The sequence below is a fragment of the Euleptes europaea genome, chromosome 1 (genome assembly GCF_029931775.1).
Source record: "Euleptes europaea isolate rEulEur1 chromosome 1, rEulEur1.hap1, whole genome shotgun sequence".
Classification (NCBI taxonomy): Eukaryota; Metazoa; Chordata; class Lepidosauria; order Squamata; family Sphaerodactylidae; genus Euleptes; species Euleptes europaea.
Window position 1 is genome coordinate 30,480,320 of NC_079312.1, and position 209,878 is coordinate 30,690,197.

At 47.9% G+C, this 209,878-nt stretch overlaps 2 protein-coding genes across 2 annotated transcripts; both read left to right on the forward strand.

Annotated features, from left to right (window-relative positions):
* Positions 1-23,246: 23,246 nt before the first annotated feature.
* Positions 23,247-122,501, forward strand: LOC130474923 (laminin subunit beta-2-like). The gene is made up of 35 exons (XM_056846618.1): positions 23,247-23,342; positions 24,187-24,396; positions 50,527-50,700; positions 52,767-52,890; positions 55,061-55,134; positions 55,776-55,964; positions 56,475-56,538; positions 58,576-58,778; positions 61,572-61,692; positions 63,020-63,208; positions 64,745-64,924; positions 66,327-66,439; positions 66,846-66,925; positions 67,882-68,038; positions 68,855-69,007; positions 70,097-70,255; positions 72,494-72,615; positions 81,885-82,005; positions 83,237-83,429; positions 86,890-87,033; positions 89,299-89,530; positions 90,681-90,844; positions 95,047-95,271; positions 96,926-97,140; positions 97,298-97,394; positions 98,278-98,656; positions 103,756-103,940; positions 104,260-104,501; positions 105,016-105,219; positions 106,684-106,828; positions 107,106-107,313; positions 111,147-111,288; positions 115,120-115,296; positions 119,332-119,485; positions 122,368-122,501. Exons 1-35 carry the CDS (start codon positions 23,247-23,249, stop codon positions 122,499-122,501), a joined length of 5,769 nt encoding a protein of 1,922 aa, XP_056702596.1.
* Positions 122,502-140,783: 18,282 nt separating this feature from the next.
* LAMB2 (laminin subunit beta 2) lies at positions 140,784-200,368 on the forward strand. Its single transcript, XM_056846628.1, has 33 exons — positions 140,784-140,811; positions 144,900-145,069; positions 146,607-146,742; positions 149,711-149,784; positions 152,048-152,236; positions 152,947-153,010; positions 155,405-155,607; positions 156,563-156,683; positions 160,125-160,313; positions 162,333-162,512; positions 162,878-162,990; positions 164,197-164,276; positions 164,507-164,642; positions 165,787-165,945; positions 168,938-169,065; positions 170,143-170,263; positions 170,386-170,578; positions 172,422-172,565; positions 173,946-174,177; positions 175,421-175,584; positions 176,364-176,588; positions 178,962-179,179; positions 180,842-180,938; positions 181,960-182,332; positions 182,867-183,051; positions 184,444-184,685; positions 189,806-190,009; positions 190,269-190,413; positions 193,151-193,358; positions 194,128-194,269; positions 195,956-196,132; positions 197,533-197,692; positions 200,217-200,368. The coding sequence occupies exons 1-33, from the start codon at positions 140,784-140,786 to the stop codon at positions 200,351-200,353; spliced, it is 5,337 nt and encodes a 1,778-aa protein (XP_056702606.1). The 3' UTR covers positions 200,354-200,368.
* The last annotated feature ends 9,510 nt before the right edge of the window (positions 200,369-209,878 follow it).

Consider the following 209,878-nt stretch of genomic DNA (forward strand, 5'->3'; position numbering starts at 1 on the left):
AGTTGGAGATTTGAATTGTGAGCTTTAATTTGGCACATAGCGCATGTGTGAATGGATTATGTGCCACTCTAGCGTATTTGCAATAGTAATGTATCCCCAGGGTAGGAATCAAAGGTTTAATCCCTCCAGCTTTTTTTCAGTTCTCGTAAGAGACTAGTCAACAGTAGATCTCAGTCTTTTCAGATCTCTTTAGCTCCATCTGGCACCGTGAGACCCATTTTTTAAAATTTTCTGCTAAACATCTGGACCTCTATTTTATCGATCCTTCTTTTTCCTTCATCTCTCCCTCATGTCTTTTTATTTCTCTCAAACATATTAATGAAAAGGGGGGAGGAAGGTGTTTGCTGTTTCAGGATTCACAGGATTCACCTTACGTTTTTTGCCCACCACCCTGGTATCCGCCGTTCCCGTACGGAGGTCACCCGTATGCCTATGGGGACCATCGGCGCCATGCCGACTTCGGGTTTCGACGCCATATGGAGGGTGACTATTCCCGTCATGTCGACGCTGATCAGCATCGCCGTACCGACGCCGACCGCTATACGGGCGCACGCGTGCGGATTCCAACGGTTCTGGCCGGCGCCGAGCCCAGACGGTGCGCGAAGCAACACACAGGCTCCATGCCAAGCTTGGGAAGGGAAGATCCCATTCCGTCGACGTCGACAGCTGCCATCGACGCGAGGCTCGGTTTCCAGTGGTGGCACCAAGGCAAGTCCGTGACGAGGAGGAGGTCGACTGCAACGCCGACTTGCGCTCCGAACAGGATTCAGAGGACACTTCCCTTCCCTCCCCTGATGATGCGGTGGGGGACCCCACCCCAATATCCCCTACGGAGGATTTGAGGATGTTTTCGGAGTTTCTGCTCTGTATGGCTAAGGTGTTGGGTCTGCTGGCTATCCAGTCGGACCCCAGGCCTTCTGACCCCATTATGGGGGTGCTTTTTAGCCCTGACATGGGGCCTCCTAAGTTACCCATGGTACAGGGTATTAAGGAGGTGGCTATGGCAAACTGCCACAAACCGGCTTTGGTGGTGGCCTCCATTAAAAAGGTTGAGAATTTATATAAAATTAACGAGGAGGAATGTCAGTTCCTCTATAAGCATCCACCACCTAATTCCATTATTACCGATGTCCTGGCTGCCAAGTACAAATCTGGATCTCACTCTTCTCCTCTAGATAAGGAGGGCTGTAAACTGAATGGCCTGGGACGTAAGCTGTACTCCTCCTCCCTTAGGTATCTGCATAGCCAACTATGGTGCCCTTATGGGGCGCTACCAGATGTTCCTTTGGGACAGGGTCGCAGAGGTGTTTGATTTGTTACCCGAGGATAAGAGGGTGCTCCTTAAGTCCATCCAGTCGGAAGGCCAAAAGCTGGGCAAGAACCAAATAGCTAGCTCTAGACATATGGCTGACTGCTCGGTAGAGCTATTGCATCTAGCATAGCTCTAAGACACCACTCCTGGCTGCGAGCTTCCTGTCTCACACCAGATGTTAGGGCACGCATCGAGGACATGCCTTTTGATGCTAAGGCACTGTTCTGTGAGCAGACTGATGAGGTGTTACACAACCTCAGAAAACAAAAAGCGACGTCCAAGTCCTTGGGTGTCACCCACCAATCGGGCCCCTCCTACAAGCCCCGACCATACAACAAACAGTCCCAGTCCTATTACCAGGGCACATTTAACAGGTCTCAATCTTGGGGTTATCAGCAGGCTCATTCTCAACCTCGCTACCAACCCAAGCAGGGAAAGAGGTACACCTCTAGGGGGAAGGGCAGGAAGGGGAACTATTTTCCCCAGGAACAATCTAACAAAAAGGGTTCTGCATGACTAACCGCAGATTGTGATAATGCCATGTTTGGGGATCGCCTCTGTCATTTTTTCAGTAAATGGTTACAGATTTCTCACGACTCCTGGGTATTGAATATAGTTCAACATGGTTATTTTATTGAATTCCTCTCTGTTCCTGAGTATACTCCTCATACTCTACCTCTGAACCCGATATCTGTCCAAGAGGGACTATTGGAGGAGGTCCGTTCTCTGTTACAGAAAGGGGCGATCCAGACTGTCCTGCCCACTGAAGTTTCCTCGGGGTTCTACTCCAGGTACTTCTTGATTAACAAGAAGGGAGGAGGAAAAAGGCCCATTTTGGATCTGAAGGACCTAAACAAATTCATACGGTTTAGGACATTTAGAATGCTCTCCTTACCGGAGATTTTACCCCTTCTTTCGGGTCCCTTGTGGTTTGCGGTCTTAGACCTGAAAGATGCTTATTTCCACATCGCCATTCATAAGAGTTCCAGGAGGTACTTGTGTTTTTGGTGTGCAGGTGTAGCTTACAAATACAGGGTGTTATTTTTCGGGCTGACCTCAGCACCACGTGTGTTCACCAAGGTTATGGCCGAGGTGCTTGCATAACTGACCTTGCAGGGATATTGTATTTTCCCGTACCTCGATGGCTGGCTGCTAGTGGCCAGCTCACAAGAGGGGTTGGCACAGTCAGTAGCCATGACTACATCTACCCTTTCGGAATTGGGCCTGATTATCAATTTCCAGAAGTCACGTTTAGTCCCTACGAGGTCTATAGAATTTATAGGTGCTGTTTTAAGGGCGGAACCTCACATCGCTTTCCTTCCTTTGCCCAGAATTAGGGCCATACAGAAACTGGTCAAATTTTTCACATTACAAAGGTTTCAAAGGGCTGTTACAATATAGAAGTTGCTGGGATTGATGGCCTCCACCACTGCAGTGGTTCCTTTTGTGAGGCTCCACATGCGACCACTCCAAAACTGGTTCTTAAGGTCCTTCAAAATGAATGTTGACCCCCAGAGTAAAAAACTGTCTGTCCCCAGATATATCATCAGATCCCTTGAATGGTGGGGTGACGAGCACAACTTACTTAAGGGAGTGAATTTTGGAGTCATTACACACGATGTACAACTCTTTACTGACGCCTCTTTGGGGGGTTGGGGAGCACATACGGGGTCCCTGACAGCAAAGGGCCGTTGGGCTCCTCATGAATCTTCATTGCACATAAACATCCTAAAGATGAGGACAATTAGATACAGCCTTCTTTCTTTTGCAGAGTTCCTATCAGACAAGGTCGTCCTCATTGCTACGGACAACACTACTGCAAAATTCTACCTAAACAAACAGGGTGGAACCAATTCCCTAGCTCTTTGCAAAGAGGCTACCCTTATCTGAGAATGGGCGATAGAGCATCAGGTGTCCCTCTCAGCCATCCACGTGGCAGGGTGCTCCAATATAATGGCAGACGCCCTAAGCAGGGATACCTCTGAGGATCACAAGTGGGCTATCCCTCTTTTTTTCCTCCAGCCCATTTTCCTAGAGTGGGGCTGGCTGGAGATAGACCTTTTTGCCTTGGCAGAAAACGCAAAGTGCGGACTGTTCTGCTCCAGAGCAGCAACAGAGCCCGGTTCCTTGGGGGGTGCTTTTCAAATCCCCTGGGTAGGGAAGTTGCTGTACGCTTTTCCTCCAATCCCCCTAATTCACAGGGTAGTGGGGAAGGCACTGCAAGACGGGGCAGACATGATCCTGATAACGCCCTTTTGGCCAAAGAGACCATGGTTCGCCACCCTCTGGGGCATGTCATTACACCGGTACAGGGAACTTCCGGACACCCTGTACCTCCTAGAAAGGGAATCAGTGCTGCATCACAACCCCGCATCACTCCACCTCATAGCCTGGAGGATCACGGCGTGACCTCCTGGTCAGATAGAGTAGCCCACATCCTCCTTTCTTCTCGCAAACCTTCCACCAGGAGAGCCTATGCTCTCAAGTGTACAAGGTTCTCCACTTGGGCAATGGGTATAGGAGTACAGCCACAAAGGGCTACATTACCTGTTGTTTTTGACTACCTGTTATCTCTAAAGGACGATGGGTTATCGAACTCTTCGATAAAATGTCACCTAGCAGCTATTTCAGCTTTCCATGATGGTATAGATTGTGCTACTTTATTTTCCAATAAACTTTGTAAAAGGTTTCTTAAAGGACTGGACAATGTATTTCCTCTGGTTCAGGCTCCAATCCATCAGTGGAGTCTCTCTTTAGTCCTTTCCCACCTTCTAGGCCTTTCGAGCCCATGGCCTCAGCGGATCTCTTACTGCTGTCTTATAAAACTGCTTTCCTGGTGGCTGTCTCATCCGCTAGGAGAGTCAGTGACCTCAGAGCCCTGAGAGTGGATCCCCCTTTCACTAAGTTCTTTCGAATAGGGTAGTCCTATGACCTAGTTTGTCCTATCTCCCAAAGGTGGTGTCCAAGTTCCACCTTTCCCAAGACATCACCTTACCAGTGTTTTTCTCCGACCCTACCTCTCCAGCTGAGAGACAGCTCCATTCACTAGACTTACGCAGAGCTCTGCTTTTTTACTTACAAGCAACCAGATCGTTTCGACGAGATAACAATTTATTTATTTGTTTTAGTGGCCCAAATAAAGGGAAGGTGGTATCCACACAGACCCTCTCGCGTTGGGTTGTTTCGGCCATCAGATTGGCATACCAATCAGCAGGGGTAGATTGCCCTCTTCACCTGCATGCACACTCCACTAGGGCTCAGTGGCTTTCAGCTCGAGGGGTGACATCGTGGAGATCTGCAGAGCTGCGACGTGGTCCACGCCGATGACCTTCATCCAGCACTATGCCGTGGACGTCGATTCAAGAGCTGACGCAGCTGTGGGGAAAGCAGTGTTGAACACGTTATTTCGTTGAGCACCACACACCCACCTCCACAGTAAGTGAGCTTGCTATTCTCCCATGTGGGACTGCACAGAAGCCATGTTAACAAAAAACAGTGTTGCACTTACCTGTAACTGTTGCTCGTTGAATGGTCTTCTGTGCAGGCACACATCCCTCCCTCCTTCCCCGCTGTGGGTGGTCACCGTAAAAGAGTGTACTCCCCGCAGCGGCGACTGGAGAACTGAGGGAAGAGTGCTCCCCACCCCCCGTCATATGACCAAGGCTTGGTCACGGACGGGGGGGGGGGAAGGGAGCGCTCCTAGGGAGCTGACTCTTCCAGAAGCTTTCTAATCTTCTCCGTGGCTGGCCTGCGCCTGCGCAGTCCCATGTGTGCCTGCACAGAAGACCATTCAACGAACAACAGTTACAGGTAAGCGCAACACTGTTTTTCTCCAGTCTGGATCATGACCCTGGTATTCCTTGGAGGTCTCCCATCCAAGTACTAGCCAGGGCTGGCCCTGCTTAGCTTCTGAAATCTGATCAGATCAGGCTAGCCTGGGGCTCTCCAGGTCAGGACTGAAATTCAACCTACGTAACCCTATATTGACTGCACAGGCACGAAAATGCAACTTTTGGACTGCAAATCTTATGAAACGTATTTTAGAGCAAAAATACTTGTATGAAGGCACCATATGACTGAAGTAAGCAATTGACAATATTAAATGCGTGCCTGTACAAACTGAGCTGGATTATATTTGAATAAGCAAATAAATTTCCACAGAAATCGACTGCTTGTGGCTCAGAAAAACAAAATAGAACTGGCAATGGAATGCTTTTGCATGTTTTATGTATCATATCTTCAGGCACATCTTTGTAGTTGCCATCCTCTGAGCTGGCTTGGTACAGTGTGGCGGAGTGGGTGCCACAGGATTGAGGAGACCCAGGTTCAAATCCCCACTCTGCCATGAAGCTCACCGTGGACCAGCCACCCTCTCTTAGCCTGGTCTACCTGATGGGGTTGTTGTGAGAATAAAATGGAAGGAGGCAGAACCTCCCCCTAAGCTGCTTTGGGGAAGAATACAAATGTACTAACTAGATAAGGCTGCATCTATCTACATGAAGAAGAAGTGTTGGTTTTTATATGCCGACTTTCTCTACCACTTAAGGAAGAATCAAACTGGCTTACAATCACCTTCGCTTCCCCTCCCCACAGCAGACACCCTGTGAGGTAGGTGGGGCTGAGAGAGCTGTGACTAGCCCAAGGTCACCCAGCTGGCTTTATGAATAGGAATAGGGAAACAAATCCAATTCACCAGATTAGTGTCCACCTCTCATGTGGAGGAATGGGGAATCAAACCCAGTTCTCCAAATCAGAATCCACCGCTCCAAACCACCACTGTTAACCACTATACCACGCTGGCTCCTAACCACTGCTCTTAACCACTAAACCCACACCTGTAATTCAGTTACACATGAAATATGCACCAGTGTCCGATAAACATGACAGAGCAGATTGGCTGGGTATCTGCTGATTGTGAGCTAGCGTGGTGTAGTGGTTAAGAGCAGCAGACTCTAATTTGGAGAACCCAGTTCGATTCCCCACTCCTCCACATGAAACCTGCTGGATGACCTTGGGCCAGTCACAATTCTCTCAGGCAGGCCATGGCAAACCACCTCCGAACGTCTCTTGCCTTGAAAACCCTACGGGGTCGCCGTAAGCTGTGACTTGACGGCACTTCACACACACACATCTGCTGACTGCCCTATGCACAACTAAGCCAGGCAATCTGTCCATCTGCACTTAATGTTGCGTTATCCTATAACAGCCATTGTGTTATTAGCATGCAGCTGAAGAAGCTCTGTACTGCAACCCTGGAGGAGGTGATGTTGCAGATCTGGCCGCAGCAACCCTCTCTGCTTTGGTAAGGTTGGGGGGAGGGCTCATCTGCATTCCCTACACAAGCCAGTAGATGGCAGGGGCTAATATAAGCACTTTCCCATTCCATTTGATCTCCAAATGACTCTCATTTTCAAGATCTGCTCTGTCACCTGACACATTGCTTCAAAGAAGCACTTTTCGACAAAGGCAACTCACATATAGAGCTCTAAGTCATCACAAAATGGCCTCAAGGCAGGAGGTGTCAGCATGTGCATGTGTGTGAACATGCATAGATTTTGAAAGTGTACTTTGCAAAAATTGAGATTTATTTATCCCTATCCCACCTGTCTCCCCAATGGGGACCCAAAACAGGTTACGTTGTTCTCTTCTTCTCTGTTTTGTCCTCGACACTACCTTGTCAGTGACGTAGGTTAGGCTGAGAGTGTGTGACTGGCCCAAGGACACCCAGCGAGCTTCCATGGCAGAGTGAGAATGTGAACTTGGGTTTCCCAGGTCCTGATCTGACATTTTAACTGCTACACTACACTGGCTGTCATTATAAGAGGCTATGCATAGTGTGGGTGTACATGCATAGACTCCTATGCCCATGCATGATCCTAGTTAAGAACACAAGAAAAGCCATGCTGGATCAGACTAAGGTCCATCAATTCCAGCAGTCTGTTCACACAGCAGCCAACCAGGGGCCTCTAGGAAGCCCCCAAACAAGACGACTGCAGCAGCATTGTCCTGCCTGTCTTCCACAGCACCTAATATAATAGGCATGCTCCTCTGATCCTGGAGATAATAGGTATGCATCATTAGTATCCATTTTTACTAGTAGCCATGAATACTCCCCTCCTTCATGAACATGTCCACTCCCCTCTTAAAGCTCTCCAAGTTGGCAGCCATCACCACATCCTGGGGCAGGGAGTTCCACAATTTAATCATGCATTGTGTGAAAAAAATACTTCCTTTTATCAGTTTATAGTTCCCCTCTCATCCATTCCTATACTTCTTGACCAGCTGTACAGGCCTGTTGAATCACTAAATCAGCCTGCCCTTTGCAAGAGTCCTCAAAAGAAACTGTCTGTAACCAGGCAAGGCTTGGCCCCAGTTTCTGTAGGTTAAAGTGCTGGTAATTAGACTTTCTGTTGGGATCATGCATCGTTCCAGGTGTGACTTACCAAGACATGGCCTCTTCCCCAATAGCCCTGTTCACGTTACACGAACACACGACATCCTGCCTGCACGTGCGTACATCTGTTTGTAAGAAGGAACCAACAAGCATTCACTTTACGAATGAAACTGGGGACCAGTACCTGGATAAATGTGGGATTTCAATTACATGTTCAGCTGTACGCATACATTGACTGTAACATGAGAATTAATGCACAAGTATACAGTGTACGTGGATTGCACGTGTGTCTACTAGAACTTGTTGGAACAGGGCTTCTATCACAAGCAGATATGGCCAAATCTTGTTGCAAGTACAGAGAGAAATGACAGAAACCCAGTATAGAATAAAGGGGGTGTAGATGTGTGGGTGAATCATCATGAAACTCCCTGCCAGTTTAAACAAGACCCTGTTTATTCAGCTCAACAAGTCTTAATCGACAGCCTCTGAAACTACCTTTAATATTTTATCACGGCCATCTACTCTGATGCTCAGAACTGGAATATTTTATAGCCATTTGGGCTCTGAGGAAGGCCATAATGGAGTAGTGGCGAGAATACTGAATAAGGTTTTGCGAGACACAGATTCAAATCCCTGCTCACCGTGAGCTCACTAGGTAAGCATGGGCCTGCACTTTAGGATGAAAGTTGTTTAAACAAACAACACCTTGGAGTTGGAGGTAGGAAAATGGCTTTCCTTCTGAAATGTGAAATCTGCCACCTTGAAGCAATTGCTTCAGAAGAAGAAGAAGAGTTGGTTTTTATATGCTGACTTTCTCTATCACTTAAGAATCAAACCAGCTTACAATCACCTTCCCTTCTCCTCCCCACAACAGACACCCTGTGAGGTAGGTGGGGCTGAGAAAATGTGACTTGCCCAAGGTCACCCAGCTGGCTTCGTGTGTAGGAGCGGGGAAACAAATCCAGTTCACCAGATTAGCTTCTGCCACTCGTGGAGGAGTGGGGAATCAAACGCAGTTCTCCAGATCAGAGCCCACTGCTCCAAACCACTGCTTTTAACCTCTAGACCAGGGGTGGGGAACCTCAGGCCCGGGGGCCGTATGCGGCCCCTGAGGACATTTTTTGTGGCCCTCGGGAGCTCCGGGAATCCTGCCGCGGAGCTCTGGGGGGGGGGAGTGCACGGAGACTGGGGCCCGGTTGCTTGGTGCTCTGTGCGCCGCCGGGTGTGTGTGTGTGGGCGGGGGAGGTGGGGTGGCTGGGGCTCGGTCGCGCAGGCCGGCATGCGCTCGTGTGTGTGTGTGTGTAGAGGCTTTTCTCTCTTCCTCTTTTTCTGTCACTCTCCTTTCTCTCTCTCTCTTCCTCCCTCTTTTTCTGTCTCTTTCTTTGTCTCCCTCCGTCCTTTTTTTTCTTTCCCTCCATCCTTTTCTTTCTTTCTCCCCCTCTCTCCATTTCTTTCTCCCTTTCTCTCTCTTTCTCCCTCCCTCCCTTTCCCTCTTTCTCTGTTTTCCTTCCTCCCTTCCTCCCTTGCCAATCGATTGTGGGCTGCGCCCCCCTGGCGCCTCGTTTTCTGGGGCCCACCGCTGGCTGCCCTCCCACCTGGGAGGGGGGAGTGGGGGCGCCCTGCAGGCCTTCTCTGGGTGGCCTCCCCTGGGGTTGCCAACCTCCAGGTGGTGGCTGGAGACCTGGCAACCCTAGCCTCTCCCCCCCACGGGAGATCTACACCTGGTATGGCCCCCGAAAGATGTTATAAATGTGCGAATGGCCCTTGGCAGGAAAAAGGTTCCCCACCCCTGCTCTAGACCATGCTGGCACTACACCACGCTGGAATTTGGGTGGTCTGCCGCTTATCTCTGTGAGGAAGCGGCAGCTTTACCAGAGTGACTTTGGCACTGTGATGTCCATGATCAATAGCGGCCCACACAAAAGCAGCCCCAAATCTTTCTTGCATGCAGGTCCTCTCCACAGTTCCCTTTCCCTCCTGGTAGCTGGAGACGCTAGCACCGAAGGCTGTGCTTGTGTTGTGAATAGCCGACTCCTTTCTTTCAGGGCCGGTTTAATCAGACAGCCCCATTCAACCTTGTTCCCCCCTACTTGCCACTGAATTGTTGAAAAGCATTCCTTGCAGGAAGCCCTTTCCCGGTATGGGGCTTTGCCACAAACAAAGTGTTGCGAAACTCCCTATTCTAGTTGGAGTTTGGGCCCCCAACAACCTCCTGCCAGGACCTTGGCCAAGTGAGACATTCTTTTTATCCCCGTCCCCCAAACACCAAGGCCTCGTGATAAGCCAACTCCAAGTGAAGAAATGAGGATTTTTTTTTATATTCAGGAGAATGGGTGGCTGTTTTCTTTCAGAATTTGAAGCATCTGGGAACATGAAGCTGGCGTGGCAACAAGAAACGGGTGTGAGGAAAGGTGGGACAGTAGAAAGAGAAGGAAAACATATCTGGAGGTCCTGAGGGAAAGAGTGGACAAAACACAGATATTACTTGTGCTCCAGCCAACACATATTTTATTTTTTTTATTTATACCCCCCTTTACTCCAAGTGGGGACCCCCAAACAGCTTCCTCATTGTTTCCCCTTTGTTTAATCCTCACAGAGGGGGAGTGTGAGCTCTAGTCCTGCGGCAAACCCATGAACAGATTCCAGCAGACAGCAAGTCCACAAAAGCAGTTTTATTGATTAGATTTGACAGGTTACAGAAGCCATATTCAGAATGACACTAGTAAGGGGCTAAGGCAAGGCACATGGCATATATGGAAAAGCAAAAGGAGATAAGCAGTAACCCTCGGCAACCCCCCTCCCAGTGGCAAGAAGGAGTACTTGGCAATTCCCACACTAAAGGAATCTATGAAGGACTCTATGAAGTCTAAACACGGGGCTCGGACTGGCCTTGGAGAGAACTGCAAAACAACACCTGGGAGCACAACCATGAACTGTCTTCATGGCCTGCTCCTGACAGGGAGCCATTTGAGCTGGTACTACCATTTGATGAAAATCAGGGTGGTTCAGTGGCTAGAAATGCTGAATTAGGCCTTGTGAGACACAGATTCAAATCCCTGCTCACCATCAGCTCGCTGGGTGGGTGACCTAGGGCCACTTATTCTCTCTCAGCCTAACGTGGCTCATGAACATGAAATGGAGGAAGAATCGCTTATGTAAGGTAGGCTATGCTGACAGCGGCTGGCTCATAAGAACATAAGAAAAGCCATGCTGGATCAGACCAAGGCCCATCAAGTCCTGCAGCCTGTTCACACAGTGGCCAACAGGGTGCCTCTAGAAAGCCCACAAACAAGACGACTGCAGCACCACCATCCTGCCTGTGTTCCACAGCACCCAATATAATAGGCATGCTCCTCTGATACTAGAGAGAACAGGTATGCAGCATGACCAGCATCCCTTCCAACTAATAGCCATGAATACCCCTCTCCTCCATGAATATGTCCACTCCCCTCTTAAAGCCCTCCAAGTTGGCAGCCATCACCACATCCTGGGGCAGGGAGTTCCACAATTTAACTAGGCTCAAGGTCACCCAGCAAGCTTCTGTGGCAGAGCAGGGATTCAAACCCGGGTCTCCCAGATCCTAGTCTGACACTCTAACCGAGAACCACATCACCAAGAACTAGATTTTTGGTTTGTTTGTTTTGTTTCTAAATGACAGCTGAGAAAGCCATATTTCAGGCAGAACTAGCAACCTTGCCTTTGGACAACAAGAGTTGGACAGAAAGGAACAGCGTGTGTCCCTTTAATCACCTCTTTTGGAAGCAGCATACTTAAAACTTCTTGGGAACAAGCTGCAAAGTTTAAGAATCCCAGGCTGGGGTCAGGGGAGGTACCACTGAATCGAAAGAGGGGATGTTAAGCCTTTGAATAAAGCAACATCCACTACAGTCATATACCGGTACTTTCCTAGTACAAAAAAGCAGGAAGACTCTGAAGGACACATTTTCTTCAAACTTGTCTTTAACATAAAACCCAACTGCAGCAGCCAAAGTCATTCCCCCTAAAGGTGCATTATGTTTTGTTTTTCTTCGTCAAACAAAATTTTGTCCTTTCATTTCAGGTCAGTTTAATTTTATCTCATTAATCCTCCAACAATCCTCCCTTGCGAGTGACTATTTTTTTTCACCACCTCAGTTTGCTTGGTAGGTTTAATGATTTAGCAAGGGTTTGCACTGAGATTTCCTGCACCAGTATGCCAGCCACGGTGCTACGTTTGCTAAACCCTAAGAGTGTGTGACCCTAAGAGTCCTCGACAAGAGCCAGGGCTTTTTCGGCCCTGGCTCCGGCCTGGTGGAATTGCTCTGCCTGGTAACATCAGGGCCCTGCAGGACCTAAAAGAGTTCCTCAGGGCCTGTAAGACAGAGCTTTTCTACCGGGCCTACAACTGAGGACCGGCCTCCCCCCACTTCCCTCCCCTCTGAATATGGGAATAATATAGATTGAAGGGGTGCCACCTGTATGGCGCTTACAGTATACTTGGGAACTAGTGCGCCATCATGTTGGGCGTTTCAGAGTTTTACTGTTCCGAGAGCCAGCGTGGTGTCGTGGTTAAGAGCAGTGGTTTGGAGAGGTGGACTCTGATCTTGGAGAACCGGGTTTGATTCCCCACTCCTCCACATGAGCGACGGATGCTAATCCGGTGAACCGGGTTGGTTTCTCCACTCCTTCACATGACGCCAGCTGGACCTTGGGCTATTCACAGCTCTCTTACAGCTCTCTCAGCCCCACCTACCTCACAGGGTATCTGTTGTGGGGAGGGGAAGGGAATTGAGATTGTAAGCTGGTTTTATTCTTCCTTAAGTGGTAGAGGAAGCCGGCATATAAAAACAAGAGTTGGTTCTTTTTCTTGTTCTTTTTCTTTTACTAATGATTTTATGTATTATTGAATGTTATTTTAATGATGTTACCTGCCCTGAGCCGGCTTGCTGGGGAGGGCGGGTTACAAGTCTGAAAAATAAATAAATAAATGCCACAATGGAGAAGTTTCTACCTGCGGCCACTGGCTGGGTAACTGGCTCTGGCTTCTGCCATTCATAAAGCAGCAAGAATGCAGCAGTGCCATGACTACACCCAAACAAGAAGCTTAAAGAGCTTCGATGCTGCAATACTTAGTGGCTGCACATCAGATCCTGAACCCAGAATCCACAAGGTTGGTCACATACTTCTTGGGAGCTGGCTGGGCTTGTGAGTGAATGAAAGAGAAGGGGCTGGAAGCTGGAGTTTTAGGAGCAAGTGGGAAAGGATTCCCATTTCAGTCCTCCCTGCGCTCCCCATCTGTCTTCCCTGACAGGCTGTGATGATACATCCAAATCATGACTGGCCCTTACATTCAGGACAAATCAAAGATTCTCATAGGCGGGGTGGCTCCAAAAGACCGGGGCACTGGAGTCTGCAAAACATCCAAGAGGAAGGAGTTCCTGGTAGACCCTTGCCTGATTATCAACAGCATCTCTACAGGTGAGCAGTTCCTTTTCCATCAGGATGACTTCAGTCAGTCAGTAAAAATTTATTTCAATGTAGAATCAGCTCCAGAAGATTAACAAATAATTAAAATAAAATAAAAGTAAACTCATGTAACATGGCAAATAGAAGACAGTAAACATAAATTGGGAGGGGCACAAAAAGAATAAAGCCCTCCTCCATCAACAGGATGACTTCTTAAGCCTCCCTGGAGCCTCGGTTCAGTTCCTTCAAGGCAAGGAGGTGGTAAGTGTGAATGAGTGGGAAAGGGAGACTGAGCAAGTGGGCAAATCGTGCACGGCCCTGGAACACGTGGGGGTAAAGACAGTGCCTCTGAGCATGTTTAAAGTGCATTGTATGCACCCCTGTGTAATCACATCACATACCTGCATGTCTAAGCATGTAGCTGCCAGGCAGTCTTGAAAAGCTGGTGCCGGAGATAGTGGGACCCCCATATGGCCCGGGGAGCTGCATTTAAGAAGAGGAAGTGGGTGAAACTACCCCCCTTGTCTTCTGTCAGAGTGCCTCTGCTAATCCAGTTACGAGGTGGAGGCAAGTTCATCTTGTTCCTCTTCCTCACTGCAGCCTCCTCACCACTGCAGCATGGTGTAGTGGTCAAGAGTGGCAGACTCTAATCTGGAGAACTGGGCTTGATTCCTCACTCCACATAAGTGGTGGATTCTAATCTAGAGAACTGGCTGGGTTTGTTTCCACACTCCTCTACATCAAGCCAGCTGGGTGACCTTGGGCCAGTCACAGTTCTCTCAGAACTCTCTCAGCTCCACCTACCTCACAAGGTGTATGTTGTGAGGTGGGAAAGGGAAGGTGATTGTAAGCCGCTTTGAGACTCCGTACAGGTAGAGAAAAGTGGGGTATGAGAACAAACACTTCTTCTTCAGCTACATGGCTTGTTCTCTGAGTGGTCTTGTAACCGCCATCAACAGCTTTTCAGAGATTTCACTGGGTGGGGGAGACAAGAAAGAACTTTGTCTGCTAATAATATGATGCTATGATTCATACATCATGGGATCCAACCCATTATTCCTGAATTTAATGTTTTGCATTTAAAGCAGCATTTTAACTTGGCATTGTTGTGTCACTTTGGGGGCTTGTTCCTGGGCTCAAAGGTGGCCTAAAAGTCTATTTAAAAAGCATTTCTCATATATGTCCCATTGATATGAATGGCATAAATGTGCAATACAGGACTGAAGCAAGTGCCTCAGTTTCCTCAGTCATAAATCCTTTGTTATACTACTATGGCTCACCATGAAAATGAGATGCTGGTAGAGGGACAGGTGAAACAGAACAAATTGTGAATGAGTTGTATATTTATTTCTGCAGAGAAAGGGGATCTAGTTGGAATCCATTAAAGTGGCTGTGTTTTGTAGAAAGGTGAACAAAAGTGACTTTAAATAGATGTGGGAATTGGAAGAATGGAGACGAGGCATTCAGTGTGAAGAAAGCAGACCTCCTGTGTAGCGGAGCTGTTCTTTATTTATAGCAAGCTGTAAATAAGTAACTCTTTGAGTAACCAAGGCAGCAGAGATAAGTAACTAGGACAGCTGAGAGAACAACAACTACCAAATAAGGTGCTGGGACAAGAAGCCTTGTTTATTGGTTTAAACCCTCTGCAAAGAGGCAGTCTCCGAGGTGGCGTGGTGTGCCAGCGCCACCTGACTACCCCAGGGTCTTGCGGTGACGTGCTGTGCCAGCATCAACCCCAAGGGCTTGTGGTGACGTGGTGTGCCAGCATCACCAATAGCCACAACCCTACATCTCCCTCTTTTTAGTTTTAATCTGGTGATAAGCGTAATACATAGCACGGCGCTGAAAATGCCCCCTAGAGAAGGAACTCATATTATAAAGATTAGGAAGGCATTGTACAAAACACCCCAATGTAATAAAACCAGCAATGAGTCCAAGTAGTGCTAAAAAAGACGCTCGCAACCACCCGAAGTCGGGTAGCCAGCTGGTCAACCAATCAAAAAGACCAGGAGCTCCAGAGGTAACAACATTGTTAGTGAGCATATGACGCAATTTCTCCAGCTCGTCTTCAATGGTTTTGTTGAGGTCATGGAATGTGACTTTGCAACCTGCCTGACCAACAATTTTACAAAAACCACCTTGCCGAGCTAGGAGAAAATCTAAGGCAAAGCGATGCTGTAAGGTGATTTGATGCAATTCAGAAATTTCATGCTGCAAGTCTTGAATCAAGCGGCTTGTAGCATTGACAGTCTTTTCTAACCTACAAGTGAGGCCTAAGATGGAATGGCGGTTTTCCTGGGCAATAATCCCTGGGTAGCTCCCCAGAGTTAAAATTCCAGTAAGACCAGCCCCTATGGCGCGACCCCAGTCGCTTCCCCCACTGAGTTGGGTGTACACAATTACCTCATCTGAACACCCGGGGCCAAGGGGGGCTGCTGCGGCACGCCTCACTTTGTGATTGGCCAATTGTGTCCCAGAGGCATCCAGGACTTGGACTGGTAACGTAAGATACCCGAGAGCTGCACACTGATATTTCCAGGATGATAGTTGGTGGCCCACCCTGAACCCCAAAAGAACCAAAGGTTGGGATCTCGGATGAGCCAATTGCCACAAATGCTTCCAGACGTTAGCAGGGAAGCATTGGGAGAAAACATCAGTAAACTGTGATACAACTGTTGTATGGTGGTGTTCATGAGAGTGAGATAGGCCCTCCTTATCCAAGAGGGAGAGGCCAACTCCCCCTTGTTTTTTGAGTTTTTCAAGCATCCGTTTGAGAGTGCCGTTGGCTCGTTCAACGATGGCTTGACCAGTGGAATTGCCAAACGTATGTTTGAGTTGCCAGCGAGCACAAAAGGCAGCGAATGCGGAGGAACAATAGGCAGGGCCATTGTCCGTTTTAAGTGCAGTTGGAACACCCATAACCGAAAAGGCACGAATTAAATGGGTGCAGACGTGCTTTACTTTCTCTCCTTTTTGGGGAGAAGCAAACAGGTAGCCAGAATAGGTATCCACAACTACATGGAGATATTTCCAGGGAGCAAATGGAGGAAACTGAGTAACATCCATTTGCCACAACTGATTGGCCCCGAAACCACGAGGGTTTACACCAGTGGAAGGAAAAGAAGCCTGCCCAGAGCACTGAGGACATTGGTGAATGATAGCAGAGGCTTCCGCAAGGGGCAAATGAAATTGCTTCGCCAAGGCTTTGGCGTTTTGGTGATGCATGGCATGACTCTCAATGGGAGAGAGAACAGCATAGGAAACAAGGGAGTCAGCCCGTGCATTTCCTTCAGAGATAATGCCAGGAAAGGGCTGATGACTGCGAATATGAGCAACAAACAGTAACCCTGTACGCTGCGCTAATTGAGAGCGCAAAGCAATGAACAGACTTAGTAGATTGTCATCACAGGAAGGGGACACGTAGCTTCCTTCAACCTGAGAAATAACATTACAAACATACAAACTGTCGGAAATGAGATTGTCCGCATCATGGGGAAAAAGACCAATGGCAAGAACAGCAGCCGCCAGCTCAGAACGTTGAGGTGATTGCTGGGGAGGTGTAAAACGACTGTTCCACTGGCCTGTGGGATCTTGCCATGTGACAACTCCCTGAGAGGGGGAGCCATCTGTAAAAAGGGTGATCCCAGTGACAGGGGTAGTGGAAAGGATGCTATGCATTGGTAAAGGAAGCTGGGCTTGTATTTGGATTCTGGGATCTCAGGGCAAGTGGAAAAGCACCTGGCCATAAAACCCTGCCATGGCCATTTGAAGCTGATCATCTTGGGCCAGTGTCTGCTCCCAGGTCAGAGCAGTAAAGGGAACAACAACACTATGCGGCTCAGAGCCTTACAACGTAGACGACCCCTGGTGAGTAAGCGGGCAATCATCATAGGAACCATAGAGATGGTAGCACCTGCCGCATGAGCAAGGTACAGCCACTCCACGATGGCCACTTCACCCTCCTTTTGCTGATAGAGAATGGCACAGCACTGTCTTTGAGGCCTCCAGATAGCCAAAAGCGGAGGACAATCAGGCAGTTGTCTATCCACCCACCGCTGTGCCATGCGCTCTCTCAACAACTGGAGTACCTGAAGCTCGGCAGCAGAGAGGGTGATGAGATCAGCAGGATCCCGGCCCTGTTTTAAGGCCGAAAAAAGCGGTGCCATATCATCTGTTGTAATTTTGTAATAAGGACGAATCCAATTGATGCTGCCCAAATACTGTTGCAGCTGAACATAGGTAAGGGCAGGGGGCAGTGTCAATGTCGGAAAACAAGGGGCAGCGTATGCAGAAAGGACCTTGTGACCCAAATACTTAAACGGGGCTGAGAGCTGAATTTTTTCTGGGGCAATCACAAGACCAAACAGGGCAAGATCAGCTGCAAGCTCCTGTTGCCAGGTAGCAGGTAACTGTGGAGCTGCTATCGCAATATCATCCATATAGTGCAACACTCGACAATGGGGAAACCGTTTTCGAAAAGGGTCGAGGGCCTGGGCCACAAAAAGATGGCACAGGGTAGGGGAATTTAACAGCCCCTGGGGGAGGACACACCACTGAAACCGTCTAGTGGGTTGTTCGCAATTCAAAGTTGGGACGGTGAAGGCAAAATATTTTTGATCCTGAGGCTGTAACGGAATTGTGAAGAAGCAATCTGCAAGGTCAATGATAGCCATTTCCCAATTACGAGGGATCATGTTCGGATTGGGCAAGCCACACTGTAAGGCACCCATAGGTTCAATAATTTTATTGATGGCGCGCAAATCATGCAAAAAACGCCATTTGCCAGATTTCTTTTTGATGACGAACACTGGAGTATTGTAGGGACTGGTGGAAGGAACCAAATGACCCTGTCGTAGTTGCTCTGCAACCAGGCGTTGCAAAGCTTCCAATTTTTCACCAGGCAGCGGCCATTGATCAATCCACACATAGTCTGTTGAAAGCCATGACAAAGCAAGGGCGCGAGGCTTAGTCATTAGTGACTAAAGTAGCCCCCAATTGAGACAAAAGGTCTCGTCCCCAAAGATTGACTTTAAGTGGGACGACAATTGGAGTTACAAACCCCACCTGCTGGTCAGTTGTGGTGGTGACAAGGAGAGGCCGAGCGCTCTGCTGTGCCGGAGTGGAACCCCCCACCCCCCAGACAGCAGACAAACGTTCTAGAGGCCAAGAGGGGTCCCAATCATGAGGGGTGATTACAGAAACATCAGCACCAGTATCAAGGAGACCTTTTAACTTTTTACCTTGAACCTTATACTCACGAATTGGTTTCTGATGCCAGATGTTCTCAGTGACCAAGGCAATCTGTAAGGAATCAGAAGAAAAGTCCCCCTTGTCCACCTCCGAGCGCGGGAGCGGGACAAGGTGCGCACAGGAAGCACCTTCCTTCAAATCCAAAGGAAGAGCGCTCCAACACTGCAAAACAACAGGTAAATTGTCCTGGACCACAACCTTGTCTGGTTGCACATTGATCCCCTGTTGCTGGGCTGCACAGGTAGGTAGGGGCAAGTACGTGCCAGGAGGAGCCTCAGCACGCATGGAAACGAGGGCAACCTCCCCAGGGAGGGTTTGCTGAACTGCTTGTGCAACATATAGCCGAAAGCCAGACGACTCCTTTGGATCAGGGCTGGAGCGATGCCCGGGAGTTAGTTTCCCTGAACCGAAGAAGGGCCAGAATTGGAAGGGCCAGAGTTGGAGCGACATTGATTGGCCCAATGGTAGCCTTTGTTGCATTTTGGGCATTTTTGCGAGGGTCTGTTCACCTTAGCAGTAGGGGTGATAGCACCGCCCCCTCGGTAGGCTCCCCCACCAGGGGCGCGGCACTCACTCCGAAAGTGACCGGGCTTTTGGCAGTTAAAACAGTTCCCGGTTGGGCGGGGGCGTGCTCCGCCCCGCCCTCGAAGGGCGGCGGCCAGAAGATTCATTTCATATGTTTTTGTACCCACTTCGGCGCAGGCTTGAAGCATTTCAGCAAGGGTGTAACCCGGTCTATGGACAATTTGTTGTAGGATCTTTTTACAATCTCCATTAGCATTTTCATATGCAAGTTTTAAAAGCAGTTCTGCTTGTGCTGCGGTATTGTCCAGCTGACGGGAGATGGCATTTTTAAGCTGATCCACAAAACCTGCATATGACTCATTGGGACCTTGTTTAATGGCAGAAAAAGATTTGCTAGGTGTCCCAGTAGTCGGGACCCGTCGAAGAGCTCGGCGAACACAGGCACTAGCAGCTGCAAGGTGGGCGTCTGTAAGATGTACTTGCATTTGCAGCGGCTCGAACTGCCCTGACCCATAAGCCTGTTCAGCAGTGATCTCAGCAGTGGCACCGAGCTGGGCTGCAGCACGATACTCACTATCCCAGACCACATACTGCGAGGGACTAAGAATCATTTGCATCAGATCTTTCCAATCTTTAGGCAACATACTATAACCAGTACAAAGCCCCTCAATCATACCTTGAAAATAGGTTGACTGGAGGCCGTTTTCCTTAACTGCCTTATTCAACTCTCGAAGAAGCGAATAAGGCAGAGGAGCCCATTGCAGCATGACGTTCCCCCGAGCGTCTGGCGCAGTCCACGTCAATGGGGAAAATGCAGGTGCTTCCCCCTCCCACTCTTCGGAAAGATCCAGGTCCCCATTACAGTGGGCCTCCTGGATTGCCAACGCCACTTTTGATTGAGGCGGTGGACAAGCGGGAGAAGGAGGTACGGGAGCCGAAGACGGGGCTGCAGGGAGGAGAGCCGGATAGGGGGGCGGTATCACCTCCGTAGCAGGTTGTAAGAGCGTGTTGTCCGCTGGCGTCAACGCGCAGACTGCTCGATAAACCTTGAACCAGGCAATAAGAAATTGCACTGGTGCACGGGGCTCACTCTTCAATTCCCTTCCTATTTTTTCCCAGTCTCCTGGTTTGAAAGTGCCTTTCCGGGGATACCAGGGACACTGACAATCAATCTCACGAAGGAGATCCTTGAGGTCTGTCATTGACACTGAATCCCCGCCGTACTGTCTTACCAATTGGCGAAGTTCTTCAGCATGCTTTACCTGTTCTGTAGATAATGTTTCACCCATACTTACCAGGGAGCCGGAGCTGCGAATACTCAAAGACTTTTCCAGTCGTGGTAAGCGGGGTCCGGTGGAGCGCGGATCACGTCGGGGTCACCAGATGTGGGAATTGGAAGAATGGAGACGAGGCATTCAGTGTATAGAAAGCAGACCTCCTGTGTAGCGGAGCTGTTCTTTATTTATAGCAAGCTGTAAATAAATAACTCTTTGAGTAACCAAGGCAGCAGAGATAAGTAACTAGGACAGCTGAGAGAACAACAACTACCAAATAAGGTGCTGGGACAAGAAGCCTTGTTTATTGGTTTAAACCCTCTGCAAAGAGGCAGTCTCCGAGGTGGCGTGGTGTGCCAGCGCCACCTGACTACCCCAGGGTCTTGCAGTGACGTGGTGTGCCAGCGTCAACCCCAAGGGCTTGTGGTGACGTGGTGTGCCAGCGTCACCAATAGCCACAACCCTACAAATAGCACAAAATTCTAAAAAGAAGAAGAAGAATTGGTTTTATACCCCACTATCTCTACCTTTAAGGAGTTTCAAAGCGGCTTGCAGTCACCTTCCCTTCCCCTCCCCACAACAGACACCTTGTGAGGTAGGTGGGACTGCGAGAGTTCGGAGAGAACTGTGACTAGCCCAAGGTCACCCAGCAGGCTGCATGTGGAAGAGTGGGGAATCAAACCCGGTTCTCTAGATAACAGTCTACTACTCTTAACCACTGCATAACACTGTTTACCAACCAAAGCAGTAACCTAATTACTGCAACGGAGTCCAACCCCGCCTAAGGAACCTTGTTTAGAGGTGGTATATAAAGTCATAAACAAACAGTACTCAGTATTGTCGAAGGCTTTCACGGTCAGAGTTCATTGGTTCTTGTAGGTTATCCGGGCTGTGTGACCGTGGTCTTGGTATTTTCTTTCCTGACGTTTCGCCCGCAGCTGTGGCAGGCATCTTCAGAGGAGTAACACTGAAGGACACTGAAGATGCCTGCCACAGCTACGGGCGAAACGTCAGGAAAGAAAATACCAAGACCACGGTTACACAGCCCGGATAACCTACAAGAACCAAACAGTACTGAGACCATTGCTGTGGTGATGATGAGGTATGGCAGCTTTTCATTAGTTAGCTGCATCCCTCCTTTTAGGGTCCTACCATCCTACCATGGCCTCTCCTGTTTCCTTCCCTGCAGGCTGCTGGGCCCTGAGAAAGCCTCTCAAATCGTAAATCCACCCATTTTGGAAAAGCCGATAAGCCCTCCAGTACAGCGTCTACTGGTGGCTGGTATAGGTAAGGCATCTGCCGGCTTAGGGAAGATCCTCCCAGCCATTTCCCTCCACCTTCCCAATGCATGGCAAAGGGGAGATTCTATGGTGTGTTTGGCTCCTGTCCATAATCTCCCTGCGACTGACCTTGTAATACATGCTGACCTAGTAATACCCCTCTGACCAAGTGCACTGGGTTCTCCTTCACCACCAATATGTGTTGACCCCAGGGATATTCACTCTATGGCGCTTTGACATGTTACTAGCAGCTCTTCCCCAATGTGGCACGTTTCCCCATGTTCCAGAAGAGACAAGGTCATCCTACACAACAGGCACAGCAACAGATGCCTGAGGACAGAGAAGGTTGATTGGCCCATAACTAGAGTTGCCAGGTCTCTCTTCGCCACCAGAGGGAGGTTTTGGGGGCAGAGCTTGAGGAGGGCGGGGCTTGGGGAGGGACTTCAATGCCGTAGAGTCCAATTGCCAAAGGGGCCATTTTCTCCAGGGGAACTGTCTGATCTCTATCAGCTGGAGATCAGTTGTAATAGCAGGAGATCTCCAGCTAGTACCTGGAGGTTATGCGAGAAGGCAGCACGAGGCTCAAGTGACTAAGCCAAATTAATATAAGACAAAGCTTATTGTAAATACATAAATATTTACTGAAATTTCTAAATGAGCATAAACGTGTTAACCCACACGTAAACCGAAAAATTACCACATAGGGTTAATGATACATAAGGTGCCTCGCAGGGTTCAAAATGAAAATCACCACACTGGGTTAAATGTATCAAGAAATAATTAAACAATTTTAACACATCAAAAACCATTCAAAAAGTAGCCAACAGCAGGCTTATAATTCAAGAAATAGTACAATTAGCAGCCTACAAAGGGCTATAACATTCATAGTTCATAATCACAAAGAAACGAAGTGAAACAGCAGGTGCGTGGCAGAGGTGCGTGGCAAGGGTCCGTGTAAGGACACGTTTCGGATAACCTTCCTCAGCTTGCCGACCCGATAATTGATTTGATGGACCCTCAGATGTTAAATTAGCGGGTGAAACTTTTCCAGGCATGGGGATGAAGGGATGAGGAAAGACCGAGCACACATTCAAGGCTGTGCTCATGCTGAGGGAGGGGGCCTCGTTAGTGTTGCCAACCTCCAGGTGGTGGCTGGAGGTCTCCTGCTATTACATCTGATCTCCAGCCGATAGAGATCAGTTCGCCTGGAGAAAAGGGCCGCTTTGGCAATTGGACTCTATAGCATTGAAGTCCCTCCCCAAACCCTGCCCTCCTCAAGCTCTGCTCCAAAAACCTCCCGTCGGTGGCAAAGAGGGCAACACTACTGAGAGACCACGGGCCAGTCACACACTTTCAGCCTACCTACCTCATAGGGTTGTTGTTAAGATAAAATGGAGGAGCAGAGAACGATGTGAGTTGTTGTGGGCCCCCACTGGGGAGAAAGGAGGGGTATAAATGAAGCAAGTAAATAAACAAATACTTGATGCATTTCTGCCCGTCATTCAGCTTAGTAAAGCTGCAGAGGTTCGGTCAGGAAAACCCCTGCGTTCCTCATACTCACTGTCATGCTAAGCCAATCCTTCCTTTTCGGATGTGGGGATCTCTTTCTGCTTGGCATGCCCTCTACCCTATGTTGAAGACCCTCCCCTCTCCAGACCCCGCCCCCAAAATCTCCAGGTACGTGCCAGTCTGAAGCTGGCAACCCTAGGCCTCGTGGTGGCTCAAAACGGTGCCAACTTCATCTCTTCCCTCCCTGCCCCACAGACATGGGGGCTGAGGAGCTGTGGAAGGCCCTGCACGAGGAACCCAAGCACCGGCGTCAGCTTGCGGAAGCGAAGACGGGCTGCTCGCTTTCCCACCAGGTGAGGAGTATGCTTGGGACCAGATCCGGCAGGCAACTCAGGGGCCTGGGAACTCTTCTTTCATTGCCAAATTCCTCCCCTCCCATATCTGTGCTAGAGATTTCTTAGCTGTGAGGTAATTGACTTTCTCTGCCCTCATGATTCGATACCCAGGATAGACCTTTTGGTGGTCAAAGGGACCCCAACCTCCCTTTTTCAGTAGCAGAAAAGCTTTCTGGAGCCACCCCCAACCTCCTTGTAGATGTAGACAGCACATAAAAGGTATGAAGCTGCCTTAGAATTGTTCCTAGAAATAAACAGGCAGCCATTGCAGATCCTTCAGCACAGAGGAGATATGTAGGGTTGCTAGGGTTGCCATCCTCCAGGTACTAGCTGGAGATCTGCTATTACAACTGAATCTCCAGCCGATAGAAATCAGTTCAGCTGGATAAAATGGCTGCTTTGGTCATTGGTCTCTAAGGCATTGAAGTCCCTCCCCAAACCCCGCCCTCCTCAGGCTCCACCACCAAAACCTCCCACGGGTAGTGAAGAGACACCTGGCAACCCTAAGGTTTGCCAACAGCCCAAGTAATTATTGTTATTTAACCTCCAGGTAGTAGCTGGAGATCTCCTGCTATTACAACTGATCTCCAGGCAACAGAAATCAGTTCCCCTGGAGAAAATGGCTGCTTTGGCAATTGGACTCTATGGCATTGAAGTCCCTCCCCTCCCCAAACCCCGCCCTCCTCTGGCTCCACCCCAAAAACCTTCCGCCAGTGACAAAAGAGGGACCTGGCAACCCTAGAGATATGACCCCTATGCTCACAAATATGGCACCTCCTGAAATACTTCCACTCCTTTCCAGGTACCATGGCTAGGATGCCCAGTTTCCACACATCGGAAGCAGCAAGTGGACCGTTGGCGGCAACAGCTGCACACAATGCACCGTCTTGGGAAGCAGCACCAGCGCACAGCTAGCGCTCTCCTGGCCACAAAGCACATGACTGACCTCAGTGACCCCTATGGGACTGAAGGACCCTCTCGGTACCTGCACTGCACCCCAGACAATAAGCAGGTACTAGTACACACGGTAGGGTTGCCAGGTCCATCTTCGCCACCAGCGGGAGGTTTTTGGGGCAGAGCCTGAGGAGGGGGTTGGGGAGGGGAGGGACTTCAATGTCATAGAGTCCAATTGCCAAGGCGGCCATTTTCTCCTGGTGAACTGATCTCTATTGGCTGGAGATCAGTTGTAATAGCAGGAGATCTCCAGCCACCACCTGGAAGTTGGCAACCCTAACACACGGTGAAGGACCAATTCTGTGTCTGGATGAGGCAGCTTTCAGGAAAGTAGCCACTGAGGGCACAGTAGGGTTGCCAGCCTCCAGGTACTAGCTGGAGATCTCCGGCTATTACAACTGATCTCTAGCCAACAGAGACTAGTTCCCCTGGAGAAAATGGCTGCTTTGGCAATTGGACTCTATGGCACTGAAGTCCCTCCCCAAACCCTGCCCTCCTCAGGCTCTGTCCAAAAAATCTCCAGGTATTTCCCAACCTGAAGCTGGCAACCCTAGGCCAAATTGAGCACCAGACCCATTTTTTCATGCAGTGAAGCCAACTTGGGTATATATTAACACAGAATAGAAATAATCTGAAATAAATAATAGAGTATCCCTGGCTGTAGCTGGGCATGTCTTTTGTTAGTTTGGCAGGGGATACGTGTAGGGAGGGGGCAGGGTTAACAAGGCAATTTGCATACAGTGGAAGGGTCATCTGGAAAGCCTGCTACCAATGAAGAAAAATGGTTGAGCCTCCACAAGCTTAATAGTTTTCAAAGCAATCATTCTACCCCATTAAAGGCCCACTGCAAACTCCACCTTCCTCAGGCTCCACCCTTAAAATATCCAGGAATTTCCCAACCTGGACCTGGCAACCCTAGTGCTTATGGAAATCTTAGTCTGCTTTCTTTGAATTGGTGTAGGCTGTAATATTTTGGGCTGATTCTAGAGCAGTGTTTTCTGCTCGTGTGGAAAGTGCTAGGGTTGCCAACTTTGATTTGTGAAACTCCTGGAGATTTGGGGGTACAGCCTGGGTAGGGTGGGGTTTGGGAAGGGGAGGGACCCCAACAGGGTACAATGGCATAGAATCCACCCTCTAAAGCAGCTGTTTTTTCCAGGGGAACTGATCAATCTGGAGATCAGTTGTAATTCTGGGAGATCTTCTGGCCCCACCTGGAGGCTGGCAACCCTAGCTCAGCCTCTCATACAGGCAATTGGTTATCTACATAACACAAACCTGGAAACAGCATCCCAAATTTTGGCAGGATCTTCTTCACAAAATTGTCCCATGAAAAATATTGTGTGCGTCTAGCTTTAAGTTTTTCGTCATGCAAGCACTTGTGGGACAATTACCAAAACAATCTTCCTCCAGCCTTCAGGTTAGGGACATTTGAATTTTTTTTTTTGAGGGGGAGTCTCATCTTTTGGAAGGGGAAGAATTTTCCTTGGCTTGATAAGCAGCTTTTCATGGAGGACATTTGCATACAAACAATGAAACCATGTCATTATCCAGAAGTTCAAGGACGTGGGATTTTACAGAGTTTCATTTTTACAGACAATAGTTCATTGCTGAGCCAAAGCTGTTTGGCGCTGTCTTTGGGGGATGTGACAGTGGGAGGGATTCAATGCAGCAGTCTGCATAATCAGGATTTTGGAGAAAGGACCTGATGCGCAGACCATTGGGAAGTGGTTCCATATGCCTGTGCATCAATTGCTTTTCTTAAAATGCTTGTTCCATCCCACTGAGAGTTAGACAGAGGTCTTTTATGTATGGCTGTTTCCCTCGCCGTCACCCCTCCAACGACTTCGGGTCTTTGCTGTGGTTGTGTGTGCCATTTCCGACCATCAGAGGACGCTTCACTCTCCCGCTGCGTTTCCCCTCGTTTTGCCCGCGTTTTCAAATTTGAGATAAAACAAGTCTCTGAAAACGCGGGCAAAACGCAGGGAAACGCAGGGGGAGAGCGAGGCGACCTCTGACGGTCGGAAACGGCATGCATAATCAACACAAAGACCCGAAGTTGTTGGTGGGGTGATGGCGAGTGAAACAGCCATGCATAAAAAGACCAGAGACTGATTGACTTAAGGAATAGGAATCAAAGAAAAGCTTCTTAGGACCAAACTAGACAAGATACTAGAAGAGCCATCACTGGATTTCTGTCACCTCCCACCCTTTTTGGGATAGTACATACATACTTAAGGTTTGGATTGGAGCTGCAGAACAGAGGTGAGGGGGATTGAGCCATAAGGGAAAGATCAGATATAAATATCCTAATAAATAAATACATTTCCCTCCTCCACTATTTTTCAGAACGCAGACAGCCCCACAGGAACTGCAGTTTGCCCTGTCGATGGTCCTTTTAACTGGAGATGCCAGGGATTGAATCTGGGACCTTCTGCATGCAACACAGATGCTCTACCACTGAGCCATGAACCCTCCCCAAATACACCTGCAGCATCACTGAATTTCCTGCGTATGTATGAGGTTCCCTTTTGCTTTCAAATCGGAAATAGGGGACTCACTCAGCTTCCTGCTGTTAAGTTCACAAAGCAGAGATAGGCGCGTTCAAAACAACATCCATTTATTAGCAAGAAGATAGAGGCATGGCAGCCACTGGTTCCAGGACAAGGGAACTCCTGCAGTCTACTCTGCTAACTAACAAACAGAACTAAGGAGCAGGATCTCCCCATAAGACTAAACCAACAAACACAAATAACGGGGGTGGGGGAGAAATTGTTCCATTGCAAAGTATACAATAAATACACTACAATGTAAATGTCTTTGAGCTCGTATTTGCACTTAAGAAGCTGCCTGCACTCATACTGTGGATCCATCTAATTTGGTATAGCCTGTTGTGGTTGGCAGCAGCTCTCCAGGTTCTCAGGCAGAAAACAGCCTTTGCCAACACCTTCTTCCTGAGACACCAGGAATTGAAACTGGGACACACAGCATGTGCTCTACCACTACAGTTGCCATTCCCTCTTTGCCACCTGTGGGAGGTTTTTGGGGCGGAGCCTGAGGAGGGCGGGGTTTGGGGAGGGGAGAGACTTCAATGCCATAGAGTCCAATTGCCAAAGTGGCCATTTTCTCCAGGGGAACTGATCTCTATCAGCTGGAGATCAGTTGTAATAGCTACTTCCTGGAGGTTGGCAACCCTATATACCACTAAGCCATAGCTCCGTAGTTTAGTCTCATAGTTTAGTCTCATGGGGTGGAGATCCGGAGAGCCAGCATGGTGTAGTGGTTAGGAGCGGTGGACTCTAATCTGAAGAACCGGGTTTGTTTCCCCACTCCTACACATGAGGCCAGCTGGGTGACCTTGGGCTAGTCACAGCTCTCTTAGCCCCACCCACCTCACAGGGTGTATGATGTGGGGAAGGGAAGGTGATTATAAGCTGGTTTGATTCTTCCTTAAGTGGTAGAGAAAGTTGGCATATAAAAACCAACTCTTCTTATTCTCCATCCCATGTAGGGTTTCCAGCTGGCCTGAAGAAAACTGCCCCTTTTCTAGTGGCTTAATGTGTGGAAATGTCCATTTGAAGTTTTTCATGGCACAGAGGTAAATGACATGGCTTGATAAAGAACATCCCATTAAGCTAGGGTTGCCAACCTCCAGGTACTAGCTGGAGATCTCCTGGTACTACAACTGATCTCCAGCCGATAAAGATCAGTTCACCTGGAGAAAATGGCTGCTTTGGCAATTGGACTCTATGGCATTGAAGTCCCTCCCCTCCTCAAACCCCACCCTCCTCAGGCTCCACCCCAAAAAACCCCTGCCGGTGGCGAAGAGGGACCTGGCAACCCTACATTAAGCCTCTATTAAAAGGACAGGACATTTCCCCCCCCCCAGGCCAGCAGGCAGCCCTAATCCCATGGGTCCTCACAGTTTCCCATGTTTGTGCGAAGGAAGGGATCATGTGTGGTGGAAGCACCAATGTGCCCCAGTTCTATACAATTTGCCATTTTTGTGGCACCTCTCCAGAGAGCTGTCCCAATGGCAGCATCTGTGTGCGGTGACTGATGTGTAAACATCTGTTTCACAAACTACTTCCTCTGAGTGAGAGAACCACCGCTTGTTTCAGACGGTATGATGAGGTTTTTGGGGATTCTGATTCGAATACGAAGCCTTTATTGGCATTAGTAATACAAACAGTCTCATCTACAAAATAAACATAAAACACAATTTAGGAGGGGTTCTAATTCCTTGAAGCCACAATCTGTGTGTGCTTTTGTGACTGTGGTATATGAAGATACTGGCTGAGTCCCAGTTAGGGTAAAAGTAGTCCCCTGTGCAAGCACCAGGTCATTACTGACCTACGGAGTGATGTCACATCCTGACTTTTACTAGGCAGACTATGTTTACGGAGTGGTTTGCCAGTGCCTTCCTCAGTCGTCTACAGTTTACCCCCAGCAAGATGGGTACTCATTTTACCTATCTCAGAAGGATGGAAGGCTGAGTCAACCTTGAGCCGGTTACATGCAAATAAATGATGTACCCTGGATCAGTGTTCTTGGATCCCTGAGCTCATCCATCACACTTCTGGCAACATTTCCAGGCTGCTGAAAAGAACTGCGAAGTCCTTTAAGAGCCAGCACTTAGCATTGGGACATTTGGAATAGTAATAAAGGAGAGAGTATTTTGGACCATGTACAGAAGGCATTTCTCTTACCAATGAGTAGCCACATCATGCATCCCTACCCAGTTCACATACAAACACATCTGGGATTCTGGGTAGGGGCTTCCAAGATAAAAGATGTGGCTATTAGACTTGCTTGAGCCTGGGAACGTCTCTCATTGGAAATTCACCCCTGGCTAGGTTTGACATGGGGGAACAAGCTTTTTATTCTTGAACATTGCCTACTGACAGAGGCTCTGTACATGATATAGGGTTGCCAGGTCCCCCCTGACTGTTGGCAGGGCTGGGGGGTAACGTTGCTAGCTCCAGGTTGGGGAACGCCTGGAGATTTGGGGGTGGAGCCTGGGGAGGATAGAAACCTTGGTGGGGTACAATACAACAGAATCCAATCTCCACAGCATCCATTTTCTCCAGGGGACGTGGTCTCTGTAGTCTGGAGACAAGCTATAAATCCGGGGGATCCCCAGGTCCCACCTGGAGGCTGGTAACCCTAACATGATAGGAGTTAAATAGATGCTACTTTCCCCTATTAACTGCTGGGAGAAGCTGTGATGCAGCTGTTAGAGCAGGAGTGGGGAACCTTTTTTTGCCAAGAGCCATTTGCACATTTATGACATCATTCAGGGGCCATACCAGGTGTTGATCTCCCGGTGGGGGGGAAAGAGGCTAGGGTTGCCAGGTCTCCAGCCACCACCTGGAGGTTGGCAACACAGAGAAGGCCTGCAGGGTGCCCCCACTCTCCCCTCCCAGGCGGAAGGGCAGCCAGCAGTGGGCCCGAGCAAACGAGGTGCCAGGGGGGCGCAGCCCACAGTCAATCGGCAAGGGAGGAAGAAAAACAGAGAAAGAGGAAAAGGGAGGGAGGGAGAAAGGGAGAAAGAAATGGAGAGAGAGGGAGAAAGAAAGAAAAGGACGGAGGGTGACAAAGAAAAAGACAGAAAAAGAGGGAGAGTGACAGAAAAAGAGGAAGAAAAGAGAGAAAAGCCTTCCCCCACACACAAAGCCGCTGGCCCTGTGCGACCGGGCCCCAGCCTCCCCTGCCCACACACACACCCAGCGGCGCACAGAGCCCCGCATGACCGGGCCCCAGTCTCCATGCCCTCTCCTCCCCAGAGTCCACAAAAGGGCCCCCCCGAAGCCCGATCGGCTCCTGCAAGCATGCTCTGCAGCCGGGAGCCACCAGCCTCTTTCCCCCTCCCTCTTGCTGCTCAACAGCCGACAGTCGGTGAGAGGAGGTCCAAAGGGCGCCACAGCGCCGCTGTAAGCCGTGGCACCAGGAACACCCTCTGGGAGGGCCTCCCTGCGCCCCACCTCTGCAGCAGGGCCCTGGAGCCCCAGAGGGCCACAAAAAATGTCCTCGGGGGCCGCATATGGCCCCCGGGCCTGAGGTTCCCCACCCCTGTGTTAGAGTGTCCGTTTAGGATCTGGGAGACCCAGGTTTGAATTCCCACTCTGCTGGAGAAGCTTGCTGAGTGTTAGGGTTGCCAACCTCCAGGTACTAGTTGGAGACCTCCTGCTATTACAGCTGATCTCCAGTCGATAAGAGATCAGTTCCCCTGGAGAAAATGGCCGCTTTGGCAATTGGACTCTATAGCATTGAAGTCCTGTAGTGCCTCCCCTCCCCAAACCCTGCCCTCCTCAGGCTCTGCCCCCCAAACCTCCTGCCATGGCGAAGAGGGACCTGGCAACCCTACTTGGGCCAGTCACTCACTTTCAGACTAACCTACCTCACAGGGTTGTTGTTAAGATAAAATGGAGGAGCAGAGAATGATGTGAGTTGTTGTGGGCCCCCACTGGGGAGAAAGGAGGGGTATAAATGAAGCAAGTAAATAAACAAATACTTGATGCATTTCTGCCCGTCATTCAGCTTAGTAAAGCTGCAGAGCTTCGGTCAGGAAAACCCCTGCGTTCCTCATACTCACTGTCATGCTAAGCCAATCCTTCCTTTTCGGATGTGGGGATCTCTTTCTGCTTGGCATGCCCTCTACCGTTTTTTCTGATTTGGAGCTCACCTCATCCACCTGTTCTCAGGAGAGCTCCCTTCGGGTGCGATGGCCTTCTCTGAAGCGTCTAATGTCAAAGGCCTCTTGTGAAGTGGGTCGCCTTGTGTTCCTCGGTGTGGCATGAGGCCGCTCCCTGGTTGGGAGGGGAACGGGGAGCGCCTGCACCTGGCCGGCTGCCTCACCTTGGCTGAGCTGCAAAAAAGCAGGGCTGATCCCTCCCCTCCCAGCGCCTGGCACCGTGCAGCAGGAGGAGGAGCTGGGGAAAAGGAAACCTCCGGGAACAGACGGCTCTCCGAGCAGCCCGTTGCACCGCAGAGCTCTGGAGTGTGCCAGCTGTGCGTGTGCCCGGGGAGTTGTGCGCGAGCTGCCCGTGCAGGCTGCATGCACGTCCAGAGGGGTTAGAGAGTGCGGCACTGTGAGCTGCGCACAAGGCCTTGAAGTGCAACGGGGACATGGACAGGTAGGAGTTCACCGGGCCCTTCTCACCCTCTGCTTCTTCACCCTCCACTGTCAACTTGAGGTAATAACTCTGGGCTTCCCTTTGCACGGCCCTTCTACATGCCCAGCACACAGCTGCTTTGTACCAGAAGGAGGACCGAACATAAAGGGCACGTCTGTTACTCATTTTTAACGCTGGAAGGTCGAACGCAAAAAGAATTCGACTTCATGTCACCTGTTTCTCTGATACAGCACAGGTTTGGCAGCTATATCCTGAGGTGTTTGTTGCCCTGTCCTGTTCCTTGGAGGTTCTTAAGAGTCAGATGTGAACCCCAGATATAGAGTTGCCAACCTCCAGGTGGTGGCTGGAAATCTCCCGCTATTACAGTTGATCTCCAGGCAACAGAGATCAATTCACCTGGAGCAAAGGGCCTCTTTGCAAGGTGAACTTTATGGCATTATACCCCGTTGAAGTCCCCCTCCTCCCCAAACCCTGCCCTCCTCAGGCTCCACCCCCCCAAACCTCCAGGTATTTCCCAACCTGGAGCTGGCAACCCTAGCCAGATATCCTGCAAAGGAAGGTGAATGTTCACTCTATGCCCCACTTTGTACAATATACTGTGTCTATCCAGAAGCCATTACAAATATGGGAAGGGCAAGTATATGGATGTATATTAGATGGAGAGGTGTGAATTCTGTGGTGCACAACCAGCTGAACCGTGCCTTCAGATACTGTTGCTGCAGGGATAGCTAGCAGTTTAGATTAGTTTGCACAATACTTAACTACTGCCTGCCAGTATGGGTAGATGTCAGAAAGATGGGACTTGGACCACATTGGTCTGGGTTCAAATCCTTGCTCATCTGTGAAGCTTGCTAGTTGAACATGGGCCTTTTGCTCTCATCCAGTCTAATCTGCCTCACAGAGGTGTTGTGAAGGGGAAAGGGAAAAATGCATTCCTGATGTGTGTATGTGTGTTAAATGCTGTCGTCACTTCCGACTCATGGTGACCCTATGAATGAAAGTCCTCCAAAATGTCCTATCTTTGACAGCCTTGCTCAGATCTTGCAAATTGAAGGCTGTGGCTTCCTTTATTGAGTCAATCCATCTCTTGTTGGGTCTTCCTCTTTTCCTGCTGCCCTCAACTTTTCCTAGCATGACTGTCTTTTCCAGTGACTCTTGTCGTCTCATGATGTGACCAAAATACGATAGCCTCAGTTTAGTCATTTTAGCTTCTAGGGTCAGTTCAGGCTTGATTTGATCTATGTGTGTGTGTTAAGTGCCATCAAGTCGCTTCCGACTCATGGCGACCCTATGAATGAAAGTCCTCTAAAATGTCCTATCTTTGATTTGATCTATAACCCACTGATTTGTTTTTGTTTGTTTTTTTGCATTCCTGGTAGAACAAGTGAAATAAGTAAAATGAGAAGAGCTGGGACTAGGGTAGGGTTGCCAGCTCCGGGCTGGGAAATACCTCATCCACTCTATGATTCTATGATTCTACCTGGAGATTTTTGGGGCGGAGCCTGAGGAGAAAGGGTTTGGGGAGGGACTTCAATGCTATAGAGTCCAATTGCCAAAGCGGCCATTTTCTTCAGGGAAACTAATCTATATCGGCTGAAGATGAGTTGTAATAGCAGCAGATCTTCAACTAGTACCTGCAGGTTGGCAACCGTAACTGGGTCTCAAGTGGCTATAATTTTCCTGCAGCCTAATCCCAGATGCTGTGTTACTAATCTGTGGAGAAGACAGAAAAGAACTCTGCACTTGTTCAGACAAGCTCTGTCCCTGATTATCAATTCATATTGCCGTGTCCTCATGAAAAAATGGGTCTGGTGCTCAATTGGGCCTAGGGTTGCCAGCTTCGGGTAGGGAAATACCTGGAGATTTTTTGGAGTGGAGCCTGAGTAGGGTGGGGGAGGGGGAGGGGAGGGACATCTATGCCATAGCATCCAATTGCCAAAGCGGCCATTTTCTCCAGGGGAACTGATTTCTATTGGCTGGAGGTCAGTTGTAATAGCAGATCTCCAGCCACCACCTGGAGGTTGGCAACCCTAATTGGGCCCCATGAGGCATGGTTGAGTGAGAAGCCCTGGCCACATATCTGTCCTATGTAATGCCTTATTCTTGGAGCTGGATGCAAAAATACAATTTAATTAAGCAAAAGGAAGCTGAATAAAGGCTGGAATTGTTCTCATTAAAGTTCGTGACTTGGTATTTAGCAGGCAGGCTGGGGATTAAATCTCAGGATTGGCTACCCAGAGGAAAAGACAGAGCACCCTTAACAGCCTTTTATTATCACGAATTCTTTTGGAAAGAATTTTGTTCTCCGAATGAAGCATTGTTGATAGGATAATAAGTAGGTGGGGACACCTGTAAACTGAGGGCAAGAGGATCAGAAGCAGGAGACAGGATAGTACTGAGCGATTCTGCAGTTGCACCAAAGTGCAGAAACTAGAATTGGGCGCAGATTTCAGATACCCAATCTCCTGGGGGAAAGCAAGTTTCTAGCTCTCAAGGGAGCAAAATGGCCTTTGTGTTGGGGGACCTTTTGGCCAGTAATTGTTTGAACTCTCTGTCTGTATTATCCAGAAAGGATAATTCCCTCTTCACCACCGGTGGGAGGTTTTTTGGGCGGAGCCCGAAGAGGGCAGGGTTTGGGGAGGGACTTCAATGTCATAGAGTCCAATTGCCAAAGCAGCCATTTTCTCCAGGGGAACTGGTCTATATTGGTTGGAGATCAGTTGTTATAGCAGGAGATCTCCAGCCACCACCTGGAGGTTGGCAACCCTATCCAGACCTGAAAATTTTGTTGATCAGGATAGTAGCATATGAATGTTGAACACATTTCTTAATTTAATTCTGCCTCAAGAGGGCCGAGGGCTGAATTTGGCTTTAAGAGTCTTGAGTTCAAGACCCATCTATGCCATAGGTTCCCTGTGTGGCCTTTGGCAAGTTCACTCCCTCTCTTATGCTCCATCTGTAATGGCAACTTAGCTCAGAGCTACAAAGACAACCAAGACCTTTGAAAAGTAAAAGCGTTGTTACACGTTATTACAAACACTCTGATTGATTTTAATGCTCCGTTCTTCAAAGTATTTGTTATATCATTACAGCTCCCAAACAACATAATAGGCAGTTAAGATAAGGAAAGGGAATCTGCAAACGCTGAACTCCCAGGTCAAATTCATTATGGTTGCATTGCCAAGAGGCTCTGGCTTAATTTGCAAGATATTAGCAGAACCATGATGCGATGTTGGAGTCAAGTCAGTGGGGATTTTGATGCCAGCACCAAGCTTCTCTGGAGCTTCTGTTTGACCTACATAGATACAACTCCAGTCCTCTGAGCAAGGCCTCAAGGGGCAGCAGGCATCTTCCTAGTTTTCACAGTGCAATATTCCATTCCACATTTGCGCGGGCTTGCTCTGTGTGTGTGGGGGGGGGTAGGGTTGCCAGCACCAGGTTGGAAAATACCTGGAGATTTTTGGGGCGGAGCCTGAGGAGGGTGGAGTTAGGGGAGGGGAGGGACTTCAATGCCATAAAGTCCAATTGCCAAAGTGGCCACTTTCTCCAGGTAAACTGATCTCTGTCTGCTGGAGAATAGAAGAAGAAGAAGAAGAGTTGGTTTTCATATGCTGACTTTCTCTACCACTTAAGGGAGACTCAAAAGGGCTTGCAATCACCTTCCCTCCCCTCCCCACAACAGACACCCTGTGAGGTGGGTGGGGCTGAAAGAGTGGGACTAGCCCCAGGTCACCCAGCTGGCTTCATGTGTAGGAGTGGGGAAACAAACCTAGTTCACCAGATTAGCCTCCACCGCTCATGTGGAGGAGGAGTGGGGAATCACACCCGGTTCTCCAGATCAGACTCCACTGCTCCAAACCACCGCTCTTAACCACTACACCATGCTGGCTCTCAATAGTGGGAGATCTCCAGTTCCTTCCTGGAGGTTGGCAACCCTGAGGGGGATGTTGGTTCTGTTGTGAGGTGAACAATTCCTCACGTTTTGATTAGCAGACTTTCCTGGCAATCAGTGTGTCTTGGGCTATATGCACACCAAATTTCAATTTTTCCAAATAACCTGGAAGTACTAGAACTTCTGAATCCCTTTAAAGAAGAAACATACAAATTAAAGCCTTTTCTCCAATATTCTATTAACCAGGGCCTCTTGGACTATGTGTGTGTAGGAAATTTGAATTCCTTAGCTAGGACGGAAATAGGACAAAGTGCATTTGAGGGTGCATTTTGAGGCACATTTGTGGGAGGTCAATAAATATGTTTTCAGAGTTGACTGGTAATTGACCATATGAAGATGCCTTATACTGAATCAGACCATCAGTCCATCGAGGTCAGTATTGTGTACTCAGACTGGCAAGGGCTCTCCTGAATGTCAGGCTAAGGTCTTTCACATTGCCTTCTGCCTGGTCCTTTTAGCTGGAGATGCTGGGAATGAAACATAGGACATTCTGTATGCCAAGCTGATGCTGTGCCATGAGCCGTGTCTCCTCCCCTTAGGAACCCTTTAGGCTACTGGTATACCAAATTCCATAGCTCTGGCTCATTGGGAAGTGCCAGCCATTTCAATACACGCTGGCTAATATCACTGAGTGAGTCAGTCAAGCTGAAGACGTTTTAAAGGAAAAGGAGACCATTATTCGTATCTTGCCAGGTGAATACTGACCAGTGAAAAGATATCGGGAGCACCCTTCAAGAGTTAGGCACCTGTTCCTTTAACACCTCTAAAACAGGAAGAATGGCACTATCCCATTATGGCAGATTTTAAAGGTTCATCTGCCGATTCCCAGTTTGCCACCTGCCAGGAAGCCAAAAAACCCTGACAAGCCCATCCGAAGAAGAAGAAGAGTTGGTTTTTATATGCCGACGTCCTCTACCACTTAAGGCAGAATCAAACCGGCTTACAATCACCTTCCCTCCCCCTCCCCACAACAGACACCCTGTGAGGTAGGTGGGGCTGAGAGAGCTCTGACCAGCCCAAGGTCACCCAGCTGGCTTCTTGTGGAGGAGTGGGGAAACAAATCCAGTTCACCAGATTAGCCTCCGCCGCTCATGTGGAGGAGTGGGGAATCAAACCCGGTTCTCCAGATCAGAGTCCACCACTCCAAACCACCGCTCTTAACCACTACACCACGCTGGATACCTTTAGGTATCCCATAGCATGATAAAAGGAAGCCTTCTCATCCTCAGACATTGGATTTTCTTTTCTTTTTTACCCCCTGCCAGTCTCTTTCTAGGAGTCTTTCCTTTTTGGTTCCATGTGGGTTTCCAACCCGAAAGGACTGAGCTAAAAAATACTAAAATTACAAATATATAAATTTTAATATGGTGCACAGTAAAGTTAAAAACGTAAAGCCTATATCATAGGCGAGTCATACACAGTCAAAAATACATGAAACTCATACACTTTTGATGTGAAATCGTACAAGGACCAAAGTAGGACCTAATAAGGACCAAACGTGTTTCAGCCTCAAAAAGACCTTCCTCAGTGGTCAGTGGTCAGACATAGAATTGTAGTGTAGTATACATCCTAACAATATAATATCATAATGCATGGTAGAAAATACATAAAAACCCTTCTAGTATTATGAAGCTTCTTGTAAATTATTTATTCCTTGCACACTAGAACATGGCTCCCATGTCCCACCTTGTATTTCATGCTGGGCTTCTAAGGATGCGTATACATCAAACAGTGTGTTAGGTCAAAAATGACACACACACACACACACCCTTTTGTTGTTCCATGTGGGTTTCCTCATTCCAGGATGAATTTCCATCTGCCACACAGGGTAGGGGGTGATTCCCCCTGGGCAAGTTTCCCCCAAAGGAGAAGGTAAAGTCCATCTCCAAAAATAGCTCCCCTTTCTGCCCGGAGGAGCCATTGTCGAAATGGGAAGGGAAAGGATGGGGGGGGGGGGAGGCACGGCCTGTTTTCCCACCCTGCCCCCTCTGTGAAAGGGAAGCATCCCATCCAAAGCGAAGGGAGGCTGGGCAGGGGAAAGTGGCGTAGAAGGGGAGAGGATGAGCTATTCTGGGTGCTTTTATGAGAAAGCCCGGCGCAAGACACAACAAGTGCATTCCTGCCCGGCTGCTGCCAGGCTCCCTGGGAACAGGCCGTGGCTGAGCAGGGCGTGGGCTCGGACAGCTCCTTTGTCCCCGACGGCGGCCCCGGTTTCGGCCTGAGCTTGTGCTGCGCTTGCGCTTTCCTGGCTCCGGCTAGGGGTTCCCTCTGCCCTGCAGGACCGGTCCTCTTATCCTGGCCAGAGGCTGGGGCAAGCTGCGGCAATGGCCTTCCTTAGCTTATCATTAAGGAGAATTCCTTCGTTTATTTATTTATTTTTAGCTCCATGGTACATTTCAACATAGTGTCTGTCGTTGCATCCAGGTTTCTAGAGTACATTAACTCTAACAATTTAACTTTGAAATGAAATACAAAAGGTGAAAGGATACAAGGGTTGGGAAATCTCCAGGGAAAATAGTTTCATGGGGGAAGGGGGGGATTTCCCCCCCTTTATTTTTTCTTCTTCAGAAATGCCAACCCAGGCCTAAAAACAGCACATTATATACAAAATGTTGCAGAGGGAAACGAGGGGGGGGGGAAACAGAGTGGAGAAAACCACCACCGTGAAAAGGGAAAGGGAGATTTTGACAAGGGAGATTTTGACAGATAGCCATAGGAAAGAAGTTTGACAGAACAATTTTATTATTGAAAAACTGAGCATTAAAGAGAATCCACGTTTTGTTCAGATCGTCTCTATTGCCCATTCGCTGCTTCCGTCCCACCCATCCACGTTGCCTGCAAGTCCCCCGCATCAACGTGGTGTCGTGTGAATGTTGGACTAGGATGCAGGTTCAAATCCCACCTTCGCCATGGAAGTTCACTGGGTGACCTCGGGCCAGTCACTCCCTCCCTCCCTCAAGCGTCACCTGTCCCACAAAGCTGTTGTTGCAAATGGAGGGGGGTGGGAGAACAATATTGTAAGCTGCTTTGGGTCCCCATTGGGGAGAAAAGCAAGGAACAAATAGAGAAGAAGAAGAGGAAGACGAGTTGGTTGTTATATGCCGACTTTCTCTACCACTTAAGGGAGAAGAAGACGAGTTGGTTTTTACATGCCAACTTTCTCTACCACTTAAGAAGACTCAAACCGGCTTACAAGCACCTTCCCCTCCCCACAACAGACACCCTGTGAGGTAGGCGTGGCTGAGAGACCTCTAAGAGGGCTGTGACTAGCCCAAGGTCACCCAGCTGGCTTCGTGTGTAGGAGTGGGGAAACAAATCCAGTTCACCAGATTAGCCTCCACCGCTCATGTGGAGGAGTGGGGAATCGTACCCGGTTCTCCAGATCAGACTCCACCACTCTTAACCACTACACCACGCTGGCTCAGGACAGGTAGCCGCTGCTATGGCCTGACTGCTGCAACATCCAGCTTCTTGAGAGCCAGTGTGGTGTGGTGGTTAAGAGTGGCGGACTCTAATCCAGTGAACCAGGTTCGATTCCCCACTCCTCCGCATGAAGCCTGCTGGGTGACCTTGGGCCTCAGCCCCACCTACCTCACAAGGTGTCTGCTGTGGGGAGAGGAAGGGAAGGTGATTGTAAGCCAGTTTGATTCTCCTTAAAAGGTAGGGGAAATCGGCATGTAAAAACCAACCCTTCTTCTTCTTGAACTCATCACCCTGGGCATGGTGGAAGAAATCTTTCCCATCCCGAAGTCTTGCCTTCAGTGGTGGGTAGCTGTAAATTTGAGTCTCCAAACCTGTCTCCAAACTTTGAGTCTCCAAGCCTCCCCACAACAGACACCCTGTGAGGTAGGTGGGGCTGAGAGAGCTCTAACAGAGCTGTAACTAGCCCAAGGCCACCCAGCTGGATTCGTGTGTAGGAGCAGGGAAACAAATCCAGTTCACCAGATTAGCCTCCGCCGCTCATGTGGAGGAGTGGGGAATCAAACCCGGTTCTCCAGATCACAGTCCTTCGCTCCAAACCACCGCTCTTAACCACTACACCACACAAATCCCTTGAACCCTGTCCTGGTAACCAGCAGGAACAGTGAGGGCAAACAAACTGCTGTCCCAAAATGCCACAGGTCAGAAGAGTGGTCAGCTTTTTAGACTCTGAAGAGTCCAACTTTGGCTTCTCAGAGAGGTTGTGTCCAGAAACTTCCCAAGTCCGGCTAGGCTGAGCCGGGAAGTGGACCAAGGGCCTTCCTCTGTCTCCCGAGGGAGAATCCTCCACCCTTTCATCCCTTACAGTGCGAGCCGGCCCTGTGCCTGCAGCAAGGCAGGCGCTGTGTGCCACGGAGCAGAAAGAATAGGCTGTGACATTCCCGTAGCTTAGAGACCGTTAGTCCCTTTCAGAGAGTCCCAGCTCCATTTGAATAAAAATCAGTCTCCAGCCCCGCTTGCCCACACTGGGAAGGGGGGGTTGGGAAGAGCCTGGGTTATTTTTACCCGTCGTCCGTCTGTTAAGTTCGCCCGGCCAGAGTTCTCACGCTGCTTGGGCGACACGGACCTCGGACATTTCGACGGGACAGGAGGGGGTTCCTTGCTGGGGTGGGGAGGAAGGACGTTTACCCCACCACTCTCTTCTCTGGGCCCCAACTTGGAGCAGTACATGACGCGGCATCTCAGACACCCAGAGTAGCCCCCAACCTTGCAGTGAGTATAAGGGCATCCTTGAGGATGAATGGGACGAGAACAGATGCTGAGCTGTGCTCGGAAGACTGGGCTGGCTTGAACAATATTTTCTCTCTTAGTCAAAATTGCCTAGGGCGGGGAGTGTGATTTTAGCTGTAGTGATTGATTTGTGTTTTCTGTGTGTCTCAAAAGGTACATGAAGTGGGAACTCCGGATTTGCCTTGCTTTGTGAAACAGGGCTCTCTGCTTTTTTGAAGTTGCCGTGCATATGTTTTTAAGGGTGCGTGCTTGTTTTTGGAGACGGCGGGAGTTTAAAAAGAAGGACCGACTTGCAGCTTCCCTGACCCCCCCCCCCAAGCACTATTCTGCATTCCACCAGAACCCTTACAATTCTCATAACTCTGCCTCCTTCTTCATTTGCCCCTCACACTCTCTGGGGGCAGCCACATGGAGGCTTTCCTCCACGCTCACCCCTCCCAGACTGAAGCGCTTCTACAGAGGGGTTCCACACAACACCGTCACCAACTCATTCTTCGTTCTGGGTTTCCCCTCAGTCCACTCTATAGACTGCCAAAGCTGCTTTGGTAAAGATCATACTCAGAGTGGGTTTGGGGGAAATGTGCAAGGGAAGATGCATGTTTTTCAACCTCCCCACTACATCCAGCACCATTCCCCCCCCCCCACCTGCCATTTTCCAATGTGATGTAGTGGTTAAGAGTGGTAGTTTGGAGATGTGGACTCTAATCTGGAGAACCGGGTTTGATTCCCCACTCCTCCACATGAGTGGCGGAAGCTAATCTGGTGAACTGGATATGCTTCCCCACTCCTACACATGAAGCCAGCTGGGTGTCCTCGGGCTAGTCACAGCTCTCTTAGAGCTCTCTCAGCCCCACCTACCTCACAGGGTGCCTGTTGTGGGGAGGGGAAGGGAAGGTGATTGTAAGCTGGTTTGATTCTTCCTTAAGTGGTAGAGAATGTCGTCATATAAATACCAACTCTTCTTCTTCCTCACCATTACTTGTGGTAAAACACTATAGCTCATGGAGGGGGGGACAAACCCTCACTGGAGGTGGAGGGGATAGTGGATGCAAGTGAAAATAATTAGAATCATTAAAGTGCATTGAAAATAATCATTAAAGTGCATTGAAAGTGGATCGAAAGTGCATTATTCCGTATGGGTGAAAGCGCCAAATATCTTTCATACCCTGTCCCACTCATCCTGCATTGGACTCCTTCCCTTCACTTGCTGCCCCTGGTTACTTGAGCTTTTTGTCCTACAAGGCCTCAGCCCATTAGTGGGCCTTCTATTCAAGCCCTTGTCCATCACCCCTCAGTTTCTCACAGCAAAGGGGAAGACTTTATTGTTGTGCTACAGAGTTCTGTTTTCTTTTCCTTTCCCAGATTGAAACTCTCCACGCCGCCAATGGCATTGCTTCTCCCCTTGCTTCTTTGGGGTAAGTGTTGACACCTAATTTGCCCTTCAACCACTGGGCCAAACCCTGTGGAAATACAGAACCCGTGTGGCATAGCGGGTAGAGTGACTTTGTTAACCAAATCCCCCCGCATCAACTACATGTGAGGCTGGGAATTCTGTGAACAGAGCTCCCAGCATTTTCGTTTCTATAAAAATTGCACGTGTGGGGCCCTGATTCAGACTGGGCCCATATCACGGGGATAAGCTTTCTTTCCCATGCCATTTTCTTGACGTGAAATGGCCTCAGGCAATCACAGTTTGTCCTGTTGGAGTAACAATAAAGCCATGTAGCTTGCTGGGGGACCATGGGACAGTTATTCTCTCTCAGTCTAACCTACTTCACAGGCCAGCATGGTGCAGTGGTTAAGAGCAGTGGTTTGGAGTGGTGGACTGGGTTTGATTCCCCACTCCTCCACATGAGCGGCGGACGCTAATCTGGTGAACCGGGTTGGTTTCCCCACTCCTCCACATGAAGCCAGATGGATGACCTTGGGCTAGTCACAGCTCTCTTAGAGCTCCCTCAGCCCCCACCTACCTCACAGAGTGTCTGTTGTGGGAAGGGGAAGGGAAGGTGATTATAAGCCAGTTTGATTCTCCCTTAAGTGGTGGAGAAAGCTGGCATATAAAAACCAACTCTTCTTCTTCTACTACTTCTACTTCTTCTGTTGTTGTGAAATGAGGGAGGGGAGAATCATTTATGTCACCTTTGTATCTTAGAGGAAAGGATAAAAACGTAATTGATGAATTCTCTGGATGGGTAACCTTTCCATGCAGTTTCTGGCCTGCTTGTGGGCTGGTCCTGTCTGTTGTTTCCACATTTGGTTGGGAATAAAGAAGGACTGAAAGATTCCATGCAGAGGTAGGGCTCCTGTGATTGTTCTTATTTGCTCAGAAGAAAGGGGGATTGTGGCAAGTGTACAGAGCAAGCCTAAACAGAGTTACACCCTTCAGAGGTCACTGGATTCAGTGGGCTTATAAGGCTGTAGCTGTGCATAGAGTTGTTGGTGCTTTCTCCAGGACAGGCTATCATGCTGAAATCCTCCATTATGCACCTACTGAGGAATGAAGGCCCCAGCCTATAAGGAACCTGGCAATCTTGCAGCGTGACACTACACAAGTTTACTCAGAACACATGAAGCTGCCTTCTACTCAATCAGCCCCTTGGTCCATCAAAGTCAGTATTGTCTACTCAGACCGGCAGCGGCTCTCCAGGGTCTCAGGCAGAGGTCTTTCACATCGCCTACTTGCCTAGTCCCTTTAACTGGAGATGCCAGGGATTGAACCTGGGACCTTCTGCATGCCAAGCAGAGGCTCTACCACAGCCCCTCTCCAACTGAGTAACTGAGTTCAGTGGAAGTTGAATTCAGTCAAAGTACCTAGGACGGCAACTCTAGAAAGTCCGCTGTGATGCATTCCTCTCCTCTGCAGCGCTGGGGGAAATGCCCTCGGTCCAGTGCTGCTGTTATTTCTAGACATCATAAATCCCTCAAAGTCAAGCCAGAAGAGTCAATTTCTGAAAGAGGCAGGTATCTGTTGGTAAGGAGAACCGAAATCCTGTATCTGCCCAAGTGAATTAGAAACTTGGAGGGCTTTAAGAGGGGAGTGGACATATTCATGGAGGAGGGGGATGTTCATGGGTATTAGTTAGAATGGATACTAGTCATGCTGCATACCTATTCTCTCTAGTATCAGAGGGGCATGCCTACTATTTTGGGTGCGGTGGAACACAGGCAGGATGGTGCTGCTGCACTCGTCTTGTTTGTGGCTTCCTAGAGGCACCTGGTTGGCCACTGTGTGAACAGACTGCTGGACTTGATGGGCCTTGGTCTGATCCAGCAGGGCCTTTCTTATGTTTTTATGTAAACTAACTCTAATCCCCTTTCCAGCAGTTGTGAAAACTATGGCCTTTTATGCAGGGACCTTTCCCTGCGGTCACCCCCGCTGACTGCTTCAGGGCTTCCCTTTGATTATGCATGCCTTTTCCACCCGTCAGAGGTCCCCTTGCTCTCCCCACATGTTTTGCCCATGTTTTCCAGATGCTGCTTTAGCCAGAATCTGGAAAATGCAGGCAAAACGTGCGCGGACAGCAAGGCAACCTCTGACGGGCGGAAAAGGCATGCATAATCAAAGGGAAGCCCCAAAGCAGTCAGTGGGGGTCGTCCCTGTATAAAAGGCCTATGTTTACCTAACAGTCACATCAGTTGCTTGAAAGGGATCATCCCGAAATGCATAACGACAACATATCTCTCCACATACAGAAATTGTGAAAATGTATGCATGGATGCAAACCTCCACAATAAACTAGTAACAGTCCTCTACTTTGCACGAGGCAAATAGGTAATCAGAAGCACAAGTCATGATTTTTGTCCGCTGCTGCTCAGTCTACATTAAAGGGGTTTGCGGTCACGAATCATCTCCTTGCCCTTTGTCCTGAAAAGTGCCCAATCGTGCCCAGTGTCGTTATGTTCAAATGCAAGCGTGCGATCTTTGCAAACGAGATCCAAAGATGTACACACGTGTCTGACGTAGCCCTCTCTCCAGGGCTTGTCCCCCCCCCCCCCAGGATGACTCATCGAGGCACTTTTAATTTTTCTCCGAAGGCTCCGAGTTGTCCTCACTTGGCACATGGGACGAGGTGGTGGTTTTCTTACTGGCTGACACAAACACTCTTGGAGCTCTGCCAACCTTTAAACCAGTTTGGAGAGCGCCTGTGTGCAGCGGCATGCCATGACACACGCTGCGCACAAGTCATGCCTGGGGACCCATTGTGAGGGGATTGGTCGGAATAAGGCATGGCTGGGCCTGCCCCGGCTCTGCAAGAGAAGAGGCCTTTTCTACCCCCTGAAGTCTCTGTTCCAGACCCTACAGCCACCTGTTTCCAGGATTACTCCTAAGAAGCCAGTATGCTCCTGAGTGCTGAAAGTATTGCTTGGGACAGCAGGGTTTTTTCCTTCTGGGCCAGATGGCAGCCCTACTGTTCGTGGTACAGAACTTTCCTGGCTTCTTCCTCTCACTGATGCCCACTGATCTCCCTGAAATGCTTTTCCCGGGGGACAGGGAACCCCCAGGAACAGCACGAGGGGTGAATCGGGGGTTCTGTAGAAACTGATGAAAATCCCCTTCTACCATTAGCTAAAGTTATCATCAGGATCCAACCCACGAATTACCTTTTAAGGCTAGGACCTATGCCTGGGAGTGAGGCTACACAGGGAGCGGTAGGGATGCCGGCCTCCAGGTGGGACCTGGGGATCCCCCGGAATTACAGCTCATCTCCAGACTACAGAGATCAGGTTCTCTGAAGAAAATGGATGCTGTGGAGGGGGGGGGACTTTATGGCACTGTACCCCACTGCGGTCCCTGACCTCCCCAGGCTCCATCCCCAAATCTCCAGGAGTTTCCCAATCTGGGTCTGGCAACCTCCATCCCTCGCTGATAGCTAAGGGGGACCTAGCAACCCTAGGGAGAGGATTTAATCCCCCCCTCTCTCCACCTGTATTGCTGTTAGGGTTGCCAACCTCCAGGTTCTAGCTGGTGATCTCCCGCTATTACAACTGATATCCAGCTGATAGAGATCAGTTCACCTGGGGGAAACGGCTGCTTTGGCAATTGGACTCTATGGCATTGAAGTCCCTCCCCTCCCCAAACCCTGCCCTCTTCAGGCTTTGCCCCCAAACCTCCCGCAGGTGGCGAAGAGGGACCTGGCAACTCTAATTGTTTAGCCTATCAAAAGTGCTCCCCTTGTTCCTATTAGCACTGGATGAAAAAAATACTGGCAGAAGATGAGTGTCTGTCTTTCTTTCCCCACCCAAGCTAATAGGAGCATGGAGGGGAGTTTCAACAGGCAGAGAAGCCTGCAAGGGGAAGCAGATTAACCACCCTCCTCTCCACCCTGATATGAACTGGGGGGGGGGGCACGCACCTGAAGTGTAGCTTTAAAAGAAACGGCAAGGTCTCTGCCTCGTCTAATTTGACCTTCATTCCTTTTCCTATTAAAACAAAGAAGGGTCTTGTGGTACCTTAAAGATGAACAGATTTCTTGTGGCATAAGCTTTCATGGACTAGAGCCCACTTCACCAGATGAATGAAATGTTATCCCCCAGTTGGCATTCCTTTCCTTTTATTGCTTCACGTGTTGCAGGGCTAAGCCTCGGCACTGATAAAGGCTTCTCGGGACTTATATCAAGTCCTGGACTGGTACAGAGATGAAGAACAACAGGAAAGGAGGGGGCCACTACAGTACCCCCCCAATACTACGCAGCCCAAGGAAATACTGAAGAAGTGAGCTGTGACTCACAGAATTTCATAACCCTGCCAGAAATTCTGTAGGTCTTTAAGGTTCTACTGGACTCTTGCTCTTTTCTACAAGGGAATACTGGGTTGTGAGACAAGGAGCGATACAGATTTCTTTTCTCAAACTGTAAAGAAAGTTTGCAAACTACGGCTTCCATCCTGCCTTCTGTTTCTGCAGATACAAGGAGGGGATGTGATTTTTGCTGCTTCCCTGCTACCGAAAATGGTGCTCCTAGGAATATCTTCAGGGAATCAGAGATCTCCCAAAGGAGGAGAGAATCAGCAGAAACGAGCGCACCCCCATTGTGCCCATAGAAATTCTAGGTGGGATCCAAGCTATAAGTACAAGCAAAGGGCTCGGCACCTGTTGTGAATTACAGGGACTAACTGTACAGCACAAGACTTTTTGAAAATGTGCCTCTCTGAGCATGTGCAGTTACATCGCTCTAAGCACACTGGTATTCACCTCCATGAGATGAAAAACTTCAGCTGCCCAATTCCACACACTGAGCCTCCATTAAAGGGACAAGGCATTTTTTTCCAGGCCTTCTGGCAAACCTAGCTAACAGAGGCCTTTTATGCAGGGACGTTACCCCGTGGTCACCCCACTGACCGCTTCGGGGCTTCCTTTTGATTATGCAGGTGTTTTCTGACTGTCAGAAGTCGCCTCGCTCCCCACCCCCCATGTTTTCAAGATTCAGGCTAAAGCAGCGTCTGGGAAATGTGGGCAAAATGCAGGGGGAGAGAGAGGCGACCTCTGACAGTCGCAAAACGCCTGCATAATCAAAAGGAAGCCCCGAAGCAGTTGGTGGGGTGACCGTGGGGGAATGTCCCTGCATAAAAGGCCTGAAATGCCCTTCTTAGGAGAAATTAACTCCTGCTTGGGAAATACCTGGAGATTTGGGGGTGGAGCCTGGGGAGGGCGGGGGTTTGGGAAGGAGAGGGACCTCAGCAGGGTGTAATGCCACGGAGCCCACCCTCCAAAGCAGCCATTTTCTTCAGTGAAACTGATCTCTGTCGTTGGGAGATCAGTTGTAATTCCAGGAAGTCTCCAGGCCCCACCTGGAGGCTGGCAACCCTGTGACCTCTGTCTTTTCTTGTTTGACCCATGCCCTGAGCGCCTTTCCTTCATCCCAGGTAATCACAGCTAGTTCTGTATATCCAAGGCCTGGCTTTAGAAACAAACCTCAAACTGACTCTCCTCCTGTTTCTTGAAGGTGGCACTCTCTTGCAGAAATTAAGCCAGGTGAAGCTTTTTTCTGACATGATGCGTCAGGAAAAGTTTCATTTGCTTAAAGTTTGCTGAGCTGATAATAAAGGCACGGGAGGAGAACTGGGTGGGGGGAAAAAAGCTGCTGGCACACAAACCGAAGAAGAATAGGGGAAAGGCGGCCTCCAAGTAATGGCGGCAGGTGTGGCTTCCAGGCAGTGTTGAGACTCACCAGTTCTCATTTTTAGAAATTAACCACACCAAGTGCCCAGGTGGGGCTGCTCTGGAATGTACCTGACGTACCTCTGGCCGGGCAGCCTCAGTTAATCATTGGCGAGAGCGAAAGCTTGGGCACTAATCAGTAATTTTGTTTTTTTTTTAAAGTATAAGGGTTGGTTAAGGAGCCTCTGAGAAAAACGTTTGTCTTTAAAATATTTATAAACCCTTCTTTCTCCATAACAGGGCAGGTAACAACGCATTTTAAAACATTGTCATGACACATGTAAATATATATATCATTTCAAACTATGACCAGTACGACAGGCAAGAAATGCCCCCTTAACAGTTTTGCAACCCTGCGCAAATGCAGAAAGAAGGGTGTGGCGGCTTTCTTCACCGATTTGAGAAGACCATTCCAAAAGGGTGAGGGTTACAACGAGGGTTGCCGACCTCCAGGTACTTCAGTAAACAAAGCTAGCCCTACACCTCCATCCCCTGCCAGTGGTCAGCAGGGACCTGGCAACTCTACAGGAAGGGAGCAGTGTCGCTAGGGTTGCCAACCTCCAGGTACTAGCTGGAGATCTCCTGCTGTTACAACCGATCTCCAGCCGATAGAGATCAGTTCACCTGGAGAAAATGGCTGCTTTGGCATTTGGACTCTATGGCATACCTCCCACCGATGGCGAAGAGGGACCTGGCAACCCTATCCTCTCCCCTGTGTACAAGAAAGAATGGAGAAAGCTGGTCAGAAGCACAGAGGTGTCCCATGGAATTCCAAGGGGAGAGGCGGTCCTTCCGGTATGTGGGTCCCAGGGAAGGGATGGAACTGAATGTTGAGGACCATGTTGTGGAATGCCCCTATGTGACACTTAGGGTTGCCAGGTCCCTCTTCGCCATCGGTGGGAGGTTTTGGGGCGGAGCCTGAGGAGGGCAGGGTTTGGGGAGGGACTTCAATGCCATAGAGTCCAGTTGCCAAAGTGGCCATTTTCTCCAGGGGTACTGGTCTCTATCGGCTGGAGACCAGTTGTAATAGCAGGAGATCTCCAGCTAGTACCTGGAGGTTGGCAACCCTAGCGACACTGCTCCCTTCCTGTAGGGTTGCCAGGTCCCTGCTGACCACTGGCAGGGGATGGAGGTGTAGGGTTGCCAGATCCAGGTTGGGAAACTTCAGGAGATTTGGGGATGGAGCCTGGGGAGGACAGGGACCTCAGTGGGGTACAATGCCATAGAGTCCCCCCCCTCCAAAGCATCCATTTTCTCCAGAGGAACTGATCTCCGTTGTCTGGAGATGAGCTGTAATTCCAGGGGATCCCCAGGTCCCACCTGGAGGCTGGCAACGTTACCTCACCAGGATGTGCATATTGTTGACATGGGAGAAAACGACAGCTGACCGGAGCTCCTGTGGCTCCAAGGGAAGGAATGCTACTGAATTTCACACCAACTCTGGTTCATTTCTGAAGTCCAAGCTTCCTTTGACTTGAGAGCCAGCGTGGTGTAGTGGAGAACTGGGTTTGATTCCCCACTCCTCCACATGAAGCCAGCTGGGTGACCTTGGGCTAGTCACAGCTCTCTTAGAGCTCTCTCAGCCTTACCTACCTCACAGGGTGTCTGTTGTGGGGAGGGGAAGGGAAGGTGATTGTAAGCCGGTTTGAGTCTTCCCTAAGTGGTAGAGAAAGTCGGCATATAAAAACCAACTCTTCTTCAAAACGGCGGGCCGCCTTTTGTTCTGATCTCAGTCATGAAATTCGTTAGGCATTTCACTGGTTTCACTTCAGTTGAATATACGTAGTGTAATAAAGTGTACCAAAAGTGGTGTAAAAATGCTATAGAACAAACAATCAAACGGTGTAAAAGAAATGAACGAAAACAGGGAATTTGCCAAAGAGACAGGAGGAATACGATCTTCCCCCAAATTAAAAGAAACGAAGAAACATATATTCATACATCCCCATCCAAGGGTTGTTTCACACATTGCAAAAGTCCTGAGCAGAAGGCCTCATTTGCAGTTGTCAGATCAGATCTCCCTGTTCAATTTCCACAAACTCTGAGATGCTCTTAGCTTCTGCAGGTGATAGCGCGAAAGCTTCGTCTCTTTCTAGACTTGTGGGATCGATCGGGAAGCTATAGCCTGCTTGCAAGTTTTCTCCTTAATATATCCTGAAATCCTGACGCGGTTAATGTTAGGATCCTGGCGCATGCAAGCCCCCCTTCTGATTCTAAGACCGACAGGGTCACAGGCAGGTCAGTAACACCATTCTCTGCCAGTACTAACAAGCACCCTTTGTGCTCTGGCATTAAAAGCTTCGGCATGTGACAAACACTTCTGCTGACTGTGGGAAGCGCAAGGTGCAGCGAGGAGGGAGGTCTTGTTTCTCCAGCCTCAAGTGTTCCATCGTATGACTGAATCAGAAACAAGGAATGGTACCTTCAGCACTTAAAGCCCCTTCCTGAAGGGGGGGCGAAGTTCCTTTGGCGCCCGTCTGACCCCGTACCAGCGCAGGTGCCACCTTATCACGGAATAAGGTGGCGCCTATGCAAGCGTGGGGCAAACACACCGGTGTCTGGGCGCTGCCAGCCCCCGCCGCCAGCGCAGCCACGCCGGCACAGGCTTTCCCAGAAGGGAAACCCACTGGTGGCAAAGAGAGACCTGGCAACCCTAACTCACAAGTGGATAGACAGTATGGTGTCTCCTTTCTTTATTTCAGAGGTTATGCAGCAAGAATGAACATCTTTGGTGTAATAGAGTAGCTAAGAAATTGAGCTATGAATGAACCAGGAATACTTGGTTCTAATGTCGCCTTTGCCATTTCTTTATTTATACCCCACTTTTCTCCCCAATGGGAATCCCGAAGTGGCTGGCGACACCCCTCTCCTCTCCTACATTTTTCTCTCACAGCAACAACCTTATTAGGTAGGTTAGGCTGAAAGACAGAGTGACTGGCCCAAGGTCACCCAGTGAACTTCCTGGGAGGATGGACAAGGATTTGTGGTTTCTCTACTTGGGATAGAGTCCAATTGCTGAAGCGGCCATTTTCTCCAGAACTGATTTCTGTCGCCTGGAGATCAGTTGTAACAGTGGGAGATCTCCAGCTACCACCTGGAGGTTGGCAACACTAGTGGGCAGAGAGATTACAATATCAGTTTCTGTGGGAGAGATCCTAAGTTTCACTATGCCCAGGGGTCTCACGAGATCTTAAAATGGCCTTGGGCCTATCCCCTTCTTTTTCCGACCAGTTCAGGTAGTCGACGCTCAAGGCCCAGAAGAGCCTGACCTGCTATACCATGGCTGTTCAGAGGGGAGCTGCTACCCAGCCACAGGGAACCTGCTCATTGGACGGTCCCACAGCCTCAGTGCCACGTCCACTTGCGGCTTGGAGGAACCCCAGGAATACTGCATCGTAAGCCATCTGCAGGTAAGGCTACCTGAGTGGTGGTGAGGGCGAAGGACCAGGAAAAATTGACAATGGGGACTCAGCATCAGGGCAGCCTGTCTGTATGCAGGCCCTGCTGGCGCTTCTCTCTAGCCAGGTTCATTTGAAACGGGGGAGATTTATAAAGGCAAAAGCCAATGGCAGGAAGGCCTACTTGCAATCAAAAGATTCATTCAGAAGAAGTGAATGGAGTCTGAACACACCTAAACACACATGCCTTATAATGAATCAGACCCTTGGTCCATCAAAGTCAGTATTGTCTACTCAGACCGGCATTAGCATTCCAGGGTCTCGGGTAGAGGTTTTTCACATCACCTACTTGCCTAATCCCTTTAACTGGAGATGCTGGGGGTTGAACCTGGGACCTTCTGCATGCCAAGCAGATGCTCTACCACTGAGCCATAGCCCCTCCCCTTTGTACACCTGGCACAAAGAAGTATTCCACAGCTGCGGTTCATGCTTTTCCCCTAGGAATCAGATCCCTTGGATTCATTACTGAATAGCCATGCATAGGATTGTGCTGCATGCACCACTTTCCCTACTGGTACAAAAGTAGGGTTGCCAGCTCCGGGTTGGGAAATACCTGGAGATTTGGGGGGCAGAGCCTTAGGAGGGCGGGATTTGGGAAGGGGAGGGACTTGAATGCCATAGAGTCCAATTGCCAAAGCGGCCTTTTTCTCCAGGGGAACTGATCTTTATTGGCTGGAGTTCAGTTGCAATAGCAGGAGATCTCCAGCTACTACCTGGAGGTTGGCAGCCCAATACAAAAGAGAGGTCTTCATATCTCCCTTGCAGATGTTCCTGTGATGTTTGACAGGCATTCTCACCTCGGAAAACACATGAGAAATTCAGGCCAATCACAGTCCTCTGATGTTCTCAGATAAAAAAATACTCTTAAAATTAGGGTTGTCAACTGACCAGGAAAAAAAAAGCCCTATCCTTTGAATAGATGACTAATATGAAGAAATGGGCAGCCGAGCTTTTCATGACCGGCAGTTAAATAACATCACCTGATAAGTGCTGCATGTTAAAAGTACAGCCAGAAGGACTGGATGACAACCCTGCTGAAAACGGAGCAGAAAAAAACATAGCTGGCTGGCAGTAGAAAGTGGAGATACCATCTTTTTTGTACCGTCTCAGGTGTCCCCAAGGGTGGAAATTTGATTGTGGGGGGGTTGTTGCACAGATGGGGAGGAAATTGGATCAGGTTGGTTCAGAGTGCACAGAGGGAGCAGGAGCCCAAAATAAGAACAAAAGGAGGGGCAAAGATGCTTCATAAGCTTCTAGCCTGGTATGTTTCAGTCCAGGTTGATCTTAACTGCTCAATCCTAAAGAGAGTTACCCTGTTTTAAGGCCAGACTTCAAAGCACACAGCCCTGCGTAGGACTGCCCTGTAACTCGTTTGTAGGAAAAAAGCAATGCTGTGAGACAGCTGCTCCCATAGGGTTGCCAACCTCTGAGTACTAGCTAGAGGTCTCCTGCTGTTACAACTGATCTCCAGCTGATAGAGATCAGTTCACCTGGAGGAAATGGCCGCTTTGGCAATTGGACTCTATGGCATTGAAGTCACTCCTCTCTCCAAACTCCGCCCTTCTCAGGCTCCGCCCCAAAAATCTGCAGGTATTTCCCAACCCGGAGCTGGCAACCCTATGCTCCCATAAACAAGTTAGTAACTTTACAAGTTGGGGTTTTTTTGGGGGGAGGGGATTGCCCTGAAGATATGCTTGGATCAAAACGCATTGGGTTGTAATTCAACTTCCCCTGTGGAGTACCTTTAATAAAGCTTTGCCTTTCTTTTTATTTTTACTGTGGTTCAGAGTACTATCCGCAGACAACCATCTGCTGACTTTCACGGCACTTAGGCTCAGGGACACTTGACAGTCAGGCTCTTTGTTCAATGAGTTTTGCAGGGTGAAAGTGGTGTCTTTGCCGGACATGCGTGTCCTGACATGTATGTAGACAACAGTAACCTCCACTGTCATCTGAGTTCTCTGAGCATCTGTGTGGTACTTTAATTGGTGTCTGATACACTGTGGTTCTCGTGGTAGGACTCCGAGAAATGTTTCACTTGCGACTCTCGTTCCCCATCCCTGCGAGAAAGCCACCACATAGAGAATGTCATCTACCTGAGTGGCCAGGATGGTGAGCAGACCTGGTGGCAATCTGAGAATGGTAAGAGGCAGCAACGGATTGAAAACGTTTAGTTGCTTTAGGCCTAGGGTTGTCAACATCAAGGCGGTGGCTGGATAGGGTTGCCAGCTCCAGGTTAAGAAATACCTGGATATTTTGGGGGTAGAGCCTGAGAAAGGCGGGGCTTGGAGAGGGGAGGGACTTCAATGCCAGAGAGCCCAATTGACAAAGCGGCCATGTTCTCCAGGGGAACAGATCTCTGTTGCCTGGAGATCAGTTATAATCAGTGGCGGACCTACATTTTTGGGACCCTGACGCTTATGGGGGCCCCTTCGCAACCAGCAACAATAGGGCAGGACATATGAAATTGGTATTAGAGCATATTCTAAGGTCTATATTAAGTTCTTCAACCTATTGGCTTATGATTCTATCACTAAAATAGCCTTATTATTTTAATAACAAACACTTAAAAAAAACTCCATCGATTTTGTTGAATAATTCACTCATTAAAAAAAAAAGTTGCTTCAGGGCCCCTCCAGGATTAGGAGCCCTGAAGCTTCATTAGTTTCATAGTAGATCCGCCACTGGTTATAATAGTGGGAGATCTTCAGCCACCACCTGGAGGTTGGCAACCCAATGGCTGGAGATCTCCTGAGATTACAACTGATCTCCAGGCAACAGAGATCAGTTCACCTGGAGAAAATGCCTGGTTTTGGGAGGTGGACTCTATGGCATTATACCCCATTGAAGTCCCTCCCCAACCCTCCCCTCCTCAGGCTCCACCTCTCCAAATCTCCAGGTATTTCCCAACCCGGAGCTGGCAACCCTATTTAGGCCTGGCTCTAGGTCTCATTCCTGTGGTACCTTCAAACAACAAGTGGAAAGTCGGATGGTCTCCACCCTTCTCTTTTATTCTGCTCAAACTCTCTGGAACGGCGAGTCCCTACTTCCTTCAGCCTAGATGGACCCTACTGCATACAGCCTGAATCTGTCTATTCCAGGCAATACGATGTTGCCTCATGATGTTGAAGCGATTTGGGCTGCCATTTAAAGGAGAACACTGCAGCGTGGGTGGGAGAGGAGCTGTTATCCTTCCTCTTCACCCTGTTTTCACGCTGAAAATATTCCCAAGCTACTTTTGGTCTTGTTAGGGAAAACCTATCAGTAAAACCAGATTGAAGGAAGCGATTGTCAGGGGAAAGACAGCACAGGAGAAAGGGTTGAATAGTCCCTCTCTTCTGCACTGGTATTCCTTTTAAAATCTCTCTCTGTCACACACACACACACACACCAGCAGCTGTGTGATATACACTTTTACAAAATTAGGAAAAGGCATTCCCTTGGGGTCTCTTCCAACCTTGTGTGATTTTTTTGGGTGGGAGGTAGTTGTGAATTTCCTGCATTGTGCAGGGGGTTGAACTAGATGACCCTGGTGGTCCCTTCCAGCTCTATGATTCTATGATTCTACACAAAAGATGGAGGTCCCCACTCAGTAGGGTTGCCAACTTTCAGGTGGTGTCTGGAGATCTCCCGCTACTACAACTGATCTCCAGGTGACATAGATCAGTTCCCCTGGAGAAAATGGCCGCTTTGGCCATTGGACTCCATAGCATTGAAGTCCTTCCCCTCTCCAAACCCCGCCCTCCTCAGGCTCCACCCCCAAAAACTCCAGGTAATTCCCAACCTGAAGCTGGCAACCCTACACCTCAGAGAGAGGCCTTTTCTTCTAGCAGGAAGTACCCACAGCTCCTCAGAACTAGACTGAGGCTAAGTACAGGTGATTGTTTTTCAAAGTCTCTAAGATGGTATGATAGAGCTATCATTGCCTGGGAGTTGGCACATTCTTTTTTTTTTTCCCCTGGTCCCACTGTGGACTCTGGTTAGACAAGTTTTTCAGGTTTTTCAAAGCTCGGGAATCGGCATTCAGGGACCAAAGCAGAACAGAAGGAATGAAAATATATGCCTGCAGGCAACAACAGCTCTATCATACCACCTGCAGGCCCTGAAAAACTATTGTCTGTACATAGCCCAAGGCAAATAAGTATTACTGGGGAAGACTGAAGCCCAGCATCACTTACATCCATGAGGAATCCGTCTCTTCCAGGATGTATGTAGATGTGACATATTTCCCCCCCCCCAATTTCCAGCCTCCCCTCTTGAAGGATACCCATGTGGGGAGGTCTAACACCTGTTCCTTTCTCTCCCTGCCCAGGCATGGAGGAGGTCAGCATCCGCCTGGACCTGGAAGCTGAGTTCCATTTCACTCATCTCATAATGAAGTTTAAGGTACTGGCTATTCTGTATAGAGGCTGAAATACCACAACTGTTTTGGGGGGTGTTCTGCTCTGGCGCAGAGTGGTAAGCTGCAGTACTGGAGTCAAAAGGTCTGCTCACGACCTGAGTTTGATCTCAACAGAAGTCATTTTCAGGTAGCTGGCTCAAGGTTGCCTCAGCCTGCCTTCCTTCCCAGGTCGGTAAAATTAGTACTCAGCTTGCTGGGGGTAAAGTGTAGATGATTGGGGAAGGCAATGGCAAACCACCCCATAAACATAGTTTGCCATGGGTCAGTATTGACCTGGTGCTTGCACCAGGGACTACCTTTACCTTTCACCTTTACCTGCACTGTAAAGATGTGTGGAGGGTGTGTGTACTTACGTGCAAGGAGAAGCAACCTTCCCATATGGCCACTGATCAATGGGGGGGAGGGGGAATGCAAGCACCTTTAAAAGTTCTGTCTTGTGTTTTACATCAGACACGGGGGTGGAAAAATGCTTCAATGGGCACTCGTGAATTGGGCCTTCCTTACAAGCAAGTCTCTTGCTTTGAAAATGTTGGAATTTTTATTTGAGGTTTGGGGATTTTGGGGGGTCCTTTTTTAGCTGCAGGACAGCAGTTGCAGCTCAGGTCTCTCCGTCTTTCTCCTCCAGACATTCCGGCCAGCAGCCATGTTGATCGAACGTTCATCAGATTTTGGGCACTCCTGGAAGGTTTATCGCTATTTTGCCTTCAATTGCTCCAAACTGTTCCCTGGAATCCCTACCCAGATCCCAACACATGTCAACCAGGCAGTGTGTGACCAGAGATACTCTGAGATTGAGCCCTCTAGCCACGGAGAGGTCAGTACTTCCCTGTGTGTGCATGTGTGTGTTAAGTGCCGTCAAGTCGCTTCCGGAAACAACCCATGCAGCACATAGACGTTAATCTCGTGAACTTGATGTGGTTCAGCCATAGTTCTGTTCTTCCTTCCACTTGCAAATAGTCCTGGCTGTGAAGTGCGAAAAAAGCTGGGGCTAAGCCCACGGAGAGCTGGGTTCACATCTCAGTCACGAAGCTCACTGAGTGACCTTGGGCCTGTCACAATCTGAGTCTAACCTGTCTCACAAAATAAAATGTGATCACCTCACTCTTTCAAGGAATGACAGGGTGAAAATTTGACTGCTGACAAGCAAGAAATTGAGTTCGTCCAGAACTCAATTTTTTATCTGTCAGCAATCAGATTTCAGGGGAAAGTTCTAGGGGTGACATGAGGCCTAATCATTTGATGCCCTGTCCTGGGAGTTTTGAAAGAAGTTGATGTACTGTATCAACAGCTAAGAAAATAAATTTCCTCTCACTTGAACCTACAGGTGATTTTCAAAGTGCTGGACCCAGCTGTAAAAGTAGAGGACCCTTACAGTCGAGAAATCCAAGGTATGGCTGTACCAGAAGACCAAGGAAAGAGGAAGGGTGGGGATGATGTTTAGGGTTGCCAGCTCCAGGTTAGGAAATACCTGGAGATTTTTGGGGTGGAGCCTGAGGAGGGCGAGGTTTGGGAGGGGTGGGACTTTTATGCCATAGAGTCCAATGGCTAAAGCAGCCATTTTCTCCAGGTGAACTGATCTCTATCAGCAGGAGATCAGTTGTGATAGCAGGAGATGTCCAGCTAGCACCTGGAGGCTGGCAACCCTAATGATGATCTTTATCTCTGGGACTACAACAGCAGTGGAGAAAAACGGGGAGGGATTATAAGGAGTTGTACAGACATATGGCAGCTAGGATATGATTAATCACCACAATGCCCTGTATTGATGTGGAGAAACAGGGGAACCGAAAAGACACATAGGACTCCTGCGGAAGAGAGATAGAGAGCAGAATAGAGACAAAGAGAAAGCAGGACAGCCCATGCAGAGTCTTGACTGGCACCAGAGCAGCTGAGCTTAAGGCACAGAGATCATCAATATATATCAGGGCTGTTCTAAAGATATTTAGTTTAATAAGCCCCCTTTTAAACAATTGATTGGTTTATTTAAATAAATTTACATAATACCTTAACCTCATTATAGACCGCTGCAGAAACTTTACAGTTGAATAAGCCAAAGGTGCCACTAATTGTTAGAATGGAAAGGGCTGCCTTTAATATTTCCTTTATAATTATTTGTGTGTGTGTGTGTGTGTGTGTGTGTGTGTGTGTGTGTGTGTTAAGTGCCGTCAAGTCGCTTCCGACTCTTGGCGACCCTATGAATGAAAGTCCTCCAAAATGTCCTATCTTTGACAGCCTTGCTCAGATCTTGCAAATTGAAGGCTGTGGCTTCCTTTATTGAGTCCATCCGTCTCTTGTTGGGTCTTCCTCTTTTTCTGCTGCCCTCAACTTTTCCTAGCATGACTGTCTTTTCCAGTGACTCTTGTCGTCTCATGACGTGACCAAAATACAACAGCCTCAGTTTAATCATTTTAGCTTCTAGGGTCAGTTTAGGCTTGATTTGATCTATAACCCACTGATTTGTTTTTTTGGCAGTCCATGGAATCCATAACACTCTCCTCCAACACCACATTTCAAAGGAATCTATTTTCTTCCTATCAGCTTTCTTCACTGCCCAGCTTTTACACCCATACATAGTAATAGGGAATACGATGGCATGAATTAATCTAGTCTTGGTGGCCAGTGACACATCCTTACACTTCAAAATATTTTCTAGCTCCTTCATGGCTGCCCTTCTCAGTCTCAATCTGCTTCTGATTTCTTGGCTGCAGTCTCCCTTTTGGTTGATGGTGGAGCCAAGGAATAGAAAGTCTTGAACAATTTCAATTTCCTCATTGTCAACCTTAAAGTTGTGTAATTCTCCTGGAGTCATTACTTTTGTTTTCTTGATGTTCAGCTATAGTCCTGCATTGGCACTTTCTCTTTTAACTTTCAGCAGTAGTTGTTTCAAATCTTCACTATTTTCTGCCAATAATGTGTGTCATCGGCATATCTCAAATTATTAATGTTTCTCACTCCAATTTTCGCTCCACCTTCATCTAAATCTAATATCATTATTTACTGCACAATAAACCAGCGTGTCTTCACCTTCATCTAAATCTAATATCATTATTTACTGCACAATAAACCAGCGTGTCCTTAGCTCACTGATGGATCAGTCAGTCAATTAATTAAGGCTGACACCCTAATGCATATTAGGGTTGCCAGGTCCCCCCCGACCCTCAGTGGGGGACAGGGGGGTAGGGTTGCCAGATCCAGGTTAGGAAACTCCTGGAGATTTGGGGATGGAGCCTGGGGAGGACAGGGACCTCAGTGGGGTGACTGTGCTATAGAGTCCACCCTCTGAAGGGTTGGGAAATTCCTGGAGATTTGAGGGTGGAGCCTGGGGAGGACAGGGACCTCAATGCGTTGACAGGGCCATAGAGTCCACCCTCCAAAGCATCCATTTTCTCCAGGGGAACTGATCTCCTCCCTCCGCTCCTCCCCAGATCTGTTACGAGTCACTAACCTACGGGTGAACTTCACCAAGCTGCACACTCTGGGCGACAACCTACTGGACTTCCGGCATCAGGTGCTGCAGAAATACTACTACGCCGTATACGAGATGGTGTTGCGCGGGAGCTGCTTCTGCTACGGACATGCCTCCGAGTGTGCCCCTCTGACTGGAGTGTCGAGCAGAGTTGAGGGCATGGTAAGGCACTGGTGGGGCAATTGCTTATACTGCTGGTCCGTCTAGCTCAGTATTGTCTATTCTGGCTGCCTGCAGTGGCCCTCCCAGATTTCATGCAAAGAAGAATTTTTTTCCCTATTGCCTACTGTATTTAGGGACTGAATCTGGGATTTTCTGCATGCAGAGCATGTGCTCTGCATCGGAGTCATTCCCTCAAGTGGTTTCATAAGCATATGGGAGCAAGCTTTTTCAGTTGGGGCCATGCAAGCCAGAGGCTGATGGGAGTTTCTGCTTATGAAGTGTGGTTCCCCCCACCCCAGTTATGGTACAGGCAAATAATCTAGCCTATTGCACTAAAAACTCCATTTGTCACTGGGAGTATAAATCCGGTAGCTGAAATAAAATTTGCAATTTCAGAAACTCCTCACAGATATGGTAGATTCGAGTCCGGTAGCACCTTAGACACCAACAAGATTTTCAGGGTATAAATTTTCGAGAGTCAGAGCTCCCTTCGTCAGATACAAATCAGAATGGAAATCCCTGGTCCTTATATCCCAATCCAGAAGGATTCAGAGATCTCCATTCCAATTTGTATCTGGCTAAAAGAGCTTTGGCCCTGACCTGGATGGCCCAGGCTAGCCTGATCTCGTCAAGTCTCAGAGACTAAGCAGGGTCAGCCCTGGTTAGTATTTGGATGGGAGACCTCCAAGGAAGTCCAGGGTTGCTGTGCAGAGGAAGGCACTGGCAAACCACCTCTGTTAGTCTCTTGCCATGAAACCCCCCCCCCCAAAAGGGGTCGCCGTAAGTTGGCTGCGACTTGAAGGCACACACACACACAAATGAGCTTTGACTCTTGAAAGCTCATACCCTGAAAATCTAGCTGGTCTCTAAGGAGCCACTGGACTTGTATCTAGCTCTTCTACTACAGACCAACATGACTACTGTACCCTCTGGAACTGTCCTCACAGATGTATTTCTTTAAAAAAAAAATTATTGGATTTTTAGGGTACAGAAATTAAAAAGAGGGGGGAAATGGGGAAGGAAAAATAGGGAAAACACATTAGGTTTTTTCGTGTCCACGTTTAGTCAGTACAGTCTTTGCCTCATAATAACCTATTAATTCACTGTGCACAGATGTATTTCTTGTATGATTCCTCCTGCCCTGTTATGTGTTGTTTTTTTTCCCTGTAGGCAAGAATAGCAGAGGTTAAAAGGGCTGTATTTCATACATAATAATTGTATTAGACCAGGGGCTAGTTTTTTGTGGAGCAAAAGAGGAAGGCATGTACAAAGTGAAGTAATCCCAAACCTACCCAAAGGAAATTCTGCCCAGCCCCTTTTAAGAAGCCTTTTGCAGAAATTAGTTACAGGGCTTTTCAGGTACACAAACATCAGGGTTAGAAACGTAAAGGGGGGGGGGAGATTCTGAAGATGCCAGGGTTGCCAACTTCCAGGTGGGTAGAGCAATCTTAAATATATAACCTGTGCCAGTATTAAGGATACTTTATAGAAGAGGCAGCACGAAGGCTCATAAATCAATAGTACATAATAGGAAATTATACACTTTGCATCTTTTATTACAAGGCAATTCCAGCATTACTCCATGCTGTTGCCTGAACACAGTTCAACACAATAACAAAAATCCCCTAACTACCTAAGACAACCTGACAACATAAAACATACAAGGGAAAAGAATTGCAATTTGGTAACGACTCGAGAAGGTCCAAGTCATAGACAAGCAACCACGTCCTGCACCCAATCTTGGCCTCGAAGGTTCCAAATGGTGCCCAAAGGTCCAATTCCTTCTAGGGTGCAGAAAGGTCCAGGGGAGAGCCCCAAGGCAAAACAATACAATTAGTGCCACGGGATAAATTGGGTGCGCATTCTACAGTCTAGGACTAGACGCACAAGTTGGGCTTCAGAAGGCATCCTACAGCATGCAGTAAAAATGAAATTGACATGCATTAGGAGCCTATAAACTTTGAATGAGCTGACGAAGCGTAGCGAAACGTGCTACAGCTGGCTACAAGTTCTCTTCAAGTTTATTGTTTTGCCTTGGGGCTCTCCCCTGGACCTTTCTGCACCCTAGAAGGAATTGGACCTTTGAGCACCATTTGGAACCTTCGAGGCCAAGATTGGGTGCAGGACGCGGTTGCTTGTCTTTGACTTGGACCTTCTCGCGTTGTTACCGAATTGCAATTCTTTTCCCTTGTATGTTTTATGTTGTCAGGTTGTCTTAGGTAGTTAGGGGATTTTTGTTATTGTGTTGAACTGTGTTCAGGCAACAGCATGGAGTAATGCTGGAATTGCCTTGTAATAAAAGATGCAAAGTGTATAATTTCCTATTATGTACTATTGATTTATGAGCCTTCGTGCTGCCTCTTCTATAAACTTCCAGGTGGGGCCTGGAGATCTCCTAGAATTACAACTGATCTCCAGATGACAGCCATTAGTCCCCGTGGAGAAAATGCTTTGGAGAGTGCACTCTATGGCATTATACCCCCCTGAGCTCCCTCCCCTCCCCAAACCTCATCCTCCCCAGGCTCCACCCCCAAATCTCAAGGAATTTCCCAACCCAGAGTTGGCAACCCTAGCAGATGCTACTAGACTCTGTGGTAGGATTGCAGTCATGCAAATTACCAAGCCCCCTGATTATATGATCATCAGCCACTATTTAACTCTCGTGGGCTCATGGGACCTTTTGAAATCTGCATCTTGAGTAGCAGACTACTCTGATCCTACTGAACCATGCCAGTAGGCAGGCTCTGAATGCACCCCCATTCACCCCCGTCCTATCTCTTTCTTCTGCTCCAGATCCATGGGCGGTGTGTGTGCAAACATCACACCAAGGGCTTCAACTGTGAGCTCTGCAAGGACTTCTACCAGGAGTTGCCATGGAGACCAGCTGAGGCCTACAATCCGCATGCCTGCCGGGGTGAGACACATTGACTTTTTATGTTTACATGGAGCTACCCTGAAGTGAAGCTGTGGGAACCAACAGAAGCACATTTACCCCCAGGAAAGAGGAGCCAATGTGTTTAGAAAGTATAGCACCCATTGTTTCAAAGTTGAAAAAGAGGTGGTTTTTATATGCCGACTTTCTCTACCACTTAAGGGAGAATCAAACCGGCTTGCAGTCACCTTCCCTTCCCAACACAGACCCCCTGTGAGGTGGGTGGGGCTGAGAGAGCTGTGACTAGCCCAAGGTCACTCAGCTGGTTTCATGTGGAGGAGTGGGGAAACCAACCCGGTTCACCAGATTAGCCTCTGCTGCTCAGGTGGAGGATAGGGTTGCCAGGTCCCTCTTCACCCCCAGCAGGAGGATTTTGGGGCAGAGCCTGAGGAGAGCGGGGTTTGGGGAGGGGAGGGATTTCAATGCCATAGAGTCCAATTGCCATAGCGGCAGGTGAACAGTTTCCTCAGGTGAACTGATCTCTATTGGCTGGAGATCAGTTGTAATATCAGGAGATCTCCAGCTAGTACCTGGAGGTTGGCAACCCTAGTGGAGGAGTGGGGAACCAAACCCGGTTCTCCAGATCCACCGCTCCAAACCACCGCTCTTAACCACTACACCACGCTAGCTCTCACGCTGACTGGGAGGCCCCAGTGTGGCAGGTCAGATGGTGGGCTGGTTCCCCCCCCCCCGAGTTATTTAGGTAACCCTGTAATAAGGGCTGCTGCCTCAGATCCCTTAGGCCAGCGGTTCCCAAATGTTTCGGGCCACCGCCTACCCTTGGTTCCACAAACTCAACCCCAGCGCCCCCTACCCTATCCTATAAAAAGCTTTATTCAAAATATGGGTTTGCATGGTGCACTAAAGAAGATAATAACAATAAAATTTCAAAACAGTAACAATTAATTACACATCAATTCAAAATCAAATTCAATCTTTTTAGTTGAAATTTGTTCAACAAAACTGATGGAACTTGATCCAGTGGTCCCAGCTCTTGAAAGTCTGGAAAAAAATTCTGATGGCTTCCACCAAATTTGCCAGCATGGTGCCATAGCTTGATCTATTGTAAATTAGTGAACCACACAGTTGAAGGGGCCCACCTGTAGCACCCCCCCCCCGCTGCCCCTTTGCCTCTTAGAGCCCCCCTAGGTAATCCCAGCGTCCCCCAGGGGGTGGTACTGCCCACTTTGGGAACCACTGCCTTAGGCAATGTCACAGGAGACGGATGGGTGAGTGGAGCTTGGACGTTGGAACTGGTACAAGTCAGGTAGCGTCTTGCCAATTAACGGTGTCCTTGGTTGCTTTGCAGAGTGCAACTGCAACGAACACTCACACAAGTGTCACTTCGACATGGCCGTGTACCTGGCCACAGGCAACGCCAGCGGCGGGGTCTGCGACGAGTGTCAACACAACACCATGGGCCGCCACTGCCAGTTCTGCAAGCCCTTCTACCATCGGAACCCGCTGGCTGACATCCGGGCCAGCACCGCTTGCATCCGTGAGCGTCGCCTTTTTTCGTTCACCCTCCAAATCGTGTTTTTTTTTAATTAACAGATTAGGCCATCGTGTATCTGAAGTGACCAAATATATCTGGATTGGGAAATATGTAGATCTTTATGTAGTGGGGAACTAAGCAGCCTTCTCACACTGCTTGGTCAAGCCTTCTGTGTAACTGGAAAGCTGAGGTGTTGTCAGTTGTTCAAAGATTTTTCACTTGGTTTGCAAAGGGCTTCTGGTGTCCTGGATCCCCTGCCTCACCCTTTCTTCCTAGGGTTGCCAGGTCACTCTTTGCCACTGGTGGGAGGTTTTTAGGGCGGAGCCGGAGGAGGGTGTGGTTTGGGGAGGGGAGAGACTTCAGTGCCATAGAGTCCAATGGCCAAAGCGGCCATTTTCTCCAGGTGAACTGATCTCTATCGGCTGGAGATTCGTTGTAATAGCAGGAGACTTCCAGTTAGTACCTGGAGGTTGGCAACCCTATTTCCTCCTCTCTGTCACTTTCTCTGCTGAGAGTAGCTACAGGCTTGGCAGAGAAAGTAATAGTAGCCCCTTTAAGGGCCAGAAGGAGAGAGAGGAATGGTGAGCTGTCCTGCACCATTTTGAAAGCAGAGTTTTAGCTACAGAAGGCCCCCCCCTAGGGTTGCCAGGCCCCTCTTTGCTACTGGCGGGACGTTTTTGGGGTGGAGCCTGAGGAGGGTGGGGTTTAGGGAGGGGAGGAACTTCAGTGCCATAGAGTCCAATTGCCAAAGCAGCCATTTTCTCCAGGTGAACTGATCTCTACCTGCTGGAGATCAGTTGTAATAGCAAAAGATCTCCAGCTAGTACCTGGAAGTTGGCAACGCTAGCCCCCCCCCCAGTGGCGAAAGGATAGGGTTGCCAGCTCCGGGTTGGGAAATACCTGGAGATTTGGGGAGCAGAGCCTGAGGAGGACAGGGTTTGGAGAGGGGAGGGACTTCAATGCCATAGAGTCCAATTTCCAAAGCGGCCATTTTCTCCAGGGAAACTGATTTCTGTCGGGAGATCAGTTGTAATAGCGGGAGATCTCCAGCCACCACCTGGAAGTTGGCAACCCTACAAATGGTGGAACATCAGATGTATGTTCCACCTGCAACTGTCCCACAGTTTCCTCTTGGAACTAGATCAAAGTTGGTTTCGTTTGGTCCAGTTTAAAGGGGAAAGCACTGGGAAGCCCACAGGCCATGTTCAAAATGAGCATGACATCATGTGATTGTTCCCATTTTCCTGTACACATGGAGCTATGGACTATACAACAGTTGGGATCCCAATTAATTTAATTTTGAAATTGTATCTGAAGAAATACCTTGATCTGTGTCTTGTGCATGTGGAAAAGGTAGTAGGGTAGTACAATCGCTTTTATTTCACGCGAGCCGACAGCAAGCAATAATATTAGCATTTTGCTTACGCAAGGACTGTTGCGTGTGTGGAACTCTTTTGTGGGATCCAACCCTATGCCACCCAGGATGCTCGCTGTCCACTGTAATGTATACCTCTTCCCTTCTTCTCTTTTGTCCCACAGCCTGTGACTGTGACCCTGTGGGCTCTTTGGATGGTGGCGTGTGTGATAGCCACACCGATGCAATGCTGGGCATGATCGCTGGGCAGTGCCGTTGCAAAGAGAATGTCAAGGGGATGCGCTGTGACAGCTGCAAAGAAGCCTTTTACGGACTGAGCCGCAATGACCCTCAAGGGTGCCAGCGTTAGTATCGGTGACTGCCTGGGGTGATGTTGTGGGGGGCAGGTGTTCCATTCTTTACTAATTTATTCACGAACTTTATACCCTGCCTTTCTGCCCTCATCAGGGCCACCAAGGTGGCTAAAAATTAACAAAATGCACAATAAAGCGTGTCTTTAAAACCATTTATACCAAACAAAAACATGTAATTAAAACAACTGAAACCAAGCTAAAATGCACATACAAAAACATAAAAACAACAAAACACAGGGCAGGAAGGAGAGATCACTGAGGTAAAGCCAGACAAAATAAAAAAGCCCCACCCACTGGCAGAAGACAGCAAAAGAAGGGGACAGGAAAGTCTCTCTGGGAAGGGAGTTCCAGTGTTTTGGTGCTGACCAAGAAGGCCCTCCCTCAGGTTGCCACCTGCCTAATCTCAGAAGGAGGGGTCTGTGGAAACAGGGCCTCAAAAGATGGCTGTAGTGGTCAGGTGGGTTCATAAGGGGGTAGGCAGTCCTTCAGGTATGCTGGTTCCAAGCCATACAGGATTTTAAATGTCAATACATGCACCTCGAATTGTGCCCAGAAACAGATTGGGAGCCAGTGAAGATGGGTCAAGACTGGAGTGTCATATTCCCTATGACCCACTCCAGTCAACACCCTGGCTGCAGCATTCTGCACCAATTACAGTTTCCTAGCACTTTTCAAGGGCAGCCCTATGTAGAGCACATGGTAGTAATCTAATCTAGTTGTAACCAGGGCACGTGCCACAGTGGCCAGATCTTTTCTGACCAGGAAAGACCAAAGCTGGTAAAAGACACTCCTGGCCACCGCTGCCACCTGTTTTTCCTACAGTAGGCCTGTGTCCTTTATGTAAAACTATCCATTTGAAGTAAAGCAAGACAAGTATTAGAAAAAATTGGATGACCTTGGTCCATGTGCAGAACCTTGGTTGCAGAAACTGTGTGGGGCAGAGCATTGATAGCCAGCATGGTGTAGTGGTTTGGAGCGGTGGACTCTGATCCTGAGAACTGGGTTTGATTTCTCCACTCCTCCACATGAGCGGTGGAGGCTAATCTGGTGAACCGGGTTGGTTTCCCCACTCCTATGCATGATGCCAGCTGGGTGACCTTGGGCTAGTCACACTCTCTCAGCCCCCACCTACCTCACAGGGTGTCTGTTGTGGGGAGGGGAAGGTAAGGTGATTGTAAGCCGGTTTGAGTCTCCCTTAAGTGGTAGAGAAAGTCGACATATAAAAAACAACTCTTCTTCTTCTGAGTAGGGAGAGCTCAGAATTCTGCCCCCTTTGAGCCTGTTCAACAGGGCTAGGAGAAAAAGGGGTTGGTGGAATAGCCTTGTAGCAGGCACAGCTGAATTAAAAATCAACACCGGGCTGCCCAGTAAGTGCAGGCGTGTGTGTTCTCAGCCTGCAGGTGTGACCCTCGTGGGATCATCGCAGGTAGCAGTCCGTGCGACCACATCAGCGGCGACTGCTACTGCAAGCGTTTCGTTACTGGGCGATATTGCAACCAGTGTTTGGTGAGTCAGCGCTATACCATTCGAGTCTGTGCTTGTGTGCCAGCGTGGTGTAGTGGTTAAGAACGGTGGTTTGGAGTGGTGGAGTCTGATCTGGAGAACCGGGTTTGATTCCCCACTCCTCCACATGAGCGGCGGAGGCTAATCTGGTGAACTGGATTTGTTTCCCAACTGCTACACACGAAGCCAGCTGGGTGACCTTGGGCAAGTCATTCTCTCTCAGCCTCACCTACCTCACAGGGTGTCTGTTCTGGGGAAGGGAAGGGAAGGTGATTGTAAGCCGGTTTGATTCTCCCTTAAGTGGCAGAGAAAGTCAGCATATAAAAACCAACTCTTCTTCTTCTTGTCCTCCTGCCTGTGCTATGGATCCAATCTCCTTTCTGGATTTGATGGTCCTTCTCCTCCGCAGCTTGAATACTGGGGGCTGAGCTATGACATGACTGGATGCCGAAGCTGCGCTTGTGATTTTGGAGGTGCCTACAGCAACAGGTAGGAGTGGAATGGACATGAGCAGATGGGGGAAACGGGGCCGTGTGGCTTGGGGAATGGAAGGGGACTAGCATAGGGATGGCCAACTTGGGTATTTTGGGAGTAAGTATTCCCCTGAGCACTGGCCTTGGGGCTGGAAGTGTATTTTGTGAAGTACCTAGTGCATTTCTCCCTATATCTTATAATGTTCAGAAATTGCTTGCACAATGTCTTGAGCAAGCAGAAAAGCAGTTCAGGATACTCTGTGTTTAAGTTAGGACAAAGTGCTAGCATGAGGGTTTTTTACATTTCGGCTTGCACAAGAACCCTAGCGCCTTCGGTTGCTGATTTAAGAGTAGCAGTTCTCTTACAAAGGGATTTCAGAGGGAGATTAGAAAGAGAGACTGCTGAATTACAACTAATAATGAAGCTTAAAACAATGCATTCTCCTGGATTGAACAGAAATCTGGGATTCCTGTCTCATTACCATTGCTGATTTGTCCACGCCTACTACTCCTCTGCATATTACACCTAATCTGATCACACCTACTAATGCCATTTACCTGCTATTGACTTTTACATGCTATTGCCATTGGGTGTCTGAACTAACTTTTCTCAACTTAAGGACAGATGGACTCACATTCCAGATGTATCTGAAGAAGTGAGCTGTGGCTCATGAAAGCTCATACCCTACCAGAAAATATTTTTGTTAGTCTTTAAGGTGCTACTGGACTCTTGCCCTTTTCTACTACTGCAGACAGACTAACACAGCTACCCACTGTGAATTGTCAGAAATTTTGTTAGTCTTTAAGGTGCTACTGGATTCTTGCTCTTTTCTACTCCTAGCGCGTATGAAAACCTTCTTGTGGATCTAAACCAACATTTTCCCCTTATGAGTGGAACTGTGGAGTACACATGAGTTTAACTATGTACCCTGATTTTACCTGCTATGTGGTTATTTTCCCATCCATCTCCAGGTGCTCCACAGACGATGGGCAGTGCCCTTGTCGCGCCAACCTCATGGGCCGCCAGTGCAGCGAAGTGCAGCCTGGGTTTTTTTGCATGCCCCTGGACTACTATATGTATGAAGCAGAGCATGCCACGGGCCACCCGCCGACCCATCATGGTCTGCCGGTCAGTGCATGGGAGGGGTGAAGGGGGGAGCCAGATTTGGGGAAAGAGGATGCGACTTCCTGGACTGTGTACAGAAGGGGTTGTAGCTAGAAAGGCCTTGTGGTTTGCATGACGGCAAAGGGGCTGTCGCCTCTGTTTTTTCACAGGATTTGTCTAAAGGGCTTGTGTACAGGGTATTTCTTGTTTCCCTAGGAGCACAGTCTTCTATAAGGACTATACCGCCAGATGGGACCTGAAAGTTATCCAGTCTCACCCCCTCCCATTCTAAATTAGGACCTTAATCATTCTAACAAATCCATCTCGAGAAGGACTCTGGAGAGGCAGCATGTCTACAAAATAAATAAACTCTGCTTCCCACAGTTTATTACAGATAAACAAGCACCATCCAAACTGTAGGGGTCTCTAGGGGTATGTGGGGGAGGTAGTTATGAATTTCCTGCATTGTGCAGGGGGTTGGACTAGATGACCCTGGTGGTCCCTTCCAACTCTATGATTCTATGTAAATGTTCACAAAAGGAGAGTGTGATGAAAAAGGCACGCCACCACAGAGTTTATCAACAAACAAGTTTTGCAAAACGATCCAGCTGGCTCAAGCAAGTGAGCCAGACCACACATGATAGGGAGATTCCATTTCCTCCCCCTTTGCTTCTGCGCTGTGGCCACTCCTGTTCTGCAACTGTCAGCCTCGGCACCTGTCAAAGCCCCCTTTGGTTGTTGAACGGCTGAGGAGGGAGGAGCGCAAACCATGGGTGTCAGCAGATGCAAGCTACTGAGGGCGCAGCGGAGACGTGACTTTCTTTTCCCTCTCTGTTGCAGGGGGCCTTGCGTCCCGAGGCTCCTGCCGACTGTGTGGAATATTACAACGGGGTCCAGAATGGGCGCAAAGTGAGGTTGCGACGCCAGCACAGCACTGTCAGGCTCTTGCAGCAGAGAGCAGCACTCCGACGAGCCCGGCAGCTTCAGCAAAAGGTGTGCAATTGAAGGGGAATGAAGTGGTCTGGCAGAGAGAGGTTGCTGGGATGAAATTATGGAGGGCATAACTGCCCTATGAGGAACGGTTAAAATGCTTAGGGCTGTTCAGCTTGGAAAGAAGGTGGTTAAGGGGAGACATGATAGAGGTCTATAAAATTATACATGGTATGGAGAGAGAGAACAGGGTGAAGCTTTTCTCCCTTTCTCATAATACCAGGACGCGGGGTCATCTGCTGAAGCTGGAGAGTGAGAGATTCAAAACAGATAAAAGGAAGTATTTCTTCACACAATGCATAGTTAAATTGTGGAACTCCCTGCCCCACGATGTGGTGATGGCTGCCAACTTGGAAGGCTTTAAGAGGGGAGTGGACATGTTCATGGAGGAGAGGGCTATCCATGGCTACTAATCAAAATGGATACTAGTCATGATGCATACGTATTCTCTCCAGGATCAGAGGAGCATGCTCATTATATTAGGTGCTGTGGAACACAGGCAGGACAATGCTGCTGCAGTCGTCTTGCTTGTAGGCTTCCTAGAGGCACCTGGTTGGCCACTGTGTGAATGGATTACTGGACTTGATGGGGCCTTGGTCTGATCCAGCATGGCCTTCCTTATGTTCTTATGTTCCAAATAAAGGAGAGGAGGCCATGGGGAGATGGACCATTGGCTGGCTTGCTCCTGAGGGCCACTTAGTGTTGCTGGTCCAAAAGTTGTGCATGGGCGGGTGGGGGGTATTTGGCCTTCATTATGGAGGACATTATTTTGGGAAGAAGATGGGGGATGGGGGTAGGGTTGCCAGACCCAGCAGCTGGGGATGGGGGCAGGGTTGCCAGACCCAGGTTGGGAAACTCCTGGAGATTTGGGGATGGAGTCTGGGGAGGACAAGGACCCCGGTGGGTTACAATGCCATACAGTCCACCCTCCAAAACATCATTTTCCCCCAGGGGAATTTATCTCTGTAGTCTGGAGATTAGATGTAATTCTGCGGGATCCCCAGGTCCTACCTGGAGGCTGGCATCCCTAGTGGGCAAGGCTGGGAGGAATGCGCAGCTATGGCTTTGCTGACCCCGTGTTCTTACCCACAGCCCGACGTGGAAGTTGTGCAGCGTGAACACACAGGTCACATGATCACCTGGACCGGCCCAGGCTTTGCACGTGTCCGGGATGGAGCTGGCTTATCCTTCCACATTGACGACATTCCCTACCCCATGGAGTACGACATTCTGTTGCGCTATGAGCCAGAGGTGCGTGGAAGGGCCTGGAGAGGGGACGGTGTGTATTTGTTGTGGAGGGAGGGGAGGGTATGATCACATCTGTGGTGTTTGTGATCAGACCTTTGGCAAGCATGTGAAATGGCAACAAGAACAACAATATTAATAAAAATAAAATTTTATTTATATCCCACCCTCTCCCAACAATGCCAGGCTCAGAGCAGCTAATAACGCAGACAAAATGCAATACATAATATAATACATAAATCCACTACCTAAAATACTGTACATAAAATCATCATAACGCTGAGTGTTTAAACAAATAAGTCTAATCTGTGGCACCTAAATAACTACCCCAACAGGGAGGGATGCAAGAACATTTCTACATTTTTTACTAGTAATAATTCTTAGCATTTATATAGCACTTTAACCCAATACTCTGAGCCTATCATATAAAATAATTCTTATAACTTTACAAAGCAGTTAGTATTATTATCAGCCATATGCTGACTGGGGGGCTGGAAGCAGGAACTTCTAAACACACAGCTCCAGAGGACAGAAGCCTTGTCTGATTAAAGAGCCGATTTGCATCACCATTCAGTGGAAGATCAACAAAGAGCCCGTAGACAAGACCCTTTTTTTCAAAACTGAAAATATGCAGCCAAACAATACTGATCATTAATGTACTGATTAATAATCCATAAGATTTCTGTGGCTCAGACACTGATTGTTGTGAGTCCTTTATTAGGAAGTGGCACACACCACCGTCTCGCAATAAGTAATAAATATTCGCAAGAGCACCCTGTGCAACTGATCTAGTACACTGGCATAAATCTGTGTGTGGTTTGCGGCTAGATTACTGGCAGCTGGTCACCTGTATAATTTCCCTTTTGGTAAAGCATCTGCCCCGTGGCGCAGAGTGGTAAGCTGCTGTACTGCAGTCAAAAGCTTTGCTCACGGCCTGAGTTCTATTCTTACAGAAGTCGGTTTCAGGTAGCCGGCTCAAGGTTGACTTAGCCTTCCATCCTTTCGAGGTTGGTAAAATGAGTACCCGGCTTGCTGGGGGTCAAGTGTAGACGACTGGGGAAGGCAATGGCAAACCACCCTGTAAACATAGTCTGCCTAATAAACATTGGGATGTGACATCACCCCATGGGTCAGGAATGACCCAGTGCTTGCACAAGGGACTACCTTTATCTTTAAAGCATCTCTGGGATGCCCTTTAGTCCCACAAAAATCTTTTCCTACTATACTTCCCTTCCCCCCTTCACATAGTGGTTATTCTGGTGGTGGAACATGCCATCAAGTTGCACCTGATTTATGGAGCTCCCTTAGGGTTTTTGAGACAAGGGACAAAACAGAGGTGGTTTGCCATTGGATTCCTCTGTGTAGCGACCCTGGTATTCCTTAGTGGTCTCTCATCCGAGTACTAACCAGGACCGACCCTTCTTAACTTCCAAGATCTGATGAGATGGTGTTAGCCTGGGCTATCCAGGTCAGGGCTCGGTTATTCTAGTTATTCTGGTTATTCCCCCCTTGCCATCCAATAGGCCTGAACATAAAGATTTCATTTTCTTTTTTAAAGAGCCGTATTTGGTTCTGTACGGAGCACCGCATTTGGCTTTGTAGCCAAAGTTTGCAGACTTGTACTCTGAACCACCGCACTACTCTGGCTCTTTCTGTAGTTTGACATGCTTATTGCTGTAACTACGGAAGGGGTAGCAGAAGGTATTGGGGAGAAGACTGGTTTTGAGGCCTTCCACTGTGGAGACTGACTTTTCTCTGGGCCTGCTTCCTTAGAAGGTAGGGTTGCCAGGTCCCTCTTTGCCACCAGTGGGAGATTTTTCGGGGGGAGCTTAAGAAGGACAGGGTTTGGGGAGGGGAGGGTCTTCAATGCCATAGAGTCCAGTTGCCAAAGCAGCCATTTTCCCCAAGTGAACTGATCTCTATCGGCTGGAGATCAATTGTAATAGCAGCTAGTACTTGGAGGTTGGCAACCCTATTAGTTGGGTTGCCAGCTCCAAGTTTGGAAATACCTGGAGATTTTGGGGGTGGAGCCTGAGGAGGGCAGGGTTTTGTGAGGGGGAGGGACTTCAGTAGGGTATAGTGCCGCAGGGTATAATGCCATAGAGTCCACCTTCCAAAGCAGCCATCGTCTCCAGGCAAACCGATCTCTGTCGACTGGAGATCAGCTGTAGTAGTGGGAGATCTCCAGCCACCCCCTGGAGGTTGGCGACCCTATTTCTTAGACCCAATTTGTCTCCTTTTCAGTCTACAGAGGATTGGGAGGCCGTCGTCAGTGTCAGCTCCCAAGTTTTACCCATGAGCCCGCGCTGTGGCAACGTGCTGCCTTCGGAGCAGAAATACCGGGAGAGCCTGCCTCATAGTTCCAGGTGATGCTGAGGGGAGGCGAGCCAGCCTAACTGATTGGGGGGGGGGGGGGAGAGGTCTGCCCTACTGCTGGTGAGACCAAGGGAGACCCACATAATACAAATGCAAAGTTCTCATGCAAATCAAGTCCAGGCTGATCGCTTCCTTACCAAACCAAGAGGTTGGACTGTGAGTATGATGTGTAGGATGTGAGGTTAGGCGGGTATCTCCTACCTCCCTCACCGCTCCTTGTGCGTCCCTCCTGAAGCTGTGCACTCGGTGGAAGAGGATGACCATCCCAGATAGAAGGAGTGTACCGTTCTTCGGTCAAGAGAGTATGATGTGTGACTGAACAAGGTTGGCCAACTTCTCTATTCTCAGGGTCTGAAGCGCATTTTGCTGCGTCACTTCATCTCTTTTGGGACGATGCAATATTAAACGGAAGCTCTGTCACATCCAGATAACGTCTGAAAAACAAATTCTTATGTGTGAAATTTTAGGTAAACGTTTCAGTCCTAATAATTAAGTGCCGTTAAGTCACAGCTGCCTTATCACGACCCCTCAGGGCAAGAAATGAGCAGAGGTCATTCACTGCCTGACTGGTGGTCTCCCATCCAAGGGCTAACCAGGGGTGACGCTGCTTAGCTTCCAAGGGCTCTTCAGGCTTAATTATTTAAAAGATCTGTTTGATCCCAGGGTCCAAATAAAAGAGCTTGGGCAGAGGAGGGGGATGTGGCCTAGAAACTGCTAGTTGTCCATCTAACATATATTGACCAGCTGTCCATGTAACATGCGTATCTGTAAGTGGGTTTATAGGAAGTTTTATCAGTAGGAGTCCTCATCCCCCCCACAGGTTGATGAAACGGGCAGAAATAATCCTCCCACAAAGACATCAAATATGAAATACTCATTTCAAATCACTATTCAAAATAGGTGAAAGCTCTGAAAATACAAGTGGGAAACCTTCGTGACTGCGTTCCATCTCTTGCAGTTTATGTTTTGGCACACCTGCCATTTTCCGTGAGGAAACAAATGATTTTTCTGTCATCTGCGCATTTGCTATTGGATTGACTGAGCATTTAGTATAATTAAGTAGAGAGCTTGTGGGTGTTTTGTGGTTAGTAAGTTGTTCGTATTTTGGTTTGGCTGAGGGCCTTCTGTGAGTGCTGGTGGATTTGGGTACTGCGGATCTCAAAGGGAATGGCATTATCTGCTTTCCTCCTCTTCCCTAATTTCTTTCCAAACTGCTTATCATGTGAGAGTTAACTGGAGTTTTCTGCTTGAAGTCTTATCATAGAATCATAGAATTGGAAGGGACCACCAGGGTCATCTAGTCCAACCCCCTGCACAATGTAGGAAATTCACAACTACACCCGGTGACCCCTACTCCATGCCCAGAAGATGGCCAAGATGCCATCTGTAAATTTTAATACTCACCTGATAAATCTGAGGCTCATTCTGAGCACGGGAGATCCTGTCGAATTTTGTAGCCAACACTTGCTTTCCACTGGCATAAGAGCACTAAATGGCATAAGCTAAATTGACTAAACTGAGGCTATCCTACTTTGGTCACATTATGAGAAGACAAGAGTCACTGGAAAAGACAGCCATGCTAAGAAAAGTTGAAGGCAGCAGGAAAAGAGGAAGACCCAACAAGAGATGGATTGACTCTATAAAGGAAGCATGGCCCTCAAGTTGCAAGACCTGAGCAAGGCTATTAAGGATAGGACGTTTTGGAGGACATTGATTCATAGGGTCACCATTAGTCAGAAGCGACTTGATGGCACTTAACACACACAAGAGCACTTCTGCCATCAGAGAAATCATAGAGTTGAAAGGTACCTCCAGGGTCATCTAGTCCAAACCCCTGCACAATGCAGGAAATTTACAACTACCTGCCCTACGCCCCCAGTGACCTCCATGTCTCCATGCCCAGAAGATGGCAACAAAAACCCTCCAAGATCTCTGGCCTGGAGGAAAATTGCTTCCTGACCCCAAAGTGGTGATCGGCATTACCCTGGGCATGTAAGAAATGGCCACGAGAGCCAAGCACTAGCTCAACCCTTCCTGCCCTTCCTCTCATGATGTGCCTATGTTCAGAGAATCAGCATTGCTGTCAGATGGCCATCTAGCCTCTAGGAGTGGAGGCAGTTTCCACCAATTACTTCCCGCCCACTATAGACCTCCACACTGCAACCAGCATTCCTTAGGGTTGCCAGGTCCCTCTTTGCCATCAGCAGGAGGTTTTTGGGGCGGAGCTTGAAGAGGGCAGGGTTTGGGGAGGGGAGGGACTTCAATGCCATAGAGTCCAATTGCCAAAGCAGCCGTTTTCTCCAGGTGAACTGATCTCTATCGGCTGGAAATCAGTTGTAATAGCAGGAGGTCTCCAGCTAGTACCTGGAGGTTGGCAACCCTAGCATTCCTCCTGGGGGGACCCTTGACCCTTGGGGCAGAGTTTCAGGGGGAATGCTGGGAGCACAGATGTGGGAAGTTTCCTCTCTATGAGCTTTATTCCACTTGCAGTTCCTGGATGCAGCCCTGTGTAATTACTTTGTTGAATTGGCACAAATATTCTTCATCAGATGTATTGTTCAGTTAACCTAAAAGCCGCTTTCCATGTCAGCTGCCAAGCAGGTGTACTTTAATGACCATTAGCAAGTTACTCATCCTTTGTAGTTTCAAGACACAGGGCTGATGGAGACAGGGCTCCTTTCTTCCCACTGCCTGCCCAGGCATCGTAAGAAACTCTGCAGCCAGCAAGAGGGCCTTTTTAATGAGGTGCAGCCTTTTGCAGGCGGAAACCCAGAAGCAGGAATCATAACGAGGGACAGCAGCACCGCCATCCTTCCAAGATGAGGAGCTGGTTGTCCCTGCTGTGCTATGCTTTGCCACAGCCTGGGGAAAACAATTGGTACTGACATACTGCTAGAGCACAAACAGAATCTGGGGGGGGGGATCGTTCCATCTTCAAATTTGTTGGTAACTGGTGAGACAGGCAATTTCGGGAGGGGCCGTGGCTCAGCGGTAGAGCATAAGCTTGGCGTGCAGAAGGTCCCATGTTCAATCCCCGGCATCTCCAGTTAAAGGGACTAGGCAAGTAGGTGATGTGAAAGACCTCCACTTGAGACCCTGGAGAGCCGCTGCCGGTCTGAGTAAACAGTACTGACTTTGATGGACCAAGGGTCTGATTCAGTAGAAGGCAGCTTCATGTGTTCAGGAGGCGCGACATCATGTCCGGGTTTTCGCCTGCATATGATGTCAGTGTGTCAAACAAAGTCATTTCCATGTCACAATCAGACTTTTAGGGGAGGAGGCTTGGCTCAGTGGTAGAGCATCTGCTTGGCGTGCAGAAGGTCCCAGGCATATCCAGTTAAAGGGACTAGGCAAGTAGGTTATGTGAAAGACCTCTCCCTGAGACCCTGGAGAGCCGCTGAAAAACCTCTACCTGAGACCCTGCCTGTCTGAGTGGACAGTACTGACTTTGATGGACCAAGGGTCTGATTCAGTATATGGCAACTTCATGTATTCATGTGTTCCCTTCATGGTGTGCCTGCCTCCTTTGCTGGGAAAGCTGGTTTTACTGGCACTCAAGGAACACTGTTATCCCCCTCCCAAACTCTCACCCACTCACGTACTTCTGCGCTACTCTCAAACGAATGAGTAAAATGGTTATGTGTCAGTTCCTACAGCAACATGTGTCCCAAGAGTCCTGTGCGATTCCGGAAGGTTTTAAAAAGGAGTTTTTAAAAAATATAGTTTCTTTAAAAGCCTGCCCATCCTTGCCCTTCCCCATACACATTCACAGAGGTCAATGCAAACTAAACTAGACTGAACCGAATGCCTCAGTCAAAAATAGGGCAAGGCCTTCCTTGATGGTTGAAATAGTTGATGTTCTGTTGATTGTAGCTAGCGCTTTGAAGGAAGCAGTTTAAAGCGCTCCTTTTCAAAAGCGAACGGATACAAAGCTCACTATCTTTTTAAGATGGCAGCAAAGGACTCCTACCCTTCTGCGTAGAATGGCTACCCCACTATTGTCTTTGAACCTCAAGGCAGTTCTAATTTTCTGCTCTAGGGCAGGCTTTGTGCTGATTATCTTGAAAAGCCCTCAGCCGGCACCCCGAGGAAGAAGTCACCGCCACCTTTGGCTTCTCTCTTTTGTTCTGACAAGGGGCGTTCAGACCAGGGAACGCTAATTGAGCTTTCACAAAGGAAAAAGGGAATTAAGCAAAGCTGTCTAGCCTATTGTATGGGCAGCTGATGCACTCCCAGGAGAGGGTGTGTATATGGGGGTGGGATTGGGGGGCAGGTTTGCTGGTTTGAATGGCCACTGACTTGGGAAGGACAATGCAAGCCCTCTCAGGGGTCCTGCTGCCTAGAAGAGTAAATCTTTCAGCCTCTTTGCTAGTCTGTCACACGTTTATTTATTTGTTTGGGGTTGTTTCTACCTGCTTTCCCAGTCTCGGCTCCCAAGGGCTGCCTCCACGGGGGTACCCATGCGTCAAGTCTAATTGCATACAGCAGGGGCTTGACTTGTAAACAACGGATCCCCAACCCATGCTTTAGAAAAGGACTGCTGGAAGCCATGGTGGGCAGAACCCGGCAACCTGTTGAACTTATGTGGACAAATTAAGCTGCCTCATCCCCAAGTCAGGCTGTTGGTCTGTCTGGCTCAGTGCTGTGGCGGGCAGCAGCTCTCCATGGAGATAGAGCACGATGGGTAGCCATGTTAGTCTGCCCATAGCAGTAGAAAAGAGCAAAAGTCCAGTGGCACCTTAAAGACTAACAGAATTTCTGGCAGGGTATGAACTTTCGTGAGTCACAGCTCACTTCTTCAGATACCTTACGAAAGTTCATACCCTGCCAGAAATTTTGTTAGTCTTTAAGGTGCCACTGGACTCTTTTTGCTCTTTTCTACTGCAACAGCTCTCCAGGGCATCAGCACAGAAGGGTCTTTCCCAATGTCTGCTACTCAAGGTCCTTTCGGGGACTGGATACATGCAACTTCCTTGTACTGAGTCAGACTATTTGGTCTATCAAGGTCACTATTGTCTACTCTGACTGGTAGTTACTCTATTGTCTACTCTCCAGGGTCTCAAGCAGTGGCCTTTCACATCACCTACTGCCTGTTCCTTTTACCTAGAAATGTTGGGGACTGAACCTGTGGCGTTTGGTCTGCAAAGCATGTGCCATGCCACTGAGAATGGCTTCTGCCCATATTGTATCAGCCATACATGTGTCTGCCTGCCCCTTGGGCAAGGCTTTATCTTAGGCGTAGTTGTAGCTCTTTGTTTGTCATGTGTGTAGGATTGTGCATGGGGCTGCCAACCTCCAGGTACTAGCTGGAGATCTCCTGCTGTTACAACTGATCTCCAGCCGATTGAGATCAGTTCACCTGGAGAAAATGGCCGCTATGGCATTGAAGTCCCTCCCCTTTCCAAACCCCACCCTTCTCAGGCTCCACCCCAAAATCCTCCTGCTGGTGGCAAAGAGGGACCTGGCAACTCTAGCTGTGCATCATGGGGTTCAGGCCACAGCCTTCACTTGCCTTCACTTGGGCTCATCCCTCTTGCACCAGCACTAGGGTTGCCAGCTCTGTGTTGGGAAATACCTGGAGATTTTTGGGGCGGAGCCTGAGGAGGGCGGGGTTGGGGGAGGGGAGGGACTTCAATGCCATAGACTTCAATGGCCAAAGCGGCCATTTTTCTCCAGGTGAACTGATCTCTATCGGCTGGAGATCCGTTGTAATAGCAGGAGATCTCCAGCTACTACCTGGAGGTTGGCAACCCTAACCTGTGGCTCACTTCTGTGTGTGTTAAGTGCTGTCAAGTCGCTTCCGACTCATGGCGACCCTATGAATGAAAGTCCTCCAAAATGTCCTATCTTTGACAGCCTTGCTCAGATCTTGCAAATTGAAGGCTGTGGCTTCCTTTATTGAGTCCATCCATCTCTTGTTGGGTCTTCCTCTTTTCCTGCTGCCCTCAACTTTTCCTATCATGACGGTCTTTTCCAGTGACTCTTGTCGTCTCATGACTTGACCAAAATACGATAGCCTCCGTTTAGTCATTTTAGCTTCTAGGGTCAGTTCAGGCTTGATTTGATCTATAACCCACTGATTTGTTTTTTTGGCAGTCCACGGAATCTGTAACACTCTCCTCCAACACCACATTTCAAAGGAATCTAATTTCTTCCTATCAGCTTTCTTCACTGTCCAGCTTTCACACCCATACATAGTAATAGGGAATATAATGGCATGAATTAATCTAGTCTTGGTGGCCAGAGTCACATCCTTACACTTCAAAATCTTTTCTAGCTCCTTCATGGCTGCCCTTCCCAGTCTCAATCTCCTTCTAATTTCTTGGCTGCAGTCTCCCTTTTGGTTGATGGTGGAGCCAAGGAATAGAAAGTCTTGGACAATTTCAATTTCCTCATTGTCAACCTTAAAGTTGTGTAATTCTCCTGTAGTCATTACTTTTGTTTTCTTGATGTTCAGCTGTAGTCCTGCTTTGGCACTTTCTCTTTTAACTTTCAGCAGTAGTTGTTTCAAATCTTCACTATTTTCTGCCAATAATGTAGTGTCATCAGCATATCTCAAATTATTAATGTTCCTCCCTCCAATTTTCACTCTAAATCTAATCCAGCTTTCCTAATTATATGTTCTGCATCTAGATTGAAGAGATAGGGAGATAAAATACATCCTTGTCTGACACCTTTGCCAATTGGAAACCATTCCGTTTCTCCATATTCTGTTCTAACTGAGGCCTCTTGTCCAGAGTACAGGTTGCGCATCAAAACGATCAGATGTAGTGGCACACCCATTTCCTTTAAAACCAGCCATAGCTTTTCATGATCCACACAGTTAAAAGCTCTGCTGTAATCTATGAAACACAAGCTGATTTTCTTCTGAAATTCTCTCGTACGCTCCAGTAACCAGCGTATATTTGCAATATGATCTCTAGTGCCTCTTCCTTTTCTGAAACCAGCTTGAACATCAGGCATTTCTCGTTCCATGTATGGTAACAGCCTTTGCTGTAAGATTTTGAGCATCACTTTACTTGCATGAGAAATTAATGCAATGGTCCAATAGTTGTTGCAATCTTTGATGTCTCCTTTCTTGGGAATTGGAATGTAAATGGATCGTTTCCAGTCTGTGGGCCATTTTTTTGTTTTCCATATCTGTTGGCATATTCTTGTCAAGATTTTGATGGACTCCGTTTCTGTGGCTTGGAATAGCTCTATTGATATCCCATCTGGTCCTGGTGATTTGTTTCTCCCAATTGCTCTCAATGCAGCTTTCACTTCACTTTCTAAAACTGTAGGTTCTTCTTCAAAAGATTCTTCTTGGAAAGAATCTTTTATCCTTTCATCTCTTCTGTATAGTTCTTCAGTGTATTGTTCCCACCTTTTCTTTATTTTGTCCTGTTCAGTTAATGTATTTCCATGCTGATCTTTCAGCATGCCGAACCGTGCTTTAAATTTCCCTTTGATTTCTTGGATCTTGTGGAACAGATCTCTTGTTCTTCCTTTTTTGTTGTTCTCTTCTATTTCTTTACACTGGTTATTATAATAGGTCTCTTTATCTCTACGTGCTAGTCACTGGAACGTTGCCCTTAGACTTTTGATTCTATTTCTGTCACCTTCTACTTTTGCTTCTCGTCTATCTCTGGCAATTTTAAGAGTTTCCTCAGACATCCATTTTTCTTTTCTTTTGGCTGCAGGAATAGTCTTTGCACATTCTTCCTTGATAATATCTCTAGTTTCCACCCATAGTTCTTCAGGTTTACATTCACTTGAACTTAGTAATGCAAATCTGTTCCTTACATGGTCTTTAAACTCTTCCGGAATATTGCTTAGATTGTATTTTGGTGCTATGAATGTTTTGGTGTTTTTCTTAAGCTTTATCTTGATTTTCGATATTACCAATTCATGATCTGTACCGCAGTCGGCTCCTGGTCTTGTTTTGGCCGAGAGAATAAAGCTTCTCCATCTTCTGCTTCCAATTATATAATCTATTTGATTTCTATACTGGCCGTCTGGTGATGTCCATGTATACAATCGTCTATTTGGTTGCCTGAAACATGTGTTTGCAATGAACAGATTGTTGTCTTCACAGAATTCTACGAGGCGTTCTCCTGCTTCATTCCGTGCTCCTAGCCCAAATCTGCCAACAACATTTGATTCTGCTTTGTTTCCTACTTTTGCGTTCCAATCACCTATGATTATCAGAATATCTTGTTTAGGTGTGTGATCAATTTCTTCCTGAACACTGGCATAAAAACTTTCAATTTCTTCCTCATCAGCATCTGTAGTTGGGGCATAAACTTGAAGGATGCTTATGTTGATAGGCTTTCCCTGAAGTCTGATTGATATTATTCGGTCAGACTTTGCATTATAGCTCCTGACTGCCTTTGCTACATCTTGCCTCACTATTAAAGCAACTCTGTTTCTTCTCTTTTTGTCATTCCCTGAATAAAACACTTTGTAATTTTCTGATTGAAAATGTCCTAATCCAGTCCACTTTAATTCACTTACTCCCAGGACTGAAATGTCCATACGTTCCATTTCTTGTTTAACAATTTCAAGCTTTCCCTGATTCATGCTTCTCACATTCCATGTTCCTATTATATGCGTCGAACAGCTTCGGACTTTCCTTTGCATCTATTCATGTCAACCACTGAACGTCCTTTCGGCTTTAGTCCAATTGCATCATTAAGAACAGCGCTACTCGTACTTGTCCTCTGCTCTACCCCAGTAGCAGATTGAGTGCCATCCGACCTGGGGGTCCCATCTTCCAGCACTATATCTTTTTTCATTTTGGATTGTCTCATCATAGGGTTTTCAAGGTAAAGGTTGGTCAGAAGTGGTTTACCAGTGCCTTCTTCTGCGCAGTACTAACCAGAGTTAGCCATAGTGACACTGCTGTTGTCTACGAAAGATCTTCCGCCAGTGTCACCTTCCACTACTGCTGCTGCCCAGTAGCTAACCTTCAGGGATTCCTCTGCCCCCCTCCCCACTGGAACTGCCTGTCCTCTTCTGCAGATGTGGCCATTGATCCCTGAAGGGGGTGGATGCATCTTCGTCTGGTGTCTCAGCTGTGACCATTCCGTCTTGAGTGACTCTGCTAGGAGTTTAGTCTCTTGATAGAGTCTAGACCCCTTACGGTATTGCTCTCAGCTTCCCTGACACTCACAAACCCCCTCACCACGTTAAGGTGTGCATCCAGAAGGGGGTGGCTCACTTCTACATTCCTGCTTTCCCTGTCAAGCGAGGCCCTCACTCTCTTGTCTTCTCACAGGTATGTTCTCCTGCCACGGCCTTTCTGCTTTGAACCCAGGAACCAATATGAGATCACTGTGCGCTTCCAGAGAGCAGGTGTGGCGCAGCGGCACCCTGCAGCCTTCATCCTCGTTGACTCGGTGAGAAAGTGCCGCAAACGAACTGTTTTTTGTGTGTGTGACCTAGCTCTCTTCTCTCAGCCAAGCGTTTAACAATCCTTATGGTGGCCAGCCCACTGTGAAATCTCATTCTTTTGCCACCGGGACGGGAAGACTCGCAAGTCCAATTCCGTTGGGTTCCAGAAGCGCAGAAAAACCCTTCGGCTGTCCCACGTCTCCACCTGAGCACCCCTTTCCCTTATTCCTGGGAGTGTACCAAATTCGCTCTGGATAGTAAATGTGAAAGAGTATCTTGCGCCAGACAGAGTAGTACATCTAGCACTCGGTATTTGTGTTACTGTTCAAAGGCTCTACCTGGTTGCTGTGTTTTCTGCTTCGCTCCTACTACCTAGCTAGGGAGAGACTGATCTGTACCAGGGGACAGGGGTCCCCAACCTTTTTGATCCTGTGGGCACCTTTGGAATATTAAGCGAGGGTGGTGAGGGCAACCCCAAAGTGGTTGCCACAAGAGGTGGAGCCAGGCCTAAAATGGCTGCCTCAGGAGGCAGAGCCAAAGGGAATACCTCCCTCCTCACACCTCCTAGGAGGAAGAAGGAAAGTCTGAAGGGGAAATGGAACCACACAAAGACTAAGGAAAGGAGCTTACCAGTCCCTTCTGATTCTCCAGTAGAGAGCCCTTTACTTTGAAAGAGGGCAGTAACAAGGTATGCCAGCGTAGTGTAGTGGTTAAGAGTGGCGGACTCTAATCTGGTGAACTGGGTTTGATTCCCCACTCCTCCACATGAAGCCTGCTGAGCGACCTTAAACTAGTCACAGTTCTCTCAGAACTTTCTCAGCCCCACCTAACTCACAAGGTGTGTGTTGTGGGGAGGGGAAGGGAGGGTGACTGTAAGCTGCTTTGAGACTCCTTAAAAGGTAGAGAAAAGCAGGGTATAAAAACCAACTCTTCTTCTTCTGCCTCCACCCACTTTCCAAAAAGCTTGGCAGATGCCAAGGGAAGTACTGGTGGGAGCCACAGCACCCACAGGTGCCATGTTGGGGGACCCAAGGTCTGTACTCGCTGGTAAAGTTAGAATGAAGCAGATTTTTTGGCCGTCTTTACCAGTTCCCAGTTAGTGTGTCCTTTGTGCAGCTTGTGTTCCACAGGGTGCACTATGTGTATGTGTGTGGGGGGGAGGTTTATCTTGACTGGTCATTATCCTCGCTCCAGCTTGGCTCAACATTTCCCGATGTGTCTCCCTGCACTCTACAGCTGGTTCTTTTGCCGCGTGTGACTGAGCTGCCCGGTCTCCACGGGAATGATCCCACGGCTGTGGAGCGTCGGGAGGAGCTGGAGCGCTACACGTGCCTAGAGGCGTTCCGTATGGCCACCATGCCTGACCTGGCTGAGATGTGCGCTCGTCTGCTCTGCAGCATCTCTGCCCTGATGCACGATGGGGCGCTGCGTAAGTGAAGGGCCAAACCTAGCAAGGGAGTGGAAAAGTACGAAAAAGAGTGTTGCTTCTATAGTAGCCATTTAGTCTGGAATTGCCATGTAGTTACTATGGAGAATCCAAGCGATGTTCCCGCCAAACCATTTCAGTCCATGGTTTTCCCTGTTGACCTTCCGCCATTCCTTCAAAAATGGTTTGTGCTGGTATTCTTGGCTTTGGGACAGAATTGTCATGCTGGCCTGTCCAGGGTGTGGACTAGCAAAGTGCTATTAATGCACCTAGCAGGAAGAGTAGTTGGGTTGCTGGTAGTGCTGCCATTTTAAAATGTCCTGCAGTGCAGTTCCTTTCCCCCACTGTTTTTGAACAGCTGCAATGGCAAAGTGAAAATGAGATCAGGGTCTATTTGGGGGTGTTTTGTTGTTGTTTATTTTGTTTGCAAGTGTAGAATCTTTCAACAAGTATTTTCAATTCCAGTAATAGTATGCCACTGTGAAATAATGCCACTAACAGATGGGGGGTGGGACACAAAGATCAAATCATGGGATTGCAGAGTACTGGATTATTAATTTTTTTCTTTTTGAAGTTTCTATGCTGCCTCTCCAAGGAATGGGCCTGAGGCGGTTTACAATATAAAATATTATTAAAACAGGTGACTTATGGCGACCCCAGCAAGGGGCTTTCAAGGCAAGTGAGAAGTAGAGGTGGTTTGCCATTGCCTTCCTTGGAGGTCTTCCTTGGAGTCTTCAGTCTGCAGTCTTCCTTGGAGGTCTCCCTTCCAAGTACCGACCCTGCTTAGCTTCCAAGATCTGACAAGAGCAGGTTATACCATGCTGCCTTCCCTCCTATAAAACACTGTAAAGATTATTAAATCTTGTCGAAGGCTTTCACAGTCAGAGTTCATTGGTTCTTGTAGGTTATCCGGGCTGTGTGACCGTGGTCTTGGTATTTTCTTTCCTGACGTTTCGCCCGCAGCTGTGGCAGGCATCTTCGGAGGAGTAACACTGAAGGACAGTGTCTCTCAGTGTCAAGTGTGTAGGAAGAGTAATAAATAGTCAGAAAGGGGTTGGGTTGAGCTGAATCATTGTCCTGCAAAAAAGTATCAAAGGTAATGTGCTAATCATTGTCCTGTAAGTATCAAGATAATGTGCTAATGAGGGTGTGGTATGTTAATATGGAACCATTGTATCCTGAAGTGATCTGTTAATGTGTGAAATCCAAGGCTAATCCGCATGGCTATTGTGGACTGTAGTCTTTGTTAGTCTGGAGGTTTTCAGGACAGGAAGCCAAGCCTTATTCATTCTTAAACTCTTTTCTTTTCTGTTAAAGTTGTGCTGATGTTTATGAATTTCAATGGCTTCTCTGTGCAATCTGACAAAATAGTTGGTAGAATTGTCCAGTCTTTCAGTGTCTTGGAATAAGACTCTGTGTCCTGTTTGTGTCAGTCCATGTTCAGCCACTGCTGATTTCTCAGGTTGGCCCAGTCTGCAGTATCATTCATGCTCTTTTATCCTTGTTTGTATGCTGCATTTTGTGGTCCCGATGTAAACTTGTCCACAACTGCAGGGCATACGATATACTCCTGCAGAGGTGAGGGGGTCTCTTTTGTCTTTTGCTGATCGTAGCATCTGTTGTATTTTCTTGGTGGGTTTAAACACTGTTTGTAGGTTATGTTTTTTCAAAAGTTTCTCCATCCTATCAGTGACTCCTTTAATAAATGGCAAGAATACCTTTCCTATGGGAGACTGTTTTTCCTGAGTTTTCTGATTTTTGTTTGGTTTAATGGCCCTTCTGATTTCATTTCTGGAATAGCCGTTTGCTAGCAGTGCGTGATTTAGATGATTAATTTCTTCCTTGAGAAACTGTGGTTCACAGAACCGTCTTGCACGGTCCATTAATGTTTTGATTATTCCTCTTTTCTGTCGGGGGTGGTGGTTGGAGTTTCTGACTATATATTACTCTTCCTACACACTTGACACTGAGAGACACTGTCCTTCAGTGTTATTCCTCTGAAGATGCCTGCCACGGCTGCTAGCGAAACGTCAGGAAAGAAAATACCAAGACCACAGTCACACAGCCCGGATAACCTACAAGAACCAATTATTAAATCTTGCTTACTAGTAAGTTTTAATTCTGTGAGTTCACAATAGTGAAACAACACAAATCACCGATATTTCTTTTTAGAAAGAATGATCAAAGCCTCCTTGATAATGCCTGGGTGAAACTGCATGAAATTGATTAGTGTACTGTCTTTATGTCCTTTGAAGGGCAACTGAGAGTGGAGATCACAGGAGGGAAAGGGGGCAGGGAGGCAAACAGGCAGGTTTTCTCTCTTGATTTTTGATGATAGATCCAAGAGGAGTTGTTTATTTGCCACCAGGACCTTTGTTATGGGAATGGGCACTGCAGGATTGTAAGGAGAACTCAAAGTCTTAGCTAGTACCATGAGGAACTATAGTTATAATTCCACTTGCAGCTGGTGGCATAAGAAGACGAAGAGTTGGTTTTTATAACCTGCTTTTCTATACCTTTAAGGAGTCTCAAAGCAGCTTGCAATCCTTCCACCCCTTCTGCCCCCCACAACAGGCACCTTATGAGGTAGGTGGGGCTGAGAGAGCTCTGAGAGAGCTGTGACTGGCCCAAGGTCACCCAGCAGGCTTCATGAGGAATCAAACTTGGTTCACCAGATTAGAGTCTGCCACTCTTAACCACTACACCATGCTGGCAGTGCAGCAATGGTAGTGCTAAAAGATCCTAGTGCGGAATGAATCAAAGCTTCCTGACACTCCAGAGAGAGAGACGCCAGACTTTAAAAGACTTTAAAATAATCAAGAGTTTAGCATTCTTGGAAAATAATCCAGAATTCTGCAACCAGAAGGCCAAAACGTCTGCCACTGGAATTGTGACACCAAGTCTGATTTCCAAACCTTTAGCATAAACATCAAAAAACAGTTCCTTTCTCGATGTCCGTGATGGCTAGAAAACTGTTCGTTTTTTTTAAATGACAAAAGTAGAAGATGAGATTTTTGAGGAGTCTGTGGCAGCTGCTTGATTGCACATTATATGCCATTACTCTGCATTTCACAATGATGACAAACTGGCAGATTCCTTGACTTCCTTGCTCACGATTCAGGTCTAGGGCTGGAGTCATGTGGTCGGCTTCTGTTCAGTGTGCTGGGAAATATCTTTGTCCCCCACCCCACCCCCAACCCCAGCACGAGATGGGTGTCCCAAATTCTGCCCCCATAGACAGTAAACACGCAAAGCTGGATGAAGATGGTTAAACCTATGTATTTGTTGCTTGTGTTTGTTCTTTATTTCTGATTTATGTAATACTAAAAGGGTAGGGGTCCCAAATTCTGATCTGATTTCATTCTGATGTTATGCCTATTGGGGAGGGGAGGGAGGGATTCCCCTTGTCTTGTACTGACCACACAGCTCCTTCCCTAAGGCTCCGCAATGATATCTCTTCTAGCCTGCCAATGTGACCCGCAAGGCTCCATCAGCAGTGTCTGCCACAAACTAGGTGGGCAGTGTCAGTGTAAACTCAACGTGGTGGGTCGCCGCTGTGACCAGTGTGCCCCAGGCACCTATGGATTTGGGCCATACGGCTGCATTCGTAAGTAACCAAGGTAGAGCCTATACATAACTGTTAGGGTTGCCAGGTCCCTCTTCACCACTGGTGGGAGGTTTTTGGGGCGGAGCAAGAGAAGGGTGGGGTTTGGAGAGGGGAGGGACTTCGATGCCATAGAGTCCAATTGCCAAAACGGCCATTTTCTCCAGGTGAACTTGTCTGTATCGGCTGGAGATCTGTTGTAATAGCAGGAGATCTCCAGCTAGTACCTTAGGGTTGCCAGGTCCTTCTTCGGCACTGGTGGGAGGTTTGGGGGCGGAGCCTGAGGAGGGCAGGGTTTGGGGAGGGACTTCAGTACCATAGAGTCCAATTGCCAAAGCGACCATTTTCTCCAGGTGAACTGATCTCTTATCAGCTGGCGATCAGTTGTAATAGCAGGAGATCTCCAGCTAGTATCTTAGGGTTACCAGGCCCCTCTTCGCCACCGGTGGGAGGTTTTTTGGGACGGAGCCTGAGGAGGGCGTGGTTTGGGGAGGGACTTCAATTTATCCAACTGCCAAAGCGACCATTTTCTCCAGGTCAACTGGTCTCTATTGGCTGGAGATCAGTTGTAATAGCAGGAGATCTCCTGCTAGTACCTGGAGGTTGGCAACCCTAGTAACTGTACACCTCTGTATTCATGTTTGTCTGTCTCAGCTGTGTTAGACATACAGTTAGTTCTCATAATCACGTGGGTTGAAAAAACTGTCTGAATTGTATGACTTCGGATAGCAGGTGGGGCCGCACAAGACTGAATATTCCTTCATATGAGAAATAATCCTGTTAACAAAGAATATGAAATATCACAAAGCAGGATTCTGGTCTAGACTTTTCTTTGGCATGCAACTTTCCTGTACAGGTTAAGTATCCCTTAACCAAACATCTGATATCCGGATTGACCTGAAAACCAGACTTTTAAAGTCAGCATGCAGGCATTACTCACAGTCCCTCAATAGCACACCAGTTTGCTTTCTGATGGTTCAGTGTTCACAAAATTGTTAAAAAACATTGTTTAAAAATTACCGTATTTTTTGCTCCATAAGACGCACTTTTTTCCTCCTCAAAAGTGAGGGGAAATGTCTGTGCATCTTATGGAGTGAATGTGCGTCTTATGGACCCTAGCCCGGTCCATCCGAGACTCCCAGAGCTGGGCGGAGGGACCCCCGCCCCTCCCGCCAGCCGGCTGGGCGCACCGGAACAACGCGAGCCGGCATTCCCCGCCCCGATGGCCAGTTGGGAGGCGGGTGGGGCGCACAGAGCTGGCCGCGTCGGGATGGCGCACTGGGAGGCGGGCGGGGCGCTCAGAACTGGGCGCGTTGGGACGGTGCGAGCCGGCGTTCCTGCTCCGACGGCCAGCTGGAAGGCGGGCGGGGCACACAGAGCTGGGTGCGTTGGGACGGCGCAAGCCGGTGTTCCCCTCCCCGATGGCCAGCTAGGAGGTGGGCGGGCCGCACAGAGCCCGCTGGGCGCGTCGGGACGGCGCGAGCCAGCGTTCCCCGATTCGACGGCCAGCTGGGGTGGGGGTGTCTTATGGTCAGGTGCGTCTTATGGAACGAAAAATACGGTACATTCAGGCTATGTATATTACCATATTTTTCCTTGTATAAGACGACCCTTTTTTCTAAAAATATTTAGAAAAAAATTGGAGGTTGTCTTATACATGGAAGGTCGCTCTCTTCCCCATCCGTCAGCTGACGGGCGAGGAAAAGAGCGGGAGGGAAGAGCCCGATCGCCCTGGCCGGCCGGCAACCAGCCTTCCCGTGGTCCCCTCTCTCTTCCCCGCCCAACAGCTGATGGACGGCAAAGAGAGCGGGCGGGGAAGATCCCAGTTGCCCTGGCCAGCCAGCAACCAGTCGTTTAAATGTCCCCACGCTTCTCTCCCCACCCCGTATTTATCCATACGCCCCGTGCATAAGACAATCCCTGATTTCTTAATTTTGAGTTCAAAAAAATAGGGGAGACGTCTTATACACAGAAAAATACAGTAAGTGTATATAAAACATATATAAAACATAAATGAATTTTGTGTTTAGACTTGGGTCCCATGCCCAAGATATCTCATTATGTATATGCAAATATTCCAAAATATGGAAAGATCTGAAATACGGACCACTTCTGGTCCCAAGCAGTCCGGATAAGGGATACTCAACCTGTATGCAGAGATTCTTTTAAAAAAAGAAGAGGAGGAGCATTCTTTCATGTGAGACCCCCCTCCTCCCCTCCTCTGAAATGGTATCATCCACACACACATCTGTCTCTGTATTTCCGCAGCCTGTGCCTGTTCTCCCGAGGGCTCCATCTCCAAGATCTGTGAACCAGTCAGCGGGCAGTGCCGGTGCCAGCATGGGACTGTGGGACGGCAGTGTGACCAATGCCCGCCAGGCCAGTGGGGTTTCCCAAGCTGCCGACCTTGCCACTGCAACGGCCACTCGGAGGAATGCGACTCGCACACTGGCGCCTGCCACCGGTGCCGCGATTACACGGCGGGCCGTCACTGTGACAGGTGGGCGCGTGGATTTCCTGGCCACATGGAGGGAGCCCCAAATGATAGAGCACATTTCCTAGGGTTGCCAGCTCCAGGTTGGGAAACACTTGGAGATTTTGGGGGTGGATCCTGAGGAAGGTGGGATTTGGGGAGGAGAAATGCTTTAATTGGAGTATAATGTCACAGAGTCCACCTTCCAAAGCGGCCATTTTTCTCCGGGTGAACTGATCTTTGTTGCCTGGAGATCAATTGTAATAGTGGGAGATCTCTAGCCACCACCCTGGCATTTACTGTTTTGGGCCATGTTGCATGACTTTCCATGGTGGGGCTTTCTGACCTCTCTTTTAGATGGAAAGCATTCAAACTTGAGTGGGGGACCAGCAAGAGTAAAGGGATACTTAACCCTTTCCCTTACTGTTGCTTGTCGGCTTAAAACTGTGCCCCGTCCCAGCTGTTTTTCTCCCCTGTGTGAAAAAGTATGGGGATCCTGTATCTTTGCCCCTGCAGGTTGGGCAAGTTGCCGGGCATGGGAAGGATTTTGAATGCACAAATGGCAGCAAAGGGAAGGGGTGAAGAAGCCCCTTTGTTCTCCCTATGGGTTGTCTTCTTGCCACCTCAGATCCACGTGGATACTCTGCAAAGAAAGTTCAGAAAATCAACCGTGTAATTATGCAATAACCTGCAGTTGTAGAATGCAGGCCCTCTGATATGTGTTTTCCAGCAAAAGATTGCAGGCTAGGGTTGCCAGCTCTGGGTAGTAACCATCCAACCATCCAAGAGATATAGGGGATGGAGCCCAGGGAGAGACCTCAGCAGGGTATAATGCCATACAGTCCACTCTCCAAAGCAGCCATTTTCTCCAGGCGAACTGATCTTGATCATCTGGAGATCAATTGTAATAGCAGGAGTTCTCCAGGTGCCACCTGGAAGTTGGCAAGCCTATTGCAGGCCCGTCTCGGAAGGAAACAGGGAAGTTGCATGGACAGCCTGTGATTAGTGAGAGAAGAGGAAGGGTGAGGCAGGAAATTACTGAGGCGCTTAGCAATGAAATAGTAATGGGTGCCTAGATCCTAGTGAGGCCTATGCTGTGGGCAAAACCATTTCTGAAAAGTGACCAGGAAGAGGTGTTGATTCCATACTCTTTACTGTCGTTTTGCCCTCCTCGTAGGTGCTTGGATGGTTACTATGGAGACCCAGTCTTGGGCTCAGGGCAACAGTGTCGGCCCTGCCCGTGCCCTGGGTATCCGGGCTCTCGGCATTATCACGGCATCTCCTGTCACACTGACAGGGAGACCAACCAAATAGTCTGCCTGTGCGCTCCAGGCTATACAGGTAAGTGTGTTGCAGGGTGAGGGGTAATGATTGTAGGCCGGGGTCTTAAAATAACCAGTCCTGGAGAACTCTCCATTCTCTGGACTTTCACCCCAAGGCAAGCCCCTACCCATCTCTAGGGTTGCCAGCTCCAGGTTGGGAAATACCTGGAGATTTTTGGGGTGGAGCCTGAGGAGGGCGGGGTTTGGGGAGGGACTTCAATGCCATAGAGTCCAATTGCCAAATCGGCCATTTTCTCCAGGGGAACTTGTCTCTGTTGGCTGGAAATCAGCTGTAATAACAGGCGATCTCCAGCTAGTACCTGGGGGTTGGCAACCCTACCCATCTCCCTGGCCGACTCAGACTCCTGCCATGCTCCCTTACCTGTTCAACTCAGGCAGCTCAGCCAAGTCAAATGTCACCTGATGGCCTTGACATCTCACATGGTGTTTGCAGTTATAGGCAGGTGGCAAAACCCCCCACAAGATTTATCATATCCCTCCTAAGCTGCCAATGAATCGGGCCCTATTTCAGAAGGAAAGAGGAGGTTTCCACCTTCATCCCCTGCTTGGATTTGCTAATTGAAAGCGTACTCCCCACCTCCCCGCCACTGTTGTCAACATTTTAAAGCAAAATAGTTGGGTCCTTTAAAAACTCACTTTTTTTTTTTAAGGCTAATAAAAGTGCAGGGAGATAGCTGACAATGGGTAGCCATGTTAGTCTTCCTGTAGCAGTAGAAAAGAGCAAGAGTCCAGTTGCACCTTAAAGATTAACAAGATTTCTGGCAGGGTATAAGATTTTGTGAACCACAGTATCTGAAGAAGTGAGCTGTGGCTCACGAAAACTCATACCCTGCCAGAAATTTTGTCAGTCTTTAAGATGCTGCTGGATTCCTAGGCCATTTCTGAACTGTCGATTTTGATGCTAGCTCAAAGCTCCTTTTTAAAATCCAACCTTTAAAATGACTATTCACGGTCCTGATGCAAGAGGAGAAAGTCAAACAAATTCCACACACCCCACTCGCCTTCTCCTTCGTTTGCATAGCCAGTGTGTGTGTGTGTGTGTGTGTGTGTGTGTGTGTGTGTGTGTGTGTGTGTGAAGTGCCGTCAAGTCGCTTCCGACTCATGGCGACCCTATGAATGAAAGTCCTCCAAAATGTCCTATCTTTGACAGCCTTGCTCAGATCTTACAAATTGAAGGCTGTGGCTTCCTTTATTGAGTCAATCCATCTCTTGTTGGGTCTTCCTCTTTTCCTGCTGCCCTCAACCTTTCCTAGCATGACTGTCTTTTCCAGTGACTCTTGTCATCTCATGACGTGACCAAAATACGATAGCCTCAGTTTAGTCATTTTAGCTTCTAGGGTCAGTTCAGGCTTGATTTGATCTATAACCCACTGATTTGCATAGCCATTAGCAACAGTCATTTGCATAGCTAAGCCGCTGTTTGATTCTGCATGCTTCCTTCAGTGAATGCTTCGATGCAGGGGCGGAGCAAATACAAAAGGTCGCATTAAAGGGGCTCTTAAGAAATGCAAAGTAGGTCTGCTCCAGCTTTGCAGTGAAGTCTGGAATCATGGTTCAGCGCGAAGAAATAACAAAAATATGCGGGGCACTTCAGCCTGGAACGCGCTGTTAATTACCAAGCATAAACAGCCCTACTTTTTTCTACTACAAGTGCAGGGAATGCAGTTTCAATGATTGTACCAAGCAGAATTTGGATGTTTAAACCCTCCTTCCTTCCCTTGTAGCCCTGATGCAACTCACAGCCGCACATGTGAAAAGTTTATCTTTTGTGTGTGTGTAAAGAGCCATCAAGTCGCAGCTGACTTCTGGCGACCCCTTATGGGGTTTTCAAGGCAAGAGACGAACAGAGGTGGTTTGCCAGTGCCTACCTCTGCACAGCGACCCTGGTATCCCTTGGAGGTCTGCCATCCAAATACTAACCAAGGCTGACCTTGCTTAGCTTCCGAGATCTGACGAGATCGGGCTGTACCATGCTTCCTTCCCTCCCAGTTTATCTTTTGTGTGTGTGTAAAGTGCCGTCAAGTCGCAGCAGACATGGCGACCCCTTATGGGGTTTTCAAGGCAAGAGACTAACAGAGGTGGTTTGCCAGTGCCTTCCTCTGTATAGTAACACTGGTATTCCTTGGTGGTCTCCCATCCAAATACTAACCAGGGCTGACCCTGCTTAGCTTCTGAGATCTGAAGAGATCAGGCTAGCCTGGGCCATCCAGGTCAGTAATTTATCTTTTACAGCATGCCAAAGAGCCCTGATCTTTGTCACTTCCATTTTGGCCCTTAGTGGAGCCCTCTTGTGCAGCCTAGCTTGCTGTATAGCCTGATCCATACATCTTCCTCCTCTCAGTCTCACTCTCTACATACCCACATATGCCCCTGACTGATGTTACCACCGTATTCCTTTTTGTCTCAGACTCTACAGCCCACGTGGTCCTGCTCTTCCCTGGCCCTAATTCATCCAGATATTCTTTACCAGAAACAATTGAGTGATGTCTTTTGTATGCCACTTAACCCAGTTCAGCTGAAGCACTCGGGCACCGCTATTTCTGTGCCTGCTATTTGAAATTCCAGCAGAGAAGTCATGTTATTCTGAAACAGCAGGGAGATATAACGTACGGCCTTCCCAGACAGTCTGTTTATAGCACAACAAATGCTTATTTGCGGCTCCCTTGTCACAAAAGGATCCCGGCAGCGCTTCTCTTTTGGGGATATGACATGTCTCTGGCAAAATGAGATATATTGTTGCTGGAATAGTGCAATTCTTTCTAAGGTTAGACAGGACAACGCTAGGAGGAGCAGTGGCTCAGCGGTATATAGCAGACACAGAAAAGTCCCACGTTTTCTTTCTGGCACCTCCAGTTTAATATCTCAGGTAGGAGGTGTTGGGAAAGACTTTCCTCTGCATGAGAACATGGAGAACTGCTGCCCGTCAGAGAAGATAATCCTGACCTAGAGGGACCAGTGGTGTGATTCAGTATAAGGCAACTTTGTACTGACTATTGAGGCAGACTTCCTTAACATATGTCAGTTTTAGCTCCTGTGGAAGTCTGCCTCAATAGTGTGCAGACTGTCATGCTGAGGTTAGTCATTTCAGTTCCCTTTTTGCAAGGTGGGTGCTTGCACTGTAACTGGTACGTCCCCCAGAGAACACTTATTTCAGTGAATAACAATCTCCTGGTGGTCCCCAGCCCAAAGAGTGTCCGTCTGGCTTCGGCCAGGGCCTTCTCTGCCCTGGCCCCTGCTGGCGGAATAGCCTCTCTAATGAGACCAGGGCCCTGCAGGACCTTAGGGAATTCTGCAGGCCTGCAAGACTGAACTGTTCCGCCAGGATCAGCTATGTTTTTTGCCATAGATGCTGGCCTCCCTAAATCCCCCTCCCCCTCCTTTTCATGCTACTGTCATCTAAAATGTATGGGGGGGTGCTCTGACTGACTACAGACCTGCTGCGGCTTCTATGCCATAATAAGTGTGCCAAATGTTTTGAGATTGATATTTTTATATTTGATGGGGCTGGTTTTATTTATGAACGCTTTTAACATGATATGATATGATGTTTTAATCACTTTGTGAGTCGCCCTGAGCCCGGCTTTTTGCCAGGGAAGGAGGGATATAAATTTAATTAATAAATAAACACACACACACATCACTGACTTTAGCATCGACGAACACAAAAGCAGAAAGACAACATGGTAGAGCATCTGCTCAGCTTGCAGAAGGTCCCGGGTTCAGTCCTTTGCATCTCCAGTTAAAAGGATCAGGTAGCAGAAGGGTTGCCAGGTCCCTATTTGCCACCGGTGGGAGGTTTTGGGGTGGAGCTTGAGGAGGGCGTGGTTTGGGGAGGGAAGGGACTTCAATGCCATAGACTTCAATTGCCGGAGTGGCCATTTTCTCCAGGTGAACTGATCTCTATTAGCTGGGGATCAGTTGTAACAGCGGGAGATCTCCAGCTAGTACCTGGAGTTAGCAGATCATAAGAAAGGTCTTTACCTGCCACCGTCAGTGAGACAGTCTTGATCTTGACAGACCCCTGGTTTGGCTCAGCATAAGGCAGGTTTCACGAGTCTGATAAATATTGGGCAGGATAGCCGAACAGAGTTGCGCCTACCATGAAGCCATGATGAGAAGGGAGGGAAGAAAAGGAAGAGTGTGAGGCAGCCACTTCACCTCCTGTTGTGCCCGTCGCTGATAATCCCATGTGTCTGGCAGGGCCCCGTTGCGACCGCTGCGCGCCTGGATATTTTGGAGCACCCGAGCAAGAGAACGGAGCCTGCCGCCCCTGTCAGTGCAACAACAACATCGACACCAGTGACCCGGAGGCCTGTGATCCGCGCACCGGCCAATGCCTGCGCTGCCTTTACCACACCGGGGGACCCCACTGTGCCGAATGCCAGCCTGGTTACTACGGCAATGCTTTTCAGCGCAACTGCCGACGTGAGTGGGGCGGCTGGGCCTAGACTGAGGGACCCGTGCTGTGAGAGTGAAAAGAGGATTTAGGCCTTGGGGCACAAGCTGGAACTAGAAGCTGGGGTTGTAGGCCCCACACATTCTGAGTGGGTCAGGGACCGAGGGGAAAGAGCCTAGTACCAAAGGAGAGATCTCTTAAAGTGGGGGTGCGGTAGGGTTGCTAGGTCCCTCTTCGCCATTGGCAGAAGGTTTTTGGGGTAGAGACTGAGGAGGGCGGGGCTTGGGTAGGGGAGGGACCAATGCCATAGAGTCCAATGGCCAAAGCAGCCATTTTCTCCATGTGACCTGATCTCTATCGGCTGGAGATCAGTTGTAATAGCAGGAGATCTCCAGCTAGTACCTGGAAGTTGGCAACCCTAGGGTGTGGTGAGGCAAGGCTGTGTGGCAGGCCATGGCTCTGAGGATGTGGTCATATTCTGTGTTCTGTGTTCTGGTGTGCCCCAAACATCTGAAATGGGGAGCTAGTTGTGGTTATAAACACAGTTCATAGTTATTTAACTTCATCCCCTGCCTTTATCCTCAATGGGAAACCAGAGCTGCTTACCTCAGTCTCCTCTCACCATGTTCTGTGCTACGGGGAAAGAACATGAGCAGATACACCCTCATTATGACTACTTCACCAGTTACTATGCTCTGCTGCTGAAAATGAGTTATTTTTAAAAATCTCTTCCTTGTTTGGTTTCGGTTTAAATGGGATATACTAGAACCGAGCGAACGTCGCTTTAAGGATTAGCAAGGGTTATTGCATTGTAGCATAATTGCACATCAGCACATCGTAAAGTACGTGACCCCGTCTTCCAAAGAGAAGCCCCAGAGATAGCAGGAATTTTGAACTGACACCAAAGAAATCTCCGCACTCCTTTTAAGGAGTGGGAATAAGTAGACATGGGGATTGTGAGCTACATTTGGAGATGGGAAAGGGGGAAAGAGGAGTGGGTGAGAAAGAGGTTATTTGAGGCTGGTCTTAGCAGAGAGCTCTTTTTGGGTGGCTTATTCAGTACCCAGTCAAGCCATGTAAAAGAAGGGAGGTGGTTGTGAAATAGGTGGGTATCCTGATGCAGTTACCCCTCTATCAGAGAGCCAGCGTGGTGTAGTGGAGTGGTGGAGAACCGGGTTTGATTCCCCACTCCTCCACGTGAGTGGTGGACTCTAATCTGGTGAACTGGGTTGGTTTTCACACTCGTACACATGAAGCCAGCTGGGTGACCTTGGGCTAGTCACAGCTCTCTTAGAGCTCTCTCAGCCCCGCCTATCTCACAGGGTGTCTGTTGTGGAAAGGGGAAGGGAAGGTGACTGTAAGCTGGTTTGATTCTTTCTTAAGTGGTAGAGAAATTCAGCATACAAAAACCAACTCTTCTTATTGTTGTTGTTCTTGTTCTTCTTCCACCACTGATGTCTGGTGAACCATTTATGGGAATTCCAAATCTTTTAAAAAAATCAGTTGCCCTCAAACAAAACATGGGAGGGCTGGATAGTAAAGCTCAGCAATGTTGGGGTGATGGAAAAACTGGGTATCCTGAAAATTTTCTGGTTGGACAAGAAAGCTGAGAGATAAGCGGGGGGTGGGCTGCTCTTTGCTTCCTAGCCCTGTCCAATGCCCTGCTCTTCCCCCACCCTCCAGGCTGTACATGTAACGAGCAGGGAACCCTGCCCTCACATTGCTCCGAGGGGATCTGCCACTGTGACCGAACGACCAGCAGCTGCCCTTGCCGTGCCAATGTGGTAGACAAGAACTGCGATAAATGTGCCACCAACTTCTGGGGCTTTGGCAGCGAGCTGGGGTGCCAGCCGTGCAACTGCGACCCTGCTCATTCGTTACGGTCAGACTGCAACTTGGTAAGTGACCGACCACCCAAAAGGGTCGGGTGAAAAGGAGAGAGGGGCTGGGGCAGTGCTAGACGTCTTGCCGTATGCCCCCAGACTAGTGGGCAAGTTGGAGGCTGGCAACTCAGCCTCGCCATTGCCCCTGCCCTAAGTCTCGCTTTCCACTCAGTTCACAGGCCAGTGCCACTGCCAGCCGGGCTTCGGAGGGCGTGTCTGCTCCCACTGCCAAGAGAATCACTGGGGTGACCCGGAACAGGAGTGTCTGGGTGAGTATAAGCACATAGCACAAGCCAACATCTCTCATGCACATTTCTCTCATGTCGGCATAGACCAGTGTTCACAAGAAAGCCAGACCTGAAAACCTTTAAAAGATTCCAAGATTACAACTTGATCAGCTTTGACTTACTGGCATAAGGATACTTCCTTACTGATGGGGTTCGGCCTCCTGCCATTTCCTTGTTTTGCCTCAACAGAACACAGCAGCATGCTGGCTAATCTCTAATAGTTATAATAGTAGCAGATTCAAATAGGTCACAGAATAGATAACTAATAACAATATAACATTAACATAAACAATAGCAAACTAGCTCAGTTGCCCTCAGTTTCCTGTTTTTGGCCAGACTCGGGTGGTGACTCATAGATTGAACCTCCACCTAACACCCCTAGATTACCAATTCTGGAGCCATTATGGGTTCAAGTTCAGGCCAGGCCTCGCTTGAGTGCATATTTTTCACTTCTCTGCTAGGATCGGTTGACCCAATATAGATCGGCTCTAGAAAGATTCGAGCTCTGCCCGACCCCCAAGCAGGCTGAACATTCCCCGTGATTGGTGGAAGAAGAGGGGGAGGGAGGGAGGATAAGAGGAGACAGGCAACGCAGTGGGTGTTGCCAACAGAGGGGCGGAGAATGGAAGCATCTCCAGCTTGTCCGCACCCCGAGGATGATTGTCTTTAAAATGGAGTAAAGAAATACACCTTCAGTTTGTCGGAGAAACTGACATTAAACTCTTGAAAAACATTCCCAAGACCAAACGGAGGGGAAATGGTGAGGACACAAAAAGATAAGACATTTCATTAAATGTTACAAATAATTTGTGCGCTAATGGCCTAAGTTTCGCCTCGGTCTAACCTGTGCCTCGGCCCCCTACAGCATGCGAGTGCAACCCGACGGGATCGGAGACCCTGCAGTGCGAACGTCTCAGCGGACACTGCCTGTGCCTGGCTGGCTTTACGGGGCGGCGCTGCGACCAGTGCCAGAGGGGCTTCCGGCAGAACTTCCCCCGTTGCTCCGCCTGCCATCCTTGCTTCGGTCAGTGGGACAAGGTGCTGGAGCCGCTCTGGGCACAGCTGCGGCGGCTGCAGGAGACCGTCCGGGCCCTAAAGGAAGGGGGCCCCATCCCTGAGGCCAGCAACAGCCGCCTGCGCAACCTAGAGAGAAGCCTGGATCAAGTGCAGCAGCTCCTTGGGGACGGGAGCAGCCCGAGCGCCTCCCTGCCACACCACCTCAGCACTCTCCTGGCACGGCTCAGGTAGGGGGAGAGGGAACGTGGTGGGCAGGGCAAGGGTGGGCGAGATTGGCGTCGGAAACGGGGGAAATGTCTGCCAAAATAATAATAATATTTATTATTTATTTTTAGACTTATATCCCGCCCTTTCTCCTGGCGGAAGCTGGGCTCAGGGCGGCTAACATCAGATAAAAACATTGTAAGACACATTAAAAATATACAAAAGTTGCCCCCGGCTAAAAACCGAACGATCTCTGAATTAAAGTAAAATGGCGCTCGTTTACCCACACATAGGGCCACAGGTGGCCCGGGGAAGCAGTCAGGGTCCCCTATTAGAAGATCAGATTAAATAAGTGGTGAGGGGAACAGGAAGGGAAGCCAGAATGGTAAGAATGGGGTCATACAGACATTTTCTTAACAAGACCTTTTTTTCCTTTACTTTTACAAGAAAATTAGATACAACTCAGTTTTTTTGTTTGGATTTTTAGGCTTTTTTGTTTGGATTTTTAGGATTTATTGGATTTTTAGGCAGTTCTGTCCCAACAGGTTGGGCTTAGAGCTGCATACACCAAGGTTATATGATTAAAATTCATATACTAGGCTGCTTAAACTAAACCAAGGATTTAAAACGACAACGCCTTGACTCATGGCTGCAGCATTATTCTTTATAATGTTTCCAATAATAAAAGGAGGGGGGAAGGAGGAGAGAGGGAGGCCAAACTGTTGCTATAAACCTGTATCCCTATGGATTTAGTAAGTCCCACTTGGGAGGGAAGGCAGTGTTGTATAACCCGATATTGTCAGATCTTGGAAGCTAGACAGAGCCAGTACTTGGAAGGGAGACCACCAAGGAAGGCTCTGCAGAGACACGCAATGGCAAACCACCTCCGCTTCTCCCTTGCCTTGAAAGCCCCTTGCTGGGATCGCCATAAGTAGGGTTGCCAACCTCCAGGAACTAAAACAAAGAACCAGTACCACTCAATTTAGTACAAAGTCTATTAAAAACTAAGTGCAAACATGAACAACTATTCAAAAACCACAAAGTTACAACAATAGACACAGTATATACAAGTGAATCAATAAGCAGTGAACTTCAAACAATCTAGTACAAGCATAATAGCTGTCTCCAAAGAACCAAATGTCAGTCCAATGTACAAAGGAAGAAGAACACGATCTTCTTATCCAAAAGTAGACAGTTGCTCCAGAGTAGGTAGCAAAATAATCCAAGGTGAACTGTAAGGAAGGAAACGCTATTCCGGATATTCTGTAGCACTTTCACCAAAGCATAGCTTCATCAGCCTTTGCAATATCATGGAAGTCACGGCCCGTTTCCCCACTTTCCTTGCCTTGTGACGAGGGAACAGATGCAAGAAAAGGTCAGATTGTTGCATCTGTTCCCTCGTCACAAGGCAAGGAAAGTGGGGAAACAGGGGCCGTGACTTCTATGATGTTGCAAAGGCTGATGAAGCTATGCTTTGGTGAAAGCGCTACAGAATATCCGGAATAGCGTTTCCTTCCTTACAGTTCACCTTGGATTATTTTGCTAACTACTCTGGAGCAACTGTCTACTTTTGGATAAGAAGATCGTGTTCTTCTTCCCTTGTACATTGGACTGACGTTTGGTTCTTTGGAGACAGCTATTATGCTTGTACTAGATTGTTTGCAGTTCACTGCTTATTGATTCACTTGTATATACTGTGTCTATGTGTCTATTGTTGTAACTTTGTGGTTTTTGAATAGTTGTTCATGTTTGCACTTAGTATTTAATAGACTTTGTACTAAATTGAATGGTACTGGTTCTTTGTTTTAGCACCTTTATGATCAGTACTGTGAGTTTTTCTATACAACCTCCAGGAACTAGCTGGAGATCCCACTATTACAACTGATCTCCAGCCAATAGAGATCAGTTCACCTGGAGAAAATGGCTGCTGTGGCAATTAGACTCTATGGCACTGAAGTCCCTCCCCTCCCCAAACCCTATCCTCCACCCCCAAAACCTCCCACTGGTGGTGAAGAGGGAACTGGCAACCCTAACCATAAGTCAGCTGTGACGTGACTGCACTTTACACCAAGGGTGGGGAACCTCCGGCCCGCGGGCCAGATACGGCCCGCGAGCTCATTTTATCCGGCCCCCAGCCCGCCTGCCAAGGCCGGGAGCTCCAATGAGCTAGCTGTTGCTAGCCGGAGCCTCCTCTTGGCACTTCGGGTTTTTCTGGGAGGCAGGAGCGCATGCCGGCCCCAAACCTTCCCCCTCCCAGCTTGCCTTTGTCTGTGGGGCGTGGTGATCCCCTGGCCACACCCCCGTGCCGTGAGCTTTTGTGCCGCCGGGGCCTTGCCAGCCTGCGCGCTGGCCGTGCTGCCGGCTCGGGGCCCCTGTTCAGCCCTCCCTTCTCGACCCCACCCCCGGGCGCACCCCCGCGCTGCAGCCTAATGCTGAGGTGGGGCTGAGACTCGGGCCTCCGGGGCCCCGCCAGCCTGCAAGCTGGCTGCGCCGCCGGCTTAGTGAGCCCCTGTGTGCGTGGCTGGGTTCATGCAGGAAGGAACCTGGGGCCTTCTGCAAGTGGGTGCGTGCCTGTGTGTGTTTATGTGCGCGGGGGGGGGGGAACCGGGAAAGATTCCATGTTCCTTCCCAGCTCCCCCCCTCCCCTGCACGCGCACACACACACAGGCACACACCCGCTTGCAGAAGGTCCCAGGTTCCTTCCGAGTGGGGGGGGGGAGGGAGAAAGACACTTCCCCCAAGGCCGCCCCTACAGCTGCAGTGTGCAGGAACGTCGCGGCACAATTAAAAAAAACCTTTCACTGTCTCAGCCGTTCCTGCATGCTGCGGCGGCGTGCGCAACCGGGCTTCAACCTTCCCGCCTCCCTACCCTGCCCCCAGAGTCGCCTAATCGCCTCCCATGCGGATGCTCCGCCGCTGGGAGCGGCTTGGCTTCTTCTCTTCTTCCCCCCTCCCTCTTGCCACTCAACAGCTGACAGGTGGCGAGAGGGGGGGAAGAAGAAGAAGCCAGCCGCTCCCGGGAGCCGAATAGGCACTCTGGGGGTGGGGCGGGGTGGCGAGGCAAGTTGAAGCCCAGTTGCGCGGGGTTGCGCACGCCGCCAGGTGTGTGTGTGTGGGGAGGCTTTTCTCTCTTCCTTTTTCTGTCACTCCTTTCTCTCCCTTTCTTTCTCCCTCTTTTTCTGTCTCTTTCTTGGTCTGTCACACTCTGTCCTTTTCTTTTTCTCTGTCCTTTTCTTTCTCCCCCTCCCCTCCCTCCCTCCCTCTCTTTTTCTTTACACGCCTGCACAAGTCCCACCGATTTCATCCTTAGGCCAGTCATGCACTCTCAGCTTCACAGGGTTGTTGTGAAGATAAAATGAAGGAAAGGCAAACAGTGCGCGCATGGGATTTCCTGTCTACCCCTTTTCTTTTCTCCCTCTGTGCTCTTAATTTTTACAAATGTTACTTTTATTGCTGTGGTTTACTTAGCTTTTATGTCACAATATTACACTGCTGGGGAAATATGCTATCGTTTTTATAGTGTTCTTTTTTTTAAAAAAAAATGTTATTAGGCCACTTCAAGAAGTTCAGCTGGCAATGCAGGATATAGAAGTTTTAATGGAAATAAATCACATAAGCTGTTCCTGACGTACCTACCCAAGAACCAATTTTCCGTGTCCCCAATTTCAGACTTATTGGCAGATTATTCAGCTTGTAATGGACACATTACCGGTTATAAGATGCTGTGAATCCTCTTACCATTCTTCCAAAAGATTTTGAAGGCAGAGAATTTTGATCTTGAATATATTATAAGTCTCTTGTATGCTGCCGGATTCAATTTAGCTGCTAATTAGAGGAGTGTGAGCCTATCCCGCCCTTAAATTTACAATTCACCGTCAGGTAAAATATGGAAGAAAGCAGAAAGGAAGAAGCTGACATTATTTGTACAATTTTCTGATGATAATAGGGTTGCCAGGTCCCTCTTCGCCACTAGCGGGAGGTTTTTGGGGTGGAGCCTGAGGAGGGTGGGGTTTGAGGAGGGGAGGGACTAATGCCATAGAGTCCAATTGCCAAAGCGCCCATTCTCTCCAGGTGAACTGATCTCTATGGGCTGGAGATCAGTTGTAATAGCAGGAAATCTCCTGCCACCACCTGGAGGTTGCAAGAATCAGCAGCAGACAAATGCCCACTTAATGAGTTACACAGTGTACTGTATTTTGACTAGGTGGATAAATCCTAAGTTACATGGAAACATCATATGTTACAAAATAAATACAAACGCTGATATATCTATATTGACTCCCTGTGTTTCAATTGCCGTACTTTCAGGCACAGGTGAGTCAAGAGCAGCGTGAATCACATACAATGCATATAAGGAAAAATGTCCTGGCTGATGCACAATGTTGCATAGGTAAAGCGTGGATCTTCACGACTCAAACAGTCCGTAGTATCGAACCTACAGGGGTATTGAACCTACAGGGTAATGCCCTGTTTCGACCTTTCCGTTTTCATCAGGACTCAAGCATGGCAGTACAAATATCTGCTCCTGCAGTGAGAGGAACGTTGCAGCAGTCTGACCTGTTTGTTTTGCCACCACCTGGAGGTTAGAAAAAAGAAGGCTCTGTGCTGTATAGGGTAGCAAGCAGCAAGAAACAGCACAAAATTTCAATGCAAAAGATATATATTATAAGTGCACAAGGTGTGAAGTGAGTACATAAAAGACATACAATAGACAATTACAATTAACAAACTGACAAGAAAGATCGACTATTATAGGTAAGTACACAATAATTGTTACTAATGGTATTCTTTTCCTTTTTTACATAGAGTTCCAGGTAAGTACAGTTCTTTCCCAAATGTTTAAGAAGAATACAACAGTGAACAAAACAGCCAGAATATGATGGACGTGTTGTCTAGATCGGTGTCCACGTTTCACCAAGGATTCATCAGCTGGTCAATTTCTCAATAAAATTAATAAATATGTACCAACACCATAATAGGTATAATTCTCAGCTGCCTGGAGGGCTTGGTATCAAATCAGTATGAAAACACTAGTTAGGTTTGAGAGACGGTGACATGTCCAGTGAGCTTCCTGGCTGAGGAGGGTCATTTCCCAGGCTTCTGTGCTCTAATCTCTCACCAGGGCGGACATGGATGACCTCTGGCAACAGCTGCAGACCGCAGATTCACACCTGGATGGCGCCGAGCAGGACGCTGTAGGACAGAAGAGCCGCCTGAACGCGCTGAACCGTGAGCTGGGCACGCTGAACCGCACTGTCACCCGCCTCCGCAATCAGCTGGGGAGCATAGCAGGTGCCAACTTTAATGGTAAGGAAGATGAGGACACTGTCCATCCCAAGGGAGTATCTGTACAAGATAAGGGGAGGGGCCGTGGCTCAGTGGTACAGCATCTGCTTGGCATGCAGAAGGTCCCAGGTTCAATCCCCGGCATCTCCTGTTAAAGGGACTAGGCAGGTAGGTGATGTGAAAGACCCCTGTCTGAGACCCTGAAGAGCCACTGCCAGTCTGAGTAGACAATACTGACTTTGATGGATTTAGGGTCTGTTTCAGTATAAGGCAGCTTCATGTGTTCATGTCACTCTTCTTCCGTTCCCTGAAACATTCCTGGTTTCCCTGTGCTCGGCAGAGTCTTTCCGTAGCATCGTGGGGTATTTCCGGATGTCGGAGGAGGCGCAGCAGCAAGCAGAGGCCTCGGTTCAAGGGCCGCAGAGCCCCGTGGGCCAATCTAAACGCACACATCAGTCCACAGTCGGATTGCTAAAGCGTAGGGGAAACGCCTTCCGAAGGAGCGCAGCGGCTCACCGAAAATCTCTTCGTGACCTTAAGAGAAACGTCAATGGCCTCCACCTCCGCGGGATCAACCAGAAGGTGGGTTCTGTGCCCGGGGATGGGTGAGGGGAGGACAAGGAAACCGTGGGAGTGGATTGAGCACAAACATGGTGGCCATTTCTCCCTGCCTCCTGACCTGAGTGTCGGTCCTTCTTTCTTCCGTTCTGTCTGCTTACACAGTAGACTTGCCCTGTGGCGCAAAGTGGTAAGCTGCAGTACTGCAGTCAAAAGCTGTGCTCGCTGCCTGAGTTCGATTATGACGGAAGTCGTTTCAGGTAGCCGGCTCAAGGTTGACTCAGCCTTCCATCCTTCTGAGGTCGGTAAAACGAGTACCCAGCTTGCTGGGGGTAAAGGGAAGATGACTGGGGAAGGCAATGGCAAACCACCCCGTAAACAAAATCTGCCTAGTAAACGTCGGGATGTGACGTCACCCCATGGGTCAGTAATAGTCCGGAGCTTGCACAGCGGACTACTTTTACCTTTACACAGTAGACTTGGGTCTCACCAGAGGCCTGTCTCCCTGGGCTGATCTTGGACTACTCTCTTGCTCCAGATCTGTGGCGGTTCTGGAGAAGAGGACTGTCAGCAAGCTCCCTGTGGAGGGGCCAACTGCAAGGACAGCTCGGGACAGCGGCGCTGTGGAGGCCCTGGCTGTACTGGAGCACTGCCTGTTTCCATGCAGGCCCTGGATACAGCCCAGAACATCTCCCGCCGGCTGGAGGCCACCACCAGGCAACTGGGCACCATTGCTAGCAAGGTATTGCATCAGTATAGCAGTATGTATTGGAGGACTGTCCGGTGATACGATGCAATAATAATTAGAAGTGGAGTAAACACATGAACACATGAAGCTGCCTTATATGGAATCAGAGCCTTGGTCCATCCAAGTCAGTATTGTCTACTCAGACCAGCAGCGGCTTTCCAGGGTCTCAGGCAGAGGTCTTTCCCTTCACCTACCTCCCTAGTCCATTTAACTAGAGATGTCGGGGATTGAACCTGGGACCTTCTACGTGCTAAGCAGAGGCTCTACCACTGAGTGGGTATTGGAATTAGTGTTCTTATATAATGCCATTGATGTCTACGACTCCTTATGGAATAGCAAGCCAAAAGACAGAACTCTGCTTCAAAGGGCTTACAAAGACCCGAGGCAATAGTGGACAAACATGAATGAATGCAGTTAACTGTATGGGCAGCCCATTCGTGAAAGGGGGGGGTACCTGCGCCACGACCAGGGATGGCGCAGCAACAGCGCAGCTGAGCTGCCTCCTAAGAAGTTTGCAGCGCCGTGGCCAGCGCTGCAAATTCGGCATTTTAAACAAAATAACAGTGAGGTGGATGCCGGCGTAAGTGCCTCGCCTCTGGCGTCTGTGCCAATTTGGACGGTGCAAGTGGCACTTACACTGCCGTACGGGTCACGCCACCTCCTGAGGCGTTTCGGGGGGGGGGGGTTCAGGATTGTGCAGTTAGACTTCATCTGTGAAAGCGGTTGGGATTAAAACAGCCTGGCAAGAAAGTCCATAAAAGTTATTTCCTAGCTTACCTGTTCTACATATGCCCATGGTAGTCAAGTGTGGTCCAAACGTAGGAGAGAACCAGCTTTGGTAAAAAGTATTTCTCCTCCGTAGCTTCCACCACCTCAGTTGTAAACGTGTTGGTCTGTCATAGCGATATAAAACAAAAGTCCATCAGCACCGTAAAAGATGTAAGATGTTTATTTCAATACAAGTTTTTATGTATGGACACTGCAATTCTCAAGAACTTTCCCAGGTTAAGTGGGGTGGCTTTCCCTCTTCACCACCCTGCCCCAGATCTCATATTTCATGCCAGCTTGGGGCACTAAACAGCCAGCGTGGTGTAGTGGTTAAAAGTGGTGGTTTGGAGCAGTGGACTCTAATCTGGAGAACCGGGTTTGATTCCCCACTCCTCCACATGAGCGGCGGAAGCTAATCTGGTGAACCGGGTTTGATTCCCCACTCCTCCATATGAGCGGCGGACACTAATCTGGTGAACTGGATTTGTTTCCCCACTCCTCCACATGAAGCCAGCTGGGTGACCTTGGGCTAGTCACAGCTCTCTTAGAGCTCTCTCAGCCCCACCTACCTCACAGGGTGCCTGTTGTGGGGAGGGGAAGGGGATTGTAGGCCAGTTGATTCTTCCTTAAGTGGTAGAGAAAGTCGGCATATAAAACAAACTCTTCTTCTTTATCTTCTTCATCTTCTAGGTGCAAGAAATCCAGAACCTGGCGCGAGATACCAGGAACCGGGCCCAGGAGACTCTGGACCGTGCTCAGATGGCCCGGAGCCGTACGGAGAATTCGACAGCCAGGCTCAGGGAATTCATCCAGAGGATAAAGGACTTCCTAGCCGGTATTGGGGCATTTCTTGCTTTGAACCGAAAGAAACTGCGACGTAGGAAGGATGGAGTGTATTCAAACGCTGCCCCAATAACATTTAAATTCTATACATGGGAGGCACAGGGGAGTGGATGCTAATACTGCAATAAGCATAATTTGGTGTAAAAGGATTTGCATTGTTGATGTTTAGACATTTTCTTTTTGACAACGGGTGGGCTGGAGCCTAGGAGAGGGCAGTCGTGGGGAAAACGGCTGCACCCAGCAGCAAGGCTGTGTTCTTGTCTTCCCAGAGGAAGGTGCAGATCCAGAAAGCATTGAGCTTGTGGCCCAGCAGGTGCTGAACATCTCCCTGCCCATCAGCCCTGGCGAGGTTGGCAGCCTGCTTCAGGAGATCCGCGACACCATCAGCCAGCTAGACGGGGTGGACGTTGTCTTGAACAGCACTGTAGACAATCTGGCACGTGCCAGGGATCTACTAGCAAAAGCCGAACAGGCCAAGTGAGTCTCTCTCAGAGCATGTCTGTTGTGTGCCTAATTCACTCGACTCTACTTAAGGGTAGATGGAATCACAGTCTAGCTGTATCTGGAAAAGTGAGCTGTGGCACACAAAAGCTCGTACCCTGCCAGAAATTTTGTTAGTCTTTAGGGTGCTACTGGACTCTTGCTCTTTTCTACAGATAGTAAGTAGGTGATGTAGTAGAAAATGTAGTAGAAAAAGAGTAGCACCTTAAAGACGAACAAAATTTCTGGCAGGGTATGAGCTTTTGTGAGCCACAGCTCACTTCTTCAGAAAGCTCATACCGCTGCCAAAAATTGTGTTAGTCTTTAAGGTGCAACTGAATTCTTGCTTTTTTCTACTGCTACAGACAGACTAACACAGCTACCCATCATGCTGTATCTCAGAGGAGCTGTGTGTAAGTACTACACTAGGTAATGCTTTGGATACTGTAAAGATCCACCCGATTGAGTCTTAAGTATGCAATATGTAACCGATATGAAGAACTGATATCTGAAGAAGTGACTCTCAAAAGCTCATACCTTGCCAGAAATTTTGTTAGTCTTTAAGGTGCTACTGGACTCTTGCTCTTTTCTACTGCTAGTGACAAGCTAGCACGGCTACCCATTGTGATCTATCTCAGAGGAAAAGGACACTTTTGTTTTTTATGGTAACAAATTTTCAGAATGATGCGGTACGATACAGTAATTTATTCAAGCCCTGATGCCATAGTATTGGGTTGGATTCTGTGAAAGGTGCTGATGCTTGTGGATCTTCTCATCTTTCCCCTCCCGCCAAAGGTCTTTTCTGACCCTAGGAAAATTTATTTCTGGGGTTGTGGAACCCATTCGGAGCAATAGCCACCTGGGTCAGAGGCAGGGGGCTGAAGCAGAAGGGGGTGAAATTGCTCCCTTGTGGCCCTTGCTCGAGCAGAGCTCTGCTGACGAAAGAGGAAGGAGTAATTTTGCTCGTTCCCACCATCATCTCCCGACCTGCATTGCCATTGCTTCACATGTGTCCTGCCATCCTGGGACTAAATTGAAAAGGACTGCTAGAGGAAGGGGAAAGCTGAGAAGATCGGTAATCCTCAGCACTGGATCCAAGCCATTAAGTGAGAGTATTTCAGATTCAACCCATTGATCAGAGGATAGTTGTTTATCCAGATAGCCCCCTGTTAATTTATTTGGGGTTTGGACTGCTTGGGGTTCTGTTAAAATGTGGAAACAGCAGTTACTTGCCTTCAGAGCGCTGCCTCATCTGTTGCACTCCATTCAGCATGGAGTGGGAGACCCACACCCAGCCTACTATGGGCCTCTACACTGCAATTAGCCTGAGCCAGAGCCCCCCACAATGCCCATCCCCACAAACAGGCTTTTCTACTGCAGTGAAAGTGTCCCTTTCTCCATTACATTGCATTGTTTTTGAGCTACCAATGCTAGATCAGAACTAGTGTCACAGTAGCTCTAAGAGAGAAATTGATCCCTTTGATTCACTGTAACAGTAATCTGCACATTAGCCCAAGTGCCAGGGGCTAAGATAGTATCAGATCAGATCAAGTTTATTGTATAAGGCCATAGGCCGTTACAATCTAAAACTATATAACAACAAGTTAAAATATACAAAACCAGAATCATTGAAATAATATGGAAATTAAGAAATTAAAATACACCCGTGGTTCTTGTAGGTTATCCGGGCTGTGTAACCGTGGTCTTGGAATTTTCTTTCCTGACGTTTCGCCAGCAACTGTGGCAGGCATCTTCAGAGTAGTAACACTGAAGGACAGTGTCTCTCAGTGTCAAGGGTGTAGAAAGAGTAATATATAGTCAGAAAGGGGTTGGGTTTGAGCTGAGTATTGTCCTGCAAAAGTATTGTCCTGTAAGTATCAAGATAATGTGCTAATGAGGATATGGTATGTTAATATGGAACCATTGTATCCTGAAGTGATCTGTTAATGTGTGTAATCCAAAACTAATCTGTATGGCTATTGTTGAATGTTGTCTTTGTCTGGAGGTTTTTCAGGGCAGGAAGCCAAGCCTCATTCATTCTTAAACTCTCCTCTTTTCTGTTAAAGTTGTGCTGATGTTTGTGAATTTCAATGGCTTCTCTGTGCAATCTGACAAAATAGTTGGTAGAACTGTCCAGTCTTTCAGTGTCTACCAACTATTTTGTCAGATTGCACAGAGAAGCCATTGAAATTCACAAACATCAGCACAACTTTAACAGAAAAGAGGAGAGTTTAAGAATGAATAAGGCTTGGCTTCCTGCCCTGAAAAACCTCCAGACAAAGACAACATTCAACAATAGCCATACAGATTAGTTTTGGATTACACACATTAACAGATCACTTCAGGATACAATGGTTCCATATTAACATACCATATCCTCATTAGCACATTATCTTGATACTTACAGGACAATACTTTTGCAGGACAATACTCAGCTCAAACCCAACCCCTTTCTGACTATATATTACTCTTTCTACACCCTTGACACTGAGAGACACTGTCCTTCAGTGTTACTACTCTGAAGATGCCTGCCACAGTTGCTGGCGAAACGTCAGGAAAGAAAATTCCAAGACCACGGTTACACAGCCCGGATAACCTACAAGAACCAATGAACTCTGACCGTGAAAGCCTTCGACAATATTTTAAAATACACCCGTTTGGCTCTATCCAGCTGGCTAAGGTAGTAGAATGAGAAATGGAAACAAGCTCATAGAAAATGGATAGGCAGTAGATTTGACGAAGACTGTGGAAATAGATACCCTTACCTGGATAGATCTCAGAAGTTAAGCAGGGTCAATCCTGGCAAGTATTTGGATGGGAGACCTCTGAGGAATATCAGGGCTGTGGAGGCAGGCAATGGCAAACCACCTCTGAACGTCTCTTGCCTTGAAAACCCCACCAGGGGTTCAACAGAAGTCAGATGTGACTTGATGGCAAAAAAATATATTGGACTAGATGCAGGTGCATTGATACAGCCGAAGAACTCTTCTGGCTGCTGCAAGCCTCACCCGAATCACCCACCGTCTGTGGTAAATGGCTTGCTCCTTTGCTTCCACGAAGACTTGAAGCTTGCTTTTCTTAAAGTCAAGATGAGAGAACTCAGCGCACTCCATGTTCAAAGCCATCATGCAAGGATTCTTTTTTTAAAAATTATTATTATTATTTTACATGAAGAGGGTACAGAAAAGAAAAAAGAGGGAGGGGGGAAAGTTAAGTAAAACAAATTTCATCCTCTGGGCCTTCATATAAATTTTAAAAGAAAAGAAAAAGAAGTATTACCAGATATTCTTTCCTTAATCTTAAAAATTACAGCATCTTAAAATTGACTAAGAAAAGAGGGGTATATTCCGTCTCTTAAACCTCTAGAGAAGATCTTATATCTTAACTTCTATCAATTATCTTGAACATGAGTACCATTAATATATCACTTCAGTATCTCCTATTAGTTACTTTCTAAATAGTTAAATATTTAATTACCACCAAAATAATGATCATAAAAAGCTGCCATTTCAACTCAAATTTGTCCATTGATTTCATATTAACCAGTTGTGTTAGTTTAGCCATCAATGCGAAATCTGCAAGTTTGTTAATCCATTCTGAGATATCAGGGATTGTGTTAGATTCCCAGTATTTAGCATAAACAATTCTAGTGGCATCATGCAGTGATTCTTGATGGTTTGCGAGCCCCCCCCCCCCAGTTGTTTGGATGAGAAATAGGTGACATTGCATTTGGGAGTCCTGCACACTCGGCACAGGTCTCTCTGTCTCCTTTGGCCACAAATGCTGATGCTACCTCTTCTGTTTTGTTTGTTCCTACCTTTTTTACGCAGGGAGAGTGCAGAGGGCATACAGGCAACGATCACAGATACACGTGCGGCACTGAATGAGGCAAAGAGCAAAGTGAGGGCGGCCGACCGAGCAATGAACAGCACCAGAGAGGTTATCCGAAATGTGGAGGGCAGAGTTGCACAGGTAAGGTGAAGAGGGACCAGCGTCCAGCAAGGGATCCAGGAAGGGATCCCTTCTCAAGCTTTGCTGTGCTCTTTCAGCGGGTAGCCCCAGAGAGTGTTCTGACCCTGGACTGTCATTGTTCCTTCCTACACCAGATAGGCCATCTCTACTTCTTTGGGAAATGAACTAATGCGGTAGAGCTTGTCTACCACTCTCCAGTAGCACCCCTTCAAGCTTTCTTGTATCCTCTCTAACCAGTGTCCATTGAAATACTGTGTGTGTGTGTAAAGTGCCGTCAAACCTAGGCCAGGGATAGAGGGCGGGATATAAATTAAAATTAAATTAAATAAATGAAGTCACAGTCAATTTATGGCGACCCCTGGTGGAGTTTTCAAGGCAAGAGAGTATCAGAGGTGGCTTGCCATTGCCTTTCTCTGGACTTCCTTGGTGGTCTTCCATCTAAGTACTAACTGAGGCAGAACCTTCTTAGCATTTGATCAGGCTAGCCTGAACACTGAAATACTATAAAGCACTAATTGCTTCACTTAAGGTGTACTGTTTAAGAGTGGTGGTTTGGAGCAGTGAAGTCTGATCTGGAGAACCAGGTTTGATTCCCCACTCCTCCACATGAGCGGCGGAGGCTGATCTGGTGAACTGGATTTGTTTCCCCACTCCTACACATGAAGCCAGCTGGGTGACCTTGGGATAGGCACTCTCTTTCAGCCCACCTACCTCACAGGGTGTCTGTTGTGGGGAGGGGAAGGAAGGTGTCTGTAAGCCGGTTTGATTCTCCCTTAAGTGGCAGAGAAAGTCGGCATATAAAAATCAACTCTTCTTCTTCTTCTTCTTCTTCTACTACTACTACTACTACTACTACTACTACTGCGTCTCCTCCTCCTCCTTCTTCTCTTCCTCCTCACCCTCCTCCAAACCTTTTTTGTAAATGGAACAAATACACAGAGTTGATTTGGGGACCTTTCTCTTCCCCCACATACAGCCCCTTTCACCCTCCCCCACGCCCCCAAAAGCTGCTTCCATTGGTTAAGGTACCTGCAGGAACAGCCCGGGCTGTGGCACAGAGAGATGCAGCCAGAAGAGGAATTCAGCAGAACAAGCGCCCCCTTGCCCCCCACCTTGCACAAGTTTTTGCTCCATTTGTGGAGCTTGTTCTGCTTGCTCCAGAGCAGGAATAGGTGATTTCTGGAGGTTCCTCCTCCTTGCTGCAGGCACCCACAACAAATTCCACACTGTCCCAGAGGGTCACCCAGCTCTCTGAATTAGCTTTTTGGGAGGCAGAAGGGGAAAGCAGCAAAGATCCCTCCTACAAACACACTCCCTGTGCAGAAAGATTGGCTCCAACCCACCGTTATCAGTAGGGTTGACAGCTCCGGGTTGGGAAATACCTGGAGATTTTGGGGTGGAGCCTGAGGAGCCTTGCAAAGCCGCCATTTTCTCCAGGTGAATTGATCTCTGTCGCCTGGTGATCAGTTGTAATAGCGGGAGATCTCCAGCCACCACCTGGAGGTTGAATATAAAGACAAAGCACGAAAGCTCAATATAATCTATTATATGTAATGTACACATAAATCATGTATAAGATTCCATATGCATAGACATACACTCAAAATGGCACAGTTCTACATTTAAACAGAAATCAAACAGAAATCAGACAGAGAACATGTGGAATCCAAAAGAAATAGTCCATAAAGGGTCCAGCAGTACCAAGGAACAGTGTTCTAAATAATGTCCAAAGACTTCCAAGTACTGCCCAAACCGGTCAGTCTTCCATCAAACTGATGCTGTAGCAGGAAATGCGCCTTCTGGATTTTGGTTCCACATTTTCGCCAAGTAATAGCTTCATCAGCCTTATCCGCTGCTGGAGGTTGGCAACCCTAGTTTTCAGTATTAGAGGCCAAAGCAGTTTTGCAGGACCTGAGCTGCTAGTTCAAACCTGAGACTGAGATCAGAGATTGCATTACAATGATGTATATTTTGCAGAGGTCAGCACTTAGAACTTGCAAACAGGGTGGATTAAAATCAGAGCTGGTGCTTGAGGATAGGACTCTTAGTCCGTTGTTAGCATGGTTGATAGATTAATCTTTTAAAATCCACATACATTTTCATATGAATAAAACAACAGTTGAAAAGAAAAGAAAAACAGATCATGGCTGGATGTGTCGCAGCAGGCCCCATTTTAAGAATAACCTTCCCTCCTGTGTGAGAATGGAAGAGAAACATTTCCTCTAATAAAGGGTCTCCCACCCATGGATTCGTTAAGTAATTGCATTTAGAAATCATTAATTCAATCTGCTACCTGATTAATCTGGAGTACTCTTTTAATCAATTAAGAATATTTTCCAGTTGACTCATGTAATTGCAGCCATAATAAAAAGGCTTAAATTCACCATAATCGTTCAGTCTTCAAATACAGCAGTTTGTTCTTGTAATGCAGGTTGCAAAAAGTCTGCAACTTTTTTTTGGGGGGGGGGAGAAAATTTAAAGTCACTACAGCAAATAGGGTTGCCAGCTCCTGGTTGGGAGATACCTGGAGATTTTTGGGGCAGAGCCTGAGGAGGGAGGGGTTTGGGGAGGGGAGGGACTAGGGTTGCCAGGTCTTGCCTCTCCTCCAGCGGGAGGCTGTTTCCGGAAAGCACGCAAGGGGCCTTTACCGGGCCTCCTCGCAAGGGGCCTTTACCTGTTAGTTTGAGTGGTAAAGCGGCCCTTTACCACTCAAACTAAGAGGTATAAGGCCCTTCGCGAGGCGGAACTTCCTGTTCTAAACCGGAAGTGCTGCGCTCGGTATGCACGCGCTCATGCATGTTTGCCTGCCGACCCTCAGGTGGTCGGCGGGCAGAGGGATAAATGGCTGGGGGTTTGCCCGCCACCAGCAGGCACCTGGGAACCCTAGGAGGGACTTCAATGCCATAGAGTCCAAATGCCAAAGTGGCCATTTTTCTCCAGGTGAGCTGATCTCTATTGGCTGGAGATCAGTTGTAATAGCAAGAGATCTCCAGCTACTACCTGGAGGTTGGCAACCCTAACAGCAAATGATAAAATATTCTGTACTGAACTGTGGAAGCTTCCTGAAAGAGTAACTATTCTAAGCAGACTTTGGCTAATATCTCTTAACAACTTCTATAAACAAACTGCTTTTCCTTAAGTCATATTAGGCCCAAATAATGTCATGCTGAAGTCATGTCAGCCTCAGGACCCGTCATCATGAAGTTATAGAGCACTGTAAGTCCCACTCTCCGTTATATAAAAAAGAGGCAGCATTCAACATAAAACAATATAAAACATCAGATCTTATGAACTGTTAAGATTTAAACCATAAAACAAATATCAACAGGTAAAATGTGGGAGATACACAGTGCAATCCTAAACAGTTACACTCTTCTAAGTCCACAGGCTCAGAAGGGTTGACTCTGCTTAGATTTATGCTGTAGGAACACCAGTAAGAAGTATAATACGCCATTAAAATCAGGAAATTAAAAAAAAAGTAAAGCAGAACATAAACAGGGTGGGCATTCCATAATCGAGGTGCCACCACAAAAAGGGCCTGTTTCAAATATGTTGAAATATTGCCGTAACTCAATGCATATATTTACAAACCAGGCTTGGGAATATTCTGGCACATGAGGGAGTGATAATGCAACACAACTTGTAAAACCATTGAAACATGCAGTTCCAATGCCAAATACAAATCACTATTTAAAAACAGGATGTGGAAATGAACCGTGGTTTCTTTCCTGCACACTTGACACTACCTGAGATGGAACATGACAGGAAAATGATGCCCAAGGAGGCCTTTCTCGGGGATCACAGCTCAACGGTGTCTTTCCTTTCTTTCAGGCCGAGGGCAAGCTCCAGGCGCTGGTCGACAAGGGGTCGCAACTGGAAAGCCGCCTCGGAGGGCTGGCACAGGACGTGGCCACCTTACGCGAGAAATCCCAGAACAATCAGCAGCTGGCCCAGGAGGCAAAAGGGAAAGCTGAGCACGCTACGGCCGTTGCAGGCCGGCTGTCGAAGGTAAGAGCCTCTCTCCTTGCCCAGGTCACCCTTGCTGCCAACAGGAACTGTGTCTGCTTGCCTGCTGCTTGAGTGCCCATCTCTTTGTTCTGGACCACATGCCAGATTTCTTAGTACCAAGGCTGTCTCCTTGCTTGCATGTTCCTGCTAAGGATCCCATTTGTTTCTCTTCGTGTGTCTGACCATAGAAACACAGAGCTGGAAGGGACCTCCAGGGTCATCTAGTCCAACCCCCTGCATAAAGCAGGGAATTCGCAACTACATTCCCCCCCCAGTTCCCCAGTGACCCCTGCTCCATACCCAGAACATGGTAAAAAAAAAACCTCCAGGATCCCTGGTCAAACTGGCCTGGAAGAAAATGGCTTCCGGAGCCCAAAGTGGCGATCAGCATTACTCTGGGCATGTAAGAAAGGGCCACAAGAGCCAAACACTGGGGCATTTTTCATGGTAGATTTTGCTTCTCTTTTGCCACAGACCAATAAAAAACCTGATTTAAATGTTTTTTTCCTGGCGGCGATTTATCCTCGTCAATTATCTGTAGTTTTGGTTTTTCATGGGAACAAAGTACGCTGTATTTGACAACGGTTTGGTCTGTCCCTTTTGCAGGAGGCCTCCCCTTCCAACAAGCTCATTGTTTATGCCTGCCCCCAGCTCCGCCCCAACTCTGCCCAGCAGATTACCTCGTGCGGTTCACCAGCCCCAGCGCAAAAAACAACCACCAGTCCCTCTGGTCTCCTCCATTTTTCTTCCACCCTCGCTCTGTTCTGCTTTTGGAACAGTCAGATTCCAAATTGGGGCGGGGGGCAAGGCAGCGCTTTCCTCAAAGCTTCCCTCTATTTTCTATAGGTGTGGAACCCATTGCCCTTTAATGAAAGACAGGATTGGGGGCGGGGGCAGGAATTGCATCCATGTGCCAAGAGGTGTGCCTTGGATCCAAGGTGTGCCTTGGATTTGCCGCTCTCTAGATGCACATTTTCCCAATCCTAATTCTCAAAACTCTTCTTGGGGGCTGATTGTTGAGTTTTGAGAATTTGGATGGAAAAAGGGTGCATCTAGAGAGCAGCAAATCCAAGGAAAAACCTCCTGTGCATAAATGGCTACTGTAAACCTCTTGCATTAAAGCCAGTGCATCGTGAGAGAGAGGAGGGCTCCTGGCTTGCTCGCCTGCCCCAATCCAGCCAGTGTGCATGGCGGGGGGTGGGGGGTGGGAGAGGAAAGAAGGCCCCTGGCTTGCGCGCCGGCCCTGATCCGGCCTATTGCATCTTGAGAGAGAGGAGGGCTCCTGGCTTGCTCGCCGGCCCCGATCCAGCCAGTGTGCATGGCGGGGGGGGGGGGAGAGGAAAGAAGGCCCCTGGCTTGCGTGCCGGCCCTGATCTGGCCTAGTGCATCGTGAGAGAGAGGAGTGCTCCTGGCTTGCTCGCCGGCCCCGATCCAGCCAGTGTGCATGGCGGGGGGGGAGAGGAAAGAAGGCCCCTGGTTTGCGCACCGGCCCTGATCCGGCCCCAGTGCATCGAGAGAGAGGAGGGAGACCCAGAGCAGACTGGCTGCCCCTCTTCAGAAGAATGATAGGAGGGAGTTTTGCCTTGGGTTTTCCGCTCTCAGGATGCACATTTTCCCCATCTGAATTCTCAAAAAAAAACCTCCCCGCTGGGGTAGAGGGGGCAACAGCCCCTTCCCTTGAACATCCCCCCCACGGGTCCAGCTGCCCTAGACCGAACTGCCACCACCACCACCCCCAGCGCGCGAGGCGCACATGGCGTGGCCCCGCCGGTCTCCCCCTGGAGCCGTCCGTCCGACGTCCCCCTGGGCTTGGAGGTGTGGGCCCAGCTCCAAGGCCCATCCCGGGCGAGGGGCAGGGAAGGCGTGCTGCCTACCCGCCCGCCAGCCTCCGGGACGGAGGGAGAGAAGTGCCAGGACTCTAGGCAGGCAGGCAGGCAGCAAAAGGGGTGGTATTCTTGTCTGAGCGTGAAACTCCCCCAGCCAATCACCGTTCTTGGGGGAGGAGAAAATAGACGTCACGGGCAGGGGCAGTGGAACCAAAGCAAACAATTCTTCATGGGCCTCTGAGCCAAAAAACACGCGCCAACAGGAAAGAACGGCTCAAAAGTGGTTTCAGTTGCCGCAGTTATAACGCGGCTTTTATTGCTCATTCTGGGAAAATGCGGACCTGCAATGAATAACCCAAAATTTGCACCAACGCAAATCAGATTCAAAAGCGCAGCAAATCTCCATGAAAAATTCCCCACTGACTCATCCCTTCTTGCCTTCCCTCCCATGATCTGCCTAAGTTCACAGAATTGGCACTGCTGTCAGATGACCATCTAGCCTCTGCTTGAAAGCCTCTAAAAAAGGAGAGCCCACCACCTCCTTCTTTGGAGTTTTTAAGCAAATGAGCTCTTGGCTCAGAAAAATTTATGCCACAGTCCAGCTCACTCTATCTTCTGCCATAAAGCACGGCAACCCTTCGACCTCATGTGAATATCCAAAGAAACAAATTCTGGGTTCAAACTAAATAATGCAATATCATATATAGAGATGCACATGGCTTCCACTTTGAAGGTTTGGTCAAGCTCTGATTCTAATGGAAATCCTTTTTCTTTTCCCACTTCCACACTTTCCCACCACTTCGTGGTGCTTTTGTACTTCTTCTAGCCTTTATGCAATTATCCTTTTTTGGGAAGGCTGCCGCACAGCCACGGTGGCTGCTGACTGGGCAGGGAAGTCTTGGTCCTGCTCACGCAGGCACCGTTTTCCAAGCCTCAGGCCCCCTGCAGCAGCCATCCCCCCACCACCACTCTGAGACTTTTCCAGGGCATTAAGAAAAACAGTAATTGGCAAATTGCTATGCCATTTATAATGTAGCAATTGATCAATGTCAATTGCTGATATAAGAGAAATAAAAAACACCTGCTTCCTAGTGGAAGGTTGGAATGGCTACCATGGGGGGAAGCCCCATTTCTGCTGCACTGCACAGCAGCCACAAAAAAACTTCCCAACGTTATCATAGGGTTGCCAACCTCCAGGTACTAGATGGAGATCTCCTGCTATTACAACCGACCTCCAGCCGATAGAGATCAGTTCGCCTGGAGAAAAGGGCCGCTTTGGCCATTGCAATCTATGGAGATAAATCTTGTGTCAAGATTTATCAAAATAGCAGCCCGTCAGGGACCTCCACTTTAATCCTAGGAATAGTAATATTAAGCCTTTTGGCTGATGAAGCTACTTTTGTAGTGAAAACGCTGGAATACGTCCAGAGCCGCGTTATCATCCGTTGCCTGAAGACACATTGATATTGACTAAAATATGACTCTATGTCTTACATGAACTTTTTTGCACTTATTATCAGCAACTCCAGCTGATTTTTTTCTTGACGTTGTTATTTCCTTGCTTTGTAACCCTTGTTGCTTAGCTTCATTTGTACATTTATTTCTTTGTAATATAGTTACAGCCTTGGCTGTTTTGCTGCCTGCTATCCATTGCCTATTGTTTCATTCAATTTTGCCTACTACTGTTTTATTTGCATCATTACTATTTACAGTAGAGTGAGTTATTGGCATAACTTCCAGGTGGTGGCTGGAGATCTCCTACTATTACAACTGATCACCAGGCAACAGAGATCAGTTCCCCTGGAGAAAATGGCTGCCTTGGAAGGTGGACTCTAGAGTTGCCAGGTTCCTCTTCGCCTCTGGCGGGAGGTTTTTGGGGCAGAGCCTGAGGAGGGCGGGGTTTCGGGAGGGGAGGGTCTTTAATGCCATAGAGTCCAATTGCCAAAGCAGCCATTTTCTCCAGGTGAACTGATCTCTATCGGCTGGAAATCAGTTGTAATAATAGGAAATCTCCAGCCACTACCTGGAGGTTGACAACCCTAACTCTATGGCATTATACCCCATTTAAGCCCCTCCCCGAAAATCTCCACCCCCAAAATCTCCAGGTATTTCCCAACCTGGAGCAGGCAACCCTAACTGTAAGACGCACTGCCAGTTTCCCTCTGACCCATACGCCATTGTGATGACTGTCGATCTCTCTGTCCTCCAGGAGGTGGAGAAAGTGATGCAGAAATACCAAGAGCTGCAGAAGGAATTGGAAAACCGGCCTGGGGGAGGGGACTCACTGAAAAGGCTGATGAGCCTGAAGTTGGAAGCACAGAAGCTCCTCGACAAGGCTGACAGCAGCAAGAGAAAGGTGGCCGGTAAGGATGCTGCAAGGATTACCAAGCAAAGCCATGCAGGGAGGGACACGGGGCGGGGGAAATGGGTCAGTTTTGTCACTTAGCAAGTAACCCTTTGCAAACTTGAGGTCTTCATGTGCTGGCAGCCATGCACATCAGGAGCATCCACCACCATGGATGTTCCCAAGACTGTCACAGCGCTGTCCGAGTTGGAGTAACGTCCGTATTGTTCTGGCGTGTACAGCTTTGGAACACGAGAGCCAGAAGCTTGGGAAATCCAGTGGTCAGTTCACGCAGGCCCAGGCTCTACACATGTGCAGAATGCATGCGTTGCCCATTTCAGACAATGTGGTGACCATGCATATCATGCATCCGCCATCCTCGCAGAAAGTGTGGCTGTACCACAACAAAACAGCCCATAGCACTCAATGGTATGGTAACAGAATGAATGAGGAACCTACAGAGCTCTAGTAGAACCCTGGACGTTCTGTTATGACTCTTGTTCCAGCAGTATGAGTGAGCGTGGCTCTTTACAAAGCACAAGGAATGCATGTTTTGTATGGGGGAAACGATGTTGTGATATTTCAACAAGTCAGTGTGTATGAGAGAGGGGAGTGGGCATCTGTAGAGCAGAGCATTCACAGGCTTGCAGGAACTTGCTTCTGAAGCTGATAGGGACTGGCTTGACATTAAAAGAAGACTATAGTAGAACAATAATACTTAGCAATTATACAGCATAGCATCCAAAGCATTTCAGTAATCGTTTCAATATTCCTGAGGAAGGGGGGCAGCATCATAGAAATATAGAGCTGGAAGGGACCTCAAGGGTTATCTAGTCCAACCCCCTGCACAATGCAGGAAATTCACAACTACCTCCCCCCATGCCCCCAGTGACCCCTGGTTAGGGTTGCCAACTGCCAGGTAGTAGCAGGAGATCTCCTTCTAATTCAACTGATCTCCAGCCGATAGAGATCAGATCACCTGGAGAAAAATGGCCGCTTTGGCAATTGAACTCTATAGCATTGAAGTCCCTCCCCTCCCCAAAACCCGCCCTCCCCAGGCTCCGCCCCCCAAATCTCGCCTGTTGAGAAGAGGAACCTGGCAACCCTACCCCTGGTCCATGTCCAGAAGATGGCAACAAAAACCCTACAGGATCCCTGGCCAATCTGGCCCGGAGGGAAATTGCTTCCTGACCACAAAGTGGCGATCGTCATTACCTGAGCATGTAAGAAAGGGCCACGAAAGGCAAGCACTGACACAACCCTTCCTGCCCTCCCTCTAATGATCTGCCTAAGTTCACAGAATCAGAATTGCTGACAGAAGGCCATGTAGCCTCTGCTTAAAAACCTCCAGGAAAGGAGAGCCCACCACCTCCCGAGGAAGCCTGTTCCACCGAGGAACCGCTCTAACTGTCAGGACGTTCTCCCTAACGTTTGGTCGCAAACTCTTTTCATTTAATTTCAAAAATTTAATTTAATTTAATGTATCCTCCATTAGGCTGGAGGAAGTCCCTCCAGCTCCAAGGAGCCTCCCTCAAAGTCAAGTGGCTCTTCTGTGAGAAGAAGCCTAACTTGAGCTGGAAGGAGGCTTCAGAGTTTTTGCTTTGTAGAATGGTAGAACACAGGCCTCCGTCTCATTGTAGTTGGGAGCTGATGCTGAGGGAGGGTGGCTTACACTTGCCTAGTGAGTTCCTTGTGAGGACAGAATGGAGGAAAGGAGAACAATGTAAGCCACTTTCAGTCCCCGCTGGGGAGAAAAGTGGGGTGTGAGTGAAGTAAATACATTAATAAATGGCAATGGGTAAGACTTGGTCCTGGCAAGTCTTGGTTCACAGCTCAGTCTTTCAGGAGGCTAGGGTTGCCAGCTCCGGGTTGGGATATACCTGGATATTTTGGGGGCGGAGCCTGAGGAGGGCAGAGTTTGGAGGGGGGAGGGACTTTAATGCCATAGAGTCCAATTGCCAAAGTGGCCATTTTCTCCAGGGGAACTGATCTCTATGGGCTGGAGATCAGTTGCAATAGTGGAAGATCTCCAGCTAGTACCTGGAGGTTGGCAACCCTACAGGAGGTACTTGTTCCACAATATGTCTCTCATCACTAGGGTTGGCAGCTCCAGGTTGGGAAATACTTGGAGATTTTGGGGGAGGAGCTTGAGAAGGTAGGTTTTGGAGAGGGGAGGGACTTCAATGCTATAGAGTTCAATTGCCAAAGTGGCTATTTTCTCCAGGGGAACTGATCTCTATCGGCTGGAGATCAGTTGTAATAGCAGGAGATCTCCAGCCACCACCTTAGGCTTACCAGGCCCCCTCTCTCGTCCGGCGGGAGGTTTTTGGGGCGGAGGTGAGGCGAGATCGCACATGCGGCCACAATCACGTCACTTCCGGTTTACACATGGAATTGCCGCATCGCAAGAGGCCTTTACCACTCAAACAGCCCCTTGCGATGCGTCGTTTCCGGATGTAAACCGGACGTGATGTAGCGAAGTGTTGCCCGCCACCCCTCAGCTGGTCGACGGGCAGTCAGGTGGATTGGCGGGGGGTTGCCTGCCACCACCTGGCACTTGGCAACCTTACATAGGGTTGCCAGGTCCCTCTTCACAACCAGCGGGAGGTTTTTGAGACGGAGCCTGAGGAGGGCGGGGTTTGGGGAGGGACTTCAATGCCATAGAGTCCAATTGCCAAAGTGGCCATTTTCCTCCAGGTGAGCTGATCTCTGTTGGCTGGAGATCAGTTGTAATAGCAGGAGATCTCCTGCTACTACCTGGAGGTTGGCAACCCTAACCCTACACTACCTGGAGGTTGGCAACCCTATTCCTCACCTCTTCTCAGCTGAAACACTTTTGTTACTCCAGTGGACAAACGCCTCTGGGTTCTGAAACTCGTTTTTCCTTCCTCCCCCCATCAGAGTTAGAAGAACGCTTCGAGGCCAACGAGAAGGAGATGCAGGCAAAAGCGACACAGCTGCAGATGCTGGAGAGGAAGGTGGTGGAACTGCTGCACTACATCCGGGAAAAAGCCACCGCCTATGCTACTTGCTAGGGCCAACGTTTTGGTCATCGACGCCTCAGGCCTGACGTCTGCCAGCTCCAGGCTCTGCCCTGGCGGGGGCCCTTCCATACAAGTCAGCGTCCGGGCTCCTCTCTGAGGCCTTGTCTGTAGTTGTAGGGCCTTCGTGTAAAATCAGTTCATTTCACCCTCCTGTGCACTGTACCAGGTAGGCCTAACTGGAGCCGGGCCTAGCAGAACAATTCTAGTGGCAGAATCTCATATAGATGCAGTTATGCTATGTTGAGTCCATGTTATATCTCAGGCCTTGGAGTGGGGTGATTAGAAGGGTCTGTATGCCTTCAGGTCTTTTCCAGAGCGATGGAATATGCCCGCCCTAACTCTGTTCAAGAAATAATTCCCCTCAGCCTCTTCCTGCCTTCTTTGGGCTTTAAAAACTTTTTTTTATTCCCCCCCTCTCGCCAAGGAAACAAAGCACTTCCCAAGCCACCCAGGCCCTTTGGCCTGTGATCTCAGGCTGTGAAAAGGATGAGTGGGTGCCACAAAAACAACATTCCAGCTGTGCCAGCTGTTTCTGAAAAGCTGGCTGCGACCTTCCAGTTGCCATCTGTCTCTTTAGGCCCCGGGGATACATAGCAACCCGGATTCTCCTGAGGCGTACGATCCCTTGGCTATCCTTGTTGTTGGTAAATTATAGATGCAGACACAAACCTTCCCTCAAATAAAACAAAACAAAACAAAGAGAGTGAACAAAAGCCATTCAGCATCTTCTCTGAACCTTCCATATAGAAAAGTGCCTCTTGTGCCACCCAAGATTTGGAGAATCTTCCTTTCCCACTTCTCCCGTGGGCCCTGGACACTGGTAATAGCCTTCAGAGCAGACAGCCTTCAGCAAAGGATTAGGCCAGTTCACAGTAGATATGTCTATGAACAGCTATTGATCACAATAGTTTATTACCGCCTGCTCTGGCCAGCAGGAAAAGGTCTTCCTTCTCACCTGCAGCTCCACCGATGGCATGTTTCCCCACTGACCGTGGCTGTCTTGCTCACTTGTCAACAGAAGGGGCCATGGCTCGGCAGTAGAGCATCTGCTTGGCATGCAGAAGGTCCCAGGTTCAATCTCCAGCATCTCCAGTTAAAAGGATCAGGTGATGGTGGAAGACCTCTGCCTGAAACCCCGGGGAGCCGCTGACAGTCCGAGTAGAGGATACTCATCTTGATGGACTGATGGTCTGATTCAGTGTGTGGCGGCTTCATGTGTCCATGTGTCCACTCACTTGTCTGGAGGAGGGCCACAGGGTGGCTGGTGTTTCAGAACTACCCCACCACAAGGCTCTTGCCCAGTTCTTTACCCCAATCTGACAGAGCCACATCTGTTTCCCTTCACAGCTGAGAGCCAGCGTGGTGTAGTGGTTTGGAGCGGTGGACTCTGATCTGGAGAACTGGGTTTGATTCCCCACTCCTCCACATGAGTGGCGGACGCTAATCTGGTGTAATGGATTTGTTTCCCCATTCCTCCACATGAAGCCAGCTAGGTGACCTAGGGCTAGTCACAGCTCTCTCAGCCCCAGCCACCTCACAGGGTGTCTACTGTGGGGAGAGGAAGGGGAAGGCCGACCCTGGTTTGATTCTTCCGTAAGTGGTAGAGAAAGTCGGCATATGAAAACCAACTCTTCTTCTTCTTCTGTTTACAAGTGGCCACACATTTTCCTACAGACAAAACAGTACCTGTCTACCACCCCCCCACAAACATGTAGTATGTATTGGGTTGGATCCAGCCATCTTTTTCCACTTAATCTCACCTAATTCCCCTTCTTATGAACCCCTGACCCATGTAGCTTTTATCCATGAAGGTCCTGTGATCCCCAGCAGAGCCTTTTTGGTGGTCAAAGGGGACCCCTCCTCCGTTTTTTAGCAATCATCATGTCTTGACTCATGTCTCTCAGGGCGAACCCCCCTCCTTTTTTGCTAGAAATAAAAGTCTTTGACTCTTGTGGTATGTTTTCCTGTCTCTTGCTGGGGAGGTGGTGGTGTGGGAATTAAGAAGCACTCACGACCCCTCAAAACTTTGAAAAGTTTCAGCAACTCCTCATGCTGGTACCCTGATGCAACTCGTTGGTGGTAGTTGGGCAGCTGGAAGTCTTTGTTTCTTGGTTCAAACCATTTTTAGAGTTCCCAAATCTTAGCCTAAAGGGAGCTTTACTCCTCTCATGGCAGGAAGAATTTACTCATATGTGGATCCTCTCGCTGCTGATGTGTGAATCACCCTCAAGTTTCTCCTCCAGTGCCACTATATTAATGATAGAAACCAAAGATGGTCCGGGGGTGGGGGGATTCTACTGAATGCCTTATAGATAGAGGGAAATAATGTGTTTGGGTTGTTCTGGTGACATTTCCACCCACAAGCAGGCTCTAGAGCTGGGAGTAAACGAAGGAAAGGGTATGGTATCCTAAAATCACCCCTCCAGCCATTTTCTGACCCATAATTTAGTGTCCTGTCCAAATCCCTTTAGAGCAGCATGGCTCTCTTGTGAGCGAAACACTATCCCCCCCACCACTCCTCCTTGCAAGACCATGATGGGAAGAGACAGTCTCAGACATCTGTCTGCATGAGTTTTTTTTTTACCTTGTTAAGCTTAATTGGGAACACCTGGCTCTTGCCAATGGCTATTACAGCTCAGCTGATGCTTCGGTGCGCTTCACCTAAGCATTGAATACAGTATTACTATCAATCACTTAGGTACAATTTCTAATATATGTGTGTTTTGCAGGATAGGTTGCTCCTGTTTTAAAGATTTTTCTTCTTTCTTTTTTTTGCCATCAAGGCGCAGCCAATTTATGGCAACCCAGTAGGGTTTTCAAGGCAAGAGACTAACAGGGGTGGTTTGCCATTGCCTGCCTCTGCATCATGAGCCTGGACTTCCTAGATGGTCTCCCAACCAAATGCTAACCAGGGCCAACCCTTCTTAGCTTCTGAGATCTGAGAAGGTCAGGCTAGCCTGGGCCATCCAGGTCAGTAGCAGCATCCAAAGCTGTCATTAAACAGCAAACTAGCAGAACAGTTTTCCCACAACATTTTTGCATGGCATCTTGTGTTGACATGTAGAGAAACACTCCGTGGGTGATGTAACCTTGTGAGCGACTTGTCAAAAGACAAAAGAGTGCAGGGCTAATGCGGGCTTTGAGTCCAGGTCTCGTAATCCTGAATCTGTTGGGGCACGCTGGAAACCGAGTGCAATTGATTGGCTCTGTGATAAGATGATGCTGTTTAGGAACACACCTTTTCAAGCAAAGCGTTCGTTCGGAACAGAACATTGGTCAGTCTGGGCAGCATGAACATTGTTGCATTTGCTGTGAGAGCAGCCCATTGAACTGGGCGGGGATCTTTGGCTTCCTCCTCTCCTAGTTGCGTAGCATCATAACAACAACTGGTATCTCCCCGCAGCCCTTCCCCCCCCACCCCCACCTAGGATTTCCTCCTTGCAGGGGAATGACCTGTTTGAGCTTTCTCACAAGGAGCCTGCCCCAGATAAAGCTCGCGGGTGCATAGCAGCATTTGAGCATTTAAAGCGCTGTATGCATAGGGCTCTGTGCGTGGAGGGGAGAGCCAGCGAGAGACGGCGGCGCATTCCAGCCCGGTTCCAGGACCAGCCCACTCTGCAGCTGGGAAAAGCTGGAGCATGCTCACTCTTCAGCAGGAATGGGAGCTTTTGCCCACCCGCTGCTGAGACAGACAGGCAGGAAGCCTGAGGATCAAAACATTACAAAATATAATGCAAACCATCATCTCCCTCTGTGATTTTTGCCTTTCCTCAGAATAACATTTTAAGCAGGTATTTTACAACAGAGCAATTATGTAAAGCAGGGCCTTTAGTCATATCATATATTGGAAATTCTAATGAAAACCTTTCTTTTAAAAATGTCAAGTAATATCCACAATGTTTGGTGGAAACTCCGCAGTGCTCGGCCAGCAGCGGCAACTGGAGCAGACCTGACCTACACACGGCATGTAATACCTTGCGGGTTCTGGGAGAAGACTACAGAAGTGTCTGTATTTTAACCCAGGGGGGTGACCTTAAGAAAAATGGAAATTGATCTCTCCTCCCACCTGTCTAGCTGAATTAACAAATATTTTGCTTGCATGAACAAATGAACATTGATTTATGGAAGTCCAAAATCTATGAAGCCAGATGGTCTTCCATGTGGGGAGGGGACGGGTCTCTACAAACAAGATAGGTAACTACCATGCTATCCTCAACCCCATTTTTAGTTGGTAGTAAGGTTGCCAGGTCTGGTTTGGGAAATAGCTAGAAATGTGGGTGGTGGAGTCTGAGTAGGGGAGGGTTTGGGGAGGGGTATAATGCCATAGAGTCCACCTTCCAAAGAGGCCATTTTCTCCAGGTGAACTGATCTCTGTTGCCTGGAGATCAGGTGTAATCCCAGGGGATCTCCAGCCACCACCTAGAGCAGGGCTGGGGAACCTTTTTTCCACCAAGGGTCATTTGGATATTTATAACATCATTCGCGGACCATACAAAATTATCATCTTAAAAATTAGCCAACCAAGCCCCAAGCAGGCAGCTGCCCCAGATGACACCCCGCTGCGTACTGGCAAGCAGGCAGGCATCCAACCAGTGGCGCACTCGCCTACCTGGTGGCACAGGATGGTCTGTTGCACCAGCCGGGTGTAGCCATCCAGTCACACTCCAGAGTTGCTCCTGCTCTGCATGGTTGGGGCCGGATTCTACAGCCAGCTCCTGCTACCTCTGCCTGCAGGGGTGAAATGAGGACACACTGGCTAAGAACTCCCCCCCCTGCGCATTCTGGCCCTGCCCCCTTTAACCCCTCCATTGTCTCCACTTCCGCCCCCAGCCCTCTTGTAGTACAGAGGAAATACGTTTCTCCATGGCCCGGGTGGGAAAGGGTTAACACAGTTTCTTGGGCGGTCCTAGCAGCTCCATAGCTAACAACTCTTCTGCAAGGGGGGGAAATGTTCCTTTTCTCAGCAAAACGAACTCACATCCGCCTTGAATAGAGGCTATTCCTGTCCGCGGGAGGGGGCGGATGGCCAGTCTTAAATCCTTCTGAGCTAGAGATCTGCCAGGACCCACAAAGGGCCAGACCAAATGATTTCACGGGCCTTAAATGGCCCCTGGGCCTGATGTTCCCCACCCCTGACCTAGAGGTTAGCACCTTGTAGATGGGGGATTATTTGAGTTGTACCAATCAAGGGTATCTGACTGTATGTTATGCATTATAGAGAATAACTGCTAATCTTTTATGTGCCACAGGCTACCTTTTGGTGTTTGCTGAAAAGGACTACCCCTGTGCCCGCCAGCCACCACTTTGGGATTCTTCCAGCTTGTACACTGTCCTGTCAGTATTCAATTTTGGGTGCTTCTACATGGGGACAATTCCCTGTTGGGCACTCATTGCCACTGCAAATGCAGAACATCCGCACTGAATGTAGGAGGGTGAGGGGAAGGATTGCCTATGATGTCTTTAGTATTGTGACTGCATCCTTCCCCTGTACCCCCAGAAGGCTTCCCCCACCCCCTTTAAAAATAGTGTTTTAACACTACAGTGATGTAGCAACGACCATTTTTTTAAGCTAGCAAAAAAAGCGTGCATGGACAGCACAAGGGGATTGAGGGGAAATGGCAGGGAGGATCAAAAGAATACACTTTCCCATCCACATGATAACCAAACCCATTGTGAGTGTGGTCTTTCCAGAAATATCATATTAAAGTGTGTTTGGGATAAGACACAGTGAGGCGGTGGAAAACCTGGAAGGTGGGCAATTATTCAGCGGTCTTGCACAGACTTTCATGGGGGGAGCAGTTTGGGAGGCAAGGCAGAACTGAGCAGCCTTTGTGAAGTTACACACAACAGGGATGAAAGCTGTGGAAGAGATGTAGAGTCAGATATTTGGTTATTTGGTGGACGGATCCAGATAACCTCTCTCTTCTAGAATAAAGCACAATTCTGTGTTACAGGGGATGTTCCTTAAAACCAGATTTCTCAAATTTATTTTGGATGAGTCTAGTGTTAGAGCTTTTGGACACAGTGACCCTGCCTTCTCTCTGTCTGGGGCTGGGGCTCAGTGGTAGAGTTAAAGGGACTAGGCAGGTAGGTGATGTGAATTACCCCTGCCTGAGACCCTGCAGAGCCGCTGCTGGTCTGAGTAGACAGTACTGACTTTGATGGACCAAGGGTCTGATTCAGTATGAGGCAGCTTCATGGGTTCATGTGAGGTTATTCATCTTGCACTGTCAATGAGAATCCACTAAGGAGTTGGGCGTGTGTGTGCAAGACGGGTTTGTTGTGCTGCATGAGCGATGTTGGATAACTAGTGGATACTACCTGCAGACCGCTGGACCCCAGCATGGGGATATATGCCTCGACCTCCCTGAGCTCTCCAGAGCAGAGCTGTCTCCATAGCAACCAAATTCCAAGGTACTCCAAATCAGCCAGCCCACTTCCATGGGCCCAACCATTTCAACTCAATTTCCATTGTCAAATAAGGGCTGTCAGAGGAAAGCTGTAATTTTTTAGATGCATGTTCAAAAACTGCACTGCTTTATTTTGTGCAAGAACACTTCCTGTATCATCACCACCACTTTTTAAAAATTCTTATTTTAAAAAAGTGTTATGTAGATTCCCCGCCCCGCCCCCCCTGAAAGTAAAAGAATGGGAAGATATCCACAGATTTCTCTGCTTCTGTTGCAAAGGAACATAAGATGGCACCGGGCTGCCGCTGCGCCGGGTCTTTTTCTCGTTTTGCTGGTAACCTCTAGCATACTGGTCTTCACTTCAACCCATGGGCCAGGGTTCCCGTTGGGGGGGGGGGTTTCCAGGCCCCAACTGCTGGCTCAGTGAGCCTATACAGCCATCTCGTTGATGCTTTTTGGAAGAACCTGCTGCTTCCCATCTTTCCTTGCTCACATGTTACGAGTAAGAGCAGAACAGCAACCATATCACTCAGCAGTACAGGAGAATCCCTTTTTGTACAGGCAGTGTCTCCTCCTCTTCCTGTCACATGAATGTCAGCTATGTCCCATGCTTAGGGCTGCCAGGTCCCTCTTCGCCAACGGTGGGAGGTTTTTGGGATGGAGCCTGAGGAGGGTGGGGTTTGGGGAGGGGTGGGACTTCAATGCCACAGAGTCCAATTGCCAAAGTGGCCATTTTCTCCAGGTGAATTGATCTCTATTGACTGGAGAACAGTTGTAATAGCAGGAGATCTCCAGCTTGTACATGGAGGTTGGCAACCCTACCTGAGCTTGCAATGGTGGGTGGTATCCCTGCTGTCACCTGTGGGCTAAAGGTGGATCCAGGTTTGGAAAACGTGAAGACTGATGGTCTAACATAAAATAGATCTGGCTGTGACGTCATAATGACATCATTGACCAGCAAACACATGAATCTGCCTTTTCTTTGCTCTATCAAGGTCCATCCTGTCTGCTCTGATTAGCAGCAGCTCTCTGTGGTCTCCCCATCACTTACTATCGGATCCTTTTAACGGGAGATGCCAGGGATTGAACTTGTGACTTCCTGCATGCAAACTTTATGAGCTACCACTGAGCCACAGCCTCTCCTTTATATGCAGTTATCAAGTCACATGTCCTACGAGCTGTTAACAAGAAGAAGTAGAAAAAGGTATGGGTTGGATCTAAAGAACTGTGAGCAGAGCGCCACAGATCCAAAGAGCTGCTCCTTTCTTCAGCCCCCTGCACATCCCCTAATTGCTCCTGAGGGTTATTAGACCCTTGGGAACAGCTGCAGCAAGGTGCGGGAGGGGGTGTGTGCACGTTGAATGGAAAGTTTGGGGAAATTGCTCCCTTCCCCCATGTATAGGCAAATCTCCCTTCTGCTCATAAAAAGGCACCTTTTGTATCCAACCTGCAGTGCAGTAACAGCTCCTTGTTTCTTGTAGTGCCTTAGGGTTGCCAACTCTGGGTTGGGAAATACCTGGAGATTTTGGGGGTGGAGCCTGAGGAAGGCGGGGTTTGGGGTATAATGCCATAGAATCCACCTTTCATAAGCGGCCATTTTCTCCAGGTGAACTAATCTCTATCAAAATATTGTCGAAGGCTTTCACGGTCAGAGTTCATTGGTTCTTGTAGGTTATCCGGGCTGTGTAACCGTGGTCTTGGAATTTTCTTTCCTGACGTTTCGCCAGCAACTGTGGCAGGCATCTTCAGAGGATTAACACTGAAGGACTAACAAACACTCCAGACTAACAAAGGCAACAGTCAACAATAGCCATGCAGATTAGCCTTGGATTACACACATTAACAGATCACTTCAGGATACAATGGTTCCATATTAACATACCAAACCCTCATTAGCACATTATCTTGATACTTACAGGACAATGATTAGCACATTACTTTTGCAGGACAGTACTCAGCTCAAACCCAACCCCTTTCTGACTATATATTACTCTTCCTACACACTTGACACTGAGAGACACTGTCCTTCAGTGTTACTCCTCTGAAGATGCCTGCCACAGTTGCTGGCGAAACGTCAGGAAAGAAAATTCCAAGACCACGGTTACACAGCCCGGATAACCTACAAGAACCAATAATCTCTATCACCTGGGGATCAGTGGTAATAGCAAGATATAGGGTTGTCAGCCTCCAGTTAGTAGCAGGAGATCACCTACTATTACAACTGATCTCCAGCCGATAGAGATCAGTTCATTTGGAGAAAATGGCTGCTTTGGCAATTGGACTCTATGGCATTGAAGTCCCTCCCTTCCCCAAACCCCGCCCTCCTCAGGCTCTGCCCCTAAAACCTCCTGCCGATGGTGAAGAGGGACCTGGCAACCCTAGCGGGAGGTCTCCAGCTACCACCTGGAGGTTTGCAACCCCATACTGCCTGGTTCTGCCTGCATCTACCTGTGTGTTTGTTAAGTGCCATCAAGTCATTTCCGACTCATGGCGACTTAACCCTATGAATCAAAGTCCTCCAAAATGTCCTATCTTTGACAGCCTTGCTCAGATCTTGCAAACTGAGGGCCGTGGCTTCCTTTATAGAGTCAATCCATCTCTTGTTGGGTCTTCCTCTTTTCCTGCTGCCTTCAACTTTTCCTAGCATGATGGTCTTTTCCAGTGATTCTTCTCATAATATGTCCAAAGTACGACAGCATCTTCCTAATGGATGTTTAATTTCCTGTGGCAGTAGGCCATTCATACCCTTCCTGTGCTCTGCTAATGCAGGCATCAGCATGTGACCCAGCAAAACGGCAAGGATGTTACCTGCCCAAGCAAATGGCACCCGTTTAATAGGTAATATATGTCCATTAGCTGAACCAATTGCTAATATTTACACCTGGTGCCCCTCTGGCTGTGCTCTGAACAGCTCTGAACAGCTGCTTGATGCGCAGACATCAGCGAGCAATTATGCTTCTTTCCATGCTGTGCAAAATTTCACCTGCTGCCTTCTGCATATCAAGCGGCTGCTAAATGCACAGAGGCAGATGAGTGTGGGTGTTTTCCTGACCCAATTGGCAACCCTGCTTCCCCCACCCCCATTCTACAGGTACAATGCCAGCATTCTTGTGTTGGTACCAGATCCTAAAACTTTGCAACTACTTCTAGAGTTCTGAAAATTCTATTTAGCGTAAAACTAGATGCGACATAGAAAAATACAGATAGAAATGTGGTAAATACAAGGCACGCACTTCCCAGGTGGTAAGAGAATGTATAGTTTAAAGTTTGGTTTCCAGCAAGCTTTAACAGCTTGGTCAGCCTCTGAGCCTAGGGTTGTCAGGTCCCTCTTCGCCATCAGCGGGAGGTTTTAGGGGTGGAGCCTGAGGAGGGTGGGGTTTGGGGAGGGGAGGGACTTCAATGCCATAGAGTCCAATTGCCAAAGCGGCCATTTTCTCCAGGTGAATCGATCTCTATCGGCTGGAGATCGGTTGTAATAGCAGGAGATCTCCTGCTATTACCTGGAGGTTGGCAACCCTATCTGAGCCCTGTAAAGGGTTTTGCTATTTTTCATGTACATATAGTATAAGCTGCCTTGAACCAAGAGGAAAGGGAGGATAGAAATTTTTTAACAAATAAATAAATGCTGTTTTACAGAGCAGTCTCAAGCAGAGTTGCTCCAATAGGCTTAGACTGGAGTAACTTTGAATAGTGACATCATGGTGTACTGGTTAGAGTGTTGGATTAAGATCTGGGAGATTCAGGTTCAAATCCCCACTCTGCTATGGAAACTCACTGGCTGATCTAGGGTTGCTGGCTCTGGGTTGAGAAATACCGTTAAATCGGCCGCGGTGATGCGGTACTTCTGGAAGTAAAGCCAGAAGTGATGTCATCATGTGCGCACGCAGCCACCCCAGCCCCCAAAAATGCCAACCGGGAAGGGTGACCTGACAACCCTAGGTGTCAAACGTGCAGCCCATGGGCCAGATGCTGCCCCTGGAGAGCTCTTATCCAGCCCGTGAGCCAGCCGAGGCAGCCACCACCCCCAGTCCCAAAGAGTCAATGATCAAAGACTGCTAAATAAAAAAAAAATACTGTAAGAGTGTTATTGTTTTAGGTGTGTTTGTATTTTAAGTAAAAAATAAAGTAAAAAATAGTATCATTAATTGGCTTTGCCTGTATCTCCAATACCTGGCATTAAATTTTATGGTACACAGGGCCCAGCCCAACCAAGTGACATTTATGTCATATCTGGCCCTCGTAACAAATGAGTTCGACACCCCTGCCCTTCACAGGACCAGTGTATCTGAAGTACCATTTTCTCCCTTATGTTCCTGCTGGGGAATTAAGATCACAGGGAGAGGCCCTCCTGGCCGTCCCATGAATCAAAGGAGCTCATTTGGTGGGTATGCAAGAGGGGGCCTTTTTCGTGGCCCACGGTTATGGGCCCCCTCGCTTTCGATCTTCAGGAGGCAGCTGAAGAGGGTTTTATTTAGGACTGCATTTGATTAAAGCAGTCTTAAACTGTGATTTTATATTTTTATGTATTTATGAATGCTATTTTATGTAGTTTATTTACACTGCCTTGAGCTCTGTAAGGGAGAAAGGTGGCTGATAAATGTCATAACTTAAAAAAAAAATTAAATACTTGCGATCACTTTATCTTGCCCACTTTCCTGGAAAATGAACAGGGTTGCCAGCTCTGGGTTAGGAATTACCTGGGGGTGGAGCCTGAGAAGGGCAGGGTTTGGAGAAGGAAGGGACTTCAATGCCATAGTGTCCAATGGCCAAAGTGGCCATTTTCTCCAGGTGAACTGATCTCTATCGGCTGGTGATCAGTTATAATAGTGGGAGATCTACAGCCACCACCTGAAGGTTGGCAACCCTAAACATTAAGCAGGTGCCACACTGGAGGTGGGTGGCATGTCAATGAGCTACGCATGGCTCCTGAGCCACTGATCATCACTGTTGTAGTAAGAGGCCTGGAGATGGTTGCATTTGATCCAAGTCCAGGCCAGAGCATCTTTGAGCAACACACAACCACAATTATGACATTATGATAAAACGCCCCCAGAGGACTGATGGGAAGGAGAAACACTGGGCAGGTCTCCGGCCGTGACAGGCTAGTCTCTGGAGCAGCCAGAATCAGATTGCAAAGAAGCCAAGATGCCTTCTTAAAGGGTAATTAATGGTATGTCCCAAAGATCCGGCAGTGGATGGGAAAACTTGGAAATAACCAGTCATGCGCTGCCTTCTTGGGGGAGCGGGGGTGTAAGACATAACCATTGGGCTTGGTTTACGTGGAACACTTCGTTTTTCGGATACTGCTGCCAGAATCTCACTGCCGAGCTGAAAATAGACTGGATGCCCACCCTAAGCTGAAGGCAGCAAGCAAAACTTGGCTTGTGATAAATTATTCCTCAGTCTTTCCCTGGCATTTCTCAAAGACTTCCCTAAACAGGATGCATACTTTTGCATGCTTCTGTTCTGCTTGCTGAAAGTCAAGAATGCATTCAGTGGGAGTAATCCTCCATGCGACACTTCTAGACTTTATTTCACATCAGACAGTTTGAAGTGTGAATCCATTTAAATATATACTCGAAGTTAAGCAAATCGTGGAGTCTTGATTGCAAGAGACCAGTCCGTATCTTCTCCTGCAGATACTGGTAGCTAGGGTTCCCAACTCCAGGTTAATACATTCTTGGAGATTTGGAGACGGAGCCTCAGAAGGGCCCTCAGCAGAGTATATTGTCACAGAGTCCACCCTCCAAAGCAGCCATTTTCTCCATGGGAACTGATCTCTGGGAGACCTCCAGAGTCCAGGCTTCACCTGGATGTTGGCAACCCCACAGGTAACTGAAACTAGGCTGAATATGGCTGTAGGGATTATATCAAAGATTGCAGTCTTAAACGCAAGTACTAGAGAAGCAGGAGTCTAGTTAGCATTTTAAAGACTAACAAAAATTATTCCAGCATAAGCTCTTGCGAATCAGAGTTCACTTTGGCAGACGAATAGGAATGGAAAACCATTAGACCCAATTTATATATTATTTGAATGGGATCTTATTTTGAACCAACCTTTGCTTTATAACATTTCCCCCTTTCTCTTTCTATTCTGTATATAAATTAGGGTTGCCAATCTCCAGTTGGGGGCTGGATATAGGGCTGCCAACCTCCAGGTACTAGCTGGAGGTCTCCTGCTATTACAACTAATCTCCAGCCAGTAGAGATTAGTTCACCTGGAGAAAATGGCTGCTTTGGCAATTGAGCTCTATGGCACTGAAGTACCTCCCTTCCCAAACCCTGCCCTCCTCAGGCTCCGCCCCCCAAATCTCCAGGTATTTCCCAACCTAGAGCTGGCAACCCTAGCTGGAGATGTCCTGGAATGACAACTTATCTCCAGACTACATACATCACTTATTTATTTATTTATTTATTTATTTATTTATTCATTCATTCATTCATTCATTCATTCATTCATTCATTCCACTTTTCCTGGAGAAAATTGCTACTTTGGAAGGTGGACTGCATGGCATTATAGCCTACCAAGATCCCTCCTGTCCCTAAACCCCATTCTCCCAGGCTCCACCCTCAAATCACCTGGTTTTCTGAACCCAGAGTTGACTACACTAGGAGCCGTTCTGATGGTTTTATACTTGCTAGGGCTGCCAACACTGGGTTGCGAAAATCTTGAAGATTTGGGGTGAAACCTGAAGAGGGCAGGGTTTGGGCAAGGGAGCAACTTCAGCAGGATATAATGCATACAGTCCACTTTCCAAAGCAGCCATTTTGCCCAGGGGAAATGATCTCTGTTGTCAGGAGGGCAGCTGTAATTCGGGAGATGGCCAGGCGCCACCAGCAGATCGGCATGCAACCCTTACTCCTATTCATCTGACACTGGGAGCTCTGACTAAAAACAACAACATTATGCTGGAATAAGTTTTCTTAGCCATTAAAGTGCCACCATACTTTTGCTGGATTTTGCTGCAGCAGACTAATGCAGATAAATACTCTAGTAATTCCAGAAGAGTAAGACTCACTTTGGAGTAAACAGGCTTAGCATTGTGCTGAGAGCATATAACTTAGGGGGGGTGGGAATCACAACGTGCATATTCTCTGAAAATTGTTCCATGGTTGCCTATAAATAAATCTAACAGGATGTGAAGAAATGGGGGGGGGGAGAGAGAGAAAGAACGGCTTGTTTTCCAGTTAATGACTTTTATGGACCCGTGTGGGGGTCCAATACAACAGAAGGATTCTTCAAGTTTGTGGTCATATTCAATATATCACTGTAAAGGATACCCTGCGAGTCTGGATAGAGCTATGGCTGTTGCCTTAGAGTAGGACTTCCACCTTTTTAATACCAGGGTCCCTGTGCCGAACAGCCAAGTGGCAGCCAGAAATTGAGGGAGGGAAACTGTCCTGTGGCTGCATGGCCCTCGTGGAGAAGAAGGCTTCGCAGCAACCCTTAACACTGCAGCAATTGTTAGGTGCTGATTTACTTACTTATTTTTAACCCATCCCTCCTTCAACGGAGCGGAAGCTATCACATAAAGGTATTTATACCCCTCTTTTCTCCCCAGTGGGGGGCCGAAGCAGCTTACATATTCTCTTCTCCGTTATAGCCTCACAACCACATTCCTAATTTGTGACAAAAGGTCACCCAGTGGGTTTCATGGCTGGGGTTGCCAACCTCCAGGTATGCGAAACGTGATTTTGATCTAGACGACACGTCCGATCATCCTTCTTCTGTGGCTTTGAATTGATTTCTTGACCTCCAGTGGATTGATTATATAACTTGCAAATATACAAACCAAACAATTGCACATCAAAAAAGAATTTGATTGACTATATATTTGACTTACCTTGTTATTTAGGATCAATAATATCCTTCTGATCATAATTCTTGCTGGACTGGTTTTTTGTATTAATTACTTGTATCTTGCTGAATTTCATATTTGTATATATTAGATGTCACTTACTTGCACTTAGCTCACTTTTATAAATTTTGCATATTGCTTATTGCCTTTTGTGCTGTTTTGGTTTGCTTCAACCTCCAGGTACTAGCTGGAGAGCTCCCGCTATTACAACTGATCTCCAGTCAGTAGAGATCAGTTCCCCTGGAGAAAAGGGCTGCTTTGGCAATTGGACTCTATGGCATTGAAGTCCCTCCCCAAACCCCACCCCAAAAACCTCCCACCGGTTGCGAAGAGGGACTTGGAAAACCTATTCATGGCAGAGTAGGGGTCCAGGTCGCTCCTCCTGCTGGCCGACACTGTAACCACTACATAACACTGCCGTCCCATTGCTTAGTTCTGTGCCACAAGAAGCTTCCTTGCTCATTTCTACATAGCAAACTTCTAGAAAAGGGAAAAGGGCAGGTCTGTTGACCTCTGCCCCTACCAACTAACAACTGTATTGATAATAAGCAATACTACAATTGCCAGCAGTCCAGCAAATGTGGCAGATTTTGATTAATATCCCTGTTCAGTCACTTTCTCAGTCTAACCTCCCTAAACAGGAGTGGGGGGACTCCTTCAGCTTTAACAGGTTAGCAAACATGCATGTTAAGAGGAACAACAGCGTGGCATGCTCCATCTCTTAAATTCCGGGAGGAAAAGGGGCTGAAGTCAGAAAGAAGGGGGTTTGCCAATACTATTCCCCCCCCCCCCACATACAAGGTATGGTCTGACTACTTTTAAATAGGACTTCCAACATTTCCCCCCCTAGCAAGGCTGTTTTTTTTCCATTTTATTTATTTAGGTCATGTATATGCCACCTTCTAGTTCTATCTGGGAACCCCAGCACAGCTGGCAACAAAATTAAAATATTAAGATATTGACCATCATGAGAACATAATAAAGGAAGAAATAGGTGCCTCCACCTATCAGTTAATCCAAAGGCCTCCCCGAAGATTATTTTTTTTAAAACAGAAGGCCCAAAGAGACAGTACGAATCTCATTTCTTAGAGGCAGCAGACACAACGCCCTGCTGATCTTGCCTCAAAGTATGTTCTTATAGAAGAGCCCCATTCATTGATCAAGGGACTCAGGATGGTTGATAGGGAAGGAGCCATTCCTTTATGTACTGTAGTGTAGACGCAAACAGTTTAGGACATTAAAGGTCTAAGCAAGCACTTTGAATTAGTGCTGAAAGCAATGTAGCTATAAAATAATTGATATCATGTACGCTGTAGCAGCTGGGCGCTGAGCTAGTTGGAGCGGAACTGTCTTCAAGGGAAGCCCCGCGTAGATTGTGTGGCAGTAGTCTAACCAGGATGTGTGATGACTGACTTCTTGCAGGAACAGCCACAGCTGGCAAACCGACCTAAGCTAGCAAAAGGCATTTATGTCTTTTATAGTAGTAGACCAGGCAAAAATCCAACAGGTGCAGCATTATACTGTACCAATAAAGCTGTACCTATGTTTACAGTCCAGTTCAAAAAACAAACAAAAATCCCTTCTCGACCATGAAGCTTCCTGGCTGGCTTCAGGCAAGTCACTATTGCTCAGCCTAACATACCTTGCCCGGCTGTTGGTATGAGAATAAAATGAGAGGAATATATTGGGTACAATCCAGTCAAAGGGTAAGTATTTCGAGGCGCTACTGATTTTAATAGAAAACTGAAGCATGCACTTAATGGTGCAATCCTCCACACTTACTCCAGTTTAAACCCACTGGAGTAACTCTGCATAGGATTACTCTCTTCAAAAACGAAATGAAATGAGTTGAAAAGGGTTTAACCCAGGTTTGAATCCCTGCTCTGCCACAGAAGCTTGCTGGGTGACCTTGAGCCTAGTTAAATTGCGGAACTCCCTGCCCCAGGATGTGGTGATGGCTGCCAACTTGGAAGGCTTTAAGAGGGGAGTGGAGATGTTCATGGAGGAGGGATATTCATGGCTACTAGTCAAAATGGATACTAGTCATGATGCATACCTATTCTCTCAAGGCTCAAATGAGCATGCCCATTATATGAAGTGCTTTGGAACACAGGCAGGATAATGCTGCTGCAGTCGTCTTGTTTGTGGGCTTCCTAGAGGCACCTGGTCGACCACTAGGGTTGCCATCCACCAGGTAATAGCTGGACATCTCCTGCTATTACAACTGATCTCCAGCCCATAAAGCATAGCCTTTCTTATGTTCTTATGGCTGCATTGTGCCCGCTGCAATTTGCCCCTTTGCCTAGAGCAGCGGGGGGAAATCAAAATGTAATTAATGCTTAGCTACTACACTCAGAAGTATCCTACGGGAACCAGCTAACTGAGTATAAGATATATGATATACTTTGTAAGATTGAATTAAATTGGGGCTGAGGAAATATGTTTGAAACGGCCGTCCCCCATCTACTGTTTTCCTATGAAGATGTGAATATTTATAGAAGTACCTTATGGACTTTTAAAAGAATTTTTCTACAACTACAATTACGCAAGAAAACCTCTTTGCCTAGAGACTGCATCAGAAAAAGAATTGTATATTTGTACATATAGTTGTATGCCTAGAGACTGCATCAGAAAAAGAATTGTATATTTGTACATATAGTTGTATGTGTTTCCTGTATGTATCACTGCACTTAGTTTTATTATATGTTTAAACACAATTACACTGTGTCCACTTTGTACTGATATCTCTGTGCTGATCCACCAGGTAATAGCTGGACATCTCCTGCTATTACAACCGATCTCCAGCCCATAAAGCATAGCCTTTCTTATATTCTTATGGCTGCATTGTGCCCGTTGCAATTTGCCCCTTTGCCTAGAGCAGCGGGGGGAAATCAAAATGTAATTAATGCTTCACTACTACACTTGGGAGTATCCTACGGGAACCAGCTGAGTATAAGATATATGATATACTTTGTAAGATTGAATTAAATTGGGGCTGAAGAAATATTTTTGAAACGGCCGTCCCCCATCTACTGTTTTCCTATGAAGATGTGCATATTTATAGAAGTACCTTATGGACTTTTTAAATAATTTTTCTACAACTACAATTACGCAAGAACTCTTTGCATAGAGACTGCATCAGAAAAAGAATTGTATATTTGTACATATAGTTGTATGTGTTTCCTGTATGTATCACTGCACTTAGTTTTATTATATGTTTAAACACAATCAGAAAAAGAATTGTATATTTGTACATATAGTTGTATGTGTTTCCTGTATGTATCACTGCACTTAGTTTTATTATATGTTTAAACACAATTACACTGTGTCCACTTTGTACTGATATCTCTGTGCTGATCCACCAGGTAATAGCTGGACATCTCCTGCTATTACAACCGATCTCCACCCCATAAGGCATAGCCTTTCTTATGTTCTTATGACTGCACTGTGCCCGTTGCAATTTGCCCCTTTGCCTAGAGCAGGGGTGGGGAATCAAAATGTAATTAATGCTTGTAAAAAAAATATGCATGAAAATGTGTGTGTCTTTTTTAAATCCAGTTTCTGATCGTGAAAGGCCCCCCCGCCCCACAAGTACAGTTTGATCGCCTCGTAATAATGACTAAAAACCAGCCACGCAGCCAACCCCCTGTCTGTACACCCAGCCCGGGTAGGGCGACAGCTTCATTGCGCACCAGATCCCGGCCGGAATCCGGCCCGCGCTTTCCTTCGGCCTCGGTTGCAAACTTTTTCCAACTAAGTTTAGCTTTGGGATCATCCCGAGCGGTGTGTTTGCGAGTTTCTTTTTGGGAGCCCTCGAAGCCCCCGCGGCCGCCGGAGACTGGGGAAGCTCGGCTTGGCCGGGAAAGGAGGGAGTTGCGAGGGGAGCGGCGAGGTCCTCCCCCCCCCCCCGGTCCCTCCCCACCGGGCCCAGCTGGCCCAGCCCTTGTCCTTTCATCAGTTCCGATCAACAGGAGGCTCCTGAGCCCCAGATCCGAGCTGCCCCGATGGAAGTGTGGGGCTTGCTGCTGGCAGGTGAGCCTTCGCTTGGGGTTGGGGTGGAAGGAAGCGGGGCGCTGACACCTGCCTGTCAAAAGGCTCCGCGATGCCCAGTGCCAAGGCGGGCGGATGCAGCGCCGAAGATGGAGCGGCTGGGTTGGCACTGCCCACTGGCAGACTGGCCAGGGTGCCAGCTTGCCCCGTGGCCCCTGATGAAGGGGGCCCCCTTAAACAGATGACAATGTGCTAAAAATGTTCACGACCTTTTAGGAGCTTGGAAACATAATCGAAGTTCCAAGGCGATCGCTGTATGCAACTAAAATGGTAACTGTGCCTTTTCCCCCCTCTTCTGTCTTTTTTGAAAATTTTATTTATTTCCTATAAAAATTAAATGATAGCCTTATAGTTGTGGGTCCTGGCAACCAATATTTTTAGACCCAGTCCGCCACTGGTTGGCGCACCGCTGAATTTGTTGGCGGGGGGCAACCTTACTATGTCAGGCGCCAGATAGGGACCCCTCCCCACCACTTGCCTGCCTTCTCCTGCAGCGAGCCCTGCCATCCCTGGAGCGAAGGGTTGTAGGCGCCCGCACCCCGAGAGACCACTTTTAACCTGACAAACATGGGGGCATCTCTCCAAACAGCTGTGGCTTGGCTTGTGGGGTGTGTGGGGTGTGGATGAAGAGCTATGAGGGAATGGATGGGATCCTCTCATTCTTCCAAAAAGGTTACCTTTTCCTCCAGGAGTTGAGGTTCCCAGGCCCTCTGATTCCTAATGGCATTCCTAATGGTGGTAGGAAGTATTACCAGTTTACTAGAGGCAGGCTGTTACCGCACTAGGTGTTCCCAGCGATGCATCAAGAGTTTGGAAATGTTATAAAAAACATCACTTTAAAAGGGTTTTTGGATACTACGGCTAAAAAATGGTTGGAAGACGTCTTCACAGCTAAAGGGGCCAAACAAAGTGCAAACAGTATTTTTTATAACGTTTTCAAACTCTTAATTCATCGCTGGGAATACCTAGTGCGGTAACAGCCGTAGAGTTGTTGGTGCTTTAAACAGGTGCGTGGTAAGGCTAAACAGCAGGCTTGAGATACAAGGGGAGATCTGCTTCGGCTGGTTTTCAACCTGTTGGGTGGCGGCCTACTTTCCCAGTTGTTTCATACAGCATCCCGATTCTATGCGCATTAACTCAGAAAAACTCACAGGCCAATTACACATGGGGGAGGTTTTGCCTTGGATTTGCCTCTCTCTAGATGCACATTTCCCCCATCCGAATTCTCAGAACTCAAAAATAACCCCCCATGCAGAGCTTTGAGAATTCGGATGGGGAAAATGGGCATCTAGAGAGCGCAAATCTAAGGCAAAACCTCCCATGCATAAATGGCCTCACAGAATTTAGTGAGGTGGTCCCGGGTGATGCACCCTACAGCATTGTACCTGGGGTGCCTCCTGTTGAGGAGTGAGTTATAAATGCCAAAGGAGTTAATTGGTCCGTTTGGAGCAACACCTGACTTTCACCAGGGTGCTAACCGTGTGCACTTATGTATGCTGAATTCACAGGGTCATGCCGTTACCCCTGAGCTTGCTTTATGCAGTTACTTTCGTTAATATTTTAAGGAAGTATTTTATATTTGGACTTTGCATATAAACCATCTTGGGGTCCTTTGATAGAGACACTCTAAATAAACAAATGCCAGTCAATTAATCCCAAATAACTATTTTTTTGGGTGTGTGTACTTGCTATCACGAATGCAGATTAGAAGCACAGTTCACCCACAAATGCAGATGAAATGTGTGTGTGTGTGTGTGTGTGTGAATAATCAGATTTGCAAGTTTGCCACAGGGACTAAAGGATGTTGAAGGGTAACCAGCTTGCAGTTTCGGAGGGTAGCCATGTTGGTCTGCAACAGGCAGCTAGATTCGGATCCAAGTAGCATCTTAGAAGACCAACAAGATTTTCAGGGTATAAGCTTTCAAGAGTCAAAACTCCCTTTGTCAGATACGATGACAATTGTACGTGTCCTCAATCTGTGGTGTGGCAGGTTGCTATTTACAGCAACCGACCATCCCCCTGCCCTATATTCAGGCATATGTGAGGATGGCGTTTACCAAGATCTTGCATTCTGAAAGAAGGAAGCTGGTTTGGATGTCCCTACCTCTCGGCTCTCAAGGTTGAGGGAGTCCTATATATAGAATCCATACAGTTTAATTCTAGATTGCCATCACGAGGCGTCCCTGGTTTCTAATTTGCTTAACCTACACTTCATCAGGCTTAAATATGCATTGTAAGAGTGGGGAAAGTCCATTTTTGCCCGACTTCGGGGGTTCTATATTAAGTCTGTTTCTCAGGACCATTCAGTAGGGACTCGTAACCCCTCGATACACTCCATGCATGTGTATTTCATGCTTTAGAGGGGTTCCTGCCTGCCTGTTATATCTCAGCAGGCATGGTATTAATTTCGTGCGCCATCCATGGTTTTGCCAATTGGAGAAAAATGTGATGCAAAACTTTTATGGCTTTAAATGTTTTATTAATATCTATATGTATACTATGTTGATTTAATTGGTGTTACCCGCCCTGAATATGGTCTTGGGCGGGGAAGGCGAACTAGAAATTTGAAAAATAAATAAAAACATAAATAAGCCACCCTGCTGTACTTTACTACAGGATGGCTAAAGAATATTTAAAAGGTAGGTTTTGCTACCCTTTCAGCGCACCCTTATGGATGGAGTCAGGGTCCTAAAGATGCGTCTGTGAATATGAATCGAGAAGGTGGCTGTGATCCCAGTGTGTTTAATCCAAAGTAAACCAGCGCGCACTCTGATTTATTTAATTTATTTCGTTGCTTTTTTTACCCCACCCACCCCAACCCGAAGGCCGGATTTTGAGCATGGTGATTTTTACCTCCGTTCCCTCCCCTTTTCACTTTGGGAGCTGGATCGCCTTTTGTTGGTCTATTTCCCCCCCACCCAGTTTTGGTTCTGCACCCCCACCAGTTCCCTAATCATCTTTGTCCCTGGCTTTCTTTGAAGCTCTGGCTCCAGGGGATTTGAGGCTGAGAGAGCTGGCACGGCGCCTGGAGCAGCCAGCAAAGCAAAAAAGGGTGGGGGGACCAGAAGGATCCCATACCTGCCCCACCTCCAATCAAGCAGCTGTAGGATTCCTGGCTGCTGGGAATGCGCCTAGAAGAGGAGAGGAGAGACCCTTGAAGTTTCCTTCACTCACTGCTCCATCCCCCAACGCCTAATCTCTTGCCACGCCGAGGAAGGGAGAGTCCCGGGCAGCCCGAGGGACCTGAACGTGCTACAGCTATGATCCCAGCTTTGGTGCTGTGCCATCACTCCCCCCACCCTCCCCACCATCAGGCACCCCATGGAGGCATCTGCTAAAGCCCAGCCATACAGACTCAACCTCCATCCCCCACAATCCCTGGCAGGGGGCCAGGCTGGCCAAACACCAGAGCCAATCCCCGACTGGGTTATTTCTGGCACGGCTGCCGTTTCCGCTCCCAGACCCCATGGGGAGGGGGGCTGAGGACAGAGGAGGCTAGCTGAGACGCTGCTCCCATCCAGCCCCACCCTTGTCTGAGCAGCAGAAGCAGGTGGAAGAGTATATGGGGGGGGGGGGATCTGCGGGAAGGAATCCCAGCTGCAAGGGAAAGAAGCATGAAAGGTGTTTATTTGGCATGTTCAGCACACTTATGTAGAGCCTAGCTACGTACAAGTTGTTTATATAAATTTTGTGTTTGTATTAAATATATTATTCACAAAATCACTTGTATCAAAATTAGCCCATGAGTTCATGCTGATTCCTTACCTTTGGGGTACCTTATTCACATTCATTGCCCACAGTCTAGGCCGAGCGCTAGGGTTGCCAACCTCCAGGTACTAGCTGGAGATCTCCTGCTATTACAACTGATCTCCAGCCGATAGAGATCAGTTCACCTGGAGAAAATGGCCGCTTTGGCAATTGGACTCTATGGCATTGAAGTCCCTCCCTTCCCCAAACCACGCCTTCCTCAGGCTCTGCCCCTAAAACCTCCCGCCGGTTGCCAAGAGGGACCTGGCTACCCTACTGAGCCCTGATTTGTCCTCTCTCTTGACTGTTCCCTGTCTCTACAGTGCTGGGGGGAGCTCTGTGCCAAGAACCAGAACATCCCCATGGCTGCTCTCAAGGCAGCTGCTACCCAGCCACAGGGGATCTGCTGGTCGGCCGGGCTGACCGCCTCTCCACCACCTCCACTTGTGGGCTACGGCGTCCCCAGCCCTACTGCATTGTTAGCCACCTGCAGGTAAGTGCCCTGGTGCACAGGGAGGGGGAGACGTGGTGGGTTTTGGTGAGGAGTTTGTGCCAGGGAAGGACTTGGCTCCATTAAAATGAGAAAGGGCACCCAGGTCTCAGACTGCATTCCTGCTTGGGCAAGCCCTTGGAGGGTGCGGTGAGTGGAGTGGAATGGGTGGGAGATTGGGGAAGGGCTATAGTGGGCTCAGTGTCCAAGCATCTGCTTTGCATGTTGAAGATCCCACACTCCATCCCTGGCATCACCAGTTTACTAGTAGGTGATGGGAAAGAGGGCTGCCTGATACCCAGGAGAGCAGCTGCCAGTCAGAGCAGGTAAAACTGACCATGATCGATGAATCGTTTGCCTCTAGGGTTGCTAACCTCTAGGTACTAGCTGGAGATCTCCTGCTATTACAACTGACCTCCAGCCGATAGAGATCAGTTCACCTGGAGAAAATGGCCGCTTTGGCAATTGGACTATATGGCATTGAAGTCCCTCCCCAAACCCCACCCTCCTCAGGCTCCACCCCAAAAACCTCTCACTGGTGGCGAAGAGGGATCTGGCAACCCTATTTGCCTCCCACAGCTTTGTGTGTTAATGTGTGAGTGGGCTTGGTATATATAGGGTAACAGAACAGAATGGCATTTGGTGAAATGGAAACCCACTGTGTTCACTGTTACACTGGAGATTCCTGGTGGCTGTGCCAGTCCTTGACTAGGGCTGGATTCTTCTTGACTGTTGCATTCATTGGTATCTTCAGACACATGAGCCAGTGCGGTCTAGTGGTTAGAGCTGGACTAGGACTTAAGAGACCCAGGTTGAAATGTTGACTCAGTGTCACTTTCCCTTTCAACCTACCCGCTACTTGATGGGGTTGTTGTGAGGTTAAATTGGGGGAGGGGCATGAGTTAGATCCAGCCATTTTTTTCGCTCAATCCTACCCAAATCCTCCACCTTCCTACAGCCCCCAGCCCCCATGGCTTTTGTTCATGCAGGTCCCATGATCCCCAGCATAGGCTTTTTTCAAGGTCAGATGCATAATTAAAGGTACTCATCCTTTCTTTTGGATTCAACCTCATGTATACTACCGTCAGATCTTTAGAAGAAGAGGGGAACAACAGTGAGATACGTTTTGTATGCGGGCCTGTGTGAATTTATGCCGAAAAAATGCTAGTCACAGAATTCAGCATCCTGCAGATATGAATTTTATGTTTTTAGAAGAGGATGAACAAGTTTCTATTAATTATTTCTCTTTTTTGGCCTTTATATGAAGTGCTTTGAATGCTAGAAAGCACCATATAAATTCTTAGTATTAGCCATGGGGTGGGGGGTGGGAGAAGCAAGGGACTATGGAAAGCAAAAACATGCACAGCGGTGCCCGAAACTGAAATTCCCAGTCACCATCGTCATTACTCAGCTTTTGAGATCATACCAGCGCTGCACATTCATGCTCTTAGATCAGCAGCCTGAAGGACTGAAAATTAGAGGTGTTTTAAAAACCAGTGGGATCTTCAGCCCTGCGCATGAGTGACTGTCTGTCTTATAGGATGAGAAAAAGTGCTTTGTGTGTGACTCCCGTCGGTCCTACGATCCCTTGACCAACCCGAACAGCCATCGCATCGAGAATGTCATCACCACCTTTGCGCCCCGCCGCAAGAAGGCCTGGTGGCAGGCAGAGAACGGTAAGAACGAGGAGCGTTTTTTCACCCCTGCTATTTAACTTCACCCCTGCTATTTAACTAGTGCTTAACTGCACACTAGGTGCTGTACACCAGGGAGAACTGCGTTGGGGCTTAGAATATTAGAGTTGGAAGGGTCCTCCAGAGTCATCTAGTCCAACCCCCTGCACAATGCAGGAAATTCCCTCCCCACATTCTCAGTAACCCCTACTCCATGCCCAGAAGATGGCAAAAAAAAAAAAATCCTCCAGGATCCCTGGCCAGTCTGGCCTGGAAGAAAATTGCTTCCTGACCCCAACGTAGCAATCGCTTCTACCCTGGGCATGTAAGAAAGGGCCACGAGAGCCAGGCACTGACTCTTCCCTTCCTGCCCTCCCTCTCACGATCTGCCTAAGTTCACCGAATCAGCATTGCTGTTAGATGGCCATCTAGCCTCTGCTTAAAAACCTCCGAAGAAGGAGAGCACACTACCTCCCGAGGAAGCCTGTTCCACCGAGGAACCGCTCTGACTGCCTTAGCTGCTGTGCATCCTGTCCCAGATCCAACAGTCATCAGGGAGCATCTGTAACCAACAGTCTTTTTACACTTGGGCACCCACAGTCATAGCAGGATTTACAACAGTGCAATCCTTTGCAGATCTGCTCCACTCTAAGCTCGGATTTCCAGTTAACTCTGCATAGGATTGCTCGGTTAGCCAATTAAGGTTTGATCCCCAGACTCACTATGCTCATTTATGTATGGATACTTTCATTCACAATATTGTCGAAGGCTTTCACGGTCAGAGTTCATTGGTTCTCGTAGGTTATCCGGGCTGTGTAACCGTGGTCTTGGTATTTTCTTTCCTGACGTTTCGCCAGCAGCTGTGGCCGGCATCTTCAGAGGAGTAACACTGAAGGACAGTGTCTCTCAGTGTCAAGTGTGTAGGAAGAGTAATATATAGTCAGAAAGGGGTTGGGTTTGAGCTGAATCATTGTCCTGCAAAAAGTAACAAAGGTAATGTGCTAACCATTGTCTTGTAAGTACTCCTCTGAAGATGCCGGCCACAGCTGCTGGCGAAACGTCAGGAAAGAAAATACCAAGACCACGGTTACACAGCCCGGATAACCTACGAGAACCAACTTTCATTCACGTTCGTCCCTGGTCTGTCTCGGTTGTTCCTTGGAGTTATGCATGAGTTTTCCGTCCATTAGAGATGACCTCGTGCCCAGCCCTCGCAATGTCTGGGTTTTCCCACTCTTCTGTTGACCTGACTCTTCCATCTTCCCTGAGCAAAGCCCTGGTGAAATCCCCATGCAGAAGGCAAAGTGCAGGGAACAAAGCAGCATGTCCAGAGGCGGGGATTCAAATACTTCCTGCTTCCTCGGAGCTCTCTGAGCAGAATAAAATCTTTTCAAAAACCAAGGCTTGGATTTCTCCCCCGCTTTCAGATTGCTTCTTTTGTTGTTGTTGTTCTTAAAATGCTTTTTAATGTAGCAATTGGGTTGGGGGGGGATTTTCTCTCACGGTAAGCACTACAAGTAAGCCAATTAAAAAGCACATTTAAAGGGGCGGGACTTGATGTGAGCTTGGAGTCTGCTGGTGCATAGATTCCCAACAGGAAAGTGTGGGCCCAGCCAGCGACAAAACTCAGGTTAAAACTCCCATGCATAAGTAACCTATAAGTCATAGTGACTGCCAGTGATAACAAGGGATGCAAATGACCAACAGGGTCTGGGATCTTTGGGGAAAAGGGCAAAAGTCACAGACAGTAGTTACCATCTAAGTTCTGGGGGGATAAAATTGTGTCCCGTAGTATGAATGTACACGGTTTGTGGCATTCCAGGCCAGAACTTTCAGGCCTGCACTCCCCCCTTTGAAAGGAAACGAAGCTGTCCACCACCAGACCTTATGCCTGTGTGTGTGTGTGTTCTGGGGGATCCTACCTGCAGGGTTCAACATGGCAATTTTGACTTGTGACCGAGCGAACCCAGCGTGCCCTGGGCACACGGACGGGCTGTCTGCAGAGTGTATTCCTCTGCTCGGGACTTGGCACAGCCAAGGCAGCAGCCGTGCCGAGGGTGTCCCCAGAGTGCCGTGTTGTTCCTTTCTCTCCCACGCAGAGGAAATGTTGAATCATACCCTTTCTTTCCTGAGCCTTTGCTAGGCGGGGGTGGGGGGGACGGGAGCCCTGCTGACAACAGAAGGAGGGCTGGCTGAACACAAGGACGTCCTGGGGGAGGCTTGTCCAAGACAGCTGGACCGTCTGTCTCTGCATCCCAGGACAGCAGTGTGGCATGGGGGTTGCTAAGGCTCTTCCATAAATGCCACTGGCACAAGATTCTCCTGGGAGTCACTCTCACCCCTTGGTTCTGTTTTTACATTCCCATGTATATTGCCATAGAGTCCATCCTCCAAAGCAGCCATTTTCTCCAGGGGAACGGATGTCTGTAGTCTGGAGATGGGTTATAATTCCTTGGAGATCTCCAGGCCCCACCTGGAGGTTGGCAACCATAGGTTCAAGCGGGATGTTGTTCATAGCTGTTGGACCTTACAGACTGTGGCATGAACTTAGTTTTCTCCCTCGAGTATACTTCTCTACGCTCCTGTGGTTGCAAGTTGCAGATGACAGTCATCAGCCATGAGTAGGGTTGCCAGCCTCCCGGTGGTGGCTGGAGATCTCCCGCAATTACAACTGGTCTCCAGGCTACAGAGATCAGTTCCCCTGGAAAAAATGGCCGCTTTTGCAATTGGACTCTATGGCATTAAAGCCCCTCTCCTCTCCAAACCCTGCCCTCCTCAGCCTCCACCCCCAAAATCTCCAGATATTTCCCAACTGAGCGTGTAAAGCATGTATACCATTACTATCTTCACTTTAAAGAAGCCTTGATTATTTCTCTGAGTCCAAGCGTAGCCCGAGCATAGACTGAAAATCACTGGCCTCTGTGAAAAGGAGTTTTGCCAGGGCCTAACACCAGCTTCTCTGTTTATCTAGGTATGGAGCAGGTCAGCATCCGCCTGGACCTGGAAGCAGAGTTCCATTTCACTCACCTCATTATGACTTTCAAGGTACCTCCAATTCAGGAATAGGTAGCCTTCTTAAGAACATAAGAAAGGCCCTGCTGGATCAGACCAAGGCCCATCAAGTCCAGCAGTCTGTTCACACAGTGGCCAACCAGGTGCCTCTAGGAAGCCCACAAACAAGACTTCTTCTCCCGTAAAGGGCTCCCTGCTTTCCTAATTTGCTTCCATTAGAGCAGTTAGTTTGGAATAGGCATAATTCCTTCACTCGTTGTTATGAAAAATCTAGACTATGCCATTGCCAGACTGTTGGATTCCAGAGTTTTCTGTGTCGCTTTTCCATCAATTTTTGCCATTAAAAAAAAGAGAGAAAAACTTAAAACCCAGTGGCAACACCAGTCTTTCTAGTGTGGACTGACAAAGCATGACTGAGACTTCCCACGGCTATTGTCCCTTTATTTTATTGGCAACCCTACTCCACATACCGCATGGAGGCCTCTGTCCTCTAGTGTCCCCAAGATAATGCAGCGAGAACCACTTTAAAAGCAGGTGTGAACACCTCGTTTCTGTACGTGGCCTTCAAGATCAGGTCTCAGAGAGCAGCGGATTCTATAGGGCTACAGTTCAAGAGGTCTGACTTCCCAATCAATCTTGCACCTTGGGATTTTACGCCAGAGATAGCAAGACACTTCTGCACTGGTTAATAATGTCTAGTACAGTGGTTCCCAAACTCTTCGGGCCACTGCCCCCTTGGTTCCACAAACTCAACCCCAGCGCCCCCTACTCTATCCTACAAAAAGCATTATTCAAAATAGGAGTTTGCATGACTCACGAAGATAATTTCAAAACAGTAACAATTAATTGCACATCTATTCCAAATCAAATTAAAACCTTTTAGTTGAAATTTATTCAACAAAACTGATGAACTTGATCCAGTAGTACCAGCCCTTCAAAGTCTGGTAAAAAATTCTGGTAGTTTCCACCAAATTTGCCAGCATGGTGCCATAGCTTGATCTATTGTAAATTAGTGAACATCACAGTTGAAGGGGCCTGCCTCTAGCACCCCCTGCTGCCCCCTTGCCTCTTAGAGCCCCCCTAGGTAATCCCACCGCCCCCCAGGGGGTGGTACTGTCCACTTTGGGAACCACTGGTGGTCTAGTAGATAGAGACCAACTGAACGGGGATGGGAAGGAGCCTTCGAAAGCTTTCAGGCCTGAGTGAGTGTGAACACAAGAAGAATTACTTGTTTGTGCTTCCCGTTTTGATGCCTGTTGCAACGGTGTGTCAAAGCGCCCTTAGTTAATAATGCAAGATCCTTATGTGGCTTTGCCATAATATTGTGGTTGTTCCCTGTTTGTTGACATAGCGGATGAAAAAATCTAGGAAACATGCTTGGGGAAGGAAGATTTTTATTCTAACATTGTCTGATATCCAACAGCTGAAAAATCAAAAAGAACGTATTATGATGAAACATAATATTTTTGTTAGACCAGAGATGCTTTCAGGAGTATGTTAGTAAATGTTTTATAATGTAGCCCTAATTTGTTTTTATTTCAACTTGGTGTGCAACCACTGCTCCGTGCCACATGCAATATTATGCAATATTATGCATATTTGTCATAATTTAATGAAAGATTAAAAAAATACAAAACTTTTCTATTCTATGTGCAAATACATAGACTGCTGTGCTTTATGTATTACTTATCCTTGATTCGCTCTAGGGGGGTTTCTCTGTTGCTGGTGCTGTTGCAGCTGCAGATAAAGCACAGAGGCAACGGGGCTTTCACATTGCAGGTTTCCCCCCCTTTCGTCTCACCCGGTGATGGCACCCTGCCCTGGACCACTCAATGGCACTAGAGTACTGTTGTTGTTTTTTAAGTAAGTCTTTAGTCTTTTCTTTTGGGGAGATACACCTTTCCCCTTATATTTCCACAAGGGAAAGGACTAAAGACCTTTCTTTGGTAAAATGAAAGCTGGGAACTCAGACAACATGGTGCACATATTGTTTCGTGGTATAGCAGTAGACTGGTGAGTCTTTTAAAAAAAAGCAGCTGGTGAAAAAGGAATAAAGGGTCCTCTTTGACCGCCAGAAAATGCTGTGTTGGGACCTTCATGGACAAAAGTCATATGGGATGGGGGCTATGGATCCAACCCAGTGAGAGTATGTACCCCATACTATGGAAACCTAAGGTCTGGTTCACCCATGCATGCTTACAGGTGTGACTGGGCTGTTGGCAGCTCTGTCCCAACCTGGCCAACTAGGTGAACAACCTGGGCATACGCAGTGCTCTTTACTTCTCATCCCCCACAGACCTTCCGTCCGGCAGCCATGCTGGTAGAGCGCTCAGCAGATTTTGGCCGCACCTGGCAAGTGTACCGTTATTTCGCCTACGATTGCGCTGCATCCTTCCCTCATGTCTCCCATGGATCCTTGCGTCGGGTGGATGATGTCATCTGTGAGTCGCGATACTCAGACATCGAGCCCTCCACTGAGGGAGAGGTCAGTGCAAGGCAGGACAGTCAGAAGGAGTATGAATAACCACGTGTGTGTGTTTGGGGGGGATGGGTGTGGCCTAGGGTTGCCAGCTCCAGGTTGGGAAATACCTGGAGATTTTGGGGGTGGAGCCTGAGGAGGGCGGGTCTTGGGGAGAAAAGGGACTTCAATGGGGTATAACGCCACAGAGTCCACCTTCCAAAGCAGCCATTTTCTCCGGGTAAACTAATCTCTGTCATCGGAAGATCAGTTGTAATAGTGGGAGATTCCAGCCACTACCTGGAGGTTGGCCACCCTAGTGTGGCCTCAGAATTTAGCAGCACCCATGTTGGTTTATACCTTTTGGGGCTGCCTTCTCCTTAAGATGGAGGTTTAGACCAAGGAGTGCTGATTTTATTTTTATATATGCATGTGTGTAATTTATACCCCGCTTTTCTCCCCGATGGGGACCCAAAGCGGCTTACACCATTCTCCTCTCCTCCATTTTATTCTCACATCAACCCTGTGAGGTAGGTTAGGCTGATAGTGTGTGATTGGCCCAAGGTCACCACCCAGTGAGCTTCCATGGCAGAGTGGGGTTTTGAACCTGGGTCTCCCAATTCGTAGTCCAACCGCTACACCACACTGGTTTTGCTGTGCCCTGAGCTGATTATTGATTTCATGCACTATTTCCAGGCTCTCCTGCATTATGACACGTCTTCCTTCCTTTGCTACAGGTCATTTACAGAGTGCTGGATCCGGCTATCTACATCCGAGATCCCTATGGTCCAAAAATCCAGAGTGAGTTTCGGTGTGGGGTGTGGCCTGAAATGATGGGGAGGTAGATGGGGGCAGCGATTCTGACCTCTCTTAAGGGGCAGCAGTAAACACTTTGCCTCCTCTTGAAAATGGTTGGAATCTGAGGCACAAGTAGGAGTCTTGCAGTTCAGAAAGAGAGTGGAATCTTGGAATTTAGTATATAAATTACACACATACAAATTTAGAATCATAGAGTTGGAAGGGGCCAGACAGGACATCTAGTCCAACCCCTTGCTCCATGCAGGATCAGTCTAGACTAGAGCATCCCTGATATGTGTTTGTCCAGCCTCTGCTTGAAGACTGCCAGAGGACTGATGGGCTAGCTTTGGATCGTTGACATTTTTAAGGCAGAGCTCATGAAAAAGTTCTCAAAACATAGCAGCACATGAACCTGCCTTATACTGAATCAGACCCTTGGTCCATCAAAGTCAGTATTGTCTGCTCAGACCAGCAGCGGCTCTCCAGGGGCTCAGGCAGGGGTCTTTCACATCACCTACTTGCCTAATCCCTTTAACTGGAGATGCTGGGGATTGAACCTGGGACCTTCTGCATGCCAAGCAGATGCTCTACCACTGAGCCATGGCCCCTCCCAATGAGCTGCTATACCAGTATCTCTAATTCTGCAAGCCACAAACACGCCACTTAAAGCCGTGCAGGCACCCTAGTCGGCTCCTGTAAAAATGGCCCTGAAGATGTGTCTCACATTATCTTTTGGTTTTATGTTTATTTTTAAAAGCCACATCTCACGGTGTCTAAGATCTTTTTGAGGTGGCTGTCATGTTCGAGAACACAAATGTGTGCAACCTGGGCTTATTTTTGAAATGGCAGCTCCTTTAATAAGAATAGTTTTCAAAGATACAATGCGCACAATTGCCCAAAAAAGAATACCAGACGCTTTGGAATGTTGCTGCATGTCAGCTCCTGAAAAGTATCCTGTTTCATCAGTGATCCCAAGTTGATGGGAATTAATGCCCATGTCAGAGGAAATGGATCGTTGAATATTAATGGTATTAGCGGTAGAAGCTAATTAATGTTGCACGCACACAATAAAGACTCTCAGTCTCTTCTCTTAGAAAAAATCAATTTTACTTACTAACATCAGGAAGGGTAACTTGAATTTAAAATAACAAATTGCTTACTACATCCTACGTTTCCTATCACATCCCAGAAGCTGGGAGTTCTATAGCTTCACATCTTCACATGGTAAAATCTAAAATACAATGGTGACGGTGGCTTCTTCTTGCTAAGCAAAGAAGAAGCTCCTAGTATGCAAATACTTTTACAACTGTCCTTTTAACCAATAGCTACTTGACACATACTGTAGGTTACATCACCTTTGATCTGGTCAGCTTGGTTACAAACAATTTAACCCTTGACTGTCTGAAATACAATGAAACTCGCTACCTAAGACCCAACACAAGTTCCTGAGTAAATGTATCAACAGCATAAATACCAAACCTTCATTCTCAAGAGAGTGGATTCTGGATAAAACACATATGTGTAAAGTGCCATCAAGTCGCAGCTGATTCATGGCGACCCCGTAGGGTTTTCAAGGCAAGAGACTAACAGAGGTGGTTTGCCAGTGCCTTCCCTTGCATAGCAACCCTGGTATTCCTTGGTGGTCTCCCATCCAAGTATTAGCCAGGGCCAACAACCCTGCTTAGTTCATAGAATCATAGAGTCGGAAGGGACCACCAGGGTCATCTAGTCCAACCCCCTGCACAATGCAGGGATTTCACAACTACCTAACTCCCCACCCCCAGTGACCACTACTCCATGCCCAGAAGATGGCCAAGATACCCTCCCTCTCATGAACTGCCTAAGATCATAGAATCAGCATTGCTGACAGACGGCCATCTAGCCTCTGCTTAAAAACCTCCAGAGAAGGAGCACTTACCACCTCCCATTTTCGAGATCTGACGAAGTTTTCAAGATCTGATGAAATCAGGCTAGCCTGGGCTGTCCAAGTCAGGGAACAGGGCACAGACCCCCTCCCACTTCCTAAGAAATAAGATATCTCTCTTTTGTAGGTACATACGTATGTGTGTGTATGCATTAGTTAGTTAAACAGTTGCTATGATCCTGGTATGGTCTGCAGCCGACTCTGTGTCTGGTTCTATTTGGGACTGGATTATTTTGGTCCTAGACATATTTCTGCTTTGGCTGTGGATGGATTTAGCTGTTGGCTCTGGGTGCTTCTTGGGGGAAAAAAGTGATCCCTTTCCACCTTCCTGCTGTCGTGTGTTCTGATGAGAACTCAGACATTACAGCTCAGATACCCTGGAACGCACAATATCTTCCAGGCAGTGGTGCCAATGGCAATGATCCTCTGTGTGTTCCCTTCCACCTCCCATCTCCCAAATATTTGCCTTCCAGACCTCCTGAAGGTCACCAACCTGCGGGTGAACTTGACCAAGCTGCACACGCTAGGAGACAACCTGCTGGATTCACGCCGGGAGATCAAGGAGAAGTACTACTATGCCGTGTATGAGATGGTCCTGCGTGGCAACTGCTTCTGTTACGGGCACGCCTCGGAGTGCGCCCCTCTTCCTGGCGGCCCTGCAGATGTGGAGGGCATGGTAAGGCCCCGGGGCTCTTTTTATTTGCTTAGATATCGATACCCAGCTTTTCTACCCAATGGAGACCCAAAGCACCTTACAACAGCATTCCCCCCTCCTTAATTTTGTCCTCAGCCCTACGAGGCACTTTGGGCTGAGTGACGACAGACCCAAGGACAACTGGTGAGCTTCCATGGCAGAGTGGAGATTTGAACCTTGGCCTCCCAGATCCTAGTTGTATGGCTGACTCTGCCTCCTGACGCACCCTTTTCGTGGCTGTGCCCACCACACTGTGTCAGAATTCCAAAGGTGCCCACAAGCTCAAAAAGGTCGGGGACCTTGCCCTAACCACCACACCACACAGGTCCTTTGGAGTTCCAAATTCATTTGCTACTGCAAGAACTGGATTCATGGTGTTAGGGTCTGTTTGTTTTTTAAGTTGCTCAGGGTGCTGAATTCTGTGCCAGAACAAAACACACTCGTAGCTTTTGCCCCATATGTGTGGGATGGAACAGTAGTGCAACGGTGTAGTGGTTAAGAGTGGTGGACTCTAATCTGGAGAACCGGGTTTGATTCCCCACTTCTCCACATGAAACCTGCTGGGTGAACTTGGGCCAGTCACAGTTCTCTCAGAACTCTCTCAGCTCCACCTACCTCACAAGGTACCTGTGTGGGGGGAGGTGATTGTAAGCTGGTTTGATTTTCCCTTAAGTGGTAGAGAAAGTCAGCATATAAAAACCAACTCCTTCTCCTCCTCCTCTTCCTCCTCCTCTTCCTCTTCCTCTTCTTCTTCTTTTTCTTCCTCTTCTTCCTCTTCTTCTTCTTCTTCTTCTTCTGTTGTACACCATGTGGATAGGGTGATGCACATGTGTGACTTGGTGCTAGGAGGAAGCGTTGGGCCTGCTTTAAGAGCCCGTGTTCCTGAACTATTCCACTCTCCTCGAGTGAGACCCATGCCCCTCTTGTTCGTCAACAGGTGCACGGCCGCTGTGTCTGCAAACACAACACCAATGGGCTGAACTGTGAGCAGTGTGACAGCTTCTACAACGAGCTGCCTTGGCGCCCGGCTGAGGGGCGCCGCACCAACGCTTGTAAAAGTGAGCGGAGACTGGCTGCTGGGAGAAGAGGGACACCTGAAGTAGGGTGGTGTCTCTAGGCCCAAGAGAGGTAGCATCTGGCAAGTGGAAGTGCTCCCCCGACACACACGATAGAATCATGCTGTCTCCTATCCCAAGAGATAATGTGGGGCTCGGAACAACACATTCTACTTATAGGGGAAGGAGGAGGCTTGGCCCATCCCATAATTCTTGTGACTATTTTCTTAAAAAAACTTTTTATTGGTTCTTGTAGGTTATCCGGGCTGTGTAACCGTGGTCTTGGAATTTTCTTTCCTGACGTTTCGCCAGCAACTGTGGCAGGCATCTTCAGAGTAGTAACACTGAAGGACAGTGTCTCTCAGTGTCAAGGGTGTAGAAAGAGTAATATATAGTCAGAAAGGGGTTGGGTTTGAGCTGAGTATTGTCCTGCAAAAGTATTGTCCTGTAAGTATCAAGATAATGTGCTAATGAGGGTATGGTATGTTAATATGGAACCATTGTATCCTGAAGTGATCTGTTAATGTGTGTAATCCAAAACTAATCTGTATGGCTATTGTTGAATGTTGTCTTTGTCTGGAGGTTTTTCAGGGCAGGAAGCCAAGCCTTATTCATTCTTAAACTCTCCTCTTTTCTGTTAAAGTTGTGCTGATGTTTGTGAATTTCAATGGCTTCTCTGTGCAATCTGACAAAATAGTTGGTAGAATTGTCCAGTCTTTCAGTGTCTTGGAATAAGACCCTGTGTCCTGTTTGTGTCAGTCCATGTTCAGCCACTGCTGATTTCTCAGGTTGGCCAAGTCTGCAGTATCTTTCATGTTCTTTTATCCTTGTTTGTATGCTGCGTTTTGTGGTCCCGATGTAAACTTCTCCACAGCTGCAAGGTATACGATATACTCCTGCAGAGGTGAGGGGGTCTCTTTTGTCTTTTGCTGATCGTAGCATTTGTTGTATTTTCTTGGTGGGTTTAAACACTGTTTGTAGGTTATGTTTTTTCAAAAGTTTCTCCATCCTATCAGTGACTCCTTTAATAAATGGCAAGAATACCTTTCCTATGGGAGACTGTTTTTCTTGAGTTTTCTGATTTTTGTTTGGTTCAATGGCCCTTCTGATTTCATTCTTGGAGTAGCCGGCTACTCCAAGAATGAAATCAGAAGGGCCATTGAACCAAACAAAAATCAGAAAACTCAAGAAAAACAGTCTCCCATAGGAAAGGTATTCTTGCCATTTATTAAAGGAGTCACTGATAGGATGGAGAAACTTTTGAAAAAACATAACCTACAAACAGTGTTTAAACCCACCAAGAAAATACAACAAATGCTACGATCAGCAAAAGACAAAAGAGACCCCCTCACCTCTGCAGGAGTATATCGTATACCTTGCAGCTGTGGAGAAGTTTACATCGGGACCACAAAACGCAGCATACAAACAAGGATAAAAGAACATGAAAGATACTGCAGACTTGGCCAACCTGAGAAATCAGCAGTGGCTGAACATGGACTGACACAAACAGGACACAGGGTCTTATTCCAAGACACTGAAAGACTGGACAATTCTACCAACTATTTTGTCAGATTGCACAGAGAAGCCATTGAAATTCACAAACATCAGCACAACTTTAACAGAAAAGAGGAGAGTTTAAGAATGAATAAGGCTTGGCTTCCTGCCCTGAAAAACCTCCAGACAAAGACAACATTCAACAATAGCCATACAGATTAGTTTTGGATTACACACATTAACAGATCACTTCAGGATACAATGGTTCCATATTAACATACCATACCCTCATTAGCACATTATCTTGATACTTACAGGACAATACTTTTGCAGGACAATACTCAGCTCAAACCCAACCCCTTTCTGACTATATATTACTCTTTCTACACCCTTGACACTGAGAGACACTGTCCTTCAGTGTTACTACTCTGAAGATGCCTGCCACAGTTGCTGGCGAAACGTCAGGAAAGAAAATTCCAAGACCACGGTTACACAGCCCGGATAACCTACAAGAACCAATGAACTCTGACCGTGAAAGCCTTCGACAAAACTTTTTATTATTTCAAATATAACATACACAACAACGCACACATACAAAATCATTATATACTTCATGTTCAATGTGTGGCACAGTATCTCTAGTTTACTAGAAGGGATCCTCCTTTAAATCCCGCTTGACGAAAATACTACCCTCTTTGGTATTGTACCGCCCCCCCCACCGTACCAAATTCTTGTGACTTTGTAGCTAATAGTGACAAGGCCCGCTTGACCATTAGAGGGAGGCGACTGGTTCAGAAGGCAGAACTGGGAGCAATGAACAGTGAATTGTCACTGAATTGAATAAATGATATATATTTTTACAATTGGGGCGCGGCAATACGTATCTTGAATGAAAACTGGGTGAATATTTGTGTGTGTGTGTGTGTTAGTCTCTGTGTGTGTGCCGTCAAGCCACAGCTGACTTATGGAGACCCCATAGGGTTTTCACGGCAAGAGACGTTGGGAGGTAGTTTGCCACTGCCTGCCTCCACGCCACGACCCTGATAGTCCTTGGAGGTTTCCCATCCAAATTCTAACCAGGGCCGACCCTGCTTAGCTTCTGAGATCTGACAAGAGCAGGCTAGCCTGGAGCTATCCAGGTCAAGTGAATATTTACCTTGCTTCAGTATTGCATCTTTTGATACTCCAAATTTCTTGCAGGTTCCCTTGCAAAACAGATACTTGCATGATATATACATCATATTGTTCTGTTTTTGTCTACATGGAGGTTATTTTTACATAGGGCATCTCATCAGTGGCTTTAAGATGTGGGATTTCTAAAGGGATTTGAAATGGGTATTTTAAGCAGCAGTTGTCATGGCCCTGTTTATATAGAGCGGTCCCTGAGTTGGATCATTTTCTCCACCTCCACAGAGGAAAAAAACACAACAATGATTCCCAACATGTTTCCTGCCAGCGTGTTTTCTGGCACCCACTTGCTTCTTCCCCAGAGAATCTCTTCCCAAAGTTAAGGGTTAATCCTAGCTTTTCTCTGCCCCACTGAAACAGGAGGTGCCTCAGAAAAGCCCTTTGTGTTTGCAGGGGAACACCCATTAAGAGACAGCTGCCTCCACTGTGGGAAGGTGCTTGGCTTGGAACCTTTCAACATTTTGGGGAAACTTCCAATTTTTTGAATTGGCCCCACAGCCCCATGGCAGCCATTTTGTTGTGGGTACCATCCCTCACGGCCGCCATTTTGTGGTGGTGCCCATCGTCTCTTTTCAGAATTCCAAAACTGTCCACAGGCTTAGCAAGGTCGGAGACCATTCTGGCACAGACATCAGGCAACATGAGGGGTTGGGTTGTGCTGTTTCTCATGGTTTGGGGTAGAGCATGATGGATATTTAGATGGTGTGGTCAGGGAACAGGGGCAGGAGCCAGCATGTTGACATTTATTAACTGTCTCCACAGAGTGCAACTGCAACGAGCATTCGCACAAGTGCCACTTCGACATGGCCGTGTACCTGGCCACGGGCAACACCAGCGGCGGGGTCTGTGACAATTGTCAGCACAATACCATGGGGCGCAACTGCCAGCTCTGCAAGCCCTTCTACTACAAGGATCCCTCCAAGGATATTCGTGATCCCAGCGTGTGCCGTGGTGACTATCTGTGTATTTGCAGTGGGAAGTGCGCAGGAGGGGTGATGATAGGGATATACATGGTTTCAGCCAGGAGAGGAGGACTCCTCTGAGGGACTGTGAACCTCAGGAAGGAAGACTATCCTTCAGTGCTAGAAAGATGTCCAGAGTTTGGCACCATCTGGATTTGCTGATGGTACTAAGGCCTTGCATGTCCCTGGCCCTCTCCTTCTGAGTTTCAGAAGATAAGAAGAGTTGGTTTTTATGCTTTGCTTTTCTCCACCTTTAAGGAGTTTCAAAGCGGCTTACAATCGCCTTCCCTTCCTCTCCCCACAACAGACTCCATGTGGGGCTGAGAGAGTTCTGAGAGAACTGTGACTAGCTCAAGGTCACCCAGCAGGCTTCATATGGAGGAGTAGGGAATCAAACCCGGTTTTCCAGATTAGAGCCCATTGCTCTTAACCACTACACCATGCTGGCTCTCAACCTCTGAGGCTTAAGGTTATGAGTCCACTGTGAACTGAAGTATCATGATCCTTAATTCCTCACCGCTGTCTTCCTAAGACCAGAACTAGTTAAGCTTCCTTCTGGAAAATGGTTAGTCCAGTGCCCATGGTGTGCAAAGAATGCTGGGAACTTGGGGAAAATGCTGGTTCACCTGGAGAAAATGGCCGCTCTGGCAATTGGACTCTATGGCATTGAAACTCCTCCCTTCCCCAAACCCCGTCCTCCTCAGGCTCTGCCCAAAAAAACCTACCGCCAGTGGCAAAGAGGGACCTGGCAACCCTAATGCAAAATGACACTCTGTACAGAAGACAGGTTCCATCTGTGACCTACGTTTCTTGGAAATTATGTTCCCTAACCTCCCCCAGTGTGATATCCTGCCATGGCTGATGGAAATTGTAGCTTTTGAGGTCTCTTGAATTGTATTGGAAAGGCTGAACAACCTACAGTTTACAGCAATCCATTGCCTCTTGCCCTGTGTGTTAACGTCTGGGTACTCCTGTGATGAATGCCGATGCTTGTACAGAAGCAAATAAGCTCCAATTCTGCTAGTTTTAAATGGTAAAGAAGCCACCTTTAACCTGTCTCAAAAAGATGGGGTAAAAATCTCTGAAATAAAATCCCATATGCTTGGAAGAAAAGTAAAACTTTGCTAGAAAAGTAAAACTTTTGACACTACCATCCTAAGCAGTGTTACACCTTTCTAAGTCCATTGAATAAAGGAGTAACTCTGCTTCGGATGACACTGTGAGAATAGTGTAAGTTTCGTTTTCAAACATCTTATGGTATTCTTTTTTATTTTATAGTATAATAATAATTGATGCAAAAAGATACAAAAAAGCAAAAAAAACCCCCTATAGATACAAAAAGAATATAAAATACAGAAAATAGAAACGCAGCCAGATAAGATAAATAATACTGAGATTACTATTACCCATAAAGTTGATCTCGTGCTTTAACCAAGATATCTGACAACTACCACCTTTAGCTTCATTGCAACATCTTATTTGCAGGGATTGCAGCACATGAACACATGAAGCTGCCTTATACTGAATCAGATCCTTGGTCCATCAAAGTCAGTATTGTCTACTCAGACCGGCAGCGGCTCTTCGGGGTCTCAAGCAGAGTACAATTGGAGTACGTTTCTCCCGCAGGTGTCAGGCCACTCATTTGCTAGAATATGGTGAGGGGTATATTTGTTGCCTAAGGGCTTTTCTGCATTCTCATTTCCCTCGCTCGTGGGTTCCTGTTGCTTTGGGGAGAGGGGTTCCGTTCTGCAAGGAGATACTCTGGACATAGAGTGGTGCAATATCAAATCGACCACTAGCGGGAGCAAAACATGTGCGGAACAGGAGCCCCCTCCCCAAAAGCAACAGAAACACACAAGCGAGGAAAATGAAGATGTGGAAAAAGCCCTAGGTTAGCTGAAGGGTAGATGAAGTGTTTTTCCCCCTCCAGGACACTCTTTGCATCTTGAATTGTGGGCTCTGTCCTGTTTGTACCTTTGACGTCACCCCCTCTATACCTGCCTTCCAGCCTGTGACTGTGACCCTGATGGCACGCTCGACGGCGGAGTGTGCGACACGCATGATGATCCAGTGCTGAGGCTGATTGCTGGGCAGTGCCGCTGCAAGGAGCATGTGCAGGGACCGCGCTGTGACAGATGCAAACCCGGCTTCTTTGGACTGAGTGCGGAAAACCCGCAAGGCTGTCAACGTAGGTGCCCTTGTCTCTGCGGGGTTTGGTTGGCCTGCCTTGGTCCCCTAAGCAATACAGAGCCAACATTTCTGTTTCTTCCATCACAGGGCGGAGTTTTGGGTGGGATTCTGGGAAGTTCTAATATCACCTTTAAGGGATCGGGTGTCGATCTTGGACAGGTTGGCTTTGGGCCTGTCTCTGGGCCTAAATTGACCCCACGGAACGGCTCTGAAGGGAAAGTGCTATAATTTCATGTGCATTCTCCTCAGTTCCTTGGGAAAAGGCTGGAATATGAAAGGGGCAGATCTGTTTAAAACTTATTGTTGAGCCTTGATGATGGAGGCTGTTTAGTCAGGATGATTTGATCCACTCTTCCCTCCCAGGCTGCCAGTGTGACCCACGAGGCACGGTTCAGGACGGGCCCCAGTGCGATGCCATTACAGGCGACTGCTTCTGCAAACGCTTGGTCACTGGACGCAGCTGTAGCCAATGTCTGGTGAGTGCCAGGCAGCCCTCTTTTTTGACTCTTGTAAGTGATGTTGCTTCCTGGGCTGGATGGACCTTAGGGGAGCCATCCATGTATTCTCTGCTGCTCCTGCCCAAAGCGGTTGTGTCTGAGAACGTAACGAGGCTGCCTTTTATCAAGTCGGATGATTGATCTATCTGGCTCATTATGGTCTGTTCTGACTGGCAGTGGCTGTCCAAGATCATAGACAGAGGCCAACGTGGTGTAGTGGTTAAGAGCGGTGGTTTAGAGGAGATGGACTCTGATCTGGAGAACCGGGTTTGACTCCCCACTCCTCCACATGAGCAGCGGACGCTAATCTGGTGAACTAGATTTGATTCCCTGCTCCTACACATGAAGCCAGCTGGGTGACCTTGGGCTAGTCACAGCTCTGTTGGAGCTCTCTCAGCCCCACCAACTTATAAGGTGTCTGTTGTGGGGAGGGGAAGGAAAGGTGATTGTAAGCCGGTTTGAGTCTCGCTTAAGTGGTAGAGAAAGTCGGCATATCTTCTTCTTCTACAGCTACTACTTGAGATCGTTTAACTTGAGATGGCAGATATATTTAACTTGGGCCCTTCTGCCTGCAGAGTGTGGGCTTTACCACTAACCTGTGCCCTTTTCCCGAGGTATGGGCTTGTCTGGCAATGGAGGCCCTCTTGCCCTCAGACTCAGAACTGTACTCCTAGACCAGTGGTTCCCAAACCTTTCAGGCTACCATCCCCTTGGTTCCACAAATTCAACCCCAGTGCCCCCTCCCAATCCAACAACACAGTTGAAGGGGCCCACCTCAGATGCCCCCTTTCCTCTTAGTGCCCCCTAAGGTAATCCCACCGCCCCCCAGGGGGTGGTACTGCCCACCTTGGGAACCACTGTCCTAGACCAACAAGTAGGGGTGTGCACTGATTCCACCCCCCCCCCAGAATTCTTTGCGAGCCAAGCTGCACATTATTAGGAAATGAAAATCACCCCTACCAAGCTCACTAGCCAGCATCATCTGGGGAATTTTTTTTTCTGGCCCCTAACATAGCGAACAGCCTGAGCTTGAAGCAAGCTTCACCCATCCAGTTCCTCCCCTCTCCAAAGGGAAGATTATTGGTGAACAGGTCCTCCTCCAGGCCAGATGTCCTTCCTTTACTTTCACATTCTAGCTGTTTCTTAGAAAAAGGGGTCCCTAACATGCTCTTTGTTTCTTTTCAGCCTGAACACTGGGCCCTGAGCCCTGACCTACATGGATGCCGGCCCTGTGACTGCGATGTAGGAGGTGCTCATGACAACCAGTAAGGAAATGGCAGAGAGGGTAGGAAGGCCCTAGCAAGAAGGAGCAGGGGCCCACGAAGGGAGGATGTGGGGCTTCTAAATGAGCTCAGGGACTGATTTAATAAATTACTGGGGGAGATGGGGGGAAAGAGGCCGGTGGTACCACTGTGGGAAAAGAACAAGGTTGCTTTGGGAGGTGAGGGGAGACCCGATCTAACCTACCACAACTATCTGCCCTTCCTTGCCACAGGTGCGCCAGAGAAACGGGACAGTGCCGCTGCCGCAACCACATAGTGGGCAGGCAGTGCAACCAAGTGCAGACTGGCTATTACCACATTGCGTTGGACTACTACACGTATGAGGCGGAAGAGGCCCGACTCCGCCAGGTGAGGAAGGGGCCATCGGTGTGAAGCGGGTCAGGAACCACCCCCATTAGGGGGGTGCGTCTGGGGCTGCAGGGCGGGCCCAGTGAGGCAAGAAGCAGTTGCAAGGAGAGCTGGAGTCAGGGTATGGCGCAGAAGGGTCTCTTAGTCTTGGCCCTCTGCTGTGCCATAGATGTGAATGAAATAAATGTGTGCATCCAACTCAAGACACAGCTGTGTATGCTCAGTATACCCACCAGTCTTTTAAGCTGGGAAGGAACCCTGTGTGACTAATAAGATGCAGCACACCCTCAGTCCCTGAAGGCAGATGTGGTTAAGTTCGGTGGACTCTAATCTGTAGAACTGGGTTTGATTCCCCACTCCGCCACATGAGCAGTGGACTCTAATCTGGTGAACCAGGTTGGTTTCCCCACTCCTCCACATGAAGCCAGCGGGGTGACCTTGGGCCAGTCACAGTTCTCCCAGAACACTCTCAACCCCACCTACCTCACAAGGTGCCTGTTGTGGGGTGGGGGGTGGAAAAGGTGATTATAAGCCGCTTTGAGACTCCTTAAAGGTAGAAAAAAAGTGGGGTATAAAAACTCCAACTCTTCTTCTTGGGGAAGATCCCGAGTCAGAATAAGTATTGTATTTACATCCTACTCTCTGTCCATATGAGGCTCCCAGGTTATTTCCCATTCAGACACAGAGCAGGCCTGAGACCTAATTGGCTTTAAGAGTGTAGTAGCATCAAGACCATTCCTCTAAGGCATTTTTATTTGAGATAATGAAATAAGTGTTCCTAAATGAGTGTCCACTTTGGCCCTTCGTGTACTACGAGGCCTAGGCAGCTGACACTTAAGATTCAGAGCAGCTAGAACATCGTGAACACATTGGTCAGGGACAGCAGTCTTCTTGCCTTGATTCAAAGTGCTTTGCTCTACAGATTAAAAGGCATCAGTGTGTCACAAGGGTGTGTCACATGATACAAGCGTAGCTAATGCTTCACTCTGTTGTTAGCAAAGACATTGTTAACAAAGGTTTGGCAGGGATAACTCAAAGGACTGAGACCTGGTGGGGGGAGTGCTAAGGGGACAGTGGCCAGGTGGAAGCTGAGTTTACTATCTGGCAGGACGGGCAAAATTTTACTCAGTTCTTCTCTTGGCAGGGGGTGGAAGTCATGGAGCGAGTGCACCCAGCAGGCCACCCAGCCACGTGGACCGGGCTGGGGTTTGCCCGGGCTTTGAAAGGCAGCGTGGTGGAGTTCCAGATCAATAACGTGCCCTTCTCCATGGAATATGACATATTGCTGCGCTATGAACCTCAGGTACACCCTCGCTTTGACCTAGCAACAGAGTTGGGGTGCGCGCTTCGAAATTTTGGACCCAGAGTTCGGGTAGGGCACCGTTTTCATCATCCTGGTTTTTCGGGAGTGTTGTTATCAGTTTAGGATTCTTTTCCAGGTTTTTTTTTTCGGGTCCCGAAAATTTGGGACCATTATTTTTGTCACACACACCCCGTTTCCCCCTCTCCCTGCGGCTGCAAGAACAGAGAGGGAGGGAGGGAAAGAGAAAAGGCCAATCCTAGACCTACCTGACAGACATCGTCTACACTGGAGGTTGCTCCCCACTGCTGGCCTCAGATGTGGCAGACCCCACCCCAGAGCTGGAAAACTGTGGGTGCGTAGGCTTGTGGACTCCTGTGACACTTAGGGCTACCGTGGCAGACATCCCCCCCCCCACCAGGGGCTTTTTAAAAAAATTGACAACTGAATAGTATTATATTTATAGCAATATGTGCAACAGGTCCCCTGAATTTCCAGCTTTCATTTTTTTTAAAGTAAGTCTCTACACTGTTTTGTTGCCTTTTGCTTTAATCTCCATGAGGAAAAGGGCTTGAGATTTACAGCGTGGTGTAGTAGTTGAGAACGGTGGACTCTGACCTGGAGAATCGGGTTTGATTCCCCACTCCTCCACATGAAGCCGGCTGGGTGACCTTGGGCAAGTTACAGCACTATTAAGAGCTCTCTTAGCCCTGCCTACCTCACAGGGTGTCTGTTGTGGGGAGGGGAAGGTGATTGCAAGCCAGTTTGAGTCTCCCTTAAGTGGTAGAGAAAGTCGGCATATAAAAACCAACTCTTCTTCTTCTTCCTCCTCTTCCTCCTCTTCCTCCTCTTCCTCCTCTTCCTCTTCCTCCTTTAAAAACAAATGGTGGGAATTCAGGAAACCTGATTACACATATTGGTATGCTGTTATATGTAACGGGATTCAATTGCCAATTTTTTAAAAAGCCCCCCTGGTGGGGGTGGGGGGAGGAAACAGCCATTGTGACAGCCGAGCTTGGCAGGAGTCCAGGAGTCCACCAGGCCACCTGCCGGTTTCTGGCTGTGAGACACCAGCACGGCCAATGCCGGCATGGTAAGTCTAGGCCCAGTTTGGTCCTTTCCATTTTAAAATTGTAAGGGCCATGGGTGGAGGCTAGGTCTACCCAGCCATCAACGATGAGTCAGTGTCAACTAACTGATGTTTCCTGGGCCAGCTTCCTTTCTTTCCCTCCCCACTCTTGCTCCAGTCTATCAAGGTCATTCTCTGACCCTATCCTCTGGGGTTGCCAGGTCCCTCTTCTCCACCAGCGGGACATTTTTGGGGCGGAGCCTGAGGAGGGTGGGGTTTGGGGAGGGACTTCAATGCCACAGAGCCCAATTGCCAAAGTGGCCATTTTCTCCAGGGGAACTGTTTTCTATCGGCTGGAGATCAACTGTAATGGCAGGAGATCTCCAGCTAGTACCTGGAGGTTGGCAACCCTACTCCCGACATTCCAGGAGAAAATTTGTCATTACTCCTGAAATTTTTGGGACTGTTTGGGGTTATTTCAGTATCCCTGAGCCGACACAAAACAGCTGTCTCCTCTGGTTTAACCAGATGCACACTCCTATCCCAATACCTCTGACCCAGTCCTTTCAACCTTACCTCTGAAATAAATAAACAAACGGAGAATGTAACATTTGAATTCAGATTTGCAAATTTCAAATTAGATCATGGACATCTGGATTTCAAAACTTTCCAATAAATGGTTCACATCTTAATGTGAATTTCAGAATACGGACGTGTCAGGAGAATATACGAGTATATTGGCAATAACTTAAGTTGGGACATTAATATTGTCGAAGGCTTTCACGGTCAGAGTTCATTGGTTCTTGTAGGTTATCCGGGCTGTGGAGTAACACTGAAGGACAGTGTCTCTGAAGATGCCTGCCACAGCTGCTGGCGAAACGTCAGGAAAGAAAATACCAAGACCACGGTCACACAGCCCGGATAACCTACAAGAACCAATGGGACATTAATCATTTTCAGTTTCAAAAGTAGAATCCCGGTTTTCAGAATTTGAAATGTTCAATCAAGAAATTTGAATTTCAGAATTGTTTGGAATTCTGTTTCTGTTTCACCCTTACCTTCCAATCTGGCCAGATCTCCACAGACCTCTTAGGTCCCATTATCTGTACTGCTGCATATCGGAAGAACGTAAGGACGCCAGCTTTTTTAACTGGTCATGCTCCTGAGCCTTTTGCGCTGATCTGCCATGCCAAAATCAAGCTTTTCCTGTAGAGGAAAAAGAATTACCTGCATCACTTCTGTTGCTGTTAAAAGCACAAGAGCAGGGACAGGAGAAAAGCTTTTAGCATTCCTCATATGACCCTTCTCCTCCACTCCCTGAACTAGAGTCTATGTAACGAAAATATATACCAGACAGTTACCTGTAACTGTTAGTCGACAGTAATACTCAGTGGTGATTGTTATGTTTACTGTGCCTATTTCTTCCCTTAAGCCCCACCCCCCTCACATCAAGGAACTTTCTGGAATACCTGCCTGTCTCTTTCCTTTTGATTAAAAACCTGGGTCTCTCGCAAGTTTTTGAAAGCCAGAGCAACCTATGGGTAAAAAGGGGCATCAATCGGCAATCCTATCGCAGTCTTTCTGGTGGAGGACTCGGCCATGGAGTCCAGAATGTAGGCGTGCATTGGGGAGTCTGCAGCAATGTCTTGCCTGACACCGTCCCTTTTCAAAAAAAACGTCCCTCCATTCCCCTCATGCCTGTCCTTCCCCGCCCTTGTTGTGTTTCCCGCCTGAGGTACTGAATCCCTTTGGCCCACAACCACTTCGTCCGCACATTGAGCTGAGAGACTTCGACCATCAAAGGGGGCTCTGAAGCAGTACCATTTTACCCTTGGCCTGACTCCTCAGGGGAGTCTCTGACCCTGCACCCCAGCATCCTGCCAAGCTGATCCATGAGCAATCCTGTATGCTCTCCTCTCCCCTCAGCTACCTGGGACGTGGGAGGAGGTGAAGGTGTCTGTGGTGCGGCCTGGGCCTATCCCCACCAGCAGTCCCTGTGGGAACACGATCCCTGCAGATGACTTGATGTCCGTGGCTCTGCCATCCACCTCCCGGTGAGTGCTGGCAAATCCAGAATTGGTAGCATCTTGGCTTTAGTGATGAGGAAAATGTTGCTGTGGGGAAAGAAGAGAGTTGGGAGCTATGGATTTGGACTGTATCAGGAACAATCAGAGCTGCATCCTGGACAAGTCCACAATCTTTTCTCATTGTGGCAAAAAGCAGAAAAGACTATCTAGATGTGCCAATGAGAATGTAGCGTCAGCCATTGTATCCATGGTGTTCAAGAAGCCTTTGTAAAAGCAACACCCTTTAGAAATATTTTGGTGCTACGCCTCTCTGCTCTATTTGTTTAAAACATCTTTATCCTGCCTTTCAACCCACCTTAGGGTCCCCAAGGCAGCAAACAATCAAAAACATTTTAAAAGCCCTTAAAATACATACTCTAAAAACAATTAAAAATGACAATTAAACAAAACATAAAAATAAACAAAACACACCCACAATTAAAACATTGTTGTTGTTGTTGTTGTTATTAGTGTGCTATTGGCTCATGGCAATCCCAGGACCATGAAGTTTTCAAGGCAAGAGATAACAAGTGGTTTTCCATTGCCTTCCTTTACATAGCAAACCTGTCTCCCGTGCAAGAACTAACCTCACCCACTGGTGGAAGACAATGAAAGATGGGGACAGTCCAATCTCCCTGGGGAGGGGATTTCATTTTGGTGTCGTGACCAAGAAGGCCCTGCTTAGGGTTGTGCCACCCATCTAGCCTCAGGCCATGAGGGCATTCAAAGAAGGGCACCTGAAGGTGACTGCAGAGGTTGAGTAGGTTCATATGGGAGTAGAAGGTCCTTAAGGTATGTTGATCCCAAGCCATATAGAGGGCCAGAAGCTAACTGGGAGCCAGTGAAGGTGGAACAAGTTGGGAATGAGGTAGTCTTTACAACCCTTTCCAGTCAGCATTCTGACTGCAGCATTCTGTACCAACTGTAGCTACCAAACGCTCTTCCAGGGCAGCCCCATGTACCGCGCATTGCAGTAGTCTAATCTAAATGTTACCAGAGCATGTACCACAGTGGAAAAGATATTTTTTGCTGTGTCCTGATCTATATGATCCTTCACATCTTCAGGTATGTGGTGCTGCCTCAGCCAGTCTGCCTGGAGCAAGGGGTCAGCTACACCATCCGGCTGGAGTTCACTCGCTACGGAGGGCGTGAGCATTTGCAAGGTGCTGCTGTACTCCTGGACTCAGTAAGTACTGAATGGTGGAGCCCTGGCATGTCAGACAGGGAAGTCTATGGCTTGATGGAGGAACCACTTGCAAGTAATGCACTGTCCTTCTCTGTGTCTCCTTTATTTCCTTTCCCCCGAAGTTGGTCCTGATGCCACGTTACTCCTCCTTAGAGATGTTCATTGCCGGTGATGCCGCCTCTATTGCCCGCAAGGAGATCTTTGAACGCTACCGCTGTGCCCAACATGCTCGCCCTGTGGTTAAGGCACCCATGCCAGAGCCTTGTGCCAACTTGCTCGCCAGCATGTCTGCCATCATCCTCCAGGGGGCGCTGCGTGAGTGTTTATTATTTATACTATTTATAGTTGGCTTTCTTACTTGGACTGAAGGCAGGTGAAATGCTGCTTTGTAATTGGCTGTAGTGAGAGAAAAGTTCCTCCCCGAAATCCAGTTACCGCCCCCCCAAAAAAAGCATTTTAAGAACAAAAACAAAACCCGGAGCTATTTGAAAGGAACGGGGGGAGAAACCAAGCCTCATTTTTAAAAGCCTTCTTCTCAGAAAGAGCTCCAAGGAAGCAGGAAGCATTTGAATCTCCGCCCCTTGGCCTGCTGCGTTGTAATTGGCTATCTACATGCTGTGAGAGAAACCAAGCTTCTGCATCCTGCTCTTTGCCTTATGCATGGGGATTTCAAGCAAGCTGAGCTCAGGGGAGAGGGAAGAATCGAGTTAATAGAGGGATGGGAAGTCCCGGGATTTTTAAAAAATGTTTTATTTATTTTATATTATTAAGGGTACAGAAGGTAAAAGGGGGAAGGGTAAACAGGGTATCCATCAAAAGGTAAAAAAGAAAGAGAACATAAACACTTCCTCTTGAAAAATTAATCGTGCCGACTACATTAGGACTATTATATCTTTTGAGTTAGCTATATTGGAAGTCCCAGGATTTGTGAGGGCTGGCAGCGAGGTCATCTCTAATGGGGGGAAAACTCATGTATAACTCCAAGGAACAACCGAGACAGACGGGGGTGAACGTGAGTGAAAGTACCCATGCATAAATGACCACAGAGATCTTGCCAGAGAACTCATCCCACACTGGAAAAGGTTCCCTGCACTGCACAGAACTCCTGGTGGGATAAAAAAGCACAAGGGCAGAGGGGTTGAAATGACGCCTGCTGACTCAGGCCACATGGGGACACCTGTGACTCTGTATCCATGCTAAGTTGCATGCACAAGCGGGGGCTGCCTAGGCCAAAATTCATGTGGTTTCACTGCCATCCTGTTCTGGAGTGGGGGGCTAGAGGCCTACCTCCTCTCCATTCTCTGCAAAGGCCTCAAATCACCTTCATATGATTTGGTGAGGGTAACATTCCTGCTAAAGCGCCCCGTGGCGCAGAGTGGTAAGCTGCAGTACTGCAGTCCAAGCTCTGCTCACGACCTGAGTTCGATCCCGAGGGAAGTTGTTTTCAGGTAGCCGGCTCAAGGTTGACTCAGCCTCCCATCCTTCCGAGTTTGGTAAAATGAGGACCCAGCTTGCTGGGGGGTAAAGTGTAGACGACTGGGGAAGGCGATGGCTCACCACCCCGTAAACATAGCCTGCCTAGTAAACGATGTGATGTGATGTCACTCCATGGGTCAGTAATGACCTGGCGTTTGCAGAGGGGACTATGTTTTACATTCTTGCTGCAAGTGGAAGGGCTGCTGAACCGCCACAGGCCACCCAGGAACAGATTCCCACAGGATTCTCCTCACATCTCCCAGATCCAACCCAAACATCACATTGAAACATAAGAACATGAGAAAAACCCATGCTGGATCAAGTGAAGGCCCATTGAGTCCAGCAGTCTGTTCACACAGTGGCCAACCAGGTGCCTCTAGGAAGCCCACAAGCAAGAGGACTGCAGCAGCATCGTCCTGCCTGTGTTCCACGGCACCTAATACAATAGGCATGCTCCTCTGATCGTGGACAATCATGCCCTTGGTCCAAGGTCAAACCTCCTTCCCCTCAATAAAGGCGCGACTGAATTTATAGCCACCCGCTGGCTCCCTAGTCGACCAGGGCTCTGGGATTTCCTTCTCCTAGTCTCCCCCCTCCCCTTTCTCAGCTGCTCTCTCGTCGTCTTTCTTTCTGCCTCCTTCTCACTCTGTTTTTTGTATGTGTGTGGTTTTTTTTGCCCCAGCCTGCCTGTGTAACCCTCAGGGCTCACTCAGCTCTGAGTGCAACCCAAGGGGCGGGCAGTGCCAGTGCAAACCTCACATCATGGGCCGCCGCTGCGAACGCTGCTTCCCTGGCACCTTTGGCTTCGGGCCCAGCGGCTGCAAAGGTGAGTGAAACTTGGGTCCTGACCGTCCCTTCCCACACTGTTTTGTTTGTTTTTAAGTCCTTGCTGGGCTACTCAGTTTCAGTGGTTGCTAACGGGGCTAGAGCAGAAATATTCAGTTAAGATAATTATCCAGTCTTTCTTACTCCTGACATATTGTATGGGAAGGGGGTTGCCCCAAGCAGCAAAAGAGAGATTTATTTATTTGTTTGTTTGTTGCATTTATATCCCGCCCTCATTCCTGGCAAGCTGGGCTCAGAGCGGGTCACAACACAATAGTAAAACATCAATTAAAACATACGTTAAAACATACTTTAAAATCCCCTACTTCATATAATACAGTAAAACAAGATGGCACTTGATTACGAGTCGCAGGTACTAGACCTAGTTGCCGGTACTAGACTAGGTCAGCTGTGGATCCCCAAGCCAGGTTGGGGGGAGGAGGGGGGGACCAGCAAATGATGATAATTGTTATTATAGATTTAAAGGTCCATTTAGGGGAAAGAGAAGGGTGGTTTTGGAGAGGAGGAGAAGCATACAGGGTATACAATTAAGCTCCCTTCCCTATAACCTGTACCGGCTCTTCCCAAAGCAGCTTTCTTAAAACAAAAGTCTGCATCAAGTATAATATGTTTATTTATAGTTTTTTTTTAAGTCTCTTATACACATGTCTGAACCTCTGTGTGCTCCATAGTTACCTGGCATTCCTGTATGATCTTCAGTCTCTTTTAGAACTGAACACTCCTCCCTATATGAGCCACCTGGATAATTTTGCTGAACAGCTGTTCAAAAGTTAATCAACTGACCAGTAAAGAGATTCATGGACCATTTCAGAAAATCATTTTGCTTTTATTGTGTGCTTTTTTTGCACTCGTTTTCCTGATTCCTCGCCTCAAAGTAACACGTCATAATATAATGGCCTTTTCCAAGCACTTCCACTGCAATTTTATTGAACTGAAGCAATTGTGCATTTGAGCACAGTCTTTGATTGTTATCCGTCTGTTCCTCGTCGTACCTTTTTGTCTAACCACTGTTCTCAGCTAAAAAGCTGACAGATTCTACAAGAAAAAAATTAGAATACCAGGTTCAGGAAAAGACTTTGGAAAGGAATTAATTTCATGCAAAAGAGGCACCATTTCTATACCTTGAATTACATAACTGAATGAGAGCAGAATCTGAATCTTCTAGGCAGTGACTATGAACATTCCTAGACAAGGTGAAGTCAGACATTATGCAGGGAATAGTTATTAAATCAGATAATCAGGCATGTCATGAGGCATGTTTGGGTGTGTGTGATGTGTTCGTGGAGTGTTGTGGTGGTGTGTTGGCAGGAGGAGCAGAAAACATGGATGACTTTTCCTTCCTCCCTCCCCCCCTTTACAGCATGCCAGTGTGACAGGGAGGGATCCTTGACCAGCTTCTGTGATGGCTCCAATGGACAGTGCCCATGCCGGCCAGGGGCTTTTGGGCCTCGCTGTGACCACTGCCAACCTGGCCACTGGGGTTTCCCAAACTGCCGCCCCTGCCAGTGCAACGGGCGCTCAGAAGAATGTGACCCGCGGATAGGCAGCTGTCTGCGTTGCCGAGGCCACACAGAAGGCGAACGATGCCAGAGGTGAGGGAGAACATTAAGACATTCGAGGGTAGCTGGCAGCTGCACTGGCCTTCTTTCAGAAACTGTCTTCTCTCACCCTAAGGCCTGAGGGCTCAGGTTTGAGGTACGAGAGTGAAGGCCTCAGGGTTCTGCTTGCTTATGAACCCAACTGCTAAAGGATCCGACTGTGGTCTATGGTTGTAGGTTTATGACCCACACTACTGAGGAGCCCCGTGGCACAGAGTGGTAAGCTACAGTACTGCAGTCCAAGCTCTGCTCACGACCTGAATTCGATCCCGACGGAAGTCGGTTTCAGGTAGCCGGCCCAAGGTTGACTCAGCCTTCCATCCTTCCGAGGTCGGTGAAATGAGTACCCAGCTTGCTGGGGGTAGAGGGAAGATGACTGGGGAAGGCACTGGCAAACCACCCCGTAAACAGTCTGCCTAGAAAACGTTGGGATGTGACGTCACCCCATGGGTCAGGAATGACCCAGTGCTTGCACAGGGGACCTTTACCTTTTTACTGAATCAGTGTCCACGTTGGCTGAAGCGATGAACATGCCAGTCACATGCTACTCATTACCATGAGATAATGAGTTATCGTAGATTATCATACCAATTGGCCACATAAACTACCAACCAACCCCTGCCCTCACCCCAGAACTTCTTCCTTCTGTTTCAAGGAAGTCCAGATACTGTGTTGTGAATCAATTATATAAATCAGGTACATTTCCATACATGAACAGTTTTCCATAATGGGCTTAGACGGTTAGTCCAGGAGACAGGAAATATGGAAGAGGAGCAGAGAATTCTACAGGCCATGGCCCTCTTATAATGGGAAGCCTTTTTCAAATTCCCCTTTCTTTTTGCAATAGCAGAAGAAAAGAGCAAGAGTCCAGTAGCACTTTAAAGACTAACTAAATTTCTGGCAGGGTAGGAGCTTCTGTGAGCCACAGCTCCCTTCTGTGGCTCACGAAAACTAATACTTAAACTGCCAGAAATTTTGTTAGTCTTTAAGGTGCTACTGGACTCTTGCTCTTTTCTACTGCTATTGACAGACTAACACGCCTACCCATTGTGATCTTCTTTTTTACAGTTATCCTGTGGTTGTAGCCGGTTCTCCGCATTGCTGTGGGTCAGAAAACTTGCTTACAAAATCAAGAGACCTAGAGTTCTCAGGCATTTGTATTCAGTGCAGGATGCGCTTAATGTAACAAACTCCCGGGAATGTGAAATACGCAACCCACCTCTTTCCTCATCTGCAGGTGTGCATCTGGATACTACGGAAACCCCGCGTTGGCCTCAGGCGGCCATTGCCGCCCTTGCCCTTGTCCTGAGGCACCAGGCTCTGGACGCCATTTTGCTGCTGCATGCCACCAAGACAGGCGCTCTGGGACTGTGATGTGTAGCTGCCTCCCAGGCTATACAGGCAAGGCCAACCTCCTCGTCCATCTGGTAAAGTCAATGGTCAGGCCTGGCATGCAGCAAGTGCGGTGGAGAGGGGGAATTCTAGAAACCATCTGTGACCGACTAAGGGTTAATGGCCATCAGTGACTGTATGTGAGAGGGACATACAGGGAGTGGGTGAAGCTTAAGGGAGGAGACTCTGAGCTGCTGGGGAAACGTTTTTTCCCCCCTCTGGGATCTGGTGTGATGGGTTGTGTCTAGGGTTGTGCCTAGTGTGACTGGGGGGAAAACCAGAAGGGTGACGAAAGAGTTTGGGAGGAAAAAAGGTCCCTACACTAGTCACTGAGTTCGATCCCAACGGAAGTCGCTGTCAGGTACTGTGAAGTATAATAAAATTGTTATTTTATTGCTGAACTGAATAAAGCCTCTGGAGACTCAATTATCTAAGGTAAAATGAAGCAGGAGACGTGGGAGAGATCCCCGGCATCACACCATCAGATGGGCTGGTAGGATGTAATAAGTCAAGTCCCTGGCTCGTGACTTCATGCCACAGCAGGCTTTGCTAGGCCGCAGGAGTTGAGCATTGTGGGTTGAAATACTGGTGGCTACAGTGGGTTTGCTGTAGGAAACCAAACAGTCTGCCTAGGAAACGTTGGGATGTGACGTCACCCCATGGGTCAGGAATGACCTGGTGCTTGCACAGGGGACTACCTTTACCTATATAGTGGGTTTACTGGGTGGGGCACCGGTCTTCCGCTACCTCTGTCAGCCCCTCAGAAGCGAAACCTTTGTCTCACCTAGGCCCGCGCTGTGACGAGTGTGCTCCTGGTTACTACGGCAACCCCTGGCAGGCTGGGGGGCGATGCCAGCCCTGCGCATGTAACAACAACATTGAAACCTCGGACCCGGAGTCCTGTGACCGTCGCACGGGCCGCTGCCTCCGCTGCCTCTACCACTCTGAGGGGGATCAGTGCCAGCTCTGCCAAGCGGGCCATTACGGTGATGCCACCCGTCGTACCTGTCGCCGTAAGTCCCTTCTTGGGGAGAGATTCTGCTTCCGGTCAGCATTTAGCACACATTGCTCCCAGCTCTACCGTTTTAGCCATGTCCTTCTGTAAACCATAGAAGGATATACTTTTAGGGCGGGAAGAAACTTCGGAGTTGCATCTGAAGATTTCAGTTTATTTTCTCAAGTAGCAACTGACTTGTTAAATTATGGGAATGGAGAGATTACAAAAGAACATAAGAAAGGCCCTGCTGGATCAGACCAAGGCCCACCAAGTCCAGCAGTCTGTTCACACAGTGGCCAACCAGGTGCTTCTAGGAAGCCCACAAACAAGACGACTTCATCAGTATTACCCTGCTTGTGTTCCACAGCACCTAATATATCAGGCATGCTCCTCTGATCCTGGAGACAATAGTTATGCATCATGACCAGTATCCATTTTTACTAGTAGCCATGAATAGCCCTATCCTCCATGAACATGTCCACATGTTGTTATGAGGGGTTGAAGTCTGGTTGCACCTTCTGTTTCTCATGCTTCGTTTTGTTGTTCCCAAATTTTAAACCTTAATAAAACGGTTGGTTAAAAAACGTCCATGGCATCCACACCCTCTTATATGAGGCGGGGAGAGACCAGTCATGCTTACAACAAATTGGAAAATCCGCCTAGGGCCTAGTTGCAAAAAAAAAAAAAAAATGCCCTGTGTAATTCTAGTTTCATCTCTGGCATCTTTTTCAGAGCGCTAAGAATTTCTGTTTTTTGTAGACGCTTTCTAATCCTCATGATAATTGAAAACATGAGATTAGCAATGGCCCATTGGGCTGGATTTAGGGGAGGTAAATCTCTATCATATATGGGAATAGGAATGACCGCTTCATCACACAGTGAGGCTTCGTGGATTAGTGGGAAGGCCGAATGCCTTCAGCCACATATCATAAGGACAAACAGAGGCTTTGAAGTGAGAAGCACAAAAACAGCTTTTTGCCGTCCTCATGCTCCTTTCTCCCACTCTGTTTATCTTCTTGCACACCCAGAACTGGGCTGATCAGTACACTGCATTCTCCGAATTCAGGTGCTTCAGCAAATCAGATTTTGTTAATTCCCTCTAAACTAAGATTTAATTCCTGGCTTAGGCTGTTTATGCAGGGTCGATTCTGCTCCTCGCTCAATGCTGATTTTTAAAATCCGACCTTTAAAATGACTATTCACGGTCCCGATGCAAGAGGAGAAAGTCAAACAAATTCCACCCCCCACTTGCCTGCTCCTTCGTTTGCATAGCCATTAGTAATAGTCATTTGCATAGCTAAACCGCGCAGCTGGGATTCTGCATGCTTCCTTTAGTGAATGCTTCGATGCGGGGGCAGGGCAAATACGAAAGGTCGCGGTAAAGGGGTTCTTAAGAAAAGAAAAGCAGGCATGTGCCAGCTTTGCAGTCACTTCCGGAATGACGGTTCAGCGTGAAGAAATAAAAAAAATATGCTGGGCACTTCAGCCTGGAACGTGCTGCTAATTACCAAGCATAAATGGCCTATGAGTTCCGGTTTGAACACATGGTTCTGCCTTATCCAGAGTCAGGCCGTTGGTCTATCAAGATCACTGTTGTCTCTTCTGACAGTGGTGAGTCACAAGCAGAGGTCTTTCCCATCACCTCCGACCTGATCCTATCGAGTGGAGGTGCCGCAGAATGAACCTGGGACCTTCTGCGTGGAGACCAGGTACTCTACAACTGAGCCCCGGCCCCATCCCAAGGGGTAAATTCACAAGCTCCAGTTTGCAAAGGCTCCTGTGTTTGGGCCTCACAGTGCATTGAAGCGTGATGAAACCCGAAAGTCTTGAATCGTGCTGTGCCCATGTAGAAGAAGAAGAAGAAGAAGAGTTAGTTTTTATATGCTGACTTTCTCTACCACTTAAGGCAGAATCAAACCAGCTTACAATCACCTTCCCTTTCCTTCCCCACAACAGACACCCTGTGAGGTAGGTGGGGCTGAGAGTCTGGAGAGAGCTGTGACTGGCCCAAGGACACCCAGCTGGCTTCATGTATAGGAGTTGGGGAACCAACCCAGTTCATCAGATTAGCGGTCCGCCGCTCATGTGGAGGAGTGGGGAATCGAACCCAGTAGGGAGGAAGGGGGCAAGAGGAGCAAGGAGAGGCCAATCTCGGTCCTCATGATGGCATTATCTTTGTTGCCAGATTGTGCTCCATACCTCCTGCCCCACTGTACACAAACTCAGCCACAATTACTCCATAGCATGGATGCTGCCCTATATCCTCCTGGATCTTAGAAAGGAAAGTCTTTAGCATTTCGAATGAGGTGCAATTTCATTCCTATCACGTATTGACATAATATTTCCTGCCTGTTGTTTGTTGAGTAACCCTTTGCCTTTCTCACTGCAGGTTGCTCCTGTAACTTCCTGGGCACGGTGAGCAGCGAGTGTCCATCGCGGGACCACTGCCTGTGCGAACGGAGCAGCGGGCAGTGCCAGTGCTTGCCCAACGTCCAAGGGCAGAGCTGTGACCATTGTGCCCCCAACTTCTGGAACCTAGCCAATGGGCAGGGCTGCCAGCCGTGCAGCTGCCACCCCCAGTACTCACTGAGCCCTGCTTGCAATCAGGTGAGGCAGATCTCCGTGGGTTGGCAAAGGCAGACGGGAGCCTCCAGAACAGTTCAGTGATAGAAGCCGGAGGAGCAGAAAACATCTAATGATGGGAAATAGCAACTTCCCTAAGGCCTCCTAATAATAATAATAATAAATAGAAGAAGAGTTGGTTTTTATATGCCAACTTTCTCTACCACTTAAGGCAGAATCAAACTGGCTTACAATCACCTTCCCTTCCCCTCCCCACAACAGACACCCTGTGAGGTAGGTGGGGCTGAGAGAGTGTGACTAGCGTAAGGTCACCCTGCTGGCTTCGTGTGTAGGAGTGGGGAAACCAACCCGGTTCACCAGATTAGCCTCCACCGCTCATGTGGAGGAGTAGGGAATCAAACCCAGTTCTCCAGATTAGAGTCCACCGCTCCAAACCACTGCTCTTAACCACTACACCACACTAGCGGAAGCAACATTTGAGCATTCTCCTTCTTGCTTCACAGACTTGGAGGCACTCTGTTCCAGTAGCTCTAAGCAACTACAATGAGCAGGGAAATTCATGCTAAGAAAACCAGGGGATGTACCAGCCAATAAGGCATCTGCAGATCTGTGCTCATCTTTACCCCTGAGAGAGCTCTAAGAGAGCCAACGTGGTGTAGTGGTTAAGAGCGGTGGTTTGGAGTGGTGGACTCTGATCTGGAGAACCAGGTTCGATTCCCCACTCCTCCACATGAGCAGCGGACGCTAATCTGGTGAATGGATTTGTTTCCCCATTCCTACACACGAAGCCAGCTGGGTGACCTTGGGCTAGTCACAGCTCTCTTAGAGCTCTCTCAGCCCACCTACCTCACAGGGTGTCTGTTGTGGGGAGGGGGAGGGAAGGTGATTGTAAGCCAGTTTGAGTCTTCCTTAAATGTTGAAGAAAGTCGGCACATAAAAACCAACTCTCTCTCTCTCCATACTCAGTGACAGGTGCAATTCAGACCACTGTCCATCTCATACCTATGTAGTGCGTTTTTTTCTCCTTCAAGGAGCTTGGGGCACATGGTTCTCCTTTCCCCATTTTATCCTCACAGCAACCCTGTGAGGTAGGTGAGTTTGAGAGTGTGTGGACTGGCCCAGATACACCCAGCGAGCTTCTTGGCAGTCTTGGACTTTGAAGCCGGGTCCCTCAAATACTAGCCAGTGTGGTATAGTGGTGCCAGCGTGGTGTAGTGGTTAAGAGCAGTGGTTTGGAGAGGTGGACTCTGCTCTGGAAAACCGGGTTTGATTCCCCTCTCCCTTCACATGAGCGGCGGAGGCTAATCTGGTGAACTGGGAAACATGCCATGTGGAAGCCTGGTTACCGCTGCACTGAATTAGCAGCAATAATAGGAGAACTATAGGAATTATTGCCATGTGGAAGACCCTCAAATCATATGGGTCCTGCAACCAAAGGAATGGCCTAGGACTGCTTATGGGAGGGAAAACTGGGAAAATCTGTGATCATCAGTGCCTTCCATTGAGTGATTGCTGGATCCAACCCAACTTTTATCCCTGCTTAGGAATAAGAATAATAGTAACCTCGTCTTGTGTCTCAGTGCCTAGACAAAGTTCTCCTTCTGTCACTTGGCCCCGGGGGATAGTGGGCCGGGGTTTGCTTTTGGGATTCCCACCATTGTGCCTCCAACTGGCTGTCTCTTGCAGTTCACAGGGCAATGCCAATGCCGGCCAGGATTTGGGGGCCGTACCTGCTCTGAATGTCAGGAGTACCACTGGGGAGAGCCCAGCCAGCAGTGCAGAGGTGAGTGCAGGCTGCAGGCAGACAGAAGCCAGACCCAGGTGGGGCACAAAACTAAGAGCTGGCGGAGAGCCAAAAATACGGCTGACTTTAACACAGTGGATGCTACAAATCTGTGACAGACGGCAAAGTAATCCTGAAAATATCCATGTTCATTAAAACACACACACACAAGAACAGGCTTCCTCGGGAGGTTGGTAAGCTCTCCTTCCCTGGAGGTTTTTAAGCAGAGGCTACATGGCCATCTGTCAGCAATGCTGATTCTATGACCTTAGGCAGTTCACAAGAGGGAGGGCATCTTGGCCATCTTCTGGGCATGGAGTAGGGGTCACTGGTGTGTGTGTGTGGGGGAAGTAGTTGTGAATTTCCTGCATTGTGCAGGGGGTTGGACTAGATGACCCTGGTGGTCCCTTCCAACTCTATGATTCTATGATTCTAACAAGCAACCAGTGAGCTTCTAGCTCTTATGACTGTGGAGACAATCGCTTTCATCCAAAGAACTGTGAGCAGAGTTCCACTTGGGCCTGTTCTTTCCCCTGCTTTCCCTTGACAAACCTTCCAGTGTCCTGAAATAGACCGCTAAAGGACATTCGGCTAGTGTAATGGAGAAGGGCTGCCTTTGGAATTCTGGTACAGTGTGGTGTGCGCAGCACCAAAATAGCCACCACAGGAGGCGGAACCAGCCACACAACGGCTGCTGCAGTTTACCTTCAGTCACATGGTGAAGATCCTTGTGCTGTGGTGGCAGCTGCTGCCAAAGCAACATTTTAAAAAATCTGCACAGCCTATCAGTTCTCCAATGGTCAAGCAGAAGCCCGACTTTCTAAAAACACTTTGTGGGCACCAGGAAAGGTGTTGGTGGGTGTCATGGCGCCCAAATCCACCACATTGGAGACCCCTGGATTAGGTTATTTGAAGACTGGGCTAGGGGGCCAGTGCCTTGTGGCGCTAGACCTCAAAAGAAATGAGATGTGTAATGTGCTCATAAACTCTTTCCTGCTTACTACATTTGTGTTGTGGGCAGCTTGTGACTGTGATCCGCGTGGGATCGAGACCCCACAGTGTCACCGCGTCACCGGGCACTGTTCCTGCCGCCCGGGCGTGTCCGGCGTGCGCTGTGACCAGTGTTCCCGTGGCTTTGCCGGCGACTTCCCAGCCTGTCATCCCTGCCACCAGTGCTTTGGAGACTGGGACCGCATCGTGCAGGATTTGGCGGCCCACACCCGCAGCCTAGCCCAGCGTGCCCAACAGCTCCAGCAGACGGGCCTCTCCGGGGCTTTCGAGGGCACCTTCCGTCGACTACAGGACAAGCTGAGTGCCGTCCAGGCCGTTGTCAACTCCCGCAATGCCACCGCTGGTGCCATCACTCATCTCCTGCATAATATGGATGAACTGCGGTGAGTGAGGGGTCGTCCTGGTTCTGTATCAAACTAATATGGTGGGAAAAGTTAGCATTGCTTGGTTGACTGCGCCAAGTGGGTTAATCTGGTCCAGTGTTCTTCCAGCAATGCTTTGCCAGGTAGAAATTCGCAAGGGAGACACCCTGTCTCCCTCATTTGGTAATCAACGATATATATATTTCTGAGTAGCCATTATTACTTAGATCAGGGGTATCAAACATATGGCCTACAGGCCAGATTTGACCCCTTGGGTGCTTTTATCCAGCCTGCGAGGCAGCCACCCCCTCCCCACAGTTACGACCTGGGCTGGCAAGGCGTGACATTTATATCATATCCAGCCCTCGTAACAAATGAGTTTGACATTCCTGACTTAGATGATGTAGCAGCCGTCAATCAACAGATTCATGATGATGTTGTTCAATCCTCCTTAAAGGCTAGTACTGCGAGGGCTGCATTCTGCCCGTTCCCCTTCCCAAGGGGTACGCGAAGGGTGATGGTGCTCCAATCTTTGACCTACAGTTGTCTTATTAGGCAGGAGATAGCAGATGTCACAGAAACGCTCACCCGCCTGGAGGGGTTGCTGACTGCAACCCAGGACGAGAATTTCAACGCCAACCATGCCCTAGGCACTCTGGAGCGTGCCGCTCGTAGCCTCAACCTCAGCCTGGCAGACCTGACAAGACACCTGGATGCTCTCAAGCATGCCAACGTGCTGGGTAAGTGTCCTCTGTGTTGCTTCACCAGCGGCCAAATCATCACACACACCCTAGTTATCCTTGGGATTTCTGACCTGGCCCAGCAACCCTTGAATTTCAGCCATCACCAAATTACCATGGGGCCCTCTGAAGTGTGCTGTGCTTAAGCGCATGAGTTGTGAGTTTGGGAAGTTCAAATGTCATCTAAGAGCTTCACCTTAGAACGAAGGCAAACGTAGTATTTAAGTAGAAGTAGAAGAGTTGGTTCTTTACCTCAGCTTTCTACCAGCTGTCAGGTTGCAAGACCAGACAGACATTCTGACAAATCGAAAGCTGAGGCAGACATCAGTCTTACCCTTTTGGCTGCGCCTCAGGCAAGCTGTCAACTTCTTTATTATTGGTACTGTTTTTCAACTTTATTGTATTTAACCTTTTGCCTTTGCCCTGTTTAAAATGCTGGAATTTTTACAATCAGTTGCAGAAGTTCTCTATGAATGATGAGGGTAGTTGTTTTCATGATAGAATGGGTACTAGCCAATTGGCACTGTACTTAGCTGACTGTAGGTTTACAGAACTGTTCACACACACACCCCTGAAGCTTGACACTGGAAAGAAAAAACTATGTATTGAATGGTGAGGGTTATGTCTGACTTAGCCTACCAAGTGTTTCCTTTCCACATCACCCTTGCCTTAGAACCTTTCTCCCAACCTACCCACCCCCAAATAATGATCATAGGAGAACACACAAAACTGTCTTATACCCATCCAGACCCCCACACACAACAGAAGAAGAGTTGGTTTTTATATGATGACTTTCTCTACCACTTAAGGAAGAATCAAACCGGCTTACAATGACCTTCCCCTCCCCACAACAGACACCCTGTGAGGTAGGTGGGGCTGAGAGAGCTCTAAGAGAGTTGTGACTAGCCCTAGGTCACCCAGTTGGCTTCATGTGTAGGAGTGGGGAAACAAATCCAGTTCACCAGATTAGCCTCCGCCCCTCATGTGGAGAAGTGGGGAATCGAACCTGGTTCTCCAGATCAGAGTCCACCGCTCCAAACTACTGCTCTTAACCCCTACACCACGCAGGCACTTTGTGAAGTAGGTGGGGCTGAGAGAGTTCTGAAAGCACTGTGGTTAGCTCAAGGTCACCCTGCAGGCTTCATGTAGAGGACTAAGTAAACACATCCAGTTCTCCAGATTGGAGTCTGCCGCTCATGTGGAGGAGCAGGAAATCAAACCTGGTTCTCCAGATTTGAGTCCGCTGCTCTTAACCACTGCACCATGCTGGAACTTACAAAACATATTGGTCACTGTGAGGAGAATGTCACAGGGGTCTAGTATAAGCCCAGAGGCTTTTCTGCCCAGCAAACAGGCCTTGGATGCTTCTGATTAATTCTTCACCCTGGACAGGGGCCTATGATAGCGTCCGCCAGTCCTTTGAGCAGTCGCGAGAAGCTGAGCGCCAGGCCAACGCCTCCACTTTGGCCGTGCCTAGCCCTGTCAGCCAGTCGGCCGCCATCCGACGCCGCACAGAAGGCCTAATGGCAGCACGGAGAGACACCTTCAACCGGCAGAACGCAGTGAACCGGAGAGCCCTGACTGAGCTGTCAGGACGTGTTGGAGGGCTCAGCCTTCATCGGATCAATGAGAAGGTGGGTTAGGTTGGGGAGGAAATGCTCCAAGTACGAAGCTGAGGAGAGGAGACGGTGTTGAGAGTGGAGCATCATGGGAAGCGTGGGCAACAGCAATAAGAAAGAATCAAGGTCTGGAGGTTAGATAGAACCCTTGTTTATGTCCTTACTTATTTATTTATAGTCCACCTTTCTCGCTTTACAAAATTGGAAAACAGTGCATGCAGTATAAGACGTGAAATACCATAAACGCTGCAAAATTGACAGAACTAGTGCGATAGCATGAAGGCAGATTAAAGAAACCTTATTTTGCACAGAGGTGGCAACTCTTTTAATAATGTTTGGAATATGAAATATCACTGTGGTGTCTATGCAATGTGCAGGGGAGAAGACTCGGAGGAAACTGCCTTCTGAACTGAAAAACATCCATTCCCCTACTCTGGCTTTTCCTGTAGGTTCTTTAAACCCCAAATGCCTACAGTCAAATAAAAAGCCTGGTTTTAGCCGGGGAGGGTGGGCTATAAATTGAAATAATAAATAAGGGAAGTCAGCATGGTATAGCCCTATCTCGTCAGAGCTGGGAAGCTAAGCAGTGTCAGCCCTGGTTAGTATTTGGATGGGTGATAGGGTTGCCAACCTCCAGGTACTTTGCAACAAAAGAAGGCTTGGATTGCAATATTAGTTATTCAAAATACAAACAATCTCTATGGCTGTATGAGGTACAATTAATCCAATGACATTATTATAATAATCAAAAAATGTTGATATCTTTTGTTTCTTCACAAAAGCATATGGTACCAAAAAGGTCACAGTATTTAGGACAGAATACAGACAGGCTTCCGGTAAATGTCCTGTTTCATACTATTTTTCATCAGTACAACATAATAGTCCATAAATAATATAATAGTCCATAAATAATATATGTTCTCTTCTTATTTAATTTTCTTCTTCTTTTTTTCAGATCCCTTTACTGAAGAATGTAGAAGACTTGCTGCTCTCAAGGCTATCCCACGATGTTTCTTATTCTAATAAAATTCATCATTATTTTTAACTTGTATCATTGGATAATAATTTTATAAAGAATTAAATAAGTGCTATAACATGCAAGAATATAAATATATATATATACAGATACTTACTGACAACTTTTTCACGTCTAACATAAGTTTAAGTGATTTCAAGTCAATGACTCAGTTGCGGTCATTGTGTTATGTGCAACTTTCGTTGCGGTCATTGTGTTATGTGCCCATATGCGCTTCCTGTCAAAAGCTTTACATGTGTGAAAACCGGATTAACCTTTGAAATTAAATGCCACACTGACTGCAGTTCTGCTAATGTTATTTACGCCGTTCTGTTCCCGTGCCCTCTTGTCTATATAGGCCAAACTAATCGATCCCTAAAAATAAGGATCGGTGAGCACAGGTCGCGCGTGCGCAATGCAGTTTTAGAAGCTCCGATCGTGCCCCATTTCATTCAAGCAAAGCATCGGGATACTGACCTGAAGTTTTTTGCTCTTTGGCAATATCAAAAGAGACCATTCCAAAAAGAAAATGTAGATAAGATTTTAAGCCAGAAAGAATCATACTTTATAACACTGTTTAACACCATGATCCCGCACGGATTAAACTCGGCGTGCGATTACTCAGCCTATCTGTGAAGTGGGTGTAACCTTATGTGAAATTTAACAGCGTTTCTATAAATACTCTCTTCCACCTTACCCTGTATCCCGTTGTGAACTGAGTCATTGACTTGAAATCACTTAAACTTATGTTAGACGTGAAAAAGTTGTCAGTAAGTATCTGTATATATATATATTTATATTCTTGCATGTTATAGCACTTATTTAATTCTTTATAAAATTATTATCCAATGATACAAGTTAAAAATAATGATGAATTTTATTAGAATAAGAAACATCATGGGATAGCCTTGAGAGCAGCAAGTCTTCTACATTCTTCAGTAAAGGGATCTGAAAAAAAGAAGAAGAAAATTAAATAAGAAGAGAACATATATTATTTATGGACTATTATATTATTTATGGACTATTATGTTGTACCGATGAAAAATAGTATGAAACAGGACATTTACCGGAAGCCTGTCTGTATTCTGTCCTAAATACTGTGACCTTTTTGGTACCATATGCTTTTGTAAAGAAACAAAAGATATAATCATTTTTTGATTATTATAATAATGTCATTGGATTAATTGTACCTCATACAGCCATAGAGATTGTTTGTATTTTGAATAACCTCCAGGTACTAGCTGGAGATCTCCTGCTATTACAATTGTTCTCCAGCCAATAGAGATCAGTTCCCCTGGAGAAAATGGTCGCTTTGGAAGGTGGACTTTATGGCATTGAAGTCCCTCCCCTCCCCAAACCCCGCCCTCCTCAGGCTCCGCCCCAAAAACCTCCTGCCGGTGGCGAAGAGGGACCTGGCAACCCTAATGGGAAGCCGCCAAAGAATACCAGGGCTGCTCTGCAGAGGCAGGCACTGGCAAACCACCTCTTGTTAGTCTCTTGCCTTGAAAACCCCATAAGGGGTTGCCATAAGTCGACTGAGACTTGATGGCACTTTATGCACACACAAAATAATTAAAAGGGGGGGCACAAGCTTTGATTAAAGGATTGGTAGCATGTAAGCTATGTGCTCCCTAAAGGTCTCTTCTTCAAAACCTGCTAGACCAGGGCTGTACTTATTTGTGAGGTAATAGAGATCACATTTTCTTAGATATTTGACTTGACAGACAAGACGCAGATGGAGATAAACAGCAAAAGTTTATTTAACAGAAAATAAAGTATTTAATAGGATAAATATTATGTGTGGATGACCTCAATATAGAAAGTAAAACTGGCTCTCAAATAAAGTAAATAAACCCTGCAGGGAGATTTGATTCCCCTTTCTCTGGACCTAGGATACCTCAGCAGGTTCAAGGCTGCTCTTTTCCCATGCACAGAGTACCTTTCCACAGAACCTACACACATCCCTTAGGAATGACGGGCCCTTAACAGAATGCTCATTTGTCACACTAAAATAAGCTTTCTTCCCTTAGCCGACCCCCAAACCCTAACTAAAAGTCAAATCAAAGCCTGGCTAAGGTGACGCTCCTTTCCAGAGCCATGAAATCACCAAATTTTTTAGGGTGGTTAAAACAAAATCGGACTGTGAAGAGCTCCAGAAGGATCTCTGCATACTGGAAGAATGGGCATTAAAATGGCAAATGAGATTCAGTGTGAGTAAGTGTAAAGTGATGCATATTGGGACAAAAAATCCCAACTTCACATATACACTGATGGGATCTGTGCTGGCAGCAACAGACCAAGAAAGGGATCTTGGGGTGGTAGTGGATAGCTCAATGAAGATGTCAACCCAGTGTGCGGCTGCTGTAAAAAAGGCAAATTCCATGCTGGCCATAATTAGATGAGGAATAGAGAATAAAACTGCTGATATCATACTGCCCTTGTACAAATCTATGGTGAGACCACACTTGGAATATTGTGTACAGTTCTGGTCACCACACCTAAAAAAGGATATTACAAAGCTTGAGAAGGTGCAGAAAAGAGCAACCAAAATGATTAGGGGACTAGAGCAACTGTCCTATGGGGAACGGTTAAGACGCTTAGGGCTGTTTAGCTTGGAAAGAAGGCGGCTGAGGGGAGACATGATAGAGGTCTATAAAATTATGCATGGTTTGGAGAGAGTGGACAGGGAGAGGTTTTTCTCCCTCTCCCATAATACTAGAACACGGGGTCATCTACTAAAGCTGGAGGGTGAGAGATTCAAAACAGATAAAAGGAAGTATTTTTTCACACAATGCATAGTTAAATCGTGGAACTCCCTGCCCCAGGATGTGGTGATGGCTGCCAGCTTGGAGGGCTTTAAGAGGGGAGTGGACATATTCATGGAGGAGAGGGGTATTCATGGCTGTTAGTTAGAATGGCTACTAGTCATGCTGCATACCTATTCTCTCTAGTATCAGAGGAGCATGCCTATTATTTTGGGTGCAGTGGAACACAGGCAGGATGGTGCTGTTGCAGTCGTCTTGTTTGTGGCTTCCTAGAGGCACCTGGTTGGCCACTGTGTGAACAGACTGCTGGACTTGATGGGCCTTGGTCTGATCCAGCAGGGCCTTTCTGATGTTCGTATGTACTTAAATCCCTCTCCAAAAGAAAAAGAAAAAGTTTTCTTCGCCCTTAAGCTGAGGCTGGCTCACCCCCTCCCACCCAGTGGATTCCATGGGCTCTGATTGGATTTGCATGAGGCCTAAATCACAAGGATTGGTTCAGAGCCTGGGAGGAGAGGCGGGATTGCCACTATCACCTAACAGTTAATTTGTATAACTGCATTTTAAAAAATTAGTTATTTAATTGGTGAGTCGGGATAGAAGGAGTAGAAAAGGATATCATTTATTAGGTAGATAAGTCTGGGAATATAAGATAGGTACTTAGTGGATAATAATCAGTTGTATATCTAGTTAAATTGATGTATATTTGTGGATCTTAATTGTATAGTTAATATAGTGGATAAGTAGGCTTTTGTGATAATAAATGATATTAACTTTATGGAGAGTTTGATGGAATAACAGCTTATATGGGAAATAGGGTTGGCAACCTCTAGGTACTAGCTGGAGATCTCCTGCTATTACAACTGATCTCCAGCCGATAGAGATCAGTTCAACAGGAGAAAATGGCTGCCTTGGCAATTGGACTCTATGCCATTGAAGTCCCTCCCCTCTCCAAACCCCTCCCTCCTCAGGCTCCGCCCCCAAAACCGCTGGTAGCAAAGAGGGTAGCAGAGAGGGACCTGGCAACCCTAATGGGAAAGTTGTGTCTTTTGCTGCGTAAATTGTTAACGTTGCTGAATCCCCAACTGTTATTTGACAGGTTATGCTAAGTAGTTAATGCTTATGTTAATTTGATGGTTTTTGTGGTTAATTATATTAAAAAAATATTAATTTTAAACAAAGGCAGGGCATACCACAAACATTGCAAAAACTTGATTACAAATAAATGAGACAACAGTGCAGTCAAAACAGGACAGGACATATGATGTGATGGTTCAGGGAGGCACACTGGGAAAGTGCAGTGAAGAGTGAGAGAGGCCCACAGCCTCAACAACTGTCCTGCCCATTTCCCCTGCCAGGTATGTGGTGCCCCAGGGGACGTCCCTTGTCCCAGCAGCCCCTGCGGAGGTGCTGGCTGCCGTGATGAAGACGGCAGACGTCACTGCGGGGGCCTCAACTGCAACGGGGCGGTGGCCACGGCCGATAATGCGTTGGACCGAGCCCGCCATGCCGAAGGTGAGCTGCGCCGTGCTGTGGCTGATGTGGATCTGTTGCTACGCCAGGTAAGCTCCGAGGGGAGATAGTGGGACTTGCTTGTGGAGAGGGAGTGGAGGGGAGAGTCCTCCTTTTTTGTTCTTATTGTATTTTATCAGGAGGCCTGAATGCGGCACGGTGCAAATTGCCAGGAAGTGGGAATCAAAGAGGAAATAGAGCATGAACTCCCACCCCCCTTTGCATTCTTGCAAGTTGGGTCCTTTGCATCCCTGTGTATCTGCTGCCCCCTTCTGGCTGACCAGGGGGTCCTTTGTGCTTTTTTGGCAGGTAGCTGCGGCTAAAGCACAGGCAGGAGAGGCCAAGCGGAGAGCCCAAGCAGCCTTGGACAACGCCAACGCCACCAAAGCCCGGCTGGAGCACTCCAATAAGGAACTGCGGGACCTCATCCAGCAAATCAAGGGATTCCTGAATCGTAAGTGCAGGATCCAACTGTGTCCCCCTGTCCCCAATGTATATAAACACCTGGAATCATAGAATCACAGAGTTGGAAGGGGCCATCTAGCCCAACCCCCTGCTTATTGCAAGATCAGCCTAGGCAAAGGTTCCCAGACTTTTTGAGTCATGGAACACTTTTCAGGAGAGAAATTTGTCACAGAGCACTAATTTTCACCTAGGACCTATATACTGAACTGAATGACAGTAGTATTATTCTTTCCAATCTCTTCATGGAGCACTAGGAGATGTTTCGCGGAGCACCAAGTGCTCTACGGAGCAGAGTTTGGGAACCTCTGGTCTACAGCATCTCTGTCAAGTGTTTTTCCAGCCACTACTTAAAGACTGCCAGTGAGGGGGTGCTCACCACCTCCCTAGGTAGCTGATTCCATAGATATACCTATTCATATACCTATGAACACCTGAACACCCAAAGGGGCTCTCAGAAAAAAAAAACCTTCTCCAAATGGAGTTTAAATATATACAGTTTAATATATAAACAGTTAAAAACAAGAAGCCCGAAACACAGGCCTGTACAGTACATAAACAGCATTCCTCATGGTTTGGAGGCTCCTCTTCCCCCAATGCCAGTTTGGCCTACCTGAGTTAGGGCAAATGTGAACTTAAGAAACTGCCTTATACTGAGTCAGACCCTTGGTCCATCAAGGTCAGTATTGTCTACTCAGACTGGCAGCTGCTCTCCAGGGTCTCAGGCAGAGATCTTTCACATCGCCTACTATCTCATCCTGTTAACTGGAAATCCCGGGGATTGAACCTGGGACCTTTTTCTGGCAGAGCACTGGTATTCAGAGGTTTGTTGGCTCTGAATGTGGAGGTTCCCCTTTAGTCACCTTTAGCATGGAGAACAGGGGCTGCGACTGTATGAACAGGGTGTAAAATAATATTGGGAGAGAGACAAAGATCTAAAAGGAACCCAAATCTCACCCTTTTAGAACCAGAATTTCTGCTTATTTCCACCCAGCATTGCAATAGACACTGTCCAAATGCTTTCAAACTTTACCCCAGGGGTAGAAACTTGCTTTTTAAAATTTTACATATATGTTGGGGGTCTCCAGGATGCTGAATCCGGTATACTAGAGATCAAATTTCACATGGGCTATATAACTTTATAGATGCACAGAATACACACACTCCTGCCCAGAGTAGCCCAGTCTAGTCTCCTTCTGAGAAATCTCTCTTCCCCCCCCCTTCCAATTTCTGTCAAAGCTGTCTGCTTGCGCTACAGCAATGGCCACCCCCTCACAGGTGGCTTTAAAAGAAGATTCTTGGAGGATGGGTCTATCAGTGGCTACTCGCCATGGTGACTAAAAGAGAACCTCCATGTTCAGAGTCAATAAACGTCTGAATACCAGTGCCAGAAGGCAACATCCGGGGAAGGCCTCGGCCTCTGTGCCCTGTTGTTGGCCCTCCAGAGTAACCGGTTGGCCACTGTGTGAGATAGGATGCTGGATTAGGTGGACCAGTGCTCTGATCCAGTAGGGTTCTTCTTATGCTCTTGGCATGGTGCTAGGATTTCGCTTTGTTCTGTGGCCTTGCTTTGCTGAGGATGTATTCACATGAGGAAACAAAGGCCCTTCAGAACTATCTGCTGGATAAAACCAAAGTCCTTCTCGTCCAATGTTTTATTTCCAGCAGCAGCTTGGCAGGTCCCTCTGCAAAGCTCCTAAGCAGGCCAAGGTATTTTCTAAAGAGAAAAGAACTCTTGTCTGTCTAGTGGAGAGAGGAATTCCACCAATCAGTAGGTTCAGCCCTACCCTGACAATGTTTTCCTACCTACAAGCTTACCTGTGATACTGAAGTCCCATCACTGGAGTTCTAGAACATCCCTGAAAAGCAGCTGTAAGTAGGGTATATGTGTGATTTGGAGCAGGACCACACTGCTAAAGAAAGTGGGTGGTGCTGAACTCTTCCAAATTAAGAGCTATTTCCCTAACTGAAAAAATTTCCTTACTCCTGGCTGTTGTAAGTTCCTATTGGGGAAAAAGACAGGCATACTATATGTGCCTGTCTTTCTCCCATGTCGGCCTCTAAGCAATGTGTGTGTGTGTGTGGGGGGGAGTGATTTCCAACTAAGTAAATGGTGTGCAGGGAAGAGTTAACTTTCTCCCCCCTTCCCCATCCCCCACAGTCCTGATCCAGGACTGCCCCTGTGGCTGCTTTTTATGGCCAAATGATATACCTAGGGTTCCAGTTATGGAACTCCAGAAGCCTGTGTACTTGGGCCTCTTGTTTCCCAGCAAGGCCCCAAAGTGTCTCTCACATTTAAACCTTTGGCTGTTCTTTTGATGAGAATGGCTTATTTGGGGTTATTTGGGGCCATGGTTCAATGGTAGAGCATCTGCTTGGCATGCAGAAGGTCCCTGGTTCAATCCCTGGCATTTCCAGTTAAAGGGAGTAGGCAGGGAGGTGATGGGAAAGACCTTTCTCTGCCTGAGACCCTGGAGAGCCGCAGCCAGTCTGAGTAGACAATACTGACTTTGATGGACCAAGGATATGATTCAGTACAAGGCAGCTTCATGTGTTCATGTTAAGTAGCAGCCGATAGTCTGAGGCAAATATTTTGGAGGAGAGGCATACCCAGGAGGGCTGAGAACTGAGCACCACCAAAACCAGAAGCATCTCTAGGACGGGCCTTGTGGGAAGAGGCTGTTGGTTTTTATCTCTTCGGAGCAATAACTGATCTGTCCCTCACACAGTTGATGGGGCTGATCCTGACAGCATTGCTCTGGTGGCCTCCCGCGTGCTGGAGCTCTCCATCCCAGCGTCACCTGCGCAGATCCATCACCTGGCTGAGGAGATCAAGGAGCGTGTCAGCAGCCTGGCCAACGTGGATGCCATCTTGGACCAAACAGCAGGGGACGTACGCAGAGCAGGGCAGCTACTACAAGATGCACGTCGTGCTAAGTGAGTGCGGAAAAGAGTGGGAAGTAGGAGTGAGCGTGGGAACAGCATGGATCTTTGGGGCCTAGAAAGTGATTATAGGGGCTGAAACCGTTGTTCCCCCTCAGCTGCCTTCTCCTTGTGAGCAAGTAACATGAAGGGAGTGAAGGAGGAGCTGAGGTAACAAACTGCCAGGATACTCAGCAGCCCTTGGTGAGGCCTCGGCTGGTGGACAGCATAGTGGAAACGGCTGATTATTAAGTCTGGACCTGAAGTTAAAAACCCTTTGTGTGTCAAGCTGGAATCATGACTGGTCCTAACTCTGTAGGCCCTTCTCTCTCTAGATGGGTCGATATGCTAGGAGCTGTACGGAAGGGGGACAGTTAGACCATTTAGGCATGGGAGTTTTTGCCTTGGATTTGCCACTCTCTAGATGCACATTTTCCTCACCCAAATTCTCAAAACTCAAAAATAAAGCCCCATGCAGAGTTCTGAGAATTTGGATGGGGAAAATGTGCATCTAGAGAGCAGCAAATCCAAGGCAAAACCTCCCAATGCATAAATGGCCTTGCTGTTAGAGAGCCAACATAGTGTAGCTGTTAAAATGTAGGACTTGCATTAGGGAAATGTAGGTTTGAATCTGTCCTTCCTTGTTTGCCCCTGGCATCTATTAATCTGATCTATCCGCTGATAGATCTGTCCTCCCATGAATCTGCCATCTTTGCTCTTGGTCGTCAGGATCACTAGTTGGGATAGGACTGGATTCTAACCGGGAGCAATCCTCTCCTTCCAGTGCCCGGGCAGAGGGCGTAAAGACTGCTGCCGAAGCTGTGAAGCAGGCTCTAGACGATGCCAAGCATGCGCAAAATGCTGCTGAGAGAGCCATTCGCAATGCGGCCAGTGATATCCACCACACAGAGAATGCTGTTAATAAGGTGAGTCCCAATAGGGCACCCCTCGCCAGCCCCACCTCTGTCCTACGAAGGATATACACAGACAGCTTTTGATCTCCCTTTGTGGGGGGGACCATGACTAAGAAAATGCACAGCAGAAGGCTCAGAGGTGAGCGTGACCTAAAGCAGTACTTGAAGGGCTGTCATATAGAGGAGGGTGCCGAATTGTTTTCTGTTGCCCCAGAAGGTCAGACCAGAACCAGTGGATTGAAATTAAATCAAAAGAGTTTCCATCTAGACATTAGGAAGAATTTTCTAACAGTTAGAGCGGTTCCTCAGTGGAACAGGCTTCCTCGGGAGGTGGTAAGCTCTCCTTCCCTGGAGGTTTTTAAGCAGAGGCTAGATGGCCATCTGTCAGCAATGCTGACTCTGTGACCTTAGGCAGTTCATGAGAGGGAGGGCACCTTGGCCATCTTCTGGGCATGGAGCAGGGGTCACTGTGGGTGTAGTGGGGGAGGTAGTTGTGACTTTCCTGCATTGTGCAGGAGGTTGGACTAGATGACCCTGTTGGTCCCTTCCAACTCTATGATTCTGTGAGGCACTGGAGGGAGCCCTTCTAGCAGGAAGAAAAGCCCAGTCTTCATGTTCCTTCCCCAGCCAATCCTTAGTTCAGTCACTGATACAAAGGTAAAGGAGAGATGCCTTTATAAACCAAAAAAGGGAAGTTGTTCTAGGTGGGGCCGCGGGTGAGGCCGTGGTTTGGGTGGGACTGTGGCTCACTGGTGCAGCATCTGCTTTGTACCCAGAAGGTCGCAGGTTCAATCCCCAGTACCTCCAATTAAAAGGGCCAGGCTTTGGAACTCTCTGCCCTAAGAAACCATTTGGTGAAGACGGTTTTTCCAAAGGCTGGAACTAACTGTGCCCTGTTGATCTTTTTACTCTCAATTGGTAGTTTTATTCTTAATTTTAGGTTTTGCTACCCTCTGATGCTCCGGTCTGTTGTCACTGTTCTATTATTTTGGGTTTCGTTTGGTACTTTTGTTGTTGTCTGACGCTTCAGATTCTTTTGTCTTCTGCTGCTTTTAATATTATGTTTTTAGATTGCAATATGGATTTGTCTTTTGTTGTTGTTTTTAAAAAACAATTCTGTAAGCTGCCCCGAGTGCAATTTTGGTACAATGGAAGACATTTCTATAAGAAACAATGCATTTCCCCAGTTCTGTGTTTTGGAGCTGGAGGAAGCTATTTTGTTTATATGAGCACTAGATGCTGCAAGGCCTCAAGCCAAGTCAGCGATACATGTTAAAAGTATTTGAAGGGCTGTCACTTAGAGGAGGGCAGGGAGCTGTTACTGTTGGCAGCATAGGACTTGCAATAATGGGTTTAAATTGCAGGAGGAAAGGTATCAGCTGGATATTAGGGAAAAAAATTTACAGTAAGAGTTGTTCGACAGTGGAATCAGCTACCTAGGGAGGTGGTGAACTCCCCCTCACTGGCAGTCTTTAAGCAGAGGCTGGACAAGCACTTGTTAGGGATGCTCTAGGCTGATCCTGCATTGAGCAAGGGGTTAGACTACATGGCCTGTATGACCCCTTCCAACTCTATGATTCTATGAGATGACATTCTGACGAGAGAGAGAGAGAGAGAGAGAGAGAGAGAGAGAGAGAGAGAGAGAGCATCCCTCCTTGCTCCTTCACTGTTTCCCGCTTGCCTCTCTTCTCCCATCAGATCCAGGAGCAGACAGAAAGTGCCGAGGGCCAGCTGGCTGAAGCCATGGAACGGGTGGGCCGCCTGGACAGGCAGGTGGACGCCCTCAAGATGAAGTGGGCCAACAACAGCCTGGCAGCCACACGAGCAGAGGACACAGCCAATGCCGCCCGGGACCGGGCTGGGGAGGCCAAACAAGTAAGCGGAGACAGGCTTTGGCTCTGGGAACCCGGCCGTGCGTTGAACATGGGCATACGGCATTACCTGCGCAGGAGCCACACGTGTGGACTCCCTTCTCTGACCTTTGACAGGTGCAGGGGGAGGGGGCATTATCTGTGTAATAGTTTTGTATCCGACTTTTCTCAGAGTCCCCAGGCAGGCAGCTTACAATAAATAATTCACATCAAGTACTTCTGGTGTGAAATTAGTACTTCAAAACCCTTCATGTTCTTTGGCTGGTCCTTCGAGTATCCTCTTAGAGCTCTTTTTATCTCCCCCACCCCCTCCGGTTGTTCTGGAGCCAGCTTCATTCGCTTTTTGAGTGCCCCCAGAGGTTCAGCCTTGCCAATTTCATCCGGACGTCTCCTAGTTTTAATGGGAATCGCAAACGCCCTAAGAAACTCCGCCGCCATTACTCAGTGGTCTGGGCCAATTAACAGCAGACAGAGGGAATGCATCTTACCTCAAATGGCTTATGCCTGGAGGGAGCAGTAAGCAGGGTCTGAATCCTTTGAAATGGAGTTCTGCTGGTGTTTGGAGACTGGATGGTGGCAAAAGCCTTTGGCCGTCAGAGCCAAGCCAGGCGGATCTTCTGCCTTCCTCTAACCACCAGGCCCAGGTCATTTAGCCTCTCCAAAAGGGAGTGATCCAGTCAAATAAAAGCGGTGGAGGAGACTCAGAGGCCAAACGCAAAATCTAGTCCGACCCATCTAGAAGAAGAAGAAAAAGAAGAGTTGGTTTTTTATACCCCAAATATTCTCTACATTTAAGGAGTCGCAGACAGGCTTACGATCACCTTCCCTTCCCCTCCCCACAACAGACACCTTGTGAGGTAGGTGGGGCTGAGAGAGTTCGGAGAGAACTGTGACTAGCCCAAGGTCACCCAGCTGGGTTCATGTGCAGGAGTGGGGAAACCAACCCAGTCCACCAGATTAGTGTCCGCAGCTCATGTGGAGGAGTAGGGAATCAAACCCAGTTCTCCAGATTAGAGTCCACTGCTCTTAACCACTAATACCATGCTGGCTCCCTAGGCATTCCTTAGTCATTCCATCTAGGCATTCCAGTCTATGATGTCCACAAGCATAGGCACAGCACCTAGGGAGAAAATATCTGTTTGTGTTACTCTAGCAGTTGTACCAAACCACACATCTCAAACACACGTACATTGGCTAGTCTGATCTTGGAGGAAATCCTTTTTCCTAGCCCCAGATATTTTAGCAGGAGCAAAACTTGTCAGTTGAAGCTTTTCCATCGAAACAATTCCCGCCCTTTGGTTATGGCTGCCTTCGTAATCCTCCGGATATGCCGGGAATCATGAGGCTACCCGGAGGCCTGCACTTCCTGCTCACCGCACTTCCTGTTTCCTGTTGTGTCCCCAGGTGTTGGAGGGGCCGCTGGAGGACCAGTACCGCACAATGAAGGAGCTGGTGGAACACAAGGCCCACCACGTGCAGCAGGCGCGGCAGAAAGCCGAGCGCCTACGTGACGAGGCCAAGGGGCTGCTGCGAGATGCCCACGACAAGCTCCGGCGGCTGAGCGGTAAGTGCCGGCGGCAAAGGGGAGGGCCCTGTAACCAAGGATCTGCCAAAAGCAAATTGCACTTGCAAATCCGGCGCCAAGAAAAACCCCATTCTGCTCTCTGAACAAATGATGCAACCTCGAACAATAACAGGTTCTGTCTCCCAGGATTGAGGTTTCCAGAGGGTCCCCCACTCCCCTCAATGACTAGGGTGAACATATGAACACATGAAGCTGCCTTCTACTGAATCAGACCCTTGGTCCATCAAAGTCAGTATTGTCTACTCTGACCGGCAGCGGCTCTCCAGGGTCTCAGGCAGAGGTCTTTCACATCACCTACTTGCCTGGTAATACTACCGTAGGGATAGGAAGGTCATAAAGATATAGGAAGGTATAGTGTCCAGATCAAGTGAAGTGATGGTATCGCTTTACTCTGCTCTGATTAGACCTCAACTAGAGTACTGTGTTCAGTTTTGGGCACCACAATTTAAGAAAGATGTAGACAAGCTGGAACGTCCCAGAGAAGGGCAACAAAGATGGTGAGGGGTCTGGAGACCAAGTCCTATGAGGAAAAGTTGAAGGAGCTGGGTATGTTTAGCCTGAAGAGGAGAAGACTGAGAGGGGATATGATAACCATGTTCAAGTACTTGAAGGGCTGTCATATAGAGGAGGGTGCTGAGTTGTTTTCTGTTGCTCAAGAAGGTCAGACCAGAACCAACGGGTTGAAATTAAATCAAAAGAGTTTCCGTCTAGACATTAGGAAGAATTTTCTAACAGTTAGAGTGGTTCCTCAGTGGAACAGGCATCCTCGGGAGGTGGTAAGCTCTCCTTCCCTGGAGGTTTTTAAGAAGAGGTTAGATGGCCATCTGTCAGCAATGCTGATTCTGTGACCTTAGGCAGATGATGAGAGGGAGGGCATCTTGGCCATCTTCTGGTCACTAGGGATGTGGAGGGGGGAGGTAGTTGTGAATTTCCTGCATTGTGCAGGGAGTTGGACTTGATGGCCCTGGTGGTCCCTTCCAACTCTATGATTCTATGATTCTAAGACTGAGGGTACACAGGAGAAGGAAACTACAGATTGGTCTTTTATGCATGGGCACTTTGACTTACTTTCTTCGCTGGTCCAACTTGGTTTTTTGTTTGGGTTATGCATGAGTTTTCTGTCCCTTAGAGATGACCTTGTGCCCAGCCCGCACAATGGTTGGGTCTTCCTGATCCTGTTGTAACATGATTCTTCAATCTCTCCTGAGATCAGCCCGGGACAAATCGTCCTCATTTCCATTCATAATCCAAAGCGCAAGAAAGTGGAGCTTGCGGGTGGGGGGAAGTTTGACTTTTTCTCACAGTAAGCACCACAGCCAATTACAAAGCAGCATTTTAAAGGGGCGGGGACTCAGACACTTCTGGATTTTTGCTGGTGATTCTGCAGTACTCCAGAAACCCCAGAACTTTCTCCAGGGCAAACAACAACATGCATGGCATTTTTAGGATTTGGAACAGAAAAGTGTGGGCCAAGAGAGCCTCGAACCCCAGGTAAAATCCTTGCATAAAAAACCAAAGATACTGAAGTTCTTCCCTTTAACAAACGGAAGCCCAGCCCTGTCCTCCCTGCCTTTTGGACTTTCACCAGGCTCTGTCCACACATTTCCATTCTGATCTCTCACGCAGAAACTGAAAGAGCTGTTTTAATACAGAACTGATTCTCAGAGTATCTGCTGCTGTACTTGGGAGGATAGGCCGACTATACCAGGCCACAGAATATAGCAGGGGAGAGCAGAATCCACTCTCATGGTGACTCTTGTGGGGGAAGAGGGAGGGGCAGGATTTCATTTGGGGAGCTGGATGTATTCTCGAGCTGACTTAACTCTGCAAGTTTCCAGACCAGTGGTTCCCAAACCTTTCGGGTCACCGCCCCCTTGGTTCCATAGACTCAACCCTAGCGCCCCCTACCCTAGCCAACAACACAGTTGAAGGGGCCCACCTCTAGTGCCCCCTGCTGCCCCCTTGCCCCCTAGGTAATCCCACTGGCCCCCCCAGGGGGTAGTTCTGCCCACTTTGGGAACCACTGTTCCAGACGGTTGTCTTGGTGCAGGATTCAGCATCCTAAGAACCTCAGCACTACACAGGGTCTGAAGCTGTCTCTTTTATACTCTGAAAGAATGGAAAGGGACCTGCCTTGCCTGGGGGTGCTATCATAGCCTTTACCAGCACTTGGCACAGTCTGGCCACTGCTGTGACCCCATGGATAACTGGAGGGCTCCCTGGCATGGTCTCTGATTGGCCCTGCCCACCACTCTCTCAGCAGTCTGGTGGCCAGTAGGGAGCGTGAGATCACGGAAGGGACATACGCAGTTCACTCAATCTGCAAGAATGCACCTGCCCACTGGAGGGGTTTTGGGATGGAACTGCAAGGGACAGAACTTGGAACGACCTCTTTGGCTGTTGGATTTAGGAATGGGAACGCGCAACTAGTGATGTCCTTTTTATCTCTCCCTCTCTCTTTTCGGCCGTTCCTCTGTCCTACCCCATCCTCATCTTTATCCAGTGCTGGAAGGGACGTATGAAGAAAACGAGAAGCTGTTGGAAGAGAAGGCAGCCCAGCTGGACGGGCTGGAGGCCAAGATGAGGGCCATTCTGGGCGACATCAACCAGCAGATCCAAATTTACAACACGTGCCAGTGATCGTCCTATTTTCTTCCCCCCAGTTTTCTTCCCCCCAGTTTGTGAGACCCGTTCACTGCTTCACCCATGGGTTTGTCCCTGCCTTGTGCCTGGAGCACTGTTTCTTTATCTGTTCTTTCTCTGTTCACGCGGAATGAAATCCTTGTGGCCACCAAGAGGACTAACGCAGATGGGCTATGGGGATTCTGTGCATCCCAGACACACACTGGCTTGGTTCTGATGGGGGCCGTAGCGCTCGGGTAGAAGTAGCCTTCAGACCATCTCCCTGGCCCACCCGGGATCCTGAAACGGCCCCCAAGTAGCTGCTGTTTGTGCTGTGAAGTTGAGCTGAAAGGTATAACAAAATAATATTTATTAGACGGTGTACACAGAAATAAAAACACTGGGTCTTATATACAGGCTAATCATTTAAAAGAATATATATATATATACACACACACACACACACACACACACACACACACACACACACTAACTTTCCAACACTGTTGATGATAAAAACCAATATAAATGACCAATAAATAACCAGACGCGTTTTGGCCTGTTTGGCCTTCTTCAGTGGTCACATATACAATTACAATTATTATAGAGACACATCCAGAAATACATGTAAAAAGGTGTGGTATAAAGCAATGAGAAGACAAGAGTCACTGGAGAAGACAATCATGATAGGAAAAGTTGAGGGTAACAGGAAAAGAGGAAGACCCAACAAGAGATGGATTGACTCAATAAAGGAAGCCACAGCCCTCAATTTGCAAGATCTGAGCAAGGCTGTCAAAGAGAGGACATTTTGGAGGGCACTGATTCAGAGGGTCGCCATGAGTCGGAAGCGACTTGATGGCACTTAACTCACACACACAAAGCAATAACCTGAACGAAGTTGGGGGCAGAAGAAAAGAGAGAAAATATAAAACTCACAAGTATCACCTATGTTATTATTTTCATTAGAAAGGTTTTAAATCCTCCAATCAATACCCAAAATGTTAATTTTTTACCGTATATATTCTATTATTTTACTTTATTATTATTTTGTTTTAACTTTCAGCTCAACTTTTAGGTTCTTTGTTTAGTTCAGGTTGAGTTTTTTCTCCTCCCCCCTTTTCGTCAGAAACATCCGTGAAGCCATCTTAACATGTAAGTTTCACACAGGACTAAGTAGCAGGTCCCTGGGGGTGTATCAGGACATGATAACAGCACAGGGGGCAGAGGCTGAAGCACCTTCTACCCATGCACTGTGGTCATGGTCACCACTGGGCCTGCATGCACATCTGTATTAAAGTCCCCTTGGCCACAAGGACTTCGTATTGTGTGGATTGGCCCTCAGCCTCGCCCCGGCCCTCTTGGCCCCTGAGCAGACCAAAGCGTCACCAAGCCTTCCTTGAGAGAATGCCCTCCCTGAGATCATCTTGCATGCGTCGTATCCTTGTGGTCGCCCTTACATGCCACAGGCAGCTAGATTTGGGTCCAGTAGCACCTTAGAGACCAGCAAGGTTTTCAGGGTATAAGCTTTCGAAAGTCAAAGCTATAGGGACGAAGGGAGCTGTTCGATTTCGAAAGCTTATATCTTGAAAATCTTGTTGATCTCTAAGGTGCTACTGGACTCAAATCTAGCTGTTCTCCTGCAGACCAACATGGCTACTCTCTGAAACTATTTCCGCAGACAGAATCTCATTCCAGTTTCTGCTACTCTCCTCTTTGTTATGAAGCACCATGAGACAGAAGGCCCAATTCAGAAGCACAGCGAACGGCGTGGAGCAGATTGTTTGTTTGCTCAAGGGAGGGTTGGAGGAGACAGTTACATGGGCATGTCTGTTGCACGTGACGTGTGCCAAGAAAAGTGACTCGGGTTTGTATGTGAATTAAAGGTCCAAAGTGGCAATGCTCTCTGCATCATACTACCCTGTGTCTTTGTCTGGCATATCTCATCTCATAAACCACCCCAGAATCTAGATCGTGAGTGTGTGTGTTAAATTACGTCAAGTAGCTTTTGACTCATGGTGACCCTTTGAATCAATGTCCTCCAAAACGTCTTTAACAGCCTTGCTCAGGTCTTGCAATCTGAGGACCTTGGCTTCTTTTATAGAGTCACTCCATCTCTTGTTGGGTCTTCCTCTTTTCCTGATGCCCTCAACTTTTCCTAGCATGATTGTCTTTTCCAGTGACTCTTGTCTTCTCATAATGTGACCAAAGTACAACAGCCTCAGTTTAGTCATTTTAGCTTCTAGGGTCAGTTCAGGTTTGATTTGATCTATAACCCACTGATTTGTTTTTTGGGGAGGCCACGGTATCCGTAACACTCTCCTCCAACACCACATTTCAAAGGAATCTACTTTCTTCCTATCACCTTTCTTCATTGTCCAGCTTTCACACCCACACATAGTAATAGGGAATATGATGGCATGAATTAACTTGATCTTGGTGGCCAGTGACAAATCCTTACTCTTAAGAATCTTTTCTAGCTCCTTCATGGCTGCCCTTCCCAGTCCCAATCTCCTTCTGATTTCTTGGCTGCAGTCTCCCTTTTGGTTGATGATGGAGCCAAGGAATAGAAAGTCTTGAAGAGAGAAGACTTTTTGCAGATATTACAGTTGTGTGTACCAGGAGCCTACCAACCACGCTTAGATCCTCCCAATGCATGTAGCTTGGACCCTATGAACTATCTAGTGTGTGCGCTAGATAGTTCCTGCTGCAGAAAACGCTTCCCCTTCTGCTAAAACTTCTGTTTGCGCAAAGGTCCATCTAAGACCACTGAATTTGCACGAATTTAAATTTTAGAGGAAGAGGAAGCGAGCTCCCTGGCAGAGGCTATCTAGCACTCAAGCCCATGTTGTGTGGACAGGGACAATGTATGCATTTACCACTGGATTTTTCAGGGTTTGCATTCACGTGCACAAGAATTATCCATGCATGATAAAGATGCACATTACCCCTTGTTTACACAGCATGGCAATTGTGTGTCCTGGGAAGATCATGGGCCACATGGGCTCCTGATGCATACGGTTGGTGGGGACTTGGTATTGGGATACTTGGTTAATATAGCAGAGTTTACCCAATCATGGAAGCGGATGTTGAGTGCAGTAAACAGAACTTCCAAGAAGTATATTGCAAACAGTAACACATTTATTCAAGTAGATTCTGTTCACATTCGGGTTGCAGTCGGAAGGAGAGAGAGAAGCCTAATCTAAAGATTACTTTCCCTGTCATAAGTGGCCAGCTCATCTGGCATCATTCTATATGGAAGTATGAGGCATCGCTTCTGCTGGAGAGACCTGTAGAAACGTGCGACTGCTTGAAAATCCACGTGGAGACTGGGCAACACAATGGACACACAGAGAGAGGAGGGGTCAGAGGGCAGCTCCTACATTAAGACAAAGAAAGGGACATCCCATTCGAAAAGATCACGCTTCTACACACATAGAGTGATATTACGCCCCTCAATGTCCAGGCATGCTGAGTCACTCCGACACTTGGGACATGCCATTTTACCATCTGGAAAGGGCTAAAGTCTAGCTGGAATGGATTTCATCTGAAGCAGACATGTAGCAGAATCCTCTAGGCCAGGGGTTCTCAAGCTTTCATATCATACATTCTACCAGTTCCTCTGAATTGGGGCCCCCTCATGCTAGAAATAAAAGGCCCACTTTCCCTGAGAAGGACATTTCTGTTATATTTATTGTTTATGGTAAATGTTTACGGTCATAAAAATTGGAGGAGTATTGATGGGAATGTGTTTTGTTGCTATGGCTTTAAAAACAGACAAAAAGCAATGAAACATACCAAGTATTTGCTTATTAACACTTTTCTTCAAAACTGCTAGCTTATTTTTTGAAAGCTTAGGTGTAAGGATGAAGTTAATGGACCTTTGCATCTGCAAATTCCGTTCATTTAGGAGCTCAAATATGTCTGCTGCTTTCAAGATCCATTCAATATTATCAGCCCTGCTGGCTGAGAATTCTTTTCTACCAAGAAATACTTCAATTCTTCCCTCAGCTCGAAGACTCTGAATAGCACCTTGCCGTGTGACAATCAGATCTTTCTGGTCTGCAGCGACAGGCTTTTGAGCTTGGCGCCCATCACCTTATAAAGGACTTCAATTCAGCAGTTCTATGCATTGGATTTAATCAGATTCAGAGTTTTTAATGCAATCAGACAGTTTGGGAATCATGTTTGCTTGGAATCATAATGGATCATGCAGTGTGCAACTTGCAAATTAGCATTTGCACCTTGTCAAAGTCATTTTGGAAGCACCATCAGTAAAAAGTGTTTCCATTCTCAATTCTTTGAAAAATATTCATCAATAATGTGAAATATCTCTACATTTTTTTGTGTAGGCATTCTGTGAACCATGGGCCATTTATGCATGGGATTTTTACCTTGGGTTAGATGCTCTCTTGATGCATACTTTTATCATTTGAATTCTCAGAACCCTATGCATGGGGGCTTTTTGCCCCGGAGAAATTCCAGGAGTACCAGGAGTAAATGTTTGTACTGCAGAATCACCAGCAAAATTCTGGAGCATCTGAGTCCCTGCCCCCTGAAAAAGCTGCTTTGAGAGTTCATAGAATCATAGAGTTGGAAGAGGCCATACAGGCCATCTAGTCCAACCCCCTGCTTAATGCAGGATCAGCCTAGAGCATCCCTGACAAGTGCTTGTCCAGCCTCTGCTTAAAGACTGCCAGGGAGGGGGAGCTCGCCACCTCTCTAGGTAGCAGATTCCACTGTCAAACAACTCTTACTGTAAAAAAATTTCCCCTAATAGCCAGCCGGTACCTTTCCGCCTGCAATTTAAGCCCATTATTGCATGTTATTTAAAGGTGGGGGTCATTGGGATTGAACTCAGGTTGTGAGCAGAGCTTTTGACTGCAGTACTGCAGCTTACCACACTGTGCCACAAGGCTCTTTTTGGGGGAGGTGTCCCCAAATTATTCTCCTTCCCTCATTCTATGGCTCCTCTTGGGGCCCCAGCTTGTTGATTTGTATGGAGGAAGCGGGGTGGGGGAGTATGCAATCAGCATAACTGATGGGCACGAATGAGTTGCATTGCCATGCATGTCCTATGCTCACATCTGAGGCTATGGCTAAGAACCACTGAGAGCGCCACTTGACCTTCTCCCAGCGCTGGACACACGGAGAGGAGCTCATCAGGGAAATGAGCTTGCAGAGCAAAAGGGCTTTTAGAGAAGATTGGGTACCCTGCCCTCTCCCCCCAGGAGTCTGAACTGCTAACCTCGAAAATATACACTCTCCTGCAGCCTTATAAGCATTTTCTTTTTGCATATGCTATAAAAAAAACCTTCCAAGCTTGTCATAATGTTTCTGACAGTCACATTTCCAAGCAGTCATTCATTCTCTTTTTTTCTCTTTGAGTCATGAAATGATTTAGCATCAGCATTAGACTCGTTAGTGTGAGATCCCACGATGATCACTAATTAGGAAGAAGCATAACAGTATAGCAATGCATTCTCAGTAACAATATATTAAGAATTTGTTAAGTGTCACCGTATCGAGGCACTACCTTTTCTAGCCTGGTTGCATGTAAAGCAGCCAGTGGGACAGGCATGTAAGGCAGACGGGGTCCCCAACCCTTTTCAGCCTGATGGCACCTTTGGAATTCTGACACGGCAGGTTGGGCACAGCCACTAAATGGCCACCACAGAAGGCAGAGCCAGCCACAAAATGGCCACTGCCACACCGTACCAGCTGGAGAGCCAGCGTGGTGTAGTGGTTAAGAGCGGTGGACTCTAATCTGGAGAACCAGGTTTGATTCCTCACTCCTCCAAACGAGCGGCAGATGCTAATCTGGTGAACTGGGTTGGTTTCCCCATTCCTACACATGAAGCCAGCTGGGTGACCTTGGGCTAGTCACAGCTCTCTTGAGAGCTCTCTCAGCCCCACCTACCTCACAGGGTGTCTGTTGCGGGGAGAGGAAGGGAAGGAGATTGTAAGCCGGTTTGATTCTCCCTTAAGTGGTAGAGAGAGTTGGCATATAAAAACCAACTCTTCTTCTTACCTTCAGGCAGACAGTGAAGATCCTTGTGCTGAGGTGACAGCTGCTGCCAAAGCAATGTTTTTAAAAATTCACACAGCCAATCAAATCTCCAGTGGCTGTTTAGAAGTCTTGCTAGGCAAAAGCCCCACTTGACCCCACCCACTTTCTAAAAACACTTGGTGGGCACCAGGAAAGGTGTCAGCAGGTGCCATGGTGCCCTTGGGCACCACTCTGAGGATCCCTGTTGTAAGTATTTGCTTTGCCTTTACCATCGATTATCTAGTATACCTACGCTGTAGGTATGTATGTAGACCTTGGACAGTGCATGGACAGGGCTTGTGCTAATGCATCATCCCCAGAAGCCTCTTGAACAAGGCAAGCAGGGCTGGTTTGTCATACTAGTCGTAATCCCATTTCAAAATGGCTACCATAAACTACTAGGCTGGCACAGCTATGCTTACATAGATGAAGTTATGGATGCTGAAACACCTTGAGGAGGTGAACTGTCTCCATCAAGCACTTCTGGCAAAACCTGAAAACTTTCCCCAACAAACACTAGAAAAAGGCTTCTATTTACTAGAAGTAGAAAACAGCATGAGTCCAGTAGCACCTTAAAGACTAACAAAATCTCTGGCAGGGTATGAGCTTTCGTGAGCCACAGCTCACTTCTTCAGCTTGTGTTAATCTTCTTCAGATTGTGTTAGTCCATGGAGGATTGCTGTGCCGGACAAAAATGGAAAGTCATGCCCCCCCCCCTGCCCCCTAGCTGTATAGCCAGTGAAGATGGCCACTGAGCCAAATACATTGATTTATAATATAACTGGTGTCTAAGCAGTTATCATACTGTCAGTACTTTTGCTGTGGTGCCATACTTGATCGTCTCTGAATATGAACAAGGTGCTTATAACACAATAGGCTTGTTGTGTCAGGAAAGGGTCTCAAAAAGTAATTTGCACCTCTGACAGCAGACTACAGCTTTTCTTTTGGCATGGTTGCCATAGTGTTGACAGTATTGCTGTGGTACAGTAACATTGGCACCATCACCGAGTAGCATCTTTGTGGTTTCCATGGCAGCAGTGTGGTTGCTATGGTATGAATTTGGCTGCCAGTTCTCAGACTGTGTCAGTGGTCTCCTATGGGTGGTTTAACATGAGTTAGCTCATTCCTCCACATTCATAGATTAGTCTGTTGAAACAGTAGTTAAGAGTGGTGAAGTAGTTTACAAAGTGGATTTTCCTGCATAGGTTATTGGGTAAACAGGAAAATTCTTAGAACGTGATGTCCCTCTTACTGCCAGGCAGCTACTCTTTCTCAGGGGATTCGACGACTAATGGCTTTGGGACAAAAGTTTTCAGAGAAAATATCCTGCATTTTTTCCTTTGCCAGTATGCATTTAAAAATTCACATACACTGTGTAATTATAGAACATTCAAACATATTTACTAGGCATTAACGTCATGCCCTAGAATAAACCAAATGCAAAGTCAAAAAATATATACATACAATGTAACAGTCAAAAAAGTATACAAGAATTGCAATTCAACAGCAACGCAACAATAGTTCATGGGCACAAAGCCTCAAAATGAGTTGCGATCGCACCCGGAAGAGGACCCGTCACTGTCCACGAATGCGTATCCGTCGGGTGCAAGGAGAACCTTGGAGAAATTCAAGATGGAAAGAGATAAACAGAGGACGTGAGACCAGTCATGTCAAGTTTCACGAAGGCTTCGTCAGCTCATTTGTAACTTATTTGCAAGCATTCAATGACAAACTGTACTGTATGCTGCTGGTAATTGCCTTGTGGCTAAAAATAAAAAGCAATAATATACAACATAATATTCGTCATTTATATTTGTTTCCAATTGTTTTAAATCTGTCAAGAAAAAATCAAACCGCAAAATTGCTTACCAAAAGGAAGAGGTTGCCTTCCCTGAAACACCCAATTGGTCGGAAAGATTTTTTAGCCTGACCGCAGCAGCTGTAGTTTACTACCGCTGGAGAGAAAGATTGCGCACCTACTCATTCATTTTGGGGGAGCACCAGACGCAATTTGGGTAAGCAATTTTGCCGTTTTATTTTATAGGGAACTGTAATAGGAAGGGTTATTAGGTAGGGCAGTGTATGTGAGAAGTGGCTGGTTGCATCCAACTCAGTGGGTACCACCCAACAGCTTAATCCTTTGTATGTTTATTATGAGTGAAAGGGATGGAATTACCTAGATCTTTGGGAAATCTAATACTGAAATTCCCACAAGTTCGGCAATGGGCAATGACAAAATGTATAATCGGGATTAATTCCGAGTACAAAGCCTTACATAAGGGGCTGTGACCAGAGACCAAGCATTGGCAAGGAGGAGGGGGATAGGTGGGTACAGTTTCCTGGGGTGGCGCTCCTTAGGAGCCTTGCCCGTGGCTGCCAGCCAGTCCACTACATAATACAGGCTGAGTATGTAATTCCAGAATTGAAGTCCTTTCTTTTTGTTTGTTTCACAGCTCCTCATATTAATCTATCTTCATATTTGATGTACACTGCGTGAAGGGGAAGGTTTAGACTTGCTACCGGTTCCTTGTTTATTTCAGAAATAGTCACAGACCAGATGAACCGTAACTGCAAACAGCAACTTTCAACAAAGATGTTATCTTCTACCAAAGTAGGAGATCCTGCAGTTAGATAGTCTAAACGTGCTCATTAGAAGCCGTCACTGTGCTTCATTTCGGATTAACAGTGCAATCCTACACCCTTCTGAATACGTTAAGTCAATTGCGCTGTAATTCACATACAGTATAAATGTGCGCATTAAAGATGAACGTATATAACTGAGTCTGCAGGGATGTACTAAAACGAATGAGAAGTCAGCCCATTGGAAGCAATGGGGCTGTGCAGCCTCTCCCGTTGCTTCCAATGGGCTCACTTGTCATTCGTTTTAGTATATCCCGATTCTGCATAAATTGCCGCATCTGAATTCTCAAAACTCTGCATGGGGGCTTATTTTTGAGTTTTGAGAATTTGGCTGGGGAAAATTTGCATTTAGAGAGCGGCAAATCTAAGGCAAAACTTCCCGTGCATTGTCGCCCTAGGAGTGGTGACTGTGATCGATTCACCCCTGATGAATTGGTCATTTATGCATGGGAGGTTTTGCCTTGGATTTAGACGCACATTTCCCCCATCTAAATTCTCAAAACTCAACAATAAGCCCCCATGCAGTTTTTTGAGAACTCGGATGGGGAAAATGTGCATCTAGAGAGCAGCAGGAAAAGAGGAAGACCCAACAAGAGATGGATGGACTCAATAAAGGAAGCCACGGCCCTCAATTTGCAAGATCTGAGCAGGGCTGTCAAAGAGAGGACATTTTGGAGGACTTTCATTCATAGGGTCGCCATGAGAGCAGAAACTCCAAGGCAAACCCTCCCATGCAGAGCCGAGAGCGTCCATCCAAGCCTCTTTCACGCACAAACCAAACATGCGCCCTTCCTTCAGCGTCCAGTCCACTTATATAGCCTGGTTGCTATTAGTAACGACCACGTGATGCCACCGCC

Bases quoted from the DNA above. Each gene is read 5' to 3' on its own strand.
- LOC130474923 (XM_056846618.1), top strand. From the start codon at position 23,247: ATGGGGGCTGAGGAGCTGTGGAAGGCCCTGCACGAGGAACCCAAGCAC. The intron at 83,430-86,889 runs GTAAGTGAAGGG...TATCTCTTCTAG, and splicing joins GATGCACGATGGGGCGCTGC to CCTGCCAATGTGACCCGCAA. The intron at 90,845-95,046 runs GTAAGTGTGTTG...TGTGTCTGGCAG, and splicing joins GTGCGCTCCAGGCTATACAG to GGCCCCGTTGCGACCGCTGC.
- LAMB2 (XM_056846628.1), top strand. From the start codon at position 140,784: ATGGAAGTGTGGGGCTTGCTGCTGGCAG. The intron at 156,684-160,124 runs GTGAGCGGAGAC...CTGTCTCCACAG, and splicing joins CCGCACCAACGCTTGTAAAA to AGTGCAACTGCAACGAGCAT. The intron at 184,686-189,805 runs GTGGGTTAGGTT...TTCCCCTGCCAG, and splicing joins TTCATCGGATCAATGAGAAG to GTATGTGGTGCCCCAGGGGA.